Below are 288,358 nucleotides of genomic sequence, written 5' to 3' on the forward strand. Positions count from 1 at the left end.
TGGATAAATGAACTGTACAGCCATACAATGGAATATTACGCAGCAATAAAAATGAATGAACGATCAAGCTAGTAAAAGACATGGAGGAATCCTAAAACCATATTGCTATGAGAAAGAAGTAAGTCTGAAAAGGCTACACACAAATGTCATCTATATGAAATTCTGGAAAAGGCAAAACTATAGAGACAGTTAAAAAAAAAAAAATCGGAGGTTGCCAAGGCTTCAGGGTAAAGGCAGGAAGAAGTAATAGGAGGAGCACAGGAGATGTTGAGAGCAGTCCAACTATTCCCTGTGATACTATAATGGTGGATACATGACATTATGCATTGTTAAAACCCAAAGAGCTGTGCAACAAAAGAATAAACCTTGATGTAAGCTACGAACTGTAGTGAATTAACAATGCATCAATATTGGCTTATCAACTGTAACACTAATATAAGGTGTTAATAATGGGAGAAACTTTGTGCGAGATAGACAGGGTATTCGAGGGTCTACTTTCTGCACAATTTTTCTTTAAGCCTAAAACTGCTCTTGAAATAAAACATATTAATTAAAAAAAATAAGCAAAGTCAAAGACCAAAAAAATATTTGCAACTTTCATCGCAAAGGAGTAATATTCTGAACATACAAAGAGCCAAAAAATTGAGAAGAATGGGACTAACAATTGGCAAAAGATACAATAGCTAATTCACAAAAAATAAATGCAAATGGCCTGAATGCATGAAAAGATACTAAATTCCACTCACAGTTAAAAAAAAAAGGATGCAAATTAAAACTATCTTGTGATACTATTTATCATCTAATGGATTGGCAAATATTTCATACATATAATAAGGAAGAGGCACTTTCATTCACTACTGTTGAAAATGCAAAACAGCATGACCTCTAGGAAGGGGAATTTGCAATGCCTACTGAAAACTCCTATGCATTTACCCTTTAACTCAGCAATCCCACTTATAGAAACCACTCCAAAGAGACATTGGAAAGAAAAACAAAATGGCATTTGTGCAAGGCATGGTTGCCTTATGTGTGACAGCAAAATACTGGAAACAACCCAGATATCCACCCACAGACTGACTAAAACTAACTTCATAAAGCATGATGCATGCTACCCTAAGAAGTCACAGGACAGACCTTTAAGTACTGACATGAAGAGATCTCCAGATACACTGCTAAGTGAAAAAAAAATCAAGGTGCAGAACAGTGGTTATAGTATATCATCTTTTGAGCCTATCTTTTCAAAGAGAAACAACAGAAGGATAACGAAAACTAATACAAATGGCCAGTACAGGGGAAGGAGGGATCGCATAAGGGAAACCTCTTCAGAGGTACCTTGTTTCATAGTTTTCACTTTGGTGTCATGGGAGTATTTACATAAATAAACACAAAATTATTAACAGGCATCCTGTTTTTCTTGACTCCAAGTCACTGCACAGTGCTGTAATAAACATTCTTACTTATAACAGCCTTATACGTTGTACCTTTCAATTCCATGGGATTCTAGAGGTCATGTGTTTAACTTTATATTATGGAATTGTCAAAATACAGAAATAGAAAGAAATGTATAATAAAAGTCATGTACCTTAAACAGCTGGCAGAACCTCACCGAGAAAGAATGACACAGTGGGCTTTGCAGTGCAATGTTTTGACTGTACATACCTGGTGGCATATGCCTTAAAGACAGGAAAGAATAAGATAACTGGAAACTGGCCATGGGGTCAAAAACTTGAAAGGGCTCCCACAGATCCAAGTGTGAGCAATTTGAGCATTTAAAAGAATAATGGATGCAATGGATGGAAACCCATAAAATATATAAAATCCATGAATTTATAATTACACTAAAAAAAAAAAATCAGTCACCACTGGAGAGCACAGGGTGTCATCTATTCTGTCTTTCATGGGCAGACTGAATTCAGGAAAGCCCAAGAGCCTTGTGAGGGAAAGCTTGTTTTTATAGAATTCCAGCCACTCATTTCAGAAGGGATGACAGAGCTAGAAAGTTACCATTTGTGACAGTCCTGTCCTGCAGGTGATGCCAGGGCATTGTCTCCATGGGGCCCTTCACCCCGTGGGCCAGCTCCACCAAGAGACATCATCACGGACTAGGAGATCTCAAGCCGGGAAGACACTGACCAATGCTCCCATCAGTGATTCTCAGCTGGGTGAGTGCTGGCATGGCAGGGGCTTGGAGCTTTTCCATCTGTATGCGCATCCTTCTCCCGCCCACCTCCCCAAAGAGCCAGAAAATATATAAAATCAATGGATTTATATATATGCTGTGGGGCCATACTCAGGGCCCCCGCAGCACCTGGCAGGACAGCTGTTCCCTTTGGGTGTATTGGGCTTACATGGTAATCCCAGCCAACTTCCAAACTCTATGGGCTCTCGGCCGGCCCCAGACTTCAGGAGAGTTACAATGCCAGTAAGCCCTCCTGTGGCATCTATTGAAACTGAACCCAAGGATGGCTCCCCTTCTCTCTCAGGAATTCCCCTGCAGTCCTGGCCAGGAAACAGGGTGTGGACCACTTGGCTATGACTCTGAAACGAAGGAACTGAGTTACAGCAGAACTTGGTTCCTGCTCCCTGCTGACCTTCTACGACAAGGTCTCTGTTTGGTGTGCGTCTCCGGAAATGACTTGAGATAGTACACATTCCAAGATATTAAGTTTAAGACTATTAAAAAAAAAGATCTAGAGGTTGCCAAATTTTTCATTGTCCTATATGCCCTTTTCAAAAATGTTTTTATCTCATCTTAATAACATCTTTTGATACTAACTTCTGGGAAAACAACTCTAGGAAATGAGTACAAAGCAGGGCTTCTCAAATTTCCACATGCATATGAATCAACTCAGGATACTGTTAAAACACAGATTCTGATTCAGAAGGTCCAGGGTAGGGGCTAAGATTCTTCATTTTAAAGAAGTTCCCAGGCAAGACAGGCTAAAAAATTTGCAGGGCCCTGTGCAAAATGAAAATGCAAGGCACCTTGTTTAAAAATGATGAAGAATTTCAGCAGTGAAAACCATGACTCGCAAAGATACATGTACTCTAATGTTCATTGCAGCACTATTTGCAATAGCCAAGACATGGAAACAACCCAAATGCCCATCGACAGAGGAGTGGATCAAGAAGGTGTGGTATATATACACAATGGAATATTACTCAGCCATTAAAATGAATGAAATACCGGCATTTTTAGCAACACAGATGGACCTAGAAATTATCATGCTAAGTGAAGTCAGCCATACAATGAGACACCAACATCAAATGCTTTCACTGACATGTGGAATCTGAAAAAAGGACAGACTGAACTTTGCAGAAGAGATGCTGACTCATAGACATTGCCTTGGACTTTTAACTTGGTGAAAGAAACCAATGTGAATAAAGATGCTGGTGCTTTCCTAATGTCAGTCTCTGTGTTTAAGCCAGCTATGCCATTTAAGATAGCTGAAAGTGAACTCAAGAGAATATGAAAGCACACCTGAAGGAAGGGTGCAGGAAACAGGGCGGGAAAGAGACCCTATGTGATGAGGGACCTCAGTGCTGTCACGGAGGCACTGAAATGGGAAACAATTAAACTTAGGAGAGCCTTTGAGGTGACTTGGTATTTTCTCACCCTGCTGAGGCTGAAAAGTTAATTAGCTTGCCCATATGGAAGAGCCAGGCCTAAAATTTAGAGGCACTGGGTGGACGCCCCACGCTCCCTCCTTCTGAGCACAAGTCACACAAGGGGATGCTCTCTTCCTGGGGGTCATCCGCCCACAGGAGCAGAGCTTACCCCACTGACCCCAACTATCATCCCCCACGTCACCCTCAGGGTCTAGCCAAAGGCACCCCTGTAATGTTCTGCCAGTGGTGCCTTCTGGGCCTTGCCCCAGGGCCCATCTGTCCTCCTGCTGGGACATTGGTTGGTGCCACTCAGGGGCTGGTGCAGTTTTCTGGCCGTGGTCTTGTTAGTGTTGCCGCCCTTGCAGACGTGGGAATTCTGAGAGGAAGCAGCCATTTACCCAGGGAGAGGCCTTGCCCTCCAGGCCAGCTGGCGCGGTGACCTGGTGGCCCTGCCAGGATCCATCCTCCCCTCTCTGAAGGAGGCTCCAGAGGTGAAGGAATCTGTCAGAACTTGCTTTTCTGTGAATAATTAGTGCTCTGTGTTAAATGGGGTGCTTGAGTCCTTGCCTCACCCTGAGTTGGAAAAAGAACTCTCCATTTTCTCCTCCAGTCCTTCAAAAGCTGTGATTTTCTACTCTGGAAGCATAATAAAGTCACCTCGGGGGCTTTCAAAAATACTCATGTAGGTCCCACCCCAGGCCAATTAAATCAGAATTTCTTGGAGTATTACCCTGGCATCAGTACTTTTTAACACTCCCCAAATATCCTCATGTGGGGCCAGGGTTGTGAATCCCTGTGGGTAAAATATACCAACAGTCCTGATAATGCAGAGCCCCATCGAAAGTGCGGTTCTAATACTTGCTCGCCCTTTGTTTCTCCGAGTGGCTCAGGCTCCCACCCCTCTAGGCTCTGCTCCTCCCAGCACAAGATCCAGTCCCTGGGCCCTGAGTCTGACTCCAGACGCTGAGTTGAGCCGCCTGGGCTCCTGTCCTAATCTGTGGGCTGGTTTCTGGAGCCTCAGAAGTGCTATGTTGGCTTCAGACAAAGCCTGCTCTGCACGCCCTTCACCAGGCCCTTCCCTCCCCCCACCCCCAACGGGGTTTCCAGCAAAAACACAGATGCACACTTTGCCCCTTGCTGACACGGACGATGTAAAAGTGCCCAGCCCAGAGTTCTCATCACCCCAATGTCTGCACGAACTCTGGAGCTGCGTCGGTGGGAAGAACACCAAGCACCTCTAGGGTGGGGCCCTGGCCTCATTCCTGTTGCTCACCATCTGCTCCTGACCCAGCCCAGCCAGGGTGTGCACTCCAGCTATCCGAGGGGTGAGAGCTGCAGTTAGGGTGCTTGTTTCCAGCCTCCTGCTGACAGTCCCAGACCCCAGGCATCGCCTGCCAGTCCAGCCCATCCCTGGGCTCTAATGTGTCACTGCAAGTGACACCTGCTTGAACTAGAACAAGCTCGAGGAGCAACAGTCAGTTCCTGTGCAGACTCATCCAGGTCTGCCACGTGCCTGAACAATTCAATCACAGCCAGGGCAGGGCAGTGGCTGGATCTCTTGGCTCCCCACACTTTTCCCTGCGGTTGATTCTGAGAGCAATCAGGGTAGTGTCACAGAGGGCCTTGGAAAGGCTGTTATAGACTGAATTATGTCCCCCACAAACTCCTATGTCCCCCACAAGTCCCAACCCTCAGGACTGCAAACGTGACCTTACTTGGAAGGAGAGTTGGTGCAGATGAAATTAGCTATGATGAGGTCATACTGTGGGCTTGTAATCTAATATGGCTGGTGACCTTATAAGAAGAGAGAAATCTGGACACAGACATGCAGGGAGGAGGCCAGGTGACAACAGAGGTAGTGGCTGAAGCAAAGGAGCTGTGAACCAAGGAGCCCCAGGGATCGCCAGGAGCCACCAGGAAGAGGCAAGAGTGAGGAAGGACCCCCAGGGGGAGTGTGGCCCTGCCGACACCTCATTTCAGATTTCTAGACTCCAGATCTGTGGAGGAATGAGTTTCTGTTGCATTGAGTGACCTGGTTTGTGATGGTTTATTATGGGAGCTTTAGGAAATGAAGACAAGAGGTAAACTCAGGCTTGGCCTTTTCAGTTTCTCCTCCTAGTGAGTTTCTACAGGTTAGGATGCTCATGCATGTAAACAACCAAACAACAAAGGGGAGGTTATTCTATATCTCAAATTGTTTAATAAAAAGAGATCTACATGCTGACAGTCATCATCAGACAAGCCTATGAACACAGAATTATACAGGGGTGATGTGCTGTTGGCGTTAGTTATATAGCTTTATAATCTCAGACAGAAGATTCCGTCCTTACTCTAAACACATGCACTGAGCTTACTTCATGGTTTGTCTACAACAAAACCATTCTTTACACTTGTGGATTTGGTATTACAGCCTGCCTCAAAAATGACATACCACTTTAGCTTCCTGAGACAAAAGTGTCCCAGCAGGTTTTAGAATTCAGTATATTCTACCAAGCCAGGGCAACATCCAGTGTGAGTGGGGGGTGGGGGGGTGGGGCTACCAACTAGCCTTTGGAAGAATAGCCTGGAACTTGCCCTCAAACAGTAATTCTCCAGTTCCTTCTCCAGTTTATTTTGTCATCACCAAGTGCCATCCCGGTGGAACAGCAGCTGAAGGCAGATCCTTCCTCAACATGAGCTCACAGCAGAGCCATAAAAATGACAAATTCTCATGAGTCCGACACCAGATACCCCAGCCCTGCACACCCTGGTCCTGTTAGAGAGAGAACCACGTACTCTTGCTTGAGTTTCTCCCTCTAGGGAACACAAGCCACAGAGAGAGCTGGATGCTTAGCTCAATCCTGGGGACACGTGTTACATGTGAATCGATACCTTTGCACCTGGGAGCATGCTGTTTTGAGCAGTTGCATGTTTATATGAAATAATTAAGTGACTTATTTTTATCTTGAAAGCATCAATATTTTACATACATTCTATCAATATCGCTTTTTGTCCCCAGCTCCTGCCTCTAATGTTTAACCGTAACGTATTGTAGCTGCCACAAGTTGAATCAAATGAGATTGAAAAATGAGATGTTAAAAAAAAAAAAACACTGGAAAAACATATAGTTTGTGGTCAATATTAATCTTGCAAAGGTTTTTTTTTTTTTTTTTTTTTTTCTTCTCCTATAAGGAAGCCTGCCAGGAGCTGGGAAGACAATGAGGATTGAAAGTGATTTACTGAATCCACAGCTTCAGGGAGGGCAGAGGAGAAGAACTGGCCCTTGTATTTAACAAAGAGAAAAGAGTCAAGAGGTTGGCTGGAGCCCTGAAAACACATCCTGTGAGACGGAGGGAGGAGTGTGAGTGACCATGGGGTGGTCAGGAGGATGGGACCGGGCGCCCTGCTGCTCAGGGAGGGTGGGGTGCTCCCAGCTTCCTAGGACGTGACCCCTACCCCACCACACACACCTCGGCTCCTGGCAGGGCTCCTTCCCTTTCCTGGAAGTCAGCGCTCCCTTTATGTCAACATCCGCTCCATGACCTTAATACTGTCCACCCACCAGGCTTCTGCTTGGGTTGTCCCAGAAGTGACCTTTTTGTCCGAACCCCTCAGTAAGATTGGACTCATGAGACTGCTCACCTGGGACCCCCAGGACCTAGTTCACCAGACAGAAAGCTGAGCTGAAAAATGAAGTCAAAGTCTTCCAGGACTTTCTCCAACTATCATGTCCTGGAATTATCCCAAGCACTTTGTAATCCCTCACGCCACCGCTCCTCCACCTTCAGAAAATCTCAGTGAAGGAAGAGGAAGACATCTATGTGTCCGTTTGACAGTTGCCATTGTCACCTGCCTGCTGTGGGCCTGGTACTGCTGGTCGTATTTGGGACACTTCATGCAGACAGACAAGCCTCTACTCTCCAAGGCTGCAATGTAATGAAGGGGCGGTGAACAAAGAAATAAACAAGCTTGTTTCAGATATTGACAAAGGATATGAAGAAATTAAAAATGCAGCAATGTAGGTCAGGGAGACTTTGAAGCGGCCACCTTAGTTTGAGGGAGTCAAGAAGACCCTTCTGAGGAGGTGACACCTGAGCCGAGATCAGTACAGAGAAGAAGGTAGACACGAGATCGACTAAGGAAGAGCATAAAACAGACTTAAATAGGAATATACTCATATGTTCAGCAAGAAGGAAGCCAGTGTGACGTGACTGGTGACCCTCAACAGGGCGATTTTGCTCCCCAGGGGATACAGGACAAGGTCGGGAAACATCTTTGTTGCCACAGTGTTGGGGGGTGTTCCTGGCAGCCAGAGTAGGGCCAGAAAGGACTCTAAATGTCTGATGGTGCACAGGATAGCCACCCATGATGAAGAGCTACCTGGACCAATGTCCGTGGAACTGAGATTAGAGGGTAAACATGAGGGCAAATGTGGCAAAGGTGGGCCGGGAGGATGCCGGGCCACAGGGGCTTGCAGGTCTCATGAGGAGCTGGGGTCACTCTAGCATGATGGAGGCCATCAGAGCCTTCTCTTCCAGAGCCCGGCATTATCTTCCACATTGTGAAGGATGGTTCTGGTGGAAAATGGACGGGGGCAGCTCTGCCTCAGAACTCTGTACAGAAGTGGGGATGAGACAAGAGTGGCTTGGACAAGAGGGGAGATGCATAGACATAGATGGTTTGGGATACGTTCTCATGATAAAATAGTTTTCTTAGTGAACTGGCTTGTGTGGAGCGATGAGGGGAAGAGGAATCAAGCATGATTCCTGAGATTCTTTATTTATTTATTTTTTTAATGGCTGCACCCTCAGCATATGGAAGCTCCGGGGCTAGGGACTGAATCCAAGCCACAGCTGTGACTTACAGCACAGCTACAGCAATACTAGATCCTTTAACCCACTGCCCTGAGATGCGGATTTAACCCACCCCAACCCAGCCACTGGTGCCACTGCAGTCAGATTCTTAACCCACTGAGGCACAGTGGGAACTCCAATTCCTGAGATTCTGGTTGGAGCATCAGAACAGTTACTTCTGACATTTTTGTAATGAGAAAGACTGAGAGAGGATTTGTGTGGGGCAGAAAACCAGAAGCTCTGTTTTTGGATGGGATGAGTTTGTGACACTTACTAAATATCCACATACAGAAGATGGGCTATCACCATAGAGATGGTATTTAAAGTAGAGAAGGTACACTAAAATCCATCAATTGTGTGCCGGTTTATATTAGACTACTTAAACAATAATACTAAATTCAATACCTACCAAAGGAATAAAAGAGGAAACAATGTCCTCATGCAGTTTACATAGAAAAAGTTGATAAAGTTCTAAGAAGACAAGATTTTTAGATGAATAATTTTTTAAAAAGATAATGTGATCAAATAAGATCTTGACAAATACAGAATGATCTAGCAAAAGTAGTTAAGAATCAGGGCTCAGAGAACTTGAACTTCTTGCTGGTGCTCCAACCTCACATTCCTGATACAGGGATGCTGCTAGCCCACTTTCCCATGAACCATCTCCCGAGCATCCCCGAGGACCATGGAGGAAGGTGCCCCTCTGTGAAGCTGTGTCTGTTCCTGACCCAAGCGGCTGCCCTTTTCTGTGCCTTTGAGACACTTGAACTCATGTCCTTCCCAGAAGCCAGGCTTGTGCTAATGTCGCATCCTCTCATTGAGTCCTATGACTTTGTTCTATAAACCCCAGTTTGCAGACCACGCGACTAAAGCCCTGGAAAGTGAAATTGCCAAGGTCACCCAGCTAGTCACAGGCAGAGCCAGGCTTTGAACTCCAGGCTGCCTGCTCCAGAACTTCCGCTCCTATTTTTTTTTTCACTCAGTGGTTTTTCTCCTCCACAAGACTGTCAAGTCCTTGAAGGACAAATTAAAGGAAGCTGTGTGTTCACAGTGAATACCAAGTGTCAGATGTTTACAAAATACAATGTATCTAGAAGTGGTCTTGACATCTGAAATCCTACCATGAAATCACAGCTACAAATTTCAGTTTCTAGGCATTTACAACCCAGGCCACTGAAATCTGTTATCAACCACCAGCCACTGAAGGAACATTTCACAGAGAGGAAAAGGAAAATCTTGATTTTTTCCTCTCAAAGCTTCGATGTTTAACTCTTTAAAAATTAGCCCAAAGCTGTATCAGAAATTTCTCTTCACTGAATTTCCTTTCTTTTTCCAGGATGAAAAAAATACGTCACTTTTCCCTTTTGTAGCAGGTGCTCTGTCCCTCAGGCAACACTGCCCCACTCCCCAACGCTCACCATTGCTGTGGGGCTGCATTTACTCTACATCTGGAAACCAAGGTGCATCCTCCCACATTAAGGAATCAGCTTAGTTTCCCACCTCTTGCTCAACTGTTCATAATTTTTTTTGGCCACACCCATGGAAGTTCCTGGGCCAGGGACTGAACCCTTGTCACAGCAATAACCCCAGCCACAGCAGTGACAATATTGGATCCTTAATCTGCTGTACCACAAGGGAACTCCTGCTCATAAGTATTAATGCAGATAACAACAAAGATGTTCACTACAGTATTATTTACAACAGCAAAAAGCTAGAAACCATCCACATGACCACCATTTGATATATTTGATCAAATACATACATTCACTTGACAGAATATTACCAGCTTTTAAAAATGTTTTCTAGAGTTCCTGTCATGGCTCAGCAGTTAGCGAACCCAACTAGCATCCACGAGGATGAGGGTTTGATCCCTGGCCTCATTCAATGGGTTAAGTTAGATCTGGCATTGCCGTGAGCTGTTGTGTAGGTCACAGACGCAGCTCAGATCCTGTGTTGCTGTGGCTCTGGTGTAGGCTGGCGGCTACAGCTCTAATTGGACCCCTAGCCTGGGAACTTCCATATGCTGTGGGTGCGGCCCCAAAAAGACAAATACATATATATATGTTCTAAGAAGTTTTATTAAGTAGAGAAGATACTTAAAACATAATGGGAAAAAGGATACTGAATATAGCATAAACACAATGTGTATTTTAAAATGTTGCTTAGAGGAGTTTCTGCTGTGGCACAGTGGGTTAAAACTCTAATTGCACTGGCTCAGGTCACTGCGGAGGCGTGGGTTCAATTCTCAGCCTGGCGCAGTGGGTTAGAGGATCTAGCATTGTCTTAGCTGTGTCTCCCATTCATTCTCTTGGCCTGGAAGCTTCCATGTATCACAGGTGCAGCCATAAAAAAAAAATACTGCTTAGAAAAAATACTGGAAAGAAATAAAATAATGGTGATGTGTTAATGAGATCATGGGTCATCTTTTTTCCTCATTAAGGTTTCTAACTTTTCCAGCTTTTGTGTGTGCATTACATTATAGTCAGAAAAAAGATATTATTGGCTATATTTTAAAATGTGTCCATGGCCTCTGGGGTGAGAGAAGGCTTTGTTCCATTTCTGGCATCTATATAAAGATAGTTAGTCATTTCTAGTGCTGAAAAGGAAGGGTACCAATTAAAAAGCCCACAAAGTGTTTGCAAAGTCGGTGCATTCTTTTATGCATAAAAATACGTTGAAGGCCTATAAAGCGCCAGGTGCAGAGCAAATCCTGAAATACAGATATTAGTGAGGTAGGGTCTCTCCTTCCAGGAGCTTACAAGATGAGAGATGCCCATTTAAAATCTTAGAATGAGAAGACACTGTATAAACAAAAGGTGGACCCAAATCCTTGAAGATGAATACTTTCTTCTTATCACCATTTTTAAACCTATCTAGTGATTTAAACAATCAACCAAATGTAAAAGAGTGATAACCTAAATGGGGGTCCCAAATATATTTTGCAAATCTGAACTTCTGAAAGTTTGGCTGTAATGCCCCCTTTCCAATTCACTCCACAGGAAGATAATGGAACACACCAGTACTTTCCTGAACATGATTTGTGCCCAAGACTTACTTCAGAGTTATATCTCCTCCTCCTATAAAAAGCAGCTCCCTATCCATAAATTGCACTGTACTGGACAGATCTTTCCGTTCACAGTCACAAGACCCCTCCAGTGCTATCATCTGGTTTGTGACATCCTGGATCCTCCCCAAGAAGAGACCAGCCCCTTGTTCTCCTGGGCAGTCCCTCTTCACTAAGGGAGTGTGGCCACAATTCTGTCTAGCAATAGCTCCACAGGAACCAAGCCAAACCAAAGCAAAACAAAAAACTTCCAACAACAACAAAAATCCAAAGCCCTCCTCCTTTTCTTTTTAAGCTAAATTTTGCAAGATCTGATCCATCTAGCATGGAAAGGTCCCAAACCATCCGAAGTGCTGACAAGCCCTGAAGCATCCCCAGTGAAACAGGCAGTTAAATGCCATGGAAAACTGCTCCTCACCCTAAACTCAAGCCTTTGTTTGATTAAGGATTAATCAAGGGAGATTAGTCTCCTGCCATAGCATGGTCTTGGGAGTGGTGAATGACAGATCTGGAAAGGACCCAGGGTCGCTGCATACATAGCTGTCTGTTTCAAAATGAGGCCTCAGAGCCCAAGGAACTAGCCTGAATTCCCACTGCTGGTCAGAGCCTCACAGTGAAAAACAAAACTGGAGCCTACAGAGTGTGTGTGTTCATGTGTGTGTGTGTGTGTGTGTTTGTGTGTGTGTGTATTCACCATGTACAACATGATAAAGATGGTCTCATCCACAAAATGGTTAATAAAAGGTGCTAAGAGTTTTGGAGCCAGCCGGCCTGCTCTGCCACCTCCTGGCAGTGCCCTGACCTTGGGCTGAGCTCTGGAATGTCTGAGCCTTAGCTTCCTGCGTCAGTGAGGATTATAATAGCCTTCACCTCCTAGAGCTACTGTCAAGATTATTCCAACCACTAAAATAAAGCAGTAACGCTACTTTAAAGCAGTGTGTGAATATTAACTCTCACAACTTTCAGAAATGCAAACAAACTAAAAGGGAAGTTTGGATATTTTCTCCCCACACCCAGCAGTTCCTCTGGCACATCCCTGAAAACATACCCCTGGGGAGACAGCAGTATCCTCCACGCTCCCTCCTCAGCCAGCAGAGGCCAGAAACATACCTTCTCACAAGGCTTTGTGCTGGTGGTGCTGGTGCCCCTCCAGCACCAGCTTTGTCCACACCCCTTCCCCCAGGGCCCTGCAGTGGGTCCTAGCAGAATCTTATTCAATCAGGCCACATTTCTTTCATCTGCTGAGAAGAGTCCTGCTCCCTGAGAAAACCCCAAAGGGTGCCTGTTGCACTTTGTCTTAGGTTCGTGAAGAATGACATGAAAGCAGTCAGCCCCCGGTGCTGCCCACTGTAGTGACAAAGGCAGAGATTCATTAAAGGCATAAAGCAGCTCATTATCCAGACTGCAGCTTATACTTGGTTTTGGACAATTTATTTGATATTTATTGATCATGGAGGATGTGAAATGGCCTGTCCTGGGCCAAATCAGCAATTTAAAAGAGATACAGGGGTCTGCCTGACCACAGCCAAAGTCATCTGTTCCCAGGCAATTCACAAGCATACCCTGGACAGAAGGCATGTGGGGCCAGCTTGCCACACATCTCTCACAGCTCCAAAGAATCCTATCAACTAAGCCGAACCACAGGAAACTGAGGCGACAGAGCCAATGTTTTGTCCCCCCCAAACATGCGAAAACAGTTCCACCTCACACCTGTACCAATAGGGGATGAATGAAATGCCAACAGCAGGACTCAGACAGCGAAGGGAGGGACTCTGCAAACCAATGAAATGGTGGTGCCCCACGAGGCCTTTCAGCTCCTGCAATAACTGAATTAACACAAGTCATGTTAATCAATCCAGGGAGGAAAATCAAAATTTTGTTGAATATCAGACATTTCAAAACTCGTAGTTAGTTCTGCTTCCGACACTGTCAAAGAGGTTGCCAGGGCAGGTGGCACCCTGCATTTCTTTATTTGTCATAACCCTGCGGCAAAAGCACCCCAAAATAGGAGAGGAAATAAATGAATGCACACATCCTAAGCTACCCGGAGGAAGGCTGGATGACAGTCTCGTCTTAAAAAGCTCTTCCCTCCCATTCCTTTCCAGTCCCGGGGCCGGGGCAGGAAGTGGAGGCTCACACAGCCCGAGGAGGATCTGACATCCTGGGGAGTTTCCTGGGGAAGGTGGGTGATGATCCCAAACTTTTGGTGATCTTCCTCCTCCCACTGGCCTCACACCTCAGTCTCAGAGGCCTGCGGAAGAGTGACTCTTTATCCAGTAAAGACTGAGCTCCTGTGCTGCTCAAAGCCCTGGGCTACTCGAAACTCAGTCACTACCACAGATTCCCAATCGAGACCCCGAACATCAAGAATGACCCGTGAGAGAGGGTCACTTCTTCCAAAAGTCTGAAATCAGGTGAAGTGGGATTTTTGTTCATTGTTGGGTGGACCTGACATTTATGATAACTGAAACCTACGGAAAATGCCCAGATGGGGCCCAGAGGCCGTCTGAGAGCCGTACAGCTGTGTGTTCAGGCGGGGAGGGGGGACGTCGCCTGAGTTTGAAGACACAGGAGAAATTATTTAGTGAGCACTTGCCTTATGCCAACCTTCTGGAAGAAGGATCTTCTCTGTCATCCCCCAGGCTTGGTCTACGTCTGCGGCTTCATCTCACACCCTCAGGCCCTGGGGCGTCGAGCGTTAACCACGAGGACACCCTAAAAGGACCAGGCTTGCAGCCAGGGTACCAGTCTGTCAGCACCGCCCCTACGCTCCTGCGGGAGTTTGGGACGACACACTGACCATGTGCAGCCCTGCCTGTCGCCCCGCCCTCCTGAGAGCCTTGCTCTCTGCTGCCCTGCGCCCCAGGGGAGGCGGGCTTTCCCAGAGCGAGGAGCGGTCAGCCTCCGCCAAGCTGGGCTGGGAGCTGAGCTGGCTGAGGATGGGGTTCAAGAGTCAGAAGCTCACTCACCCGGTGACATAAGTCACATTCTCAGTTGTGTCAGCTTTAAGTAGTAAAATAAAAGTAAGTAAATCTTTCTACTTATTTCTGCTTTGTTTTGTCTTTGGTTGGGAAGCAGGACAAGGAACAGGGATGCTGTTAAGGGCCACTCCCCCAATATTCCAACACTCCCCCTGCCCCCAGGGCTTTGACCTTGCAGTTTCCTCTGCCTGAAATTTTCATCTTTCAGATCCTATCTTGTCTTCTTTTCAATGTTTTACATCAAATACCATTTTTAGAGTTGCAGTGGTGGCTTAGCGGTAACTAACGGACAGGATCCATGAGGACGTGGGTTCGATCCCTGGGCCCGTTCCGTGGGTTAAAGATCCAGTGTTGCCGTGAGCTGTGGTGTAGGTTGCAGACATGGCTCAGATCCTCTGTTGCTGTGGCTGTGGTATAGGCTGGTGGCTACAGCTCTGATTGGACCCCTAGCCTGAGAACCTCCAAATGCCACAGGCGCAGCCCTAAAAAGCAACAACAACAAAAAAATCATTCTTGATCTCATTTCCCTCTCCTGTTTTCTTCACAGTTTCCTCCACACACGTCTGAAATAATCATATTCATATTTAAAGATTTGCTTATTCATTATCAGCTCCTTGGGTCTAGAGGGTTTAGAAAGTGGAGTTGACAGGACTTGGTGACAGATGACAGGTTCTGCACATGTCAGGCTTGCAGAGGGTGCAGGTTTGAGGCACACTGGGTTTGTGGCACCCGAGTCCTGGGAGGGAGGTGTCCAGGAGGTGGTGTGGACTTGGGGTTGGGGGATGCTGAGCGCCCCCAGAACAAGCCCTGAATGAGAGTGAGAGGCAAAGGGAGGAGCATGGAGCTCAACTCAGGATCCAGTAGAAGAGCCTGAAAAATGTGGCGGAGAAGCAGCTGCTCAAAGCCAGCGCAGAGGCAAAGCAAGAGGGATGGGGGTCAAAATAGAAGTTTTGAACAAGGAAGTGATCAGCTGTGGCAAATGCAGCATTGTTGTTGCTGGAAGTCGTCATGCCCACCCCCACCCCCAACCCCTTCCTCCCCGCCACTGTGACTGTGGTGAGCAGTGGCCTGAATGGAGTGGAGGGGTGACAGGGCAGACAGAACAAAAGGGATGGAGCCAGGCACTTCTGGGGACAGGGGATTTTCCACTTTTATTTTATTTTTTTTAAGTAAGAGAGGCCTGCACTTAGGAATTGTGAGAACTTCCAGGAAAAAGGCAGGGAACAGAGCTGTGAGGTCACAGAGCAGCAGGGCGCAGGCAGCAGAGAATAAACTCCTCTCCCTGGGAGAGAGGGACTGGCAGGATGGTCTAGGAGGGAGTTTCAACCTATAGGTGAGAGGCAGGGAACTGAGTGAGGGGCTAGGAAGAATATTGAAGGTTTAGGAAAGTTTCTGTGAGGAGTGGGAGGGAGAGCCAGGGAAGGTGAAGGGTGACTGAGCGGTGCTGAGCTCAGAGTGGGCTGGAAGCTACAAACTGTGGGTCAGTGCCCTTTGCAGGAACCAGTGGTTTTCTGGCTTCATGGCCCACATGGAAGCGAAATGGTGAAGGGTTGTGTTCTCACAGACGCATGCTTGTAGATCTTGAGGATGCTTCTAACAAGGCAGCATTTTCCAGTGGAGGCCAAGGGGCCTGTCTGACCTGGGGACAGGTCAGACCCCTGAGGGCTTGTTCAAACCTCCTCCATCTTCACCCCTGGATGCACGGAGCCCTCCACCTTTTACTAACCCACTGAAGCCCCTCCTCAGTATGTTGGAGTGGGAGGGAAAAAGGCTGCAAAGTCGGGGGTTTTTTTGTCTTTTTTTCTAAACAAATGGGCATGTGTGTCTAAGAAATGATCCATGGGGACAGTTTGCAGATAAGGGATTAAAGGTGAAGCAGAAAGCAGCTCTGAGGCCAGGGTGCTAGAGACGACTGCCACGTCCGTCTACCATAAGTGTGTCGAATTCAAAGTTGCTCAAAATAAAACCCTGCCTATTCAAGAAAAACAGTTGGTTTTGATGGTGTTCGATGGGCAGAGCAAAGGACCACTGGTTCTTCTGTTCTTTTCCACCCAAGGAGTGTGAATCCAAAGCTCAGTAAGTGCAGGCCCCAGCCTCCACCTCCTCTGTTCGTGCACACTCTGCACTCAGCACACTTGGAAGAGCCTGTGTCTGTGTCGACCTCCCAGGGTAGAAGTGGCAGGAAGGAAGCCCATCTGGGCTTTAGTGCGGAGCTGCTGGTGGCATGTGGGCTCCTTAATGCTCACGCTGGATGGATGGAAATGGAGAGGAAAGCCAACACTCTGGTCACACTGGCAGGCGTGGGCTTTCCTGCCCACAGCCCCTTCTCCCCCCTCTCCTCCCACCCAGCATCTCATCCCTTAGAACATGTGCTGGTAACAGAGGCGTAAACACAAAACCCAACACATTGTAATCCAAGGAATCTCATGACGAGGTTTTAAATTTGAAAATTGGAAGACTCATACAAATGTTTACATGAAAACTATATGCAAATCATATGCAAACAGCATTGTAATACATGCCCAAGGAACTATCTAGGAAAAAAAGTGCTAATGGGTTTACTTGTGAGAGAATGGCTTCAGCTTCTGAGGAAAAAGGGTCGATGACTGTGCTGAGAGTAAGTGGGGATGGGACATATTTTAATGAACTATCTCTAGCCTATTGAACTGCTCTAGGAAAAGGAGTATTTGAGTAGTTCTAAAATGTAGTGTAGGAATTACCATTGTGGCGCACCAGAAACAAATCCGACTAGGAACCATGAGGTTTGCAGGTTCGATCCCTGGCCTCGCTCAGTGGGTTAAGGATCCGGGCGTTGCCATGAGCTGTGGTGTAGGTCACAGATGTGACTCAGATCCAGTGTTGCTATGGCTGTGGTGTAGGCCAGCAGCAGCAGCTCCAATTAGAAGCTGGGAACCTCCATATGCTGCAGGGTCGGCCCTAAAAAGACCAAAAAATAATAAAATGTAGTGTAGACCATCAAACACATAAAAGACTGTTTTGTGTGTATGATTAATTCCTGGCTTATAGGGCAATTTCTATTAAGTTGAAAACTGATTTGAAAACCTCCAAATGTTAACTGTAAAGCAGTTTTAAAGAATGGGAAAAGCCAATGACCTGTAAATGATGCTCACACTTGATGGAAATGAGTAAATGAACGCCTATAAATGAGTTCAGGAAAAGGCAACAGCTGAGATGCACCATTGGGGAAAAGGATCTTAGCTGCCATTTCGGCTTTATTCCAATAGATTAGAAATTAGTGGGAATACAGTTTATTGGAATAAGACCTAAGAAATAATTATGATTAGACAGTACTTGAAATCTCAGTCTAAAGCCAGGTCTACTTCTGCAGCTTTAGAAAAAGAGAGAAATGACAGTGGGAGCCATTCTAGACATAAGCAGATGGGAGAAAATTCTCCAAGTGTTCCGCTGTTCCCCTTTTGAAGAGGACAGAACACTGTTCCTCCTTGGAATGGAATAGAACAATCATTTTCTGATTGAGAAGAAAACGAAGGGACTAATGAGCGAGAGCCCAGCAAAAGTAGCACTTGTTTACGGGCCCTTAAACTGGGGCCAGGGGCAGTGTGGCTTTGTATTTAAACACACAACCTGGAAAATGGAAGGTGGCCTCATGGGCCCCTTGGCCCCTTTCTTCCTGTCAAGGGTTCAAGCTTAGTCTTCTAGAATGGAGGGGGCAACATGCAAGGTCTGTAGTCCACCTCACACCGGCTCAGACCAAGACCTCAGGAGGTCAGCACAGCCACCATCGCACCCAAGCCCCACTGCATTTGAGGTCCCAAGCAGAAGACCCAGAACTGAACACAGCAGAGTGAATGGACATGGTGAATCAATTGGGTGTGAAGTGGTTGTGGAGCTTGCTTCTGTCACTCGCCCAAAGCTCTGTCTGCCAGATGTAGTTCCTACCTTCACTTACTGATTAGGGCAATGGATTTGCCAAGCTAAGTCTGAATATGGTTGCAATTTCAGTAAGAGTAGCACCTTTCAAATATGCAGCAAAAGGAGTAATTTCATAACCGGTGAACAAGAGTGGAATAGTTTGTAAAGATTCAGTTGCACAAAATGCATTTTGGGGGATGAACTGCAAGAAAATGAAGCTCAATGTCTAGAAATGAGGAAAGCCTATTTTCTCTACCATTCCCTCATCTCTCTCTCCTGTAACAGTTCCAACAGGTGTTTCTCTAGGAGTTTTTAATTTTAAAAAGTCTTTTTGGAGTTCCCATCGTGGCACAGTGGAAACAAATCCAACTAGGAACCATGAGGTTTCAGGTTCGATCCCTGGCCTTGCTCAGTGGGTTGAGGATCGGGTGTTGCTGTGAGCCATGGTGTAGGTTGCAGACGCGGCTCGGATCCTACATTGCTGTGGCTCTGGCGTAGGCGGGCAGCTACAGCTCAGATTATAGACCCCTAGCCTGGGAACCTCCATATGCCACGGGTGTGGCCCTAAAAAGACAAAGAATAAAAATAAAAAAGTCCTTTTGCTATGTTCCCAATTATATTCTATTTGACCACCTTAAGTTCTTCGTTTACAGCAATGACACAATTTCCACTTAGATAAGGCTTTGCTATCTACAGATTAGCTGGTGTGGTCACTGGGGAGGTAGGAGGGCAGATACCACAGAGCCCACACTTTATAGAAATTCTATTCCTGATGTGTCAGACCGAATTCAAAATGACTCCTGATGTGTGTTCACATGGGAATTGTTCTTTTTCTCCCCACTGGGCAGTGCCAACAAAGAGCTGACTCATATTGTCCTGTAAGATCCAAAGCATATTATAAGTTTTTGTGCATTTATTTTTCACCACGGGGAAGAGAGGATTAGATGGATGTTGGAAATGGACTTCTTTTTCCCAGGTTGATGCTACGATCCTGGTTATACCTCTTGATATGTCTGCATATCAGCTTCCCACGGAAAAACTGCCCATAACAGGAGTCAGTCGTCAGTTGTACTACCTCACAAAGCTGATCTCCAGGGGGAATAGGAAAAAGGCTCAATGCAGCTTCTCTGACTACTTTAATAGTGCTTGGGCTTGCTTTCTGTCATGTGTCTAGGAAAAGAATAAGTACCTGAAATTTCCTTCTTTTGGAAGAGGGCAGGAAGGAGCAAAAAGTTATACCCATTTCCACCCCAAATCTAATCTCACCAGCAGGTGGTGCTGTGACAAAAGCAATCTGCAGAAACCACAGCGGACCAGTTGGTGTCCCGATTCCTGAGACTGCCTTCTGCAAAATCAGGATCCTGTGGGCAACACGTGGCAGCCCCTGGCTGACCCAACACCAGACAATTTCCAGGGTCCTCAGCAGGGAATGCTGAGTCTATCAGCAAGGCCACGAGCCTTCTCAGAGCCTCTGAGTTTCCGCTCCAACCTCCCACCCTGCCCTCTCCCAGTTAAATTCACTGGCTCTCCCAGCAGGAAAGAGAGAACGCTGTAGGTGGATGCCCTTCGCCCTCATACTCACCTTGGAGAGCCCACGGCTTTGAGGATCTTCAAATATTAAGCACAACAGTTTTATAAGCAATTCTACATTCTTAGACGCTGCCTTGATGAAAGTGAAGAGGAGCTCCTCAGGAAACAGCTGGGAGGCTTCGAGGCAAAAGCAAGCAGGCCTATTTGGTGGATCTCTGTCTCTTTAGCTACTTAATATGTGTTCATCTGTTCCTTTTCATCCACATGCCTGTTTACTCCAAGCTCCCAAAGGGCGGTTCCTTATCTCCATAGAACCTTCTGTGCGGCATGTGCTCAATGTGACTGAATGATATAACCACCTGAGAAGCCAGCACTGACCGAACTGATGGCCTTAGGAAAACACCAATGCCAAGCTCGAGCCCTTCTCCCAATCAGCTACATGGGACTTGTGGGCACAAGCAGTTGCCGTGGGGCCTATTGTGAGCTCCTCAGTTGGCCACACTCCGGGCAGAAATGCTGACTCCTCTGCAAGTGGGCTGCAGCGGAATCAGGTCCACACTGGCAGTCTGCATAGGCCCTGCATGTGCCAACAGGGGAGCCCTCCCCTTGAGAGATTTAAGAACTGAGGACATCAGAGAGCCAGGCCAGAGGTGCAGTGACCATGGCACTGGGGTGAAAACCCAGAGCCCTCCAAGTCTGCACTGATATTGAGGAGGTGATTTTGCTCCTGGTCTAGAGCAGAGAGCTCTGCCTGGGTTTTGGCACACTTGTCTTTTGGTCACTAGGCCCCTTCCGGGGCTGAGATAAGCTCAGTCTTCCAAAGCCTAGTGGTTTTCAAAGTGCATACTGTACAAGCAGCCTGACATGTAATGAAGAAAGGACATCACCAAGACAAGGTTGGTCCATCGATCTGGCCACCCAGTGAAGGGACAGACAGCCCATTACCGAGTCTACAAGAAAGACCAACTGCCATGTCTTGTCACTCAACCAGCCAGGTACCAGTTGAGGGGGCAGACTGAAAGAAGCTGGTCCACACAAGACAGAAGACCAACAGCATCTTCAACACATGGTTCCCAAGATGCAGGGTGGGGTGAGGGGTGCAGTGCTACAGTCTGTAAATGGGGCCAGTATGTCAACTAGGAATACAGGATTTTCTAGTGGACCCCACTACACAGACATTATTTCTACTAGGGGTAGAGAGTGAGGCAACTGGCTCCTGATTTTCATGGTTCGAATATAGATCTATAAATCTGTTCACATGATTGAGGGACCCCTGAGAGAACTGGGGACAAACTTGGCTTTGTGGGAGAAGTTTTCCAGGAATCTCCTCTATGCAACTTCTGTCTGCTCCCTGCTAACATCTATCCTACACAATAATGACAAGAAATAGGTTGTAAAATCAGCTATGCATAATGTTAACCATAGGGTTTTTTCACTACCTTCTTTCAATGTCAGTTAACCTAATGGGTGTCTTCCCTCCAAAAAAAAGAAAAGTCAGTTATGTGCTAACCCCAAAGTTCCATGCATTCACTCCCAACCCAAGCTGTGATCATCTGCAAGACACATCTGGCTCCTGAGACAAAAGCAGATGGGTCCAGTACTTGTAAATTTTATATTTATTATAACAAAAATTATGACATGTTCATTTGTGCATTCTGCCATAATATAACTCTTGGTATGTAAATGATCTAACTGAACTCTATACAATCATGCTGATTGTGGTGGCAGTAAGGAACACAGTTAAAAAGTGTCTGCAAAAGTCAAAAGGCTGGGTGGGAACAGGAAAGGAAGAAAAAAGGTGCAGAGGCCTCTCAGGTACAGGTTCCTTTCCAGTGGTGTAGGATCCACCTTATTTGAACAGCAATGCTCTTAGCTGCTCAGGCTCATCATTTAAAGAACTAAAAAGGTGGGGGTCGAGGTGGGTGTGGGCAGGAGGGTGCACCAGAGGGGGAGGAAGGAAGTCAGTTGTTTAGGCTGTGTCCCTTATGCCAAAACTACAAAACATCTGAAGCATCACTATACAACACTGAGCTATTTACAATAGAAATTTCTCAATCAACTGTTCTCTCAGAGAAAATTAGTGAATCCCAGTGACTTAAGTCACCTGACAGAGTAAAGCAACTCCTAGGAGTTAGTCTCCATATTCTACAAATGTCTATCATTTTCAAGACAAAAAAAAAAAAAAAGCCTCCCCCCCAAAGAAATACAGAATTACAATATTAAATCATTTAGCACTGGCAACCTGCCCTGCCTTCCAAACAAACAAAACAACAAAGAGCCATTTTAAAAAATATTACATTATCATTAACTGTTTCTCTGTAATATATTAAACCTTTTGTTCTTTGTCTTTACACATCTGATATGTTAGGGGTAGAAGTTAACAAATTTAAATCATACTAGTAAAGTATCACTAGAAGAAAAGTGGTGATTATTAAAAAAGAAAAAAAAAAAAAAGGACCAAAAGAATGGGAACCTACAGACTAGCTGCAAAGACAGGCGAGGAAAGTGTCTGGGAGAAGGGTGTGGAGTAAACCCCTGGTTTAATGCGAGCCTGGGAGACTCTTGCACTGTCTTTCTCGTTAGTTTATTTTTAAATAGCGCTGGGTGGGTCATAGTGGTGTGTCACAGTAGTCTGGCAGCTGGTCCACCGGGCACTGCCGCTGCGGCTGCTGCAGGTGGAGCTGTGGTGGGGGCTGCTGCTGCTGGTGGTGTTTCATGATCTCTTTGACCTCCTCCTCCAGCTCTGGGGGAATGATGAACTGGTCGTCAGGATCTGGCTGAGCTGGGGCTGCAAAATAACCTCCAGGCTTCCGGAGCGGTGCGTCCGTGGCCACCTCAATCACGTTGTGGCTCCTCTCCTGGGGTGCCACGGAGCCGTTCGCCCTGCGCCGCCCCATGGTCCCCACGGTGGCCAAGTCAGCCTTCCTGGGCAGCCCTGACTCATCCTCGTTTGCACTGATGACGATACCTTCGTCACTGGCCTCGGCAGGCACCTGGAGCAGGTGTTGCTGCTTTTCCTTGGCCCGGCCGCAGTGGATGTCCACCTCCACCTCCACCCGGCTGCCATTGCTGAAGACACCCTCGATGGGCTCTTCGTCATCGCTGTCCAGGCCGTTGTCGGAGAAGGCGCTGGAGAAAGTGGCGCTGGACAGCTGGCGCTGGAAGGAGTTGGATAAGCAGACAGGGTGCAGCGTGCAGCGCGGCTCACTGGGATAGGCAGGGCCGCTCTCGGCCAGGGCACCCGGCGGCTCGTCAGAGGCGGTGGAGCCCACCTCGCTGCTCATCTCAGACGTGGAGAGCTCGCTGCTGATCTCCGAGGCCATGCCGCTGCTGGACGACGGCACGCCCAGCCCATCGGCTGGCCGGTCCTTTATCACCATGCTGACGGAGGGCGGGAAGATGCCGGGGCTGGGCGGCGGGGCCCCACCGGCGCTCAGCTCGCAGCAGCAGAAGCTGTCCTCGGTAACGCTGAGCTGCACCACCACAGCGCTGATGCTGTCGTGGCAGCCGTAGCTCTGCGCCAGCGTGCACAGCTTCTTGGCAGCGGCCAGGGCATCGGGCACGTTGCGCACGGCCCCCACGGCCTCCTCGATGGACAGGCTGTCCCACAGGCCCTTGCTGCCCAGGATGAAGAACTCGTCCTGCGGGGTAAGGGGCACCGACTGCACGTGGGGGCGGGGCACCACGCTGGGGTGGAGGAAGGTGTAGCCTAGGATGCGTGTGGACTCCGTCACTCCGTTCACCTTGCCATCCTGGAAAGAGAGGGGTTTCCAAACAGACGTTAACATGAAGCACACGAGGTAAGGCGCAGCTTCCTTGGAGCCCCCTGCCTGGGGGACCAAGAGGGGAGTGTCAGGTCCCGGGGGAGGGGCTGCTCACCCGCCAGTGAGTGGTTCATGTCCACCTGCTATTAGAAAGCTCTTCAGGGAGATCCTGTCGTGGCGCAGTGGTTAACGAATCCGACTAGGAACCATGAGGTTGCGGGTTCGGTCCCTGGCCTTGCTCAGTGGGTTAAGGATCTGGCGTTGCCGTGAGCTGTGGTGTAGGTTGCAGACGCGGCTCGGATCCCGAGTTGCTGTGGCTCTGGCGTAGGCCAGTGGCTACAGCTCCGATTGGACCCCTAGCCTGGGAACCTCCATATGCCGCGGGAGCAGCCCAAGAAATGGCAAAAAGACAAAAAACAAAAACCAAACAAAAAAAAAAACCAAACAAAAAAGAAAGCTCTTCAGTTATTCCCTTTACTGGGACCCGTCTATTCTAAGGCAAACCATCATCTGGCCTGATGCCCACAGAGCAGATGAGCTTCTCCTGGAACCATAGGAGTGAGGCCCGAAGGGCCTTGCTAAATAAGCTGGTGCTGAGCAGATGCTGGGGCAGGTATGGTTCGAACTAACGTCTCAGTCTGAGGTCACTCTCCAAAACACATCAACCACAGGGGCGGCAGTGCCTGAGGGTCCCGAAGTGAGGAGAGGGACACTGTTTTAAACAGAAGGAGGTTAAACAAAATGGTGGGGAAAATCTTGGTGTGACTAGCTGGGTAGGAATCTCTCTCATTTGGAGAGGTAGCCACTAAAGGAGACTAAAGGAGGTAGCCAATAAAGCTCCCACCCCTTCCCTGACATCTCTCCAGTGGCACATGAAGAAGACAGTCTCTGGCTTCAGCCCAGCTGGGTTCACACCATTTGAAATACAAAGTTTCAGACCATTTGAGGGTAAAAGGGCCTTTACTCTGAGGTTGGAGGGGAGCAGGGGGGATAACCCTGTGTACCTGCTTGTGCTTTATTCTTCAGAGTTGAGGTTCTCGGGTCTCCTTGTGCCTCAATGTGCCCCTATTGTAAAACCTTTCCCAGAGGAGGACAAATACAGCTTTTATGTGTGTCTGGGACGAGGTGACAGAGATGGTCTCACTAATCTCTTTTGAAACAAGCCTTTCTTCCAGAAAATACCCATTTCCTTTCCAACACTAGCACTTTTCTTTATCCAGGCATGCCTCCCCCAGCTCCTCGCACAACCCTGCCATGCCACTCATACCAGCAGGCAGTGCGCTTACAAGTAAAATGACTAAAACAGGGCTTCAAGCACGATTTTCAACTTCAATTCTCCTCATATAATTTGTTCTTCCCCAAAGGGTGGCATTTGGCAAAAATTACCTTTGCTGTTCTGCTCAACCCTTTAGATCTCACGCCATCAGACTCAATGGTTTTGCATACAGATTTACATGGATGTATTGAGGGCATAACTTCAAGGTAGAGAAATAAAAAAAAAAAAATCCAAAAAACCCAATGCAGTGATGCAGACAAAGTGAGGAAGAAGGAAGCAGAGAAAACAGGAAAAAAACGCCTGAAGCACAAGCCGTGATGCAGTTATGTAGTAGAAATGGTTAATCATTGCATGGTGTAACGGTGCACATTTAATTCAGCACATTCTGTCCCATCTTAGACTGTCTTTGCTCCCTAATTAGGGTCAAGCATCCATTTTAATCCTCTCTGCTCCTAAAACAGGCAGGGAGCTAAAATCAAGACAGACTTCCTTTCCCAGACTCTCATGGTGGATCCTGAGCTTCTGTCTCACAGCCTTTACCAAAGCCTCTCTGGAATCACAGCCCTTTTGTCTACTGAATTGCGAACGTTTACCTCCATCTACCCAAGCTATGCGTGGTTCCATGGGTTTTAAAGACAAGACTGGACCCCATCTTGCAGGCAGATATTTTTTTGCAGGGATCACTTTTGCGCCCCCACATCACTTTTCAGGCACCCAGAGGTGATGGACACTGCAGGATGGATGGAGCAGAACTCCTGGAGCCCATCCTGGAAGCTGCACTGTAACCAATCCTGTATAATTACACTGACTCCAGGGTTTCTCAACAGCAGTACTTTTGACATCTTGGGCCAAATAACTCCTTGTCATGGGGCTGTCCTGTGCGCTGCAGGATATTCAACAGCACCCCTGGCTTCTACCCACTCTCCACCCCAGTTGTGAAGTGCAGTTGTACTCAGATGTTACCAACTATCTCTGGGGTGGAAATGGCCCCTGGTTGAGAATCACTTACTCAAGTGGAGCATGAGGTGTGAACCAAAATAATAACTGGCTACACTGACACACCCCAGCTTTGTTAAGACAGGCCAGATACATCACTATTCCCACTTCACAGATGAGGAGACAGGCGTAGAGGTTTAAAGGTTGCAGCCCACAAGCGCCAGAGCAAGCATAGGAGGACCAGCAGCGTGACTTCAGGGCTAGAAACCTCAGCCACCAGAGCAGCTGTGAGGTTCAGATGGTGCAGTGGCATGAACCTGGCATAGGCCCCTGACCCGAGGAGGCCATCGATAAGTGCTTTATTATTCTGCACATTATAATGTCTTCAGACATATCACACACAGAGTGTGCTCTGTGACACTATGGATTTGGAATTTTAATTTTAAATCAACTTCAGTGTTTAAAGAATGTTCTTTAGAGGGAAATGCTCCCCGGCTGGTTTCTGCCACAACCTGGCCCTGTCCTCCCTGATCCTGAGGAAAACTGCTCTTCCTCACCTCAGTGATAATGGCCTTGTGCCGCTTGATTCTCTTCAGTTCTTCCTCAGAGCTCATGAGATACGATCTGGACAGAGGCAGCGGCTTCCCATTCCGACAGAGAACTGTTTGACACTTGCCCACGTTAGCAGAGGTCAAGGTGAAGGGTCCTCCTGGGTCCACAGGATCATGCTTGATATGACACAGGACAGCAGCACCTCCAAGTTTCTGCCCAGCAGTTCCAAGCTTCCTAGGGTATGAAGAGAGGGCAAAAACCCACACACAGCTGTCATGTGTCATTGTGCCAGACTCTGCCCCTGGATGACGCTAGGAAGAAAAACAGAACTTGGGGTTCCACTTGGCCCCTTTCACTGAAGTGGGCACTGCTCAACTTAGGAAAGGAGCCTGCGGAATCTGACACACACACATGTACACAGAGAGGTGTCTGCTCACAAGTGGGGTGAGTGTCAACTTTACCACTAAAGCCCTAGGAGCTGACGTGGATAAAGGAGCCCTTTTCCTGCTGCATCCAGCCTGCTACTCCTGTGTCAGGGCACCCTAAAGACAGCAGGGATGACTGCTTCCTTCCCTACCCACCTCTCAAAGCCCTTCTGCTGCTGAGAGGACAGCTGGAGGGACAACTTCACAGAGGCAGGTATGACACATTACACCCACTGACACTTCAGAATGTCCTGATCACCGTTCTCTTTATCAGGATGTTTGCTGGTTTGAGCTTTCAAGTACTGGACCATTCATGTACTTGTCCTATACAGCAAAGACTTTCTGGACAAGTGATGTCTATTCATGGATGAACATTCATGGAAGAGACATTCTAGTAATCAAGCTCCAAAGAGCTTTTACTCCCCATTAGTCCATACACTTACTAGATACACAATGTACCTGCAAGTTCCAATAATCAAAAGGAGCTAAGAATTCCTATCCCAAGGCCCACGGATGGCAGTGCCTCCCAGACTGGTCCTGAGTGGTACGGGGGCCAAAAGATTCAGAGAGACAGACTCCTCTGTTTACAAGGGCAGATCTGCAGGTCCTGTCAGCTGCCATCATGTCCAGGTGAGGCAAGAAGAACACAGCAATGGAAACCAGGGCTGCCTGTTCACATGCATTAGGATGTCATGCACAAAGAACAGACAGTTTTCCTGAGGACTGAAAAGATCACCACACATCCCATGTCCTAACAGCCAATAGGGAAAACAAGAGGCAGACAAAAGACCTCGAGGTAGGCTGACAATCTGGGCCTCTAAAATCCAACTTCCGCACATCTATGGCCAGATTAGGCTTTAGGCCCTGCCAAGGCAGCGCTTTCTTCCTGTCAAAGGCACAATGGTTTCTCTCAGAAAAGCCAAAAATAGGATGGTACTTGTCAAAAGGAATCAGAGTTTGATGTTCTTAAGTTCTTAATTCTTATCTAGCGCTTGAGGGTCTATAAAGAGTATACTTCTTAGGGGTGTGTGTGTACGGTGTGTGGTCTGTGTGTATGATATGTGTTTGCTTTTTTCCTAAAACAAGATGGTGGTCCAAAAGAAAAGCAGATATGGCTGATAGGTAGAATATTCTCAGGAATCAAATTCTGGCTGCACCGTCTACTAGCTCTTAGAGCAAGCTGTTTCCCCTCCCTGTACCTCAGTTTCTCATCAGTAAAATAAGAGTAGTAATATTCTATCTCACTGGGTACAATTTATGGCACTAATATATTTAGAAAAATGACTGGTACATTTAAGGGCTCACTAAATATCAGCTATTGTCAGCATCAATTATCAACTGCACATGAGAATCTAAAAGACATGTGAGTCAAGCAGCAAAGAACTTCACTGGGCCTGCCTCTACTGAGTATTTATGACTTAGGGGAACTTTTGAGGTTTCTCAGGACCAGCATTCCTTATCTGATTTTTTTTCTCTACCCCTGTTGTAAAGATACTTCCTCTGGCAGATTATGAAGGGAGAGAAAAAAGGAGAGAAAGAGAACAGATCGTCATTGTTCCCATGACCTTTAGAGCACTCTCCGCTTCCTGGAGAGTGTCTGAAGCACAATATTAATAGGCAATTCCTTGACAACCTACAAAGCCTTTAAAGTGACAAAAGAGCGAGCAATTCTTATAATGAGGGAATGCTCATAACATTCAGCCCTCAGTTACAAACAACATTCCACGACTTCCACAGTGACCAGAAACTCCAGGGAATGGGCTAGGATTCTACTATTAAAATTGTCATGAACATTTAATAAGGGGAAAAAAACAATATATAAAGAATCATTTAACTCCTGGCCTCAAATGTGACCACCTCGAGTTCACAAAGGTTGATGCTTCTCGAATCAGTGATGCTATTTCATGTGGAGGAACAAACTGAGGTGGAAACAGTCCATTTCAAAGAGAAGTCCACACACCAGGAGGTCTAGAGAGCATCTGGAGCACAAGTGATTTGGGGGAAGAGGAGTGTGTCACAAAAAAATCTAGTGAAAATCTGGAATCACGACAGGCTCATGAGACCCAGGTCTAGGAGAAACTGAATTCCTGGGAGTTCCCGTCGTGGCACAGTGGTTAACGAATCCGACTAGGAACCATGAGGTTGCGGGTTCGGTCCCTGCCCTTGCTCAGTGGGTTAACGATCTGGCGTTGCCGTGAGCTGTGGTGTAGGTTGCAGACACGGCTCGGATCCCGCGTTGCTGTGGCTCTGGCGTAGGCCGGTGGCTACAGCTCCGATTCAACCCCTAGCCTGGGAACCTCCATATGCCGTGGGAGCGGCCCAAGAAATAGCAACAACAACAACAGCAAAAAGACAAAAAAAAAAAAAAAAAAAAAAAAAAAAAAAAAAAAAAAAAAAAAAAAAAAAAAGAAACTGAATTCCTATTACTGATTCGGCCTCCTACAAAGTTGTCTGAACATCAGTATGTCTCGAACAGTATACAGTCTAGCCCTGATGCCTGGGCAAAACCAAACTGCCTGAAGGCACCTCAAAAAACCCAGATTCAACAAGATGCTTTGACATTACTGGGCACTTGTTTTTCTAACCAGATGGCAAGCACTCAAAAAGAGCAAGAAAACACACAGCAGTATTTTAAGTCTTACCTTTGCATAACAATGAACGTATTGACCATGTATTCTTCTTCGTTTTTTGTTTTCTGCAGCTCTTCTGCCAAAATGTCACTCATAGTGCACTGGAGAAGGTAGGGCACCTCCACATTCCGGTCTCCATCAAACACACCATACAGGGCCTCCCGGTTGTCACAGAAATTGTTCACCGACAGGGCTGCAACACATAACCTGCAAAGCAAGAATGCTTTTGTGCTATGTCTGCTCATCTTTCCTCCTCCATGCCCAAACCAACTGTGTTTTTTTTGGATTTGTTTAATCCAGTCTTGTCTTTTTTCATGACTCTAGGTAGTGTAAGAATAGGTAAATTAACCACAGATAATTTATATCATTAATTTCTATAAAGAAGAAGAATGATATGTACATATTTAAGCATCATGGCTTCCTCCACCCTTCATTTCTGATTATTTTTATTTTCAAATGGCAGTGAAAGAAAGGAAATAATACCAGATTATGAGTGCATATGTTCACATTCATTCACAAAACATTTATTAAAAATTCCACATGGAGCAAAAATGGATTAACATCTAAAATGCTGGTAAAATACATAAAAAGGATAGAAAAACATATGGAAAGTCTCAACTTTTAAAAAGGCAGCAAAAAGTATAACACAACAGGATTCAGACATTGGACAAGAAGTGCAGGTCAGAGAGCGAGCCCATACCTGCTCAGTTTACTGCCTGGAAAACAGTTCTGGGCTGCAGCACAGGGAGGAGAGACCCAGGTGGAGCCTGGAGGTCTCTCTAAATTCAGGGAGGACAGAGCAGGCAGAGATCATAGGTGGAGAACTGGCAGAGGGGAGCTGTACAGGGTACTCTAGGGGCCAGAAGAGTCTCTCCACTTAACCAAACTGTTTCCAAGTACCATAACTGTGTCCCATAAACTGTGCAAAATGAATAAAAGACTGGGGCGGGGGTGGGATTAAAAGCCAGGGCATTACTAAGTGGTGAGATGACTTTATGCAGCTTCACACACACAGGGGGGTTGAAGTCTTCAAAAGTGAAGAGAGACAGAACAAAATTTTGAAGAATTAATGGATGAAAATATTTCAGACCTGATGAAAACTGTAATTTTACAGATACACAAAGCTCAACAAACCATAAGCAAAAGCAAACGAAAAAAAAAAGGAACTGAGGCACATCAAAATCAAATTGCTGAAAACCAGGGATAAAGGCGGGGGTGGGGGAGAGAGGAACAACATATCCTACAGAGGAACAAAGACTGTGTAACAGCAGAGTTCTCACCAGGAACCGTGCAGAAGACAGTGGAGTAACATCCTTAAAGTACTCACAGAAAAAACTGTCAACATGGATTTCTAAACCACCGAAAATAGCTTTCAAAAGTTAAAGTGCAAAAAAGACATTTTCAGATGCACAAACAAAAGACAGGCAACTATAAGAAATGTAGAAGGAAATATATGAAATAGAAGGAAATGATGTTACCAGACGGAAATCTGGGTCTACATAAAAGAAAGTAGTGTTTCAGGAATGACAGATAAGTAAATATAAACATTTTCTTTTTCCTATTTGAAAAATCACCTTAGAATAGTGGTTCTCAACAGGGGAAATTTTGCCCCCAGAGGACATTTTTGTTTGGTGGTGTTGATAATACGTTAGGGGCTGCTAAATAGCCTACAGTGCACAGGACACCTCCCCACCCTTCCCTGACCCTCAGTAACAAAGAATTATCTGGCTCTTCAATAGTACTGAAGTTGAGAAGTGCTACTTTAGAAAATATTTATTTGTATTTTATTTTGTCTTTTTAGGGCTGTGCCTGTGGCATATGGAGGTTCCCAGCCAGGGGTCAAGTCAGAGCTACAGCTGCTAGCCTACACCACAGCCACAGAAATGAGGGACCGAGCCACGTCTGTGACCTACACCATAGCTCAGAGCAATGACAGATCCTTAACCCACTGAGTGAAGCCAAGGATCAAACCTGTGTCCTCATGGTTACCAGTCAGATTCATTTCCTCTGAGCCACTACGGGAATTCCCAAAATAACTCTTTAAAATAAAAACTATAACAATGTTTTCTGGAGTTTATAACAAAAGTTGAAGTAAAACATGACAATACAAAGACTAAAGGAGAGGAAATGGAAGTAACACAATGTAAAGTTCTCATATGTGAAATTATATACTATCACTTGAAGTAAACTGTAATTAATAAGGTAAAGGTTATACTATAAACCCTCAACAACCCCCCCCATGTACAATTAATAAGAACAAATAAAGGAGATAAAATGGAATAAGAAATACTCATCCAAAAGAATGAGGAAAAAGAGAATCAAGAAGAGATGAGACAAACAGAAGATAAATACTAGCAATCTGGCAGATTTAAACCTAACTATGTCAATAATTTTATTAAATAATCTAAACACCACCCAAAGAGACAATAATTCATCTTAGATAAAAAAGTAAAACTGTGATAATCTATGTGGGAAAAGAATCTGAGAGGGAATGGATACATTTATATGTATGACTGGGTCACTTTGTTGTGCAGCAGAAATTATCACAACCTTGTAAATTAACTATACTTCAATAAAACTTTAAAATAAAAGCAAGACTTAACTATATGCTGCCTATAAGACATACAATTTTAAATATAAAAAGACAAATAGGTTAAAAGCAAAAGGATAAAAACTGATATACAGGGGATCCTTGAACAACATGGATTTAAACTGCATGGGTCCACTTACATGTTAATTTTTTTTCTCTCTAAATACTACTACAGTACTATACAACCTGTGGTCGGTTTAATCTGTGGATGTGGAACCTCGTATACAAAAGGCTGACTGAAAAGTTACATGTGGATTTCTGACTGTGCACTGGGGTCAGTGCTCCTAACCTTCATGCTATTCAAGGGTCAACTATACTATCCTAACACTAATCAAAGGAAAGCTGGAGTAGCTACAATATCCTATTTCAACACAAAGAATATTACAGAAACAAAGAGTCATTTCATAATGATAAAGGGGTCAGCTCATCACAAAGCTATAACATTCTGAATGTTTATGCACTTAATAACAGAGATTCAAAATGCAAGAAGCAAAAACTGAGAGAACTACAAGGAGAAACAGATAAAACTATAATTATAGTCTCTTAGTCACTGACAGAAAAAGTAGACAGAAAATCGGTAAGGATATTTAAGACCTAAACAGCATTATCGACCAATTTGATCTAAATGATGTCCTACCCAATATTTTTTACAAATGCACACAGAATATTTACCAAGACAGACTATATCCTGGCCAGAAAACATCTCAGTAAGTTAAAGGATACAAGTTATTCAATGTATTTCCTCCAATGATACTGGAAAAATTCCCTAGAAGAAAATTTATTTATTTATTGCTTTTTAGGGCTGCACCCACAGCATATGGAGGATCCCAGGCTAGGGGTCAAATAGGAGCTACAGCTGCCAGCCTACACCACAGCCACATAAAAGAGGGACCGAGCCTCATCTGCAACCTACACAATAGCTCACAGCAACGCTGGATCCTTAACCCACTGAGTGAGGCCAGGGATCAAACCTGCAGCCTCATGGTTTCTAGTCGGATTCGTTTCCAATGTGCCACGAAGGGAACTCCTAGAAGGAAATTTATAGCTCTACATGCTCAGACTATCAATACCCAAAGCTCAATCAATGACTTAAACTTCTACCTTAAGAAACAAGAAAACTGAGAGCAAAACAAACTCAAACCAGGCAGAAAGGAAATAATAAAAATAGAAAAGAGAAAAAAAAAAAACAATGAAACCCAAAACTGGTTCTTTGAAAATGTTAATAGAACTAATTAAACCTCAAACCAACTTGATCAAGATAGAAAGGTAAGACAAATGACCTATATCAGGAATCAGAGAGCGAAGAGCTATCACTACAGATCCTACAGATATTAAAAGGAGAATAATGGGATATTATGATCAAATTTATGCCAATAAATCCGAAAACTGTGTGAGAATGGGTAAATTCTCAGAAAGACACAAATAACTAAAGTTCATTCAAGAAGAAAGAGATAATCCTATATTAAAGATATTTTATGTTTAGTTAAAAATCAAAGAAAATTCCAAGCCCAGAAAAATTTATAGTAAATCCTACCAAACATTTAAGAAAGCACTAATACAAATTCTACAGGAACTCTTCTAGAAAACCAAAGAAGAGGAAATACTCAACTCATTCTATGAGACTAGCATCAGCCTAATACCAAAACCAGACATACCACAAGAAAACTACAGACTACTATCTGTGAATATAGACATGCTCAACAAATTACCAGCAAACTAAATCTGGTAGCATACAAAAAGGGAAATACATCATGACCATGCAAAATCTGTCCTGAAAATGCAAAGCTGATTCAACACTTTAAAATCAGTATACATGGAGTTCCCGTTGTGGCACAGTGGAAATGAATCTGACTAGGAACCATGATGTTGTGGGTTCGATCCCTGGCCTCACTCAGTGGGTTAAGGATCTGGCATTGCCGTGAGCTGTGGTGTAGGTTGCAGACGCGGCTCGGATGTGGTGGTGCTGTGGCTGTGGTGTAGGCCGGCAGCTACAGCTCCTATTAGACCCCTAGCCTGGGAACCTCCATATGCCACGGATGAGGCCCCAATAAGACAATAAAATAAAATAAAATAAAATAAAATAAAATAAAATAAAATAAAATAAAAATACTTCACTACATTGACAGACTAAGAAAAAATATGATCATCTCAATTGATGAAGGAAAAAACCTATGATAAAATATGAAACACATTATTAAAACTCTTAGCAAACTAGGGATAGAAGGGAGTTTCTTAGCTTGATAAAGGGAGTCTACAAAAACACCTTTAACTAACATCATATTTAAGTATGAAAGAATAATTCTTACCAAAGAAGATATATGGATGGATGGTAAGCATTGAGAAAATACAATCTACAATAATTAGTCACCAGGGAAATAAAAATTAAAACCACAACGAAATACTGCTATTAGAATGGCCAAAACCATCACCACCTGATCTTATAAGTACTGGTGAGGATGTAGAGCAATTAGAACTCTCATTCACTGCTGCTGGGAATGCAAAATGGTACAGCCGCTTGGGGAAATAGTTTGGTAGTTTCTTATAAAATTAAATATCTACTCATAAAATGACTCAGCAATCCTTCTCATTTGTATTTACCCAAGAGAAATGAAAACATACGTTCACACAAAAACCTGTATGCAGGTTTATATGCTTATAGCATTTTATTTTATATATATTTAAAATTATTATTATTATTATTATTTATTTATTTTTTTTTGCTTTTTAGGGCCGTACCTGTGGCATATGGAACTTCCCAAGCTAGGGGTCAAATCGGAGCTCAGCCGCCAGCCTACACTGCAACCTCAGCAATGCAGGATCCAAGCCATGTCTGCAACCCTTACCACAGCTCACGGCAACGCCATATCCTTAACCCACTGAATGAGACCAGAGATCGAACCCGCAACCTCATGGTTCCCAGTCAGATTTGTTTCTGCTGCACCACAACAGGAACTCCTGCTTATAGTATTTTAATTTGTATTTGTTAAAAACTAGAAACAATCTAAATAATTTATCCTTCAAATGGTGACTGGATAAACAAACCATGGTATATTCATGCAATGAACTAACAGCAACAAAAAGGAACAAGTTACTAACACATGCAACATTACATATGAATCAAAAATGCATTATACTGGAGTTCTCATTGTGGTTCAGCAGGTTATGAACCCAACTAGTATCCATGAGGATGTGGGTTTGATCTCTGGCCTCACTCAGTGGGTTAAGGATCAGGTGTTGCCAAGAGCTATGGTGTAGGTCACAGATGCGGCTCAGATCCCACATTACTGTGGCACAGGATGGCAGATGCAGCTCTGATTCGACCTCTACCCCGGGAACTCCCCTGTGCCATAGATGAGGGCCTAAAAAATAAAAAAATAAAAAAATAAATAAATCTAAAAAAATGCATTATGCTAAGTGAAAAAAACTAGACTGAGAAGGCTACATGCTGTGTAATTCCATTTTTATGACATTCTAGAAAAGGCAAAACTAAATGGAAAAAAAAAAAAGATCAGGAGTTGCCAGGTGCTGGAAGTGGGGAGAAATGACAAAGGAGGGACATGGCGGAATTGTAAGGGGTGATGGGAACTACTCCACAACTTGATTACGTTAGTGGTTACATGGCATTCTTTCATCAAAAGTTGTTGAGCCATACACTAAAACGGGTGAATTCTGCTTAATATAAAGTATACCTTTTGGAGTTCCCATCGTGGCTCAGCAGAAATGAATCTGACTAGCATCCATGAGGACACAGGTTAGATCCCTGGCTTTGCTCAGTGGGTTAAGGATCCGGCATTGCCATGAGATGTGGTATAGGTCTCAGACGTGGCTCAGATCTGGTGTTGCCGGGGCTGGGGCTGCAGCTCAGATATGACCCCTAGCCTGGGAACCTCTTCCATATGCCAAAGGTGAAGCCCTAAAAAGACAAAAAAATAATTATAATAAATTATACCTTCTTACTGTTTATAAATTAATCAAAAGAAAAAACAATCCTGGAGAGTTCCTGTTGTAGTACAGTAGAAACGAATCCAACTAGGAACCATGATGTTGTGGGTTTGATCCCTGGTCTCGCTAAGGGGTTAAGGATCTGGCGTTGCTGTGAGCTGTGGTGTAGGTCACAGACATGGCTCAGATCCTGCGTTTGCTGTGGCTGTGGCTGTGGCCAGAAGCTGTAGTTCCAATTTGACCCCTAGCCTGGGAACCTCCATATGCAGCAGGTGTGGCCCTAAAAAGTGGGAAAAATAAAAGAAAAAAAGACGAAAAAAAGAGAAAACAATACTAACCACCTGATATGTATCACGGCTAGGTAACAGAGATATGAAGCTGAAAATGTAATTTCTGACTTTAAGGAACCAGGGGATAAATAACAATAGTAGCAATCATTATCAATAATAACTGCTAACATTTCAATAGAGTACATTATATAGCACATGTTATTCTAAATTCTTCACGTACGTAATCAGGGGATCCTTATAACAATGGATAAAGACAGGTAGTATTTTTAGTTCCACTTTACAGAAGAGGAAATAAAAGGCAGAGAGAAGTGAGTAACTCTGTCCAAGGTCACAGAACAAAAAATGTACAGAGCCCAGATTCAAAGCCAGGCAGTATGGCTCTTACCTCAGTATTCTGAAATTCTTGCCTCCATTTATTAAGAAAAGTCATCCAAGTTATATGAGAATTAGTAGCAAAGTAGAATTTAATAATAATAAATCATTTTATAATTCTGTCTTCTTTCTGTAAGCTCCCCTTGTTAGAGAGAATTGGGGGGGAGTTATGTAAAACAAACAAAAATTAATGGGTTTTAAAAGTATGGTACAGTGATTCTTCTCTGCTAAAGCTTCCTGTGTGTTTTTCAGTCTGAGGAAGAAGCTAAATTATCCAATTGCAGCTCCCTGCTTGGGTTTCCCCAAAGGATCTGAAAAGACCTGACATGGAAGCAATGCCCCAGGGGGCAGGGAGGTGGGGGCAGTGGGAGGGAGAGAAGGAAGGGAATAGATATCTGTTAAGATCTGGCCACAGGGAAAACCACAATTCTGGCCTTCCTTCAAAGCTCCCTGTTTACATATCAACTTTATCTACAATTCAGAAAGAAAACTCTGGAGAAACTTCGGCTGAAAAAAACAAAGGGTAATAAAAGTAAGAGGAAACAAAGTGAGGGCCAGGGAGGTCCTTATCAAGTCCTACTTTTCAATCTAGGTGGTGGTTCACTTAAGAACCATTCGTATGTTTATTTATTATTTATACTTCAGTATAATAAAAAAATTTAGAGTAACTGTGGAAGGGGGAATTATGTGGAAAAAAACCAGATCTAATTGGTTACTGCCTCATTAATATAAATGAGTAGGTAATATATTTTAATATCCAGAGATGTTTAAAACCCAGTCTTGAATTTCACATCAGTGTTCTGGAATTAGCAGTTTCACATACTGGTGTTTGTGAGTAAGACATAATAATCTTTTAATGTTAAAAGAAGGATCTGTAGAAAGGAGCTTTGAATGCTCCGAAGAATGTAGTTTTTTCCCCGCTCCCTGAAATACAATGATGTACAGTGCAAAATACACAGAAATAATGCAGTCAGAGCCCAGGCACATTGGTTATCCTGTCTTTTTTTGGGCAAATGGAATAGAGGTGTTGAAATGGGGGCTATATCTTCTCTAAACAGCACAACACCATATCACACTCTTAAGGAAAGAGGAAAGGATCAATGTGTCAGATCCACAATTTGAGTTGATTCTGTTTTCTGTCCCAAGGAAAAGCTGTCAGCATGGCAACCACAGTTCCACCTTTTTTTTTTTTTTCCATGAAGGGTATTCAAGCTAGTCAGTGGTTCTCAATCCTGGATGCACAGTAGGATCAGCTGGGGAAGATTTTAAAGCATCTGGATTTAATGCCTAGGTTGGAGAATGTTCTTTTTCTTTTTTTTTTTGGCTTTTTAGGGCCACACCTGTGGCATATGGATGCTCCCAGGCTAGGGGCTGGATCGGAGCTACAGCCTCTGGCCTATGCCACAGCCACAGCAACTAGGGATCTGAGTCCCGTCTGCGACCTACACCACAGCTCATGGCAACACCAGATCCTTAACCCACTGAGCTAGGCCAGGGATTGAACCTGCGTCCTCATGGATGCTAGTCAGATACATTTCTGCTGAGAGACAATGGGAACTCCGGAGAATGTTAAGTTCCTCACCTGACTGACTCTAACATGCACCCAGGGTTGCATACTCATCTTAGCCACTATGGGATCATCCTCCACTTCCTGTTCCTCCCCTGCTCTGTGCTCTTACACCTTAGTAATTAAATTGTAACTATTTTAATTTATAGGATTTACTTTTCTAGTATTGACAATTAGCACCCCTTCATAAAAAGCAAGCCAGTCTAAAGAGCTGGATTACAATTCTCAAGAAATCAACAACTGCATCTAAGACAGGGAAGGCTGATGAAAATAGGGAAGAAAAAGAAATTAAGATGGACAAGACCTGGTGGCAAGACAAGCAGCTGACATTACAGGGAATGGACATCGAACTCCTGACAAGCTAATTTACACTGTAAAGAATAGTTCCACTGAGCCACTGACTGTTAGTAACGAAAGGGATCTTGAATACAGACAATCAAGGCTACTTCTACTCCTTTAATACTATCCCTGTTTTGCTTGGTAAACAGTCTTCAGAGAAAGATAAAGGGGCTTTTCAAAAGAGCAGGGATGCATTTAGATACTTAGGCCTTCTCCAAACACTGGAGTTTCACATAGATATAATGTGTCAGTTACACTGTATCCTAGCAACACTTCTCACAAAGAGAGAGTATGTGATGCCAAGCAGGGCTTAGCTTCATGTTCCAACCTAAGTCATCAGGTGGCTTCACTCTGGGGAAACATGCACTCTCAAATAAATGGGACACCAGGAAAGTGCGTGCTAGCACCAGGCTTCTTTCTGTCCCACTAAAGCAGGGAGACAGGCAGGAGGCAGATCTCACGCCAAAGTTTTACCCACTTACTTGTTTTTTACCCCTGAAGCTTCAGTGTAGCCATGGCTCCATACAGCTGGGGCTCCAGATGCATCTCCTGCTGAAGGCTGATCAATCTTGAAACAGCGGATATTACTAACCAGAGAAATTAAGGGAACAGGAATCATTAATACGGATCATGTGTGAACTGCTACCGTTATTGGGAAATGAAAAACAGCTAAGCACTCTAGTTACCACTTCTTATGTTTAATATGTCTGAAATATTTATGAGCAGTAAGAATTAGCTACTCATCACAATGAAAACAAAGGGGCATATACACAGAGCATGAAACTTAGTTTTTATCAGCTTCAAATGGTGGTTTGATGAAGAGTGTCACATGCAATACCCTTGATGGCTGCTCTCTCCCAAGAATGAAAGGACAGGTCTCAATCTTGCTTTGAGAAAAGAAAATTTAACTGTTACGTTAGGTGTATTTTCACAACATGAAATCCGGATTTGAAAAGAATGAAACCTAAGCCACAACTGTTTTATGTTTGAATGATGAGAGTTCTGTAACATTCATTCTCAAATCCAATTTCTGCCCAAGTCACCCCTTCAAATATTTTATGAATATCATGGGGGACCTTCCAATTCGTTCCTCACTTGAACAGCCAACTATGCTAAGAACACTGTCATAAAATCATGAAGTAAACAAGGGGTATTCCATAACTTACAAACTACATATATATACATATAAACTGGGACATAAATTCTCTCACTTCAGCTCTCATATGCTATAACTGGTCAAACAGGACCCAAAACAAAAATATTAAAAGGGTAAACTCTCAAATGGGGTTTATTAAAAACCAGCCTACAAGAAAGCATTCAATGCCCACAAACAGGAAATCATACAGATATGAAGCAGGTTTTTAAAAGGCTGCCTACCACCACATGGTGAGATAAATCCTTACCTGTAAACTGTCATTATTTTTTTCCCCCTATTACTTAAACAAGAGAAATAGCACACACATCATCTCTTAACTTAAATAACACCTAAACACTTTTCCCCAAAATTTAAATTATCAGGAGTTTCCATTGTGGCTCAGCAGCAACGAACCTGACTAGTATCCATGATGACGCAGGTACGATCCCTGGCCCTACTCAGTGGATTAAAAGGATCCAACGTTGCCATGAGCTGTGGTGTAAGTCACAGACATGGTTTGGATCCTGCATTGTTGTGGCTGTGGAATAGGCCGGCAGCTGCAGCTCCGATTCAACTCCTAGCTGGGAACTTCCATATGCCTCAGGTGAGGCCCTAAAAAGACAAAAAAAAAATTTTTTTTTAAATAATTTATCTGTTGGTGTTCACTAACTACCAAATATAACAAATACTGAATACCTTTCCTAAGAACCATTCACTCAGAAGTAAATCAATGTCTAACACTATTCACTTTGATTCTAGAAATAGCTGGTGGCGATTTCTCTGAAATTTAAAAATATTTTGTTAAAGAAAAGTTTCTACTCTTAATTACCAGCAAACATTCACTTTCCCCCTTTATCCTAAAAAAGCTGAAAAACATAAAAATCACAGATGACGCCAACAGAAAATCTTGAAATCAAATACCTCATTTTACAGCCGGGCTATATATCCTCTTTTCAAATCTATCAATAAAAGGGGCACTAAAAGAGATAGTCTGCTGTTATTTGCTTTCCATACGATCTGGTACTAAATTTTATCCACTTGTAACAGCAAGCAATCCAATAGGTTTTTAAGGCAAACCTTAGGGCTCTCACTGTTTTTGCTACCCTTCTGAATTCTAGAAAAAAAATGAAAGGTTCATTTCCAGACATTTCTACTTTTTATAGACCATAGAGTCTTCAAAGAAATAATTCCATCTCCTAGCCTGATTATTAAAGAAAAAAGTAATCCTTAAACATCCTCGTAATCCTTTCTAGTGAAGCAGCAATTTCTCATTCTCCGCAGAGCTGAAAAAAGTGTGACTGAGGAGCTAAGTGGCCTGAATGATGACTCTTGTACAACTTAAAATAAGTCAGAGAATCTGGGAGCCAGAGCTCGGTCACACAGAAGAGGCACTATGTGGATTGACACTGGCTTGTGGAGAACAAACGTGCCCACCTTCTAAAAGAGCAAGTCTCTTTTAGAAACTCTCCCGAGTTAGTACAGAGCCACAACCCTCTGGATACTAAACACAGGGTAACATTTTAACCTAAGAGCAAGCATTATGATTTCCCTGTCTGCTACTAATTTTTCTCTTTGTTTTTGTTTTTGTTTTAATCTGACAGGACACATGTGCTTCGCTGAGTAGCTCTGGCCACTCCAGTAACACGCCCTTTGGTAGCGAATTTAACAGATATTGCCTCACATCTGGGGTCGTTCTATTTTATATATATATATGTATATGGTTTTGCATCTTTTTTCTAATTATATCATGAACGTTTCCCATGTTTATATTCATGCTAAATATAATTAGAAATATCTTGATGACTAACTCTGTGCCTAAAATGAACACCATATTTCTGACTACTTTTTAGAATAAATTTTTTACCACAGAAAATCTTGGTCTAATTATATAAGTACTTTTAAAAGTTTGATACACAGAGCCAATAGCTTTTTTAAAAAGTTGTATCAATTTAAAATCCTCCAGCAGCATCAATTTGGGGGGAAAATATTACCATTTCAATATTTTACCTAATATTTCCTTGGTACACTAATAGGGCTGCACATGATCTTTTCAAGCAACTATCTGGACTTTGGTTATTAACACTTAATATCCTTAACTCATTTTCTGTTTGAGTGAGTACTTCTCTTACTCAATGTTCATAAAAACATTTTCTATTAAGAATATTAATGCTCTGGAATTCCTGTCGTGGTGCAGCGGAAACGAATCTGACTAGGAACCATGAAGTTGCGGGTTCCACCCCTGGCCTCGCTCAGCGGGGTAAGGATCCGGTGTTGCCATGAGCTGTGTGGTATAAGTCACAGATGCGGCTCAGATCCTGCTTTGCTGTGGCTGTGGTGTAAGCTGGCAGCTATAGATCCGATTAGACCCCTAGCCTGGGAACCTCCATATGCAGTGGGTATGGCCCTAAAAAGCAAAAATAAATAAATAAAATAAAAAATAAAAAAACAAATATTAATGATTTGATTTTTTGCCATGTTTTTTTATAGTTTATTACTTGTGTTTTAGATGTACTTTTGGTAGCTTTTGGAATAGACATTTAAAACTTTTATGTGAAAAAAAGTATTTTTTTGGAGTTCCTGCTGTGGTGCAATGGGATAGGCGGTGTTGTTGAAGTGCCAGGATGCAGGTATGACCCCTGGTCCAGCACTGGGGGTAAAGGATCCTGTGTTGCCACAGAGGTTACAACTGCGGCTCAGTTCTGATCCCTGATCTGGGAAGTCCATATGCCATGGGGTAGCCCCCCAAAAAAGTATTTTTACATACGAATATATATAACATAAATATCAAAACCAATCTCAATCTATCTATCTATATATTGATTTCTCTGTGGTTCCCCCCACTCCTGCTATCCTTTTTTGCCTAAAAGGTCCTTTTCTGGTTTGTGAATATATTCATATGATTTCATCTTACTTTTTAAAAAACTGCATTTTATATTATACATTTAACTCTTTAACTGGAATTTATTTTGGTGTGCAATTAAAATTCAACTTTTATTTTTCTCCAAACAGCTTTCATTTATTAACACATTTTTTGGTCCCACCTATGGCATGAAGAAGTGTCTCGGCCAGGGATCAAACTGTGTGCCATGGCATTGACAATGTCCATTTCCACTGAGCTATGAGGGAAATCCTATTAACAAATTTTATATAATGATTTTTAACACAAAATTACATGTCATATCTGTAAAAACCCAAAAGTTACCTGTAAAAAGATGAAATATGTTTTGATAATCCATGTATTCTTAGTTCTGAAAAGTCCCTCAGAAAATGTGTAGATCATGCTCCCTTATAGATAAAAAACTGAGGGATTTGGGTCAAGGCTTCATATACTGACAAACAGTGGAGAGAGCCTAGGTCCCTTCCCTAGGAATGTACTTAGGCAGTTTTCTTCAATTATAGGTTGAAATCAATGTTCTCATTAAGTACTTAACATGTCAACAAACAAGCACTGATTAGACCAATTCCATCCAGGAATGACCTTAAGTGATTTTCAAATTTTGGTATGCACTAAATCCTTGGATAATATTATTTAAGGGTCCATTAATACTACTTTTCAAAATTCTACTCCTTTTCAGTTTTCTAAAACATAAAAGATGACATTTATCAACAGATACTACAACAGGTTTTAAGCATGGAGGCAACACACCATGTCTACGATTGTTACAAGATACACTGCAAAAAATTCTGAAAATTCAGAAAGGTTTAAAGAAAACAAAGACCATCCATAATCTTAATATCCAGAGAACATACCATTTTAACATTTTGTTTTATATCCTTTCAGGAATTTTCTAGGTGTGCAGGTATACACACACATACAAACATACCCAATGCACAAAAATATTTATTGCAAAAAGTAGGATTATACTGTACAAAATTCTCTGTAAACTTCTCACCTAATATCACATACAGAGATCTTTTAAGTTAGTAATACAACTCTACATCATTGTTTTTAGCAGCTGTGTAATATTCAATTGTGAGGCATAATTTAATCCTATTAAAGACATTTTAGAGTTCTGTGATGAACATCTTATAAAGACATCTTTCCTAATGATCTTTTTTTTTTTTTTTTTTTTTTTTTTGGATTTTTGCCTTTTCTAGGGCCACTCCTGCGGCATATGGAGATTCCCAGACTAGGGGTCTAATCGGAGCTGTAGCCACCAGCCTACGCCAGAGCCACAGCAACGCGGGATCCGAGGAGTGTCTGTGACCTACCCTTAACCCACTGAGCAAAGGGCAGGGATCGAACCCGCAACCTCATGGTTCCTAGTCGGATTCATTAACCACTGAGCCACGACGGGAACTCCAGAAGTTATCTTTAATATTTTACATAGTGAACTCCAACCTGTTATTCTCCATCAACACCAAGCATGAAACAGTATCAATGAACTCTCTTCACTGAAGAGAGAACTTAGCAGGATCTAACTCCACGCTTTTTTTTTTTTTTTTTAAATAGCTTGAATTGAACCAAATAATAATAATCTTAAATAAACCAAATTTTTCATTTACCCTACATCATAACTCTCTTGCAAAATCCTTTAATAACACATGCATTATACATCACCCCACGTTACTAGTAACTGAGATGTAAGTTTATGTCTAGGTTGTTTACTGTTCTCTCCTGTCTCTTCAAATCCCATTTTCCTCTTTGTATTCATCATCCTCATCTCTTTTTTTGTCTGGATATTTTCTCAAAACCTTTCTGAAAGGGGACATGAGTATCCAATTATTTGAAAATGTTTGGCTGTCCACCCATTTTGATGAGCTATAGACTGACAAATCACTTCACTTCAAATGTATGTAGACAAAGCTAGTAAATCAACAGATGCTTCATTTTCCATTTAATGTTCTCACTAAGTACTAAATGTCATTTTCAGTGAACAGTGATGGGGCTGAAGCACTTTGAAAACACTTACTTCAGCAGCTCCAAGGTTTTGTGATCAAGGGCAAGTCGGGGGTTTCCAGTCAGGTCTAGTTCTTGAAGTTTTGGAGGCAGGTTTTCTGGTAAAGTGACTTCACTTAGTTCATTACAGCTCAGGTCGACACACTGAAGAGACAGGCAGAAACAAGAAGAGATGGGCTGGAGAAGTTGCTCAGGTAGTCCTGTCCTCCTACTCTTGCAGGAGACTTAGCCTGACACCTCACTATATACCATGATGGCCAAATGCCAAAACTGTTTGTCCATGATTCTGCCATTAACATTTAAAACAGACTTTGCTAAATGCAGTTGAAATTTTTATTTTCTTTGAATAACACAGAAAATCCATGCTATTTATACTCCCCAGCCTTATCTTTTTAAGTTCATCTCTACATTAAAAATTAAGCATTAACTGAAAAATCCTAGAGATAGTTTCTCATACTGCTCAAAGTAACGCCGCACTTAGTGTGGCCATGAGGGTTATAGCTATAACATCAAAATGAAACTTTGAAAGGCTTTCTTAAAACAAACAAAAACATGCAAAATGAGGAGGAAAACACAGGGAATAAATATTCAAAATGAAAAGATAATTCTAAAGAAGTTAAATGAGAAATTGGTGAAAGACTAGCAGGTGGGCCTGCCTACTATATGCAAGGAAGAAAGTCAAAACTGGATCCTGCCTTCCACACATGCAATAGCAGGACTCTCCAACAGCTCTGCCTGATCTCACTTGGAAAATGCCACAAAAGGGTCAGCCTACTGACTGGAACAAAAATTATGTGAAATCTGTGAATGGAAATAACACCTCTTTTCTCATAAAACATAAAGCTTAAATGAGGTAAATCCTAAAATGAAGTGCTGCATTTCCGTTATGGAACCTGGGACCAGGGTAGAAGGAGGATCATATGCACAAGAGAAAACAAACAGCAACTTTTCTGATAAGAGAATGTGTAACCCACAATTTGGAAGAATGGTAAGGAAGGCATTCAACTATCTGGCTTGAGCTGGTACCTTATCACAATTTTTTTTAAATGACTAAAGAGTCTGTTAAAAATCTTAAGACTCTGAAAGGCAAACTGTATCCAAGAATTTCAGTTTCAAAATGGACAATTTTTTTTTTAGGGCTGCACCCATGGTATATGGAAGTTCCCAGGCTAGGGGTCAAATTGGAGCTACAGCTGCAGGCCTACACCACAGCCTCAGCAACTTGGGATCTGAGCCTCATCTGTGACCTATACTATAGCTCATGGCAACGCCGGATCGCTGACTCACTGAGCAGGACCAGGGATTGGATCTGCATCGTCATGGATACTAGTCAGGTTTATTTCCACTGCATCGATAGGAACTCCCAACAAATTCATTTTTATCTGGAAAATTCTTTAAAGAACTTTCTTTGGATTTCTTTGGATTGAAGAGGGACAGAGACTAAAATGAAAATCTGTATTTTTGGAGAAATAGGTTTTCAAACAACTTCAAACAATGCAATGTTTCCACACAAATTGTTTCACACCCTTGCTGCAAAACAGTAGCAATGATATAAAAGTATACTGTAATTTTAAACAACTACTTTTTATAATGAAAGCATTATAGCCGCATTATAAAAAGTTAGACAATGAGGATTAGAAAACTTGACTTTAAATTTAGCACCTGAACACAACCAGTGTTAGAATTCTATTCTTTTGTAGCTTTATTATTTAATGTCCAAAAAACTTTAAAAAACCATAAACGTAGATACCATTTCACTACATTTCACTTATTCTATATCTTCACTTCCATCACCTTTAACAACCTTAATACTTTGAAGAGAAGTTCAGGAATTCACTTAACCTAAATGTTGATAATAGGGACATAGTCATCTCCTTTTTGTTTTGTTTTTCTAATTATAAGTAATGGTTGCATGAATAGTCAACTGGATTTTTAGGAAACACTGATAACACTGGTTAATAATGGGCTATTCTGTCAGTTTGGTCAGTATACATCAGTACAGATAAAAACAACAAATGATGTAAATACAAACTATTGATGGTGATGAAACATGAGCTTAAGGACTGACAGGTGTGGGCAACACAGAACACAAGGGGTTGACAGAAACAAATTCAGAGGTCAGAGCATGCACTATGGGGGAAATTAAAGACATTCTGAACCATTAGAGACTTTTTTGAAACTGGCTAGGAACGTTTTTTAATGTTACCGCTAAAGATTTAAACTCTCTGAGTTCTGCAGACATAAAATTGCCATTCTTTGAATGACCAGGTAAGAAATGAGTCAGTAGGGTATTTATTTACAAAGATAGCGCTGGCAATGGTAATGAGATCTCACAGATGGTGCTTACGCACTTCCCCTGCCCAGGCCTATCTAGTCACCCAGTCTTTAATTCACTGCTGCCAACTCTCCTTTTGGTCTCCCTTCCCTCGGATACACTCACTCCCCACAATGCGGTCAGGGTGATTCTCCGAGGTGGTTTATTCTATCTGATCACACTCTAGCTTTAGTCTTCCCAAGCTCCCTGCTGCCCTTCACTTCAATTGGCCACCAAACTCCTTAGCATGTCAACAAAGGCCTTCATCCCACCTTTCACCACCTGCTCCCTTGTATTCCATATTCAGCTATGTTGAAGTTAATTCTTGCATGCGTCATGTTCTCATTTGTCTGTGCCTCTGCACATGCTATTCTCTGTGAATGGAGCTCTTCAAGCTCTCCTTGCCTTTTACCTGCCGGCTGGATAACTGCAACAGCTACCAATAAGAAAATAGAAAATTTGGTGGCATGACCTGATTAAAAAAAAATAGCCCCAACATATTCTATGTTGTTTAATGTATGTATTTATGTTTAATGCACTAAAAAATGTCTTGGAAATACATTGTTAAATAGAATGTTGAATCTGTCTAAAATGTTATCTTTCTCTCCTTCAGCCTCATTCTAGGACACAGCTAACAAAAACTGCTTTGCTATAATACAAAATTCTGGTAAGAATACGCAAAGCACAATTATCCAACCCTCAGAAAAAGATAACTCATAGCTGAGAAGGCACTCATGATTTAAAGGAAAATAACTGCTAATACATTTAGACAAAAGTGTAAAAAATAAAGTGTATCTTAAAGAAATGAGAGTGCAATCCAATATATAGTTTAACTGAAATTATCACAAGAGCACCAATATCATTATTATGATTCCTCACAAAACATTACTAAAGAAACAGCACGTCAATTTTCATAGCAGTGTTTTTTTTTTTTTGTTTGTTTTGTTTTTTGGCCTTACAGCGTTCCCGGGCCCGTGATCAGATCTAGCCGCAGTTGTGACCTATGCCCCAGTGGCAGCAATGCCAGATCCTTAACCCACTGTGCTAGGCCAAGGATTGAACCCACATCCCAGTGCTGCAAATGCTGCTGATCCCACTGCACCACAGTGGGAACTCCACAGTGTATTATATATTATCTGCCAAAAAACTGTCTGTGCTGCCCTGAAACAGTGACTTAACAGAGCCAGTCAGCTGAGAGATTCCGCAACCCCTTGCTTCTTCCTTCTTCAGACCACAGCTGGTCCACCACCTGAACTCTGCTGTCCAACAGCTCTGCAGTTCCAAAATGGGGACACACAACCATCTTTTTCACTCCTTTGCCCACACAAGGTAAAAGCTGCTGATTTATGTTTCCTCTACTAAACAGGTTCACTACTTTCATTTTGAGTTCATAAAAAGAAAAAAAATGTATTAAATCAAAATAACATTTATTTAGGGAGTTCCTGCTGTGGTACAGCTGGATCGACATTGTATATGTATTGGCTCGGGTCACTGCCTGGACCCAAGTTCGATTCCTAGCCCGGAGCAATGGGTTAAAGATCTGGTCTTGCTGCAGCTGCGGCGTAGTACGAAACTGTAGCTTGGATTTGATCCCTGGCCCGTGAACCTCCATATGCCATGGGGCAGCCAAAAAAAAAAAAAAAAATTATTTAACACGTACTAAGCAGCAAACAATAAGCTAGACATCAGGAGTCCGGACCCTGAGGAATCCACAGGCTAGAGGGGGACATCGACACTACTACCTACCTCCAGCTGCTACGATCAGCAAGATATACATGTGTGCACATTTATGACAGAGAAGGGGCAGCTACTAAGACCTCAGAAAGGGCTTTCCAGGAGGGGATTTTTGTGAAGAAACAAAGTTAAAGATACTGAGGCAGATGAGAACAGGAGGGCATCTAGGAAGAGCTAACAGCACATGCACTGGGCAGGAGACAGAACAATGCATGGTGTATCAGGTCATGAACCACAGGTGGTTGGTATATCTGGAGATGGTGGTGCCTAAGAGCAGAAGGTAAGGCTGGAGAGGCAGGTAGGGGCCAAATGGTGAACTATAGATTGTGTCTCATTTGGAAGTAATCTGTACTATCTCCCTCTCTTTATTTTATTTTTTAAATTTTATGGCCACACCTGGAGCATATGGAAGTTCCCAGGTTAAGGACTGGATGAGCTGCAGCTTCAACCTTTACTGCAGCAGCGGCAACACTGGATACTTCTCCCCACTGCGCCAGGCTGATGATCAAATCCGCATCTCTGCAGCAACCTGAGCCACTGCAGTTGAATTCTTAGTCCACTGCACCACAGTGGGAATTCTCTCCCTCTGTTATAGTTACATAGGAACTAGAACATTTTAGCTTAAGTGTAAAATACATGTACATATGTGTATTGTTTCTCATTTTAACTTTTACTCAAATTTGCTTTTAAAACTTAGACTATAATATATTCCTAATGTTATAAAAGGCTAAGACATCATTACTGTAGGATGCTCACACATCTAAGTAAAATTTAGACTGGCTCACTATTAATTAAGTGAGCCAGTCTAAATTTTTTACTTCAGACATAGACCCTACTGCCAAGACTGAAGTTCTATTTTTCAATGTAATATTGTAATTGTCTATAATTACTCAGAAATGTATATTGTTTAAACCTCCCCACCTTTCAGGGAGCTGCAAAAGAAGACCTTTGATTTGTAAAGAACTTTCCTTTCAAATTTATATATGGAGTTCCCATCGTGGCTCAGTGGTTAATGAATCCGACTAGGAACCATGAGGTTGCGGGTTCAATCCCTGGCCTTGCTCAGTGGGTTAAGGACCCAGCTTTGCTGTGAGCTGTGGTGTAGGTTGCAGATGTGGCTCGGATTCGACCTCTAGCCTGGGAACCTCCATATACTGTGGGAGCGGCCCATGAAATGGCAAAAAGACAAAAATAAAACAAAATAAAATAAAATAAAATAATAATAAAACAAAACAAAACAAAATTTATATACACTAGCTGAGATTTTTCTGAACTAGACTTTAAACAGGAAACCTTATTGGCAACAATTTAATAAAAATGACAATTGGGGTAACAATTTCTTTAAAAAAAATCCTCCATCCACCAAATAGTACCCCATTCCTCCCAACAGTGAATTCCCTTAAACATCAAAACCAAATTATTTGAGGAGGCATTACTCTCCCAGATATCAGACAATACTACAAAGAAACAGTAATCAAAACAGTGCAATACTGGTACAAAAACAGACATACAGATTAATGGAGAATAGCGAATCTAGGAGTTCCCGTCGTGGTACAGAGGAAACGAAACCGACTAGGAACCATGAAGTTGCAGGTGTGATCCCTGGACTCACTCAGTGGGTTAAGGATCTGGTGTTGCTGTGGCTGTGGTATAGGCCGGCAGCTGTAGCTCTGATTTGACCCCTAGCCTGGGAACCTCCATATGCAGCGAGTGTGGCCTTAGAAAGAAAAAAAAGAGAGAATAGAGAATAGAGGATCCAGAAATAAACCCACACACCTACAGCCAAAAAATCTTCAACAAAGGAGGCAAAAATATAAAATGGGGGAGCTCCTGTGTGGTGCAGCATTGAAGGGATCCATTGTTTTCCCTTCAATGGCTTGGGTTGCTGCTGTGGCACAGGATTTGATCTCTGGCCCAGGAACTTCTGCATGCTGCAGGTGTGGCAAAAAAAGAAAAAGAATAAAAATAAATTCTTAAACTTGCAAAAGAAAAAAAAAATTAAAAAAAAAGAAAAAGAATACAATATAGGGAAAAAACAGTCTCTTTAGCAAGTGGTGCTGGGAAAGCTGGACAGCTGAATGTAAATCAATAAAGTTAAAACACACCTTCATACCATGCACAAAAATAAACTCTAAATGGAATAAAGACTTAAACATAGGCGCACACCATAAAACTCCTGGAAAAGAGGACAGGTAAAGCATCCTCTGATATAAATTGTACCAATATTTTCTTAGGTCAGTCTCCTGAGACAACAGAAATAAAAAAAGATAAATAAATGGGACCTAAACAAACTTACAAGGTTTTGTACAGCAAAGGAAACCATAACAAAAACCAAACCAAAACAAAAAACTCACAAAAAACAAAAAGACAAGCTACAGAATGGGAGAAGATATTCGCAAGCGATGCAACTGAGAAGGGCTTAATCTCCAAAATATACAAACAGCTCATACAACTCAACAATAACAACAAAAACAAACTCATTCAAAAAATGGGCAGAAGACCTAAATAGATATTTCTTCAAAGAAGTCATAAGGCCAGGAAGCACATGAAAAGATGCTCAGCATCACTAATTATCAGAGAAGTGCAAATCAAAACTACAGTGGGGCAGTATTAACAAGTCTACAAATAACAAATGCCAAAGAAAATAGAGAAAAGGGAACCTTCCCACACTGTGGGAATGTAAAGTTAGTGCATCCACTATGGAAAACAGTATAAAGGTTCCTCAGAAAACTAAAAATAGAACTACTACATGATCCAGCAATCCCATTCCTGGGCATATACCCAGACAAAACAATAATTCAAAGGGATACATGCACTCCAATGTTCGTTGCAGCACAATTCACAATAGCCAAGACATGGAAATAACCTATATGTCCATCCACAGATGAATGGATTAAGACGATGTGACACATATATACAATGGAATACCACTCAGCCATAAAAAAGAATGAAATAATGCCATTTGCAGCAACATGGATGCAACTAGAGATTATCATATTAGGTGAAGTCAGAAAGAGAAAGATAAATACCATCATGATAACCCTTATATGTGGAAATCTAAAATATGGCACAGATGAACCTATCTACAGAACAGAAAACAACTCATAGACATAGAGAATAGACTTGTGGTTGTCAAGGGGGAAGGGAAGGAGGGGGATGAACTGGGAGTTTGGGGTTAGGAGACACAAACTATTATATTTAGAATGGATAAACAACAAGGTCCTACTGTATAGCACAGAGAACTATATCCAATCTCCTGGGACAAACCATAATGGTAAGGAATATAAAAAAGAATGTACATATTTGTATAATGAAGTCCCTTTGCTATACAGCAGAAATTAGCACAAAATTGTAAATCTACTATACTTAAAAAAAAAACCTAAATTATTTGCAACATTTGACTTTAAGAAAATGCATCCTATATAAAGTAAGCAATTCCTTTACATCACTACTTCTTCTTCTTCTTTTTTTTTTTTTTTTTGGTCTTTTTTGTCTCTTTAGGGCTGCAGCCGCGGCATATGGAGGTTCCCAGGCTAGGGGTCTAATCAGAGCTGCAGCTGCTGGCCTATACCACAGCCACGGCAACGCCAGATCCGAGCCGTGTCCGAGACCTGCACCACAGCTCATGGCAACCCTGGATCCTTAACCCACTGAGTGAGGCCAGGGATTGAACCCGCAACCTCATGGTTCCTAGTCAGATTCATTTCCACTGCACCAGGACGGGAACTCCACATCATTACTTCTTAAAATTGGTTATGTGTGCCCTTGAGAGGTCTCAGTGGTATATTACAAAATTATAAGACACTTGGCCCATGCTTCTGAGGGCTTCAGTGTTACTCAAAGATTATGGAGAGGAAGAGCTTTTGTTTTTACATAAAAACTAAAAGAAATGGGGAGTTTCCATTGCAGTGCAGTGGAAATGAATCCGACTTGTATCCATGTGGATGTGGGTTTGACCCCTGGCCTCACTCAGTGGGTTAAGGATCCAGTGTTGTCATGGGCTATGGTGTAGGTCGCAGACATGGCTCGGATCTGATGTTGCTGTGGCTGTGGTACAGGCCAGCAACTAGCTCTGATTTAACCCCTAGCCTGGGAACTTTCAAATGCCTCCAGTGTGGCCCTAAAAAAATAAAATAAAAATAAAAGAAATGGTAAAAAGTAGAACACAAAATTGGCATGTAATTTTAGATCCAAAAAGAGACTTGAAAGAAATTTATAGGTGATTCCAGGCTGTATCCCAGATTTTTGGGAGGATGAGCTCACTTCTCTTTACCCTTAGGGATAGAAGAAGCTGAACAGCATGACGGTAACTTTCCCAGGTAATTTCTTTGAGGAATCATGATCACAAGTGCTCCCTTCTCCAGGAGCATCTCTAAAAGGATACTTTTAATATTCATGAGCTCATAGAGGACCAGTGGTTTACCTGTATGTGTACATAAGCCACTTCATAAGATGCATGAAGTATTTTGTTGGAAAGGGAATGGCTCTGACATTAAAAAGATCTGCTGAAATATTTTTTAAACTAGAGTTAATAAACAAGCAAACAAATTAGTTTTGAGTTAATTTATTACACCAAATTTGAGAGACAAACTATGCAGTCCTAGCTTTCTATTGGTCCATTGTCAGAGAGGCAGGAAGAAAAGTGGTTTAAGTGACCACTTCCTGGTAAACTGCTTCATTCCCTTTTCGTAAGCTCTTGTCCCAAATAGGAATGGATGCCAGATTCCCCAACTGTTAGAAAAATTCCTAACTAACTATTACTTACCCAGATTTTAGGATCATAATGACAACTGCTCCTGGTTCCTGGTTCTGTGATATTGCCTCTTATATGATCTTTTAAATCTGGTAGGTCAACAATTCCACCCAACTGGACCCTGATCTGTCTTTATTTCCACTATCCTTATTTCCAAAGAATCAATCCCTTTTCTTTCATCCACTGGGACCCAGCCATTTCCCCATGCTCTTTTGTCTTTCATGCCTGAGGTGATTCTCTTTCTCCCACTTGAGAAACAACAACAAACATGGCTTAATTCCAAGGGAAATTCAACTTCCTGTTGTCATTGTTCTCAAGAGTGTGGCATATTAAACATACTCTGTAACTCCACTTCCTGGTGAAAATAACACAGACCCTAGATATGAGGTCCCTCAACTTATACAAGTGATTTACTGTATTTGCATGGCACAAACATGAAAATAACCTTCTGAAGAGAATTTTAAATACTTTAAAAAGACGCTGTATGCCCAGTAATTAGAATCAGAACACCACAGAAACATGGAAAATTTGACAAAAGTTGCTGATATGTGGTGTTTAGATTTCAATTTCATTACCATATGTGCCACACATTTCGTCTGCTTAAACCACATTTCCAAAAATGTTTGAAAGTCACTATTGGAAGTTAACTCAACTAAAAGCTTGGGTTTTGTTGCAAAACTCCTATGTTATCAATGTGATGACTCTGTGGTTAGGTGAAGGGCTCCTGAGCAAGAGAACTGAGTTCCACACCCATGGCCACCTCTGCTTTATGGGTTCTTCAGCACTAGTAGCCTAACAGTGGACTTAAGCCTGGGACCAGGCAAGTCAAGTCTGGCTTATGCAGTGACTCTGGGATTAAGTTTTCCTCTCCAGCCGACTGAGAGTCAGTCTGTATCCAGAGAGAGTTCTATTTTAGAATCAGAACAGAACACAACCTGCTCTAGGAACACAGGACTGGTGGTGCAGGCTGGAAGATTAATTTGAAAATACTAAACAAAGGTGAAGACAGTAATACTAAGAAACAAAATACAACTTTGGGTCCACTTAAGTTCTCTGGAAAACTCGGAAAAATTCACCTTTTTCCTATTGACAACTTATATGACCTTCCTGCCCAAGTACAGAGTTTGATGCCTAATGATCACACCTCACCGAATGCGCTAAAATGAAAAGTCTAGACTTAAATGTTATCCAAAATTAGAGGGTGCATGGAGTTCCCTGTCGTGGCGCAGTGGTTAAGGAATCCAACTAGGAACCATGAGGTTGTGGGTTTGGTCCCTGGCCTTGCTCAGTGGGTTAACAATCCGGCGTTGCCATGAGCTATGGTGTAGGTCGCAGACGCGGCTCAGATCCCACGTTGCTGTGGCTCTGGCGTAGGCTGGCGGCTACAGCTCCGATTCGACCCCCTAGCCTGGGAAACTCCAAATGCCGTGGGAAGCGGCCCTAGAAATGGCAAAAAGACAAAAAACAAACAAACAAAAAAAACAAAATTAGAGGATGCATATAGTCTGTTTCAGGGGTACATGAATAATGGGCTACTTTTACATGTTAAAAGACACATTTTAGCACACATATTTTAGTGAAGGGACTTATTTACCCTCTTATATAATAATTGGTTTTAAAGCTTTGGTAACAAAGCTGTGAATAAACATTTTCCTTTAATGTCTTAAAAGATGAGGCTGCTAGTAAAGAATCCATTAGTTAATATACCAGAATCTCATCCCTCTTTAAATTATGTTATTTGCTAAGTTTCTGAAATTGCAATGATTTAAATACCTTTTCTGAAATACTTTACAATTACTGTACTTTGTTTTCAAGAAGTAGTAAGAATATATCTAGAGTTGTTCACTCAATAATACAGTTTTGTTTTTGTTTGTTTGTCTTTTCTAGGGCCTCACCTGCGGCATGTGGAGGTTCCCAGGCTAGGGGTCTAATCGGAGCTGTAGCCGCCAGCCTACACCACAGCAACACTAGATCCTTAACCCACTGAGCAAGGCCAGGGATTGAACCCGCAACCTCATGGTTCCTAGTCGGATTCATTAACCACTGAGCCACGACAGGAACTCCCTAATGATACATTTTTAACTTAGAAAAGATGATTTCTTTTACATTAAAAACATGCCCTTGGGCTCAGTTTGCAGTAAAGAGTCTCATAGATATTTATCATTTGAGGTACAATAATTATTTTTACCAAGAATTTTACTATCATTGGGATGGCTTAAATGTGTATAAATACTTGTTCAGCAACTTAAAATATTGTCATATGAGAAAGCATTAAAATATCAACCTAAAGTTCTAAAACAATGTAACTATTACTTTTTCAATAACACTATCTGTTCAGGCCTGCAAAATGCATACTTTTGACATAAAGGATACTTGATATTGCTCAACATTCCCACCTCCCCAAATAAAACCTCAACAACAAAATATCTCTTGGTAATAAAAGAGCTGGATTTAAAAGACTGGACATTGTTAACATGAGGAAAATGCTAAGATACAATATCTGACATTACAAAAAAATTTAAATTATAAAAGAAGAAAAACCATTAAAAAAGCAAGACCAGAAGTAAAATATTAAAAGGAAGCATGAAGCAGGGTATTGACAGAGGACAACAGGAGAAGGAAATAAATGAAAACACAAAGGCACCACCTTTAGAATACAGGAATCCAAACAAAGGTCTAAAGAAGATTTGTCTTCAAAGAGCAAGACTTATATTTTGCAAAAATCTAGTCAAAACTTGAAATGTTTAAATGTCCATCTGTATTTTAAACTAGACACTTAACATTATAAGACAGTTGCAGGAATTCCGGCTGTGGCTCAGCTGTAATGAACTCAACTAGTATCCATGAAGATGCGGGTTCAATCCCTGGCCTCACTTGGTGGGTTAAGGATCTGGCATTGCTGTGGCTGTGGCTATGGCTGTGGCAGCTGCAACTAAAAACAAACACTTCTGATTCAACCCCTAGCCTGGTAACTTCCATACGCCGAAGGCACAGCCTTAAAAAGGGAAGAAAAAACAAACAGACAAAACGACAGGTGCAGAAAGTAAGACTCACAAACAGGAGGTTAGTCTTGAGACCTTGTGAGGGTTGCCTATGTGCACAGACCCCAGTTTAATGAGCCCCTGGTGATGAAGATACCATGGCCCCCATCCAATAATGAGCAGCAGAGCCGCCCCTGGAAAGCTTAGCTGTCAACACTGCTCCTGTGCTGCAGGCAAGGAAGCATTTGCTTAAGGAACAGATTTCCTAGGTTTGTTGATCATCAGTCAAAACAGTTGCTCCATATAGTCAACATCAGAGTTGAACCACATCAACAACTTGCAGTTCACTATAGTGAACATCTACAGAGTCTTTACTATGCACCACTTCTATTTCAAATGCTTTACATGTATTATTTCATTTCAGCCTTAGAGCAATAGTGTAAAGGAAATACTATTAATTCCCTCATTTCACATATGAGGAAATGGACCAATTGTCTTTTAGGTGGGATCCAATTCTAGATCTGTCTCTCTTCAGAGCCCTATCTCTTACCCACTGTATAATGTACTACAAAGTAAAAGTAAAATGTTTCTGCTAGTTTACAGTAAGTGCTCTAAAATGCCACAGTCTGAGATGACAGTGCACTCAAAGTAAGATATTTCGTGGCCTTCAAGCACACACTTATAAAATGTCTTGTACACAGGCCAACCATATAATGCATAAAAACTCCTGTGGTGAAAAATTGTTCATGCTATTTAAAGTGTCTTCAAAGAGGGTGACTTTTGTTCCTTTTTAGGTGATTAGAATATGCTCCAAGTCTGTAACCAGAGCTATTATTATTATTTTTTTTTTTGTCTTTTTGTCTTTTCTAGGGCCACTCCTATGGCATATGGAGGTTCCCAGGCTAGGGGTCTAATTGGAGCTGTAGCCGCCGGCCTACGCCAGAGCCACAGCAACTCAGGATCCGAGCTGTGTCTGTGACCTACACCACAGCTCACGGCAACACCAGATCCTTAACCCACTGAGCAAGGGCAGGGATCGAACCTCATGGTTCCTAGTCAGATTCGTTAACCATTGCGCCACGATGGGAACTCCAAACCAGAGCTATTTTTTAGTGAGCACAAAACTGATAATCAGAAATGCTCAGATGCAAATGAAAAAGTAATCATATATAAAGAACTTCTTACTCCTTGTTCTAATGAAAGAAAGGAAGGGAAGGAGGGAGGAAGAAAAGAAGAAGGAAAAAGAAAAGAAAGAAAACAAAAAGTTGTTAGACAGCTTTCATTCCACTGAACTGGTTTTGTCCCATGAGACTGCCCTGATTTGGAGCCAAGAACTGCAGCATATCTCTGCCACCAATCTGCTGTCTTCATTTATTCAAACCACTTCCTTTTTTAGTACCTCAGTTTCTTTGCCTATGAAATGGGAATATTATTTGTTCTCCCAGTTTCAGTCAATTGAATTGAATGTCTGGTAATGATAACATCAATGAGACTTCATCTATATGAGAAATTACTCCAAACTGGGGGGCTGTGGTGGTCGCTATTAATTAGGGGAGCTGGGGGAGAAGTGGTGTGCACTGGGACTGTTAACTATTCCAAACTGCTGTCAAACCTGATTTAGTCTTTGAGCCTCATAACCACCCTGGAAATAAGTAAGACAAACATTGTTAGACAGATGGAAAAGAGGTGACTATGTGGCTAGCCTCATGTCCCCATAGTTAGGAACAGAGCCCAGAATATACTTTTCCCCATTCCCAGTCCAGTTTTTTGGTTTACTGTTTATTTTTCCCTCTGCTGACTCAGCAGTGTAGCCAGGTGGTTACAAAGGAGAGAGCAAGGGCAACTGAGAAGTCTTCATTCTGAGGACTCCAACAAGGGTGCAAATATCCTGAACTGACGAATTTGAGAAACGTCTCTTTGCGGACCTGAAGCTTGGAGTTTAAGGAATGGAACCACCTACCTTAATTTCTGGGAGCTGCATAACTTCAGGAAAGACTTCAATGCAGTTAGAGTGCGCGATCACTGTGTGCATGCGCCTGCAATTCATGATCGTTGTCGGGATGGCTTTCAGTTTATTCCCACTGATGTCGATTTCTTCAAGTTCCTCTAGCTTTGCCATTTTACTAAAAAAAGAAAAAGTCCAAGGGTGGGCATGTCATAAAATAATTATAAGGAAATTTAGAAAGAAAATATTAGACAATAAGAACTAAAGGGTAATTTACCATGATTCTAAAGATTCTCTAAAAATTCTCTTGTAATAGTCATTTCAAAGTATTTTAACATACCCTTTCCTACTACAAAACAAAAATTTTTAACTTTCAACTTTTCAAATTGAAAACATTTTTAAAAAATGTTATGGCCATACCCATAGGATATAGAAGTTCCTGGGCCAGGGAATGAATCCAAGCCTCAGCTGTGACCTACAGCACAGCTGCAGCAATTTCTTAACCCACTGCACTGGGCTGGGGATCAAATTCACACCTCTGCAGAGACCCAAGCCACTGCAGTTGGACTGATTCTTAACCCACTGCACCAAAGCAGGAACCTCGGGATCTCCTTTTTCTATTAAAGTTCTGTGTGTGGATTAATTATCCTAACAATCACTTTGCTATGAAGCTTAGTTTGAATTCTGGTGAAAATTCTACTTAAATGGGTCAAAAATTAGTGTTAATCCAATAAAAGAGAATATGATTTCTTAGTATCAGCACTGAAACCCCCAGGGTATATGGAGTAGAAAAGGGTATGGTTTATATGAATATACACTTTCTCCCAAAACACCATTCCTCACATTTCTCTGACATCATTTGGGACAACAAGGTGATGATAGGGAGTAGGATGCTGAAAGGTCCATCTGGATCATCTCTCGACCTTCTGACAGTGACCAAATTCAATCCATACCCAGAAGAAATTTCTCTCAAATCCTGCTAAATATCTACAAAGAGAGAATCTTTCTGACCTTACCTTAGAACATCTCAACATAATTTAACACTTTTAAGAGTATCTTTTATTGTTCATTTTAATCTATAATCTATAGTTAATATTAATAACATTAATCCATAATTATAGTAACCAAATAAAGAAAAATGCTAGAGTTAGGGTTTCTTTCTTTCTTATTTTTTTTGGCCACGCCCGAAGCATGCAAAAGTTCCCAGGGTGGGGATTGAACCTGTGCTACAACAGTAACCAGAGCCACAGCAGTAACAATGTTGCATCCTTAACCCTCTGAGCCACCAGGGAACTCTAGGAATTCTTTTATTTTTCTGTAAATCTGGAAGGAAAAAACCCCTGCCTTTGCATTCTTACAATGTATCTATTGCTCCCCTGGCCCTTTTCCCACTACTGGTGATGCTGGAGTCTAACAAGGGCAGGACTCCCAGTGAGTATAACTTAAACTTAAAATCTAAATCATCTGGTTTAGTTATCAGTATCTTCTCTGCTCGCTATGGTTTCATCTGTCACATGAATTTAGCAAGAAACCCTTTATTACTTTTCTCTTTGTCATCTCTTCAAACATAAAGGTTACTTTATTTTCTTATCTTGAAAATAAAGGTATGCTGAAGATACAAGAACTAAGTTTTTATTTTATGTAAACCAGATCTTTTACTATCATAAACGTTTAGAATGATATTAGGATATAGTACAAACAACACTAGATACACAGACTATGAAGTCATCCATCTATGATAGCTTGAATTTCTAAGATCATTATTTGAATATGCTGTCATCCTATTTTGAAAAGAAATATGGAGAAGTCAATGGGCAGAAGTCTGGAAAATAACTGAAAATACAGAAAACAGGTCCAGGGAGTTCCCATTGTGGCTCAGCGGAAAAGAATCTGACTAGCATCCATGAGGATGGAGGTGTGATCCCTGGCCTCGCTCAGTGGGTTAAGGATTGGTGTTGCCATTAGCTGTGGTGTAGGGCACAGACACAGCTCGGATCCCGAGTTGCTATGGCTGTGGTGTAGGCCGGCAGCTACAGCTCCCATTTGACCCCTAGCCTGGGAACCTCCATATGCTGCGGGTGCAGCCCTAAAAAGACCAAAAAAAAAAAAGAAAGAAAGAAAGAAATGAAAAGAAAACAGGTCCAAAAAAGAAAATGTTAAAGAAGCTTTCATCCTTCAACATAGAAAGAAGGTGGTCAAAACAAATTCTCTGTATTCAGAGTGACTACTACTGGCACCAGTCCCGGGGTTGGGGGGTAGAAGTGAACGCCCTCTGAATTTGAGTTGATCATCTCTCCAGCTGGGCTCAGTCATTCACCATCTCAAATAGGACAATAAGCCCTTTCAGAGATATTACTGTTATGCGACTACCATGTTTTCTTCCAAAAATGTCTTATCATTCCACATTAAAAGTACATCCAAGTAAAAAAAGAAAAGTTTAATCATTAACATCAAATGAGTGAAAAACTAAAGAAACAGATGTATACTACAAAAATACAGAGCAATACTTGAAGTCAATACATATTTGGGCTTCCCTTCTTTAGCAAGGGTTTCACAGACTGGTATCCCTGATGGCAGCAGAGGGAGGCTGTTCCAAGTCTTTGTTCTGGCCCAATGCTAGGTTGTAGTAGCAGCAGGATACCAGAGGGCTGAGTGTCTGCTTCTTTGACATGTGGGTACCAGCTCCAAGACCTAACTTGTTAAATGGATACATGCCAATGACATAAATCCTTCAGGGCAGGCTGTGTGTAGATTCACTCAAAGCAAGAGACAATGCCACTGCTCTCCCAAATCAGAAATTAAAATAGCATTAAAAGTGTGATTTCCTCAGAGCTGCTAATTCTTTTTAATGTCAGTTTCTATGATTGCATAGGCCACCACTGCTTTTTATACCATAAATACAAACACAAAAGCTGACAGCTAAATAAGAACCCTCAGGATCCTAGTCTATGTGCTAATCCCCACACACCATATTAGGTTAAATTTTTTTTAAATTAACTTGACCAGTTAAAAAGAAGCAAAAGAAAAAACATATTCACTAAATGGCATACCTTATTTCAAAATCATAAGAACATCCTAGTGAGTGGGTCTTTGAATACATTCATATCAGAAAAAGAAACATTTCTCTTTAGGGGAATGCTGATGGCTTACATAAAAGACAGCTGTGAACAGAATCAGGAGGCACAAGCTTTACATTATCTGGGAAATAATCACTTTAGGTTTTGCCTCTCCATCCTGTCCATGAAGGGCAGCACTTTGGGATCTTCTTTTACCTTGCTGGAAAACTCTGAAGTCGGTTATAGGCCATGTGAAGAATCTTCAGACGGGGATGTCCCGTTAACAAGTGCACACATTTATCTGTGAGGTTGTTATTTGTCAAATACAACTCCTGTAAGATGCTGTTTGTCTCTTCAGAAAGTGTGGCTGGAGGAAGCGTTTCCAGTTTGTTTGCCGATGCATTCAGGAATCTCAGGCTACAATGACAAAATGCAACAAAATCTCCTGTTAAGACAGGGCTCTAGTCCAGAATTCTCAACAAACCTAGTTTTCAGATTGATACTGGGCCTACTGGAAACTGGGTTTACAAACATGAATTTAAAGATAGGTGCTGGCTTTGGTAGGCAAATAGATATGTAACCCTACTATTTATAAGGAACAATAGCTCTCTATATGAGTTAACTACAAAGAGAAATCAATTTTTATGGAAGCACAAAGGTGAGAGGAAGTGATTAATTTTATAGCTGGTAGGGAGTGGAAGGGAGAGTGATAAAAAAAAGTTGATATTCTCTCTTAAGAAAAACTGCTGCCTATTTTAAAATAAAAGAGCTTGTATGGCAATAAAACAATTAGACATCAGATCACAATACAACTAAATCACATAGTGGCTAAGTCCTTTTTAGTACGATGGCTAAACCATATTTTACTGACTATATATTCACAATGGCAGGAGATAATTTGCTCTGTAGTAAAATAATGCACTACTATGTAGTGGTGAAAAAGAACAACTACATGTATCAACAGCATGAATCTCACAAATATAATAGAGTGAAAACAGCCAGATACCGGAGGGTACACTGCATAATTCCATAATTCTGGAGTTCAAAATCAGGTAAACTAATCTATAGTATTAAAAGTTGGGGAAGGGAAACAGTGTCGAGGAGTCAGCTAATTTCTCCAATATGATAACGTTCTGGTTCTCGATCTGGGTGCTGGTCACTTTGAGAAAATTTATCAGGTGCTATACTTATGATTTGGCTGCTTTTCTGTATTTATATGATACTTCAATAAAATTTACATTAAAATAAGATGTATATGCCACCAGTTATGCAAATGATGGAGCTTAAGTATGAAGTATGAAGAATGTTATTAAACTTGAGATAACTAAAACTGTCAAAAACAGTGTAATCCTTCCATAGTTACTGTGGAACACAGATAAATGCAAAATGCGAAGCTGGAGCACTGAAACAAAATCCTTGCTGTGATCAGGTTCCAAAGCACTGGAAAGGGAAGAGATGGACAGAGCAAGTACTGGGTGTGGATGATAGGCGATAGACAACACAGTGCATGGCAGACAATCCCCCACCCCCACGTCACAGTGTGGCCCATCATGAGGCTGCAATGGCCCAAGCATGGAGAGTGCCCCGCTCATAGGACTTACCTGCTCTAGGTACCAAGATCAAGCTGCCTTGCCCCCCAACCCTGACCTAGAACTACCCTGTTAATGAACTGCCTTTCTCTTGTTTCAGAACCTAGGCTTGATACATTCAGCATTTAATTCAGGATTGTTTTACCATAAATTAGAAAAAAAGAATAAAATCTTCCTTCAAAAGAAGATTTTTGTTTGTTTGTTTGTTGTCTGTTTTGGGAGGAAGCCATGTTCATGGCACATGTAAGTTTCTGGGCCAGGGACTGAACCCTGGCCACAATAGCAACCGGAGCCACTGTAGTGACAACGTTGGATTCCTTAACCTGATGCACCACAAGAGAGCTTCTAGGTATAGTTATTTTTAATCTTGGATAAAAAGAATTTGTACTCGAGAGTCATCACCAGGACTGTCATTCCAAGCTTTCAATCCACTAATTTAATACTCTCCAATCTTGCAACCTCCACACACTCACACCCACCCACCCACCCACCTTAACTCCACCACTTATCTAAGGAAAAGCAGCTCCCCCAAAATAGAACATTTTCCATTAAAGGAACACATATCCCGTTGACATTAAAAAAAAAAAAAAAAGGAAGTTAGAAAAGGGCTGTACAGACCATAAATAGTCATGGGAAATTATAGTCGTGTGTGCTAGAGAAGAAAATAAAGGTCATTCATGCAGTTTCTGAAATGGTTTTAACTAGGAAGGAAACCAGTTTCGGCAGCACAGTTCTTTAAAGTATTTTTACGAATCTATTTCTTTGGGTCCCGTTTGTATCACCTGACTTAAATACTCTAAGAATTTCTTCAGTGTAGAATTAGAAAACATTAAAATGTACTGTTCTGAAACATCTTGGAATGGGGTTGGTTGGGGAAACTCTGACAATCTTACTAAAGTACAATTCTTGAAGAAATATGCAGTTATAGACACACGAAAGGAAACTAATTCATGAATATCTGCATATTTTTAGGACAGAAAAAGAGGAAAAGTTGTTTTGAAAAGAAAAGATTGACAAGTGAATGCTCATCTAGAAAACTGCAAAAAGGACTTTAAAAAACTCTCACAACATCTGAATGAAGGGAAGAAAGTGATTTCCAGAAAGACTTGTTCTCTCATCTTGTTGAAATCTGCCTGCACTGAAGTAGCTACATGCTTTTTATGAAAAACTAGGGGGAAGGGTGAATCCCACATTCTACCCTCCAGGAAATGAAACTAAGTTGAAACTACACTGGGCTGGTTCCAAAGGATTTTATTTGAACTAAATAAAGCCTGATTGAATCATCTTGTTAGTTAACCTTCAAAGAGCAAAAAATTGGGCTAAAAAATTTTTGACTACAATGGTTTCAGGGAAATTAAATTCAATATCCATCCTCTTAAAAATAAAACACCTGTCCCACGACTTCACAATGTTTCAGCAGGAGGCAAATTAAGTGGTTTAACAGTTTAAGGTGTTGTACTTCCCCCAGAATGAGCAACTACATTAATTCTGCAAAATTCCTCCAGTATGGATAACAGTTTTACTCAATAAATAGGGTGTAAAACCCCACCTCCTGCTTTCAAAACCTCCCCAAAGCTAAATTCCTAAAGCACTGAGTTTAGTCTTAACTCAGTATGTGATAATTTCCTCAAGCTTCTCCCTAACAGGTTTTTATAGTAACTGTATAAAAGACTTGTTTAATGTGCCATGAAAATTTCATTCTTTTAACCCTCTCCATTATGTAACCCTCCTATAATGATTAGAGAAGAGCAGTAACATAATCACTGCCTTCTTTTCATTTGTAAAGTGCTCTGTAGAGACCACAGCTCTTTCCTATTTTCTATTTCACCTGATTCTCCCAACATCCCAGAGGCATACGCCCTCCCCCCTTCCCCACCTCATATTTCACAGAAGACAAACTGAAGCTGAGAAAAGTCAAATACTTGGCTGTTGTTAAATAGTAACTAGTGGCAGAGCCAGAAATAAAGCCCAGATCCCATCAATCTTAAAAAGTCCACTCTTTCCTAACACAATTCTCCAAAATTCAAATGTTAAAAAATTATCGTAACAAAATATTTTCCTAAGGATATTTTCATAGAACCTCTTCTCCAAGAAAGCTGGAGGTCAAGTAGGGCCCCTGCTGGGTGGTGTGAAGACCACATGTGTACAGCACTTCAAACTCCATTCTTAAAATAACTTAATAGACAGCAGAGTACTCAAAAACTCTTCTCAGCAGAAAGCGCAAAAGTTGTAGAGAAAAGACGCTCACACACAACTCCTGCCCTAAAGCATCTGGAAAGTTGCCCACAATAGCAATGAGACACATCCACTTCCTGCTTCTTGAGCAACTGCTCTGTTCTTCCCTGGCACATTCTGTCCATCTGCTCTGGCTCATCTAAGGTTTTGTTTGGTTTTTGTTTGTTTTTTAGTAATTTCCAGGACACCCTTAAGTTTTGCAGCCAAATTCTGTCCTTGAAACAAAGCGCAGGATTGGGTACCATAACAGACCTACTTATTTGCAGGCATACCAGGCATTGCGCCTTTAAATAATTTTCCTGCAGATCACTACTAGGACTTGTAGTCTACTAAAAATGCAAAAGGTTAATAAGACCCCAAAGGCAGCAAAATCCTTTGCCTTTTATACAACCCTCTGATTTCTGGCCCTCAAATGTTCCAGAGGTGTCAAACAAAATGCTCTAAATTCCTTATCAGTTATCTGTACAACACAACACTTGACCATTTCATCTATCTTCACAAAACCAATAGCTCTCAAGACAGAAACTTTCAAACTTTTCATTAATGGCAAGAGTACAAAATAGATTTTATGTGACCACTCAGTGCAGATGCAACATATCACATGTATAAATGAAACAGAAGTTTCTTGAAACAATACCTAACCTTACTCTATCTTGCACTGATATTCTCTATCCCATTTATTTTTTTTAAGTGCTGGTAGAAACCCACTAAATTACATACCTCACTAATAAGTTTGAAAAAAGGACCACTATTCTTCATTGTCTGGCAACACCACCAGAGGACTGCATGTGAAAAAAAGGTGCATATAGCCTAAAAGAATTCACATGCTATCATTATGAAAGGTCTGAAAATCTACCTGGCTTGGGCAATAAAGATCATAAGGCTATATAGAGCAAGGGAACAAAGCTTATACAGATATAAATTACTGAACACAAACTCAAAATAAATTAATCTTCAAAAATTAAGCATAATTAAGATTAACATTGATGCAACACTATAAATTAATCCAGAGACCTTATCCTAATTTCATCAATTAGCCCACTGCTGTCCTCTATCTGGTCCAGAATCCAATCTAAGATCCCAAGTTCCATTTCCTCATCATGTCTCATTTGTCTCCTCTAATCAGTCTTATTTGTCTCAAATGACCTTGATGCTTTTGAAAAGTACTAACAATTATTTTGTAGAATGTCTCTCAATTTAGATTTGTTTGATGCTTTGTCCTCATTAGAATAATGTGATGCATTTTTTGGCAAAAACACACAGAAGCCCTGTTGTGCCCTTTCAGTGTTGGGCCCTAATTCCAGAAGGTACATATTTGCAACTTCAACTCCCAGGTATTCTTATTCAGTAGGTTAGGGTAAGCTTCAAAAATCTATAGAATTAAGAATTTTGATGATTGCCCAAGAAAGGGCCAGAAATCTGCATGTTAAATAACTAATCTAGGGGATTCTGAACACACCTTGTAAAACACTATTTTATTCCACTATGGCTCTCAAAATATCAGAACTTCACAAGATAGCTCTTCACTTAGGAAAAACAGTGTAGGCAACTCAGCTCTTCAAAATGCCAGAAATATCTATCTTTGCCAAAAGGCACCAGTTGTCATGGTCAGTAATCACGCTCTCCCGAATTTTCTATTCCCTTTTAGCCCCCTTGATATTTACACATGTTCTGAGTCATTATGGCCTGTAATATGACTAATACTCTGGAGATATTTAATAATTACCATGTACTTCATTTGCACATACACTCTTCTCATTCCCACCCCTCAAAATACCTTGTTCTGTTGCAACCAGAGATAAAAAACAGACCCTCGTCGCCACCTACAATAGGAATCTACAACGCTCCTTTAAAGGGTCTGCTGTGGCTTTGATAACTAGGCCAACCTTATCAGGAGCAGCTCTCTGGCCATGACATTAGAGAGCAAATGCCAAATGGACAGGGAGTCAGCCTCCACCAAGATTTCAGAAAGAACAGAAGGATGGTAGTACCTCATCCATCCACTCTGGTGACCCATGGGGAATATCTACTCTCACTCCTGCCCATCTGTTGATAAAAACTGATTATCTGAAACTCTTTTGGGTGTTTCCATCAAGAAAATCCTCAACTCTAAGCAAAAAGGGATAAGATGGGAAATCTAGGCCAATAAGATCCAAATTAGAACATTTTCCAGTTTACCTCACAGAAACAAATCCTGCCCTGATCATAAGATACAAAATCACCTTCTCAGCAAATATAGTCCAACATATTTCACATCTGTCTATGGTTCTTGAGCTGCCAGTGAAAAGCAAGTCAAAAGAAATGAAACTCAAAGAAGAATATGGAGAGTAAACACATAAACTGAAATTACTGATTCAAGTCATAACAATTTGAATAAAAGTGGTGTCAGGTTTTCAGAGGAAGATAAAGGTATCATTAAAAGTCATCTTGGGGAGTTCCTGTTGTGGCTCAGTGGTTAACGAATCCGACTACCCATGCGGTTGTGGGTTCAATCCCCAGCCTTGCTCTCAGTGGGTTAAGGATCTGGCGTTGCCGTGAGCTATGGTGTAGGTCGCAGACAGGGCTCAGCTCTGGTGTTGCTGTGGCTCTGGTGTAGGCCAATAGCTACAGCTCCAATTCAACCCCTAGCCTGGGAACCTCCATATGCAGCGGGAGCGGCCCTAGAAAAGGCAAAAGACAAAAATAAAATAAAATAAAATAAAAGCCACCTTGGAGCTTCCGCTGTGGTGCAATGGGTTAAGAATCCGACTGCAGTGGCTTAGGTCGCTAAGGAGGCACAGGTTCGATCCCTGGCCCAGCCCAGTAGGTTACAGGATCCAGCTTTGCCACAGCTGTGGCTCGGATTCAATCCCTAGCCTAGGAGCTTCCACAGCGGGTGCAACCATTTAAAAAAAAAAAAGGCATCTAACTTACAGCAGAGTACCCCCTCTTCTTTGGTTACCAAATACCTTCCTGCTACCAGGTAAAGCAAATTAAAATACATCATTCTAAATCTGTAATATCTCATAGAAAATATCATGTGATTAAAATCATGACATTGTGTTTTAGTAGCAACAAATTTGTTAGCCTTTTGCTGTGTTCAATAACATATGTTTTTCTGACAATTCTCATGAGGCTTCTAAGCACAAGTGCTACAGAACAAACTAAACCATTTTTAACTTATGAAGACTTGTATTCAGGCCCTTTTTTCAGTTATTGAACTAGACACAGAACTGGAAACAATAATTTACTATCACACACAAAAAATGAGCATCTCTATATTTTGAAGATTTGTATTATGGAGCAAGCTGAATGGGAGGAAAATTAAAGCAAAGTTTCACTACTGCCTGGAGCTACTCGCCAAACACAAATCATTATACAACAAAGTGTCTATTATACATAGCGTCAGTATTATACAACAAAGTGCTGTTCTTCATACCAGGAGCCTAAATTAAAACTAACCATATAATTTCCCTTCTCCTTTACTCTCTCTCAACCTCACCTTTTACTACCATGTGTTGAGCAGTAACTTTAAACTCCATATTAGATTGCAAGCCTCTTGAGGTTAATAACTGATGTTAGTCATTTTCATCCCCCTGCTGCACCCAGCAGAGGGACTTAAACTTACAAGGCTGCTAAGATGTTGGCCATCCTGAACCAGGTAAACTAAAACAAATCACAACTAAAACCACCAGCAAGAAGCTTATGAAGATTCTTTTCCTAAAAAATCCTTTTTTAAAAAAATATTTTAAGCTTCATGTTTTCTAGGTTGACTCGTTCTCACAATGGTCAGTAGTAGTTTATTCCTTCCCCAAACTAATCAAACCAAATACATACTACCTCTATAGTTTCCTGCATGTACATTATGTCTCCATTTAAATTTTTATTCTAAATTTAGGTAGAGAAAACCTCAATTATTTAGGTTTGGGAATGGGGATTAATAGGAAAAGCATTAATTCTTAAGATGCAGTAAACAGTCTGGTACAGCATAGGGAATAGAGTCAATGTTTTTATCCTAACTTTGTATGGTGCGTAATCTATAAAAGTATCAAATCACTATGTTGTGCACTTTAAACTGATATAATCTTGTAAGTCAAATGTATTTTAGTTTTTAAAAGTTCTGTTTTTCTTCTTTTCCAACAAGTGAAATAATGCAAGAATGGTGTTCAAAAAAGATCTCATCGACTTTACTCCACCCTCTTTATAACCCTATCTGCCCGAGAGAACCAAACCTCTTAACCTTTCTGACTCAGAGTCATGACAGTAAGGTCATTTGCTATACGAGGCTGGAGATGTGGCCATTGCATTGCTTGGAAAGCAAAAGCACTGGAATGCCTTCTTGGAAAAGTTTCTTACTTTTCAGCCTCTTTTGGTCATTTGCTTTTCTCTCATAAAATAAAAGCAAGATGCCTGCTCTCTCTAATTTACTCAACCCCTTATTCCAGAACTTCCCTGTGCCAGAAAAGCATTAAGCATGGCCTGCCCTCCTCCCAAGACTCCAGAGGCTGCCTAATTCCCCAAAACAACCCCTATTTTCCAAAATGCAGTTGGTTCTGGATAGGCTCGTCTATTCAGACTAGGGTATTTCTGCCTAAATGCCTTTTGCTCTTACTGTATTCTTCTCTCCGTGAGAGCAATGTTCTCTTTCAGTAGCTCAATTTAGGTCCCAAATTTTCCATACTGCGTTACTAGAAGTATTCCAGTTCATATCATCATCTGTTTTCCAACATACAGGTTCCATTTGGGAACACCATGGGAAAACCTGCACAGGGTAACAAAGTCAGCAGTCTACACAGCAGTTCTCAACCCTGGGTGCAAGCAGAATCACCTGCGAAACAATCTAAATTATAGTTGCCCCATGCAACTCATCTGAACACGTCAACTTGAATACACAGTCTCCTTGACCACCCCATGAACACCCTCAGGCACATGCTGTCAGATCTGCCTGGCACCAGGGAGACTCAATGACTGCATACTGACTGCCTCTGGAAAATGAAAACATACAAGTGTCCCTTTAAAATCAAATCCTCAGAAATCAATAAAGAATGGTTATCTAATGGTGAGTTCCAGCATTATTTACCTACTCTACTAGGCATGACCTTACAAGACTTCATCAGATTTAGAAATGGTTTTACCTCAACTCACAGAAGCCTAAAACTTGAGTCCATCTACCTATTGGCTTCTACAGATTCAATGTAGGCCCTCCAGGAGAACAAATGGATTCCCATTATAAAACTGCACCCAAATTTTGCCTGGTTAGCCTTATGAAAGAAAACCCAAGGCCACAGATGATGTAGAATTCTCCCCAGGGGAGGAAACTAAGCCTATACAGCGTTCATAATAATAATGAACACATCCAGAACCACCCATAAGGTGTACACTGTCCTTTGATATGAATGCAAAAGCAAGAACAATTTTTTAAGTGATCTTTTTGGGTTTTTTTTTTTTTGTCTTTTTAGGGCCACACCCTCAGCATATGGCTAGGGGTCAAACTGGAGCCGCAGCTGCCGGCCTATACCACAGCCACAGTAATGCAGGATCCAAGCCCAGTCTGCAACCTACACTACAGCTCACGGCAATGCCAGATCCTTATTAACCCACTGAGCGAGGCCAGGGATCAAACATGCATCCTCATGGGTACTAGTCAGATTCGTTTCCACTGTGCCACAACAGGAACTCCCCTTTAAATGATCTTGAAACTTTTCGTTTTTTTCTGTCAGAGGAATGAGAAAGCACCAATCAAACAATGTAACAAGCCCATTTGCTCACAATTCCATTATTTCTCAATAATTATTCCAGTAGGAATTCACTGTAACTTACATTAAGTGCACGGTATAATTTTTTTTTTTTTTTAAATGAGGAAAACAGAAGAAAAGGAAAGGAAGACTGGGTGATAGTTATGGGATACATGCATATGTAAAAGTGCACTGAGCAGTATGTTTAAGAGTTGTATGCTTTTTTGACTATACATTATACCTTGATCGAAATATTTTTTTAAACAAGGAAAAAGAGACAAAGAGAAAAATGCCAAATCCCAGATCAAGGGTAGTTTTTCACATTCCTTAAAAATTTCTACCTTTCATTAAACAAATATTTATTGACTATTTTGCTGTATTTCAGCTGTCATAAAGATGCTGAGGATAAAGCTGTAATTAAGACACAGTCATTGGACTCATCAAGCTTATATGTGTGAGCTTAGACAGGAAGCAAGAAATGATGAACAATACAGTGTGTGGTGAATATGATGACAGGAGGAATAAGCACCAGGAGCCTGGAGACACATTGACGTTTACGTAATTCAGTTTAGGAGAGTTCCTAAATCGCTATTTCACCCAGGAAAAATTGCACATGCTGAAATACACCTCAAATTTATTTTTTAAGGCAAAAAGATCCACCATGCTTTCTTTCTCATAGAGAAGCACAAAATTAAACTTAACTCTCTTGTTTTTACCATGAGGTATAGTAAAAGTTAGATCCCTCTTACTGGCTCTAAAGTTATGGGCACTCACTAACACTCACTAAAATAAACATTTGCAGAGATCAACACAGTTCAGGCCACCAGGCTACAGAGCATTTTAGTACAATGCACAAGGGTTCTGAAGCAAACAAGATGTTCCAGAATAATTTAACAGTCAGTTACTTAAAACTTTCTTTAAAGAAAGTTCTACATGTGGTAACTCTTCCCAGAAAGGAGATTTCACTTAATGTTTAAACTAACCTCCCCTTCAGAGCAAAACAATTTCTTAAAATACTTAGTGAACCAGTTATTTAGAAAAATTCTGTTTGTTCAAAAGGAAAATAGTTTAAATGCAGGGGTGAAACCTTGGTAAAGATAAGAAAAACTGGTCAAAATAACCCACAAAAACCAAAGCAGAACTCTAGGAAAATCTCTCTCTGTTGGCCAAAGTCATAAATATATGAAAGCAAGAATGGAGAACGCTAAGATAATTAAACTAAGCCTGGAGCAGCCTGCACAAGTTTTGACCAAACAGCAAATTGTTCATCCTCGTTTTATATGGACACCCACCTCCAAAAGCACATGCTTACGAACAACTCAACCAACTTAAGGAATCAACATGAAGGCAGAGGAGAAATCAAGAAAGACTCCAGGACATTCGGGCCTCTATCCCCTACAAAATGGTGAGAAGTGGCTGACAATACCATTTCCTCATAGATAGACAGATAATCACAGAGTCCATACAAATGGTCTCCTATCACATAAGACGAGAATGCTAAGGAGGGGCCGTTTTACAAATCGATGACCAACCAAAACACAAATGCGGCTTTACCTGTCGGCCTTCATCAGAAGGTTGGGTGGCAGCTCCAGGAGCTGGTTGTGTTGTACATCCAAGACCTCCACTGAGGTTCTTTCCAGCCTTTCAGGAAGCCTCGTCAGCTGGTTGTGTCCTGCCAGTAGTTTCCGGAGACTACTATTACAAAATAAGCTGTGCAAACAGGGACAGAGACAGAAGGAAACTTACTTAGAGCCCATTTGGGATGAGGTTTTAAGAATAAATAGGAGCAGGAAAAGACTTAAAGTCATCTCAACAAGAAACTTAAATTCATTCAGAGCAACTGCAAATAAATTTAACATAAGCTCAAAGTTGGAGCTGTTCATATTACAATGCTTTCTTTTCTTTAAAAAAAAAAAGAGGGTGGGAAAGACTATGAAAAGGAATACTTAACAAAGCAGTTTTACTTAGTAAAAAAGATAAATGAGTTTCATAGAAGATACTGAAGGGAGCAGCCTGGTCTCATTAAGATTCACAAGGCAGAGACTGCAGGCTTCTCGAGGCAGGGCTTTTACATCCCACATTGCCCTGGAACGCAGGGCATTTTACCCACAGTAGGTTCTGAACAAATGCAGTTGAGCAATCTTTTCCTACAGGATCAACATTCAATAAGGATTCTTCTGTTCAATTAAACTCTTACAAATGCCAACTGAGAAAATGTTAGATTTTCCTCAGCTGCATTTCACAATAATTATTTCTCTCTTTCCTCACTTCCCGAAGTCTGTATATTTGTTTTCTCTTGTTTAATCCTTGACTAAAGTAGAGACTCCCTCCCAAAGAGAAGAGAATGCACTTTATGCAGTATTTTCTTTTGAGCTTTAAAAGAGCTGCTGGGAAGCATTGACTGTGTTTCTTCTACGGGTTATCAAAACTGCAATAAATGATTAATATGCGTTAATCTAATGTAAATCTGCTTTATGATCACTTGAGGCCTCAACAGTGGTGAGGAAAAGCAGGTCCTGGGTTAAAAACAGAAATCTGGGGAGTGTGGGAAAGTGAAATTATAATTTGCATCTGGATCACTCTGGAATGTGAATTTATTTACACTGCGTCAATGAGGAGGCTTTCTCACTAACTCCTGTTTTGCATCATTCTGACTTTACTTACTGATGTCCGAAATAGTTAAAAATCACTCTACATTACAGCCTTAACTTTACTCACTTTAAGTATCAAAACTAGATCCTTTGCTCACAAAGACACTAGCAACTTATCTCGATGCTGTGACACCATGGACCACCATTAAAGATACCTGACATGCCTGACTTGCAGATTTAGATATCAGTATGAAAAGACAGATTGTTCAGGATTGTCATTCAGTCACAATTATCACAGGGGACAGTCTCTGTAAGCTCACTTCAACCCAATAATTTGGGACTTGGTCCACCAATTTTACTGTCTTGCTGGGTCTGGGGTACAATTTAGAAATCCCAGAGAGTAGAATTGGATTATTTATTATATACACACACACACACTTTACCCTTAAATAAATGTATAACTGAAAGACAGGTAACAAAATCTACACCTTCATTTTTCCATATAGGAAAGCAGATTTGATAACTATAGGTTGAGTATTAAATGCTATGACTGGATTTAGTCAATTCTTCTGGATACTAAGCATTAAAATAATTACAAGTAGCTTCTTTTTCCTTTCAATACATTTCCACTTCTAAATGTTACTTTTTGTTTTGTCAAACACTTCACACATATCACTCAGACAAAGCTTGAATGTTAAATCAACTTCTAATGAACCACTGTCTTGGTCTGGATATTAAATCAATGATAGGGCTGCAACTAAACAACACTATAAATAAGAAAACAACAGTATTGTTTTTGTCTCGTGTAAAAAACACACACAAAAACAAACACTTTAAAATGTGACAATAAAGCATTTGGATTTGCTTTGAATAAGCATTTGTTTAGATCCCCCAAAGCCTGTACTAATGCAGAGCAAATCAAAGATTAATTAACTCTGGGGAAAACTGGATAAAATATCAGTTGTATTTATTTGTTGATTTATTTATACAATATCTTTGTTGTAGCCTACAGTGACACAGAGGCCTTAGGAGCTGACATGCTCATGTCTGTTAAATTGAGGAGGTCAGAGTGAGGAAGAGACAAACAGAAAGATTACAGTAAAAGGTTCTTTTCAACAAATTTTTTCCCCCTTAGTGGTCGCCTGTTTTCATTTTTGCTGTTTGTCTTCTAAAAGGGTCTCTTCTCTCTCTCTCTCTTTCCCCCTCCATCCCTCCCCTTCTCTGTCTCTCACACACACACACACAAAATGCTGTCCACAGGGCACACTGCCAAAGTCTTTTTGATAATGGTAATGGGCCGTACTGGATCACCTAAATGCTCACTCGACATAAAACTCTAAAGCAAGAAGCATTTTCAAATGGATTGAATTTACAGGTATAACATATGGCTGTGGAACAAAGTAAAATTAATTGAGTTTTCCAGGGATTGAAAATGTAACTCGGATTTCTCTATGAAAGCTGTACTCTAACACAGTGTTATCCAACAGAAATATCATGCAAACCACATAAGTAATTTAAAAAATTTTAGTAACTACATTTAAAAACTGAAAAGAAATAGGTGAATTAATTTTTTCTTTTTCTTTTGAGGGCTGCACCTGTGGTATGTGGAAGTTCCCAGGCTAGGGGTCTAATCAGAGCTGCAGCTGCTGGCCTATACCACGGACACAACAATGCCAGATCCAGGCCTCATCTGTGACCTATACCACAGTTCACGGCAACAATGGATCCCTAATCAACAGAGCGGGGCCAGTGATCGAACCTGCATCCTCATGGATGCTAGTTGGGTTTGTTACCACTGAACCATGACGGGAACTCCCTGAATTAATTCTTATAGTACTTTTTATTTGACCAATATATTCAAAATATTATTTAATATGTAATTAATATCCAAAATTATTGAGATATTTTGCATCCAGTGTAGATTTTATACTTTAGCACTTTTCAATTAGGAATAGTCACACTTTAAGTATTCAATAGCTCCTTGACTAATGGCTAGTGTCCATCATACAGCAGAGCTGAAATCTGACCCATTTACTAGGCTTACCAAGCATGTGTATTTCATGATCCCTGACTGTTACTAGAGAACAGAGGAACATGATCATAAACTTTTAAGGATCACGCACCTGAAGTAAATGTTTACTCCAAAACAGTCATATATTTCTACAATTTGTTCATCGACACTTTTGACTATATACAGTTAAAAACGAATGACTTTCTCTGTTCGGTGATTAACGAAGAATAGTGGAAATATACAGGTCTGGGTTGAGGCAGCTGCTAGGCATAAATGATTATTTAAATGTAAATTAATTAATGTTAAATAAAATTTAAAACTGAGTTCCTCAGTCACACTGTCCACATTTCATGTGCTCAACAGTCAAATATGGCTGGTGGAGAGCACAGCGGACAGCACCAACACAGACCGTTTCAATCGCCACAGAAAGTTCTACAGGACAGCGGTGGGATAGACTATTCCTTTGGCTATTAACTGCATGGCTAGTCACTCACAGTCCAAAAACATTTATGCCACAATCAGGAAACTTGAAGATACTTCTCTGTATCTATTGACACTAGACATCCTCATGTGGCTGTTTCATAAATCTTGACATTAAGGTGAAAATTATGAAATAAAAATAACAACATATTAAGAGAGAGAAAAGAAGCAAAGAGAAGTTCTTTAACCTTCTACCTCACAAATTTCATGCCAAGAAAACCAGAATCTAGTTTGCTTTTTCCGGCTTAATAATCTAATAATCTTTCTTTTTTTTTTCTTTTCAAAATTATGTCGGAGAAAACCAAAAATTATTTGTGGGTAAGGCAGACATGTTAAGTCAAGGGACAGAATTGAAGATTCTGAAAGAATTAAGATTACAGAGGTGAACCAATCAATCACATTGTTTGTCACATCTCCGAACATTTCTTTTGGCTTATTTGAAAATTTCCACCAAACATCAACTCCCGCACAGCTCTGCAAGATCTGGCTGAGAGTCAAAGCCTAATTCCACTCATCACTGCATGACGGAGTGTTTGACTTGAAGACACCACAAGAGGGAAAAGATACTAAGGTTTTAAAATAAATTCTTTCAGGGTTCACAATAACAAGTTAAACACCAAATCAGCCATTTTTTCAACTGCTCATCTAATTTGAGATTCTCTAACTGAATTTGTAATACTCACCTTGCAGGAAGCTCACATATTTGATTATGGCCAATATCCAAAACTTCTAGCTTTCGGCCTTCACATACCCATTCAGGCACGTTTTCTAAGCGGTTCCTAGGTGTAAGAATATAAATTTTTTTTCTTTGATTGGAATTTGGCCTAAAATATGGTTCAAAAGTCAAAATAATGTCATAGAATAAAGCTTCAAATGATTATAAATCAGAAGGATATGTGAAGCAAGAGGAATATGATAAGGAGTAAGAAATAAAGAAAAAGCAGGAAATGACACGGTCGCATCATTTGCATTAGATCTAAAGTCTAAAAAAAAGGGCTAGTACCCAGAATTACTATGCTGAAATGTCTATAAACCCATGTAAGTTTAGGGAAAAGATGTCTTCTCAGAAAACAAGCAAATACACATATACATATATATACTTCCAGTCAAATAATCAAATGATATAAAATAGTTTTATTTTCCAATTTGCATTTTACCCTTAACATGAAAAAATTTTCCCAACTCCAGAAGGTATCCTGAGAGCAGAGCATGGACAAATGGAAAAAAATGGCAGCAGTGAAAAGATATACTGACCTATTCAATTACTTGAAAATATTTACTCAGGCATTAGATAGTAATTATAATTCCCAGAAACAAACTAAACTAATGGCAACTTTAATTATTAAGTGAATTAACTACTTCTTAGGTAAATCTACTACATTGAATGTCTCCTTAGTCACAGATGATTAGCTTTTTACCTTCTTTTTAAAATATGTGAAATGACCAGGCACAAAAAAGTCTAAAATGATATGTATGCCATGCCTACAATTCTTTAAAAACAGATAAACAAGTCTGTGAAATGCATGATAAGTGGAACAAGGATTATATTACAGTAAAAGTTTTTGCTATTGTATCAACTTTTCAATTAAAGTATAGAAAAGGCATTATTTTCTCTTCAGTGATTATATAGGTATACACGGTTCTGGCTTTGAAGCTCTGCAGATTAATGCAATTACTTTATTTTAGAGTAATTAACCCTGAAACATCTCAACAAGATAGGAGCATGAAAGTTACCCCTCAGTATAAGCCTCAATATATAGCAATAAAACTTCTCTAAGCGATAAAATAACCTGGAACTTTGAACTTGAGGAGCTCCAAGAACCTAGTGATACTACAAGGAGTGACAGCTCAGTTCCTTTGGGTAATAAAAATACTCACACATGAGGAGAGGAAATACCCAGGGCTATGCGAGGGGAAGCTGAGGTTTTTCTAAGAGAAAGTCCTACAGTTTGGAAGGTGGATGAGGCAGAGCATGTCATAGTGAAGATTTTTGGACATGAGAGTTACAAAAAAAGATAAATAGCATTTAAGTGCAGAATTCAGGAACAAGCACAACATGAGCTTCCAATTCAGTCTCACTTAGGGGCTTCAATGGAAACATTTAACAATTACATCCTGGAAATACAAGAAAAATAGATTCGATCTATGGCTAATTCTTGGAATAAATCTGTCCAAGATATTTGTATGCACCCATGTATGCAAACCTTACTCCTGTAACTCGTATTTAAGTGCTGAAGATAACAAAATCCAAGGCTTACAGAAGAAAAAAAAAAAAAAGAACTTAATCAGGTAGTATTTGACTTGAAGTTCGTTAAACAAAACCATCTAATATGAATTTAGTAGGAAATGTATGTAGCACTACTCAGATAAATTCCTAATAAAATTTTAATTGTAATAATTCTTACTTCACATACTTAACATAATTATAATTGAGAATATTACTAAAATATCTAGTTTTGTGCACTTTTATGACTAAAGGCAAACTTTGCACCTGACAAATTATGAAGCAATTGTATTAGATTTTACTGAATTGAGTTAACAATTGTTATGCTGAAAGAGTCACATATTCCCATGAATGAGGTTGTTCAGAAAAGTCTGGGTTATTACCTCTGGAATTATATTAAAAGTAAGTTTCAATTTACTGTATTGAGATTAATGTCAAATTTGTGCAAATACATGCTTTGGGCCTTCAGGAAAAAGTCTACTATCATATTTGTGGGTACCAGAGTAAATATGACACACAGCAATAATGAATCTGTATAAAAGGTGAGATGGTCAGGCTACTGGCACAAGAGCTGAGAACAGTGGGAGGGCTGTAAGGAAGTCCTACTTTTGGCAGTCTTGGCCACCACTTCTTAAGGGTTCTTGACAAGGAGGAATATGTGCAAAAAGGGGCAAAAATCAAAGAAATACAGCACAATATATATTTCTAATGAAATTAACATCATTTCATGGAAAGATACGAAGATATAGTTAATATAATGAAAGAAATACTGGACCTTCCAGCTAAATGACCCTCAACTGACTACTCTTTCCAAGCACAAGCCTGGCATTCAAATTGGTGTGTCCACTTCAACTCCTTGATTCTTCCGGTGTAAAACTAGAGTATACAAATGTAGTACATATTTTAACTGACAGATATTTACATACATTTTCAGAGGATAAGTAAACACTATTGAGTTTAATTTATATATTTCAAGATACATAAAAAGTCCTTATGCCTAAGTACAGACAGAAGCATCTAAATAATTTTCAAGCAGACCTTTGAGTGCCCTAGAATTTGGCTTCTTACCTTGAAACATCCATATAGGATAGATAATTCGGAACTGGGTAAACATCGAGTTGGACAAGCTCTAGGAGGCAGAAAAAAAATTACCATTCAAGTGACACAGAGACTCTTTTTATACGTAGAATATCATTACTGTGGTTTATTGTCTATTGTTTGTTTAGGTTAGGAAGTACAATACATCCATTTGTTCAACATTGAAACTACAGGAAAAGTACAGAGAACTTCTAATTTAATCACAAGACCTTATTCAGAGACTGAATAAATCACTCATTCTACTTTCCTACCTCCTTCCCATCCACTTACTGTGGCACTCCTCTTGTTATGTATGCTAAGTTTGATCTGCAAGATTAACTATATGAATACTGTGGCCTTTCCCCCCCCCCCCCAAACATTCAGAGTTCCTTCCATAAAACCAAATGTATCCTGGCTTTTACCTTTTTCACTCTTGGCACAGCACTCCTGAGGGTCACAAATCTGAAAGTCCTTCCTCAAAATGCATGAAACGTGATACCACTGCCCACCTAGGGCTTTATTTCTCAGAGATAGTAGTTTGAAGATGTCTTTCTGCTTCTCTAAATACTTAGCAAGTGTTTCACAGGTCCAGCTTCTATCTGGTTGCCTACTCTGGCCCCAGCTAACTGTGAGGGTTCGGGAAGTCTACTTTTGGTGGCAGATCGCTTCTCTTTTCTAGTTTCCTTACTTCCATGGTTTCAGGTACTACCCCTGAGGAGAGTCTTAAATCAACATCTGTAGTCCTGACTGCAAATTCCTACAAGTGCACATGGAAAGCACTTCATTAATCTGGGTTAGTGGAAGAGGGGATTAGTCCACTCGTCTCCCATGAATGCACTCTGCACGCTACTTTCATGTTAACATTCTTAAACCATCATTTCCATCACATGCTTCCTCCACATAGGAATCTCCACTGGTGGAGTTCCCGTCGTGGCGCAGTGGTTAACGAATCCGACTAGGACCCACGAAGTTGCGGGTTTGGTCCCTGCCCTTGCTCGGTGGGTTAACTATCCGGTGTTGCTGTGAGCTTTGGTGTAGGTTGCAGATGCGGCTCGGATCCCTTGTTGCTGTGGCTCTGGCGTAGGCCAGGGGCTACAGCTCCAATTCGTCCCCTAGCCTGGGAACCTCCATATGCCACGGGAGCGGCCCAAAGAAATAGCAAAAAGACAAAAAGACAAAAAAAAAAAAGAATCTCCACTGGTTCTCTGTAACTGACTGGACTAGCTTCAGACCTTTATCATCTGACTCCAAGCCATGCTTCTTGGAAGTACTTCTTACCACTTTCCAGTAGGCACCTATGAGTTCAGAATTCCTCATCTTCTACCATCTGCCCACCAAACCACATTCAGATATGTTCCTCTTCAACACCCACCTCATGCCTCCTGGCTATCCAAATCCTATAACCCTCTGTGACCTGGAGCTATCTGCGGTTTGGTTTGTTTCTCCAGGGAGAAGACAGTAAACTCATTAAAAAAAAACAAAAAACAAAAAACAAATCTATCCTTTAGAATTCTTGCACTATATATAAAACGAAGGCTTGATAAACATTTGCTCAGCTTGTGGTAGTAAATACCTGTTTCCATTCAGTTGTCTGATGGGAGGGAACTGAAGTCTTAAATAAAATAATTATTTACTTATTTTATTTTACTTGATAGTAGTTCATTTTTTTTTTTTTTTTTTTTTTACTCTTCCCTTTTTAGAACTGCCATGATTTTCAAATTCTAAGAAGGAGATTTTTTTAAAAGGGCCAAGCCTGCGGCATATGGAAGTTCCCAGGCTAGGGGTTGAATCAGAGCTACAGCTGCCGGCCTATGCCACAGCCACCACCACACAGGATCTAAGCAGTGTCTGTGACCTACACCACAGCTCACGGCAATGCTGGATCTTTAACCCACTTAATTAGGCCAGGGATTGAACCCATATCCTCAAGGATACTAGTTAGGTTCTTAACCCACTGAGCCACAATGGGAACTTCAGGAAGATCTTATTAAATGAGTAAGACTTGCTCTGTGATGTCTCTGTGGGTATATAATTTAGGTTTCTTTTAAGGTGAGTTCAGTTGCTGCTGGAGTGTGAAATCTGAGACCTGAATGAAGTCCCTAACAGACCTCCCTTTCACTTTCACTCTCCAGATTTACTATCTTAACAAGGTGGCCCAATAGTTCACCTCCCTCCGCCCTGCTCTGTCCTTGAAGCAGAAGAGCAAAATCACAGGTGGGAATAACCTAACTAAATATCACAATACGAGAAAAACAAGATAGGAACTATAAAATCATCTTTTTGATTTCTTTAAATACCAAACCAACATTCTTCTGTGATGATTTTTATGTAGCAAAATTTGACACTTTTACTAAATGAGGAAAGCAAAATCAAAGTGAGGCAGAGATGATGGCACTGAGTAAATTCTTGGAATCAAAAGAGAAACTTTGTTGTGATCTGTGTTACATACCATTAGAAGAGGCATAGAGTGCTTTTAGGAAATAGCCACAGATGTTTAATGTCACCAGTTGATTCCTTTCACAGTGTAAAACTTCAATATTGTTGAAAACCATAGCATCCAGATCACCAAGCTTATTGTCACGCAAATCAAGCTGAGTGACATGAGGGAGAAAGTCCACTTCATCTGCTATTAGCTTCCTAATTAGGTTCAGTCTTGAGAGGAAAAGGACACAAATAGAAACTATAATTCACTGCAAAGCTATAAATAAATAACCACACCCTAATATGGTGACTAACGAGAAGGACTCAAGTCTCATTATAATCACAGTCCTCCATGAATTCTTTAATCTCTGTATCTGGCTTCTTTAACTGGCCAGATTCTCTAGCTATTTCTAGCTACAAATCCATGAGATCTTAACCTTGACAATATATTCTGAAACACAATTTAGACTATTAAGGCTAGAAGAGAAACATGCATACTGATTTTACTTTAGTTCATTTCAAGAGTAAAAAGAAAAAAATCATTTAATCATTTATTTTCAAAGAATGTGGTTGAAAGAACACAAGACACAAAAGTCAGAATAACCCACTAAGCACACTACAAGCACACTGAATATTTGAGGAAGGAAGAGAGGGTAAGTTAGCAGGTCAATACGCAGTGGTAAAGGACAGAAAAACTTTGGGAAAAAACTGAACGGGAGCCACATATGCACCAGATACGTGTGCAAATATATCTGAATTTTCAGCTGGGGGACCAAGGATTAATTCCCAAACTATCTCCATCTATTAATACTAGTTGAAAGAGCAAAGTGCAGAAACCACTGAAATTTTGCATGTAGGATTCACTAAGAAATTCTAAAACAAAGGACAACAATGAGGATCAACAAGTTCAGAGTAGAGCAGGGCACAGGGAAACACTGACAGTCTCAGTCATGAGAACTAGTTAGCAAAAAGACTGACGTTGCCATGAATGAGCTGCCAAGACAGTAAGTAGTAATGGGGACTAGGAATCAATATAATGAAAACACCTCTAGCTTCAAAATGGAGAAAGAGATGAAAATCTCAACTCCATGTTTGCTATGCTATGTCCAAATCCTTTACAAACAAACAAACAAGAAGCTTCTACTTCTCATTACAAAGCCAACAGAGTGCTGAGATCATACATTTGGTTAGAAGAGTATTACTACGAAGGCTAGAGCTTAGAAAAAGCCAAGTGTTCTCTGCAGTGATGTTCTGTCCTTTGAAAAAATAAAATAAAATGATGTAACTAAGTTTTTAATAGCAGTATCATAAAGCCACTGAAATACAAGGGTGAGTGACAAGATGGCAACAAGCCAGGATTTGTCAACCTGTAAGAACAGCATATGGCCTCTTCAAATGTCCCCAAGGAGAATTTTTTTTTCCTCCTTCTCTTTTCTATTCTAGGTTGTAAGATTAAAAAACTGGCCTCAACCCAGCAATTTGCCTATTTCCAAATGCTCACTAGATTACTAGAATATGTACACAGAACAAAAACAAAAAGAAAAACAAATCTCATTTTGGATATAAGAAGCTACAGGAATTGAAAAAATGTTCCATATTCTCCCTAATCTACACTTTAAATTATCTTCATGTGGCACTATCACTTTCCCAATTGTATTAACACTAACATAATTAAAGGGCTGGTTTAATGAGGAAATGGAAGAATATCTATAATGAAAGGGAGGTTATTCCCATTTTTCACTTTAAATTGCCAGGTCTTACCAGGATGCAAAAACCAAAAGTTTTCAGGCTCACATAATAATACAACTATTTAGGATGAACTTTAAAAGAGGAAAAAGGTAGTGAAAATTTCCTTCCAATAACCTCCTCTAACACAGGCATTTTGTTTATTTCATAAACACTCCCAAGCACTAATGTGCAAGCAGACAGTGTGAAAATGGTCTAGCTCCACTCTGCCACTCAACACTGCATATATGACCTTAAGCAAGTCACTCAAGTCTCCATTAAGTCTAATTCTAACCTGCAAAATGGGGATGACACCTTCTGTGTCCTACGAGGCAGCTGAGAATATGAAATGATGTAGGTGTTGGTGATTTGCAAACGAGAAAAGGCCGCAGTGGTGATGATGACGACGATGACCTATGGCTTTGTGTCAATGAGACATGAATAAAAAAGGTGTCTGTCAACAGATTTAGTAGTTTAGTAAGGAAAATCATATATGCTCCAAAATAGGAAGTATAAAGATACAAGTATGTGATACATGTCATAAATGATGTATAAAATACAGAGGATTTCCATCCTCTGTATTTTATAAAGACGCTATAAAAGCAGCAGCATCTCATGTGAATCCTAAGGGCAGGCAGAAGTCAACAGATGTAACTGGGAGAAGAAAGCAGCCCATGAGGAAGAGCAGAATGGCATCTGGACTGGAGAGAGGAGCCACAGGGTGAGTTTCAGGCATGAGCATAGGAGTCCCGCAGAAGCACAGGGTACATGAGAGGAGTGAGAGTATGACTACAAAGGTGGATTAGTCAATTAATATTCACCAAGTACTGTGCCTACAGAGCAGTAGCACTGGGGACTCCAGGATAAATAAGAACAGTGCTTCTCAAGCAGTGCTTCTCAATCTAGGATGAAGGACCTATTTTCTAAACTTCTAATCCATCACAGACTGAGGTGCAGTCATATGCACACACCAGGACACAGCTCCCCACACAAATGGCTCATCTTTGCCAGTTTGCCACCTCCCACACCAGTCTATTTCGTGTACAATAAGGTGAGTCTGCTTAAAGGAGTCTACTTGGATAGTGTGGCAAAGTCAAGTCATTATATGTTTCTAGGATATTCACTTCTATACATATCTTGTTGTAGAAAAGGTGCAAGCAGTTGGCTTGCTAGCATAGGTTGGGGGACCACACTCTGAGCAGCTCTGAGCTAGAGCCTGATCCTCAAGAGACTCACAGGCTGGTGTGCTGAAACCAGATACGAGAGCTTGAATGTCTTGAACTGGAGACCTGAAGGCTCTAAGCAAGACTGTGCTTGCCATTACAGGCTGTACAATGGAAGCAGACAGCTCAGCTAGGAGACAATAGCAGCAATGAAAAGAAAAACGAAGGGACAAAAAAGTAAAACTAGTGTGAAAGAAGAACTGATGAATCTGGTGGCAGACTAGATATGGGGTCAAAAAGTTTGTGGCTGGATAACCAATGAAGTAGTGTTGATATCAGCAAACACAGGAATCCAGGGGAAAGAACTGGTTGAATAAAGAGGAAATTAAACTCTGCTCCACGTGCAATCTGGATGAGTGTGTCAAGAAGAGAAAGTACGGTAAAATTATCCTGCTGGCAGCTGAAGTGGAATTAATTACAAGAAGAGAAATAAGGATTAGAGAAAGATTGAGTAATATTTAACATGGAGATAAAAGGTAAATGATAAAGTCCTGAGTACAAACAACAGCCATCAAGGCAGAAAACAAAGAGAAGCGACCAAGGAGAAAGACGTGGGTCACATCCATACTTTGCACACAGAAGAGGAAGAGGAATTATTATTATTAACCTGATGTAATATTTCCATCTGAAGGACTGATTAAAAAGTCAATCAATAAAATCAGCCCTCTGCTTATAGAAACCAAGTGAAATTCCCCTTAAATCATTTCACTAGCTTCAATTTAAAATATTAGGCAGAATTATAAGCAAATCTGACCAGATTTCTATCCCCTCAGTTCAGTGGTCTAGAGGGAGGCTTGACATTCAACATCTACAGTGTGCAAAAGCCTATTCTAGTATTTAAATATCCTGTAACTGATCTCATCTAAAAGGATCCAATTAGAACTAGAAATGTCAAGAATTTACAAAGCTCTTAATAAGAACAGTTATTCCCAAACCTATTAGATTGATCTTGTTTGCAATCTAATTCATATCAAGAAAAATGATGCCTTCTTATATGAAGCAAGTAATTCATAGGTCCTCTCCTGCTTGTTACCTGAGGTCAATACAACCATCATTGTACCTCTGAGAGGCTGAATTTAAAAAGGGCTCAAATTCTTGAATATGAAGGTTTTTCTAAACCCAGGTGACTCAAAGGCAAATAATAATAACAATTTAGAAAGTTAACAAGACAAAGTGTTCAGTTCCCTTTCCTGTGACATTCCCAAAAGTTTTCAAAGCACTAATAGACTCTGAACTAAGAGTTCTAGGTCTGCAAACTGCTAACACTTCCCCAGGTGCAAAAGGCTTGATTCCTTTAGAGTGAGGAAAGCTAAAGCCAATCAATTCTCTGTGGGACTGGAATGAATGGGTTCCCTGGGCCAAACCACAAGAATGGAGATGAAAAGGAAGCAAAAGGTGATGCTACTTTATACTGACAAAATTTGACAGGCCCGAGTGAGGGTCTGGAGTTATCACCAGAGAGGAAAGCAGGTAGTAAAGTAAGGAAAGAACCACCAAATGAGGAGATGAAAAGATGCCAAGAATGGCAGCTGAGCAGGGTCCATGAGTAGATGAGAGTTCTCATTTGGTAATAATAACAATATGTAACACTCACTGGGGGTGGGAGGCATTTATTCCTTACAGAACTCTACAAATTAGGCTCTGTTATGAACTCTAATTTAGAGGTGAGAACATAGCTGCACAGAGAAGTGAAATATCTCATCCAACATTTAACGGGGTCATCACTCCCTGAGTAATGAAGAAGTCAGTTTGGTTGAAAAGGTATCAAAACGGGCAATATTAAGGCTTAAGCACAATATATGGCTTTGCAGGAACTCAAGCCCATGATAGGTTCTTGTTTTTTCCTTAACAAAGAGAAATTCTGGCTGGCTTCCTCCTCGTGTACCGGTTCTTTGTGCATTAGAAAGCAAACTGGACTTTACACACTAAGGGATGATTACTAGGCATCTGTGATGTAGCAAGGATTGCGTCAGTGGTTCTCAGTTGGAGTTTAGTGTGATCAGCATTCACAATGCAGGCTCCCTGATCTTGCAAGGGATAGGAGGTTACAGCCAAAGTTGGTCCTAACAAGAGATTATGAGTTTTATATATTTTTGTAAAGAACAAGTAAACTAAGGGCAGAGCCATCTGGACAGAGAAAGAAAATTAAAATAAGTTAAATAATAAATTTAATGAATACATTATATTAAATTAAGGAAGCCAAGGAAATCAAAAAGAATTAAGAGAGATGCTCTGTGATGTCAATTGCCTCAAGCCACAGAAAAGGAGGACGAAGTCTAGGCCATACCACCCTGAACGCACCTGATCTTGTCTGATTTCAGAGGCTAAGCAGAGCTGGGCCTGGTTAGTACTTAGATGGGAGAAAAGGAAGACTAAGAAAAATAGCCACTTTGCTTTCAATGATAAGGTTTTCATCCACCATAAACAGCTCTCCCTGACTCAATAGCCCTATTGATTCATGCTAATTAAAACTGAGCTCAAATTTGCAAAACCAGCCAAGACCTTCAAGATAATGGTCACTCTCCACTAAGAAAAAAATTTTAAACAAGTTTCAGGTATGAGCAGACCCTACTATTAATCATTATTCTTCCCTCTGGGCAAAAACAGAAAAGTGGGCCCTGATGGCAACTAACTAGCCTGCTTGCCTTGACAGAAGAATGCCACCAAAAGGGCTATAACCTACCCCCCAAATATAAGCCAGCCACTCAAATGGGGTATATTTCTTTAAAATGATTACCTTAGGTCCACATGTTTAATGTGAGGCATTTTTCGTAAAGCCTGTAGCCTAAGAGTCTCCATACAGTTTCCAGACATACAAAGCTTATCCACAGCAGTCAATTTCTCCAATACCTCCGGAATGTCAGTGAATTCATTGAAAGAAAGACCAAGATAACTAAGCTGATGTATGTTCTCCAACTCAGCAGGAAGAGTCTGAAGAAAGTTTCCATCCAACAAAAATGTCTGTAAGCTATTAAAGAAAACATAAGCATTATAAAGAAAATGTGTAAATTTTACATTTTTGTTATTAACATACGGGTTCCATAAGTAGAGATCATATTACTAGAAAAAGAAAACACAGTATCCTTCACAAAATGCTAAGGGCAGGGCCTGAGGCAGTAACACACCAGAGAGAAAAGATGAGATAAGCATCTTAATCTTTTATTAAAAATGAAAATTATGACCAATTTTCTCAGCTTGGATAGGCATAGATAGGAAAAATGCTAGCTGACTGCAATGTGAATCAGCCCAAATATCCATCTCTCATTGTCATTAAAAAAATTAAGCTTCTAGGAGATCCCATTGTGGCTCAGTGGTTATCGAATCTGACTAGGAACCATGAGGTTGCGGGTTCAATCCATGGCCTTGCTCAGTGGGTTAAGAATCCGGTGTTGCCGTGAGCTGTGGAGTAGGTTGCAGACGCGGCTCAGATTCTTTCTTGCTGTGGCTCTGGCATAGGCTGGCGGCTACAGCTCTGATTAGACCCCTAGCCTGGGAACCTCCATATGCTGCAGGAGCGGCCCTAGAAATGGCAAAAAGACAAAAAAAATAAATAAAAAAATAAATAAAAAATAAACTTCTAAGTCTTAGAATTCAACATAACTCAGAAAATGAGAAAGTAACCCCTCTGCTCATATTTATACACATTCATCTGCAGGGCAGTTCTAAACCAGGACACTGAATTTTTTATAAGATTCTGAAGTATAGGAGCTCATAAAGGAACTCTACACAAGAGCATGATCTCTATAGTTGGGGCCAAGGTTTATAAGACCAACATAAGAACGATCCCAGTGCAGCTCCTGGGGGGCTTCTGAGGGATGCTCTGCAGTGGGGTTCAAAGTACCTACTTGTGCATGACTCCGACGGCGGCTGGCACTGTTTGCAGGGCATTGCAGGACACATTCAGCTCGGCCAGGGTTGGAATATTGCAGACTGCTAATGGGAAGTCCCCTAAATGATTATTGGAAAGGTTAAGACTCTTCAACTTGGTGAACCTATTATAATAAAACAAAACAAAAGGAAAGAAAAGATAAATGTCATATAGGCAAAACATTAACGTGATTTTTGTACAGCCTTAGAGACAATCTAGCTGAACTCTAATTCAGCTGAGCAGAAAATGGAGCCCATAGAGGGTAAGGGAACACAGCAGGTCTGGAGTGCACATCTTCAGGCTCTAAGGCCAGTGTTATACCTAAAATATAAACATTATATTTAAAAACAGACATCACTCTGAAACAAAGTGGAATATTTGAGGAGGTGAGTTTGCCAGAGTGCATTTCTTAGCTTCACCTTAATCAACACACGTGTGAGTGATACCAGAGAGGAAAGAAAAGAACACAGATGTAGTTCTTTGGAATTTTTGTTATCCCAGGCAAGTTAAGAACTTTTCTGCTTCACTTCTCTCAAGTCAAAACCTGAAATAATAAATACTTGACAGTTTATCACAACCCCACTCTCTCTAAGGTAAACGGTTTTGTGTTCCAAACTGGAGAACCAATGACCACTCGTCAATCTCAGTCCAACACATGATCCTGCTAACCACACACCCTTCCTGGAAAAGCTCTTCTCATCTCACTCTAACCACATTTTCCTCACCTCGCCTCTTCCTAGTTCTCTCCAAACCTTTTCTCCCTGTTTCCCTCTTTTTCCTTCCTCATCTCCTCTTGCCTACCCAATGGTTAGATATTCCTCCCAGACTTGTTCTTTATCAGTTTCTTTTCTCTCTTTACATTGTTTTCCTTGGAAACCATGTGACTGCTGCATGGACAACTTTCTCGAGCCCATCATCACACACCATCTCCTCTCTTGACCTACCCTACAACATTTCCAGTCCAAAATTGAACTTACCATCTTTATCCCAGACCAGCACTTCCTCCTATTCTATTTTTGCTAATGGCTCTTTCATTTTCTCAGTTGTCCAAGCAATTAAAGCAATTCAAGAAGTCATCTGTAACATCGAGGGCACTTCTCTGTGCATTCTTTTTTTCTTCTTCTGCTTTTTAGGGCCACACCCACGGCATATCGAGGTTCCCAGGCTATGGGTCCAATAGGAGCTATAGCTGCTGGCATACACCACAGCCACAGCAACATCAGATCTGAGCTGCGTCTGCAACCTATACCACAGCTCACAGCAACACTGCATCCTTAACCCACTCAGCGAGGCCAAGGATCGAACCTGTAACCTCATGGTTCCTAGTCAGATTTGTTTCCACTGCGCCAAGATGGGAACTCCCTCTGTGCATTCTTACAGTGGGCCCACTGCCAACCTCTACACATTTTCTATTTGAGATGAGAATCAGATTAGTTATTGCATTATGCCATTTTTTTTAAACTGGCCAAGCCTATATACCAGGCAATATACACTATACCCAGAATAGCCATACACATCTTAAAAATAAACCCAATTCAATCTAATCAGTATTTTAAAAAACTGCCATGTGACATCTTTGTTGAATTCTATAATACAAAATTGTAAAGCTTTGTTCTAAATAGCCATATACATTTTATCCTAAATAGAAAGCTAACACTGTATCTATTTGACAGGTTGACAGATGCTTTCCTGGATGACAGAATATAGATCTAATAGAATTTTAAATTAAAAAAAAAAATTTAAGGGGAGTTCCCGTTGTGGCGCAGTGGTTAACGAATCCGACTAGGAACCATGAGGTTGCGGGTTTGGTCCCAGCCCTTGCTCAGTGGGTTAACGATCAGGCGTTGCCATGAGCTGTGGTGCAGGTCGCAGACGCGGCTCGGATCCCGCGTTGCTGTGGTTCTGGCGTAGGCCAGTGGCTACAGCTCGGATTCGACCCCTAGCCTGGGAACCTCCATATGCCGTGGGAGCGGCCCAAGAAATAACAAAAAAAAGACAAAATAAAATAAAATAAAATAAAAAATAATTATAAAAAAAATTTAAGAACTACTGTTAAACCTGAATTATCATTTTAAAACTTGTTTTGATATAACACAAGGAACTATATCCAATATTCTGTGATAACTTACATGGGAAAAGAATCTGAAAAAAATGGGTACGTATATACGTATAACTGAATCACGTGATGTACAACAAAAATTATCACAAACTGTAAATCAACTATACTTCAATAAAACTTAAAAAGAGAAAAAGAAAAATTGTTTTATATTTTTATCATTTGATCCATTAGTCCTTCTTAAAACAAAGAATGCTTATCCTTTATTCTGATCATCTATGATCTATCCAACACAAGCTTGAATCATAGGCTATTTGTCCTAGCCTAGGGGTTCTCCAAATATAGTTGGGGGACCCTGGAATAGGTTCTTGAGATCCTTTCAGGAGATTCCCAAGGTGAAATCTATTTTCTTAACAATCTGTCATTTGCCTTTTGTTACTCTTATTTTTTCCAAGTGTTCAGTAGAGATTTCCAGATGCTACATGTCTTTGTGATAGCACACCCGATTAGAAGCAGAAACAGACATGAGAATCCAACTATATTCTATTAAGCTAGGTGTTAAAAGAATTGCTAAAATATAAAACAATGACATTCTTCTCCCTACTTTTTTGTTTTTTAGAAGATATTTTTTCACAAAAAAGTGTTGACATGTTAACAAGAATTGGGTTGTTTTTCTAAATGAATTACTATATATTAAAATATTTCTTAGTTTAAATTTCTAATACAGTAAATGTCAATAGTTTAATTCACAGAAATAAAAACTGCTCAGAGTCCTCAATTGTTCTTGTGTGTGTGCTTTTTAGGGCCACACCCATGGCATATGGAGGAGGTTCCCAGGCGAGGGGTCAAATTGGAGCTACAGCTGCTGGCCTACAACAGCAATGCTGGATCCTTAACCCACTAATCGAGGCCAGGGACGGAACCCACAACCTCATGGTTCCTAGTCAGATTCGTTTCCCCTGAGCCATGACAGGAACTCCAGAGTCCTCGATTCTTGAGAGTTTAAAGGAGTCCTGAAATAGGGCTGCCAGATAAAATACAGGACAACCAGTTAAATCTGTATTTCAGACAAACAACAAATAATTTTTTAGTATGTCTCCAATGCGACATGGGACATATTTGTGCTAATAGACATATATATATATATATATATATATATATACGTGCACACATACAAACATATTCTTTGCTTTTCTGAAATTCAAATTTAACCAGATGCTTTTTTTTCTTCTAAATCTAGTAACTCTATCCTGAAATACATAAAAACTGCTGTTCTAGTCCAAACAAAAACAGCACCCTACTTTCTAGATTTGTTTCTTCATTTGGCAGAACTGGCCACTGTTTTAAAATATGCATTCAATTAAACTGAACTTTAAAAAATAAGTTCTTCTAGGAAGGGAAAAACCCTTAGACGTTATCTAACACAAGACAAAAAGAAAGTGGAAGCATATGGCTTTTGTTAAAGTATCTGTCAAAACAGGGGGAAAAAAGATATATTCATCTATGCAAACAAATTTACTAGGACCACACCACACCTAAGAAGAAAGGAAAGCAGTAGCGAGCTGAATGATTAAAGGGAGTTGACAAGCTTAACTAAAAGAAGGAAAAAAAAACAAAAAACAAACAAACAAACAAAAAACCTCTTAATAAGCACAGGCCAAATGCTGTACTCCTTTCCCCTAGAGCTGTACTGTCTGGTACAACATCACTAGACTCAGGTGGCTACTGAGCACCTGAAATGGGGCTAGTCCAAATTGACATGTAATTAATTATAATCAATTGACTATAAAATATACACTGGATGTCAAAGACTTAGTACAAAAAAGGGTATAAACTTTTTTAGAACTCATAATTTCGACTGATATATTCAATTAAATAAGATACATCATTAAAATTAATTTCACCTGCATCTTTTAATGTGGCTACCAGAAAATTTAAGAGTACTCATGTGGCTTGCATTATATTTCCATTACAGAAGCACTCTCTCCATACTAAAAGCAAGCAGGATCCTGGAATTCCCTGCCCAAGTGACATCAGATCTGATTTCAGTGCTTGTGTGGGCCTCTTCCCTGCGCCCACCCTCCCATAACTTATGCACTCACAGGCCCCAGGAGTGAGCAGAGCTGGGACACACAGGCTGTGTGCTCACAGTCCTGCAGGAAGAGGCACAGATAAAGCTGGAGATGGGAAAAGAAGAGATTCGTGCCACTGAGCCAGCTTTCTCTGTGCTGCCATATCCAGTGCGAATCCAAGGGGTCTGAGGATTCTCAATTTGAATCTAGAGGTCATTATAAAAATATATTTGTCAAGACAGGAGGAGAGGATGTATTTTATTTAACAGTTCATTAGCTTAAATATAACTTAAGTATTTAGATAAGTAGCAGAGGGCCTTCATTTATACTTTTTCCCTAGACCACATATTTAAAGGATGATTCTGATTTATAAGTATCTTAAGTTTCTCTCACTCCTTCTCCACCTCCTTTGTACTTAGCCCTGCACAGCCCATCCCCCAAATTCTTCCCAGAAAAGAACACAGTGTTCAGCAGACTTGTTTAGCAAACAAAGCATGGATTGTTTCTGAGAAGTCCAGTTCTTGATCAGAACACATTAAAACTCATCTGCTTTGGAAAATCCAACCCTTAGCCTTCTTAGAGGTTCACTTTTTCTTTATGTATGTGGAAAGGAGTCAAATTACAGGCGTCTGCCAATTAAAACACCCCTTCCTAGAAAAATAAGAGTAAGGTCCACCTAGAATCCACTTCACTCTGGTCTTAAAATGGATGAAACAGATACCAGAAGGCAATATTTAAGTTGAGTGATAAGAGATCAAAGTGGGAAGTGGATGACCTTTCCTACTTTTACCTTCATTCAAAAAGAATGCAAAGGAGAGTCAGGTGACAGAAGTCTCTATGTCTCCTACAAAATAAGGGACCTTTTAGCTCTGTCATGCTAACAGGTGAGGCAGAAAAGCTATCCAATGTGCACAGACCCAGATTCTAAAATAAAGCTTGGCTGGCTTTGGGAAAATGCATATTTGGTGAAATTTTTTTTTTGTCTTTTGTCTTTTGAGGGCCACACCCGAGGCATATGGAGGTTCTCAGGCTAGGGGTCTAACTGGAGCTACAGCTGCTGGCCTACGCCAGAGCCACAGCAACATCAGATCCAAGCCGTGTCTGCAACCTAAACCACAGCTCATGGCAACGCCAGATCCTTAACCCACTGAGCAAGGCCAGGGATTGAACCGGCAACCTCATGGTTCATAGTCGGATTCATTTCCGTTGCGCCGACAGGAACTCCAGGTGAAATATTTTTAAAAATTTTATTTTTAAAATTAATTTTACAGTTCTTAAACCTTAAGATGAAGTTACATTATATTCACTCAGGCTACAGATATTTCCTCACAGCTATTCAATATAGGTAAGTCAAAGAGAATCAGAGCATCACAAAATTTAAAGTGAATAAAAATTATTTTAATGATGATTGCAATAATTACAGCTGTCAATTCAGCAGTAACAAGAAATTATTCTTTTGAAAATGATTCTTTTTGATGCTTTAGAAACTAAGGACAAGAAACGGTGTGTTTGGGTTTTTTGGTGTTTTTTTTTTTTTTTTTTCCTTCCTTTTTTGTCCATGCCTGCAACATGTGGAAATTCCCAGGCGAGGGACTGAGCCCACACCACAGCAGTGATCAGAGCTGCTGCAGTGACAGTGCCAGATCCTTAACTTGCTGCACCACAAGGGAATTCCAGGGTGGTTTGTTTTTTAAAAAAACACCTATTATAGGTATGCACACATACTCAGTGCCAAGGCTAAAGAAAGTTGCTTAAAGTGGATATATCTTCCTTGTTTCTCAGGGTTAATAAAAGTGAGAATAGAAGGGGCCTTTCTTTTCCCAAGTTCATAGACAAACCAGGCTCAGAGAAATTGTTTACTATCACATCCAACTTGAATCTACTGCCTTTCAATATCAGTACTACTTTTCTTTTACTACATTTTATTAGAGAGTTAAATGTAAATAAATATCAATTACTAATAATTCTAAATCAAAGGTCAAAGAACAGCCTCAGGGTAGTGTGTGGAAAGCATTCCTTTTTTACTTTCACTTCTCCCTATAGAGGGTGGCATTAATGGGCCTGGAGGACAATGAATATATTAAACACTATGTACATTTATCTTCAAACAAATTCAGGCATAGCCGGGCTCTCCCAAACTACTCAACAACCTAAAAAGACTGACTTCACTTTCCAGAGCAAAGAAAAGACATAAAACTCATGTTCATTTGTTCTATAACAGAGTTGGGAGGAGGAAAAGAACTCAACATTTATCTAGTCTAACAAAGAGAAATCCTAATTATTTCTTAAAATGAAGTCACACAGCACAGTATTATATTTAGCCAATGGCAGTGGCCACTGTGAGTGTTTAGAACTCATGTCTGACTTAATCCAAAGTTTCAGAGCACACTTCTTTTTTTTTATATCGGTGTCACAAAAGAGTATGTATCCACTAAATAACATCTGGTAATCTACAGAGACAAAAACCTTTAATTGTGTTAGATCGCAAAGAAACACTGAAGTCCCTTGCAAAACCAGGTATCCTGAGGGCCATTTAACAAAGTTCATGATTATTTGCAAAGGGTGGGAGCCTTGAGATGAGAGAAGGTCAGAAGTGGGGACAGTGGTGAAATGGAGTTGATAATATCACTGCTCTAAGAAAATACTGACATTTCTTCCATTCTACTGTACTTAACAGTATGAAACAAAAGTATAGGAGTTAAAGATACTCCACATAGACACAAAATGTGCTCAATTCCCCACGGGTTTGATCTATTAGTATTCATACCTTTTCCTTTCTTTCTCCAACTTCACAGCCATAACTAATTAACAGCAGAGCAGGAATAGCATACACCTTAAAGCTGCTCCTGAGGGAACAGCAAACATTAGTTTTGTCCTTGCACTTGCCTAGCTTCCCTTTTAATCTAAACAGCAGTATACCATGCTAACATACCATGGCCTACACTTAACTTCAAATGGATTTTTTTCCCTCAATCACTACATTTCCAGGCATAATCTTCCAAGCTACTCTCTGAAGTAAATCATTTAACTCAACAAAAAGGAAGAGCTCTTACTCTTTGCTCAAGAACCACATTCATTCATCCAACTTTCCTATCTCTATTATGTGGACATATATAGTTTTTAAAACAGATCCATCAGCTTATTTCATTCTGGCCTCTAAAGAAATGACTTGGGGGAGTTCCTGTCGTGGCCCAGTGGTTAACTAATCTGACTAGGAACCATGAGGTTGCGGGTTCGATCCCTGCCCTTGCTCAGTGGGTTAAGGATCCAGCGTTGCTGTGAGCTGTGGTGTAGGTTGCAGATCCTGCATTGCTGTGGCTCTGGTGTAGGCTGGTGGCTACAGCTCCTATTAGACCCCTAGCCTGGGAACCTCCATATGCCGCAGGAGCGGCCCAAGAAATGGCAAAAAGACCAAAAAAAAAAAAAGAAAAAAAAGAAAAAAAAGAAATGACTTGGGAGCAAGTGCTCCTTAAAAAATAAGCCACGGAGTTCCCGTCATGGCGCAGTGGTTAACGAATCCGACTAGGAACCATGAGGTTGCGGGTTCGGTCCCTGCCCTTGCTCAGTGGGTTAACGATCCGGTGTTGCCGTGAGCTGTGGTGTAGGTTGCAGACACGGCTCGGATCCTGCATTGCTGAGGCTCTGGTGTAGGCCGGTGGCTACAGCTCCGATTCGACCCCTAGCCTGGGCATCTCCATATGCCGTGGGAGCGGCCCAAGAAATAGCAAAAAGACAAAAAAAAAAAAAAAAAAAAAAGCCATGTTTTCTAAGGACAAGGAAGAAAAAGTAAATGTTCTAAGATATCATAGTTGAGAAAAATAAACACACATACGCCATCAATTCTCACACACATCACAGTTCTGGGCTTGCTTTGTCATGGTCATCGTGTTAATCTTTCCTCCTTTCCCAGCATTTATTATCCACTCAATTTATCTACACTCTAAAATTTATGTATGAGGTTCTTTTTGCATCTGAGTTAAAGGCAAATGCTATATATAGCTTTATACATTTAGGTTAGCAAAACCAAATAAATAGCATAATGACTATCTGGAGACATTAGCTTTAAATCCATCTAAATCTTTAGTAATCCAGGAACTAAAGGCAAAGCACTAGGAAAACCTGACTGTAAAATAAAATGACAGTATCATGGAATTAGTTCTATTTTTAAACATATTCCAAATGTGCTTAAATTGAGTGTCACATCCTACACTCATGAAGAGGAAACCATATTTGTCTTAATAAGTCAAAGAAAAATCAGCATTACTTTTTGGAGTTATTATTATTCCCCAAAGTGGATCAATTAAAAAAAAAAAAAAGATTTCCATGGTGACCAGATTTCTGTTTCATAGAAACAGTCTGAGTTTAACTTGCTTTTTTTCCCTGGGCGGGGGGCATTAATCACACTTTGGAAATGAATGAAGGACTTGCTTGAAGGCTAGAGCTGTAAGCCTAGCTCCAGGCTTAGCCCCCTGCTTTCTGCTAATTATTAATTATGAAAAGCAGGATCCCTCATGGTCTGAAGAGGCTGCACTTAACACTATATCAGCTTTTAGAGAAAACCTACTTTTATTTGGTTATCAAACTAATATGTATTCATTTTGACAAGTCAAACTCTAAAAGCACGTAAAGAGATTAACAGTTTCTTCTACTTCCTTCCAAATCCCATCCTCCTGAGATAACCAGTGTCCAGAGTTTAGCGTATATTCTTCCAAAGCTTTTCCTTATAAAACACATATGTGCATAAAGAAGAGATAACCTCCTTCCTTTATTTATTTATTTATTTATTTGGTCTTTTTAGGGCTGCACCTGCTACATTTGGAAGTTCCCAGGCTAGGGGCTGAATTGGAGCTACAGTTGCTGATGTAGGCCACAGCCACAGCAACGCCAGATCCGAGCTGCATCTGTGACCTACACCACAGCTCACGGCAATGTCAGATCCCTGACGCACTGAGTGAGGCCAGGGATCGAACAGGCATCCTCATGGATACCAGTCGGTTTCATTACTGCTAAGCCACAATAGGAACTCCTCCTTCCCTAGTTTTTGAGTGGGGTTACACCACTCACTTCTCTTCTACAACTTCTTTTCTCATTAATACAAAGAAATCATCTGAGTCAGTACATTAAAATCTAACTCACTCTTTTGACAGCTGCCTAATACACAGAGTACAAATGTGCCACCATTTATTCCGTCTCGCTAGTGACTGACATTGAGTACTTCCAGTTTTTTTGCTATTAGAAATGATTCAGGAGTTCCCATCGTGGTACAGCGGAAACGAATCCGACTAGGAACAATGGGTTTGCAAGTTCGATCCCGATCCTTGCTCAGTGGGTTAAGGATCTGGCGATGCCATAAGCTGTGGTTTAGGTTGCAGACACAGCTTGAATACCGAGTTGCCGTGGCTGCAGTGTAGGACGACAGCGATAACTCCGACTGGACCCCTAGCCTGGGAACCTTCATATGCTGCAGGTGCGGCCCTAAGAAGACAAAAAAAAAAAAGACCAAAAAGAAATGATTCAGCCTATCTGCACATCAATGATTTTACTTTACTGTATTTATGGGTGCCCACTGCCATTCATAATTCTGAAACCTGACAAACTCTAAAAATTCAGATTTTTCTTTGATTCATTTGGTGGCAAAATAATCTAAATTGATGTGATTATTCATCTGTTCTCTTTATAAATAAGAATGTGTTTGCTTATGGAGAGCTGTCCCAAACCTTAAGGGAGATGTTAAATAATACACAGCATATGCACTGTATTACATTTAATAACCTGAAAATTTCTGAAATCTGAAACACAAATGGCTTCAAGAGTTTTGGATAAGGGACTATGAACCTGTATTTCTAAAGGTATAACTGATGAGTCTAAGAGTAAGTACAATTTAAATTTTTTTTAATTAAAAAATTTTAAAGGTTACTTTCCATTTATAGTTATTACAAAATATTGGCTATCATCCTCATGTTGTACAATACATCCTTGAGCCTATCTTATACCCAACAGTATGTATCTCCTGATCTTCTACCCTCATATGTAAATTTTAATACACAACATGGCCAAATTACCAAAAAGTTATGGAGATTTCATATGCCCAATCAGTCATGCAGGAGAGTTTCTTTCCATGCTACCTTCACTAGTATTTAATGTTAGCATCCTTTCCATTGTTAATATAATGGATGAAAAGTTGTATCACGACATTTCAGATGATATTTCTCAATGAAGTTCATCTTTTTTTAAAAAAAATATTTACTCATTAATTAATTCATTTCTTCATTCATTCATTCACTCATTCAATTTTGGCCACAGTGTACAGTGGCTTCATGTGGGATCTCAGTTTCCAGACCAGGGACTGAATCGAGGCCACAGCAGTGAAGGCCTAACCACTAGACCACTGGGGAACTCCCAAGTTCATCTTCTTTGAAATACACATTCATATTCTTTGCCCCTTTTTCTACTAGGCTGTTGGTCTTTTACTTGTAACTTTGTAGGAGCTCCCTAAATACTATGTGTCACCTGGTATCATATATTGCATGTGTGTCACACAACACTCCAGCCTACAGTTTCGTTTTTCCTACTCTGTAACTGCTGATTTTAGCCACACACTAATTTTATTTTTTATTTGTTCAAATTTGGCAATTTTTTTCCTTCATGGAGTCTATGTTTTTCACCTTGCTTAAGAAGGTCCTCTTACTCTACCCCAAAGTGGCACAAATGTTCTCCTATACTTCTGATAAGGATAGAGTAGGCACAGATGGTTATACAAGTCCCAGCAGGGGATCACAGACAAAGAGGGAAACCTGGGACATGTTGGGAAACCACTGTTACGTTGAAGAAAGCCATCAGAACAAGGCAAGCTTGCTTAACAAGTGGAGGTGGAGAATTACCTCAGGACATTGGGTGGGGATGGGATGAGGCCTGCATTCAGATCAAGAGTTTGAAGGGGGCCCTTACCAGATACTAGGGAGGTGGTACTACTACTCCTACAAAGGAAGAGGCGGGCCTCTCAAACACCCTCCCTCCCCCCATGATAAAACTGTGGTCCAACTGTGGTCCACCAGAGCATTGGGCAGAGCTTCTTTGCCTGTCTGTTCGCATCTCTCACAAGCGTCCCTTGCCTATCACTTTGTCTCTCACTAAATTCCTTCTGCACGGAGGCATAAAGAATCTGAACCTCAGTGAGCCCAGATGCAGAGTGAATAATTCTAATTTAAAACCGTGGGTTCAAGTCCCAATCTGGCTTTTGGCTAGGTTCTAGTCCCAGCACGTGGGTTCAAGTCTCAATTTGTGTTCTGGCTAGGTTCAGGGCATTAGTGCTGTCAGTTTCACTTCTAATGTGCACATATTTTATTTTTTACATTTAGATCTTTATTTCATCTGACATTTTATGTTAATAGAGAACTATGTATTTTTGGTAGCTAATTATGCTAATGCCATTTATTAAATAAACTATTTCTTTTCAATTTCCGTTCAATTTAAATAAATTTCATACACTAAGGGAAAAGAACAAAAAGAGAAAGTTTAGTTCCATTCCAACAAAAAAGACAAAGAGAAAGGTTCGGATAAAAACAAATTGCATTTGGTTTTTATTTCCCTCTTCTTTTTTTCCAAGAGAATTCATAAAATCAAGTGCTTGTATTTTCATTCTTCCTAAGAGCTTACCTTCTGGTTTGGAGCAAAAGGCTTTAACAGAATTATTAGTTTGGAGTCCCTGTTGTGGCTCAGCATAACGAACCTGACTACTACCATACTAGTTCAATCCCTTGCCCCTGCTCAATGGGTTAGGGATCTGGCATTGCCTTGAGCTGTGGTGTAGGTTGCAGTTTAGGCTTGGATCTGGTGTTACTGTGGCTGTGGCTGGCAGCTGCAGCTCTGATTCAACTCCCAACCTGGGAACTTCCATATGCTGTGGGTGTGGCCCTAAAAAGACAAAAAAAAAAAAAAAAAAAGAATTACTAGTTTGATAGAGTAATTTTCTCTTTTCTCTTTAGAAGGACAAATCTTGGGAAGGGTATTAAAATATTTTTTAAAATGTGTACTAAATGCACTTTCTCTCAAAGTTAAGTCAATGAATGAAAGAGACATCAATCAGCAACTTTCCAGGATTGTCTTCCATACACTCCTCAAACTATAATCCTTTTAGAATGGAACTCTACCGGCTTGCAAACTTAGCTCTACATCTTGTTTTAATATTTTTGCCCCAGTCCAGGGATGACATAGAGCAATATGTACATGCTGTAATAGTTACTTAAGAAAGCAAAACAAATTGCAAAAGATTTAAGAAGCTTTCTCCTGGATAGAGAAGAAAAGAAAGAATACCTTTTGCCTCATGTACTCTTGGACTTGTCTGTGGTTGTGGTGGCATGAAAAATATTTGAATCTTTGGGCCTGCTTCATAATTGCTGGGAACACTTACCCTTCAGAAAGCATGACTCAACTCCTTTCAGCTCTCGCACTGCCCTCCACACCCCCAAACGCTAGTGCCCTGGAATTGAACTCTTGTTTCTTGGTGCAGTACTTTTTTCCTGTTGTCCCTTTACAACTTCTGAAATGAATCCATGTGAACATACGCATACCATTCTGTTGCAAGGCCTGAGCAGCCCACTGGCCTTGTTCCCAGTCAGCACCTGCCAGAGTCTTCTGGGAGGTTCAGCGCACCCAAATGCTAACATAGCACACAACCAGCTTCTCAATACTTGAGCCAAGATAAATAGAAACCACCCCATCTTAGTCCTAATCACCATAAATGACTCTGAGTATAAGCAAAACAAGCATATCACCTTCTCACATGACTAGGAAAAAAAAATAAACACATGCATATTTTACTTGGACAAAATTTAAAATTTACGGCCACAGAAGGATTTGAGCCAAATTTTCTTAAGATGTGCTGCAAATGTTAAAAAGCAGAATAGGTATATCAAAGCTACAACTCACCGACATAATTTCTGAAAAATAATCAAGAAATAGAGGGAGTTCCCGTCGTGGCGCAGTAGTTAACAAATCTGACTAGGAACCATGAGATTGCGGGTTTGATCCCTGCCCTTGCTCAGTGGGTTGTGGATCCAGCGTTGCCATGAGCTGTGGTGTAGGTCGCAGACGCGGCTTGGATCCCGCGTTGCTGTGGCCCTGGTGTAGGCCGGCAGCTACAGCTCGGATTCGACCCCTAGCCTGGGAACCTCCATATGCTGACAAAAGACAAAAAAAGAAAAAAAAAGAAAGAAATAGAGAACACTCAGTGTTGGCAATAATTACAATAGACATGTTGCTGTAAGGGTAAATTAAAGCATTCCCTAAAGAGAGAAACTTCAATTGTAATCCTCCCTTTTAAAATGATTCAAATAGGAGGCATTTATTGGTTAATTTGTGCCAGACCTTAAACTAAGTTAAGGCTATGGGTCCAACAGCCAACAGGAAGGGATGGGGGAAGTGCAGGGGCGGGCTCCCATGAATCAAGTACTTACATTACATAGAAAACCACTTCAAATCATAAGATGGCAATCATGTGGAAATAGCAGTCACTAGACCAACACTAACTCTGCACTAACTAATTTCATGAAAACAATGAATCACAAGTGGCAGAAATCTGTCATTTTCTGATTCCTTTATAAACTGGCAACATAATAACCAAAAAGACAAACAAGAAGTATGTTATATTAGTTAAACATCTCTCTTATGAAATAGCTTCTCAATTTATCCATGACTACATTTTTTCATTTTCTCGCCAACAGATCTGCCCCCAGTTAGCCAATTTAACTGTGATATTATTTAAGAGATGTTTAATATTAATCACCACACTAGTGGAACAAATAACAAAATGTAAAAAGAACATTTCTGTAACAGGCAGAAAATAGATCACTATGTCTACTTTTCAAAGCAGAGAAGACACACAGTATGCATGGATAAAATCCCAGTTGAGTAACGCAAGGATATATAAAAACGAAAACCAAATAACATCTCTATCAAGGATACTTGATACTAAAGAAGAAGGTGAGCACAGGCTAAAGTCATAGAGAATAATTTTATCATGAAAAGGTGCTGAGACAGGAAAAGCTTAAGCTCACATCACAAATAGACCAGGCATATCTGGCAGTTAAATAGGAAAAAAATCTAATACCCAAAATTTACTAGGTATAATAAAACTTGGATCCTATGACTGAACACTCACTAAACATTTTCTGAGTTCTTACTAGGCACAAAAGTGTATGAAACACAACAAATGTGAATTAGGCCTCCTTTTCACCCTCCGGGAAAAAGCTGCTATGATATAAAGCAGAAGATAAAAATATACTGAAAAAATATATCATGAGTGCTAACAGAAGAGAAAACTCACTTTTATCTAAAGGACATGAACAGAGTTCAATATGCAAATGGGAAAAAAGAACGTTCAAAAAAAGAGAACAGGCTGGTGTGGCTGTTTCCCAAACTTTAGTAAGCATTATAAAATGTAGATTCCCGGGCCCCATCACCAGAGGTTCTGTTTCAGCAGGTCTGGGATGAAAACCAGGTATCTCTGTTACTAGCAAACACCCCAGATGATTCTGACACAGGCATTTCAGAAATCACATTTTGAGAAACACTTACTTGGAGGGCAAAAACTCCAGGGTGTTCTTGGAAAACATTAAGCAAACTATATTGTCAAGCAGAAAAAAACCCCTTTGGTTCTAAAGAAAGCTTCAACATTATTCACAGAGTGCCCCAAATTCCAGGTAAAGACTGCTATTCACCTATGAAAAGTTTCATAGGGGAGTGAAATAATCTATCCTAGAACACATGGATTTGTGTATCATAAATCAGGTAACATCTCGCTTTCCCTCCTTGTGCTTCCTCTAGACACACACATACACTCACATACCCCTCTCTGTGTGGGATGAACCTGAACCTTCCAGCAGAAATTTTAAAACTGGAGGAAAGAGCAACTATTTGAAAAGTCAGACTTTCCCTAAGGTGTCTTGGTAATTATGAGTCCCAAAGACAGCACCAGGGAGGGACGGGTGTGCCCTACTTTCGAGAGGCCTCTTTCAAAAGTCCTGCCAGCTCTAGCATCAGCATCCTAACCCACCCAGGGGAAATGACAGCTGGAATTTGACTCCTCCCAGCCAAAGCTCTACCACTGCGGAGAGCATGGTGGGTGATATCAAAACTACAGGAACTCTTAGGAGAAACTGAAACCCTCGTGGGTCTTTAGTTTTCAAGAGTTACATGTGTGTGTTGTCAGAAGGCGATCTAGAGTTAGCTGTTTCTGTCCGACATGAGGTAGAAGAGAGAGGGAGAAAGAGGAACATTATTGGTTTCCATCAGCATTCTCACACTAGCAACCAAAACATTATTTCAGAGGTCATCAGTAATGGTGTTAATCATGTCCCCAAGCCCCAAGTTACGATGAGATTTCCCCATCAGCAACCACAGCACAATCATCTGCTGGCCCTCTCACTCATGCTTACCACTATTCCACAGCTAGGCAGACTGAAAAGTTGGTCACCACTCAGAATAGCAAATCTCTACAAATATTATTTTTAACATCAAACTTACAGTTAAAACTTAGTACAGCAAAGAGCTCAACTTAAACAGAAGAACAAAATTGGCCGGGATACAATAGCCTCACTGGATTCAGTCCAAGGCTTCCGAAGATACCTCCCCCCCACCGCCCCCCGTTTTATTTAAATGGAGAAAAAAAGTTAAAGAATATCTTGAAGGATCCCGAGAAGCCAAGAGGGCAAACTGAATTTAACACAGTCTGGTCGATAAATAAATCTTTTGTTCTTTCCGAGCTCCCTCTTCTAAATGCGCTGTATGAGAGAAGAAAAAAAAAGGCTGTTATTGCCAGAAATGAGGCTGGGAGTGGACGTCAAGGAGAGTACCAAAGGCTACACAGTATCAGTGCCCCAAGCATCAAGCAAAGGCTTTCCTTTGATTAAACGCTCAGGGAAGGAAAATGGGAATCGTGTGAGATGGAAAGCTTCCCAAGAGGACCAAATTCCATCTTAAAGAAAAACAAAGCTGTATAAGAAAGGAACTTGTAGGTAGGGAAGAAGCGTTAACTGGAAGAAGGGCATTCCATACAGTCTATGACATTCTTAGACGTTTGGCAAGCCTCACTCAGCCGTAGTGAAAATTCCTTTCCAAGGTTGTCGCTCCCTGGGCAGTGCCTGCGCTAAGTGTTTTTTCTTGAACGCATCAGTTATACCCCTCCTTCCAGAGTGGCTCTTGTTTGCTTGTATAATATTTTTTATATGACAGAGATCTTCAAAGAGGCTGAAACTGTACTACAGTCTATGTCTGTACTACCATCTATGTCTGGCAAATGAGCTGAAAAAATATTTTAGCTTGCCACTCCTGATCCCACTATGTTAATGAATCATCACAATTTCTATTAAAAGTGAGTTTTCAGGAACGCTGATAAAAACGAAAATTAAAATCTTTCTATAAAAACCTGGAAATGTGAACATTTTGTAAGGATAAGTAATTAAAATGAATAACTCTGTAGCTCTGGAATGCCAAGATCCCCAAAAGAAAAGAGTAGGAAACAAGGTCATTTGTTTTCCATTTCATGGAGACTAAAAATGTAGAAAATTGAGCTAAGACAAGAGTACTTGATAAATGCCAAGCACAATTATGAGTTTCTCAATGCTCATTTCTTCCTAACTTTCATTATTACACCTGCATACTTGCACACCCAACTGGACTTCACTCCTCTCCAGTTTGAAAATTTTTCACCCCTCTCATCTTTCTTGGTCTTTTCAACTAAAAGAACATTCACATCTAATCAGATAACTTTCAAAGTGCCATGGACAAAGCTACCAGAAGTACACACACACATACACACACACACTACTGCTATCAGACTTGGCTTCTGAGTTGTTTTTGACATAGCTCTGTGTAAACACTGTACTGGATAGCATTATAAAAGACCTCAGTGAATTATTATCCCTCACACTAGGTCTGTCCACGGAATATTACTACTCATGAAACTTTAATAAGTGATAGATTTAGCTCTTTTAAATGTAAAAAAAGTATATTTAAAATGTCTGGGAGTTCCCATCGTGGGTCATCGGAAATGAATCCGACTAGGAACCATGAGGTTGAGGGTTTGATCCCTAGCCTCGCTCAGTAGGTTAAGGATCTGGCGTTGCCGTGAGCTATGGTGTAGGTTGCAGATGCAGTTTGGATCCTGCATTGCTATGGCTGTGGCACAGGCTGGCAGCTGCAGCTCCAATTAGACCCCCTAGCCTGAGAACCTCCATATGCTGCAGGCGTAGCCCTAAAAAGCAAAAAAATAAATAAATAAAAATGGCCAAACAGCAACACAATTTAGTACAAATAAGTTTATACTGCTCTGATACAGTATTTAAAACAATAAAATTAAGACATGGGAAGGAAAATTATATTCCTTGAATTTAAGCCAGCAAAAATCTGTCCTTTTCATTGGCTTTACAAAGAAACCCGTATTTTATTTTATGTATTTATTTATTTTGCTCTTTCAGGGCTGCACCTGTGGCATACGGAAGTTCCCAGGCTAGGGGTTGAATCAGAGCTATAGCTGCCAGCCTACACCACAGCTAAAGCAATGCTGGATCCAAGGTTGGATCCAAACCGCGTCTGTGACCTGCACTGCAGCTTATGGCTATGCCAGATCCTTAACCCACTGAGTGAGGCCAGGGATTGAACCCACATCCTCAGGGATACTAGTCCAGTTCATTACCACTGAGCCACGCGAGGAACTCTCAAGAAACTTACATTTTATAAAAACAGTTCTCCATTGCAAATAATAACAGTCTTAGGATTTATACCATCTGGGTCATCTAAACAGAGATACAGTTAATATAAGTGAAATGCTATCTATTAATAAAATAAAGGTAAATAATGTAATTATTGGTGGCATACAGAATCAAGAAAGAAGCCACTGAAACTACTAAAAATTACTCTGATTTTGCCTCTCCTCTATTTTTGAAAACTAACTTGAAGAGTTCCAATGCCAATAAAGGAAAAACAAACATTGGAAGTTCCAAGAACAATGTTTTCCCTCTGAAACTGCTGGCCTGTGTGTGTACATCAGCATGCCATCTTTCCAGAATTAGAATGCTGCTGCAAATACCATTTTAAATGTTCTGTGAAAATGGCTCATTTGTTTAAGGTGAGAATTTGCAATAGAAAGAAAAATTAGGGGCATGTGTGATTAAGAGAAAAAGTTTAAAGACTCCCATCTGTTATAAACTCACTGTACTTAAAGTTTCTCCCTAGATATCTGTCCTAACACTATAACTTAAAAATTCATCCCTGTGGGAGTTCCCATTGTGGCTCAGTGGTAACAAACCTGACTAGGATACATGATAATGCAGGTTCAAGTCCTGGCCTCACTCAGTGGGTTAAGGATCCAGCATTGCCATGAACTGTGTGGTGTGGGTCACAGACAAGGCTTGGATCCAGCATTGCTGTGGCTGTGGTATAGACCAGCAGCTACAGCTCTGATTCCACCCCTAGCCTGGGAACTTCCCATATGCCGTGGGTACAACCCTAAAAAGAAAAAAAAACAAAAACAAAAAACTCATCCCTTGGGTCTTCGGTAAAAACATAAAAATAAATAACCCTTTGGTACCTCTCTAACATATTCCCTGTGAAATATACACTAGAGAGTAGCACAAATTCCTTACACATACAACTAAAAATAAGAATTTAAATGTATGGCATACATGGTGTTCCTGTCATGGCTCAGCAGTTAATGAGGACGCAGGTTCGATCCCTGGCCTTGCTCAGTGGGTTAAGGATCTGGTGATGCCGTAAGCTATGGTGTAGGTAGCAGATAGAGCTCGGATCCCATGTTGCCATGGCTGTGGTGTAGGCCAGCGGCTACAGCTACAACTGGACTCCTAGCCTGGGAACCTCCATATGCCTCAGGTGAGGCCCTAAAAAAAAAAAAAAAAAAAAAAAAAAATATATATATATAGCATATCTTTAAAATATCATACTAGCTGTATGACCCTAAATAAGCTAATTAGTAGAAATGAGTTTTAAAATATATATAATTTCAATTCCTAGCATTGAAGTATGTGTGCATGTACTCAACAAACTTACTGCTTTGAAGACTCAGCAATAAAATCTTTCTTGGATAATGGGGGTGGGGAACAAAAACCTTCTAGTAGAATATGGTGAAAAAGATAGTGGTTTAAAGCCTAGCTTTTTCCAAAGGGCAACAAGACATCATCTTGACTAGTGCTCAGACCCTATGCACCAACTACCCTGGGCCGATCTCCCTCATGCTTAAAGCAACAGAAACATAACAAACCGTTTGCGGCAGTGCAAAACTGAAAAGGCTTCCACCTTAAACAAATCAAAGTCATGGCTTTATACCACCCACTATACAGTACAATCTGATAATACAGAACTTGATATTGTTCTGTACTGTTTTGCTTTTTTTTTTTAAAAAAAGTACATATACAACTTATTTATATTACGCACAGAAACAGGCAAAACTAATTTATGTTAGTGTTAGAAGTGGGGATGGTGGTTATCTGTAGGGTACCAAGAGAGGGGCACAGGGGGCTTCTGGGTGCTGGTAATTTTCTACTTCTCAGCACAAGCACTGGTTCCATGATGGGTTCAGTGTGTGGAAACCCACCAAACTGTATACTTATACTTGTGCCTTTTCTATGTTCTTGCTAAATTTCCACAAAAAGACTTTCAAAAGATTATATCAGGAAGAGTTAGAACCCGGATCCTCGCCTCAGTTCCAGCAGGAGATAGTTTATTCTCTGGAAGAAAATGAACCCAAGAGTCCACAGCTCAAAGACATCAGGCATAGAAGAAAACACCGTTCTGAAAATAGGAGATCAAATAAAAATTCATACACTAAACCTTGAGATTCTAGCTGAGATCTTCCCGACTCTGCTCCCTGAATTGTGGCATGTACCATGCAGGCAAAAAACCAAAGGATTCTGCTCAGGTCCAACTGACATGCCCTAGGGAGAAGATCCACAGATACCATCTTTGGAATTCCCCAAGGACACCATGAGGCTCACCCACAACAGCCCTGGATGGGGGAGAAGCCCTGCCCACAGACCACAGTACCCAATTCACTTCTAGGTGGCTCACTAATAAGCAGGGCAATGTCCTAAATATCCTTCCATCTCGGTAATTATTTATTTAGTCCATTAATGCTGACTCTTGGGAGTATCATATTCTATGTAATGAGAAGCATTTTGATTTTCTTTCAAAAGAAAAGAAATTAGGCTTTAAATTTTGGATTATTATGAAATACACAAAAAATACAGAAAAGAGTAATCAAGTATCCACTATTCAGCTTTTTCAAATATTAACACCTTGTCTATTTGTCTCTAGTCTTTTTTTAAAAAAATAAACATTATGGATATAATTGAAATTCTCCTCAAACCATTCTTTAATCCCATGCCCCTGCCTCCCAAAAGGTAACTGTTAACCTGATTTTGGCACAATAACACCTCCCTCTACCTCATCTCTAAATGAGAGTATTACTTTGGATAAATTCTAATACCCTCTTCTGTTCTAAGATGACAGGGTTTAACAGTATGATATAAAGTTGTTGATGTTCTGTGATGGTAGTGTCATAGCTTACAATGCTGTGAAATTCACAAAAATATTTCAAGGAATCATTTCAAACACAAAACAGACTGAATCATGATATAACATTTTAGCAAAAAATCATAGTAATTACGTAACGCTACTTACAGGAATTACAGTAGTGTCAGTAAAAAACAGTATTATCAATACCTAAGGCATATAAAAACCTAAGTTCAAGAAGTTCCCTTTTGCTGCACCCATCAGCCCCAGAGAATACAGAAGTGCTCGAAGACAATGCCCTCACCGGAGTCCTTACAGCCTAATTCAGTGCAGCACCAGGCTGTCCCCGTTGTCAGAGTATTCTTCTCTGCAAGTCAATCACAGCCAAAATGTTCTTTTAAAAATATATAATGAAAGTTTTACTTTAAAATGTCCTCACTGATGCAAAAAAGTTATATGTATTACATCCTGACCATGGAACACATATCTTTTTTATTTTCTGGGTGATAAAATGGGAAGTACATACAAAGCATTTCTGCTATATATAAAGTATGATGGTTATCTCAAGGAAAACACTTGAACAATTATTTGACTTGTGAGCCAAAATAATCACAATGTTCACTTTTACTTGAAAGAACAACCGACAAACTCGGTATTCAGACTTGGGTATTTGGCAGATGATTTCTCTACAATGAAGTGAGAAAGTCACTTCAGGGAAAAACAACAGCAGTATTTATTGCCCAGGGTAGCCTTCATGCTCCAATTGAAACTTAAAATTTTGGAAAACTTGCTTCCACAGTGAGCTTGACAACTTCCTAATACTTAAAGATTTTTCTGATGAGATCAGTGGTGATATTAGCAACTGTCATTTCTTGAAACTGCATAATGAAATATGTCAACATTTGGAATATTTCTATTACCTAACAAACCAATATTTCCCAAACGACCAATACTTAATGCAGTAAAATGACATATGGGCAAAGATTCATTCAACGTGCAAGAAAGACCTAGGAACCCTGAGGTTTCAGGCTCGATCCCTGGCCTCGTTCAGTGGGTTAAGGATCTGGCATTGCCGTGAGCTGTGGTGTAGGTCACGGACACGGCTCAGATCCCATGTTGCTGTGGCTGTGGTGTAGGCCGGCAGCTACAGCTCCAATTCAACCCTTAGCCTGGGAACCTCCATATGCTGCAGGTGCAGCCCTAAAAAGCAAAGAAAGAAAGAGAAAAAAAGGAAAGAGAAAGCAAAGGAAAGGAAAGGAAAGGAGGAAGAGAGAAAGAAAGAAACAGAAGTGATTTAAAGAGAAGCGTTCTTCTTACACAAATATATCCAGTAAATGACTATCATAAACTATTCATTTCAAAGGCAAGAACCTTGAAAAATGTTTCAGAATGAGAAGTGATAATGTCTTCACCACTGAAGTCCTATATCTTAACCTCTGAAAGGGAAGGATTACCCACTGTAGCTTTTAAAGTGAGAATATTCAAGAAAACAACCAGAAGCTGACACACAAACCCCTTCCTAATTATCCACCTGTTTCTGCACGCTCACCTCTGCAGTTCGCTGAGGCCCCTGGCAGTTGGTAGACTGGGATTCTGCCTTAGGAAGTTTTGTTTTAAATTGAGATGAGTAAGGTCTTGGCTGTAGAAGAGGTTGGCAGGCAGATGCTCCAGGCTACAACACGAGAGGTCCACTGAGCTAATACGCTGTGATGCAACCTAGAGAGGGATAAAAAAACAGGTTCAATTGGAATACCATCCTTCAACCTATATATTACTTTCCAAGGATAGAAATAACCATTTGGGAACAGAAACACACTATGCACTTAGCACCATTATTCAAATATAAACCAAGAGTATTTGCTGAGTAAAGTATTAGAGAGGCAGGAAATAGTGCCCCTCCCTGGAAGGTACTTAATGGTAGCCTAGTATAGGAGACAGGTTACAAAGAGCACAGATCATCCTAGCAAGTTGAATGATATGAGTAATCTCCTCAGCTGAAGGAGAGACATTCCTGAAAACGTTCTTGGTAAGAGAATTCAGAGGTAAATAATTCAAGACTTTAGAGTAAATATAGGGTTGGGAGAGGGACACTAAGATCTAGACTGAACCTACGAAAGCCCTTGTATATACTGATTTGAAACAGCACAAATCAGTGGCCTTTTACATAACTTTAATAATAATATAATTAATGATAATGATAACATATAATCAGATTCCACTGCCTGCCTGCTATAAACTTCTAGGGTTGTCTCTCCAACAAAGTTTCAGTTTTGCTACTTGCAGGTATTCTAAGTGAAAATTTCTTTTACATCCAAATGTTTATCCATATATTCAAAGCTTTCCTGGTTGAATGATTCCTACAATGGCCAGAGTCCCTGGGCTACAGACCAAGGAGCCTGTAGGCAGAAAAAGCATCGGGCAATGTGTATTTCTCTCTCCCATATTCTGGGGAATGTGGCGCCAGTTTATGCTTCGAGGCTTCAGCCCCCAGTACCCACACCTCACTGAGGCTGTGGGATTACTGTTCTAAGATCTGGGTTGATTCTTCTTTATGCTCTTTATTTTTACCAAAACTTTACAGCAAAAAAAACTCTTCCATTCCTGATCTGTGATCAATCTGACGTCTTTTTCTTTTACCAAGCCCCAGCTTTCTCTCTCATGATTACAAAAGGGAGCAGAACATGGTGCTAAGGAGTGTGGCTCTGGAGTCAGTGTGTGAATTCGAATCCCAGCTCCACCACCCAGGAGCTGCAAGAACTTGAGCTCTCCAAGTTCTGTTTTCTCACCTGCAAAATGGGCACAAAGATGACACCTACATCTAACATGCCTGGCTCAAAAAAAGCACTCAATGAGTGGTGGCTGCTATTATCATATATGATTGCTACTACTACTTCCAGTACTTCTTACATTCATTGGAATCCATAGACTCCTGATGCTAAAAATAGGTATTCAAAAGTAAATTTGCATAAAACCATTCTGCTGATCACATGTTTGAAGTTAAAAAGAAATTGCTGTGCACACATAAAAGCTAAGGGGACAGTAGGATTGAAAAAGGCCTGGCAGGACTCACTTGAAAAGATTTTTACAAAGAGTCTGAGTTTACAATTCAGCAATTTAATCTTTCCTGAATTTTCACTATTAAAATAAGAAAAAGAAAATCCCAAACAGGGCCAAATCACCCACACAAACAAAAAGATGTGAAAAACGCCAGAATTTAATGGGCCTGAAAGGCAGGTGCAAACAGGCACACTAGATTCCCTGGCAGGAACCCATCCATGGGAAGTGAGGTTGAAAGTTATACTTGGTGGAATCATTCATGCAAAAATGTGTGGTGAAGACGTAATGGTGTGTCAGACCTTCCACTTACTGAGTAGTAATACAGCAAGACAGACACTGTCTCTACCTTGAACGAGTATACTCAGGAGAAGGAGAGGGGAATTAATACGCTACGTGAGAATGCTGACCCCCGTAGCTACAGGGGTAGGCATGTATTTCCAGCTTGAGCAATCAGAGCCCCACTGCTGAACCCACAAATGATCCAGTAGGTACTGGCACATGGCCCAAGCTAGGCTAATCAAAGCCCTTCTCTGAGACATATGTTCTGAAATCAGGAGAGAGAATTTGCCACTCGGAGTTGCAGTTAAAATGACAAAACTAAATTTGTATGTATCAACCTGGATTGATAAAAAAGCAGGCTGCAAAATTTTACAACAGTATAATGCCATTTATAAAAGACATTTTGAACACAGACACACACAACAACTCCACATATTATGCGCAAATATTTATATGTGCAATAAAGCTACAAACTATACATTGGTCATTTGCCAAATTAATGATAGCGACTGCCACTCCATAAGGGGGGGGGGGGGTAATCTGCAATGTTTATTTACTTAAAATAATGGAAGATATGAACTGGGGAGGCCAGTAATGGAAGTTGTAATGTTATCCTTTGTCCTCTTCTGCATGTGCGTTTAATTTGGAAAAAAAACGTAATCTCAAAAATAATTTCAGTCAAAAGGGGGGGAATGAATGAGAGCAGTATTCTAGCTTTCCTGGCATTCAAGTGCTCTAGGATGGTACACCAGGGATGATTCTTCTCCTGGTAACTGCAGCATCCCCTAACGCTTTACCATGGGCTAAACATTGGCCCCCCAAAGGTAAGTCACATCCTAATCCCCAGAATCTGTGAAGATTATTTCATATGGCAAAAGAGTGAATATCATATTATGTGACAAAAGATGTGTTGAAGGATCTTGAGAGGAGGTGCTTATCCTGGATTATTCGGAAGGGCCCGAAATATAATTGCATGCATCTTCATAAGAGACTTGCAGATGGGGTTTGGGGAGAGAAGAGAGGCAAAGCTAGAAGATATTTGTAGCCACCAGAAGCTGGAGGAGGCAAGGAACTGATTCTACCCTACAGCCTTCAAAAGGAGCTTGGTTCTGATGACATCTTGATTTTGGACTTATGGCCTCCTGGCTGTGAGAGAATAAATTTCTACTGTCTTAAGCCATCAAGGTTTTGTTAATTTGTTACAACAGCCACCCTTCTTAATTTTTTCCAAAGTACTTTTCATTTTCATTGATGCAACACCTTTTTTTGTCTTTTTAGGGCTGCACCTGCAGCATATGGAGGTTCCCAGGCTAGGGGTCAAATTGGAGCTGTAGCTGTTGGCTACACCACAGCCACAGCAACACAGGATCCAAGTCACATCTGCAACCTACACCACAACTTACGGCATCACCAGATTCTTAACCCACTTAGCAAGGGATCAAACCTGCATCCTCATGGATGTTAGATTCATTAACTGCTGAGCCACAATGGGAACTCCTCATTCAACACATTTATTGAATATCCACTACATGCCTATTACTGATCTAGGTAAGCACTTAACATACTTAGGTAAACAATAAAAAGACCCCCCCACCCCATTAAACTTATCCTACAGATAAGTAAATTATGGAGTTCCCGTCATGGCTCAGTGGTTAACGAATCTGACTAGGAACCATGAGGTTGCAAGTTCGGTCCCTAGCCTCGCTCAGTGGGTTAAGGATCTGGCGTTGCCGTGAGCTGTGGTGTAGGTCACAGACGCGGCTCGGATGTGGCAGGGCTGCAGCTATGGCTCTAACGTAGGCCGACAGTAACAGCTCTGATTAGACCCCTAGCCTGGAAACCTCCATATGCTATGTGTGCAGCCCTAGCAAAGGCAAAAAAAAAAAAAAAAAAAAAAAAAAAAAAAAAAAAAAAAAAGTAAATTATATGTTAAAATTTGGCAACTATGATGGAAAGAAACAGACAAAGGAAAAAGAGGTCAGGATTGCTGGGAAGGTTGCAGGCTGTAATTTAAATAGGTTGGTCAGGATACACCTCACCTAAAAGATGCCATTTAGACAAGAAGGACATGAGGAAATCAGCTGAAAGGATTTATCTAGAAGAACACTCCAGGCAGAGGAAGTAGCCCAGTGTAAAGGACCTAAAAAGAGTGTGCCTGGTAGGTTCAAAGAGCAGCATGAAGCAGTAAAATAGGGGAGAGTGACAGCGATGAGGTCAGGAAGCTAAGGGGGTACAGCAGGCAGCAGACCCTGCACTGCCTTCTCATGTGGCAAAATGGGCAGCGTGGGAAGGTTTCTAAGAAGAGCCTGTCTCTAACCGTAAGCTCATGAAGGAAGGGATTTGTGCCTATTTTGTTTACAATGTGCCCTGTGCTCAGCACTTGGTATGACCCTCAAGAAGTATGTGCTGGAAGAACGACCACTGGACTGCTGTCTAATCCTTCCTTCACAGTTTGCATCCAACCCATCTGGTGTGTTCCTTCATGTGGAGACAGCTTTGTAGAGGACAAATTCCATTTCAGCTGAGCATCACACTAAATACTCTCTTTGGACAACTAAAAGATAATGATTAAATGTCAAGTCGTATTTGATTCCTTTCCTCATTCTGGACCGCAAGCTGTTCCTGCTGGAAACAAGGGGGAGGAGAGCAGAGTAACAAAGCCGCAGCTCAGCTCGCAAGCGCAGTCTGTGGGGAACAGGGAAGGCAAGAACAGAAATTAAACATGTCGTGAAGGCAGTGGGGCAGGGAGCAGCCACGGTGACCAGCAGAGCTACCACTGGTTGCACCTCTGCCCAGTCCCAAGCCCTGCAACAAAGGGGAGATTTAAGTGCTTCCCCTGGATCGGACAGAGCCCATAAGGGCACGGCCACCACAAAGAGATTCTGCTCAACCTCCAAATGAAAAAACTACCCACAGAGGCTATGACCTATCTACATCACACTTATTAAAACTAAGATCCTTTACAACATAAGAAATAAAAATAAGTCAGGAGTTCCCGTCGTGGCACAGTGGTTAACGAATCTGACTAGGAACCATGAGGTTGCGGGTTCGATCCCTGGCCTTGCTCAGTGGGTCAAGGATCCGGCGTTGCCGTGAGCTGTGGTATAGGGTGCAGACACAGCTCGGGTCCCGCGTTGCTGTGGCTCTGGTGTAGGCCAGTGACTACAGCTCCGATTGGACCCCTAGCCTGGGAACCTCCATATGCCACAGGAAGTGACCCTCGAAAAGGCAAAAAGACAAAAAAAAAAAAAAAAGTCAGAAAGCCACCTGTATACACCTGAGAGCAAGTGACCTTTTTATTCTAGCTTTTTTCCCCCTAGTAGTAATGACAACAAGAGCCACTAACATTTAGGGAGTGTTTTGCACTCTTAGGGGGTGACAGGCATTCCTTTTTAGACATAATATTAAGTTTAATCTTCACAACAACTTGGCATAGTAAGGACCTAGCTCCATTTCAAAGAGAAAGGTTAAACCAAGTCAAAGGGTGTGCCCCAGGTCATGGTGAAAGCAGCAGCAGAGTGTGAATCAGAGACTCTGCCATCAAGTCAGGGCTGGAACACAGTTCAGGTCCTATCTGCAGAGAGGTTCCTCTAACTGCCACAATTGGATAAAAACATATCCCCCAGCCCAGAGAAAAGACAATTTGACGTCATCTTGTCTCAGAATGAAGATAGGGCAATGATGGGTGGGAGCCCTCCTGGAGAACAGCAGAGGAGATCATCTGCCAAAACCACATATAGACCTCAGGGAAGGGGTGAGACACCACGGGGCACCATTCCTTGACACCATGGACTCAGCCCACTCCTGTCTCACATAGCTTCTGTTCTTCTGCTGCTGAAAAAACACTTCCCTCATTTTCAAGAAATAAGGAGTCTCTGCAAGCCACACTGACATCCACAGCTACAAGCAATACAAACCTATAACCAAGGATCCCAGTGCAGGCCACTGCTCTCGCTGACTTGAAGAAGTCACACAGATAAAGCTCAGCCAGATGAAGGCAGAACATTACGCTGTTTATGTAGTCACAGAGCATTGATGAACCACACAGGAATGGAATCAAGTTTTAAAAGACCAGTTCAAGTCACTGTGGCTTGGGAATTCAGTGCTTGTTTGTATTAACAACAATAAAAGAAAAAGATTTAGGCTAATAATGTAGAGTTAGTAAATCAAATGGGATACCTGCCCCCCCCCTATGAACCTGGGAGATGGACTAAAAATGAACAGGAATCCCAAACACTGGCTCAGGTTGTCTTCTTTACCAAATGACTTGTAAACACATGTGAACAAAAAGCTCATTTGGCCCTCAAAATATTTCTCCCAAAGAACACTGCAGATTAACCATACAAATGATAACATGAACAACAAACCTTCCAGATTACCTAGTAGGCTTCTACACATTTCTAACATCTTACTCAGCTCAACACTTTCCTCAGTCGTTTCTTTGCCAACTGTTAGGCCAATAACGTCTCTGCTCTGAGTCTAGCTGGGCTACGTGTCTAAACCAATATATCTATCCTAGTCCTGACCTATCCCCTCCATGCTTTTGAAATTATCATCTTCCCTTGCAATAGGACTGCACTCTGCATTACTCACACTATTCTTGATGTTCACTTAGTGGACAATTATCTTTTATAAGCAAGGGAAAGTTCAGAATAACAATCGTGATTTTTCTGTCCCCATGATACTTCAGTAAAGTGGTATTTATCCTTATTATGTGCAAAGCAGGCTCAAAATTAAACAAAATGACTCTGAAAGGCTTGGTCAAAACAGCTGAAATAGCACAAATAATTCTGCTTGTGCAAAGTAAAATATTGCTGGAAACTGACATTATGAGTCATTGATTGCTCTGGCCTAGTCTTTTAGTGGCTTGGGAAATTATGTCCTGGCTACAGGGATAGTCTCTGGGGAGTTTACTAAACTTCTGTAAAAAATCATAACCTCAACCGACTTAGCTTTAATCCTCACTCTCCAAAAATGCTTTTGGAAGGCATGAAGTATGAGAATATAAATTTATAATAGAGTTTATTCATCTTTATTAGCTAAGCACTCTTAACAACTTCACCTATTTTCAATGTCATCCTCATCAATAAAATTTTAAAATACTTAATATCAAACAAAATTTCTAGTTTTTATAAATTTTATTTATGAAATTTAATTGTTACTGCTCCATAATATGCAATCATTTCTTTAAAAAAAAATTCTACAAATACAGGAAATGCCTTAACTTGACCCCAGACCTTTTCACAAAGATATGTAATTTCTTGATCCTGTACTAATTACCATTTTGTAAAATCTGTTTAACAGCAGATGCGGAAGACCTTCCTATACAATTAATTACAATACATACATTAATAATGTTCTAATGGGGGCGTATGATACTGCCAATTATGGATTTAGTAAATTCTACCAGGAATTCTGCCATTGTAGTATCATTTCTTTGCCTTAAATGAGTAAACGATATGAAAAATTTAAAAACCCAAGAAGTGGAGTTCCCGTTGTGGTTCAGCAAGTTAGAACCCAACACAGACCACTGTCTCTGTGAGGATACAGATTTGATGCCTGGCCTTGCTCAGGGGATTAAGGATACACTGTTGCAACAAGCTATGGCATGGGTCACAGATGCAGCCCAGATCTGGTATTGCCATGGCTGTGGCATAGGCTGGCAGCTGCAGCTCTGATTTGACCCCTAGCCTGGGAACTTCCATATGCCTCAGGTACGGCTTTAAAATGAAAAAAAAAAAAATAATAATAATAAAACCCAAAAAGTAAAATACACAAATTTACACACTATTCTAAATTACCAGAGGTAATCAAATCAACAAAGACAAGATCTGGAGAGATGAATGAGAGATGGAACTCTCCGAAGACAAAAGTATTCAAGGAGGAGAGGGGACTATGATTTTAAGATTAGACTTATTAAGACTATAGGTCCCCCAGTTAAAATACAGTTAAAGGACTAAAGATTAAGAATATGGAGAGAGCTGCAGGCTGGAAAAGGAAAGAAGGAAGGCAGAGGGGGAGGATGAGAGAGGAGAGAGAAAAAAGGGAAGAATTAGATGTCTGATTAACAGATAAACAAACAAATAAATAAAACATGTGGCTCACTATAAAAACACCAGGCTATGACAATAAAGAAAAAACAATACTGAGAAGGTTAGACTACAAGTTCCTCCAAGGTATTCGGACCTCTGTGCCAGGTAAGCGGAAGGGATGAGTGCGTCTTTCAACAAATATTTACCATCTGCCTTTATGAAACAGACACTGTGCTTGGTATTAGAGAGATACAAACTTCATCTTCAAAAAACTGATCCTCTGAAGCATGAACACCTAAACAAGTGTGATTCAACAATGTCTGTGCAATGGTGCAGTGGGAACACACAGAGCAGAGAACAGAAACCCAAGCGCCCCTGTGCTGTTATAGCACCAATGGGCCCCTCACTCAACAGGGTGGACAGGTATTCCCAGGTGCTTGTGCAGAGACTTGCACACCACCACTGAAAGCAGGGAGAGCTGCAGGATCTGCCCAGCGAGCTTGCTGTACCACCTAAACTAGAAATGCAGACCTGGCGCCTCACTCTCTCTGAGTCATAAGCAACTTTGAGAGGCTCAGAGATGGTACAATGGCCTTCCAGCATCACTAACCATGTCACTCTAACAGTTATCTCCCTTCCACACACATAAACCCCATTGTGTTTCTCAGTAACAACAGAAAAATAGACTTCAGCTTGGGTGGAGATCAAATCTGAACTCAGAGTTCCTTCTTTACTTCCTTATTGGCAAAATATGTGTAAACAAAGTCTTTAGAATGTGAGCGTCTCTGAGCTCCATCACGGCCACGTTCCCTCAAGGGGGCATCTCCTCAACAAAGGAGAAGGGAAAAGACTGCTAACCACAAAAAAAAAACTTACATTCTAGATTTCTATTAGAATAGAAATAGGAGTTCCCATCATGGTGCAGCAGAAAAGAATCCGACTAAGAACCATGAGGTTGCAGGGTCGATCCTTGCACTCGTTCAGCAGGTTAAGGATCTGGCGTTGCTGTCAGCTGTGGTGTAGGTCACAAATGGGGCTTGGAACTGGCCTTGCTGTGGCTGTGGTGTAGGCTGGCAGCTGTAGCTCCGATTCGACCCCTAGCCTGGCAACCTCCATATGCCGTGGATGAAGCCCTAAAAAAAAAGAATACAAAAAAATATAAATGCACAATTAAATGATTCTCTATTAGAAATAAGCTACTCGTTTCCTATTCAAAATACAAATGATACAAATATCTGGATGTTCAAGTTCTAGTCTAACATATAAGGCCTAGGATGTTTAACAGAGCACTCATTGATATTTTTTCAATTATTCCACTATTCCTTACTTATAAAATTATGAAACAAACTAGTAGGTAGAAGAATTTAACTCTTTAGGGTAGTTCTAGATAATCCAATACTCTGGTTTACAAATATCGGGGTCTTCCAAGGTAAGTAAGTGTATCATGGAAACCACACTCTTAAGAATATCATACATAGATATATTTTTTATTAAAGTATAGTTGATTTACAATGTGCCTTCAGTTTCTTTTATACAGCAAAGTGATCTAGTCATACCTATATGTATATTCTCTTTTTTTATACTATCTTCCATCATGTTCTAACCCAAGAGATTGGACATAGTTCCCTGTGCTGTACAGTAAGACCCCACTGCTTAAGGATATTATATATTTTTATGTTGGTTTAAACACTCAGATTAAAATGAGTTACTTCAAAATATAATATGACCAAATGTAGAGATCTGGTTAATCATACATACCAAATTCCTAATTGAGCAATACTGAACCGATTTTTGAAGAATTAGACCACAGCAAGTTCCCTAAGTATACCTTGGGTGACTCAGAAAGCATCTCTGATTTCCTAAATGCCTCTTGGTCATCGTGTAAGAAGATCAATGATCAGTGTAGTGACTACATTTGAGTGTCCCTACCCACACACTCCACTCAATACACCGCTTGGTAAACCACCTTTTATTCTACTGCTGAGCTGCCTGAATCCTACCAACAACTGTGTATGGGAAGTACTTCCCTTTGATGTTTTCAGTAAATCTCACAGTTATTTGAATCTTTGCTTTGTATGTTCAGGCTACTGTAAAATACTGGAAGCACAAGTGGGGGGGGGAGACAAAAAGAAAAGAAAAGAAAAAGAGCAAGGCAATAGAACTCCCTATACAAAGCAGTGCTCAGTACTTTATACTTCAGTTCCCTCATCTGCAAAATGCAGATGACACTATATCCTCAAAGGATGTTTCCTCTTGTCGTAAAGCCCAGACTCACAGACTGTTATGAGCACCTACCTCACAAGGATACTTTAAAGCATCTAGAATAGTGCTTGATATGTAGAAAACAGTTACCAAAATGTTAGTTATTATTACTTGTTGCCATTACTGCATCAACTAAGTAGGCTAAATGATTTTATTATTAACACAATATATCTATTAACAATTTGGAGGGGGGAACAAAGAGTTTTGATTTTGGTCTTGACCCGTGAATGAATGACTAACTCACTTCAGACACAATGTTTAAAGCAAGGACAACAAGGATCACACACACTTGCTCTTCAGATGGTATCTGCAAATATATCAAAAAACTGCAGAGCACCCAGAAGAAAAGCTAGAGAAAGGATCTGAGAACCAAGGGAGGAGGGAATTGTTGGGATTACCAGAGATGCTTCACCTGAAAGGAGACTGTTTAAGGGCTGGAGGAGGGCATGGACATCACAGAAACTTCAACAGTTGGAGGTTATCAAATAGGAGAGGGAGGATCATTATCTTGTGTTAAACCAGAGACCAAAACTAGGATCAGTGAGTCAAAGCTTTAGGGAAAAAAAGACCAGCTCACCTCTAAGGAAGAACTGCCTTGTTAGACGCTACAGGTGTCTGAGAGGCTATAGACCATACTTAGGAGGGAAGTAAGTCTGGGAGTCCACAAGGTCCTTCTCAAATCTTAAATTCTAAGTCTCTCAACTAAGAGCCACTTGATGACGACTAGAATTTATGGTTAAAGAACACTTTTAAAGAAAAAGCCCAATAATTGTTAAGGCAATTATTACAGAAAACTACAAGGAATATTACCTTTTTGGCAACAAAAGAAGGCACTTCTCAGTCTTAAACTAACACACTGTAACTTTAAAACATAGCTGTAAGTGCCTCCCTTGGAACCTAAAATGTATTTTATTAAAGATAACAACATACAGATAAAATACACATGAGGAACATTTTTTCCACTTGCTGAAGTCCTGATGCTAGAAGTGGAGCCTGGAAAAAGGCCTAGGACAAAGAAAGGGTGGGATAAGTATGCTCTCATTCCTCCCTCATTACCCCCTCCCCCCAACAAAAGAGCTGTTGAAAGAAGGGGGGGACGATAGGGGAGGGAAGATGGGAAGATGGAAACACGTAGGATGAGTCATTAACACACTAAGCACACGAGTCAGCACTGTTGCACAAAGCACTCCGCTCTGTTAGGATACTGTCAGCAAACCAGGTAACTTTCATTTGCATAAACATGGATGGAACAACTTGGAAGAAAATAAAATGAAATAGTTTTAAACAGAAATGACTTAGAATGAAGGAAAAATCCCTTCTTCAGGAATATATTAACCAAGATTTCAGAACCAATAGTAACCACGGGAAAAAAAAGAACAGAAGGGATTAGCAATGTAGAAATAAGATGAGGCATAATTATAACGGCAAATAGATTATTTTAATATTTTCACTAACTTAATCACAGTTTCACATATTAACAAAAATAAAATTAGGAGGTAATCCAATTCTTTATCTTCAGTTTAAATTCAAAGCAGACCTTCTAAGATTCCTAATTTCATAAAACTGCTATTTAGATCTCAAGTAAGGAAAGATTCCTTAATAATGAATTTTTAGGTAACAAATCATTATACTGGAAAGTTAGTTATAATATCTGATAACCTGCAGTCAAATTTTCCCAAGAAAATAAAATGGAACTCTCAGGAAACAACTGAGACGGGCAGCACTTTTTTACTTTATCTATTTTTTCCTTTTTCACACTGCTCAGACATCCGTGATGTGACCATATTTTTACATTTTACACAGCTGTACCTTTGTAGGTATTTGACCTCTCCTTGAAATGCCCTTTTCCCTCTTGTCTTCGTGGTGAACTCCTATTCATCCTTCAAGACTCAGCTTGCTCATTACCTCCTTAAAGAATCCTATACCAATCTACCTCATATACTGAGTTTTCAAACTTTTCTCATAGCTTCACTACAAAATTAGTATAAGAGCAATTTTCTTGGAAGGGGGTGACATTTTATAAACTAAAATTCATGTCACTTAGACCCTCAATTCTACTTCAGATTCTATCATAGACCTGTTTGACTATCATGGTCCTTGATTCTTTATCTAAAGAATGGGTATAAAATTTTATACCGGGTTTAAAAGGGAGGGTTTCCAAAAAAGTCCTTTTAAGTCTAGACTCCTTAGCAGAACAAAACTGAGAACACAGCTTCTTACCCTTATACTGCCAATGTAACCAACTAGAGCACAATTTCTAAAAGCAAACTGACCAATCACGCTGACGAAAAGCAGCATATTCCCTAAGTTACACTTTAAATTGAGGCAAAATATGTGTAAACATGTGTAAAAGATGACTAAGTGATCTTAAAGGGTTCCTTGCAACTACATCAAGTGACACAAATCTACCTGCTAGAAACAATCCTATTACACTAGAATGAGTTGACTCTGTGGTTAGTGAAGTGTTCTTTGAGTAAAATCCGACCATAAAACTTTTTTAAAACACATGAAAGCAAAAGTTCAACTGTGATTTGTCTATATCTTATTCTTGTTTAAAGGGTGATGTTTAGTCATCATTTCACGTGATCCTTAATTCAGTCTGAGATGTGGCCCTGACTTGCCTACTTGCTTACTATGCACATTAAATGTGAATCAGAATATCACGGCAACCGAAACTTCAACACAGTGACTTTATTTCATTAAAAAGAAAGGAGCTCTCAGTGTGGCAGTGTGGTTAATAATTCTATTGCAGTGGCTTGGGTTGCTGCAGAGGTGCTAGCTCGATCCCCAGCCTGGCCCAGTGGACTACAGGACCTGGCGTTGCTGCAGCTGAGGTTCGGATTCAATCCCTGGCACAGGAACTTCCAAATGCCATGGATGTGGAGGAAAACAAAAAAGGATGGACTAGATTACAATACTAAATCACAATATTATGATTAATACTGAAGAAAGATAGCTGGAGAAACAAGCACTGTGACAGCCACTGTTGCTGCAGAGAGACATGTAGACAAACTAAGTGGCCTTATGAGGCATGAATTTATATCACTGGGCTGTATAAAATATGCACATAACACGACCGGCCATAAGGTGATACCTATGGAAGCTGGATCATAGGTAGTAGGTATTATCTCTATTTCTGAATAGTTGACATTTTCCACAATGAAAAGTTAAAAACACATTCATGCACAACAGCAAATCAGTGATCTAAATCCCCTTGTGATCTTCCTTGAAGTAAAGAAACAGACTTTAAAATGGGACAATACAGTGTCACACAAGTGACTAAGACTTTATATTAAAAATAAGAATGACTTCAGCTAAAGATTCACATGAAAGACTAGCTTTGAAATGAATTCACAGGATCAAGTGAAAAAAATGCACTCCAAAAAGTGGGCCACAAAGATGGACACCAGGTCAGCATTTCTATAATGTTACTCGTCTATTTGACTCAGCTTTTCTCTAATTCCTGATTTCTCAGCTACCACCTTGGCCTTAATCACTGCCCCTCCAACCACTCTGACAATACGGTGGACACAAGTACCCATGCTGAGCAAAATGAGTCCTTTTTTACACTGCATGCAATACGATGTTTACTGAATTTTTAAAGCATGCTGTCCATGAATATTTTAGGGATGACTTTACAATCAATATTGTAATCCTCCCAAAGGAGCTATTTCTTCCACAGTATCCACCACTAACACCCACCCCAAATTACAAACTCTAAAGGGGACTGCCTTGGGTATTATTTTGGCAAGCAATTCTCAATGCTAAGATTAAGATTAAAAAATAGTAAGTATATAAGAGCCTGTCTTGGTAGAACACAGCTAATTAACAACCTTTTATAAATTTTCACAAAATCAAATAAAACAAATCAGAACAAAGATTAACATTTTGCTTTCAGCTAAGATCCAAAAGCATAAACTGAAAATAAAGAATTTTCATTTTAAGTTAATTACCTAATTCATTTTAATTTAAAAATCATTGGAATTTGGTTCTTTTTGTCCTCCTACCCTGACTGGGGAGGGGATGGTCATTAAAAAATCAGATTTCTTTCTATTGTTAGTTTGCCTTTCTTTTAGACACTTAATAAAATGCATCCTCATTTAAACATCGAGATGTAGACAATCCATTCTGTGAATGCTTTGTTTCTCAATAAGAAGAAAAGAAAAAGAAACTGTTTCCATAGTAACCCTGAGTGTGACTAGTGTATAACTTCCTAAGACCTACATATGAGGAAGAATCGACAATGGAAAGGGGAAGCTGGGAAGTAGAAGTGGCTTGTAACCTTCAGCTTTGCTACTCCACATTTCTCATACACACATTATCAAAAATGGAGAGCGTTCTCATCCTCTTTCCAGCAGCCCCAAGTTACCCTCCCAGGATGCTGAGTTAAAGGAAAAAAACCACTATCATAGGATTAACCTCAACATACAAATGTCAAAGAGTGTGGCCATATTTTATTTGGGTTTCATAACCCAAATAGGAAGTTTTCTCACTTATTCCTTCTCTCACACCAAACCTCTTTAATAGCCCCTTACAACACATTTCCCCTATAACACAGTAACCATAACAACTTCTAAAAAATTCTTTTTTTTTTTTTTTTTTTTGTCTTTTGTCTTTTGTTGTTGTTGTTGCTATCTCTTGGGCTGCTTCCGCGGCATATGGAGGTTCCCAGGCTAGGGGTTGAATCGGAGCTGTAGCCACTGGCCTACGCCAGAGCCACAGCAACTCGGGATCCGAGCCGCGTCTGCAACCTACACCACAGCTCACGGCAACGCCGGATCATTAACCCACTGAGCAAGGGCAGGGACCGAACCCGCGACCTCATGGTTCCTAGTTGGATTCGTTAACCACTGCGCCACGACGGGAACTCCTAAAAAATTCTGAAATGTGAACCTGGCTTTAAGATTGGAGAAAGGGCAGATACTATTATCTCAAATCTGCATTTACTAAAATATTTGCCTTCTGTCCCCTACCTCTGAATTTTCAGAAAGAAATCTTTTCTCCCTAATGCCTGCCATTCTTAATTACTTTACTTTTAAAGGCTGCTGTCATTGTTAAGAGTAGCAGAAGGTTCCTTGTTCACAAATAAACTACGTGTATGTGTGTCATGCTTAAATATAAAAAATGGATAATAGGAATTCCCTTTGGGGCTTAGTGGAAACAAATCTAACTAGTATCCCTGAGGATGTGGGTTTGATTCCTGGCCTCGCTCAGTGCGTTAAGGATCTAGTGTTGCCGTGAGCTGTGGTGTAGGTCACAGATGAGCCTCAGATCCTGAGTTGCTGTGGCTGTGGTATAGGCTGGCGGTGTAGCTCCAATTTGACCCTCAGCCTGGAAACCTCCATATGTCCCGGGTTCAGCCCTAAAAAGACAAAAAAAAATAAAATAAAAACAAAAAACGGATAATACTTTTTAAAAAATATTGTCTGGCCAATCAGTGATGATGGCAGGAATTACTATAAATTTTTAAAAATTTATGTATTTATATTAGTCAGTTTCACACACACACGTACACCTACTATGTGCCAGTATAAAACTGTTATTTGCATGTTTCATATAAGCACTAAGAAGTAAGTACAATTAGGAGTTCCCATCGTGGCTCAGTGGTTAATGAACCTGACTGGTAACCATGAGGTTGCACGTTCAATTCCTGGCCTCGATCAGTGGGTTAAGGATCTGGCGTTGCTGTAAGCTGTGGTATAGGTTGCAGACACGGCTCAGATTCCATGTTGCTGTGGCTGTGATGTAGGCCAGTAGCTACAGCTCCAATTCGATCCCTAGCCTAGAACCTCCATATGCCTTGGGTGTGGCCCTAAAAAGACAAAAAGACAAAAAAAAAAAAAAAGAAATTAAAATTGTTCACACACTATTGAAGAGGTATTTTATAATCTTGCACTTCGCTTCTCTGCTGTCTCTCTAGGAACAGAAGCTCTCTGAAGTTAAGAACCATATTTGCCGTAGTTTTAAAGGCACAAATACAGAGTAATTCGTGTTATGGTTTCTGACTGAGGCTATATCCTACTCAGTAATTCAAAGAACCTAAAAGTCAGTCTTTATTTCTCCCTTTTCCTCCTGTTCTATATGTAATTTATCAGTAAACCTGTCACTTGATCTCCAAAACCTGTCCCCCAACACATCTATCCTCTTCTCTCCATTTCCACCTCACCTCTTGCATAGAATACACTACAAGAGCATCTTGACAGTCAGGCACCTTCCTTCTATTCTTCCCCTCCCCAATCCATTCTCTACAGAGCAGCCTATAACTGAGATCATGCAACTTTCTGGAAGGGGACTCTTGAATGGCTTGTCATTATTCCAGTGACAAAATCCAGACTCTTTATCCTATCCTATAACATAAGATCCCTGTTTTCTCTAACCTCACATCCCCTGTTCCAGTCTAAGGGCTTTTACACTCCCTCCTATGACCTGGAAAGCTCCTCCCACCAGATCCTCAAACAGGGTAATTTCTTTCACTGAAGTATCAATTTAAATGTACCCTTCTTAGAGTTATTCCTCTCCCACCATTCTCTGTCATGTGACCTTGTATTATAGCATGATGGTTACTTGATATTTTCTTCCTTCTCTGTTTACTTTTTTATTGCCTGTCTCCCCAAGGTAGCCCTATCCAGAGAGAACTGGACTTGTTCTTTGTGTATCCCAATGTATAAAACATATACCTTACATACAGAAAGCACTTAATAGATGCTTGCTGGTTTTAGAACAGTGACTTATCAATTGTGTGGATGTTTAATATACAAAACTATTAAAGTCAATACCTTTAATCTCTTTGTTATGATTCTTTCAATCAAAACAATGTGTCATTGGTAAGCTTGTTAACTGACATACACTTTTATTTATATCTTTATCCATGTTTGTTTAACTATTTTGTAACTCCGACTTGTTCCAAAAAGAATGTAAAGCAGCTATCACACAGCATTTGGTATGAAAGATCAGAACTTCTCCATACAGAACAATCTATAAAATACCTGACCAGTACCTTCCCCCAAACTGTCAAGGCCACAAAAAACACAGAAAGAATGAAAATTGTCAGAGACCAGGGAAGAAAAAGGAGACATGACAACAAAATACACTGGGGTGCCCTGAATTTGTTCCTGGAACAGTAAGAAGACATGCTGGAAAAGCTAGTGAAATCCAAGTAAATTCTAGAGTTTAGTTCAGAGTAATGTATTAACATTGGCTTCTTGGTTTTGACAGATATATCATAGTAATACAAGATGCTTGGGAAACAGGTTAAGTGGTATATGGCAATTCTCTGTATTATCTTTGCCACTCTTCTGTAAATAGAAGATTATTCCAAAACAAAAAGTTTACTTTAAAAAATCAACATCTCAATATAGGAAGAAATTTAAACTACACTTTGATCATAGTTTGGCATTTTATTCTGAATAGAGTGTGGGCCACTGACTTACTGCTTTGAGTCCATACAACCACTTAACATTAAAAATACAATATTATTTAATATTTATCTGCTCATATTTGCAACCATAGGAGTACTTTTAAAACAACTAGACATAAAAAAAAATAAAACTAGATAAATATACTGGTTGCCTCTAACATCACATTAATCCTCCATGCCAAGTCTGAAGAAGTATCATCTTTCCTATTTTCTCTAGCAGGGGTGCTGTCCTGTACATTTTAGAACTTCCATTTGCCTACTAGGTTGGGACAATCTTCTAAGTGCCATTGACCTAAACTCTGTCCATTGCTTCCCCTCTAAAGAGAGAAACAATAGGAGTTCCTGTTGTGGCTCAGCGGAAATGAACCTGACTAGTAACCATGAAGATGTGGGTTCGATCCCTGGCCTTGATCAATGGGTTAAGGATCCAGCATTGACTTGAGCTGTGGTGCAGGTTGCAGATCCAGCTCCAATCTGGCACTGCCATGGCTGTGGCATAGGCTGGCAGCTGCAGCTCCAATTTAACCCCTAGCCTGGGAACTTTTGTATGCCACATCTGCAGCCCTGGGGGGGAAAAAAAAGAGAGAAAGAAAAACGATGTTCCTAAGTGTATGGCATCATCAGAGAACATAGTTTCAGAGTTTTTCCCTGATAATTTAAACGCAACCACTATTTCAAAAAGACTTTCTAGTAGTTCCCTGGTGGCTCAGTGGGCTAAGGGTCTGGCATTGTCACTGCTATGGTGAGGTTAGATCTCTGGCCCGGGAACTTCCGCATCCCATAGGCATGGCCAAATAAATAATAGAAAATATTTTTTAAAAGATTTTTTTGGACATAATTCTCTAATTTTCTGTTAACTGCTTTACAAAATTATTCCTTATTCATTCACTTGACAAATAATTATATCACGTGGTAGAGCCTGAGTCACACTGAACTTGGATAACAAACTGGATTATAAATTTAAAAATATGAAAGCAAATTTAATTGTAACGCTTCTGTACCCCAGGGAGATTTCATCATTTCATAAACACACCCAAAACTAAGGCACAAAGTACTGCCATCTAACCCACTCTACACAATTCTACAAATGTGATGTAAAAACAGCACCAGAAATATCAGCATTTATCTTATTTATCACATTATCCTATTTTCCATTACACACAACACACACACAGGTATTTTGTTTCATGGGTCATGGTGATCTTATTTAATCAGAGGACCATAAAATGGTAAAATAATTAAAATGACAAAAGAAATTAAATCATTCAAAAGGCAGACGGTGAGAAGGTGAAAGGGAGATGGTACAAAATTAGACATAATTATAAGAAAAAATGGTCAGAGGAAAAGGGGAAATTTGTGACAATTCTCTGGGTATTTTGTGGTTTTGTAGTTGTCCTACCCTGGGCCAGTCCCTGAAAGAGTCTCAACCTTATGTTCTTTCTCTATAACATGACATGACAGTCTACCCACTGATACTCACTGAATTCTCTCTCTCTTTTTTTAAGTTTAACTGGCACAACACAATTTTAAAAAAGCTACTTTTTGCCAAAATGAACTTTTAAAAAAACCAAAAATTACTACTGGCAGTATCTGAAAAAAAATGAAGTGTGTAACTATATTTTGTAAAGCAGAAGCAATCCTTTAGCCACCCAGAACAAAATTCTTATTTAAGTGCTTACCTTGGAGACTTGTCGAAGCCACCTTAAATACTCTGTGAAGGTATCAAAACAAATGTAGTAAGTCTGGCTTTGGGGTCCAGAGGAGCTAAAGGCTAAGCAGTGCTGGTGCTTTTTCACTTCTTCTACCTATAAAAACAAACAGAGTGACAAAAACAAGTCAGAAAGCAGAACATTTACATAGCTCATTGACTGTACCTTAGATTAGAGATTAGATGCACAGATTTGCATCTTTCCTGTATGTGTTCCTCTTATTACTTAAGACACGTAAGTTCCTAACTCAGACCAACCAATCTGAATTAGAAGGACACCAAAAAGGGGGAGTTTTATCTTAGATTTCCCCACAGTAGTGAAATTCTCTTCTTCCTTCCCTTTCTTATCCTTCTATACCCTCACAATTCAGCCCTGGGGTTCTAACTTCCTCTTGAGAGGACTTTTACTTAAGAATTTTTATTTCAGGTGGATTTTTACTTAGGGGACTTTTGTATTACTCTAAATTACACCTTTTTATAAAAAAAAGAAGTCGTCAAGCATCTTAAATAAGTTTTTAAAAATTTATTGTGAAATTGAGATTAACCTGAAGTAAAACCCTACTATGAGAAATTTCAAGTCCTAATAATGCAGTGATGTAGTCAAATCAAATTTCCACTCCCAGTAAATTCTTCATAGGGAGAAAAAGTGCAAACAATAAAGTATCACGACATTACACAAACTCCTAAGTTTTACTCACAGAATTAATGTTTCCTATGTTTCGTTTATAAAAATAACCACAAATCAAGTTACAGTGTGTAAAACTTTGAAAAGATCAGTATCACACGGACTAAGTCCTGGGACCAAAATAAAATTAAGTCACAAATCAATAATAAAGACATCAATTCAAAATCTATATATGTTTAGAAAGTTAATAATAACTAAGTTTTGAAAAAATCATAATCAAAATTTTAAAATTCTTAGAACTAAACCATTAAAAAAACCCCACAATATATAGAAATTAATGGAGTCCAACAAAAACAGATACAGGAAATTTAAGATTTTAAGTATTCATATTAGAAAAGTAGGCAGAAAATTAATTTAATTGGGATGTATCTCAAAAACTCAGGGAAAAATATCGAAAACAAAAACTAAGTGAACTCAAAGAGTGAAGGTGATTATAAAAAGCAGAAATTAGTGAAATGAAAAAAAACAAATACATAACAGAGAACATTAACAAACCAAAATAGTGTTTCTTTGAAAAGGCTAACAAAATTGAGTATCAATTGATATTGATCAATGATATCAACTGAAGACAGATATAAATAATATTAACAATGAAAAGGGAGACACTTCAGATCAAGCAAGGATTAAAAAGAGACTATCATCAATAATTCTGTGGCAAATTTTTAGAAATATATATTTTATCAACACTAAGTCAAGGAAAAAAAAACAAATAAAACAGAAGGCCTAAATAGCCTTATTACCATTTAAGAAAGTGAATGAATTTTTAAAAAAATATCAAGGTAATATCAGGCCCATATGGTTTTATAGGTGAGTTTTACCAAAGTTCCAAAAACCAGATACTTTCCAAACTTTTACAAACTCATCCACCAAACAAAAAACAAAAAGTACCCCAACCTATTCCATGAGGCCCATGCAACCAAAAACAGATCACAACAGTCAAAGAAAGGAAAATTATAGGCCAACCTTAATCATGAACACTTACATTGAACAAAATATGTTCCATCAGACTCCAGTAATACAGAAAAAAATATATCAAGAACACTTTGGATTTACCTCAGGAAAGGAAAGATGATTTAACATTATTGGAACTATAAAGTCATTAATCACATTAGCATATTAAAGAAGAAATCATATGATCCCTACAGTTGCAAAAACAGCATCTGATACCATTCAACATCCATTCATCATTCATGATAAAAACTCTTAGCAAACCAAGAACACAAATAACTCACTTAAGCCAACAAAGGGTATTCATCAAACAGCTAAAGCAAACTTCAACATTAATGATGAGATATCACTCTAAGATGATCGATAAGTATCTACTGTTTCTATTCATACCATGCTAGAATCCTGGCCATTACAGACAGAGAAATGTATTACAGAAGAATGGAAATCATCATTGATTGAATATGAGATGATTCGCTACATAGCAGATTCTGAAGAATCTAGAGACATTATAATGGAATAAATAAGAAAATTTAGCAAGGTAGCTAGACTTAAAATCCATATTCAGAAACCAACCACATCTCTATATACCAAAGAGAAAACATAATTTTTTTAAAATGCTATTTAAACTGATCTATATTGACAGAAATCAGGCTGTTTTCTGGAAAGTGAGAGAGGTAAGTGGAAAACATGGGACAGAAGATACAAAGGAGCACAGGGGAATTTTTGAGGGTGCTATGATCACCATCTTGATGGTGTGATGGTTTAATGGCTGTGTATATCTATCAAACTATTCTCACAGGAGCATAATATAGTTATCAAATTGTTGTCAAAATGTGCATTATGCTGTATGTCAATTATACCTCAATAAAGGTCAGTAAAGATCTAGAGAAAAGGGAATACTTGTATCCTGATGTGAGTGTAAAATGCTGCAAAAACATTGGAAAACAATTTGATATCATCTTGTATAAGTAAATGTGTATCTATGCCCTGTAGCCCAGTGACTACACTCCTAAGTATGTACCCAAAAGCAGTATTTCTCAAGGATGTCATTAAAGAAATTTTGGATTGAATAATTCTTTGTGTACATTATCAGAACTGTCTAATACTTTGCACGACATTTTACTCTGAGCCCTGCCCTATTAATGCCAACAGTGTCCCTTTGTAGCAAAAGATACTGGTATTAACCACACTATCTACTTTTCCCAGAACCTTTGCAATTAAGGTATAGTCATGTGACTGACTAGTCCTGGCCAATGAGCCATGGGCAGAAGTGGCATGTGTCCTGTCTTCTACCAAATATACAAGAGCCAGTTAACGACCCTCCAGTTATCTTTTCCCCTCAGCAACACAGGAAGCCACATGATACAAATACTATAATTAAAAGAGAGTAGAGTAGAGGCGTTCCCGTTGTGGTGCAGCAGAAACGAATCTGACTGGGAACCATGAGGTTGTGGGTTCAATCCCTGGCCTTGCTCAGTGGGTTAAGGATCCAGCATTGCTGTAAGCTGTGGTGTAGGCCAACGGCTACAGCTCTGATTAGACTCCTTGCCTGGGAACCTCCATATGCCTCTGGTGCAGCCCTCAAAAGACAACAGACAAAAAATAAATAAATAAATAAATAAATAAATAAATAATAAAGTAAGGCAGAAAAAAAATAATAAAATAAAGAGCAGAGTCTCTATCAGGCTGGGTCTCAACATAATTACTTGCAAAAAAAAAAAAAAAAAATCTCTACCAACCCACATTGAACAAATGGTGTGAATGAGAAATAACTATTATGATACGTCACTGAGATCTGGGGGGTTTTGTTACCACATCATAACTTAGCTTACATCAATCTAATAATCTGACAATCAAAACACTTGTACATGTCATCAAATGTCCCCTTCAGGCACAGCAACAAGAGTTGGTAACTACTGCCCTAGAAAAACTATTTCTATACCAGGAAACCTATCAAAATAAGGCTATCTCAGCAGCATTATTTATAACCAAAAACTAGAATCAACCCATACGTCCATCAGCAAGAAAAATCATTTAAGAAATCATATAAATTTGGAACATTTATACAGTGGAACATTATACAGAAATGAAAACCATATATATATAAATAATAAAGTAAGGCAGAAAAAAATAATAATAAAATAAAGAGCAGAGTCTTATATATAGCAAGTAACACAGAATCTTATTATAAAAGATAATTAAGTGAAAAAATTCAATTACAGAAAATCACATGCAGGACAATACCATTTTTATATAGATCAAAACCAAGCAAAACATACATGATGAAATTTATTTTTAAAAAGTAAGAAAATTAATACATATTCTAGGATAGTGGACTCCTTTGGGGTAGAAGGAGGCAATGGGGTAGATACAAAGAGAATTTAGGTAGAAACACTGGTATCGATGTGCTCTAATTCCTAAATTGAGTAGTAAGCTAACAGTTACTCAAATTATTATGCTTCATAACTTAACAAATACTAAAGTATTACTAAAATAAGCCAGGAGTTTCCATTGTGGTACGGCGGAAACAAATCTGACTAGTATCCATGAGGATGTGGGTTTGATCCCTGGCCTCGCTCAGTGGGTCAGGGATCCAGAGTTGCCCCAAGCTGTGGGGGAGGTCACAGAAACAGCACAGATCCTGCATTGCTGTGGCTGTGGTGTAAGCCAGCAGCTGTAGCTCCAATTTGACCTCTAGCCTGGGAACTTCCATATGCCGCGTGTGTGGCCCTAAAAAAAAAAATCAAAAATAAATAAATAAAATAAGTTACCTAAAATTTTATATTAAAGTTTAAATGACAAATTAAAATTACTGCACAATGAATAAAATCACTTATTAAATGTCATTCAGTAATTAAATTTTAATAGAGCTTTATTTAACTTCATATTTGGAATTCTACATTTGAAAATGTAAACTAATGATCATGCTCTAACGGTGTGTCAAATTTGATTATCACAGGAATTACAGCTGGGTTATGACCCATCTATTTCACACCTCATTTCTTGGTCTTTTTATGGGGGGGCGGGGGAGAAAGCCTTTCTATTTACTCTCAGTTTTTAACAACAGAACACAATGAGAAAAGGAACAAACATTAATAAAAAATCAAGATTGCAAAGAGTGAATTACTTTTTCCTAACTTGGTTATCAACAGGTTTTAAAAGACTCAATTTTTCAGTGTACTCAATTATTCTTAAAGGTGTAGCACAAAACAGGTTTCACAAGGTCTGTCTGCAAGAAAAAGAAGCTATTAACTTTCACTTCACTCAATGACAGAAGTGCATCCAATAAGAGGCCTGGGAAACAGAACTTGTCTCTTGCTCTGAATGAAAATGGTAATTATAACTGGATCTTCTGACCCTATCTGAACATTCCTCTGCTTTCCTGTCTCTGCTTCTCTGAGTACAATCGATCTTTCTGACCATCCCCTTCTTTGTCAAGAGATTTTTCACTCTTCAAGTTCTACCATAATTGATAACCTCCTTTATTATAAAATCATCTGATTCCCCCCATTCCTCCCCCCATCCCCACAAAATGTAATCTCTCCTTCCTCTTATCTCCCATACTACTTCTCTGCACCTCTCATAAGGCAGATATTGTTGTGGTCCATCCTTCATCTCCAGATAGTGAATTAATAAGCTACTAAAAGGCAGGGATGGTGACTTACTCATCCTGGTATTTCTAAGACACCAAGCAAAGAGGCTTCCCCTCAGAGGATATTTAATGAATAGTTACATTAAATTTGCCTATGCAAATGCCTAACATCATAGAGAAGAAAGAAATTGTTCAGCTAACAAGGCATCAAACATTAAATATGCATTCTTAATGATGACTTACGGAAGTAATAATGATGACCAAGTTTTCAATAATCCATCAAGTTTATTACAAGATCTCCAGTAATAAACTACCACCAAATCTTCAGTGCTCAGACAAAAGAAGCCGTGATTCAAAACTGATGAATGAAACAGACCTACACACACCTTGAAGACTAGCCAAATCTACTTTTTTTAATGATCAACTATTAGTCTTAAGAGTAACATAACTGACAGAAAAAAAATGATATGGGCTACTTCCTCATAAGGAAAGACTAGTTTAAATGTATGAATGAAGAATGAACTTGCTACACGGCAGCTGAACATCAAAACCATTGTTACTATACACATCTGGTCTTTCTTACTTTCTTCATTTCTAATCTCTGGAACCAACAAATCAAACCTTTGCCAATTAAAAAAGGTTCATTTTAACAAAAGTGGGTGTTTCCTATCATTTTTCCTCTTTATATTTTCCATGTCTTGTCTCCTTTCCTATGTGCATTCAGGGGGAAAGTGACAAAGAAAAAAAAAATTTAATATGCCCCCAATTTCCAAAAACCTATTTCTTCATCCAAATCTGCCTTCCCCCTTATTAACAAGAATCAGGAAACTGACATATAATCATGGTAATGATACTTCTCTACCAATGCTTGGAATTTATAAATAAATCTGGCAAAGAAAAGAACGTAACATTTTCCTAAGCAATCTGGTTCTTTCTAGCTTATAAACGATAGGAAAAAAATAGTTAACATGCCCAAAGAAAAGCAGCTGGGGTGTCGGAAATATCTATCAACTGTATCACAGGTTTTCTCCAAAATGAGTAGTATTTCAGCTTCAAAAACCATGAAGAGTCATAGAGATAAACTAAAAGTGCTAACCGCACTGGTCACTAAACACAAATAGACAGATAAGCGAAGCAGGATCAGACTCCTGCTAGAGAATCTAATCTTCGATAAGCACACCCAAAGGATGCTAAGGTCATAAACTTGGGGATCACTAGACTATATTATAAAATACATGCTCACGACATCAAAAGATGTCTTCTCATAAACAATAATTTATCACCCACAATCTGAAATATAACAGTGAAATTCTAGTTGCTCTATTTTTCAGTCTCATAGGTAAGGTGTATGTACTAATGAAGTTAACATCACCAGGGTCTCACTTGAGCCAATGGCACTGTTAGTTGCCACTCCACCAACCAAAGATGCCCACTGGTGGAGGTACACAGGAGTGATGGGTCAAAACCCATCCACCCTCTATTACAGAAATTGCTCGGAGTAAGCTTCTTAATGATGCTGGGAAACCTGTTAGCATTTGGTCTGTTTTAAACTTACTTTTCCCCCAATTAGTGGCAGAACGTGCATCTTTCCGGTCAAGCTGTCTTTCACAGATGATACTATTAGACAGGTCCCACACAGGATGACTTGGCGTCTGGTCCATCGGTTCACTGGCAACTGCATCTTGCCTTTACGGACATTATACATTCCTGAGAGCTGAATCCGTTCAGAGCTACCGATGCTGTGAGGTTTTCCTGCAACAAACACAAGCAAACATTTTAGTCTTAAAGAAATGAGTTTTTGGCTACTTGTTAGCATACCAGATAAATTACTTGGAAACGGAAAATAATTATAAGGAAACAATCTATAACTGAGAGAATCTGAAACCTGTAATAATGCAATCATGGTAAGAACTACCATACCTACTCCACCTGTACCTTTCAACATCAGGTGAAGAAGCAGTGCTTCTTCCTTAAGGCCTTAGGAAAAAGCCATTTTAATTCTTCTGTTGTCACCCATGTTTTATTTTCTGCTATATTCCACAATTTAATTTTACATTTAGAAAAGAAATAACTTCAAGATTTTCATGAACACTAGAGTAATTTAAGTACACTATGAAGAAAATATTTCAGACTTAGATGACATTCGAAATCTAGTATTTAATGAAACTAATGTTTTAATGGAATTAGCTGCTGATATTCTTCCTCCTACAGATATTCAATGTGCATTTACTTTTAAGAAGACAATTAAAAATGAATGATTTTTCTAGTAAGAAAATACTGTTCAATAAACACAGGCTAAATCCTCAAAGACAAACTTAATACCAATCTAGGAAGAATGGTGTGCTGCAGTGCTTGTGATCCACAGAGGGAACAGAGACAGAGAAAGGTGCACTGGGACTCAGAGACAAAGAGAGAGCTGAGACAGATCTGAAGAGTCTTCATTTCCCAGATGGAAATGAATTTGGCAGGATGACATTCAGACAAGTCCCATCGACTGAATGAGAGAACTACTATGATTAATAAGCGATGGAAATGGAGTTGTATATAAACAAGAAGAAAAGGTTTCCTACTTCCAGATACTTAATATTTATTAGAGTACTGAAGCCCATGCTCTGAAATAAATTAGTAAGGGACATGTATCCTCGATCAAGTCGAAAGTCAGAAGGGTTATATTTATTTGGAAGTTTGCCTGGTTGCCAAGGGCTAGCAGAAGAAACAGATTTAAAAGAAATTATACTCTTATGAATATTAAAAATTGACATAAACGCCAAGTACCTACTGGAGAAGGAAACAGCAAGAGCAGCAGCACCAAAAACAGATCTCAAGAAAATCCTGAGACAACCCTGCCAATACATACCTTTGGGCAGAAATGTCTGCAAATAACAAAACCAGCAGATCTGAATTTCACTTCCTCTTTCTTCCCATATATCAGAATTTTTTTATAAAATATATACTACACACTACATAAATTTGCTGGGGCTGGGCTAGAATAAAGTCTAACAGTTAGACTAGTCTAACAATTTTTTGAACCAGAGCCCAGCAAACAACCATAAGCTAGCAGAGAGATCCACTGAGTTGTTTGACCACCAAATGCTAACACACTCACGAAAGGATAGAAGGCCCAGGAGATGTCAAAATAGATGTAACTCGCCAAAGGCTGCCAGTGATAGATCAGACCACTTATTCACTTGTCCCATTCTACATAAGTTCATTACACCCACAGAAAAAGATGCCCAGACTCCTAGTCTAAGATCTCCTTTCTACATTATAGGCTCTCTTCCTGTAGGGAAGAAGTGGGACAGAAGAAGTGATTCAGAAGAAAACTGAAAGGTATGTACAAGACTAAAAATAATGGACAACAAGCAACTGGATTTCCAAAATCCAATTTCCATGACTGTAATACACTAACATTCTCTAACAAGAGATCTGATCTAACGAGCTATGCGCGCGCGCGCACACATACACACACACACACACACACACACACAAATGCAAAGAAGCAGGCACTTTATTCAACCACATCAGAGAGTGGCTTCAATTCTCAACTGTTAACACATCACATTTATGTGGATCTGTGAGTAATTAGAGACTGAAGAAAAAGACAACAGGGGTACATAAGGAAAAGTTCTTCAATTCTCCAATTCCACAAAAATCTCTGAGAAAGCCCCAGAGCAAATCACCAGAGAGAGAGGACTAAGGCTGGAAGGGATACGTAAGAGAAAATTATGGAGACATCAGTGGAGACTGGCTTTTTATTCCCTAGTTAGAAAAATTCCCAAGGGGCTGAATAGTCTCAGAGCCTAAAGATAAGGTGAGTCTGTCCTTGGAAAATCCTAGACATCCCAGTATGAATCAAATCCCTCTTATCTTGCTCTGAGTGAATTTAAATATCCTCCTTGCCTGCTCCTTCCCTAGGTGTTCCAGATCAGGCACAAACTCTCAGGTCTAGGCCTTGTACCAACCAGACTTCTGGGGAATATGAGATGACTGAGCATATTTACCTGGGCAATCACCCAATGCACACCTGTTAAGTCAGACTTCCTTATTCTATGACATAAGAATTATTTAAGCTTTGCCAATTCTGAAACTTCTCAATTCAGAGGAATGCCAATTGTCCTATGCACTAATAAATACTGACATCACACAAGGAACCAATGCCTGCCGATTTAAAGTTGGAGCCACTGCTGTAGCTTTCACTTCAGAAATTTCCGATAGGTTTAAGGCATTTCTTGTATTTAAGATCTAGGAGGAAAGAGGGACAGCAAAAGCATTCAAGCTGAGAGAGAAACCTGACCACAATAGAAAGTGATTTAAAACATACTTTCTCTCTCTTACTCAGCACATGGCGATTTCATAAGACTTGACATATATACCTCTATAAAACCACTGCTGGAAAATGAGCACACTGATCACCACCCAACAGTTGCCTGGTGCTACAGTTTTTCTCTCCCCTTCTCTCCCATCCTCACCTAGGGCCTCCCAAGTTCAGGCAACTGCTGATCTGCTTTTTGTCACTTTTTGTCACTGTTGTTGAGTATGCCAAGAGTTCACTCCTTTTCATTACTGAGTAGTGTTCCATTCCATGGATTTATCCTGTTTTGTTTAACCATTCATCTGCTGATGGACATGTGGATTGTTTCCAAATTTTTGGCCTATTTTGACTAAGAACATGGGTATAAACACTCTTGGGTTCATGCTTTTATTTATCTTGGGCAAACACGCAGGACTGCAACGGCTGGGCTGTACCATTTTACATGACCATCACCAGTGCAGCAGCGTTCCAGTTGCCCTACCTGCTTGTCAACACTTTTACCTGTTCTAGGGCACATGAAGTGGAATTTATCTCATTTAGATTAAATGTGCATTCCTGTAATGACTAATGATGCTGAAGATCTTTTTCAAGAGCTTACCTGCAATTCATATACTTTTTTTTTTTTTTTTGGTCTTTTTTTTTTTTTTTGCTGTTTCTTGGGCCGCTCCCACGGCATATGGAGGTTCCCGGGCTAGGGGTCAAATCGGAGCTGTAGCCACCGGCCTATGCCAGAGCCACAGCAACATGGGATCCGAGCCGCGTCTGCAACCTACACCACAGCTCACAGCAATGCCGGATCCTTAACCCACTGAGCAAGGGCAGGGACCAAACCCGCAACCTCATGGTTCCTAGTCGGATTCGTCAACCACTGCGCCACGACGGGAACTCCCAATTCATATACTTTCTTTGCTGAGGTGACTAATTCAAATCTTGTGTCCAATTTTAACTGAAGTGAGTTCCTCATAGGTTCTGAATATAAGTCCTTTGTCAGATAGATAATTTGCAAATATTTTCTCCCAGTTTGGCTTGCTTTTCAGTTTTCTTGACAGTACTTTGGGAAAGTAAATGTTTCCATTTTAATGAAGTCCAACAATTTATCTTTCATAATTAGTGCTTTTTGTGTTGTACTTAAGAACTCTGACAAACTCAGGGTCACTAAGATTTTCTATGTTTTCTTCTAGAAGTTCTATAGTTTTAATTCTTACATTCAGGTCCATGATTCATTTCAAGTTAAATTTTTGTACACAGCAAGAAATAAGTAGAAGTTCAGGGGCTCTCTGTTATTGTTTTTTGACAAATGGCTATCTAACTTATTCCAGAACCAGTTGTTAAAAAGATTACCCATTACCCAATCATTCTGTAGCAATAGAATTATCCATTCATTCTGATCATTCCTATGGAATTATCCATATCATTCATCCAAGAAAGAACCATATTAAAATTCTATTGACCACAGTTAGGTGGGCCGGTTTTTCGGTTATTTCTATTCTACTCATCTATTTGTCTATCTTTGACCAATATCACAGTATCCTGATTATTGAATCTAGTCTTGAAATCAAGTAGTATGAGTTCACTTCTGTGAAGAATGTTAGTTTTACTTCTTCACCTGCAATTTGGATGTCATATTTCTTTTTCTTACCTCACAGTACTAGCTAGAACCTTCCATACAATACTGAACGGAACTAGTGAAAGCAGACATCCTTTCCATTTTCCTAATCTTAGAGGGGTAGCATTCAGTTTTTCACCATTAAAAATAATACGAATTGGTCCAGAAAACTATATTCAATAACCTACAATGGAAAAGAATCTCAAGGAGTTCCCATCATGGAGCATCAGAAATGAATCCGACTAGGAAGCATGAGGTTTTGGGTTCGATCCCTGGCCTCACTCAGTGGGTTAAGGATCCAGCATTGCCATGAGCTCTGGTATAGGTAGCAGACGTGGCTCAGATCCTGAGTTGCTATGGCTGTGGCGTAGGCCGGCAGCTACAGCTCCGATTAGATCCCTAGCCTGGGAACCTCCATATGCCGCGGGTGCGGCCCTAGAAAAGGCAAAAAGACCAAAAAGAAAAAAAAGAAAATAATCTCAAAAACTGTGTGTGTATATATTTCCCATACACCAGTAACACATTATAAACTAACTGTACTTCAATTAAAAACAGTACTAATTATGTTTTTCACAGATACCTTTTTATCAAGTTCCCTTCTCTTCCTAACTTAATAAGTTGTTTTCTTTTTTTAAGCAGAAAGAAATGTTAGAATTATTCAAATGCCGCTTCTGCCATCTTTGAGATGACCATGATAAATCTAATGCTGCTTAAATGTTAAACTAGTTTGGCATTCCCAGGATAAATCACACTTGGTTGTGACATACTATAATTTTTACATATTGTTGCATCACACTTTTTTTTTTTTTTTTTTTTGTCTTTTTGCCTTTTCTAGGGCCGCTCCTTTAGCACATGGAGGTTCCCAGGCTAGGGGTCTAATCCGAGCTGTAGCCTCCGGGCTACACCACAGCCACAGCAACTTGGGATCCAAGCTGTGTCTGCGACCTACGCCACAGCTCACGGCAGTGCCAGATCCTTAACCCACTGAGCAAGGGCAGGATTAAACCCGAAACCTCATGGTTCCTAGTCGGATTAGTTAACCATAGAGCCACGACGGGAACTCCCACACTTTCTTTTTTCATCATTTCTTTTTCTGGCTTTGGTTTCAGGGGTCAGGATAATGCTGGCATCATAGACTGAGTTGAAGTATTATTTCCTCTATTTTTCTGAAACAGTTTGGGTAGAATTGGTATTATTCAATCCTTAAACATCTGGCTGAATTCCCCAGTGAAGCCTTCTGGACCTGGAGTCTTTTTTTCCTGGTTTTCGTTTGTTTTTTGATGGGTGTGTGTGTGCACACATGCATGTGTTGGGGGTTTAACTATAATTTCAATTTCTTTATTGGAGTTAGGTTTATGCTATTCCATTATCTAGTTACTCTTGAGTAAGCTTTAGTAGTTTCATTTTTCAAAAGTTTGTCCATTTAAGTTTTCATATGGTTAACATAAAGTTACAGTATTTTCTTTCTATGCTTTGACTATCAATAAAAATCTGTAGTGATGTCACCTCTCTCATTTCTGATATTGGTAACATGATTCTTTTCTTTTCTTTTTTTTGTCTTTTTGTCTTCTTACAGCCACATCTGCGGCATATGGAGGTTCCCAGGCTAGGGGTCTAATCAGAGCTACAGCTGTCCAGCCTCAGCTACAGCCACAGCAATGCCAGATCCGAGCCGCATCTGGGACCTACACCACGGCAACGCAGGATCCTCAACCCACTGAGGGAGGCCAGGGATTGAACCAGCAACCTCATGGTCCCCAGTCGGATTCGTTTCCACTGTGCCACGACGGGAACTCCTCTATCTTTTCTTGATCAGTCTGATTAAAAGATAACCAATTTTATCAAACATCTTAAAGAACCAACTTTTGGTTTTGTTCCCTTTTTCTGTTTTTGGTTTCATTTATTTCTGTTCTTATTCTCGTTTCTCGCACTAATTTTAGGATTAATTTAGGCTTATTTTTTCCTATTTTTGTAATACAGAAACTGAGGTCACTGAATTGGGATTTTTCTTTTTCTTAATATAGGCATTTAAGCGCTATAAACTTCATTCTAAGCACTGCTTTAGCTGCATTCTGGTATATTGTTCTTTCAGGTTCACTCATCTTTTCTTTTGCAGTGTTTAATCTACTTTTAATTCAACCCAGTGTACTTTTCATCTCCAGATGTTCAATGTAGGTATATGTGGGTACACACATACATACACACACACACGTATATAACTTCCATGTCACTCCTTAATATGCTTTCTTTTACCTGCATGAATATATGGAACATAATTATAACAGATAAATGTCCTTGTCAACTAATTCTATCATCCGCATCATTCCTGAGTCAGTTTTGTTTTATTGTTTTCTCTCATGGGTCATATTTTCCTGCTTCTTTGCACATTGAATAATCTCTGTCTGGATGCTAGTCATTACTTGCTAACTGCTGGATATTTTTGTCTTTATATGAATATTATGGAGTTTTGTACTGGGACACAGTTAAGTTAATTGAAAACAGTTTGGTTTTTACAAGGCTTGCTTTCTAAGATTTGTCATTTAAGCCTTACGTCTAGAGTTAATGACAGCAATATTAGCAAGCAATTCTGTGATACCCTTAAAATGATAAGATTTTTCACTCTGGCTGGTAGGAACATGAACTACGCCTGGCCCTGGGTGAGCCTCAAGGTTTATTCCCTCTGCTCCTTTTCAGTGCTTTTTAGCCCAGGCCTTGGATAGTTTCACATACATGCACTGATCGGCAGGCACTCAGCTAAAGGCTCAGTGATGACTCCTTGCACAACTCCAGGACTCTGTGAGCAGCTTTTTTCTCTACAGCAGTCTACTCGGTACACTCAAGCTCTTTAGCTTCAATGGACTCCCAGCTCCGACTCCTGTACTAAGGGTGAACATCAGGCTCTGACCAGATTCCTCCTCCTGAAACTGAGGCCTGGAACTCTCTCCCATCATCACTTACGGAATACATTTCTGTAGGGTTTTGTTTCTCATCTCCAAGAGGTATATTTATTGTAGGGTTTTGTGTCCTGTGCTGCCTGATGTCCAATGTCTAAAAGCTGTTTCATATCTTTCACCAGATTTTTAGTTGTTTCTTCCTTTAGATTAAAGAGTAAATGAAGTCTGTTACTCTGTTTTGGCTGGAACAAAGTGCCATGTATTTAAATTTAACTTTTTCTAATACCCACTGTTCACTTTCATAAATTATACAAGTATGTTTAACATAATTAAATATTTTCTTTAGGAGTTCCCATTGTGGCTCAGTGGGTTAGGAACCCGACCAGTGTCCCATGAGGATAGGTTCAACCCCTGGCCTCACTCAGTGGGTTAAGGATCTGGCGTTGCCCTGATCTGCGGTAAAGGTCACATATGTGGCCTGGATCTGGCGTTGCTGTGGCTGTGATGTAGGCCAGTAGATGCAGCTGCAGCTCAACCCCCAGCCTGAGAACTCCAATGTGCTGTGTGTGTGGCCCTTAAAAAGAAAATTCTTTAAAGTGTAGATTATCAATATACTACTGTATTCAGAAATTCAGAGAGGCCCTGTGGGACTAGTGGACTAAAAGAGCTATCTGCCCTTGTCCAAATATGGCTCCAAACTTCAGGATTAACATAGTTCTTTGGCTCTTCTTTTCCAATTATTGACAGTAATGAGTATATAAAGAACTTCTAATTTATTGCCTAATTTTACATTCAATCCTAAAACAATAGGCCTAAAGTTAGCTCCCCACCCTTTTTCAAAGTAAAGGATATACTCTGTGGTAAGCTGTTCCCCCACCCACCCCCAGAGGTCCTTCTTGACTTCCATATTTGTAAGTATTAATCTAAATAGTCTGGGCTTCTGAACAATTCACTTCTGGTTAAGCTGGAAGTCACTATACTATCTCTCAAAAACAAATGTACATAGAATAATGTGGAGTTCATTAATCTCTCTACTCTGTCACAAATATCAGAACTTCAACCTTACCAGATAGAGCCAAGATAAATGGATGGAACTACTTGATAGAAAAATCTTGACTGGGGAGTTCCTGTTGTGGTGCGGCAGAAATGAATCCAACCAGTAACCATGAGGACAAAGGTTCGATCCCTGGCCTCACTCAGCGGGTTAAGGATCTAGCATTGCTGTGAGCTGTGGTGTAGGTTGCAGTCGTGGCTCAGATTCCCTGTTGCTGTAGCTGTGGCATGGGCCAAAAGCTATAGCTCTGATTTGAGCCCTAGTATGGGAATTTCCACATGCTATGGGTGTGGCCCTAAAAGGAAGGAAAGGAAAGGAAAGGAAAGGAAAGGAAAGAAAGGAGAAAGGAAGGGAAAGGAAAGAAAGGAAAGGAAAGGAAAGGAAAGGAAAGGAAAGGAAAGGAAAGATCCTGACTGAGAATTCTAAAATAGCCTTCTTTGTTGACCCAAATAGGAGTAGGACAGATACAATGGTTCTAAAAATATGGTCCCAGGACAAGTAGTACCAGAGTCACCTGGAAACTTATCACCCTAGAACTACAGAATTGGCATCTTTGGGGATGAAGTCCATAATCTGTGTTTTAACAAGCCCTATATAAATAGTAGTCTGGATCAAAGAGCAGAGACTGCTGCAATGATCAGACAAACCCCTCCATTTTGAAAAATGAGATTCTGAGGTTTTGCTCATTTCTTTTCTTTTTCTTCTCTTTCTTCTCCTTCTCATCTCTAGGCTTTAGTTTAAAGCCTAAGCTTAAATGTTATTCTTCAAGGTGAGAGGATTTCAACTTGGGTGGGCGGTGAAGAATATAGTAAAACATCACTGCTTTGGAACTTTCTTAGAGTTTTGAGAAGGAGCTTCTGAAATTGAAGTCTACTTCAGTTTTATCTATCAGCAGGGACTTTTACTAAACAAATTAATAAACATGATTAGAGGAGAAGTGTTTACTTAAGGAAAACTAACCATAGTCTGTTCTGCTACAATTTGTGTTTCATTAATACCAATTAACTCAGATATGATCATAAATAGCAGAATGAAGTCAGTATAATATGCTTAGCATTGGTCCATAAGGATTTACTCCAGGCAAGGAGAGCCAGAATATTGGGAGTGGAATTATAACTTTCAAAAATAAAGTAAATGCACTCTCTCAATGCCCAGAAGCCAGCATTTTCACCCTTCTGTTATTGCATATCTTCAATATTCTCTAAGGTAACCACTTCCAGCAGCAATAAGCTACCTGCCTAGGCTGTCTAGGTTTTCTCCTGAGGTATTCATCATTATTTTTATTAGTATTTTGGCTATAAAGATGCTTAGACTTGGAGTCCTGCCCCTCTTCAACTCTATTTTCCAATCAACACTTTTAATATTCAATTGTGGAAAATCTGAGAAGTTTCAGAAACATATAAGGCAGAGGCACCTGCCTTCACTAAAAAACCACTGAACAGGAGTTCCCGTCGTGGCGCAGTGGTTAACGAATCCGACTAGGAACCATGAGGTTGCGGGTTCAATCCCTGCCCTTGCTCAGTGGGTTAAGGATCCGGCGTTGCCGTGAGCTGTGGTGTAGATTGCAGACGCGGCTCGGATCCCGCATTGCTGTGGCTCTGGTGTAGGCCGGTGGCTACAGCTCTGATTCAACCCCTAGCCTGGGAACCTCCATATGCCGCGGAAGCGGCCCAAGAAATAGCAACAATAACAACAACAACAACAACGAAAAAGACAAAAGACAAAAAAAAAAAAAAAAAAAAAAAAAAAAAAAAAAACCACTGAACAATATAGAAATAAGTACAATATTGTTTTTGTCAATTAGATGTCTTTGCTAAATATATCATTGTGTCTATCATTGTGGTAATTTTTAAATATGTCCACAATTTTTAAAAAATTCTTCCCTTCAAAAGTGGAGCCTAATCCCATTTCCTTTTGCTTGACTCACTTCTAACAAACAGAATGTAGCCGATCAATGGCTGCTCATGACTTCCAAAAGGTCATGAAAGGCAAAGAGCTTCCACCTTGCCCTCGCTGGGATCACTCCCTCTGAGGAAGCCGGCTGCCATGTCATGAGGATACTGCAGGAACTCTAAGAGAAAGCCAACAAGGTGAGGAACTGAAACTTCCTGCCAACAGCCAATAAGGAACTGAGGCCTCTCTTCAGCATCCACATGAGCGAGCCACATTGGAAAGATCCTCCAGTACCTGTCAAGCCCACAGAACTGTGCCCTAAGACATCTTGGCTACAGACTTCATGACTGTCTCCAGCCAGAACTACTCAGCTAAGCCACTCCAGAATTCCTGACTCAGAGAAATTATGAGATCTTAAATGTGTGTTGCTTTAAGCCACTAAGTTTTGAGGCAATAACTAATACAACTCTACTGTGTTGGTTTCACTTAGTTCTACTTAACTGAACATAGTGAAACATTAATAACACACATTTCCCTAAACAAATTTAAAAAAAACTACAAAAATATATATTGGACTTTGTATAACCTAGTGATGATCTAGTGTCACCTGAAAGTCGAAAACAAGAATAAGAGCAGGACATCAAGCAATTACAATTTCCAAAACTTTAAGGAATGAAAGTATTCATGATAATATGCCACTAAAAACTAAAAACCAAAAAAAAAAGATTACTACCTAAGAGTTAATGGAAGAATTCACCATGAATTCCCTGGAAGAATTTCCCTGGAGCTGAAAATGGTCAGGAATAAGTGAAAACACTCAACTCTCACCTCACCTTCTCTACTTTTAGAGCTTAGACTGATAAAGTTCTAAAGCATGTTCTTTATTGCAAATAAATCCTTAAATCCTTCTTGACTACCTGCAGTGATAGACTGAATTAAATTAGCTGCCCAGGCTCATTTCAAGAGCTGGCAGAAGGATTTAGATGACCCCATAAAAAGGTCTAAGGACCTGCAACACTGAACCGGCACTTGAGAATTTTGTCTCTGAGCTGAAAGGCTAAGCAAGCTCAGCAAGGTGTGCTGGCGGGAGCTTCGAAACAGACTTAAGACTAGTTGCTTTTAGCTAATGGAAACAACCACCACCAGCTGCTTAAATAGAATAGGGGAGGTTAATTTATCCATCAGATCAAAATATATAAAATCAACTGCCCAGTAAATCTTGCTTCTTACTGACAGCTACTCAATTGATTAGTTTTATTTATATCTCCCAAATTAGGGTAGACCCTTAGCCCTGAGAAACGTCATGCCCCAAACCTTCCTCTAAGTTTCTACATATGACTAGAGCTCATAATTCCCCTATAATACTCACTAAAACCGTGCATGCAAAATGTGAGCTAGCCCTTCACACTCCTACAGATTCTGTAAATATAGGGCCAAAGTAATTCTTTTTAAAAATCCACAAAAGCAAACTCTAATATACAATAAAATTAGCCATACATTAAAAAAATCGGAAAAATCGAAGTGATAAAGATGATCACTGTGAGTATACATTGTGTGTAAAATATAACAAATGATATTAAATTAAAATGCTGGAAGGAAATGCCACATGTAGACAAGCTACAGCGGAGGGCCCTGAACTTTAGCTTGTACCAAAACCACTGGGAAGGCCTTGCAATAAATGGACTGCAGAATTTCTGACTCGGTAATTCTGGGTGGGGGCCAAAAATTTTGCTGATTTGCATGTCTGAGGACCACGATTTGAGACCCACTGAGTTACAGTATTAAGTTACTAATGTCTTTTTGACCTGGTGGGTCAGCAGCATCTGGCTGAATAACGTTGACCAAAGGAGCAGGTAAATCAATTTGGGGAGAAGACAAGAGAGGCAGCTGGGAATGAACTAGAGAGCAGGTGTTGCCTTTTACACCCTCCTCTTCCCTCCATCCTTCCCCTGCCTTCTGTCCTCACAAGGAATGAGATTCATTTCCCAGGCACCTTTAAAGTTCCCTTCACTCCGTCATCAAAATTATTCCTTAGTTGTCTGAATATCTGATGCTCATGTCTCTTCTTGGAACATGTATTTAGAGAAGATATTTTCTTCAAATGTGGGTTTCATTCCAATTTTATATTCATAGAGACTATAACCTTTCCCTGCTTTATGAGCTTCTTCAGCTCAGTTCTAAGAGCAAGACATGGCTAGTTGGTGTGGCCTCCCCTTATTAACTTCATATTTGGCACCAACCCCCCCACACACACACATATTTGAAAAATTTCATCAAATCAACCTGCACCTGTCAGTTCAATGTCTTCACCATCTGTTACTTCCCAGAAATGGTAGCCTCATCTTTCTTGTGTAATAAGCAGACCATACCTTAACAGCTTTTTCACATTTTCTTGAGTTTTCTTTCTCATTTGATGAGCATTTCTTCCCCCTTGGCTAAAACAATCACTGAAATGGTCTCACTAACTTTTTTGTTGTCATTTCCCTTATAATGAATAGCAGGCTTGTTCAGGTCCATAAGTTTGTTAGGCTTCTACCACATTCAACATTCTTAAATTACCTACAATTTCTGTTTTCTGGCTAAAAACCATTGCTTTGGTAGACTTCAGAATTTTCATCACCTGCTTTCCCAGCTGCCTTTATTTTTGTGGTACTTCTCCACAAAGAATAATGTCATAAGGCACAAGCATTAAGGCACAAAACACCATTTGTGAGGAGAAACAGCTGAACATTGCTGAGATGACAAAGATGGGCAGCAGGCCTCAGGGTAGGCTTGAGTCACACTTGGGCCTCAGAAAAATTACAAATTACTATATATCGTGAGGCTTTAGAGGCCTCAGGAGTGACAAAATATTAAATCTGAGAGTGCTTAAGGTCCAAAATACCCCTACTTACTGTATCTGCTCTCAAAAGAATAAACAATATACTGACTGCCTCCTGTAGACACAAACTGTGACTTGTGTCAGGGGTGATGCATACTGCTGTGGGTGTGGAAATCATGATGATGAAGCCAGACAGCCCCACAGCTCCTGCTGAGTCAAGGGCTCACTGTGAGATGCTTCTGTTAGGGATGTTCTAGCCAGACACACACACACAAGCAGTAAAAACTCTAAAATCAAGCATGAATAATTTTTGGATAATCCACACCACTATTCCTCTCTCCTAAGACACAGTTTAAAACAAAACAAAGCAAAACAAAATGACATTTCAGTCTGCTTTGCTGTGAAGAACAGACTTCAGCCAAGATAACTTGACCTGATGACAAAGAACAATGGCTACACAATCACAGAAGATGCAATATGATTCAAAACTCTTTTCCACAGTTCTCTCTAGGAGGTGGGGTTAGAGTTTACTTTCCACTTTGTAATACACAATGATAATGTATAACATGATTTTTATAAACAAAAACAAAGACTTCACAAGCAAAACAATTTCTTAAAAAAATGTTACTTTCCACTCCTCTCCACACAAGTAGATAACATTCAGTTGACCACTCACTCTTCTCCCTACAAGGTTGATTATATCAAAGATGTTGAGTCTAAATTCAGAAGTTCTAAAACTGTCCTTAAACTATTTTGTACAAATGTAACCTCAGAAATACGAAAAACTCACCCATCACAGACTCTCCTTCAACATTTAGAAATTTCTTTTTTTTTTTTTTTTTTTGTCTTTTTGCTATTTCTTTGGGCCACTCCCATGGCATATGGAGGTTCCCAGGCTACGGGTCCAATTGGAGCTGTAGCTGCCGGCCTACGTCAAAGCCACAGCAACACGGGATCTGAGCCGCGTCTGCAACCTACACCACAGCTCATGGCAACGCCGGATCCTTAACCCATTGAGCAAGGGCAGGGACCGAACCCACAACCTCATGGTTCCTAGTCGGATTTGTTAACCACTGCGCCACCATAGGAACTCCTAGAAATTTCTTTTAAAAAATTACAAAACCTCCCACAATTAGCTTATTCCTATGATTTACTTACAGGAAACATCAAGATCTATATTTTTCTAATTTGTCTGTTTGTTTGGGCAGTGAGCAAAGCATGCAGAGGTTCCTGGGATGGAACCTTAGCCACAGCAGTGACACGAGACGAGGCAGTGACAACAACGGATCCTTAACCTGCTGCACCACAGAATTCTGAAGATCTTTATTTTTAACTTTATCAGAACTACACACAGAATCCACATACCCACTTAAATTATTTTCAATCATTATTCTAAATACCATTCTTACCATTAAAAGTTTTAAAAGAAATGGGAGAAATGGGAGAAAAATAACATAATCCAACTTGCTTCACAATATAAACATTTTGGTGAGCTTTTCCACTTTTTTAAAGAATTTGCAAATTGTTCACATACTTATACCATGTACACCATTCTGTCTCCTGCTTTAGCCTCCACAAATTGTATCATATACTTTCCCAAGTTCTCAGCCTTTCTATTTGAAAGACTTGCAAGGAGTTCCCGCCATGGCATGTGGTTAACAAATCCGACTAGGAACCATGAGGTTGCGGCTTTGATCCCTGGCTTCGCTCAATAGGTTAAGGATCCGGCATTGCTGTGAGCTGAGGTGTAGGTCGCAGACAAGCCTCGGATCCCAAGTTGCTGTGGCTGTGGCGTAGGCCGGTGGTTACAGCTCTGATTAGACCCCTAGCCTGGGAACCTCCAAATGTCCTGGGTGCGGCCCTAGGAAAAAACAAGACCGAAAAAAAAAAAAAAAGGACTTGCAAGATACTCCATAAACTATCACTTATTTACCCATTTGTTCATTCTTGAATTCAATTCAATTCTATAAATTGCTAAATTAAATGTATGACTTTTTTTTTTTTACGACTCCTGATCCCTCTTCAATGTTAGCAGTTCTTCCTTTCTTAGCCAGCAACTCTGACTCAAAATAAGCAAAAATTAGCATGTTTCCACTACTAAATATTTTTCCCAAAGGAATGAATAAACTTTCCAGACATCCCAAGAACACGTGAAAGAAAAAAGAGCACACTAGGCCATATTTTTAATAAAAATAAACCCTCATCCATTACCCACAATGGAAGTAGGTTTCACATTGTTTATACCGGTAGCTGTGTTTGAATAATACATGTGAAGTCACTACTTTTTTAAAAAATGATTAAAAGAAAATAGACTTAAAAAGTAAAAGAAAAAAAAAAACCCTATAATTTTTCTAGTGAAAACTTTTGTATTTGTACAGAGACAAATACCATTCTAATTTTATCTAGGACTCCACGCTGTTTTTCCTCTCTGCTCCCAACACCTAAAAGGAACAGCTTTTCACCAAATAGGAGAAAGAGGGAAAGCTTACTCTGCCATACCTCACTAACTGTGACTATAAGGAGCAGCAAAACATCTAGCAATAGATAAAAATGCATTTCCAAACTAGAATGAAAAGGAAATAGCTGTAATTGACTAGCGTGGATTTTATAATGCTTGCTCTCATAAAAGCTATTTATTAAGTCTTTCAGATCTAGGATACTGATTTAATTCCCTGGTAACCAAGGAAGTTATTCACAAGTTTTTTGATTTTTAAAGGGATAAAGAACCCCAAGGCTCCAGTCTTCATGTGCTCTAGAGTTCTCCAGCTAACCACATCCCTTGGCTTGTTTTTTGTTTTTTTGTTTTGTTGTTTTTTTTAACCTTTTCTGGGGCCGTACCCGCAGCATATGGAGGTTCCCAGGCTAGGGGTCAAATCAGAGCTGTAGCCACCGGCCTAAGTCAGAGCCACAGCAACGCGGGATCTGAGCCGCGTCTGTGACCTACACCTCAGCTCACAGCAATGCTGGATCCTTCACCCACTGAGCGAGGCCGGGGACAGAACCCACAACCTCATGGTTCCTAGTCGGATTCGTTAACCACTTAGCCACAAAGGGAACTCCTTTGGCTTGCTGATACACAATCTACTAGCTATGGCTCTTTCCTATGTGCAGGTCCAAAGCCTAGCACAATATCTGGAATAGCCTAAGTGCTCAACAAGTACCTGCTGCATACATGAAATCACTCCTAGGTTTAGGCCAAAGAAAACAGCCAGTTCTCAAGTCTATAGCAATGGGTTTGGAAAAAGGAAAGGACAGGAGAGAAAAGAGGTGGCTCAAAACAAACTTCCTAGGAGTTCCCGTCGTGGCGCAGTGGTTAACGAATCCGACTAGGAACCATGAGGTTGCGGGTTCGGTCCCTGGCCTCGCTCAGTGGGTTAACGATTCAGTGTTGCCGTGAACTGTGGTGTAGGTTGCAGCCATGGCTTGGATCCCTCGTTGCTCTGGCTGTGGCATAGGCTGGCAGCTACAGCTCCGATTAGACCCCCAGCCTGGGAACCTCCATATGCTGCGGGAGCGGCCCAAGAAATAGCAAAAAAAAAAAAAAACTTCCTAGCCTCTAAGAATCTTTAGTTTATATTACAAAGGAAAAAACATTTGCCTGGAATTATCAGCCAAATATTTGGAGCTTCTCTAGAAACACAGGGAATTTTTTATTTATTTATTTTTTAAGGAAAAGGGGTATTACCAAGGGCAAATGAAAGTCCACTGAATTAGTTATACAGACAGTTTCAAAAAAATAGCCTGCCCTTATTTTCATCATAAAGTACATTATGAGTCCGATAATAAACAGATACATACATAATCATTCAAACAAAGCAAGTCTGACAAAAAGATGAGTAACAGAGATCACACCAAGAAGGATCAGAAAGAAGGATAAATGAAAGGTTTATGTTTACAACAGGAATAATGTCCATTTATCATTTTTACGTCCCTGGAAATTAGAGAGCAAAATCCGTCTCCAAATCTTGCTGACAATAGGAAAGAGGTATTCGCTAGCTCATTCTCCAGACTATAAATAAAGTGGCAGAACAAAAACTTGAGAAACATGGGTTTCTAGGTCTATGGAACCTTATATCAGAAATTCACAAGTGAGCTCTTCATTTTCATCATGATTTATAGAAGCAATATATTATTATAATGGATTTACTTACAATTATATTGCAATCCCAGGTACATCATACTTTTCAACCCTAATTATAAAAGCGAAGTCTTAATGCCAGTAGAGCAAGAAATTATAAAATGTCATTTCTCAAAATACCCAGGGGAATTTGAGAGGAATGACAACATACACCAGAAAAACCTAAATTCCACATCCAAAATAATAAGACAAAATAAAAGCTTCGTGGTTACAAAATACATTGAGATAATTTATTATGAATGTACCAAAATGCTATTTTGCATATGCTAGCATGTATTACATATGGTATTTTTGAAAAGACTGGCTGTATATTCATAAATCCCACTTCCATTTTCCTGGGCACACATAATAACTACATTTCTCAGTCTTTCTTGGAATTCAGGTAGAGCCATGCAACAGGTTCTGGCCAAGAAAGCATGACCTGTATCACACATGCTCTTTCACAGGCTCCTGAACCACTGGCTAGCGAGACAAAGATGGTCCAGGAGAATTCTCTGAGGAGGCTCAAGAGGAGATTGAACCACAAGATGGAAGGAGCCCAGGTTGCTGAGTCACTTGGGTTGGAGCTGCTTGAATAGAAACATCAGCAATGGAACTGACCAGGAGAACAAAGGAAACTTTTATTATGCTAAAACATAAGATCAGCATGGTTGGTTGCTGTAGTGGCTAAAACTTCCCTAACAGTTATATTCAAGCCAAACTTTCACCCTAGCTGGAACTGAAATAAACTGCTATCATATCCCATGAGCAAATCTCTAGACCTGGGAACACCAATAAACATAAGTTAAGTGGCCACATTTCGTCTTTCTTCTGAGAGACAAAGGAAAAGGGCTGTGATCTGTCATGCTTCCTGTCACTGGGAGGGGCAGGGGGATGAAACAGTAGCACACTTCTTACAGTTACCACAATATCGGCCAATCATCAAGAAGAGTGACGCTAAGGATCAGGAAAAGCAGGTAAGAGTTGGCTCTGAGAACATCAAATGCCCATCTTTCATTTCAATGAAAACTGGTCTTGGAATCCTAAACTCTCCGTGTTAAGTTGCTTAGGTCTGCCATAACAAACTACCACAAATTGGATATCTTGAAACAACAGAAATGTATTTTCCATAGTTGTGGAGTCTAAAAACCTGAAATCAAGGTGTAGTGGGATTGTTCCTTCTGGAAGGTCTGAGGGAGCAGGCCCTGTGCCTCTCTCCTTGGTTTTTGGTGGCTGTAGGCAATCCCTGATGCTCCCTGGCTTGAGCAACATAATTCCAGCCTTAATCCCCATCTTCACATGGCCTTCTTCTATGTGTCTCTCTGTGTCTTCTCTTCTCTCCTTGTAAGGACACCAGTCACTGGATTTAGGGCCCACTTTAATATGACCCCATCTTAACTAATTAAATCTGCAACAACCCTCAGGTCACATTCTGAGGTTCTGAGTGGACATTAATTTTGGGAGGACTCCTACTACACTTTTGATATCTGACCTAAACAAGTCTAATTTTCTCTGATTTTATAGTTTAAAAAAAATTGATTATTAAATATTTATACTACCTTTTTAGTATTTTCAGAGTATATTTTTGATATATTAAACTTACATATTAAAACTCAATCATGTAGTATCACCTAAGATTAAGCAATTCTTGTTTTGGAGCAGAGCTCCAAAAAAACTGCAAGGCACGATATGGCATTTTGACTTTTAAATGTTAAAGGCAAATGCTCCAGAAAACAAAAGTATTGTCTCTAAGCATTAAGTCTGGAAACTCAAAACTACTAAAAACATATGAAGCATTCTGTAATTTCTGTCTGTTGAAGGCAACGGCTTGGCTGAAACCCAATAATCGGTACATTAGTAGACTGACAGTGTTAGCACTTCACTTCCCTCTAAGTTAAACAAACCTCATTGTTTATTTAACTGTCCTCAAGAGAAGCCCTTAGCACTCGAAGAGGACTTAAAAACCACAAACATTAACCCTGCACACTATCACAGTCTTACACAGTTTTTCAATTTCATTTTTCTGTTGTTAAATTTCACAACTCCAAATAAAGTTGGCACCCGTCAATTAAATAAACCAACTGGAAGGTGAACTAAAATGTCAACAAAGGTACAAACAATGTGCATGCTGGTTGTAAAACACTGAACAGAACTTACTTATTCAGCATACACATTCATTTAATCAACATTCAGGATGAAAAAATCACCAAAAAAAATAGTACCCAGCACTCAATTACTTGTAAGCTTCGCTGAGAAACGTCGATAACATTTTTAATCACTTAAATGCATTCAAGGTCATTACTGTAAATCTAACATTCTCACTACCTTGGGTCAGTAACTACACACACACACACGTAGAAAAATCATCCTCCATTTCCCTCTTTCCCTCATTATTTTCAGCAAATCCAATCACCTCTATCCCCCAAATACAGCTTGAATCTAACAGCTGTCATCTTTCTTTCTTTTTTTTTTTTTTTTAATGGCCATACCCATGGCATATGGAAGTTCCCAGGCCATGGACTGAATCTAAACCTCAGCTGCAAATACACTACAACTGTGACCTATTCCACAGCTGCACAAATGCCGGATCCTTTGACCCACTATGCCAGGTCTTTCAGTCACTGTGGCAGCCATCCACCTCCTCTGCTAAGAGTAGAACTGCGTTTCCCCAAAAGATATGTTCAAGTCCTAACCCCTGGTACTGGTGAGTGCAACCTAACATGGAAAGGTCTTTGCAAAGGCAACGAAGAAACGGTCGTACTGGATTAGGATAGGCCTTAACCCAATGACTAGTGTCCTTAGAAGATGAGGGAAACTTGGACACAGTCACAGAGAGGGAAAATGGCCATGTGACAACAGAGATAGAGACTGGAGAGACGGACAAGTGCAAAGCCAGGGAACACCAAGGATTGACAGAACTACTAGAAGCTAGGAAGACAAGGAAGCCTTCAGAGGGACTGGAGCACTTACAGCCTCCAAACCTGTGAAAGAACAAATTTCTGTTGTTTTAAATCACTCAATTTGTGGTAATTTGTTACAACAGCCTCAGGAAACAGGTGTCGGGAGAGCTGTGCTCCCTCCAGAGTCTTGGAGAAGAATTTGTTCCTAGTCCCTTCTAGCTTCTGAAAGCGATCAGTATTCCTTGGCTTGTAGCCACATAACTCAGTCTCTGTCTTCCCATCTTCTCTGTGTGTCTCAAATCTCCCTTATCAGAACACTTGTGGATTGGAATCAGGGTCCTCCTGGATAATTCAGGATAATCATCCCATCTCAAAAACCTTAGCTTAATCACATCTGCATAGACCTTTTTTCCCAAATAACATAACATTCACAATTCCAAGGATTAGGACATGGACATACCTTTGGGAGTCATTATCACCCTGCCATACTAAACATGGTCCTAGGAAACTCATGATGGTGTCTAGTAAGGGATTATACCTTTGTTAAAAGGAGGGTAGAGGAAAACAGAGAGGAAAGAGGACTGAAGAAGTGAGGGGAGGTGAGAGGGCTGTGTGTGTGATGAACCACTTCTCCTGTGCCATTATCATCTCCACCAGGTGAGATCCTACTTATCTTTCAGGGCCCAGCTGAAATGAGGACTCCTCTGCAAAGCCCTCCCCAACCCCTACCTCCCAAGGGCAGAAGTGCTTCTTTGTCCCATACCACTATATCCATATCTTTACCCCAGCCCTCCCCACCTTACCTTTCCACCCACAATTTCTTTGACTGTAAACTCCCTGAAGGCAGCAGCCATGTCTTACTCATCTTTTAAGATTAGCAACTGGCACAGAATGTGACAAAAAGTAGGAAATAGAAATAAACCTAATTTATTTTGTTACTGTTTCCCGTAAGTTATCTCATGTAAACGAAGAAAGAGAAATAAAGCTTTCCAAAATTACAGTTAAAAACAGTGGAGAGGGAGTTCCCTTTCGTGGCACAGTGGTTAACGAACCTGACTAGGATTCATGAGGGTATAGGTTCGATCCCTGGCCCCACTCAGTGGGTTAAGGATCCAGCATTGCCATGAGCTGTGGTGTAGGTCACAGATGTGGCTTGGATCCTGAGTTGTTGTGGCTGTGGTACAGGCCCAGCAGCTGTAGCTCCAATTGGACCACTAGCCTGGGAACTTCCATATGCTGTAGCTAAAAAAAAAAACAAAACAGTGGAGATTTTCTTCAATTTCAACATTACAGTTAAGAAAAAGCAAAAAGTTCGTTGATTTCTGTAAATTGTGGAAGTCCCTTCAGTTCCCATCAATAACATGTGCCTTCACAAATAAATCTGCAAAGTCAGCACATCATGTAGCTCTTTTAAGACAGAAAGACAAGGTCATGCTTTCACCAGGACTTGGTCCAATGGCACAGAACAGGCTCTCCACCACAGCAGCATATCCCAGAGTTTTGTGCTATTGACTAAACATCTACTGCTATATTTGTGCTAGCTCTGTACAATCTTTCACCTACAAGACCTCTGAGTCCACATCAACGTACCCAAGTAAAACTCAACCAAAACAAAATTATGTGCTTTTTGTTCATGCCTTGGGGATTGACTTTGGTTCCTCTCATGGATTTATAAAGGAAAAAAGTCTTTAACTTAATATCAGAACAGCTTTCCCAAGTTTTAAATAAAGGCTAATGATACATATATTAACATTACTTTAAATAAAATATTAAACTCTAAAATGAGAATTAAGAAAGTAAGATGGAATTGAAAGTTAGGAAACATGAATTCTAGATTTGGATTTGCCACTAACTAGCTCTAAGATTTTTAAATAAATCATATTACTTCTATAGCCCTTTAGTCTCTCAAATGGGGACAGAAAGCAGGAAAATCTGATTAGATCAGTGGTTACCAAAACTGTGTCCTCAGTTGCCTTAAGTCCCATCTTTCCCCCAACCCAACTCCTAATAAAGCAGTTATTTATTTTAAAAGGGAGTCATCTGAATAGTATTTCCTTTAAAGAAAGAGCTCCCATGAGAAAACACACATACACACTGGATTATTAAGGATCCTTCTTGGTACAAAGTTACAGCTTTCTGGGTGGTTTTTTTGTTTTTTTGTTTTTTTTGCTTTTTAGGGCCATATCCGCAGCATATGGAGGTTCCCAGGCTAGGGGTCCAATCGGAGCTACAGCTGCTGGCCTATGCCACAGCCATAGCAACTCGGGATCCAAGCATCTGGAACCTACACCACAGCTCATGGCAACGCCGGATCCTTAACCCACTGAATGAGGCCAGAGATCAAACCCGCAACCTCATTGTTCCTAGTCAGATTCATTTCAGCTGTGCCACGACGGAAACTCCAGCTTTCTATGATTTACATACTAATCATTCCTCTGATGTTTTTATGAATCATTTATGTTTAGGGTAGCTCCTTAGTGTTCCTTCCTTTTGTAAATAATGGTGATAGTTCCTTTAATGTTGTTCTACCTTTTACCGGAGCTATTTTCTCCTGTAAGAAGACAGAGGAACTGCACCAGATGTGTCTCTTTAATATATTGATCATTCCTGTGTGCAATCTGCTAAAATCAAGTTTTTCAAGATCAGAAGGATGTTCCTTTCTATTCACCTAACTGTGGCATTATAATAAGAATAATTAATGCTGAGAGGAAAAATATGACATTTTCATCTTTACAATCTTTCTAGTGCCTACACTCTATGTATGTCCTTCAGAAAGACTCAACTTTGGATAGAAAAAGATAGCCACAGCACGGCCACTGTGAACTTCTCTCAAATGAATGCTTTGGAGTCCTTTAAAAAGTTACATGGGAGTTCCCATTGTGGCACAGAGGAAACAAATTCGACTAGGAACCATGAGGTTGCAGGTTCCATCCCTGGCCTCGCTCAGTGGGTTAAGAGTCCAGCGTTGCCGTGACCTGTGGTGCAAGATGCGGCTCAGATCTGGTGTTGCTGTGGCTGTGGCACAGGCGAGGAGCTGTAGCTCTAATTCAGCCCTTAGCCTGGGAACCTCCATATGCTGTGCGTGCATCCCTAAGAAGCACAAAAATAAAAAAATAAAAAGTTACATGGAGTCTGGGTTAACACATGCAAACTACTGCATTTGGAGTGGATAAGCAATGAGATCTTGCTGTATAGCACAAGGAACTGAACATGATGGAGAACAATGTGAGAAAAAGAATGTATATATATGCGTTGCTGTGGCTATGGCGTAGGCCAGCATCTGTAGCTCTGATTCGACCTCCATTAGGCAGCTATAGCCTGGGAACTTCCATGCGCCATAGGCTCAGAGGTTTGGCCCTGAAAAGCCAAAAAAAAAAAAAAAAAAAAGATTGTGTATATACATGTGTGACTAGGTCACTGTGCTGTACAGTAGAAATTCACAGAACACTGTAAACCAACTATGATGGAAAAAAATAAAAATCACTAAAAAAAAGTTACATGGTTGTGACTTAATTTCCGTTGTGATACCACACAAGCTCTGTCTCCCCAAAGGTAATTCCTCCGGGGAGAAAAGAAAGTAAAGAAAATCCAGTTTTTGTTTATTTGCAGAAACAAAGTTTTGTGCAAAAATGGAAAAAGGTGATTTCTAGCTGTCATGAGATACATATTCCTAAAACTTCAAATTTAGTAAAACAGTGTTCTAGTCCTCACGTACTGAGTTCTATGTGATCTACATGAGCACCTCTATACCCGGCAAGAAGACAGATTCCAATTCTTAAAAACTATACAATCTAGTAAGATAACCAGGCAATTACAATATAATTTGATAGAAACCATGACAGAAAAGGTACAGTGCATTAGGGAATCACATCAGATACTGATTCCAAACAAAAGTGATTATTTTAGACAGGTACTTAGCATAAGGGAACTATGTATCTGCTTACATATAATTAGTGTGATAATTACATGATTACATGCATGAATGGAATTCAAAGTATGGATTCACTACATCAGACTGTGGACTTCCCAAATTGGTATCTCCAATCCAGTTTTCCCTTGAGCTCCAGTTTCCTTTGCCCAACTCTCTATCTACTGTACATCCTTACTTGAACGTCTCCTCCTGCTTTTCATGATTAACCCATTTTTGGAAAAGGCAATCCTATCCTTCCTTCTAAACCCACATCATCTTCCTTGGCTCTTCTCTCACATACCCCGGATGCAATACAAGCTCCACCTATGCCCTACCTTTGAAATACATCCAGAAGCTCAACATGGCTATTTTTAACTTTGTTACCCTCTACACTGATGGGTTACCACCATCCCTCTGAAGGTTTTACCTCAGCCTGCTAGCTGATCTTTTTGTTTCTGCCCTTGGCTCACACTAGTCTGTTCTCTCAGAATCATACTTTTAAAGACAGCTCAGATCACACTTGGAGTAAAAGCCAAAGTCTGTACTAGCCTAGCAGGTTCTATTGACCTGGCCCTGTACTAACTCTCTGACCCACTGTCCTATCACACTTGCCCTGGCCCATATCCTCCCAATCACAGAGGCCAACTTGTTCCAAGGCCTCTGAACTAGTTGTACCCATTCCCACCCCTAAATATTACCCCTGACTATTTCTGTTCACCCCCTAGTCTAAATCACTGACTTCTGAGGCTAACCACCTAAAAGCTTCTATATTAATTTTGGCTTTTCACATTTGGAATTTGGAACTGTTATTATCCATTTTAACAATTATAAGCAGTTTTATTTTACTTTAATTTTTTTTTCTTTTTGCTATTTCTTTGGGCCGTTCCCACGGCATATGGAGGTTCCCAGGCTAGGGGTCAAATCGGAGCTGTAGCCACTGGCCTACGCCAGAGCCACAGCAACATGGGATCCGAGCCGCATCTGCAACTTACACCACAGCTCACAGAAACGCCGGATCGTTAACCCACTGAGCAAGGGCAGGGACTGAACCTGCAACCTCATGGTTCCTAGTCGGATTCATTAACCACTGCACCACGACGGGAACTCCTAATTTTTTTTTTTAATACATCTTCGGTATGTGGAAGTTGCCAAGCCAGGGATCAAACCCGTGCCACAGCTATAACCAGAGCCACAACAGTGACAATGCCAGATCCTTAACCTACTGAGCCATGAGAGAACTCCTGTAAACAGTTTTAAATGGCATCATTCTTGGCTATTAGTACTTAATGCAGTTAATTCACTAATTACCAATGAGTGAAAATTTTAAATTACATCATACAGTGGAATTAATCTACGTATTATGTTTCATCAGCTTAGATAAAATCTGACAGCAAGGACAAAAAAAAAATCCTGAATCAACAGGATAGCAAGAGAACACATACACACACAAACTAAAAAAAATCTGAAAATGAATTAACTTATTTTCAGAAAAAGTATGGATTTATTAAAATCACACTGAAAGTACGGATCAGTACTATAACTGCATATTTTTAAAAATGTTTCAAGTCTGCTCAAATCTCTTTTATGGAAATCTTACTCAGGATTATTTGAGCTTTTTTGTTTTGTTCGGTTTTTTTTAGGGCTGTACCCACGGCATATGGAGGTTCCCAGGCTAGGGGTCCAATCGGAGCTGTAGCTGCCAGCCTACAACACAGCCACAGTAACACCAGATCCAAGTCACATCTGCGACCTACACCAGAGCTCACGACAACAGCAACACCAGATCCTTAACCCAGTGAGCGAGGCCAAGGATTGAACCTGCATCTTCATGGATGCTAATCAGATTCATTTTCGTTGAGACGTGATGGGAACTCCTAAAACAATATTTTTTAATCTAAGAAGACTGCTGACAGGAAGTCTGAGAGGAGAGGAGTATTCAGATATTCAGATACATTGTGTTTGCTCTAATGGAATTCGGCCTAAATAATTCAAATAAAACACTCATCTTAAAGTCTGCATTTTAATCAGAAAATCAATCTTTACTCATCCTTCAAGGCCCTGCTTAAATGCCCATATCTGTGCCTTTCTTTGCCTACTGAATTAATTTCTCCTTCATCTTCTTCCCATAACACTTTACATATACTTCATACTTCAGGCATGATTCCTATAACATTAACATCATTAACTTTTCTTTCTTCTGTTAATTCAGGAGAAAAAATAACGCCATTCACTTTTTTATTCTCAGATGACCTAGACCAACGACAAACACACAGAGACATTCAATAAAAGTCTAAACAAATTAATTGAACTAGCTGAAGATAAGAAAATACAAAAACACTTCTAGTGATGATAAAAATTCAATGTATATATGGTATTTTCTAATAATAAACCAGATATAAAAGAAACTCTCAATTACTTACAGTATAATGGCAAAACAAGACAAAGAAGAACAATCCAGCTAACAGACTCTTCAGAAAGAAGTGTAGATTTACAACCAATCAAGTCTATTCCAAAAATTGTGCTTCACAGACAAAGATAATAAATTAAAAACTTTCGCATTTTTAGGAGCAGAGAAAAACTAATTACTAGTTATGGATACAAAATTATACACTACAGTGATCAAAGACAACCAAGCATAAAATTTTCTAAGAGACTGTGAATGTGACAAACTCCATCCATTTCTTATACTAAATTAAAAAAAAAATCTTTCATTTCCCACATATATCATTGCCAACATTGCTGCTTTGCAACAGCGATATTAACTCTGTGGGCATATGACTAACTTTTTTTGCACCAAGACTTGAAGAATGAATGTTTTTCATTCGATCAGTTCTCGTTTATTGGCCTCTGCTTATCTTGCACCTTCAGTCTTAACTTGAGCCATTCAGCTTGCAGGTTCGAATGGAGAAGAAATCCAGTCCTGGCAGGGGAAGAAAATGTTGCTCACCTCTGAAAATGAATGCATGCTGGAGTGGTCCAGGTGTGGAGTCCTACACAACTGCACACCCTCTTTACCCCACTGGACTCACTCACTCCCCTCCTCCCACATAGAAGGAGAGTTTGGAATAGACCGCTGAACCAATTACCTCTAAATGCTCACCTTAGAATAACCCACATACACAATGCCTTAGTTCTAGTTTAGCTTATCAACTATGTGAATATGTTACTGCTATCTTCTTGTTTATGCTTTTACCCTCAAAATCATAAGCCTTAGAACAAATGATCAATGCATACAATTAAAATTTACTTAAAATTTTAGTCTAATCCCTTAATTCTATGTCCTTGGCTTTTAGGGTAAATACAATTATTGGAAAACAGAATTTTGTGGACAAACTAAGATTGACTATGTTTAATAAGAACTCTAGGAGTTCCCGTCGTGGCGCAGTGGTTAACGAATCCGACTAGGAACCATGAGGTTTAGGGTTGGATCCCTGGCCTTGCTCAGTGGGTCAAGGATCCGGCGTTGCCATGAGCTGTGGTGTAGGTCACAGATGCAGCTCGGATCCCAAGTTGCTATGGCTCTGGTGTAGGCCAGTGGCTGCAGCTCTGATTAGACCCCTAGCCTGGGAACCTCCATATGCCGCGGGAGTGGATCAAGAAAAGGCAAAAAAGAAAAAGACAAAACAAAAAACAAAACTCTCCTTCACCATCAAAACTATCTCTTGCATTTTACCAACAACTATGTTATAAAGATATGAGAGTTTCCTTTTCATATGACAAAGAAGAAAGTTTAGTGGCTGTATATTACAATAATCCCTAATTATTATTAACTTGAAAAAACATGATTAATATGTTCATCTTACACTAAAATAAATTAACTTGAAAAACATAATATATTCATCTTACACTAAAATAATATATTCATCCTACACTAAAATTCATCTTACACTAAAATGTACTAAATTTTATTATGAAACAGAGTAAGAGCAACTTTTATTTATAAAAACGATTTTAAACTAAAAGCTGACAACTTTTGAGTAGATAACATACGAATTCAAACTGATTCCTGATGAACTGAGTATTCACCTCAACATTTTTATTTCTTGGAGTTTCTTCAAAAAAACTTCTGACTCTATCTTATCTCCTTTAGACAACACTTCAATTCATATAATCCCAAACAAATTTATAGGGATAATAAAGCTATACTTAAAAGCTTCAGAGTTAAAGGATATAATCTCAGACTAAGATCTGAGGGCAAAGTTCTGTTTAGATAAATAGGAAATTATGAATTTCAAAACAGATGTTACTGATCCTCAAAGATAACATTTCAGCATTGCAAACAATACTTATATAGTCCAACTACTAAGAGAAATAGTGTATACACAATAAAATCATTATTTAAAATCTTTTTATTTCCCTATAAAATATTTCCCCTTGGAAGTGAGCATTATCTACTTTCAGAAGAAATAAGTTCTCTCAAAATCTTAAAGACTAATAAAACAACAACCAAAAAAGAAATCAACTAGCCCATAACATGAAAGTCTAATATACTTGCTTACCACAATTTTTATGCTTTATGACCAAAAATGGGGATGGCAGAAGAACAGAAAAAGTATAAATAATAAATACTAGGAAAAATAACATAGGTTTCCATTCCTCCTGAATATCAATAAATCCTTTTTGGAATCACTATAAATCAGTCTAGAAGAATGAAATAGAAAGGAGTCAGGTAAAAGAAATCACCAGTTTTCCTGATAAACTTACCTAAAATTTTATCTACCTATTCTCCATTTGTCTATATATCCGAACACACAATGATGACCTCAAAGTTAGAGAATATTTCTTATGTCCAACAAAAAGATATGATTTCTGAGGGGAAAGACACTACATGAAACTCTTGAGCTTGCGTTTTTGTTTTGTTCTCTACAGGTGAATAGAAGTGGATGAGCGGGCAGAAAAACCAGTTTGTGTGCAATTTTGGATACTATAGCAGAAATAGACCCTTATTTCAATTAAGAGAGTATGTTAAGTCATTTTAAATCATTTGTAGATGAGATTGAATTAGATAAAACATTTTGAAATATTTTATTCCACATGATTTGAAACTTAAAAATCAATCCTGGCTATCCATATGAATGAAGAAAGAAAAAAAAAAGAATCTTGACCTCTACCTTATACTATAAGGAGACATTAACCTACGAGAACATCTATATGATCTGGATATAAGCAAAGATTTCTTACATAGGTCACAAAAAGAAATCATCATAAGGAATAGGTGGACTTATTAGGATATATTAAAATCAAATGTCAGCCATCGAAAAACATGATTAAGTCTATAAATAACAAATGCTGGAAAGGGAACAGAGAAAAAAAAAAAAAAACTCCTATGCTGTTGGCAGGAACGTAAATTGGTGCAACCACTATGGATAACAGTATGGTGGTTCCTCAGAAAACTAAATATAGAACCATCCAATGATCCACAATCTCACTCCTGATATATATCCAGATAAAACTATAATTCAAAAAGATACATGCACTCGTGTATGTTCACTGCAGCACTATTCACAATAGCCAAGACATGGAAACTTAAATGTCCATCAACAGATGAATGGATTAAGAAGATGTGGTACATATATACAATGGAATACTACTCGGTCATAAAAAAAATACGAAACAATTCCATTTACAGCAACATGAATGCAATAAGAGATTCTCATACTAAGTCAGAAAGAGAAAGACAAATACTATATGACATCACTTATATATGGAATCTCAAATATGATACAGATGAACCTATCTACAAAACAGAAACAGACTCACAGACATGGAGAACAAACTTGACATTGCCAAGGGGGGAAAGAGGAGGGAGTGGAATGGACTGGGAGTGTGAGGTTAGTAGATGCAAACTATTACCTCTTGGGACAGTATGTGATAGAACATAAATATAAGAAAAAGAATGAATGTGTGTGTGTGTGTCTGTGTGTTTGTCTGTGTGACTGGATCACTGTGCTGTTCAGCAGAAATTGGCACCACACTGTAAATCAACTATACTTTAATAAAATAAAACAAAATAGGGGAAGAAAAGACCCCATTAAGTGAGAGGAAAAAACAAGCCACAGAATGGGGGGGGTGTACCTGAAATATAAGCAACTAAAGGTTTCTACTTAAACTCCTTACACCTAACTTTAAAAGCTGTCATTTATATGTCTGCCCAACTAAGTTTCAAGTACCTAGAGTGGGCACTGTCTCATTTATTTATACATTCTCAGTGCCTGGAAAACAGTAGAAAGATGGATGAAAACATGCATGTACGCATTAAAACAGGAAAAAAAAACTCTAAGAGACCAAATTACTTTCAGTTCAACCAGTATTTAAGGGCTTATTTTATCTATGACATTTAGCCCTCATTAGGAGATTAGAAATGAAATTAATTCAGCTGCATTTTGTAGTCTATGTCTTGCTACCTCTCTTACCTAGTTAGATGCAATGATGTTCCAGAGCCACAATTGCTGTAACTGCAATGCTCAGAATAGTTTCAATTATTAAAATTAGTAAAGCCATTATTTTCTATTTGGGAGGTTTAACCCCCACTTGCTCAGGCTCCACTCTGTTCTTTCCTTCCATGGAATTTAATCTGTCCCCTTCCCCACTATACCCACTTCCAAGGAGACTCAGGTCTCTCTTATGTGCTTTCTAGGTTGGCTCAGCTGCTCTCCTGCCCCTCAGCCCAGCAGATCCAGCACTCTCCCTCTCTACCAGGACACACCATCTGTCCTCTCCCTAACCAACCACTGATGAGTTTGCTGTACTTTTCTCTGGCCCTCCGTGTCCAACTGGGTCTGCTAGTTTCCCAGCCCTCCTTTGCCTGTAGGTGCTAGCAAACATTCTGGCAAGAAAGGAAGGTAGTCAGGGGAATATAGGAAAAGGAAGGTGAAAAGGAAAAGAGGTAAAGCAAGGGGAAGAGGGAGGCAGAGGAAGTAAAAATATAAATGTTGTAGACATAAAGCAAAACAGCACAAAGTCAATAGTGTTCCTAGAGACAAGGAATGACAGCCTCAGTGGCATGAGAATGTGAATATGAGAGAAAAGGTGAATATAAAAGGCAGGAAACAGGTACGAAAAGGTAAATGCTTAAGACTTGGTAAGAAAGAAGGGAAACTGGCCATAAAAATAAGTGGTATGTCCCATAGCTTCAGGCTGTGGACTCAAGACTTCCTTGGGCCAAATCCTAGTTCTGTCTTTGGAAGCCCTGCAACTTTGGCTAAGTTCCTTAACAGCTCCCTAATGGTAAGGGGAAAAAAAAAAAGAGTTCTTTGTTTTCATGTCTCTGGTCAATACAGCATCTAGAACAATGCCTGGCACATAGTATAAACTCAAAACATAGTAGGTGAATAAATGAATGAATACACTCACCCTCTCTGGATTCAATTTCCTTAGCTATAAAATGAAGATTACATCAAAACAGATTGTTGTAAGGGTGAAGTTAAGTCACATGTGCAGCATTTAGATAAATGTCAGGCATCAGAGAAAGCATTTAATAAAGTGAGCTTTTTATTAGATGGCAGTTATAATATGGCAGTTATAATAACTAAAGAAATCAGAGCACAACTACAGAGAAGTACTCTTCTCACCAGCTGGCTATAATAAGCATTACTAGCAATAAGACAATTTTTAAATAATTTAATTTACAATGTATAGTGCTGACAATTTTTTTAAATCTGTGTATAAAATTTACATGTTTTGAAATTTATAGGCTTAAGTAAATACAATCACCATCAGTACAAATGGTAGTGTTTTATTTTACTAATTAGTATTAGTAAAATACTAATGAAGTTGTATTAGGAAATTGTTTTAGGAAAATGAGAACCAAAACAGAATCCTTAGACTCATTCAACAGTTTTACAACAGACTGCATAAGTCAGCTTACTCTAGAGACCCAGGATCCTATTTTTAAGTTAAAGATTGGCACACTTACCCAAGTAGCTCATCCCAAATACTAAATTATCCAGGTACTTTATAATTACTTACTGACATATTTGTCTCACTTGTCCAAATGAATAATTTTGGTAGTGAAGTTGTATTATTATATAAAGACAGTTTTTGTTTGATGCAGCTCTTCAGTGCCAACCAACCCTACCAAGTAAAGTATGTCACCTGGGCAAAACTTACAGTTAAGAATTAATTGCTTTGGATAATTATAATAAAAATTAGCTTTAATTCAACTCAATGTACACAAATATCAAGAAGGGAAATTTCTGATTAAGTGAAAGCAGACAATAAAAAGACTCTATAAAAGAAACTTCAGTTGAGTATCTCTCTGCTGGCACATCTCCTACCGGCAGTGATAAGAGATGCTTATTCCTCAGGATTAATGTTATCAGAGTTTACAAAGACTTACTACTAAGGCAGAGACTGCAAATATCGAGATGAGGCAGCCCAGTACCCAATACCTTCTAGGCACTCTAAAAAAAAATAAGGCCAATAAAGGATCCTAGGTTGATAAAATAAACTCTAAAAAAAACCACAAATAATTGGAACCAAGGCAAATATCAAAACTGAGATTGTCTTTGACAATAGAGACCCCACCTTCTTTTACATGCTCCCCTACAGAAACGCCCCATTCTTCAGCATCCTCATGTCCCCTCCCATGAGAAAGATTTTAGCTGCGTATAATGAAAGATCTTAAAGGTGAGAGTTTGTATGCACTACATGTGATCAATATAGAGTCAAAAAAAAAAGAAAAAGGTGAGACCCCACTGTACACTGTACATAATATTAGTAATTTTCGAGTAAGTTCTAAAAGATGACTGCACTTGCGAAAAGTAATCAAACCACAAAAGCTATAGTTAGCCCAAATAAATTACATTTATGCAACACAAGCTCTAAAGCCATAATTTATTTGCTCTGATTATGGTGGCAGAGGGTTCCACAATGTACACTAAGCCATCACAGATTATACTGGTGAAATAAAATAGGGACTCAAATTTAATCATGGTCCATCTACAACAAGCTGAAGAGTAGTAATAAAATAAGAGGTGACAAGCATTACAGTTAATTAGCCACTTGTCTCATTCCTTCATTTCCTTCAAATCTTCGCTTAAATCACAACGAGGCTGCTCGGACCACCCTGCTTATACCACCACAGTCTGCTTCCTCCTCTGTGTTGGCACACCTTACCTGCTCTACTTTTTCTTTTTTCCATTGCATCTATTATTTAATATATAATTTAATTCTGTATTATACTTATTATCTCTTCCTCCTTTAGAATATAAGCTTCATGGGGACACTAATCTTTGTTTTATTTCTTGGCTATAGCCTAAGCACCTACAACAGTGCCTACAGCAGAGAAGTCATTCAACATCCAACACATTGTGGCTTCAATATAAAGCCATGAAATGAATGGCTGGCTAATATTTAAGATGTGCTTTATTAAGATAAAAAGTGTTTTAGTTACAAAAGAATAATCTACTCCTAGCCAAACAGATTGAAAAGTAAGGATTTTATTTATTAGCTTTCTTTACCTCAAGTATCTAAGGATTTAACTGAAACAAATGGGTTAACTATTGTCCAGTAAGATCAGATAACTGTATCTCACTTGGTCAACATTCAAAGAACACCCACCTATATACACAATTCTAAGAAATGGCAATTTGGGCTTAGATTGCAAAAGAAACAGAAAATAGAATTTCTCCTCCCAAGCAATTAACAATCCAGATGACAATATGCAATCCCCGAAAAAAACAGTAATCAACAGTTTTCTGAAATAACTGTAAATTCTTAACATGTTCGTTTCTATCTTCCAGCAGATGGCTGACCAAAACAGTGCTTTGTTGATGTTTTTAACAAATTTTCACAATGAATAATCATGTTCAAATGCTTTCTCTTCTCTGTGCCTACGGAGAGAGTCTTCAGCACATTCTATCTAAATGCACCTGACTGTGCTCCAGGAAGAGAGCTGTACTTTTTCTGTTCTGATAACCTTCAACTCTTCCCTATTTTAAACATTCAAATGCTTCCATCTATGAAGTTCAGCCAAGTTCACAAACTATCTGGCAAAACAACAAAATACAAAGAGAGCTGGGACCTTGGCAGGGAAAGAGATGAAGGTTAAAGCTGTTTGAGTGATTCCTTCCTTTCCTCTACTAGATTCAAATCTTTCCTTTAACTCCTAATTCATTGCGGAAGTCATATAGTACATTGGTTCAAAAACATGGATTCTGGCCCCAGAGAGCCTAGACATGAATCCTACCACTGCTGCTGACTACCTCTATGTCTAAAAAATGGTAAAAACAAAGTACCTTCCTCATTAGAGTGTCGTGAAGGCTAAGGAGGCCAACATATCTGTAAAGTACAGTGACTGACACTTCACATTTAGCATTATTATTAGAGCCTCTGAATTTTACCCCTAAGTCTTACAAACTTGGAATTGACATTTAACATTGTACTTGAACAAAATCCATTATGACCAACAATTTTAGGCATGTCCAGAAAGTAATCACAAGATATAACCTGCTTTATAAATATAAATGTTCACATAGGAAAGAAATAAGAAAAGTGTTCTGTGATGAGAAGCTGGGTAACCTTTCAAAAAGAGAGAAGGAAGAGTTTCAGTGTCATACAATATTTCCAGAACATTCCTTCAAGAGCTGTGTATAGGTCAATGTAGACCAGTAGAAGACCAGAAGCAGAAAAACCTGCATAGGAGGCAACTGCTGTAATAATCCAGGCAACAGAGCAACAGGGGTTTAGCTTACAGGGTGAACCTGGAAAGGAAGGGCTAGACAGGCTACACTAAAAGTCTGAGAGTCAGAGGAGCAAGAGGATACTGGAGGTGGAAAGGGGATTCTACATTTCGTGGAGGATGGAATGGAAGGTGAGCTTACACTGATTTCAAGTGATCACAGGGCTTAACTGAAAAGGTTCCCATAGAGCAAGGGTCAGCAAACCACTGCCCGGGGCCAAGTCCAGCCCAGGGCTTGTTTTTTGTATGGCTGATGAGCTCAGACTGATTCTTAGGTTTTTAAAGTACAATTTTAAGGGGTTGTAAAACAAAAACAAATAAGAATATGCAATATGCAACCTGGAAAACCTAAAATATTTCCTATCCAGCCCTCTACAGAAAAAAATTGCCAACTGTTGTCCTAAAGCGCTATTAAGGCAGATTCCAAAATAAGGTGGAACTGATGGATAATGAAGCAGTTTGGGGCTACACCGTGCAAAGTCCACCATTTCCACTTTCTCTACTTCCTACTCTGTTGTCTCAAAAGAATAGTTTTGTTTTCTACTTCATTTGCTTAATAATCCTTAATGTGATTACGAAAGTAAAAGTATTGCTACTCAGTAAAAATTCATCCTCCCCAGCATTGCAAACCCCAGGCCTACAGAGTCCACTCTGGGTATTTAAATAACAAGGGGCAGTTTTGGGTCCTTCACCCGTTTTTGTCATCACAACAATCAATCTATAAATAAAATTCAAGTAAGTTGTGTTTAAAAAAAAAACAACTAGTACTTTAAATTGTGAAATGCAGATTAAAACAATAATAAATTCTTTACACACACACACACACACACACACACACACAAAACATGCTTATGGAATGAAAAGTCATTCTTTCTCATCTCCAAAACCAAACTAGTATATATACTAAGCAAGGATCTAGTTCTAGGCAAGGATTTCAAGCTTCCTCTCCCACCTCGAAACGCAAAACAAAAACAAGCACTTCAAATACATATTACATGTGTATGTTTTTGACATTTCTACTTAAGTTTTTAAAGAAGGCTTATCACAATCATGCATAGAGCCACTTACGCCCAGAATAAAAATACTGATTTAAAATTTCTTAAACAAAATTTACCTTGCAGGAAAGCAAATTTATTAGTTACGGCAAAAGTCACTGTACATGTGGACAGCAACAACAGAGACCCAACTGTATCAGGAAACCAAACTTGAAAAGCTCAGGTTTGAAGTAGACTTGGAGACAATGAAAATCAAACAATAGGCCAATGGACCCCAGGTTGAGAAACATTCAACTAGACCAAAGCAAAGCAGGTAGAGCAGGAACTGTCAACATGGTACGACTATTAAGAGAATAGGCTTCAGGCTCAGACAAACCTGGGTTTGAGTGCTGGCTCACCTTTCCTGTGAGGAGTTGCAAAAGTTACTAAACCAAGTCTCAGTTTATTCATGTGTAAAACAGATTAAAATGCCATTAAAATGCCATCTAAATCACACACCTGCAGTTATGTGGCAGAGCGCCTGATACACAGGAAGCATTCAATCACTGTTAACTAAATTGATGTTATAATGTATGTATATAAAGGTCCATGTTCAACAAATACTGGTCATGGTTGTTGTGGTGGTAGAGCTGTGTTGCAAACTATAGGAGACTGGACAAAGGACCAGACAGTACTTGGAATGGCCAAGGCTACACAACCAAAAGAGCAAGCTCCATCACCAGATGAATCTGGCATTAGAATGAGATGGTTCAAACAGGTAGGCAAGGTGACACAAGAGTGAATCAACAGTAGGTGGTAAAAACTCATTAGGAGATTTATTCATAGACTTAGGGAGGACTGAAAGGAAAAGGTAGAACCTCATTCTCCAAGCAAGTAAGTGCTGGGAGGGAATGCAGAGAGGCGTTCAATATGGGAGGGAGAGGAGGGGAAGAAAGGAGGAAGGGAAGGAGTTAGTTGAGTTTGTGGGGGAGAAAAAGAGCCCCCAAAGCAAGACAAAGAGTTTGGTCTTTGGGCAAGCTTGGTCCCAAGATTCCAAGTAGAGCTAAAACTACTGGGAGACTTTGGCAGGAGACTGCTGAAGAGCCTCCGCCACAGACCAATAGGTAGTGGGGCAGGGACTCTTAATATAGAAGAGCCTCTCCCTGCCTCCAGGGCTAAGTTTACTTGAAAAGCACTCAATTCCAACCTTTACCTTCCATGTACTAGTCCCCACTATTCCACAACATGCTCCCTTTTGAACCACTCTCCTAAGCCTCAGCCCCACTCCATCCCATCCTGATTTCTGTGACATTCTTTCTTGGGGGTCAGAGGAGGGGGAGGCAAAGGAGAAAAACAAAAACAAAAACAGCTTTATTGCTTTGCCAGGCAAAGGCAGCCACAGCAGGCTAATGCCCTAAAGATTGTGTCCTCCAATTTCTATAACATCTTGTTCTTCAGTTGTCTTTGATTTCTCAAAATTCCTTGCTAATCTTTTTTACAGGATCCCTTCTTGTGGAAGTCCCCATCATTAAGATCTCTAAATATGGGAGGGAGGGTTCTATAAATGTGGGTGATTTTCAGCTCTGGCTTCTCAGGCTCTTCACCTCTACTCACTTCTGTGACTTCACTCTTAACTCCCACATCTCAAGGTAGCACAGATCTCTCATGAACTATTTACTGGTACCCAACTGGAAGCTGGACCTCTCTTCCAGGAAGGCCCACAAATACATGAAATCCAAATCCAAATTAAACTCACCTTCTTCCCACCCCAGAAGCTTTTCCTCCTTGTATATTTTCTCTCTGGCTTCCTCATTTTTACTGAGCTCAAATTATTACTCAGCTCACATTTACTGAGAAGGCAAGAGAGCAAAGCACAGAGCAGGTCACAGAGCAGGTCAGAAGTAAGCAAAGCTAGGATCCAACCCAGAGCCATGCTCTTAACCACTGGACAATACTGGCTCACATAAACTTTCAGGACAAAAAGGAAGTTTTTCAGGACCCTATCCCTGCTGACCTTTGCAGGTTCACCTCTCTGTATGCTCTGTTTCAGCCGCCCATCCCTCTAGTCACATTAGACTCATTTGCAGTACCCAAACACCCTAATATCTTCTCATGTCTCACAGATGTCCCTCTGCTTGGAATGTTCCTCCTTACCTCCTCCACCAAGTTAACCACCCTTCTTCTCTTATAAAACTTGGCTGAAACATCTGCATGAGAATGTTCTCCAAGACAGGGCTTGTCTCACTCATCTCCACCTCACAGTACTTAGTGAATGAATAGGATTTGCTGTCAACGCTCTATAGCAGGCAGATGCGAGCATCTCCGAGTTAAAGAAGAAAAATTTTTACGTGCATATAATTTCTTATATATACTGATTACTGTTAGGAAGTCCTTTTAAAGTGTGCGAAAGCCATGTTTCTTAGTAAAATCCCATCCAATTAATTTGTTAAATCATTTTTCAGAACTGACTTTTCTATGCAAATAGTTAGGCAACATGCAGGTCATGACAAGTACCCCCTTGTAATGTACAGTCACTGGATATATCTTATACAGATTTTCTAATGGAATTATGCTTTCATCTCTATTTCAATCGGTAATTTTTATTCTTAATTGCAAGAGAATTTCTTTGCGTGATACTTACAAGCATCAAATTTAGGGGAAAACCCGCACTTCCAAAAGAGAAGTAAGAAAAAAGGGAAACAAAAAAAAAAGAAAAACCTTACTTGATTGCTCAATTGTAAAAAGTAATCAAACTCAAGGCTTGATAATGAAAGAGAGGACACGTTTTTCAATTCCTTTATCAAGGATGCTCCTTTGCATTTGATCCAGGAAAGCCCATATTTAGAGAGGTCGTCAGAATGCACTGATTTAAGAAAAAAAAGTGAGGTGGGGTAGGATAGAAGAAAGTGAGAAGAGAGAAAAAGCAGAAAAAAAGTATGTCATTAGAAAAAATTACGGAAAATCAGTTGTGCCAAGAAGAACATCAGCATAAAATCAACTATTTCACATCAGACTGCATGGAGCACAAATGTGATAGCAAATTACATTTTTACTCTAACACTGAAAAATAATCATTAGAGATTCGAAAGGTATGCCTGAGAAAATACTTCTTTTCTAAATTGCCTTTAGGCTCCAGCACTTTGACAGATGGAAAACTCTCCAAGTCTAGAAGCAAAGCTTAGCCAGTACTGTGCACTTCCTTTGAGTTTAGTTTCCTATTTCTATAGCATTCATTTGAAACAAGGTTGTAGTATGGAAGGATGGATTTGATTTATTCACTCTGAATAGAAAAACATATGCTAGAGTTTGTAAAAAAAATATTTTCCGTGGCTATATGAATCCAAGCTGATTACATCGGGGGGGGGGGGGGTTTCTTTATAAAGAGAGAAAGGGTCTCACTCCAGGAAAAAGCAGTGTGCTCATTAATTTGCAGGGTAGCAATTTTTTAAAAAGATATTAATCCAAGTCATCTAAGGTCTGACTTCCTCACATCCACTTATTTATCCATTTGGATTCCTTTTCTCTTCTCCCCCCCTTTTTAGGGCTGTACCCACATATGGAAGTTCTAAGCTTAGGATTGGAACTGCATCCGCTGGCTTACAACACAGGCACAGCAACACGGGATTCGAGCTGTATCTGCAACCTACACAACACTCATGGCATCTCCAGATCCTTAACACACTAAGGACAGGTATCAAACCCACATCCTCACGGATACTAGCTTGGTTCATTACCACTGAGCCACAATGGGTATTCCTCCACTTGGATTCTTAACCATTAAATGATAGTATCTATAATTACCAATTAGCCATTTCAATAAAAAGCACCATTTTTAATAAAGAAAAAAGTCTTAACTAGTCACTTCAATTAATAGTCATTCCTATTAACCTATTATAAATCCAGCCACAAGAAAGTTTCAATAATATAAGCTGTACTACCTTGTTTTCCTAACAGAATTTCATAATGCTTCACTAATTTAGAACATTTGTCCAAAGATTATAGAAACAAAACAGCACAAACATTCAATGATGTACCAAAAGAGCTGTCAACTGTTGACAGGAAACTGCATTTCCCTTTGCAGCTCAAATAAAGCATCCTTATGCAGAACCAAGAAGAACCAAGCAGAGCTACAGAGAAACGTGGTAGGAAACATCATTTTGGATTGATGGCAATTATTAATACTTTTATATTTTTAAAATTATGTAAAATAAACATCATGGACTAGAAAAGAAATTTTATATAATATTTCAAGAAAAAACTTGAGACTTTCAGCAAACTCAGGCTTGCTTGCCTGCCTCAGTTTCTGTTCCCACTTTCCAAGTACGTGAACAGGCCTAATGATCAACTTTTACAAAGCAAAGACTATGTAACTGAACAAAATTTGTCTCAAGCAAGTCCAATCATCCCACAAAACTCAAAAGAACTACAAACCAACCAATAATTACTAAGAACTTACCAAGGCAACAATGAAAGCACGCCTGTCTTCGCTTGTCTTGGAAGAGCTGAAAAGAGCCTTTTAGAGCTACGAGACCTAAAGGCCAAAGGCCTGCCAGGTCTCCAGCCAGCTCCTCAACTCACCACCAAAAACAAAGCAGTCTCCCTCACTGCAAAAGCAGCTGGCTGTCCCATTTTTGCAACAGGAGAAAACATTCTCCCAGACCCAAGAGCTGCAAAACCTGGAGTCGCCTTTAAAACCTCCCTACCTGTTGTCATCCATACCCCCTTAATCACTTCAACCTGCAGTCTTCACAGTATCTCTTGCAGCCTTCCACTCCCCTCCCCATGTCACCACCCAGGTTCAAGTTCCTGACCTTAACTCCCCACTCCTCCTCCCCACCCCCAATCATGTCAACAGCCGCCTAACTACCTCTCCTGCCCGGGTTCCTCCCCACTGTACACTCCAGCATATTCTCCTCCATCAAAAGTTACTTTGGGACCCTTTTCCTCTCCCATGTAAAGCTTAGGACATTCTCTGGAACATTTTAAATCCTTGTAGTAGTTGGAACAATATCTTGGCTTCCCCAAACCCAGGGATTAAGTGCTGTTTACTAAGCTTTATAGATGTTCAAGAATTCTTTCTTTTGGCAATACGTTTTATTCCAATACTTTTGAATATGCCATAACTTGCTCTGCCTTGTCAAAAATCAAATAAATGGTGAATACTTTTTCTTGATTGCCTTGAGTCATTATTATTAAAGGGTATGTAAGAATATAATAAATGGCATTTATAAAAATGTCCTCTGGGAAAACTGAGGTCCCAGGCTGGCTGGCTCCCATTTGATCACTGCTATTTCTGAGATAATCCAAATGCTTGCATTTAAATTCTATAGCATCTATCTGGGCTGCTTAAGAAGCTCTTTACTAGCCTCCTGGCTTAAGGTTGTGTGTGCAATTGATAACGCTGCCTGATAACCAAACAGGAGAGATGTATCTATATTTAACTTATTTATAAAATTCTTTCCAAACTGAAAAAATGTAAAGGCAGTGATTATGTATGCAATCTATGTCCTATTATTCCTATTTACTATTTTATCACCAAATCACTAGCCTCACACAGAACGTACTTAAAAATTAGCTGGGAAATAGGTATACTTACTCATAGGACTATAGCAACAATAAATGGCATATGTAATGTGCTAAAGAAACAAAAAAGCCAGAGAATTCAAGTTGTTACTAAGAAAGCACTAGAGGTTTGTATGTTTAGCACGCGCGCGCGAGTGTGTGTGTGCGTGCGCGCGCGCGCGCAAGCGCATAGACATTGCACACAAATGTAATTGGTCTCAAGTGCAGCCTGGAACTATTTATCTTCATGAGTCAGAATTTCTGCAGCCACAGATAAAAGCTATGTTCCCAATGAGCATCAGGGAATTACAGCGTGAAGAACCAGTAGCCAGACAGCAGGACAGAAGTACCTAGAGACTAGATATCAGAGACGCAGAAGGTCTGGTGCTGAGTAAGGAGACGCTGATGAAGGGTAGAAGGTGTGGGCCCTCACTGCCACTGAGCTTTCCTCCTGCACCTGTAACCTTCAGGACAGGGATCAGTATTTCACTTCTAGATTAAACCATTTCTAAAACAGCCTGGAGTTCCCTTAGTGGCTTGGCGGTTAACGAACCCGACTAGGATCCATGAGGATGTGGGTTCGATCCCTGGCCTCACTCAGTGGGTTAAGGATCCAGCATTGCCATGAGCTGTGGTGTAGGTTGCAGACATGACTTGGATCTGGTGTGGCTGTGCCTGTGGCATAGGCTGGTGGCTACAGCTGTGATTCGACCCCTAGCCTGGGAACCTCCATGTGCCACAGGTACAGTCCAAAAACAGCAAAAAAAAAAAAACAAAAACCAAAAACAACAAAACAGCCTAAAAAATTCTAGTAAAGGTTTCAGATTTTACAAAATCTGAGATATGCTTGTGTGTTAGCTTCTTCAAAAACAAGTGCACTGTTTTGCTTTCACTAAAAAACAACTACCTATCTTATTTGATTGATATACAACACATACACACACAGTCACCTACACATCTCAGACTTCTGAAGCAATGAATCTCTCAGGACAGCAATCCTTCCTGCTTATATGAAATGTTCAATGCTAACGTTTGTTTCTGTGAAAGCAAAAAGTCTATATATATAGTTGCTAATGCTCACAGAAAGAAATTATACTGTGTAGTTCAGACTCCTGAAGTATTTTTAGTCAATTTTCCTCTCCCACATTCCCACATGCGTTCATCTGACATGGTATCAAGAGCTGCCCTTCCGGGCTAGTTTACTGCTGACACAAGCCTTGATGTGGCTTTGTTTAGTTTTATGGCCTTCCCTGCCACACCCTCAACACCTCCGTGATAGGAAATAATGCTAGACACCTCAATAGTAGGTTAAAGCTGGTTTTTCACTTCTCCTTATTTGTTAACACAAAGATAGAAGAGCCTGAACGAACTGGTTCCCTTTGCACAATACAGAAATTACAGAAATAGACATAAGAATACAAATAGTAAAAAAAATAATAATAACAAGAGAAAAAGAAGTTTCTACATACAACCAATTAAGAATGCTAATAGAAATGCTAAGGAAAGAATGATATGCAAAATTCTGGATACTCCAAAGAAAATCATCCTTTAATGTGGTTTTTCCAAAGCTTAGGCCAAAATTAACATCAGTCTGCACTCCAGGAACACATATAATAACTAAGGGCTACAAGAGGAAAGACAATAAGGAAAGAATGGGTAGGAGTGGTCAAAATATTCCAGAAATTTCTACTTGCCTACAGGCTATATAAAGATAATTGGAGTTAATCATACTTCAAAAATCAAGAGCAATTTGCTAAGCAAAAGAAAAACCATCTTTTTTTTTTTTTTTTTTTTTTTTGTCTTTTTGCCTTTTCTAGAGCCACTCCCGCGGCACATGAAGCTTCCCAAGCTAGGGGTCGAATCAGAGCTGTAGCCACTGGCCTACGCCAGAGCCTTAACCTACTGAGCAAGGCCAAGGATCCAACCTGCAACCTCTTGGTTCCTAGTTGGATTTGTTAACCACTGAGCCAAGACAGGAACTCCCTAAATAAACCATCTTTTCTTTGGAATCCAGAATATCTTTTCACATAAATCTGTCTGTTTTAGGTTTATCCATTCAGTATCAAAAACAGAAGCTGTGCCTTATCAACGACTTGATATGGTTATTTTAAATTCAAGATTGGTGTTTTAAAACACAAGATACAACAAGTTTTAACTATGGTTTATGGTGACAGACCACAGTAGATTGAAATGAGAATAGCCCTGAGGTTAAAAAAAAAACAAAACAAAAACCTCTCACTATCCACGTATTTTTGAAAACTCATTTGAATCATATAAAATGATGCTCTGTTATAAATAGGATACAAAAGGGAAAAGCTTTTACCTTTTGCCAGAAGGCACACTTCCAATATACAGTGAGAAGGGGAGGGGCTGACTTCATGTCAGGCTCTGGTGACTACAGTAGGATCACACTCCCACCTTGGGTGCTGCCTGGTCCTGGCCATCTCTGACGACAGTCACCCCTCCTTCTTCCCACTTTTCCAGTTCATGCTTTACTACCTCGGCTTCTTCCTACACTCCCAGAATCCACCTCATGCAGAAAAATATGAGTGTGCCAAATGACACAACACCTGGGCAGTAAAAGCCACCCACCTCCCAGAGATACCATCCAGAGTCTTCTATAATCAACTGGTTCAAAGGAATTTAAAGAAAGCAAACATAAACAGGCCTCTCAGCGGAGCTCAAGAGACCACAGCCTTAAACAGATAGAAATGCTACTGGCCTAACTTCTTCACTGACAAATTATTGGAAAAATATCACATAACATAAACCAGACATGAAATGTTTATAACAGGAGGGTACTGAATGAACACTACTGCCACTGAGATCTGATAAAACTAGAAACATTCTCCCAAAGGCAAAAGACTTGATAAAGACTCTGACAAAGAAAACACTCGCTTGATGATCGTTGTACAACTATAAATGTAATAAAATTCAAGTAATTAAAAAATTAAAAAAAAAACACAACACTCTCTCAACCAATCTCCTTTTAACCAACCCACCAGATTAACCACGGTTCTATTCCTTCAGTAAAACATACCAGTGAAGTCCACGACACTGAGGCCCCCATGGCCTCAGAGCACATTTCTACCCACACCTGCTGAGTAGTAGGTTCAAATCAAATCTGTAATGCCAACTGTATTTGTAATTATATTAATTTTTATATAAATAGGAAAATATGAATATAAAGGGAAAAGTTACTTCTATAAAAACTAAACTGGGAGGTCCTGCTGTGGCTCAGCAGTAACGAACCTGACTAGTATCTATGAGGACACGGGTTCAATCCCCGGTCCCACTCGGTGGGTTAAGGATCTGGCATTGCTGTGAGCTGTGGTGGTGTAGGTTGAAGACACAGTCCAGATCTGGTATTGCTGTGACTGTAGCATAGGCCAGCAGCTGTGGCTCCTATTCAACCCCTAGCCTGGAAACTTCCATGTGCCACAGGTATAGCCCTAAGAAGCAATAAGAACAATGAGAACAAAAAACTAAACTGAATGCTTTGGAGAAACTCAACAAGGTGAATAAATTAATAATATAATATTAAAATAGATTTATGGACAAACTGTAAATGGGGGTTGGAGGAAGAGCAAAGCTACTAATAAAAAATCTACTCCCCTGATTGAGACAAGAACTAAAAAGACAGTCTATTCCTGATTTAGTTCTTAGAACTATCTATCTGTCTAGGAATACTACACTAGAAACGACTGCTCTTTGTTCCTCTCGGATCCTTTCTTCAAAACACTGCTTTAAAGGTATCCTAACTCCATATCCCCACACAGTTTGGTATAAGCAAAGTATAAAACATTACCTTAAGGCATTTCATGTTCTGCTTCAACCAACTTTTTCAATCAGCTGCCCAAATACTAGCTCCAATCTTCTTAAATAAACTCAACACAAACTATTCAAAAGGCACAAAGACACATGTCATCACTTGTTTGACACAATTGGAAACTGTGCAACTTTGAGAGGAGGCTGTTTAGTAGGAAAAGTCAGAACAGACTGTGAATGAAAAGGCCATGAGTGCCATTTTTCCAAATTAATTCTACCAAATGTAACTGCTATTATGGGCAACAGATCCAGGCATTCTTTAAGTGTGGATGTGGGAAGAGTCAACATCAACATTTTCTACCTCAGTTTATAAACTGCATTTTTTTAAGGGCTGTGCCTGTGGCATATGGAAATTCCTGGACTAGGAGTGGAATTGGAGCTGCAGCTAAAGGCCTAAGCCACAGCCACAGGAACACCAGATCCAAACATCTGTGACCTATGCCATAGCTTGCAGCAACACCGGATCCTTAATCCACTGAGTAAAGCCAGGGATAGAACCCAAATCCCCACAGACACTTGTTGGGTTCTTACCTGCTGAGCTGCAATGGGAACTCTGTAAATTGCATTCTTAAATTATGCAACAGATGACTGTTCTCCTTAATACTGATCAAGAGAATTATATATTTAAATGAAAAGTCTGTGGCAAAAAGAGAAAATGACAACAAAGTTTACGGGAGGAGTTACTTTTTATTGTAGTAAAATACACAACAAAAAATTTACCATCTTAATCACTTTTAAGTGTACAGCTCTGTGGCACTGAGTTATACAACCATTACCACCATCCACCTGCAGGACTTTTTCATCCCAAGCTAAAACCCTGTATCCATCAAACACTAACTCCCTATTTCCCTCCCCGCCACCAGCCCCCAGGGAACCACTATTCTACTTTCTGTCTCCATGAATTTGCCAATGCTAGGTACCTTATATAAATGGAATCATTTGTCCTTTTTGGAGCCAGTTCATTTCACTTAGCATCATATCCTCAAGGGTCATCCATATGGTAGCATGTGTCAGAATTTCCTTCTTTTTAAGGCTGAAATACATTTTGTTTACCCATTCATCCATCAATGGACACGAGTTGTTTTCATCTTTTGGCTATTGTGAATAATGCTATGAACACGGGTGTAAAAGTATCTATTCCAGGCTCTCCTTTCAATTCTTTTGGGTATATATACACCCAGACGTGGAAGTGCTGTATCATATGGTAACTTTAATTTTTCTAGTACGTGCCATATTGTTTTCCATCGCAACGGCACCATTTCACATCCTCATCAACAGTGCACATAGGTTTCAATTTCTCCACATCTTCGACAACACTGTTTTTTTATTTTTTTATTTATTATTTTTTTTGTCTTTTTGCCATTTCTTGGGCCGCTCCCACAGCATATGGAGGTTCCCAGGCTAGGGGTCCAATCAGAGCTGTAGCTGCCAGCCTACGCCAGAACCACAGCAACGCAGGATCCAAGCTGCATCTGCAACCTACACCACAGCTCACGGCAACGCCAGATCGTTAACCCACTGAGCAAGGGCAGGGATCGAACCTGCAACCTCATGGTTTCTAGTCAGATTCATTAACCACTGTGCCACGACGGGAACTCCAGCACTGTTTTTTTTATAGAAGCCGTACTAGTGAGTATGAGGTGGTATCGTGTTTTGATTTGCATTTCCCTAATGATTGGTGATATTGAGCATTTTTTTTTGATGTGCGTATTAGCCATTTATATATCTTCTTCAGAGAAATGTCAATTTGAATCCATTGCTCATTTTTAACTGAGTTGGGATTTTTTTGTTTTTGCTTTGTTTTTGATGGCAACTCTGATTTTTACGCTTCCCAGTACTTCTCTTTCTTTTTCTAGAAAGACACATGTGCACCTGTAGCAGGTCCGCTCTTCCCCTCAAGGCACACACCTAGATGCTCATCATGCAAGACACTGCACCCAGCCACACCCTGCACAACTCAGGAGGCCCCTTCGCAGACTACACAGTGAACGGCACCCCGTGGGGTTGTGCAGTGAGAGATGACACATCTATAAGCAATGGCCCTGCTTTCACTACTCAGGCACCGAATTTTCAATTTACGTTTCCCTCCTGGCAGGGCCTTACCAGCGCCAGGCACACACCATAGATACCACAAGTGTTAACTTCTCTCTGCTTCCATCTTATCCCTACGTCGGGCCCCAAATCTTCCTTTTTTTCATCTATTCCTCCAAAGAAAACTCGTTTCTAGACTGAAATGAATCCTTTAACAAACATTTTTTCTGCCTCTCTCTATAACTAAATTTGTTAAATTATGGAGATACAGAGATAAGTATCAGTCTTGTCCTTGGTAGAATTCCAAGGCACTACAAAATGCAGAATACTGTAAAAAAAAAAAAAAAAAAGGAGAGAGAGGCGCTTGCTTTGGAATCCTCCAGACTTGGGATCAAATCCCAGCTCTACTATTTACTATATATTGTGCAACATCTCTGAACCTAGAAGAAGGACTTTTAGATGACTTAGTAACTGTAATAATTTATAGATGGTGACAGGTGAATATTTACAGGGAGATTACTCCTTCTTAAATATATCTTTTAACACCCTCTTTTTCATACTGCCTCTGCCTTAGACCATCAGTTTAAGAGAGACAGACAGATGGAGAAAGAAAGAAAATGAATACCAAGACAGTAGAAAGAAAAACTAAAGCACATCAGGCTAGACTAAGTCATCTAAAAGTCCTTATTTTGGGTCATATACTATGCTATGGACTGAAGATACTGAGATAAAATTCAATTCAAGGACTAACTTACCTAGCTCTCGAGACTCACCACTCTTCTCCATGCACTGCCTGATCCTGCCATGCCAAACGAAGGCATGGTTTCCTCTTCTCTGTAACAGAAATGTTAGACAGCATACTCCTTTCTAACTTAAGCTCCAAATCCAGCAAGAAGGAAATGATCCAGGAAAAAGACATGCCAAAATTTCAGCAAAAAAAGCACAGTGTACAGCTGATGGTGAAGGCCTTTCGGCATTTGGAAAATTAGTTTTAAAGTTAGCCTCTTCCCACCTACATGGAAGGTTTTTTCATCTCATACACCATTTAAGTATATGTCAATGCCATTTTCCTCTCCCCCAAGGGATGTTACACATCTATAAACTGCATTAAATTTTACAATCTAGGTAGGTCAGTCTTACTCAATGCCGTCTCTAACTGTCACATTAGTGTTAGAAACCACCATTATTTTCTCTATTCAGATCCAAAATACTGTTTGAATTTCTGCTTCTGCTCTAACAAAGACAGCAACTGCTTTGCCCCCTATAAACAAGATTCTTTTCCTGGATGATGTTAAACATAATTTATAAATTATATAAGTAAATAAATGTTGAAAACATCACTTAAGGCAACAAAACAGAGGAACACCATAAGAATCTTAATACTGCTTCAGATTTTGCACAAATTCTCTCTGTCCTTCTAATGATGGTTATAAAGAATCTTAAATGGCTCTTTATCTGCTGACTGTGACATCACCATTGGCAGCCGCTGCACTGTAATTGTTTGGGGGGAGAAGCACTGCACATCTCTGAGCTACTATCACATGCATTCTCCACTCCCTCCCTATCATCCAAACGCTGTATTTAGTGAACAATATAAACAATGCATCAATTAGAGTCCCCTAAAATTGAGAGTCAAACAGAAAAACATACCAATTATCTGGTTTTCCATGTTTTACAACAACATAATTTTGGAACTATGATTTATTTCCCTCGAGTTATAAATAACGAGTTTTCAAATTATTCTCCCTTCCCTTAGCACTTATGTCATATTAATCTTTTTCCACAAATATCTATATATTTTTTTTTACTTCAGTGACTCATTTTGCCCTTAGCAAGCCATGCTTCAATTTCTCGATTATGGCAACTATGTCAAAAAGGAAGCCACAATTACTAAATTCCAAAAAACGAGAGCTTGGAATCTTCTGTGGATTTAAGTGTCAGTGCAAGTAGATCTGTGCTCTGTTCCAGCTCACTCGAAAAAAGTCAAATTAAGACTGAATGAAATGACAGGAATATGTAGATCCAACAATGTAACACATACTGAAGCTGGCTATATCTCATTTTTCAAGTCAAGTGAGAGTTTTTTGGTGATGATTCCCTCTTTTCTTCAGCACAAAGACACATCTGTGGCTTTAGCAGTCTCTGAATTTGCACCACTCACTGAACTGCAAGGTGGCCTGCACTGGAACTTAGTAAACTTTTCTTCCCTCTAAGATGAAGAGTTGTAGATGAGACCACAAACTTGTGTCATGACTTAACCATAGCTCACCTATTTCTATTCTATCATTCTAAGGTAGGAGCTAAAATTACAATCTCTTTTTGCTTGCTTTCATTGAACTACCCTTCGGGGTAAGAAGAGCACACTAGAATCTCTGTTCTCTCTCTGAGATGATGCTTTAGCAGCAGGTTTCTCAACTGTGAAACTACTGACATTTGGGGCTAAATGATTCTTTCTTGAGGTGCTACCCTGTGTATTATAGGGAATTTATGACAAGAGATGCCAGGAATGGCCCCCCTAGTTTGACAACCAAAAAAAAGTGTCCTGAAAGGCAAAATTGCCCCAAATGAGAAATGTTTTACAGATAGCCCACTATTTGTCTGCTTCTAAACAAAGTCTAGGAAGAGGAAAGCGTAATCAGTCAAGAGTCTTCCCACTGTCTCAAGTTTTAAAGATTAAAAACTTTGAAGACCGGAGTTCCCGTCGTGGCGCAGTGGTTAACGAATCCGACTAGGAAAAATGAGGTTGCGGGTTCCGTCCCTGCCCTTGCTCAGTGGGTTAACGATCCGGCGTGTGGTGTAGGTTGCAGACACGGCTCGGATCCCGCGTTGCTGTGGCTCTGGCGTAGGCCGGTGGCTACAGCTCCGATTCAACCCCTAGCCTGGGAACCTCCATATGCCATGGGAGCGGCCCAAGAAATAGCAACAACAACAACAACAAAAGACAAAAAGACAAAAGACAAAAGACAAAAAAACAAAACAAAACAAACAAAAAAAAACTTTGAAGACCATGAGGCTGGGTCTGAAGTTCCTAGAACACCCAGCTGCTTGGGCTCTGACTAGCTAGCTTGCAGACAGGATGCTCCTCCTTGCTGTGGCCCTTTTCTTATTCTCAGCCCCTCGAATGAGAAATCAGATCGAAAATTTGAGAAGTATGAGTTTCCTAAAAGACAAGTATAAATATTCCCTTTTCCTTTGCATTATGGGGACTGTTATGCCTACAGTCACACATTTCACCCCATATGAAAGACAATTTAATTAGGTTAAGACGTAAGTTATTAGGCTGTATTCCTAAATGTAAACTGGTAGCTGCTCTAAAGGGAAAAAAATGCACCAAGAAGAAGGGGCAAAAGAAAAGCTTTTTTTCAAAGCTTCAAGTGTTGATAATGGTGGTATTCATGGATCAGAAGAGATATTCATTTCAGGACTGCAGTACAATAGCCTCTTGTTTCAATAACCATTACAATATAGCCTTTACGTAAAGGCTTGTGAGGAGAGGCATCAAAACTGAGTAACTACACAGGTGTCTCAGCTTACCTTTCTTTAATTTTTTTAAACTCCAAAAGCAAATATTCTACCTCATCAAGTTTTATTTAGCATGAGTAGCATTTGTGGGTACCATTTCCATCTCCTGTCAAGGAGAATGTTTTTTATTGGTCCCCAAACTATTTAAAAGATTCTCATAAACTTTCACTGAAGCTATTTACCTATGAGCTGAAATCAACACAAGCCATGGTAAGTGTTCAAAATGTTATACAAGCAAATAAATTCATTTTATTCAAGAGCAACCAGATGCCAAAAAGCAGACTGGAAGTCAAAAAAACAAATAGCGCTTTGCTCCAAAACCATCTGATCTTAATCTGTCAAAAATTACTAGTACATTGCTCTTTGTTATATAATTTTCAACACTGAAAATCATTATCTTTGCTACTTCTACTCTTGGTTGCATCTTACTCAGGGATAGATATTAAAGTCCATAAAGAAGAGTCTAAAAAGCACTTACTATTGAAATTACCCTTGTAAATTCCTTTATTTATAAATTGTTTGACACATACAACATTTACAGTTTATCCAAAAGACGGAGTGAATATTTAACTGAATTCAGGTAAATTAAATTTGTATATTGTATGCATATACTATAATAAAACAGTTTTAAGCAAGAATATATAAATGGCAGGAAGAGCTCCACTATGTATTATTCAATCCTTTAGACTATAGTATCACATAGATACAATGATAAAAAGTAACATTTTTTAGGCAATAATACTGTTCCAAATCCTGAATTATCCTACCAATACTCAAATATCCCAATTCAGGAGACACTGCTCAGGGTTCGAACATTTGACTGCAAATACCCCAATTCAATAAGTAAAACTACTATATCTTGCTCTTCACAGCTATCATATACATTTTTAAACTACATAAGTAAATGGCAGTCTACATCTGATGCTCCAGTTCTCTCTCCCTAAGTCTTGCCACATACTTGTATATGAAAGCAAAATCATGATTAGGAGACAATTGCTCAGTCAGACTCATATATATTTGTGGAGATACTACACCCCCCCCACATCAACCAGATAAGCACTGGTACACTGAAAAAGAAATAGGAAGCAAAGTATTTGCATAAATACATAACAAAGACAAACCTCTTCTGTTTCTGAAAAGCATGAAATCATAAACATGGCTGAAAATATACCATTACAAAAGGCCTTAGAACAAGAGAGAATTCATGGTCATATCCAAAAACAGAATGTAAAACAACAATGAAAAGTCACTGAACCCCTAACACGGTCACCAAGCACAATGTGTGATGGGAGCAACTGGCACTTTCTCACAAAACATCTGTTAGCAGCCAAAACTTTCCTCAGGGATCTCCACTTACAATCAACAAAAATCACAGTCAAAAATGATATCTTTTAAGAGAACATATGGTAACTTAAAAGTTCTTTTCATTGGGCTATGTGTCTACCGAACATCCAGTATGAAAACTGGACCTTAAAATACACAAGAAAAAATGCACTAGACTCTTTGAATCTAGAAAAATTAAAATCATACACATTTTTTTTTTTTGCCTTTTTTTTTAGGGCTGTACCTGCAGCATATGGAGGTTCCCAGGCTAGGGGTCAAAGTGGAGCTGCAGCTGCCAGCCTACAACACAACCACAGCAATGAAAGATCCGAGCTGTGTCTGCACTCATGCCAAAGCTCACAGCAACACTGGATCTTTTACTGAGCAAGGCCAAGGATGGAACCCGCATCCTCATGGTTACTAGTCAGGTTTGTAACCCACTAAGCCACAACAGGAATGCCAAAAACATTTTGAGAGACATCTTCAAAGATGAAAAGAGTCAACTTTGTCACCCAAAAAAATCATCCTATCCCAGGTAAAGGTGGAGCTACATACCTCCCAATACATAGATTTTCATGTGGAGCCAGAAAGAGGAGCAGAAAATCAACACAGAACACAGTGAGGATCAGAATCAGAGAAACAGGCCACAACAGATCCTCAGAGAAGAAAGGGCTTGAACCTGGAGGTAAGTGCCCAAGGATACAGGGCCAGGTTAGAAAGGAACAAGACACAGCCTTTCCAAACAAGTAAGAGATCTGTGCAAACAGGAGACATTCTCTGTCTGCTGCCCCTGGCCAGGCTCCTGCAAGCCGAATGGGGGAACAACCCACATTAAGGCAAGCCATGAACAGCACTCTGATAGAAAACTATATGGATGTTAAGGCCATTTAGACTGACACATGACCTTTCATAAAGCCACCAGTTATTAAGTCTCTATGAAGTGCTTTATACACCTTATTTAATTAAGTTCTCACAAAAATCCTGTAAAGCAAATACTATCAAACCATTTTAGAAAGAAGGAAACTAAGATTCAAAAATGTTTTGTCGGAGTTCCCATCGTGGCTCAGTGGTTAACGAATCCGAATCCGACTAGGAACCATGAGGTTGTGGGTTCGATCCCTGCCCTTGCTCAGTGGGTTAACAATCCAGCGTTGCCGTGAGCTGTGGTGTGGGTTGCAGACGCGGCTCGGATCCCGCATTGCTGTGGCTCTGGCGTAGGCTGGTGGCTACAGCTCCAATTGGACCCCTAGCCTGGGAACCTCCATATACCAAGGGAGCAGCCCAAGAAATGGCAAAAAGACAAAAAAAAAAAAAAAAAAAAGTTTTGTCATTTTCCCAAACTCAAATAGCCAATAAGCAGTGGAGCCAACCCCTGAGACAAAGTATTTCTGATTCTAAAGCCAATGTTGTCAAACTAACAAGAATAAATAGCCTATCACCTCTAAATACATGTTTTTCCCATTTAAACACATAATCTGAAAAGTTAAACTACTGGCAGAATGTTGCCCTTCAGGCTTCCAGCTCCTATTAACAACATTTGTTACATCTCACACCTACCAGGAAACTAGAAAGGATGTGAGGTATCTTATGATACCAGGGAATCAAATGACCACAAGGTAAAGAGGGAAAGAGGCCGTAACTGTTGCAATGCATCACTATACAATATGGAGGAACCAGACTCTTCTGGATCAAGATGTTGGCAGCAAGTACAAATAAAGAACTTGACCAACTGACTACAGCAGTAGTTCGCAAAGTGTTGGCTTCAGACCAGCAGTATCAGCTTTACCTGTAAACTTGTTAGAAATCTAAGTTCTCAAGTCCCTTCCTAGACCTACTGAATCAGAAACTCAGGATGGGGCAACAATCTGTGTTATAAGAAATCCTAGAGGCAATTTTGATGCCCCTGCTGAAGTTTCAGGACCAGAGAACTACAGAATATAGAATAGGATATAATAATCTATAGTATTTCTTAAAACTGTTACGTATCTAACGTCCATGAAGAATTATATGAACTTTAAATAAAAGTGACATGCTAAAGTAGGACACATTATGCCAAGTCAATTATAAAATTCTTCAATGATTTCCAAAGAAGAAAAAGGATGGAATCCTTGCAACAGTGATAAGGCCAAAATAAGCATTCTAAAGACATACTTTTATTATCTATTTATGTAATGCTATCACTTTAAAATCAATACTTCCAATAAAGTCACATATAGTATTCATCACTAGTGCCACCTCCCCCCCCCCGCCAAAAAAAACCAAGTGAAACAAACCAGACCACTTCAGATGTTTTAATGTTCTGATAAACTAAACAAACCTGACTTTCCATTTTGGAAAAGCTTAAATGGTACCCGAACAACTATCACATATCCATACAACCTATAAAAATGCCCAAAAGTGAAAAAAGGACACGTTCATGCCTGAAATCACAAATACGTTATAAAAAGATAACAGACATTTAAGACCATTTCATTCAACCCCATCACTATATAAATTAGAGAAATGAGGGCCAAAAGATTCATGTGGAGAGCTGACCACTGAAAGAACTAAAATGAGAGCGTGGAACTCCTGACCTCCAGGGCAGTATGCACTCAATCTACCACCTTGCCTTAGCCATTATTTAACTTAATTTAAAAAAAAAAAATGACCTAATGACATTTCAGCAATTCCAGAAAGCCTCTATACTATAAACTTAAAACTTTAAAACTACATATTATTCAGTTATCTCTCTTAAAGAACTGAAGAAATCATGACCCGACAAATTGAACAAAAGATAGATGCTTGTATCTGCATACCAGCTCCAGCCACAATAGACAGTATCTGTTTCTACCATAATTGAATTCCGTACTATGTAATGAAAAGATGAATCAATTATTGAGTAATTTAAACAGACAACTGTACGAATTAGTAGCTGTTCAGTCACATGTTTTTAACTTATCACTTTGATTCAGTGAGGATAATTACAAGGACTACATCCATTCCTCTGAACACTTACAAAGCACCTACTAAGTATCTCCCTGCATAGGGACATGGCAGTGAGGGAAGTGACAAACAGCAAGGTGCAGGCTCTGCTGAGAATTACTGACCAACGAGAGGGACAGTGAGGAGTACTGTGGAGACAATAAGAACAGTGCAATTGAGTGGGGTCACTGGGGAAGAGACACTAGTGAAGACCTCTCGGAGGAGGTGACATTTGATCTGAGACTGGAAAAGGTCTAAAGGAAGAGGATTACGGGCAGAGGTCACTGCAAGTACAAAGGCCAAGGAGGGAAAGAAGTGGCATGCTCTGCGAGCCGAGGAACTGAAGCCAGACTAATGAGGGGAAGAGGAATAGGAGACAAGGCTGAGAGGCAGGCAGGAGCTTGCAGGTATGGTAGGGTGTTTGGATTTCATTCTAAGTGAAATGGGAAACCCTTGAAGGTTCTTAATAGGAGCACAACAGGATCTGATTACTTATGAATACAACAGAATCATTACAAATTCTAAACATGCCTTTGAGTTTATCACCCCCAGCAACTCTCATTCCCTGAACTAAAGATGTACAAGCCCACTGCTAACCTTATGGGACCACAGCAATCAGAAGGTTTAATACGAAATATTTCCATAGCATAGTTCAAGCAAGCATACTAAGGAGTGACTCGAAATCTACACCATACCGTCAAGCTACAAACATTAAATCAATGTATTAACACACATTACTTCTACAGGCTAAAATATTCTATCTCCTGGCTATTTAGCCTGTGTACTCTATGGAATAAACTTAAACAGTTTAAGGAGATGCCAGTTAAAACTCTAATGCTACCTCCATTTTTAAAAATCCTGTAAAGAACAAACTCAATTTGAACACATGCTACTACATTTCTAAAAATACATAATCCTGCTGCTTAGAAAACTATGTCTCAAACCAAAACAAGGCCCTGATAGAATACAGTACACAATATGTCGAAAAAAAATTCAGAATAATCAACCAATAATACTCTCATCATTCTCTTCAACAAATATTTCACTGCTAGTTCATCAAAAGTTACTTCTTAAATTGAAGACTATATTTACTCTTCCCGATTATTCTCTTTAAATTTGGGCTTCTAAATATAAAACTATAAGATTTTAAAAAATATAGCATCCAAAAATAATTGGCTGCCTAATCTTCTCTTCCATTTAATTATTTCCACCACTGGTGTTTTAATTCCTAAAGTTATCTGAATATTCCCTAAAAACAAAACAAAATAAAACAAAACAGGAGTTTCTATCGTGGTGCAGCAGAAATGAATCTGACTAGAAACCATAAAGTTCCAGGTTCAATCCCTGGCCTCGATCAGCGGGTTAAGGATCCAGCATTGCCATGAGCTGTGGTGTAGGTTGTGGGCACGGCTCAGATCCTGAGTTGCTGTGGCTGTGGTGAAGGCCAGCAGCTGTAGTTCCGCTTAGACCCCCTAGCCTGGGAACATCCATATGCCGAGAGTGTGGCCCTAAAAAGCAAAAAAAAAAAAAAAAAACAACCAAAAAACAGTATGAAAGCCTCCTATGTTACAGTGGTCTGTTAGGAGCTGGGAGAATATCAAAGGCAGTATATTCAGGCTAGTAAAATAAATAATGACAAAACAGACTGTGGTAAATATAATAATTAAAGACATGCCTGAGTTCTCTAAGCTGGGGATTATTCCTTTCCGTAGAAATCTGTCTGATCACTCTCTCTCCAGGCCATATTCTAAAATATGAAAATTCCATCAGGAGACACCACTTAGCTTAGGCAACTTAGGGGAAATGGATAGGTACTGAGGATTTTTCAGCAGGGAATAAAATGAACAGATTAAAGTTTAGAATAATAATCTGTGGCATTAGAGAAACAGATTGGAGAAGGAAAACACCATATATAACCTATCAAGAAGAAGGATATTTTAATGTGAAGGTCAAAGACAATGAAGGCTTCAACATAGACAAAAGAATTTAAAAGAAAGAGTTTTATCCAGGAGAAAAAAAAGGTGGGGGGGGAGATCTTTCTGAAGAAGAAATTTACAACATATGATATCCAATTACGTAGAGTCGAAGGCCATAAGAACAAAAACTGAGGTGTCCCAAAGAAGAAGGAATTCTACCTTAAGGCAATAGAGAAACCCTGTCTGAATTTCCAGCCTGCCCTATAGATTTTAGACCCAAGGCCATAATGCAACTCATGTCTGAGTCTCCAGCCTACTGGCTGCCATAGAGACTTCAAACTTAAGACTGCAACAACCTGGAGTTCTCCTTGTGGCTCAAGGGTACCGAACCCAACCAGTATCCATGAGGATAAGGGTTCGATCCCCAGCCCCACTCAGTGGGTTAAGGATCCAGTATTGCCATGAACTATGGTGTAGGTCACAGATGTGGCTCGGATCTGGCATTGCTGTGGTGTAGGCTGGCAGCTGCAGCTCCAATTTGACCCCTAGCCTGGGAACTTCCATATGCTGCAGGTGAGGCCCTCAAAAACAACAACCAAAAAAACTACAACTCTTCCAAAAGTTTCCAGCCTGCCCTGAATATTTTGGACTTGCCAGCCCCTATAATCATGTGAAACAATTCCTTAAAATAAATCTTTTACATGTTTATATCTCCATCCTCTTAATTTTCTTTCTTTGGAGAACCCTGACTGACATGGCCTATGAGTTAATTTTTAGAAAATTATAAAAATGCAAACTAGTCTATAGTGACTGAAAGAAGATCAGTAGTTCCTAGGGACAGGGTAAAGGAAGGATGAAGCGATTGTGAATTGACATGAGAACACTTTTCAGGGGGATAGAAATATTTTGTATCTTGACCATGTTGGTCATTTCACAGGTGTTTATATGTCACAATTGATCAAATTATATACTTTAAATGAGTACAGTCTACTGTACATAAGTCATAGCTCAATCAAGCATACCTAAATTTGGCAACTGAGTGAATGATAGTGTCATTAGCTGAAATCACTAATACAAGAAGAGGTATATGCTGAAGTGGATTTAACTTCAATCGAATTAAGTTATGGTTTATTGGAGATGTCTTGTGGTAATGCCAAGAAAGCCAATGAATCTGAATCTAGGCTTCTAAAGACAAATCTGAGCCATATGCAGCTTTGGGAGCTGTATACACAAAACCAATAAAAAATGGCCAGGGACAGACTGAATGAGAACAAGATAACAAGAAAAGAATGCCTTGTGGTGTCCCATGGATTATGCCACTGGGTCTTTCATGACCTCAGAGAGAGCAGTTTCAGTGTAGTAGAAGGACTGAAAGCTGCACTGAAGTCAGTTTTACAAAGGAAAGGAAACATTTTTAAAGCAACAATAGTGTCACAGTTATTTTTTGAAGAAGCTACTTAAAATAGGAAGAAAAAAAAGGTTTAGCAATAAGACTGAGAACCAAGAAGCGTTTTGGTGGGGTTTTTTGAGGAGTTATTTTTGTTTGTTTGAATTCTGCTTGTGCTATTTATTTGACTTGCAATATTACTTTGTTTGACTTATACAAAGAAAAAAATGAATGCTTTTATAGCCTGAGAGAATTAGCTCACAATGTAGGCAGATTGGCAAGAGAAGGGCAAGGTTTCTAAACAGGAGATCAAGAAGACAAGTGGAATTGTTATTTTAAATAATCATCTCAAAGAGTTAAGACAACTTTCAAATTTACTATTAAATGTGTGTGTGTGTGTTGCTTCTTTTAAAAAAAGGGATCATCATGTGTTAGTTCAGTCAAGAGTAACATAGATGATTTTCTAAGAGACCTCTATCAAAAGCTTTCACATTTATCATCGCATTGAACATCACAATTTTGCAATCTATTTATAGATGACGACTGAGAGGCTCAGAGACACCAAGTGACTTGCCTAAGGTTAAACATCCGTTGGCAGCTGAGTAAGGCTCGAAATCAAGTTGATCTGACTCCAATCCCTTCCACTTCCCCATGCCATGCCATGTGCCCAGCAGTATGGAAATATCTTAAGAAAGCAAAACCGGTTTCATTCACCTACAGTAAGTAATATGTGGGAAGAGAAAAAAAGACTCCCTAGGACCACATCTTACAGGGCCTTGAATCTAGCCGAGCTCATCAGATTCTGGAAAACAAGCAGAATGAACCAGTGAAGTGATACCTATGTCACAAGAAGGTTGTGTCATTTACCAAATTCGCAGCTGCATCAGTAATATCTTTTCATTTCTTTAAGCTTCCTCAGAGTTAAAATACTCTAAATTTTGGCTAGGAACAGAATACCCACCACCTCTCCTCCCTGAAAAATATTTAATAGTCCCTCCCCCAAAATCTGGCTTCTTGTGGTGACAAAGAAGTATAAACAAGGAGGACACACAAATAAACAAGAAAATATTACACATAGCCAAAGTTCTTATAACACTGGTCTCTGAAATTTCAACGAGACAATAAAGGAAAATTAAATCAAAGCCTACAGGAAATGCCAAAAAATTATTTGCTGATGCATAAAGCTCAAAACATGTCTTGAAGGCTTTTGACAAAGTCCTGCCGTTCTAACTCTGACTGATACCTGGACTAGCTAACATATACGTCCCATTGTATTTCTTAAAATTTTGCAGCTAAAACCTATGAAGTATCAAAAAAAATGTTTTAATTAAAAGGTGGTGTAGGCTATCTTAGAGTAGATCCAACTCAGCAGAACCACAGAAACTAAAACTGAAAGGAGACTCTCTGAACACAAACAGCCTAGAATTTCCAGTGTGACCAGATTCAGACGTCTCTCACTCATACTGTTTCTGGAATTCACCTGGAAGACATCACATACTGCCTACCATCTCAGCTGGCCCTTATCACCAAGGCAGTCCACTGTGACCAAGTTTAGTTTTCGAGTTTCTTTTTCAAGCAGTTCTAACTATTTGTAAACCTTGTGTTTCATGACTTACTCTTTCTTAGAGGTCTTCCAAAGAACAATCAGAAAAACTTTTTAAAATAATATTTTTTAGGCCCACACCCGTGGCAAATGGAGGTTCTCAGCCTAGCGGTCAAATTGGAGCTGGAGCTGCCCCTACGCCACAACCACCGGCCTACACCATAGCCACAGCCAACAGTGGATCTGAGCCACATCTGCAACCCATGCCACAGCTCATGGCAACTCCCTGATCCTAACCCAATGAGCAGGGACCACATTCTTGTGGTTATTAGTCAGGGTCGTTACCACTGAGCCACAATGGGAACTCTGAGAAAAACTATTTTTAAAAACAGAATAAAATTTATTACCTTGCAATTACCAGATGGGTCCAATGGACTATTTTACAAATCTAAGATACATAATGGAACCTTAATGATCTTATTTTTCCTGTATCTGAAAACATCCTGCTATGCTTACAAATCACCCTCAGATAATTTCATATTACTAATTACTCCCAACTATACTTTAAAAAAAAAGTGGAATCACCTAGAGTAGAATGACGTAATGAAGTCAAATTGTCACTACTGTATCATCCTTCAGTTTTTTTATTACATTGTCCAAAGTGCCGCAAGATTTTTCAAGAGTTTCAGACTATAGGCACTAACTCTTTTTATCATCTGCTCTTAGCCTTTCATTGAAAAGTTAGGAACCCAGAATTTTTCATTTTCTGCCCATAATGGCAAAGAGAAGAAAACTGACAAAAGAAGTCATTACACAAGGTGACATGTTGAAGACTTGAAGGAAATACATAAATATGTATTTAGAAATGAAAATATTCATTAGATTGACCATGAAAATTGGCATTTAGAAGGCTAAGAATAAAAATGTTTTGGAATTATGGAGTAAAGCCTTCTTCTCTTCAACAGAACTATAGGTTGTCCATGACTCCAAAAAATTCCTCAAACATGGCCTTTAATGATGCAAGTGCAAAAAGAACAAGAAGCAATGATGAGCTATCAGATATATTTGAAATATGGAGTCCCTATTTACAAGATTACTATTTCTAGATTCGTGCGAAACAGATGGTGAGCCATTAGTTGTATTCAGAGAATGTCACCCACTTTGGATGTACATATCTTAACAACCTAGAAAACATGGAATAAGAATTTGGGTGTTCTATGCTTAAATTCTTACTTAAAAGTCCTAATAAAGCTGTTTCTCATTATATTTTTATTGCTCTGTAAATTATTTGTAAAATGGCTTAAAAAGACAAAAAAAAAAAAAATTACGGCGCCATTGAATCCAGATAGTAAATAGTAATGGATTTAATTTTCCTGATACATGGAAGATAAAGTAGCTTTGAGTCAGCTCTGTGAAAGTTTAAAAGATGTCTTTTAGAAAGACAGAATGTATACTTTTGAATCCTAGCATGATTAAACAAGAGTTTGCTGAAAATTAGGACTGCTTATCTTCCCTCATAGCAATCACAGCTAATTATTCTACTCATTTCAAAATCAGAATCTTTTTTTTTTTTTTCCAACTGGCCAATAATTTTTATGAGAGGCTTCAAAACTCAGTAAAACAGCCTGGAAACCAGGGATTACATGAAATCTTCTTTTAAGATCCTTCCTATCTCCAAACTTCTGACTCCAAAACACTAAAAATTTTAGTCAAAATTTACATCCAACAGCCCATTAAAATTCAAATGTATTTCTAACCTACAACTTCAAATCACACTTGACTTTGTTTCTTTCAACTGAATGATCATCTCTGAAACTTGGTACATAGAATGCTAAGTCACTATGCAATCCTTAATGATTTTCTACACATCAGAGTTATCCTTTCCCTCAATCTTTATCATTATCTTTATTATTAGCAATCATTTTACACAGCCATGATGACCAACGAGTGCCCTTCCCACTAACACCACTCCTCTGGAGAACACAACATATAAACCATTGCTTTGATGTCTATAACTTAATTGTAGTTCTGATGCCTAAAGGGTTATTACTAATATATGAAATGTTTGTCTTTTTTTTTTTTTTTAATGGCCACACCCAGGCATGTGGAAGTTCCCAGGCCAGGGACTGACTCCAAGCCAGGGCTACAAACTACACCGCAGCTCCAACAACACTGTATTCTTTAATTCCCTGCACCAGGTCAAGGATGGAACCTGCACCTTTGCAGTGACCCACTGCAGTCAGATTCTTAACACACTGCACCACAGCAGGAACCCCTGAAATTTCTCTTATCCCCCAAGAACCAGCTTTTGAGATTTAAAATCCTTGTATTTGCTTCTACAGTATTTTTTCATCTCCTTTTTCATTATTAGGTAATAATATAATTTTTCATCCCCATCCACATACTTGCCTGATACTATCACTGCCAGCGCCTATAGGAGTCTCTTTCCCAATTGCATATTTCTAATATAACTATAAAACCAAGCTTAGCAGGATTATATTTAAAGATAATGAAATCTGAGCTCAGTAAGGCTTACTGACATTAATTTGGGCTATTCAGAGAATTTTTTCTGCCCACTTCCTGTTTTTGTCTATAATCCAGATATGTGAGTGAGGTTAAAACAGTCTTTTGTTGTTGTTTCTGCTGTTTACAGAGTAATGTAATTTTTAAACTCATATTCCAGAGAGTTATAAAATAGCCTCCTCCAGCCCCAGCAATGATATCATTGTTGAGGTGTTTTCAATTGAGGCTCAATAAGGCTGTACTTCCTGCCTTACAGGTCAGGTCTGGTTCTGGTTTTGGATCTTCTCCATTGTACCTAATTTCTGGTTCTCAAGGTGTCTACTCACTGATTTGGGCTTGAAAGATAGGAGAGAATGTTGTCTTTGCAAATTTTTTCATTTGTTTTTCTTTCATCATAACAGCTGAAAATTTTCATCCAAGCTGTGACTTGACTACTACGCTGCAGTTCTCAAACTTATAACTTTAGACTTCTCTGGGTAAGTTTCTTTCTAAAATAGACATTAAACAAATTTACAAAACAGAGCTTCTTGGCAACACCCTTCTTCCCAAATACAGAAGTACTACTGATTCTCATCCCTCTCCCAGGAGCCCTATCATCCCTCTCCCAGGAGCCCTAAAATGACCTGAGTCTCACATCAACCCCCTTTTCTACATTCTATGTGGTTAACTAGCCAATACAGCATCTTAGCATCTTTTGTTCTTTATCTTCTGGGATAAAGGGTCCACTCCTTGAACTGATTAGTTTTTGCTATCGTGCTCTATCAAACCAGATTTGGGGTGGAGGGACAAAAGCATACACCTTATCTTCTCCTTTATGCCCTCAAACACATGCTACCACCAGATTCAAACAGTTGTTACCTACTTACCTACTAGTCAGATATGCAACTAAATATACATATTTCAGACAGAGGTCAGTCCCTATGTTCCAAAACTCTGTGAGAGCAACAACTCTCATGAGTCATTACTGAGGATTTCATGCCTATGCCACAGGTGAGTCACGCTCCAAACCATTAAATCACTTCATTTATAATAACTCTCAAAAACTGAATTGGGTTTTGCCATATACGGGCTGTATCTTTTCTTTTTTTCTCTTTGTTGTTTGTTTGTTTTTGGCTGCACCTGCAACATGTGGAAGTTCCCAGGCCAGAGACTGAACCGGTACTGCGACACCATCCCAAGATACAGCAGTGGCAACACCGGGTCCCTAATCCTCTGCACCACAAGGAAACCGCCTGTATTCTTTTTATGTATGGAGGAAAGGATCAAATCCAACAAAAAACTGCAAAGTGGTTTTCCTTCTAATCTTACATAGTAACGGGTGCATTCACTCAAATTCTAGGACTTTCTCAAGTAGGAGCAGGAATTGTGGTTTTGCTCTCATAATCCAAAACAAGCACACTTCCCACTGTGAGAGAGAGGGCCAAATAACACTGTGGTACATTTGGAAAGCTGAGGCAAACTGCTTTAGTACTTTCCTTTGAAATGATTTATTTTAACATTCCTCATTTCTGTTGAGAAATTTTCTCGACCTGATATTGCCTCATTCGAATATTCTGATATCATAATACTACAATTTAGAGCTTGATACCTATATTATACTCGAAGTGAGATCTTTTTCATTTGCTATTTCCACTACATCCCCCCACTCCGCCCAATCTCCCAAGCCATCACCACTACCATCCCTTCCAGTAACCCAGAGATTTGGCAGGGGGTGGCTGCAGGAGCTGGGATTTAATCTGTGGAAGTTAATTATAAAAGTAACAGGTCCAAGCTTGTTTCTACTTTCTACTCTCTACTCTCAAGAATATTTATAAATCTATACATGTGCAGAGAGTTTATTTTTCAGTAACTTCTATGTCTTTTGCCCTCATAAAACAACCCTCAGAGTTAGCGATTAGTGACTTACTTTTAGAGATGGAGGCTCTGGTGTTGAAGTGAAAGAGGTCCAGTACTTAACATTCCTGTTCATTTCACACACACAAACCCCCTCCCTGACCCCAGCAAAATTTAGAACCAATGAGAAACAGACAGGAAAGCCAGGCAAATGGAGACTGAAACATCAGCTTTATTACTAATAAAACATTGGTTGGATAAGGTAGCTTAGGTCAGTTTGTCAAGCGGTCTTGCTACTATTTCAGCCCAGAATTAGGCCAATTTATCCACTCAGTCACCAGTACAGCTCAGTAGCCACAGGCCTTCCTGTAGAGGCCTGCCCTGGAAAAGGGAGAGCATGAATGGGCAGGGCAGAATTCAGGCTCTCTGCAGGAAATGATGAGCTGAACCAGACAGGCCCTGTTCCTTTTTCCAAACTCCAGAAACATAAGTCATTTCCCCTGCCCTAGGGATGGGGAGGGGAGGGTTCCCTAGCGAGGTCGGGAGTATTATCCTAATGAATGCCTATCCCACACAGGCAATCACAGAACCAGAAGAAAATAGGTTCCCACCCAACACACATCACCAAAGGGACCATGCCCCTCAAATCCAGCATGATGTTCCCAAGTCCCCCACACTGTTCTCTGAAACACTTTTCCTCTCCCCTCATCCAAAACTCATACATCATTAATACTATCTTCAATCCTACTATTTTGTAGAAAACTTTAAATGTCACTTATAATTTTGAGAACATTTGCTTATTAAAAACTGATATACTCTATAAATTCACCTGTACAAGCAAATCATCTGTAACAGACTGCAAAATGCTGAAAAGTAACAAACAATGCAGGGCTATTAACTCATCTGCATCCTTTCCTTGGGATATTTCAAGACACAGGACCCAATCACTTATAAATCCAATGTCAATGCATACATCAAATATTAGGAAAGCTTCACGGAAACATAAACACAAGCTTTAACATTTTTCCCCCACATCCAAATATATCTTTTTGCGTTCTCCCTATAAGGCAAGCACCCCTCTTTGGAGCCTACCACTTCAGGTAACAGGAGTTACATCACAGCTAAGCTTTAAGAGAGACAACTCTGGCAGCAATACGGAGAGGCTAAAGTTGAAAGACCTGAGACCCCAAACAGGACGATGCCAATGAACATGACAAGGCTATACATTCAATGACAGAGTTGCTATCAAGAAGATTTGCAAAAAGGTTAGATTTGGGGATGATTTGAAGAAAGAAAGTAAAGAAGAACACAGAACTTTGGAGGATTTCAAGGTAACAATCTTGAATGACTCAGAGAATGTAATAGCATTAGGCAAAAAGAAAAATGCACAAACAGCAATCTGAGTACAAGACACTTAGATGGAGAGAACCATGGTAAATATTTACATTTAAAGGACAAGTGGGGAGTTCCCGTCATGGTTCAGTGGAAATGAATCTGACTAACATCCCTGAGGACACAGGTTGGATCCCTGGCCTCACTCAGTGGGTTAAGAATCCAGAATTGCCATGAGCTGTGGTGTAGGTCACAGACGCAGCTCAGATCCTGTGTTGCTGTGGCTGTGGAGTAGGCCAGCGGCTACAGCTCACATTTGACCCCTGGCCTGGGAACCTCCACATGCTGCGTGCACGGCCCTAAAAAGACAAAAAAAAAAAAAAAAGTACAAGTGGAACAGAAACTAATAAAGGAGCTGAAAATGGTCAATATGACAGTGGAAAAGAACAAGAACATTAAAGTGTCACAGCAGCCAAGGGAAAAGCATTTTAAAAAGATGAGATGATCCTCGGTGTCAAACACTGTCAATAATTAAAGGAGGCAAGAGACAAAGATATTACTGGATATGTCAAACAGCAAATAATAATGAAGACTAGCATCTACTGAGTGTTTCCTACACACCAGGAGCATTGTTCCAAGAATTTTACAACTATTAACTCATTTAAACCTTCCCAAAAACTCAATGAGGTAAGTAAGTACTATTACTATTCCCATTAAGAAGGTCACTTCCAGGAGTTCCTGTCGTGGCACAGCGGAAACGAATCCGACTAGGAACCATGAGGTTGAGGATCTGGCGTTGCTGTGAGCTGTGGTGTAGATCGCAGATGTGGCTCTGATCCTGTGTTGCTGTGGCTGTGGTGGAGGCCAGCAACTATAGCTCCGATTCGACCCCTAGCCTGGGAACCTCCATATGCCTCGGGTGCGGCCCTAAAAAAAAACAAAAACAAAACGAAACAAAACTGTTCTAATGTCTAAAACTTCACTTCAAAGCATAAATCTACGTGAAAATCATGTAACATCCAAACAGAAGTGATTTCTAGAAAAACACTTGGGTTTTGTTTTGTTTTTTTTTCCAGTTAATGAGGAGTTACAAGAAAAATATAAACTGAACAGAGAAGACCTGAGTCATAGTTCATGTTCAGCTGATAATTACATACTTGTACTTGCAGAATCCTAAACAATTAAGCCCCTCTCTTTAAGTTCCTGTCTCTTCAACTATCAATGAATGAGTTGGACTAGCTTCAAAGTACATCAAAATCGCAGCTTTACAAACACAGATAATTAATTTTCTAGAACAAAAACAGGCTTCTATTTAGCCAGAAGTCAAGAATACTCTCATAGCACCTATAATTTATTAAGAATCAATACTGTTAATAAATAAATACTATCACTTAAGTTATCACATACTAAGTAAAAACTATTAGTTCTTTATTAGGTCTTAGATCTAATAAATGAAAACAGAACCTAATATTTTCTGAATCTTTTAAAAATGCTTACAGAAACATGTATTATTTCTTTTTCCAAATTTGCAGAATGTTTATGTTTCTTTTTCATTATGTTGTTGATAAACAACATTTATCGCATTTAAAAAAAAAACTACATTCTAAAATTTTTAGCTTAGGATATATACTATTTAACAATAACCATACTTCTTAGAATATTAAAAGATATGGTGTATTGATGGTATATTGTATTTATCTAAAGGTAAATCTTCACTTTTATCTTTATTCATCTCCAGACAATCTGCACATATGTCCTCATTAAAAACATCAGATGGACACCCATTCCAAGAGTATCGCTGCACATTTCACTAAGTTTTGCTAAGCAAGCCACTAATAATAACAAGCAACGATAATACAAAACATACTGTTTGGGGAGAGTGGAAGTGGAGGAGAAAAACAAGCAAGGTAATAAATAGGAAGAATGGTGCACTTAGGACCACAACCACTCCATGAGGTGGTAACTACACCCATCCAAATACAAGGAATCTGGTGTTGTGATGTAAAACTCATCTAGAGACACCCAGCTAAGAAAATGGGAAAACTAGGATTCAAAACCAAGTATATCCACCTCCCAAAATCATAACAATTTTTTCAGCAGTTTATAAGACATAGTGAGCACAGAATCAACAGCAGTAAAGGCAGAAAAGCTAATGCCACAAAAAGGGGGAAGCATCTGTGGCCAGAGTATTCTTCTACAACAGGATTGCAATTTGGAAATGCCTACGTGGTGGGGGGGAGGGGACGGAGGCAGCCAAGAAATAGAAAATAAAGGGAATTCACGGAACTGGGGAACAGGAGACTATGTGTTTTCTAAGAAGGCAGCTATGCTTCACTTCATGCAGAAACGTAGGCCTGATGTTTGCCAAACTTTCTGAGAGATATTGAAAATAAACTCATTTGTTAAAAATACTGACAACTAAATTTTTTAAATTAAACATGTCCTGCTCAAACAATATAAATCTGTGGACCCCTAGCATCTAGCCTTTGGAACTGTTATATTGCAACTACTCTTTGGAGGCATTACTACCTTTTCCACCAGAAGTAGAAATAGACAGGTATGGAACCCAAAGGGCAGTGAGGCACAGGTCTGAGAACAGCTGGAAGACTATGAAGGAGAAGAATCACAAGTCTGTTTAGTCTAAGCCAAAATAAGGTATTAGCAATATGTTTCACTCTCAATTTCTTTGGTTTTGAATTTCCCAAAGTTCAAGAGAACAAAAGAGGAAAAAGGGAGTGTGGGAGAACAAACCAATTATTTAGCAGCAGTTTTAATGCCCAGGCATTAAACTACTCTTAAGTGATTGAGTTAAGCCGCTGAGTATATATAGAAACTCTGTAATATCACCAATTCTGAACCAAGTAATATTTATTTGGGTAGTGGTGGGCAATCCCAGGCTCATACCATCTTGTCAATAAAGTTCTAATATGTCTCGGAAATAAATTGATATTCCTAAAAAGATACATACAAGTATATACACAATAGTTCTGAAGCAACATCAAAAATTTAAATAAACAGGAAGATAAATCTGAAATTTCCAATACATGAAAAAGAATTTTATTTTGTAATTTACATTTAGATATTTGGGAGGCTTAAATATTGACAAGCTAAAAATCTAATTACCGGGCAGGGTAAAAACATCAGAAAAGGTTTTGAATGATTAAACTTATGCTTTTTCCAATTATTTCAGTATTTTGATGGCTGTTCACTGTAAGCACAAGTACCCGAAGTGGTTTATTTTTTAAAACCAAAACGGGACTATCACTAGTTTAAACCATCTCTCCTATCGGCCCAAAAGGAAAGTAGTCTAGAGTTTACAAACAAATAAATAGGATAAGTCACAAAAGACCAACAAACATCAGTGAGATCCTCACATCACAGTGAAAGAAACTGATCTCCAAAACCAGTACACTACAGTGTGGGTTTGCCAACCCAGTATACAATTAGTCATTTTTGATTAATCCTTGATCTTATGCAACAAAACATAGCCAAGTAAGAATATCAATGTGTTATATTTTAAGATCTTGAAATTAAAACAAAAATATTTCATATGTTTAAGAGATTTTAACTAATATTATTTAAGCAAAAGATACAATGAGAATATATCCAGTATAGGTAACTCTTCCCACCTCTAAATGCACTCCCAATCTGTTGCACCCTCAAAGAACACAACAGAATCTCAAAGTACAAAATGGCCTAGGAGTTAAAAGATGTTTTCATTTGACAGGTAGATGGCAATATTTTTTTTCTTTAAGCTTGCTGAAAAAAAGGAAAACACTTTTCCAAGCTTTATTTGAGGTCTCAAAATAATTTTTTTCCCCTCTGCTTCTTCTACAGAAATGTTCCTACTAAATGACATGGCCACTTTGTATGCTCCACACCATTAAAAGCACTCAAACCCCTAATGTGGATCCTACCACATCAACTAAAACACTTTGTCATTTAGGTGATTTTTTTTTAAGCAGCTGTAAATTATCTTAAGGACTGTTCTTTCCGCCCTTGACATGTCCCACAAAATAGACTCAAAAATTCAACCGATAAACATTTCCATATAAATCTTGTACTGACTCACAAACATCACAGTTGGTTCTATAAACATTACATAGGTATCAGATGTAAAAGTTTCCTTCTTTCTTGGTTTAGAAATAAGGGGATTCAAAGAAAGCCTCCATTCAGCACAGAGCTTTAACCTTACAACCCCATTATCACTGAAATCACTGTATGAAAAGAAGTTAATTTGCATTCATTATCCTCAGAAGGAAAGAATTTTCAGAGATGAGACGGAAAGAGGAGATCTTACTATTATTATTATTTTTTTTTTTTTTTTTTTTTTTTGTCTTTTTGCCATTTCTTGGGCCGCTCCCGCAGCATACAGAGGTTCCCAGACTAGGGGTCTAATTGGAGCTGTAGCCACCGGCCTACACCAGAGCCACAGCAACTCGGGATCCGAGCCGTGTCTGCGACCTACACCACAGCTCATGGCAACGCCGGATCGTTAACCCACTGAGCAAGGGCAGGGACGGAACCCGCAACCTCATGGTTCCTAGTCGGATTCGTTAACCACTGCGCCACGACGGGAACTCCGAGATGTTATTAAAAAACAAAACAAAACAAAAAAAAAACTCTTAAGGAAATAGTTCCTTTCAGTGGCAGAGGTTTTCCACATGTAAAATTCAAGTGTGGACATTAACTGAAATTTTTTCTGCAGTAGATTTACTGAGGAAAATAATAAACTTAAGAAGATGTTTCATCTCTGCCTCAGATGAATTCACTAAATAATACTTAGAAAGTTAAGATACCAGAGGCTCTTTATCATAGCAAAAAAACCTAGCTTTTTTCCTTTGGTAATTATGGGAATCTGTAGCTACCCAAAAAGGCAGAGAAATAAAGGTTTTGCTTTTGTCTTATCTGCTTTTTTTTTTTTTTTCCTTAAAAAAAAAAAAAAAAAAAAAAGAGTTCTAATAGTCACCAGCCTAAAAGAGTGAAAATGTAGAAGAAATACATGGTTCTGACCTTCCCCTCATCTTTTCTAAACAAGAAATGAACTATATGAAAAGAAAAAACATTAAAAAGAACAAGGAAAAAAAAAAAAAAAAGCTAAAGGAAGATATGAAGAGACTAGCAGCATAATACCATGACTGAAAACAGAAAGTTGCCCATCTACCAGCTGCAAAATCTTAATCAAGTTACTTAGCTTCTCTATGCCCATTTTCTCATCTTGGCTCTGAATGAGGTGGTCCATTGCCTTTTTTTTTTTAAGCTATGTTATTAACTACTGGATGAAAAGGGTATGATTTACTTTGCTAAATATACCCTAAAAGGTTAAAAAAAAAAAAAAAAAGAGTTCACCACTACAATCAAGTAATTTTACCATTCAAAGCATAATAAATTTTCTTAGAATAGGGAAAAAGAATAAAAGGATAATAGCTTTCTGATAATAACAGACTTCACATTTGCAGAATAATTTTCAAGTACTGAGGAAAAAAGGCACTTTACACCTATGAAACCAATTCATGGGGTCAAAATGCAAGCTGACTCCATCATTCTATAATCTATGAGGATTTATTTAGAAATGTCCATAATTTGGAATTTTCCAGATGAAAACTAATGGAACACATTTCTTTCAAACCCTAAACACACAAATGAAAAAGGCCTTGCTCACAAAAACAAATACTTTATGGGTCTAGAGCCAAACACGCAAGATGAAAAGGTATTTGCAGGAAGTACTACTCAGAGGTTGATCTGTTCCTACAGGTCTACAAGCAGGTGAAAGAGTAAGCCAAAAAGGAGGGCTGAAAGCTAAACGGCAAATTTGGAAAAAAGCACAGGGTGGCCCATTGCAAGCACCAAGGCAGTCACAGGTAGTTATTCTTTACCAGTAGAGGAACAGCAGGCCGGGGCCCTGGAGTTCTGCTAAAGAATGAGAAAGAAAACAACAAACAAAAAGCTATTAAGAGATAAAGCACACCTCCACCAACACATTGCCTGCTTTAGGGATCAGCACCCTTTCTGGGTATCTCAGATGCTGGATGGAAGAGTGAAGTTCAACTATGAGAGCAGAAAAGAAGGGTTTCAGAAGTTAAAATGTGGCCATCCCACACAAATGGGTGGAAGTATCACCAGTCTAGTCTGCACAAGAGAGATAAGGAGAAACTGGAACACATTTTTTCCAAAACCTCAAAAAAAATCAAGCCTTATTTGAAACACAGCAGGAAAAATCACTACAACATTGCTGATACATCTCTATAGAGAACAAGAAATGAAATAAAAACTAATTAACTTTACACTAGAGTTTTATCTCATCCAAGAAAAATGAACAGTTTTAGAGATACTAGAAGCAATGGCCCATTTCCAGTTTGCTTCATGTAGGTGTCTGATCAGGTGGGAGTTCTATAAACTGATGGCAGGTGACACATTTTAGGCCTTGTCTTTTCTACAATACATCACCTGGCACATCTCACAGTGCTATGCATTCAATGTTGACTTTTGTTTAAAATTTAAAAAAAAAAGTCTTACTTTATATCTGCTGAACTATTTGAAAAAGAGGTTTTAAAGTTAAGATTATCCCTTGTCCACTCAAATCTCTCTTCTATGTAACCATTTTACACCAAGAAAAAAAAATGACAAAAATGGGTGTTCTGGTTGTGGCTCAACCGGTTAAGAACCTGACATAGTGCCCATGAGGATGTGGGTCTGATCCCTGGCCTTGATCAGTGGGTTAAGGATCCAGCATTGCCACAAGCTGCAGTGTAGGCCAGCAGCTGCAGCTCCAATTCAACCCCTAGCCTGGGAACTTTCATATGCTGCAGGTGTGGCCCTAAAAGAAAAAAAAAAGGAAAAAAAAAGACTAAATGACTATCTATCATCACTTCTAGGAATGAAAGCCTCCACCATATATATCCAGGCTGCACAGAATGTAGCAGACATTGTTAGTGACTCATTCTACATCCCCCTTCTTGACCGAAGGCCACTTTTGTTTAAGCATCCACCTCTCCTGCCCATAGTCACGTGCTTCAGGGGAAAGTTAACCCTACTTTTACTCCAACAAGTAGAGTGTGATTCTAAACCAATCATGGTAACTGCTCTAGAATGGACATGTGACAACAGTTCTTCCCAATGAAACATGAGAAAATCTAACTGGGGGCTTCTGGGAAGAATTCCTATTTAAAAAAAAAAAAAAAAAGTGTTTCCTCCTGTGTTCTGTTCTTCTACAGACATTATCATTTCTGGAAGTGCTAACTGGAACTGCTAAAGTAGCTTCTGACCAACAAGGAAGCCTACCTGGTGGAGGTGAGAGACTGAAAGGACTCAAGTCCTTGATGATATCTATCACTGAGTTCCTGATCATACCACCTGTTGTCTGGACCCCACCAACTTTTAGATTCTCAGTGTTGTGAAATACTACATTCTCTTATGTTTTAAGCTGTCTTGATTCAAGCTGTCCATTACTGGCAGCCAGAGGCATCCTAAATGACCCATACCAAGGGGCCTATCCTTTTGGGCACTTGAAAGAATTACTTTTCTTGGCTCCCTGTGGTTGGGTGGGGCCATGTCACTTAAGCCATGAGAGATGAAGCCCTCCAGAACTCTCTCTTCCCTTTGCATGGCAGCTTGCAATGTTCCAGATTGCAGCATTTGCTCCATCAGCCTGGATGCCTGAGTAATAATGTGCAGATCCCCTCTCACTCCCACCCATTGGCAAGCCACAATGAGTAAATATAACATGAGTAGGAATTAAACCTTTATATTTTAAGCCACTAAAATCATTTGGGAATGTTCAGTGTAACATAAGCTAGTCTAATACATTTTATTTTAAAATAAAAATTAAAGCAAACAAAAGAAACATTAACCTGAGTTCCCAGTTAGCACAAGTAAAAAGGAAAACAAAAAACTCACAAATCATATTTCTGTTTGCCTATCAAGATGTAAGGAAATGGCAAAAAGAGATGGCTAAGGGAAAATGATAGAACTGCGCCTGAAGAGAGAATAATACCTTCTACAAAACTCCAAGCAGTAAGCACCCAGTTCCATAAAACAAACCTTGTTACAAACTAATATCAAAGCAACTTTCTATCTAAACTCCCCCCTTTTCATTCCAGGGAAATGAATTACTTATGGATAAAACTGGTATTGGTAAGAACCTGAAAAAAAGAAAAGAATGAGCCAAAGGGGCTGACAGAACCTAACGGGGCATTCTAGACAGCCACAAAATAAAGCACTTTGCAACTTTTCCATATCTACTGAGTGAAAGGATCATAATGATCATCTATCCAGAGGACAATAAATGAATATAAAATGTCTAAACCTTTTTAGACTACAAAAAACAATTATCAGCTCATTTGACTACATCAGTTATTTCAAAACACTAGCTGGCTAACTCAAAAACAAGAATCTGTCAGTTGTTAATTTTAAGAAGCCTATTTTGGTCCTAAATGCCCAAAAGGGATCCTAGAAAGGCTACAACAATTTGATGCTTTCTATCACACACTACAAAAAACCACCACCTCAACTTGCATTTTTCCTCTTTTAATTTACCCATGGAATTTGGTACACTAAGTATGTCATTAAGTTACCCTTATAGCAAATTAGAAGACAAATAACAGCTTCCATTACCCTTTGGTGCAACAGCTGAGCAGCCCTGCCTTCTGATGTTTCTGTCAGGAGGGCCCTACCTCTGACAGTATCTGTCAACCTAAAGTAGGCTGTTAACTCTGACACTTTTTGGTGCATTCCACCATACTCTACAAAGCACCTGCCCCTCTCTGGGCATATCTGCAAAACTCATCCCTCTCACCAGAAAGCCTTCTTCCACAGCCAAACACATTTTACTACATAGACTCCTGGTGAAAAAACAGTTCAGAAAGTATGGAGGCAGAAGCCGCCACACCTCTAGGAGTGACCAAACTTGCAGACAGGACCCTAGACACATTCATGTGTGCACAGATACACCCTATTGCTACCCCAACATTTACATACAACAACCGCCTGGCCCTGGCCCCAAGCACAGTCTGCCAGAGTGACAGGTGACGGGGAATGCCTGTTGCACAAGGATGAAAGGAATTCCATGGCAAAACAGGAACAGCTGAGCAAGCAGCTCAGGCACAGGGAGAGGCCCATATCTGCAAGAGAGCACGATGGGCATACTTGCCCTGGAGGTGAGATGGGAAACCGGCTCATAAGAACAGCTGCTTGATTAGGAAAGAGGGAGGGTGGGACCAGCAGCCTCAAAGGCTACAAGAAGCTGCTACCACACAGCCCTCATGGAGAATCAGAAATAGGGGACAGCTCAAGGAAATCAACTCAACTTCTAAAAAGCTGACTTCAAGCAAAAGTACTTCAAGCAAAAGCCTCAATCCCAGAGCATCAAAAATCACTGTGGGAGTTCCCATCGTGGCGCAGTGGTTAACGAATCCGACTAGGAACCATGAGGTTGCGGGTTCGGTCCCTGGCCTTGCTCAGTGGGTTAACGATCTGGCGTTGCCGTGAGCTGTGGTGTTGTCTGCAGATGCTGCTCGGATCCCACGTTGCTGTGGCTCTGGCATAGGCTGGTGGCTGCAGCTCCGATTAGACCCCTAGCCTGGGAACCTCCATATGCCGCGGGAGCGGCCCAAAGAAATAGCAAAAAAGACAAAAAAAAAAAAAAAAAAAATCACTGTGGTGTAGTTTTTTCTGGCCCATGATAAGAAATTTTACAAAACAGTCTATTTCACTAAGCAAAGTTGCAGAGGGGAAAAAAAAAGCCAAACGTGTAAAGTCATTATCTTGAGGAAACTACTCTTTTATTACTCTAATTGTCTGGAAGGTACATAAACAAGTGATGCCAAGTCCTGAGTAAGGTGAAGTTCAGTGACATGGGTATGATGTGTCCTGTTTCAATGTTTATGCTATCATCAGTACCTAATGAACTTTGCAAGCCCCACTTACTGAGCAGGGCACCTGAATGAATCTACACACATTTCTTGACACAGAACTGATCAAATTCTTATTGGCAGTGAATAAAGGATTCAGACATCTGTCAGAGAACAGGACCAGATAGCAATAATACTCGCAAAGCCTATGGGACATTGTATCAGTTCAAAACATGATAGCTATCATACTAATTATTATTGAAAAAAACCCTCAGTTATCTTCCTCTAATCAAACTCTCCATATATATGGTAAGTTTTATATGACGTATAGAGACCCAGTTGATTAACAATAAAAAAGCCTTTTTGTTTTAAATGATAAAATGTTATAAAATGTAAAAAGATTTACAATAATATGAATATACTAAAACAAATACATTTTAACATAAAATATAAATGTGTATTAATTTATCAATCTTTTGATGCACAGCCAAGTACAAACTCATAATGCATTATCTAAAACATTGTTTCTGTTTCTTTAAAGTGGGAGCCATTCATTCACTCAACAAATGCTGAGTGCCCAGCTCAAGCCAAGCACTGTTCTAGGAATTAGTAAGGACTTTGTCCTTTACTCTGAGATAGAAACCTTTAGAGTTTGGAGAAGAGTGAACATGATCTAACTTTAATTCTATCAGGTTCATTTGGTTGGGAAGCAGGGAGATAGGATATTAAGAGGCTATTATAATAAATCCAGGAGAGATATGGTAAGACGTGAACTGAGGAGGTGACCGTGGAGATCAAGTTAAATCCTGGTCATATTTTGAAGATGGAGCCAATATAATTCAACTCAATTGGCAGGAGAGAACCACAGTCATACCAGTAAATAGCCTCCCTACACTGCTGAGACAGTGCTACAGAAAGTGGACAGAGGTCAGCTAAGAGAGCTTTTACCATAAAACAAGTCTTGCTTCATCTGAGAATAAATTTGCTAAGTGCTTCCTCTTTAATCCTCGAACAGTATCTATCTGGACCAGTTAAAAATGATAAAATACGTAATCTAGTTTCTAACAATGCATTTTCTCTTCTTCAGTAAAAGATCAACTCCAAATATACTACTGTGGTCAACAAGTTCAACATACTCAAAATGGAACACATCAATTTCCTAACCACTCAGGTTCTTTAAAATAATTATACCATCTAGACATGTTATTACAAGGATTAAATAAAAGTGCGTTTTATTGAAATTTTATCAAAAGCATCTATGCCTCTTCTGTTTTAGGAGCAGCCCAGCTCTAGAATTCATATCCTCATCTATGTACCCCACCCCGAAGGTGCAGTGCACAGCCCATACAGCCATATTCAGCAGCGCAGTCTAAGACTAGAGTTGCATACTCACCCTGCCACAAACCTACTTGTATGAACTTAAGATTCTTGATCTTTCTGAGCCTCAGGAGCAAGTGAAAACACAGAAATGCCCCCCCATACCTCCTCAATCTTGTACTTTTAGTCTTCTTCATTTCCATTGGAGCTGGAATCCAGTCTCAATTTTTTTTCTTTTCTCTTAAGTCCTCATCCTACCTCCACCAAAACCTGTATGCTCTTTTTCGCAGCGGCTCTGAACTTCGTTTCCTTATCTCCTTTTCCATTCTCATTGCCTCCTTCTCTCTCAAATTCACTTAAACAGCCAACCTTCTAAAGCGTCTCCTTAGGTCCTTAGTCTGCCCTAAAGTAATCTTCCTCACTCTGCCACTCACCTACAAGGTTTCCCCGTGCCTACAAAATAAAGCCCACACTCCACATAACAGAGCACACAGGGTCTTCACATAGTGCTTCTACCAAACTGACTTCAACATTTCATCCCTTCCAGTGCAGTCTTCGTTCCAGCCACATGAAACTGACCACTTTCCCAAACTCTGCACACTCCCTCAATGCAATGCCCCAGGGCCTCTGTACAAGTTTCCTCCCTCCGCCTAAAACAATGCTAGCATCCCAACTTCCTTCATCTGGTAAAACCCCACTATCTTCTAGACATCCTCTATGAGTTTAATTTCACACCATTCACTTATTTAATTTCATGTCTCTGTGAAGATGGCTTCTCTGCCTCCCCTGGCTGAGTGGTTCCTTCCCTCTCTGTGCCCCACAGCATCTGGCACACACCACTCTTAGGCAATACCTGTACAAGGTATGGCTAAGGGGGGTTTTTGAGCAGCAGGGGCCCAGTCTTTCACATTTACATCCTCTCCCTGTGCCTAACAATGCCTGGAACACCCCAGAAGGTACATACAAGTATGAGAAATGAAAATAGGCCCTTTGGGGAGTTCTCATCATGGCTCAGTGGTTAACCAACCTGACTAGCATCCATGAGGATGCAGGTTCGACCCCTGGCCTCACTCAGTGGGTTAAGGATCCGGCGTTGCCATGAGCTGGGGTGTAGGTTGCAAACGTGGCTCAGATCCAGTGTTGCTATGGCTCTGGCATAGATCAGTGGCTACAGCTCCAATTCAACCCCTAGCCTGGGAACCTCCATATGCCTCTGGTGCAAACCCTAAAAAGACAAAAAGACCGAAAAAAAGAAAGAAAAAGAAAATAGGCCCTTTGGAGTTCTCTTGTGGCACAGCAGGTTAAAGATCTGGCGATGTCACTACAGCAGCTCAGGTGACTGCTGTGGTATAGATTCAATCCCTGGCTATTTTTTGTGTGTGTTTATAATTTTTTTAAAAAATTTATTTTTAGTACAAAACACAGTACAGCAACTAAATTCTCCACTTTCCCTTAGTTCTCATCTAATTATTCACTCCTGTTTTCCACTGGAGGCTTTACAGAGATTGTAAAACAATCAAGGGTTGTTTGATTTTATTTTTTAACTGCCTTGTCAGCTATGATAAGGACCAACTGAGACAACATATCAGAAACTTAAAATGATACCACATATCCAAACGTCCTGAAAAAGACACTACATGTGTAACAAGAATAGAATTTAACATGAACCACCCTCTGATAATTTCTCCATTTCATTTATCAAGATTTCTAGGCAAAAAAAAAACCAAAAAAACAAACTCAACAAGATCAAACTGGTTTATAGAACTACCCATTAACTAAGATAACATCCTGGCAATTCAGAACTGGCACACTATTTATTTACTCTCAAGAGTCCATCTACACTCATCATTACTTTGTTTTCCACCAGCCTCTCAAAACAAAACAAAACCCAGATCATTCCAGTTCTCTTCCTTAAATGCATACCTGTTTTTAAAAAATGTAAACATAAGCAACAACTCACCATCTAATAATCAAAGGTCATATATCCAAACCAAATCTAAAATAATACTTAATTTTTTAAAAACCTGCACAAGGAGGGGATAAAAGGCATTCCCTGGCCTCTTTATATTCCCCTGCTTAGATTTTCAGATGTTCACTTGAACTTCTTTCTTGCTTCTCTGTGTCAGCTCCCAACTTGACTGCTAATACAACCTTAGAGCTATTCTTTACAAAAAAAAAAAAAAAAAAAAAAAAAGAATCCTTTAAAATATATTCAGTTGAAGGAAATAAATCCTTTGGAACACACTGCCATCTATTCTTCCAATGCCTCCTACCCTCATCTGACCCGAAACGCTTTTTCTGGGTGTTCTAGTACTATTTGTAAATAGATGCCAGAGGCAGACACAACTTTGCTGTGATTTACCAGGAGTTATCAATCCATTGAGTCACTTGAGAATTTCCTTTATAGCTATCTTCTTGAGTTTGCTTTTTGTTTGAGGTTTTGTTTTGTTTTAAGGAGCAAAGCAGGAAATAGACGGGGAAAAAAAAGATCCTCACAGTCCTTTGCCTCCCCCCATCTTTTCCCTCCCCCTCCTCATCCACCCCAAATGAATGTGAGAACTTCCTGCAGTGAGAACACCATGAATAGGACCTGGCATCTAGACAGGAAAGATAGTACAGGACTATGAATGCTCTGAATAAAGCTTCTATGCAGCCACTAAATTAAAGGAATTCAGGAGCCACACAAAGGCCCGGGCTATTTAATAGATTCAGTCTTTTATTTTACAGTATAATTAGGCAGCACACAGATGAAAGCCTTTCCCAAGGACTGCACTAACAAGGCCAGACGACTCTCCCTTACATGCTCCCCATTTCTCCCCTTGAGTTGATGCTGTTCTTACTCTTAGACAAACATTTCATGAGGAAGTTATCTAGATATAATAATTTAACCCACCCTCAAGAAGTGCAAATTCTCTCTTGCCCAAACTCTGAGGCACCTTGGAGTTTTGTTCCTTTATACATTCCCACAGAAGTAATTTCCGAGACTGTTCAAACGGAAAGACAACTCCCTTCCTTCCACAAACACCCATATGCTTCACACTTACTTTTAAAATCTTAATAATAATACTAGAAAGTGTTTCTAGACCAATTCTGCCCACTAGACTTAAGACTAAGTAGTGGAAAGAGCTTTATTCATACCTCAGTCAGGTGTGCAGTTGTTCTCAGAATCAATCCAAGATTCACAGTGGATCTCCTTCACCTGAGCTGCAGTACTCAAAAATCAAATGGGAGTTAACGCTGCATTAAAAACAAAACAAAACAATCACAAAAAAAACCCCCACAGCTCTCACTTTGGGCACCAGAGGAACCAGGGGTACCTAAGAAATAATAACAAATCTTTTCAATTTTTCTTTCTTTTCATTCTGCTTAGGCTCACCAACCAAAATGTGGTGACTTGAGATCTAAAACTTTAAAAAGGGAAGAGGAGACAGTTCTGAGATGCAGCCTACTTCCCTCCCAAAAAAGTACTAATGAATTGCAGAAGAAAGTAGAGATCCCAGCAATGTATAAAACCCTAAGAAATACACCCTGCTGTGATTAATACTGTCAGCAACATGTCACACCAGTACCTGGAAATACAGGAAAAAGAAGAGAGTAATAAATGCAAAAGACAAAAATTCAATAGTCAGAAATTCAGAAACGAGTTGAAGGAGTAGAGCACTAAGAAAAACGATAAAAATGGAAGTGCCAGGTTTTCCAACCTATAAAAGATTTTTTCTCTCTGTATGTAAAATAGAGTGATTATACTAACAAACAAAAAACAAATGCAGTGCATGCATGTACGTGTGCGAGCACGAGAGAGAGAGAGAGAGAGAGAGAGAGAGAGAGAGAGAGAGAGAGAGAGAGAGAGAGAGAGTGTGCAGGGAAGACGTGGGGGGAAGGAAGGAAGGAGAGAAATTATCACTAAACTTCTCTAAGACTGTAAGCCTCATGAGAACATGAACTACCTCTGTCTCATTCACAACTACATCCCCAGTGAACATACATCTGTACATAGTGGCAATCAACAGACCCTTTGACCAAAAAAAGAAGTTGGAAGATGGGTATCACGGGTATTAGGAGCTGTGTCCCCACTGTTCCCTACCCCTAGCCTAATTCATATTTTGAAGGTTTAAACCCTGCTCCTCAGAACTTAGCTGTATTTGGTGATGAGGTTCTTTAAAGAGGTGATTAAGTTAAGAGGCCATTAAGGTGGGCCCTAATCCAAACTGACTGGCATACTTATAAGAGGAAATTTGGACACACAAGGGGACACCAGGGTTGCAAGTGCACAGAGAAAACACTTATGTAAGGACACAGCAAGAAGACGGCCTCTGTAAGCCAAGATGAGAGCCCTCAGAAGAAACCAAACTTGCCCTTGATCCTGGACGTCTAACCTCCAGAACTGTGAGAAAAGACATGTCTGGAGTTTAAACCACCGAGTCTGTGGTATTTTTCTATGACAGCACTAGGAAATTAATGCAACAGGAAAGAGGAAAGCTGGTAAGGAAAGAGAAAGGTTGAAAGGAAGAAATTAGTTAACCAAATGTTATCCCTAAGTTCCTAGAACTTATACTTTCTCCTATGTATTTTTTCATATTGTAACCAATTTTTGACAGGGCACAATGTCAACTTCCACAAATACCAAAGAATCAGTAATCATACAGGCACTCTCTCTGACAAGTATGCCCCAAAATTAGAAATAAATGAATACATTTTAGACTTTTTAAATGCTGATGTATTTGAAAACATTGAAATGCCCTTCAAAATAAAGGGAAAGAACACAATAAAATTACAAAATATTTAGAATTGAGCTGCATATCAAATGAAAACTAATATACCTCATATTAAAATGTGTGGGATGAACTGAAGCAGTTTATTAAAGAGATATTCATAGTCTGCTATAGACTGGTATGGTTTCCACGCGACCCACCCCCCAAGATTCCTGTGGTGAAATCTAATCTCCAAACTAATAGCATTAGGAGGTGGGGGCCTTTGGGAGATGATTAGGTCAGGATGGTACACCTCCCCTGAACGGGAACAGCCCTTACAAACAACCCAGATAGCTCCCTCTCCCCTTTAGGATATAACAGAAGTCAGTAGTCTATAACATGGAAGGTTATAGAAGAGAGTTCTCACCGGAACCCAACCATGCTGGCACCCTGATCTCAGACTTATAGTCTCCGGCACCATGAGAAATAAATTTCTGTTATTTATAACACACCCAGTTTATGGTACTTTGTTATAACAGCCCAAACTGACTAAAATACAGTCTTAGAAAAGAAAGGCTAGAAATTAATAAGCTATCTTTCCAAAACTGACTCTAGAAGAATTACAAAACCTGAATATAGCGATAACCATTAGACAAATGGAAACACCACTAGAAAAGCTACCAGGTCCAGAAAGTTCAAGCAAGTTCTACCAAACATTCAAGGAACTAACAGATAACAGATTCATCCCCTCCCCCCCAAAAAAATTAAAAGAGGGAATATTTGCCTTCTGCGGCAGTTTAACTCTGAAACCAAAACAGGGAAGAGCAATTCAAGAAAGGAAGTTTAAGCGAATTCCACTTGCATAATACAAATAAAATACTACTACAGAATTAGCTAACTGAATTCTTTAAATTTCAAAAATGCATGAATGGAGTTCCCACTGTAGGATGGAGTTCCCACTGTGGCACAACGGATCAATGGTATCTCTTGTAGCTAGTAGAGCCACAGGTCCAATCCCCAGCCGGGCCCAGTGGGCTAAGGATCCAACGTTGCCAGCTGTGGCACAGGCTGCAGCTCCAGCTTGGATTTGACCCCTGGCCCAAGAACTCCATATGCTACAGCACAGCTAAAAAAAAAAAAGAAAAGAAAATGCATGGATCACTTAACATCGGAAAAATCTAAATATATAATTTATCACACATTCCACAGATTAAAGGGAGAAAAAAACAACCACTGTAAGATATCTACGTACAGAAAAGTAATCAGTAAAATCCATACTCCTTTCATGATTTCAAAAATAAACTTCTCATAGCATTAACTTTATAAAGTTTATCAATTAGAAATAAATCAAATTAAATCGAAAAACAAATTCCCAAACTACATTTTCATTAATTATCACTACGTACTAAGACTATAGACTGTGCTAGAGCATACTACTGATAACACATCTTTATTTTTCTTGCTCTTTTTTACTCCTGACAAATTAAATATCCTTCTGGAGGCAAAGTGCAGAGTACTTGATCTCACCTACACTCTTTATAAAAGGAGTGCAGGTGTACTTGATCTCACCTACACTCTTTATAAAAACTTTTCCTTCTCAGTAAGCAAGGAAAAGTTCAAGCAGGCCTTTTAAAGTATGTGTTAGTTTAATATAAATGAAGATTATTAAACCCTAAAACACAACAGCATTTTAAAATTATTATTTACAGTAATATCCAATTGCCAGGTTTAAAAACCTTGCCAGATTATGCCAGATACACTTCATAAAGGATCCTCAAGTCTGTAAGTTCTGTCCATAAAGAACTGCTTTTCTTTTTCACACTTGCTACAAGTCCTTGTTAACACAGGACACAAACCACAGGGAAGATTAAAATTCAAATTCTCAGAGCAAAATAGGAAAACCCAGCGAGGGTGTTCTCCAAACCACAAATAAATTGAAATCTCTTATTAATAAATCTATGCCTGATTTACCTGTTATTAATGTATGGGAAAACATTTGCAAATCTACAGAAAAGTTATTTCTAATATTGTATAGTGCAGTATAACACATCATAATTACGATCACTTTCTGATAATATATGCTAATCAAGTAGAGGTACAAACACCACTGAGATTCAAACGTAGATATGTATTACAGTTTCTTTTCTCTTCCCATGTTTTATCTGGTACTTTGCTTACTGGTTCCTTTCTTCCTTCACTCATTCAACAAGAATTCACTAAGTACACACTATATACCAACCGTTCTGTTAGGCTTTAAAACTATAAACACCAATTTTTATAGGGCATGAGAATAAATTCTTACGGTGCACTGAATGAGTCTTATAATAGATATATAAAGCACAATGGGAACATCAGCTGGCATTCTGACCTTTACCTAAATAAACACTGTTAGACAGTAAAACAGCCGAAATACTAGCTTATAAAACATGTAGCAAAAATTAGAAGTAAATTAACATGCACAGAATTTAAGTGAGACTATGCAGATACAAGTGACTCCTTTTGCTCTAAAGTAGGATTCACAAACCCTACCAGCCCTTTGGGATCAGGTGGGGAAGCCCACATGAGTGAAGCACTCAAGTCCTTAGAGGACAGGCACCTTCCGGGGGGCGGGGGGAGATGCCACCACTTATCAGCTTATACCTGCGGGCATCGTTGCAGAAGCCCAGAAAGCCTGGATTTTCTGATTAAAAGAAGAAAAAGAAGAAAAACAAAAATCTAGACTTTTATGAGAAACTTTACAATGTTGAACCGGTAACAATTAATTTGAAAATACCTTAACCATGTCCATCAAACACAACAGGTCTGTGAGCAACATGTGAACTACTAGTTTTGGACTACTGTCCTGAGTCCTCCAAAAGATGACCCAATTTATCTTTCTTGGTCAAGTCTGTAGAAGTTACGGAAAAAGGAAAAATGAAAAAAAAACAAAAAAAACAAAAAATAAAAAACAGCATATACCCCCAAACTTTCTGTTTATACCACAGAGATGTAGTCACAAAAATTCAGCCTACGGGAAACTCTACACAACAAATAACCTGTTCTTTTTTTCAACAAGTAAACTGCAAGTGAAAGAGAGGGAGTGGGGAGAGGAGGTAGAGAAAGGAGAGGGAAGGAAGGAGAGAGAGATGGAAACCTAAAATTAAAAGAGAAAAAAAAAATCACAAGATAGTGAACACCTTTGGATCATAATTCAAACAATTTAACAACTGGAAATCTGAATACTAACTCTGTTGAAAAATAGGAATTACCATTAATTTTTTTAAAACAAAACAACAGTATCATGGTTGTTTTTAAAGAAGAATGCTAGAGTTCCCATTATGGCTCAGCGGGTTAGGGACCCATGAAGATAAGAGTTCGATCCCTGGCCTCACTCAGTGGGTTAACAATCCTGAATTGCCCCAAGTTACAGCACAGGTCACAGAGGCGGCTCAGATCTGGTGTTGCCATAGCAGTGGCAGAGGCCAGCAGTGGCACAGGCCAGCAGCTGCAGCTCCAATCCAACCCCTAGCCCAGGAAAGTCCCTATGCCGAAAGTGCAGCCATAAAAAGAAAAAGAGGAGTGCTTATGTTTCAGGGATATTCAGATTTAGAGAAATGTACAGATGAGATGATATGATGTCTAGGATTTGCTCCAAAGTAATCCAGGCAGAAGGGGTTTGAAGTAAAACAAGACTGGCCTTGAGTAGGTGACTGCTGATGCTGGGCAATGAGTACTTAAGGAGTTCTACTTTGCCTACTTTTCAAAATGATTTTCCGGAACAACAAAAATCCTACAGTAAAGAACTGCTCCCATTTGTGGCTCAGTAGTAACTAACCTGACTACTATCCAGGAGGATATGGGTTTGATCCTTGGCCTTGCTCAGTAGGTCAGGGATCCAATGTGGCTGTGGCTGTGGCTGTGGCCAGTAGCTGCAGCTCTGATGCAACCCCTACCCAGGGAACTTCCATATGCTGCATGTGCAGCCATAAAAATGAAGAAAAAAAAAAACTGTTTTTACCTCTTTCCTGTATACTATCACTTGATCCCATAAAAAGTATGAAAATGATTCAAAAGATGACTAAGAGGGTAAAGGGAGAAGAGAGAATAATAGCTTCAATAATAACTATAAAGAAACTAATTAACCTGCCCTTAATTGAAAAATAATTGATTTTGTGCACAAATGACCCTAGGATCTCTTTCATTTATGGATAAAAAGTGTACGAAAAAGAAATCCTAAGAAGGTATAATCTCACTGAATGTCTCCCTAAAAGGACATAAAAATTTTAACACTGTATCCCAACTTCAACTTCATTAAAATGAAAATCGGCTCCTAAAGCGCCAAGAGAACACACCGAATTGGTGTTTTTTAATTTCCCCAATCAAACATGCTTGATATTCAACGCGGCTTAATTGCTGGGGGTGATTTGGGGAAGCTGGGGTATACAACAGGGAATGTTTATATACTCATTCAATGAGAGAGAGTAATTTTTCTTTTCTAGGAAAGGGAAAATAAGTGGGCTGGGGTGGAACAAAAAAGAGGGGAAAATAAAGCCTTCTCTAAAAATTAATGTAAGGCCAGTAAAAAGAAAAAGAAAAAAAAAAAAGGCTATGCCTTTATTATCAGACCACAGCCCCATGTAATTTGGGCCCATCTTAGACTCCCAGTGCGGAGCAGGTGGAGCCCTCGGTGGCCAGGGAAAGCTAGAGAGATGAAAGCACATGCAGGGAGTGTATTCAGGAAGGACAGAGAAATGGCTGTTCTCAGGTGTCCAGAATAGAACAGTTTAGCAAATACAGAAAAGACAGAGTTACTTTTATTCTGCCTTTATTCCTCTTACTGATAAAATGAAAGGAAGTTATAAAATGATAGTCATGGCCCCTGTCAAAGAGACAAATCTAAATGTTTGATTAACTCAACGGAATGGTTTACTACTATTCTTAAAATCAATTCCAAAACACTAACTGTGGCCTTAAGGCTCTTACAGCCAGACAGAATCAAATGTGCATATCCATCTATCTACTCTGAATTTAACTTAAAGGGTGGGGGGAGTGGGAAGGAATTATGATGACCAAAGCACTCTGAACTTGGCTCCAGACCACACACACCCACAACCTGGCCCTGACTATTTCTCCAGCCTTGCCTTGTGAAACTCTCACTCCCTACACGATACCCAAAGGATTCCTTCCTAGTCCTTAAACATGCTGGGCTCCCTACCTCTGGGCCTTCAAGCTTACCGTTCCCCAATCTGGAACACTCTCATGTACCCTATACCTCAAGAACTAATCATCCCTCAGACCTCAGCTTAAACGACAAGGGTTCACTGCTATAAAATACACTGCATTTTTCCTTAATGGCACGCCATACGATCACAATTAAATGATTATTTCTATAAAGATTTGTTTGACAAGTTTCCTCCTTTCTGTAAAGTCATGAGGGCAGGGACTGTCTTGTCACAGACTGGCGTGTTAACAGACACAAGGTTCAAAAGCTATCTATAAGAAAGCAAGGAGGGAAAACTCCTTTGTACTGTCTTACTCTGCTCTGTTTTACAATCATCTGTCCTTGTTCAGTTTGACTAAAGCTTCTGAAGAGGCGGAGAATCTGTCTGACTCAACTTTCCCCTCAACCTTTCAACACCTATGCCTTGGAAGGGAAGCACCCCGTAACGTTTCAATTGACAAGGCTGATGATAGAAAAACAGATTCAATCACATCGATCAGTGACTTTTGAACATAAACAAAATTCGGGGCCAACGCTGCCAGTCCAATAAATAAGATCCCAGGCAAGTAAAAAAAGCCAACAAAACAAAACAAAAAGACACTCTACTGCCATTCCACCAGGCTCTCCAAAAACAAGTCCTTTTTTAAAATCCCCAACATTAATGCTATTTGACAATTCACCATATTTGATATGAAGAGTTAACAATTGCTTCTTTCTCAAAAGTTTCTATCCTATTCCCCAAAACATCATAAAAAATTTAGAGAAACCAACTTTGCAACTGGAATATAATATAACCAGATGATCTAGATGCTTCAGTAAATATTTAAGCAATTATAGTATTAAGAACAATCCAACTGCTTGTTTTTCATTTGTTTCATAATCACAATTACAAGAGAAAAATGATAGGTTTAACATGGTTTCTTAGCAGTATTTCTTATTTAAGAACAACTGTCCCCTATATAATATGACTTATATCTAGAAATTTAAAATTTATCATTTTCATGCTCACTTTATAAACAGATTCAAGCCGCAAGTCATTTTGACATTCCAAGAATGGAAAATACATTCTTCAAAACCAGCTTTTATATCTGTAAGTATCAACAGTCATGAGAGAGAGAAAAAAAAAAAAAACTATCTCATAAGTTTTATTACTCTGTAATGATTTTTAAATAGAAAGGAAAAAGGACACAAAGGAAGTTAGGCCCCAGCTTTATCAAAGCTGTAACTTTTCTGAAGGTTTTTGACCATCATGTCTCCACACCTACACACACCATTCCCACCCCCACCTCAAACACACACTTAGAAATTGAGAGGAGGGAACCTAAACTGTGCTATCAAAACAAACCTGCCCAATGCAAGCACAGTCAAACCTGTACAACTGAGTTTGGCAATCATTTCCTCCACCTCTAGTTTTCCATCCACCCTGCCCTTCCCATGCACTAAGATGCATCAGAATAGTTGAGAAAGGATCAACCTACAGAAAATGCAGTGTAGACTGAAATTACAAAAAAAAAAAAAAAAAAAAAAAAAAGACAGTATAGACTATGATTAGCTGAAAAAAAAAAAGCTTATTACAGTAAATATTGAAACTTGACTTCTTACCTTCTCCAACTAAGAAAATTAAGACCCAACTTCCTGAATATCACTTAAATGAATCTTTATCTTCACCTGTTTTCCTAAACTGTCTCAAAAGAAACAAGTGACCTGTGGCACAGCATATTAAGGAGAGTTAAGGATCTGGCACTGTCACTACTGTGGTGCATGTTCAATTCCTGGCCCAGGAACTTGCACATGCCTCAGGTACAGCCAAAAAAAGGAAAAAAAGAAGAGGAAGAAGAACAAGGAGGAGGAAAAGAAGAAGAAGGTGGCTTTCTTCCTGCCCATGGTTAACACCACTGGGTATTCATGATTCTGCCCATCTCTCTTCTCGCAGGACTTTCCCTTGTTTACTTTTCCCTCTCTATCCATCATCCTTAGCCTTTCTGCTCTCACTTTCTCCCTTCAGGATATAAGAAACAATGCTCAAGTTTCCTCCTTCAGGGCTTCTTCTCTTCTTTCTACTGAGGTATAGTTTACATCCAGTAAAGCACACAAACCATAAGGGTACAAGTCAAAAAAATTTTGTATAGACTTATACCTAGGACAATAAAGCCCAGAAAAATACAAAGAACATTATCAACAGCAGATGGCTCAAGCCATCATTAATCATTTCATCAATAACCTCCTGAAAGGTAACAACTATTATGATCTATCACCAAAAATTAGTTTTTCCTGTTCTTCATATAAATGTCATACAGTGTCTCTATTTTATACCTGAATTCTTTCACCAACATAATCTATTACCACTATATTTAAAAAATATAGACATTCTTAGAGTTCCCTTGTGGCTCACTGGGTTAAGGACCTGGCATTGTCACCGTAGAAACTCGGGTCACTGCTGTGGCATGGGTTCGATCCCTGGCTGGGAATTTTCACAAGCCGCAGGTACAGCCAAAAAAATATTAAAAATAGACATTCTTCAGAGTTGCTTACTCAGCCTTCTCCTCATGCTGCCCATGTGATCAACTGAGCAATTGCATTCAATCCAAAGACTTGAACAACTCCTAAATAGATAATTCCTGAGCTCTTCAGACATACCTGGATATCTTCCACTGTACTTTAAATTTAACACATTTAAAATCTAATTCTCCATCTCTCCCCCTCACCCTAAAGCCAATTCCTGCTCCTGTATTCTGTCTGTGGTTGATGGGATTAGAGTCAAGCAAACTAGAAACTTCCAAGGCAGCCTGACACACAAAACCCTATTGGTCCTGTTCACACTGTATCTCTGGCATGGAATACAGTGACACACTTCCTGACGTGGAAGACATACTCAAGTTACTTTAGGAATGAATAACAAATCATGAACTATTTCTCCTCCCCCAACCCAAGAATTCTATGTTCTAAACAATTGCCATGCCCGCAGGGACCTAGTCCAGATCTAGTCAAGACCTCCCACATACAGACCCTTGGTCTCACCCATCCCTACTCCTGGCCTACTCTTTCTGATATTCAAAATCATCTCCCACTACCCCATCCGCAGCAGAGTCAATAAATTCCTTATCTGGTACGACAACCACATTGTACAAACCTCAAAAAAGCATACTCTACATTACAATTATTTCTTTCTCTCTTACTAGGCTAAACTCCTCGAGGCAAGGCCATTCTCTGGTTGGATCTCCAGCTCCTAACAGAGTGTTTTAAATGTTTACTAAATGCCCCTTAACTAACTAAGGCCCCCTGTCTCTTTCCAATCCATCTTCCAGCTGCCTACCAGTTAATACTGTATAATACAAATTTAATCATGTCACCCTCCACTTGAAAATGCTCAGAAGTTCCCACTGCTTATCAAGTCAAGTTCTTAGCATATGAGGCCTTTCATCATCTGGTCCCAATCTCCTTTTAAGCCTCATCTCCTACCACTTTTAATCTCATCACCTAACATCCCGCCATTCCAATTACCCCCCATCCCTACACACATCTGCCCTTTCATTCCTGTTTTAGTTCCTGACATGCCCTTTTCATGCACTGCTAGTCCCCCATTCACCCAGGGAGTCCTGTTCAGGAAGCCTTTCCTGAACATTCCAGGGAGAGTTGGTTTGATTGGCTTCTGGGCTCACTTGGTATTCTGTAAATGCCTTCATTAAGGCATCAAGTTTTACTGTAATCGTTTACGCAAATTCCGTCCCCATATATACACACCAGAAAGGAAAGCCTCAACATTCAAAAGGCATTCATCCCAAGAACATCAAAACTTTAATATAATCACTCATTAGACCTCTTCACCTCAATCCATGGCTATAGCCCCATTAGCATTTGAGTGTGGAAAAAAAAAAGGCTCTTATAAGAAAACCAAGTAAATAAATAATATTTGTATCACCTTCCTGAGAGTTGCCATATATACAATAAACAGTAGAAAGCAAAAGGGCCCACGGAGATTTGGAAGCTGGATGGTGAGCCAGCTCCATTTACCAGATAAATGAATGAACATTGTTAGCTTAAAGTACAGGACCATTTCAAACTCATCCTCAGTAAAATCCATCTTCAACTGCAAAATATTTGTAAATAATCAAGAGCAGGAGACACATCTTCATTCATTTTCATATCACCAACTTCTAACCAGAGTACCTGACCCCCAGGCTTGACTGAATTAATCAGTGATACCCCCACACAACTCCTGCTTCCTACTTTCATGAATTGACCCATAATTCTCCCATCACTCAAAGTACAAAGGTCATCTACGAGCTTCTGTATTAGCTAGTGAGTCCTAGGATAATGAAAACATCTGTCTCCTTTTCTCTCTCCACTGCTCTAGTTCAAGCCCTCAGTATCTCAGTGAAACATACAAGCTCCTAATGGTTTCCCTTCTCCAATTCTAATCTCTCTCACTCCTATTTCATCCAACACTAGCACTTCTTAAACTGTACTGTGCAAACAAATCATCTAAGGAGCTTGTTAAAATGCCCATTATTCAGTAAGTCTGAGATGAGGCCTGAGAGTCCGCACTTCCAACACACTCCCAGGAAACACTGATGCGCTGGTCCACAGATCACATTTCAAGGAACAAGATTTCCACTCAGTGCTGTCTTGGAATAAAGTACCTAGCAAGAGACAACAAGCAGAAGCCAGATGACCATCAACCAGGAATGGTTAAGCAGATTTCTATGCTAGGGAAGAAACTGGACTAGATGCTTTGTGGTCCCTGCCAGTGTTCGGATTCTATATTCTTCCTGAGATACCCATGATGTTGTCACCCATCTTTCACCTGTGAGGCTTGGCAAAGCTATATCCTAGCAGGTATTATGTCAATTATTGCATTCACCAGCTATCAGCAGCTATCTATAGATATTTCTGGTTTAGTCTACTCCAATATAACAAATGTTTCTAAAAGATAAAGAAGATACTACGCAAGGGGGTATATAGAGTTGTGCTTATGACAGTACCTTAAAGATAAATGAACACCACTTCCCTAGATCCATCAGTGTTATCTGGAGGTTAATGCCACTTGGATTAATCTATTATTTTCTTAGAACAAAGAAGCTATCGATCATTTTGTTGTTTGGTTGGGGTGATGGGGTGGGGCATCTTATGCACATCTACAGAGGCAGAAGGCAATGACAGCTCCCAATTCTTTATTAGCAGGTGCAAGTCAATTTGAGTTAGATAACAAGCATTCCAAATATAGTGACTACAAGATGACCCCTACTCTCAGAAATGGACTTTTGTGTAGTATTGTCACAAGGACATTATCTTCTTCGGCAGTTCCAAGATGTCTGTTCATAGAACTTATGTCATTATATTTATCAATAGGACAAAACTATTCAGATTTTTGTTAAAAACACCAAGTTCCTCTTATGACTTAGTTACAAGGGATTTTTAGCATCTATTTTATAAACACAAGGGCTAGTAACTTTCTTATGATTACACTGATGCTAACATTTATGTTAATATCATCCATGAAAATCACCTTGTCCAGTGTTGATATTACTCTAATGAGCTAACTGAGATCTCTATAGAAATTTGCCACAGAGGGCAGAAAGGTGCAAATGACCGTGGAAAATACACACTGGCAGGTAATTAACCTGAATGTTGATTAGTTTGAATCAGAAGTATTTTCATTTGAATTAGAACCATGACATTTTAGTCAGATAGGATCTGCATAATTTTTTAACAGGATGTTTACCATAATTTTAAAACTAACTTTAAAAGCAAAATAAAGATCTTTTCCATAATTGTGATGCACACTACTACAAGAGACAATAATTCACAAAGACATTTGCCTTCCATGTAAAAGAAATTTGTAAAGAGGCCTTCAGTAAAGACTTAACTTGCCACTGGTATAGACACATTTTACAGCCATGGATAAAATAGTTATATTTATATGAACACTTAAGAATTGTGTTTCTTCCCAATCCACACAGAAGTTTTTGAAAAAAATTTCTTCACCCAGATAGTAGATGGGCAAAGATAAAAACAATACACCCAGGTTATGATCAATTCATCATCTTCCAAATTTTACATGAATGTGGCTGGTCTACATGACATTAAACCAAAAGAGAGTACCTGCATCCTCAGAAGATAAATAGCATTTCCCATAAACCTCATAATCTGAAGAAAGAAAACCCTCACAGGCCTTACAAAAAGAGGAGAATGTCTTTCAAGTGTACAGCAAGCCCCCTAGCAGGCTTCAGGGCAAACTTGAGCATGTGCACATGTGCGTTTTCTTTTCAAAAAAGCAAAAATTATTTGCATAACCCAGAATTTAGACCCTCACAAACTTGTGATACCTAATGAAGCCCAAATGATTCAAATGGATAAAAAGGCCTAGATAGAAAGGGTTGGTCAATCTTAACGGACTAAGCTAGAGTTACTAATCCTAAACTCAGTCTGACTGGACTCTGAACTACTTAGTAATTTATGGTTGCTTCTCAGACAATTCAGGATTCCAGAACTATAGCAAGAATCTACTCTATCTGGTCCTTCGAGATGGCTCAGGGGCCTTCTGGGGATAATGGAGTCAGGAGCCTCTCCTTTACTGCCGCTGCTGTCATCCGTGTCCCCCACTGCCCCTATCAGAACACTTTCCACCTTTATATTCGACACGTTGGCTTTTTGGTTTCCACAAACATGCCCTCATATCTACAAATATACCAAGGGATCCTAGAATAGTAAAATAGTCATCTTTGAATCAAAAGCATTTCTGACACAGTAGGTACTCATAATAATTACTGGATTCAATGAATGAATGAGTGAAAGTGTATAGTTTGCCAGTGTCACTGAGCAACAGCATATCCCATCTTCCTTAATGAGCCCTAAGTACCTCTAATTAACATTTGTGGCAATTAACCATTGCTAAAAATAACAACACCAGACTACACTTGTATAACATCTCAGTTTACAAAGCACTTGCACATATATCATCAAATCTGAACCTCACAAAGTTCTCTGAGACAGATTTTTGTTTTAATCACCTTTCTCTCTCTCTCTAATAAATGAGGCTTAAGGAGGTTACGGGGGTTCATTATAGGTCTCACATCAGGTAAAGAAGCAACCCACAATCAAATCTGGGTCCTAGTTCCTCCATCAATGCTCTTTCCACCCAAAGCCAAGAGCCTGGTTTATACCCAGTTCTGCTGTCCTAGGCACTTCCCCTCATGTCATCTGATCTTCTCAACAGCCCTACGTAGCATATAGGTATTACCTCTTTCTACGGAGAAAAGGGAAGTAGAGCTCTGGGGTCAGGGGCATCAGCAGAACACAAGTCCAAGCCTCAGCTACTTCAAAGTCCATGTTTCCCAAGTGCCAATATGCCCAAACTAGCCCCAGAAGGTTACTAAGGACACATTTTTCCACATTCAGTAAATCAAGCTATTACTACATAGTTAACTAGTTAACTCTAGCAGTAAATGCCTGGACTTGCATTCTGCCTGTGCCTTGCTTGATAGACAAATCCACACAAGGTACTTAAATTAAACTGCTTTATAACTCAGTTGCTCTATCTGTAACCCTCCAGTGGTTATATTACCCACCTCAAATGCTTGTTATGAGGATTAAATGAGTTAATATGTATAAATCGCTTACAACAGTGCCTAGCATATGGTAAGGATGATATAAATGCCTATCCATTTAAAAAGAGGCATAAATTGATTTAAAATTGACAGTTTAAATCACTGAAGAAATATTCAATTACCCAACAAAAAGTGTGGGGACAACTGGTTCTTTCCTGCTTCTTAAAAAATTAAAGAACATAATGAAAACTGAATCTTTTTAATGAACACACCTCTGAGTGGTTCATAATCTATTCTTAAATTTTTCTTCCAAATATTTTTTTAAGAATTCAATGATTGCTTTTTCCCAACATTTCCATTCTTCTAATAATTTCAACTTTAAAGTACAAATCACCATTGAGTTTCTGACTTTCTAGCACTGTAACTCTTTTCAGCCAATGTTCTATCATAAATTTAGTTTAGATTAAAATTTAGATTAAAGTTCTATTATAAATCCCCCAAAGGGTAACATCACCGATGAAATCTAATTTCCTCTCTGTGAATAAAAAATCCAACTGTTCCCTTAGAAGCCCACCCGTAATCTGTCAAAGTGATATGTAACCTCTCAAAAGCACTGATTTGAATGAAAAGAAATTACCAACACCCTGAAGTAATAGAGAAAGCACCAAATTTGCAAAGCACACTCAATTTTTAAGCTTCCATTCTGAATACCAAATAAAGGATGATCCAAGGAAAGTAAGTGTATACACAGTGTGGGAAAATAAGAACCCTAGACAGACAGACAAGCCCCTGGGTGCTATTCCTAACTCTGAAACTGATGTGATCAGCAATCTTGGATCAGACCCTTAACCTCTATGGGCTTGCTTTCCTCATCTATAAAAATACAGAAGTTAGGAGCTCTCTGGGATCTTAAATTCTCTTCTCAAAATAACACAAAAATTTCATTTTCTTTAAGTGCTTTTTCTTCTACCGACTCCAGGCACAAGTCGACAGGCATATAGAGCTCACCAGGAATTAAAGCTAATGATCCAGTAGCATATTTGCATATTTGGATTCCTCAGGACAGAGTTATCACTACAGTAAACTATATAAACTGGATTATAAAAGTGTCTTACTTTATAAGTCAACTTAAGAAAAGAATCTTACTTTAACTTTTGAAAAGATATATTTCTTTAAATTAATCTCTATCTGTGCTAAATTCCTCTTTGAAGAGTAGGGCTATGTGGGAGAGGGTGAATCAAAACATTATTCTGCCATTAGTCCCAAGACATTCTGTGTTGGTTGGCAACCTCAGGCTGACCTGTGTCTAGCAGGTCCAAGCCCATTCCTTTCTCCATGACAAAAGGCAGGGGATTTGACTGCTTTCAAACCCATGGATAGGTCTAACAGAACTTAAAACAACTGCAAACTTTAGTCCTTCTAATTTGAAGAACAGGCTCTCTAATGGAGCCCCAGAGGGTACAGGTTGGAAGAGATCTTAGACTTACCCTAGTCCAAGCTCATCATTTACTGATGAGGAAATCAAAGCCTAGGATAGGTTAAAATGAATGCCCAAAGTCATACCAAGTTTCCCAACTCTCAGGCTAGTTTATTTAATTACAGACCATTTTCTCTCAATCAGAGTATAAGATTAAAACGGTACAAATTCCTTCCAAAGTTGTTTTTGAAAAGAACAATTACTTTCACCTGACCCCAGGAAACATCCGCCAAACTAAAAAATCATAAGAGATAGATAGCATCCATTCAAGTGCCGAAGTATAGTCAAAAAGCTCTCAAAATAAATGGATAGGGGGAAAAAAAAGAATTCTTTATATACATTTATGTATATTTCTAATACATGACAATGAAGCCCAGAAACTGCTCCTGTGCATAAAATTTAGCTCTTTGGACCATGTGTCAGGAGTGGACTGATTATAATTACGAAATAGGCAATGAAAAAGTATAGTTCATACTTTCTTTCGCTGTATTTTAAAACATGCCTCATATGGGAAAAGAAAGCCCAAACATTCTAACATATTATTAGTGGAGGCAGGTAGGTATATGAAAAGATTCATTCTCCTCCCTGCTCTTCATTAGATGTATGAGTCAGTAGCAACAGACAGCAACAAATAACAAAACTCTTCCTGCTTGAAAAGAATTTGGGGGGAAAAGAACTAAAAACAAAACCAACCAATTCAAATTATCTCAATTTTCTAATTAGATTTTTTTCATTCATTATTGAAATGGTCCAAAACCAAATTATTTCAAATTTCATTCAGTCTTCAACTGAATGTTTTCACATAACTGGAAATGAAACTAATTTACTTCTAGCAAGCTTCATTTGAAAAAAATATATGCCAACAATTCTGGATTTTTTTGTTTGTTTGTTTTTGCTTAAGTACTGATATTTACAAACTCATAATATGCGTACAAGCTACAAATAAATAGAGTATTTCACTCCATTTCACATAGACCACCTAGGCTCCAAATTCACAAAGCCACTGGACTTCTACCTTCATACGACACTTTATCATTAAATACCTTTTACAATGTATTAAAGCAATCTCAAATGTAAAAATACAGCAGGGAAACAATTATTTCAGCATCAAGGTGGCATTATGAGCTGGGGTTATGCTTTGTTTCATTTAACATATTAAAAGGAATACCAAGTATATATTCTCTATTTATATAACAAAACCATTCCACCTCCAAATCAACATGTAATAACACTTCAGTAATCCAGTAACTGTTGTTATTCTTGATTCTAAAGTACAATTACGATACAACTTGAAATAGCTGCTATTTCATAGTTAACCAAATACCCCCTTATTCTTTAATCTAAATAACATTAAAGTCCATTTTTCCCAGACCTGTGAGTTTCAATTTATCAAAATTTTCCAAAGTCTAGAACTGGAAGTTTTATAGCAAATTGAAACACAAGTCACGAAGACTTACGTTATAAATACTCAATATGCCTAAAGAATCCATACAGTCAATTTTGTTTTTTAATTATACTATCTTTAGAAAACCAGAGGTAAGTATAAAAAAGTTTGCCCCTGAAGCAGAAGGACATGAGCCCAGATTCAAAACCCCTCATTACCAGTGCTGTACCAGACGCCTGGGATTAAAGGGATGGAACAGGTTTTGGAAGGTGGGACTTTTAAAAAAAGGCTTCATTTCCCAGACTATTTTGGACATTTTGATAATATCTCTTTCTCTTTTTCAAAATGTCAGGCATCTTTAAAGGAAAAGCTTTTCTACTGAGTGGTTTCAGGACCCCTCAATTTTCACAGTACAAGAATTAAACCCTTCTCCTGTACAGAAAGACTGAACCATGTTCAACTCTGGCACATAACAAAATCATTAAATCTAAGATGCCTCTTTGACAAATGTCTCATTAAATCCACCTCAAAGTTGAGGTAAGAGATGCCTTTGAAAAGAGGGGAAAAAACACCTGTTAACGCTAAGAAAACTTTGAGAACTCTCTCAAAATTCACATACAGCTTCACTCATGTGAAAGAAAAGATATTAATAGTGTGTAGTGCATCTTAAAATCTCCTGCCATGGGAGAAATGCCTCTGTACGGCTGTGTGTTTAACACAATCCCTGGGGACCCAAACAGGAAGGAAGGCTGAAGATGCAGGGCACAGACCACCAGCTGCTTGACAAAATTCCACAAATTCAGTTCAACAAATGTTAAATGTTAAAATGCCCAGTGTTATACTAGCCTTGGATTATATACAATGTCGATGAATCTTATATTACCAATAAATCAAATTCAGCACTCTTAAAAAAGAGAATGAAACAACAAAAGCACCTTACACTTTAAAAAGATAGTAAAAATGTTGGCTAAACCAAAAATTGAAGGTGGTTGTTTTAATAATCTTATAAGAACAAAAAGATAAAACTTTCAATCAGAAACTTTATAAACTTATTTACACTCATCTCCTCTCCACACGATTATTTCAATGAGCATAATAAAAAACACATCATTTTAGGGATAATTATAAAATTCAGGGAGAATAACTTACTCTCTAGATCTATACGAGATATGAATGATAAAAGCTGAAGAGCATAGTGAGATTAATAAAGAACTACCAATCACTAAAGTACAAATAAATTTGCTTTAAAATGAAATATTTACACAATCCTTTCATTTTAGGTATTTTCCATACTTTACAAGTATTTTCAATACTTTACAAGTACAGCTATATTTTATAAAGGAACTGAAATGTCACACCTCCATCCTCAAAAGTTATCCAATTTTCAGATAAGGTGTTAATGCTCTGTACCCAATGAATATTTATAGCTTAACAATTGAGGCATACCTGAATAAAAGAATAAAGAATCATCAGGTAAACTTTATTTCATAGCAATTCAAATGCATGCATGATTATTTGCAACTACAATATTTAGAACATTTTAGTATTCTTCCTGTATTGTCTATTTACCAGTCTTGCTTCTATTATGTTTTATGTTTTCTTTACGTTTTTAAAGGCAGCACGATAAAAATAAATCCATCCATATTTCACAAGGAATATATATCTCTTTGGACTAGAGGATACTATCACCTCATTACCAACAAAAAGAATATTTTCTGAATGCTTTTAACCATATGAAAGATTCAAGTGTAAATGAAATTCAGCATTGATTCATGGAAAGTAATATAATTATAAAACAGAATATCCATGCTCTCTCTTCGCAACTCTGCCAAGAACTGAAAAACCACAAGCAAGAATCAAAATTCTCTATGCACCAGTTTCTCCATCTGAAAAGAGGACTGACACCAACTCCTCCCTAATAATGTTTCTGAAAGGATAAATGAGATAATTTATGTGAACGCCCTTCAAGATTTTTGAAGATGATAAACCCAACATATTAACAGACATTATCAAATCATAGTTACGAAGGACAAGACAGCATGCATTTTTACATCAAAAACAATAAATAAATTTAAATACGAAAAGCAACAAAGAGAAAAGTCGAATCCTTTATTCTTAACAGGACTGCTTGAGCACACACTGGGGTCACATGTTCATACAACGTTACCCAATACTGCTGTAATTATAGTACTAAGAGACTGCTCGTCAATATTACAGCTTAATGCTGAACCACCCCTTCTTGGCTTCCATGTAGGAAAACCATGTAAGGTTTGATCATACCCAGAAGAGAAAAAGAGAAGAAATATGAGAGAGTGAGGAGTCCATTCTCTTGAGCCATCCTGAGAAGTCACATATAAAAGCATCTTACCCAAGATGCTTACCCAAGGCACAGTGGGTGTACTCTCCACTCTGTCAACATCCTTTCCCACTATTACAATTTGAACTAAATATCTAGGTGATTAAATCTAAAAAGCAATTGAAAAGAGCCAAAAAATATAAAAAATATAGTTTAATATTGCCCTTGATCAAGGACTCAGATCCCCCCACCACCAGGAGTCCAAAACATAACAAACTCATTAACGTTTTGCAGTCCATCACTTAATGTCAAGCAACCTAAATTCTTGAATTTTTTTAGCCTAAAATTACTGTTTCAGGTAAAATTTAAGATGGCTGATCTTAAAGCGAAAATAAATGTTAATGTATCTAACATACTTAATACAAGTCACTTCAGATAAAGCCATAATTAAATATTTTCAGATTTTAAATCAGCTAAGAGAATGGTTGCTTGCAAGGTGCAGTAACAACTTTTAAACTGTTTTCATCAGCTCTGCAATTAGATATACTATTTGTCCAAAGACTTCTAGCTCATTAAAGACTTTCACTTTACCAAAATAAACATTTAAATATTCAAAGCAACCACAAATGGCTTTCAAATCCTTTTAAGAATATTTGGGCCAGGTTATAAACACTAAAATTTAATTGGAAGGTGACCCTCAAGAGTGAAAGCTCTCCACTGGATAAGAACTTCTCAAAAAAAAAAAAAAAAAAAAGCAGCTGATAAATCAGATAAACTAGATAGACAACATATAACGAGCTCAACTCAGATATAGGAGAATATTCAAAAGTCTTCAAAGGCAATTTCCTAATCTATCCTTAAGTCCAACTATACAGATAAGCAAAAGATATGCGGCAGTACTTTTAAGAGTAAGTTACATATAAAATTATTAAAAAATGAACACAGTACACAACACCCTCTTAAAACAAATGTCCACTCTCTTAAGGAAAAAGAATCACTACCAAAATGGAACACTTTCCTGTTGTGTGTCCTACATTCCAATGCAGCACAATGGTAATTTAGAGGAATCTTCACCAGCTTGGTGCAAACCTTCACTACATTCAAAGTCCTGACAATGTTCCCATGATAAAGTGGGACCACCTTATAACAAAGTCCTTTTGTCCATCAATAACTAAAATTCTATGCAAAAGTACAAGTGGACTCACTATATGCTAAATTTTATTCTATGGCAAATGAATGAACACAGCGAAGAAGTTCAGTGTATTAACTTAGACCTAATATAAACTCAGCTTTGTATAAAATAAGCAAGTAGGCATCTTTATGACAATCAGGCGTCTTCCTTCTAGGACCTGCAAACTGCCTTCATTATTCAAGAACAGGTTGGAGCTGTGTGTGGCTTCCCCATTTTATTATTTTTATGAGCATATTCAGAGTTATGTTATGTATTTATGCTGTGCATATAGAAATAAAGCAAATAAGTTCAGAATGAAGTAACAATTACTGCTTTTCATAAAGAACAAAACAAAAAAGATTAAAATGAGCACACCAGAAATTTAAAATTTAACCAGAAAGATGTCACCTTTATATTGAGATAAGTTTTTAAAAAAACAAACAAACCTATAAATTATCCGCTTAGAACATTTTAGACACACTTGAAGAGACAACCAAGGAAAAGCAAAGATTTAAATGTCATGACTATGACACTTAAAACCCTGCCCATGGATATTTATCATGATCAACAATTCCATTATGAGGAAAAGAAGAGATTCAGAGCTCTTTCTATGCAAAGTATGTTCAATACTGCTTTTTGAACATGTAGCTTGCTTTATATAAATTTCCTTCAATGTAATGGGTTACAAGGGCATTTATCGTTCTCATGTTAACAGAATAGTCTCACTCCAACTGTGATTACCATTAATGCCGTTGTAAAAATAACAGTATTTTACAAATTACATGAGCTATACAAGATATAACTGTTGCTCCTACATGAAAAAAAAAAAAAAAAAAAAAAACCACCTATTTTCGAGACCGTAAACTTTTCAAGGCTTGTCCCATGGTTGGGATATTATTTTCACCTACTACATATGCTCTTGTATTGTGATATAGTTTTCTTTAGGAGGCAAAAATCCATCCAAAATCCTCTTGAATTACAGAAAAACCTCAATTAAATGTATAGGAGCATCTCACCAGGCATGCTCCAGTCGTGCATATTTCAACGAGGGAGTAAAGATTTCTTCATTCAAACTAACTACTAGAACACAAGTTGGCACAAAAGTCTATTGAAATAGAAAGAATGGCTTCATATTAATGAAATTACAAGTGCGGATTATTTTCCCACCACCACGTACAACCTAGAATAGTAAATATGGGGAATCTAATTACTTTCCTGATTTAATTTTGTTATGCTAACTTGGTTTTAAATAAAATTCTTTATCACTAAGAACATAATTCTTGAAACAGAGGAGAAAAAGGATGCAAACAACTTATTAAGCTCAAAAATAACCTGGATCTATAGCTCCCTAATTTAGTACCAAGTCTTTAACCAAAAGAGAAACATGTCCCCCCAGTCAAGAATTTGATCTAATATATCAATTATATCTCAACAAAACTGGAATAAATCCTAGGAAAAAAATTAAAGACTTTTAACCTTGAAATTAAAAAAGAATGAGGAGGATTTTAGATCACACTAAAGAGACAACGGCCACTTAAAATCTCACGGCAATTCTCTACATCCCTATTGCAAGTCACAAAGCAATGGTCAGTGCTGGCTATCAAGGATAGAAGAAAGAAACAGAAATGGACAAACCCACTTTTGATGCAAGAATCAAACTTGCAGAGGAAACAAAGTCAAAGCACTGAGCAAAAGTAAAGTGGATCTATCTGCCAAGCTCTATCCAGGACTAAGAGGGCAAAATGGGCAAACTGAAGGAGGGCTCCCGCTGACCTGACGAGGGGCGAGCTCCCAGGATGGAATGGCAAGCTGCGGACAGGCAGACGTAAGGGAGCGTGTTCCAGAATCATTTTCCTCTCTAGGAAAATGCACGTGATAGTTCACCTGAAATCCCCATCTGCCTCAAACCCAACCAGCCCGTGGGCAGAGGCCCGAAGGAAGCGCCTTCATTGTTACATGCCCCAATGCCTCTTTCAGGAGCGTCTGCTTCCTGTATTTCCTGGTGGCTGCCTTTCCACCTCTCCCACGTTGCTTCTCAACCTCGGAGCCCTGAAACTGACAAAAGCTCACGGATTTTAAATCTGCTCAATTCACTATTACACAGACGGCACGTGAAGCTGGGGAAAGTAACAAAGACTCCCAAGGGCCCGCGCTGTCTCCGGGTCTGAGCAGACGTTTCTCCGGACCTGGAAGTGCTTATCCTCCCACTTCCAAAGTGCAGGTGATTTCCTTACCTGCATAGAAGCGGATGAGGCAGCCGATCTCCGAGTCCATGCCTTCCTCCTGCACCCTCCACAACTCCCCAAATCCCAGCTGGAAGAGGTAGTCATTTTGGATCTGCAATGGCTTCTCATCCGCCTCCAGGCGCCGAGTGGTCTCTCCGTGGAGCTGCACGTACAGGGTGGGCGGCGGAGGCGCCTTTTCCGAGGTCGCCCCGTCCCCTCCCGAGGTTGACTGGGGGCGGCCGAGGGCCGCCGCTGCCACCACATTCTCCTCCCGAGGCGGATCGAGGGCAGCAGCTACCGGGCCCTCGACGCCCCTCGAGGCTTTCGGCTGCGACGGAGGCGGAGAAACCAACGGGGAAGGCGGCCGGGCGCCCGCTCCATGCCTGGGGTGCGCGGAGCGGCCAGGCAGGCGGGGCTGTCCCGGAGCCCCCATCAGGGCTGGAGCCGAGTCGATCTCGAGCTCCTCCGACGACGACGAGGAACCGCCGCCGCTGCTGTAGGGATCTAGCCGGTCCGACACACTCTCGGCGCTGGGGCTCAGGCTGAAGCTCTCGGTGTCGGAGGACCGGCCCGTGGCCGCGCAATCTAGGGGCCGCGAAGCACCCGGCTCGCCGGGACTGGAGTCCGAGGGCGCGGGACTGGCGCGGGAGGCGTGACTTTCCCACCCGTCCCGGGCGCTGGGCAGCGGCAGGTCGGCTGGAGGCGCGCGCGACGACCCCCCGACGGCAGCCAGCCCGTTCCTTCCGCGCTGGAGCCCCAAGTCCCGCGGCTCCGCTGTCGGGAGCCGGGAACCTGCGTCGGGGGGCCCCTTGCCCAGCACCTTCACCACGCCGCCGCCTTTGTGGCCCACCTGGAGCAGGCGGGCGGCCACCTCTCCCGCCGTGGTGTCCAGCGTGCAGAGCACAGGGCGCAGGTAGGTCGAAGCCATGTGGCGGTCGAAGACGTGCACGCAGCCCCGCTGGAGCTGGTGCCGCACCCAGTCCCGGTCCGACGGCTGCAGCTGCAGCATCTGCCGGTGCTTCAGGAGCAGCGTCTTCCTGTCCAGGCTCCGTGTGCACAGCGACGCCGAGGCCGAGCAGGAGGCTGGGAGACCGGCAGCGCTGGGGGAGTACGAGGCGGCAGCCGCGGACGACGACGACGACGACGAGGAGGACGACGACGAGGACGAGGCGGCGGCTGCCGCGGACAGATTCCTCTTCAGCCGCCCTCTCCGCAGCAGCAGGGAGTTGGCACCGCCACCGGCCCCGGGCACCGGGGCAGCCCCGCTGGCGGTGGGCTGTGGCGCGCCCCGCCGCCTTCTGCGACCCGTGCCTCCCGCCCGGCTAGGCAGCGGCCCCGGCTGCGCCTCGCCGGGGGCCTCGTCCCGCGCACCGCCGCTCGGGGCCGCCAGGGTCAGCGCGGGCTCCGTGCTCCGGCCGCCCCCGGCCCCCGCCGCCGCCGCCGCCGCCGCCGCCGCCGCCGGAGCCTGGTCCTCCCTGCTGGTCTCTGGGAGTCGCTGCGCCGTAGCCGCGGCGGCGGGCTCCATTGCAGTGGGGCTTCGCGCTTCCCCCCCAGCTCCGGAGGCAGCGGGCGGAGAGCGAGGCGGGGAGGCGAAGGTGGGAGACGGCGGCGGAGCGGGGAGAAGTGAGAGTCCAATGGCGTTCGGCACGGCCGTTCCAGGGGATTATGTGGCAATTCGGAGCATTCCGTCGGTGTCTCGGTGTTCCATCCCGCGCGCGCGCCCGCCCGCTGGCCTCACCGCCACCGCCCCCCCCACCACCACACACACACACACACACACACACACACACACACACACACACACACGCCCTCACACACACACGCCCTCCCCGCCCCGGTCGCGGGCTCCCCAGCGTAGGCCCCGCCCGTTCCCCCACCTCACCCTGGATAACCAGCCTCGAAATGGGCTCATTGAATATTAATCACGTGCCGGGAGCGGGGAGGCGGGAGGCGGGCGGGGCGGGAGCTCCTCGGGGTCTTCATGAATATGCATCGCCTGCATGACGGCATTCCAGAGAGGATAGGGGAGAGCAGAGGACGGCGGCGAGGCGGGGCTTCAGGGTAAACAAACGTGACGCGTGCGTAGAGGGCGGGGCTGAGGGGCAGTTTCCCGGGAGGTTCCTGCGCGGGCCTTAGAGAAGGGGCGGTGCCAAGACAGGGGCGCGCAGTGCACCTTGGGAGTTGTGGTTCTGGCGCGCTGATGGATGTGCCCGAGGGGAACGTGGCGAACTACAAACCCCAGAGATCCTTAGAGTAAGTCCCTCCTTGCAAACAGCAGCTGGCGATGGACAGTGGGTATTGTGCCCTCTGCTGTTGAACTCGGTGGTCGGAATGGTCTTGTTCATAAACTTATATCTAACCCGCCTACTCTCACTCCCCAGAGACTTTGTTTTTTTCCTGCTAATTGAAAGAGGACTTTGAGGAACTCTGAACTGTACGAAGGTCCCAGGTCCTTTGTCTTCACCTCCACCACCCATTGTTAAATACACATCCACAGCACAAGATAATTGGCAGTCAAAGCCAACCCTATTTACCCCCCCAAGTATTCAAGGCCAGGGAAGATAGGCAGTGTCAGCAAATTCTAACTTGGACATGCTTTGAACGTGCCTGGTGGAAATCGTGCAACTCCGAGCCGATCCTACATCTGAGGAGAAAAAAGGCAAGGGGCTGGGATCTCACTTTTCCCCATTGATCTTAAGGTCTGAAGTAACTTCATGACAGAGAAAGTGATTAAAAGTATAGGAAACGTTGGAATGGAGACACGGTGGAATAGGAGATGGGCAGGTCCTGTGTGTTCTTAAAGTTTTCTTTTTTTCTTTCAGTATTCAGAAAAAAAAAAATATCTTCTACGGCTACAGTGTTTAGTTGTAAGCTGCATTCTCTGTCAGTTAAAACAATATTTTAAGTAACTAGGGTAGCTTATTTTTAAAAAGAATTTAGTAAACCGTTTAAATTGAATTACCATTTCTCCATACGGTTTTATAAACTGAGTTTACTACGCATGCGCCTTTTTCAACTGCATACTATCCGGAACCTGCCTTAATTTCATTAAAGTTACTAAATTTGGGGATGAGTTGGGGATAGGGGCGGGTGTTGAGGAAAAAGGAAGGGAAAGAAAGAGAGGGAAGGAGAAAGAGAGAGAAACTGGAAATTGTAGCTCAAAGAACAAACTAATAAGCGCAGGGAAAGTTGTACTTAGATAATCTACACAGTTTCAGTGAACAGGATGAAAAATAAGTATCGATTCTTGAAGTTCCTGAAAATGATTTTCTATGTTTTTATTTTGAATGAATTTCCATATTTTTCTATTCTATATTTCCTCTTGTCCTCATGAAACTAATAATTATTCCATTTCAATTCAATCAACAGCACAAAGTTACATTTTTTAAATTAGGGAGAATGCAAATAATTATAAACATATGCCAGGAATTCTATTACAGCAGTTGAATAAATCAGATACTGTCCTTGCCTTCATAGAGCTTACACATAAGGAAGAAAGACATTCAACAGTGAGAGGGATGTAGAGGAGGGAAAAATACCAGATTCCATACGAAGCAGCAAAAATAAAACAAGGGGAACTAACCTAGTCTGGGAAGTCCAACAATAGAGACTTCACTTTGGATAAAATTTTATGGAATGAGTGAAACTGATTGCTTGCTGAAGGATCAGTGTCTGAGAGACAGTAAAGAGGCAGAGAAAGAGGTAACATTAAAGATGAATTTCAACTGCACCAATGCATTCATTACCTTGAGTAGCACATAACCCAAACTATCCTAAAAATGAAAAAAAAAATGGTATTTAAATTTAGCCTTCCTTTTAAAAGGTTTAAAAAAACAAAGAGCACATTCAGTTTCAGTACTAAAACATGGACTATTTATATTTCTTTATATTGGTTAGTTCCTTAGTTGATTTCCAATAAACCTCTTTTTTTCTGTATTCAGAAATATATATTAACTCCCATATATTTGCTTTCTAGAGTTATATTTATTCAGCTAATGTAACAAACTCAAGGAAGTTTGTTCTAATTGTAAATACTGTAATCATTGGCACAATGTCCATTTGCATCCTCTCTAAGAAATTATAACACTGTACTCAATCTAACTCCACATTCTGTTGTTTAGCTTTACACAGTTGCCACAATGCTGCCCTTTTTGCCTCTAGGAATTTTGTTTACGCTTAAATTTATAACCAAAAAAAATCCCCCAAGGGGGAAAATGAAAGTAAAAACATTGCCTGGAGAATTTAGTATTCAACATATTAGAGGGGGAGGAGCTGGAGAGTCATCATGCACACCTGTTAGACTTGGTTTGAGGGATTACAAAATTGGCAGGAGGAAGGGAATAATGAATAATGTTAAGGTATCTCAACACGAAGAAAAAGGAAATATATTCCAGCCTCAGAAAATAATGAGTTTGGTTTGGGGGGAGTTTTTTGGTGAAGAGGAAGAATGCAGAATATAATTTTTAGAATATAATAAACTATTTCAGGCTCAGTGACACTCATCTGAAAAACATCATATTTGCTTGTATCTAAAATAACAAAAACCAGAGTTGAAGAAAGAGCAGAAGAACAAGCGTTCACAGTGTGATCCATCCTTCATTTTACCTCCAAACCTTCAATAAATTAACTAAACTTGGGGGTTAGAGGAAAGAGAGAAAGAAAGAAGAGTTCATAAAAAATAGACAGTCCAGGAGTTCCCACTGTGGTGTAATGGGATCACTATGACGCAGCTTCCATCCCCAACCCTACATAGTGGGTTAAGGATCTGGTGTTGCCACAGCTGTGGCTTTAGTCACAACTGCAGCTTGGATCTGACACCTGACTGGGGAATGGCATCTGCCAGGGGCAGCCAAAAAAGAAACAAATAAATGTCCAAAAAATAAAAATAAAAACAAATTTCAAAAAAAAAGGATAGACAGTCCCTTGGACACCAACTGGAACCTCGTAGTTGAAATAACAATGATAAGGGCAATGAAACTTGTTTGCTAGTATCATGAAACATCATCCAGACCATCCAAGCCAACCTACACTGTACAGTTTCTCTGAACAAGAAAAGGATTTCAGTTAGGGACAAATATTTTCCAGATAGTGGCTTCTCCTTCCTGAAAGCAGAGTGGAGAATAGGCCAATATCTTGAAACCAGGTAACTCACAAACAAGCCCCCCTCCCAATTTAAAATTTTCCAAATATACAATCTAATAACACATTTCTGACTAGCCACACTTTTCAAAGAATCATATCTTCAAATGCTAAAAGATAATCCCCCAAAGAAGCAACAGATGTAAAAGTTACAAACCCTGATGCCAACTTGTTAAAATATTTTCACAGCTAAGTATAGAAAAAGAGAACATAATTTTCAATTTACTGCCACAGTTTATGTTATGCTCTGTGATTTATAACTGACTTGCTATGTTTTGTATCTAGGTTAATCCCTGTTTGCATCCTTAGATCCAAGATAAAAGAAACCATCTTTGGAATTTTTTTTCCTAATATAAGCAGTTGGAATTTTAATGGAGGCATGAATTGATGGGGGGATGGTTTCAGTCTGAATTGTTAAGGGCTCAGCTGTGTCCAGAAATAAACTGAGAAAGATGCAATACACAATGTAATACATTTAGTTAGTACATTATGAACAAGGAATCTAATTATAGTTTCACATTTTTATATCCTTTGAGCTACTAGTGGTTTACCATCCCTAAATTGCTCACTATTTACGTGTTCTTTTTTACTATGAGGGACCCATTTAGCAAATTACTGCTATAGTGCACTAAATGGGCCCCACGTGGCCAAACTGAACTCATATGCTCCCTGCTCATTGGCAGGACAAGACCTTCTGGGCTCTCTGAAGCCTCACCCCTCCCTCGCAAACTTATTATCTGAACTCTATCCAGAGCTTAGATTGCCACAATCATTTTAGGTTGTCTACTTTATAGCTATGGCTTGATAACTTTTCAGATTTTAGTGAACCCTTTTTAATCCCATAATTCTTTGTCTTTTTTCTTATTCCTCGTATCCTGCCTCACAGAAATAAACAGAAGTGTTACTCGTCACAACAATGAAGTATTAGACTGAGAAATAGAGATCATGTACCCCCACCACTTCCAGGAACAATATAAAATACCTGGGACAGTCATTCAACAAGTATTTATTAAACTTTTATATGTAGGCACCATTTACCCCCAGTAAATAAAATAGATAAAAACACCTACCCTAAGGAAGCTTACTTACAGGCATTGTCATTTTTTTAAAGCTTTAGTTAAAACTGACCTACTCTCTTCTTTTACATAGATGGTTCTTATTTTAGGTAAATGGGATATGTGAAAATCTAAATTACGTATTAGGGTATAAATATTTCTTCCCAAAGTATTCTTTGTTTTTTTCTCTTATATAAATTCATCATACAATTGTTTTAAACACTGGGCTTTCATAACATTAATACATTTAAAAATGTGTAGGAGTTCCTGTTTTGGCACAGCAGAAATGAATCCGACTAGTATTCATGAGGATTTGGGTTCAATCCCTGGCCTCCATCAGTGGGTTAAGGATTCGGCGTTGCCATGAGCTGTGGTGTAGGTCTCAGATGTGGCTCAGATCTGGCATTGCTGTGGCTGTGGCATAGGCCGGCAGCTGTAACTCCAATTCAACCCTGAGCCTGGGAACTTCCATATGCCAAGAGTGCAGTCCTAAAAAGAAAAAAAAAAAAAAAAGTGTAAATTTTTGCCCAGGTTTTAGAAACCCGTTTTTGGTTCTAACAAATGCTTACTATCTCTTTCCATCAAGATTCATAGCTAGCAAAAATCCTTCCTATATCATCCCAAAGCATTTCCCCCTAAACTGTCCATGGTTAAAAATACAAAGGTATCCTCCAGATGATTCCCCTATACTTAGAGTCATTCATTATACCCTGGGTTTCTCGTGTGTGTGGTGTTTTTTTTTTTTTTCCCCAAAATAGATTTATAGGAGACACACTGAATCCCTAGGAATCCTGCTCTTTCTCCTCTATTTCCCCTCAGCGGAACTCCTGGATCTCTTTATTTCTTGGGGCTACCATAGCAAAGTACCAGGAACCAGATGGCTCAAACAACCAAAATTTCTCCTCTCACGGTCTGAAAGTCCAAAATCAAGGTGTTGGCAGGACCATGCTCCTTCTGAAGGCTAGGGCTGGGGTGAGGGGATCCTTTCTTGCCTGGTCCAGCTTCTGGTAGTTGCCAGCATTCCTCCAAGTAAGGTCTTGGAGCCACCTTACTAGAGTCTCTTTCCTCTGCTGTCTGTCATCACACACCTTCTCCCTGAGTCTCATGTCCAAATATCCCTCTTCTAAGAAGGACACCAGTCTCTGGACCAGGGCCCATTCTAATTCACTATGATCTCACCTTAACTTGCCTGCATCTGCAAAGACCCTATTTCTAAATAAAGTTACCTTCCAAGGTGCCAGGTAAATGCCAGTTTTGGGGGGACACTCCAGTACACTGGGTGTTTTGTTTTGCTACTCAAGATGGAAAATCTGAAATTTATCAGACTTCTAGATTTGTAAAATCCTCCCCCCACAGGATTCCCCCCACCAAAGAAATTAGTGACCAAACTAAGGTTATTTACTTATTACTCACTCATTTAAGTTGTTTTTTTTTTTTAATGTCATGTCAAAGTTTATTTTTTTCTTTTATGAAAAAAATGAACTGATGCATCCCTGCTGATTATAATCAAGAAAAAGGAGGGGAAAACATTTATTACCAATATCAGAGAATAGAATACTGATCACTAGAGATGCTATGACAATTAAGAGATTATAATAAAGAAATTATAAAAATATGTTCAGTAACTTAATTGAAATAGACGCATTTCTTTGAAAAACACATTTAGCAAGCATGATTCAAGGACACGTTTTAAAAATGAATAGCCACACATCTGTTAAAGAAATGGAATTTTATTTTTTAATTTTTTATTACTCAATTAAATTATTACATTTATAGTTGTACAATGATCATCACAATCCAATTTTATAGGATTTCCATCCCACACCCCCAGTGCCTCCCCGCATCCCCCAAACTGTCTCCTTTGGAAACCACAAGTTTTTCAAAGTCTGTGAGTCAGTATCTGTTCTGCAAAGAAATTCACTGTGTCCTTTTTTCAGATTCCACATGTCAGTGAAAGCATTTGATGTTGGTGTTTCATTGTCTGACTGACTTCACTTAGCATGATAATTTCTAGGTCCATCCATGCTTTTAAAAATGCCGATATTTCATTCCTTTTAATGGCTGAGTAATATTCCATTGTATATATGTACCACATCTTCTTGATCCACTCCTCTGTTGATGGACATTTAGGTTGTTTCCATGTCTTGGCTATTGCAAATAGTGCTGCAATGAACATTGGCGTACATATGTCTTTTCGAGTCATGGTTTTTTCCAGATAGATGCCCAAGAGTGGGATTGCTCGATCAAATGGTAGCTCTATTTTTAGTTTTCTGAGAAATCTCCATACTGTTTTCCACAGTTGCACCAATTTACAATCTCACCAACAGTGTAATAGGGTTTGTTTTTCTCCATACCCTCTCTAGCACTTATTGTTTGTAGACTTTTTGATGATGGCCATTCTAGCTGGTGTAAGGTGGTACCTCACAGTAGTTTTGATTTGCATCTTTCTAATACTGAGTGATGTTGAACATCTTTTCATGTGTTTTTTGGCCATCTCATGTAAGTATTTTTTGAGTGCCTGTTTTATGTCAGGCACTATGCCAGGAACTGAAACAGTTGTAAGCATTGCCCTCAAAAACATTTTGAAACCATAAATACCATAAGAATACATTTAAAACAAAAAAGTAGGAAAGACTTATCTTGGCATAAAAGGTAGATCCTTTAAATTGAACAAAGATAATCTTATGAAAAACTTTTTACCATATTTTTTTTTTTTTTTTTCCTCTCTCTCTCTCTCTCGTTACCACGGATCAAGAAAAATGCTATCCCTGGGAATTCTTTTGTGGTGCAGCAGGTCAAGGATCCAGTGTTGTCACTGCAGCAGCTTGGGTCACTGCTACGGCACAGGTTTGACTCCTGGCCCCAGAACTTCCACATGCCACGGGCACAGCCAAAAAAAAGCAAGGAAAGAAAAATACCATCCCACACCAGTACCAGATCTCAGAATGGCATCTGGGAATCACAGTGGTAGAGTCTGCAAAGAGTTACTATCTCTAGTACTGCCCCTCCCCACCCCTTCTATTGGCAGTAATAAATGGTTATGGTAAATACAGAGCTGTGACTTTCAGGAATTTTACAATTTACAACCATCTGTTGCCAGATGGATCAAAATAATAAAAACCAACCACTGCACCAGTGCCAAAGATTTATGTATAATCTTACCATAACTCTGCAGTAAAAATGGGATGCCAGGAAAATCAGGCAGAGGGGATCAGGTAGTCAGATATAACGATGGTGCCAAGGGCCAAATAACATTCTCAGTCTTCTACACATCCCATAGTTTGGAAGGTGGCTTCATATAATACTTTGGGGGAGTGTGATAATACACAAGGTTGGAAGTCAGAAGTCCTCATTCTAGTTCTGGTTCTATTCTATCTAGTTAACTATGACCTTCGGAAGGTATTTGACCTCAAGGAGGCTTCAGCTACTGATTTATGAAATGAAGGAGTTGAACCAGATAGTGTCTCTAAAATCTCTTCCAGCTCAAAAAAAAAAAAAAATCTGATTTTGTCTAAAAGCAAGAGTCTAATTTGGAATATTGGCGAATGTTTTTGTTAGTCACAAAGCAGAAGCCTTCACATTTAGAAGATGTTAATTTGAAAGAAAAAGGCTTTTAAGACTGATTCTTGCCATTTAAAGGAATTTTTAATGCATTAAAAATAACAGCAGATTTATTCTGACATTTAAGAAAAGTGCTGGGTTTTCAGTCATTTGAAATAGGAATTTGTCACGAATAGGAGCCAATCCATGATCATAAAATCCCCAGCTTGAGACTTCTAAATTCTAAGGTCTTTATCCATTTTTCCTTCTATGGTCACGGATAAGTACGAGACTCCTTGGCACAAAGTCAGCTCACAGAAGTTAGCAGTTTAGTCCAGTGAGCACACGTGCACCAGGAGGCACAGACAAGGGGAGTGATAGCAGTTCACAGCGTTAAAATGTGGAATCAGCCCGAATGGCCATCAACAGCAAAATAAATAAATCTAAGTGGTAGTATAGTCCCATACAAAAATATCAACTCAACAACAATGAATAAATTATTACAATGCTAGGTAATATGAACGAACTTTAAAAGCATGTTGGGTGAAAGAAGCCAGACACAGCAGAATACTTGCCATATGATCCCATTTATATCAAGTTCAGGAACAAGCCAAACTAAGCTATGTATTTTAGGGATACAATTTAGGTGGTAAATATGAAATACAAGGAAAAGGAAGTAAACAACACAAACCAACTGATGGAAGCAAGTGGAAAAAGGCACATGATGGGGGAGGGGCATCTGGGACACCAACAATGTTCTGCGTATTGACCTACGTGGGTACCTAGGTCTTTTTTTTAAAAAAACGTGTTCAGCTGTCCATTTGTGTTTTGTACACTTTCCTGTTTGTTTTATACTTCAGAACAAAGCTTTTTTAAAGATCGACTCTATGGTTTTGTTACAATCTGAATTTCTGTTTTGTCCATAATTAAAAGTTTAAACTTAGGTTGTTTATTACCTCTTGTTGAATTCATTAAAATGCTTATTTATAATTTAATATAATTGATAAATTATAAACCTAATCTAATTTTAAAAAGAACTTTAAGCATTACTTATTCTAAGAGTAATCAGTTCATTATAGAATATTTGGGCAATATTGAAAACTGTAAAGATGTAAGGAGGATACACTGTTGGTGGGAATGTAAATTGGTATAATCACTATGGAAAACAATATAGAGGTTCCTCAGAAAACTAAATATAGACCTACCATATGATCCAGCAATCCCACTCCTGGGCATATATCCAGATCAAACTACAATTCAGAAAGATGCACGCATCCCTATGTTCACAGCAGCACTATTCACAATGGCCAAGACATGGAAACAACCTAAAAGTACATCAACAGATGAATGGATTAAGATATGATACACATAAGGAGCTCCCATTGGGGCTTAGCAGGTTAAGAGCCCAAGTGGTATCCATGAGGATGCAGCTTCGATCCCTGCCTTGCTCAGTGGGTTAAGGATCGGGCATTGCTGCAAGCTGTGATGTAGGTCACAGATCCAGCTTGGATTCTGCATTGCTGTGGCTGTGGCCAGCAGGTGCAGCTCCAATTTGACCTCTAGCCAGGGAACTTCCATTTGCCACAAGTGCAGTCCTAAAAAAAAAAAAAAAAAATGTGGTACATATATACAATGGAATACCACCAGCCATAAAAAAGGACAAAATAATGCCATTTACAGCAACATGGATACAATTAGGGACGATCATACTAAATGAAGTCAGAAAAAGATAAATACCACACGATATCATTTATATGTGGAATCTAAAATATGGCACAAATGAACCTATCTACAAAACAGAAACAGACTCACAGACATCGAGAACAGATTTGTGGTTGCCAAGGGGGAGAAGGGTGGGAATGGGATGGACTGGGAGTTTGGGGTTAGTAGATGCAAACTACGACATTTAGAATGGATGGGCAATGAGGTCCTACGTATAGCACAGGGAACTGTATCCAATCTCTTGTGGTGGACCATGATGGAAGGAAATATAAGAAAGGAATGTGTGTGTGTGTGTGTGTGTGTGTGTGTGTGTGTGTGTCTGTCTGTCTGTCTGTCTGTCTGTCTGTCTGTCTCTCTGCCTGTCTCTCTGCCTGTCTGGTTAACTTTGCTGTACAACAGAAATTGGCACCACATTGTAAATCAACTATACTTTAATTAAAACATAAAAAATAGGAGTTCCCATCGTGGCTCAGTGGTAACAAACCCTATTAGAATCCATGAGGATGCGGGCTCGTGGGTTCAATCCCTGGCCTTACTCAGGAGGTTAAGGATCCGGCATTGCCAGTGAGCTGTGGTATAGGTCACAGACTCGGTTCAGCAGATCCCACGTTGCTGTGGCTGTGGTGTAGGCCGATTCAACCCCTAGCCTGGGAACTCCCATATGCCACTGGTGCAGCCATAAAAAAACCAAAAAAAGAGAAAACAATGCAACTACACAAAACTATGGGAGGAAAAAGATGCAAGGAGGAGCAAAAAAATCCAATGACTCTGAGGTATTTTCGCATATTTCCTCCTAGACTTTTTTCTGTGCATTTTAATGTAGTGGAGATCAAAATGTAATTACAATCTTCTATCCTGTTCTTCTCATTCAAAACCACATCATAAACCTAACTTAAATTTCTGGATAGAAATGCATCATTTTAGAAAACATGATTTATTTAAGCACAGCATAAAGAATGAATGATCAGGTAGGACAATACGCTGGTCTGCAGTATTTTTGTGCTATTTTTGGTACTGCTCTCCTTGTGGAAATAATAATACGGTTATAGCTGATTTTTCTACAGTCATCTTTCTTTGTCGCCCCATCCTTCAACCACAATTTAGCAACATTTAAATCAGGCGGTGTCTGAAGTCCTTTTTAGATGAGCTTGTGAGGAAGTGGAAATGAGGAAACATTTATCAAGTACCTATAACATCCTAGGATGTGGTGGACAGATTTAGTAAATAAAATATAAGACATCCAATAATTGCAATATTTGGACATACTTTTATGGAAAAAAATTTGTTGTTTATCTGAGATTTGAACTTAACCTTGTGTCCTGTATTTTATCTGACAGCCCCATGCCAGGGGCACTGCCAGACCTGTCACATATATTTTCTAATTTCCTCCCTTTGACCCCTTCACAAGTTATACATGATTCCCATTGTAAAGAGCTCAGAAAGATTCAGTATCTTTTCTAAGGTCACACAGCTAGAATGGAACTAAGCAAAGATAGAAGCCTAAGCTTTCTGACACCAAGATTAGGGCAACAAATTTGGTGGCCCAATCCCTAGACCTTGGGTAGCATAGACCAAACTCTCCCTCAGTGAGAGAGGGTGTTTGGGGATTTCATTTGCTGCCGTCGATTCTTTTTAAAAATTGCTCATCATTCCTTTGTATTGTTATGTTAAAAAATGAGTATTAATATTTTTTAAAACTGGGTACTGGACCCAGGTGAAAGGGCCAAGCTACCAAATATGATTCAAAAATGCAGCTGGGAGTTCCCATCATGGCTCAGAGGAAACAAATCTGACTGGCATCCCTGAGGATGAAGGTTCAATCCCTGGCCTCGCTCAGTGGGTTAAGGATCTGATGTTGCCATGAGCTGTGATGTAGGTTGCAGACACGGCTCAGATCCCGTGTTGCTGTGGCTGTGGTGTAGGCCAGCAGCTGTAGCTCTGATTTGACCCCTAGCCTGGGGACCTCCATATTTCGTGGATGCGGCTCTAAAAAGACAACAACAAAAGAATGCAACCCAAGAAAAGAAGCTTTTCACTGACACACCCCCCTCCCTTACCTCTTCCCCACAACTGTACTTTCTGATGACAAATAGGTCAAGCGAGACAGTTTTGTTTCAATCACTCCTAGAAACCCCAGGAGTGTTGGGTATTTGGTTTCTGATGGGCTTTATTTTTTTCATATTTTTGTTTAAATATGAAATAAATAAAGGGTAAACCTTCTGGGAATGGTTCCCCTGGAGGCTGGGAGAAAACGGGACCACAGTTATCTTCCTCTTTCTGTTCAGGTACAACCCCAACACAGAACACGACACCAGCTAGGCTCCCGGAACCCCCAGAATTGTCTCTCTTGCCTCTCCTTGTTGATCCCTTTTAGCCTTGCTGCTTCGCTTCCTGACACATGCAGATTCTTTCCAGATTCTTTCCATTTGGAGAACTCCCCAGATTCACTATTTCTCTTGCCTAGAATGTGAAACTTTCCTAGGCCTGGAATGAGGAGGTGCCAGAGGGAGCACTGTTGCAAGGACGGGGGTGCAGGAGACAGAGAGGAGCTGAAACAAGGAAAAATGACAAGTTCCAGATCCGGCTGTGTTCTTGAGATCTGCATGGTAGTGGCTCTATGAAAAGCTCAGGTGAGGTATATGGTACCTTATACCTTGGAGAAAAACACAGACCTCCACAATGTCACCCATGGAGGCCCCCAGTCCTCACTCCAGGCAAACATATATGGCCAGTGTCATCTAGCTCTGTACCACAGCCGAATGGAAGCTCTTTCTGCTGCACCGAGGGAAGGAGGTGTCAAACTCACACCCAGCAGCTGACAACAACTAGCAGCTGTACTTGCCCTCCCGAAATCCTGATAGCCTTGGGCTTGTGTTCCATCAGCCCCCAAAGCAGCTCAAGCCGCTGGCATCCTAGCCAAGTTGGCACTCTTGCAAAGCTCAACCCACTTGCAGGCAGATAAGTTAGTCAGCACAGGGAGGAGGCAGCAACTCTAGCGTGAATTTACAAAGTATATCTTCACTATGTCTCAGGGAAGGTGACCAAGACAACCCTAAGGTTGGATTCAACCTCAGCTGGATTCAGCCTTGTAAAGTTTCTTCCTGATGGCAACCCCTGACCTTCCTTTATGTAGAGCGTTTTCTTTAGAAAACTTATGATTATTGATTCTCTACTCCTCTGAGATAGATGTAAATTTTTAATAAGGCTTTTTCCAGTTTTAGAACCCAGATATATCTTTCTACAAGACCTGGGAGCCACCTCTTCGAAATTTCATCCTCAAAGGAGGTGAGGTGATATTTTCTGCTTCCCATGGGAGAAGAGGAGCCTAACTCTAGTGATGTCTTGCTCCAACTTGCAAAACTGCCTCCTTTCATACAAATACAAGAAGTTTATTTTCGTCTGGATAAAGTCAATTAGCTGACACAGATGGCCTAAGATCCTCCAGTACTTTTCCACTTGCTCACCCCAACCCTTAGAAACCCTACTGCCCTCTGCTGCAACGGACTTGAGTTCGGACTGAGTTCTGATCTGTCTCCATTATTGCTATAGCCTTAAATAAAGTCTTCCTTGCCTGTTTAACTTTTCATTTTCATTTTGGAAAGGAGAATCCAGTTTCTGATTTTTTTCCCCAACCTTTAGAAAGTCGTAATTTTGCAGAATGTACCATGCCTGTAAATTGGAATTGCCATAGAATAGAACTGGAGAATTCCTGCTATAGCACAATGGGTTAAGGATCCAGTGTTGCCACAACCGTGGCATAGTTTGCAGATGAGGCTCTGATTAGATCTCTGGCCCAGGAACTTCCATATGCCACAGATGCAGCCAAAAAAATAAAATAAAATAAAACTGCATTAGACACTAGTACACATCTTAAAAAGGCTAAAATTAAGAATGACACTGCCAAATGCTGACAAGATTATAGAGCAATTCGTGTTCTCCTGCATTCTACTCTGGAAAACTGACAGTATCTATTAAGGCTTAACATACGCCAAATTTCACTCCCAGGCATGATGCCCAAGAGAAATGAGTAAATATGTCCACCAAAAGATAAGTAGAAAAATATGAATATGTATAGTGTTTTCATTCATAAATAGCCAAAATATGGATAACAACCCAACTGTCCACCAAAGGAGAATGGATAAATAAATTGTGGCATATAATAATACCATGGAAGACTACCTAGAAGTGAAAAAGAACACGTTACTGAAACAGGCAGCAACAGGGATGCTTCTTGAAGACATTATGTTGAGCAAAAAAAAGACATGAAGGAGCACATATGACCCTATGTATTTGAATCAAGTTTAAGAATAGGCAAAACTGTGAAATAAGCCAGAAGACAAAAATATACCTCACCTTTTTTTTTTTTTTTTTTTTTTTGTCTTTTTGCCATTTCTAGGGCCGCTCCCGCAGCATATGGAGGTTCCCAGGCCAGGGGTTGAATCGGAGCTGTAGCCTCCGGCCTACGCCAGAGCCACAGCAACGTGGGATCCGAGCCGCGTCTGCAACCTACACCATAACTCACGGCAATGCTGGATCGTTAACCCACTGAGCAAGGGCAGGGATTGAACCCGCAACCTCATGGTTCCTAGTCGGATTCGTTAACCACTGCGCCACAACGGGAACTCCTATACCTCACTTTTATGAGGTATCTAGAACAGTCAAATGTATACAGACAGAAAGTAGAATGGTGGTTGCCAAGGGCTGGGGAAGGGGAGATGGGAAATTATTATTTAAAGATTACAGTCTTGACTTTTCTAAGATGACAAGAATTCTAGAGATTGGTTGCACATCTGTGTAAATATACTTAACACTTAAATAGAAACATATGAATTCTCATCTTGGCTCAGGGGAAATGAATCTGACTAGCATCCATGAGGACACAGGTTGAATCCCTGGCCTCGCTCAGTAGGTTAAGGATCTGGCGTTGCTGTGAGCTATGGTGTAGGTTGCAAATGTGGCTCGGATCTGGCGTTACTGTGGCTGTGGTGTAGGCTGGCAGCTGTAGCTCCGATTCCACCCCTAGCTGGGGAACTTCAATATGCCACAGGTGCAGCCCTAAAAATTAGAAAAATCATAATAATAAATAAAATAAAATATGAACAGTAAATTCTACATTATGTACATTTTAACACAATTTTTAAAAAACAATAAACAAAACTAATCTGACAGAATCAGACTAGAAGTTCACCTTGGCCTAGCACAGTGACTAGAAGGGCTCCTGGACTTCTGATAAATATTCTATTTCTCAATCTGATTGTGGCTTGAAGGTGTATAAATTAATAGTACTCTATGCATAATCCTTAATAAAAGGTTTTGTCTTTTTGTCTGTTTAAGACATAGGAACATTGGATTTATTTAACATGTTCGTTCCCTAAAACTCTGGGCTCTGGTCATGTGGGACAGGAAACAAGGGGTTGTTGGGTAGGATGGGCTGGGGAAGGACAAAGCTGAGGAGAATATATGGAGACAATGTGAAAATTGGCAGCAAAAGCTGGAAGAGCAGTAGAATGGCATTTAATTTGCAAGTCTGTCCATGAGTCTTAATTTCTACATTTTCCCTATAAGATAAATATTTTGTACAAAAGCACATGGACTACGATGTGTGTCTCCTTGTTTTGAGTTCCATGTGAACTTATAGATCTGGACCTAAAATCCGTTGTATTGATTGGCCCTGGGCAATACAATAATATGATCCAAATTATTGTGATGGTCCAGATGCAGATTAATTCATTCAAGAAAGTCTGACTGAGCATCTACTATGTGCCAGGCACTTTGCTAAGTACGAGGAATAGGGTGATGGCCACATCATCCACAGACTTTCTCCTCTTGGATCTAATAGCTTTTGAAGATGAAATGCCCACCTTCAACAAGCATTACTCCTATAAAAGCAGATGCACTCAACTCTTCATCAGCAGTCAACTTAAACTGGAATGCCTTCTGTCTTTTAGAATTGCATAATCTGGAAGTGGAAAGAAGGACAGAGGCAGCAAAGACAGGAGAAGGGAGCTGACTATTCCACTGAATTGGAATATTGTTTTTTAAATTTAAAAAATAAGAAAAACTCAAAGTCTGACAATAGGGTTTTTTTGCCCCCAGAATATTACAAAGAATGAACATTTTATCATTATGCCTTTTTGGTATTCTAAAGGTTAATACTAATATTAACATAGATTTTCTAGAATTATGACCTACTTTGCTTCTGGTGCTTAAAAGTATAAAAACCTAACTGTGAAATTAATGCATATTAGATTTAAATCAGGCAAAGGGCACTGAAGGATAATAGAGTAAGAAAGCTTAATTTATATTTTCCCAACTCAAATGTAAGTACATAAATACTATTATAATCAAAGGCGATTGAAAAGATTTATAATGAATAGTGATACCAAAACACAGTGAGGAAAAAACAAACTTTAGTTAATATATTTAATTTTTTTTAAAGGTTAGAGACTCTAATCCAAGATTGAAAGACTCAGGAAACTACATCAAATTTCTAGAATAAACATCAATTAATACACAGTATGTTATGGTATCTGCAGTCTACTTCAGTTCTATTTTAAATTATAGTTGCAAAATGATCATAATATTTATATAGAACTGAGCAAAAACAAGCTTGATTTATTTATTAACATTGGATAGATACTTTGAAATGAAAAAATCTTAAGCCCACTAAAAATTGAAGGAAAGAAAAACTAATAAAACTATAGCTATCGTTCTTTTATATACATAATAAGATACCTTACATTAAAATTATATATAAAGGTCTATTAAAGTATTGAGTTTTTTCCCAAATTAAAGGTCACTTTCTTTTTCTTTCTTTCTTTCTTTTTCTTTTTTTTTTTTTTGTCTTTTTGCCTTTTTCTAGGACCGCACCTACAGCATATGGAGGTTCCCAGGCTAGGGGTCTAATCGGAGCTGTAGCCACCGGCCTACGCCAGAGCCACAGCAATGCCGGATCTGAGCTGCGTCTGCGACCTACACCACAGCTCATGGCAATGCCGGATCCTTAACCCACTGCATGAGGCCAGGGATCAAACCCTCAACCTCACGGTTCCTAGTCAGACTTGTTAACCACTGCACCACGATGGGAACTCCTAAAGGTCATTTTCTAATCCACCAAATGTTTCTTTCAGGTTGGACTATAAATATAGTATAAAATGTGTTGCAAAAATAATGCCTTGTATCTTTATAGCACATTCCTATTGATGAAGGATTTTTATGTACACCTCACCTCACCTGATTCTCCCAGCAAATCCAGGAGACAGATAAGTGACAAACATCAACAGGATGCAGGAGGTTCTAATTAAGTGCTCCCATTCACAGAATTTGAAGACAAAATCCCTGAAACAAAAGAATAATTGAAAGTAAACATTTGTAGAAATACCCCATACTAGGATGTAACTATATTGCCACAGAGACCTAAAAATTATCCGAGTTCAACCAAAGTGATTATAGTGTGTTACAGCTCTGTCAATGTGTGGTGATATAACTGTCTCAAAGAAGGAGGTCTTATGAGAAGGAATGTTATCATCGGAAGGGAGCCAAAGAATAAGCGTTGACCCACTTTGTCTAGGAAAAAGATGGTCTCTTCAGTAACGGAGATAAGTACACGTTGTTCTGGGAGCATCTGGTAAAGATGCCCAAATGAACCCACAAGCGAGAGCTGGTGGTGAAGGAATGTTTCCTAGAAGAGGTCAGGCTGAACTGGGTCCTGCGGGACAAGGAGAAGTTAGTCATAGCAGAGCAGACGGCTAACTTACTGTGTGATATTTACCTCTCTGGATTTCATGTTCTCATCTATACAAATCCATGATGCTTTGACTCCATTTTTTTATGCTGGGTGTCCAAGTGCACCAACAACAACAACAAAAAAAATCAGAGATCATCCTGCTTGTCACCAACAAAGTTCAGTCCTCTTGTGGCGTCTCATCCAACAAAAAACATCAGAGGCACCTCAATGCATTTACCTATTTTTTGGAAGATGTGTCTTAATGTCTTCTCCTTCCAATCTGCTAACACAGAAGTGCAAAGTTTGTGTGATGTCCATCTCCAAGAATGATGGAGTCCCAGTATTTCAAGGATGGTATGAAAGTTAGTAAACTGGCCAAGGAGTCCAGGTGTGCAAGAAAAACAGGTCATCTACACTGAATGTCTGCAGCACAATTCAACAGGACAGAACAACTATCCATGTGTACACACACCCCAGAAACTGGTTATCACCGTGTTAACCCTGGGCAAAGACCAGGGAAAGACCAAGGAGAAATGGTAAAGGAAAAATATAGGGGAGAAACTTTGAGGAAAAAAAAAACAGTCATAAAATCATCTTATACACAACTTCTATTAATAACAAGACAACTTTCTGGCTAAAGAAAGCAGGGTCAAATATTTAACTGATCTCTCAAGATATTCCACAAAAAATGGTCGTGGACTTTAAAAATGATGATGATGATGATGACAGATAGATAGACAATAGGAAGAAAGAATGAAGAAGCTCAAAAATATCATATTGGAAGCTGAAAACCTGCAGAATGAGTGGTGACTAGACAGAAGCAAGAAACAGGATTCTGAGGCAGCAGAGGGGAAAGCTGAGAGGATGCCTCCTTTGCAAGACAGAACTTTTTACAGACACAGGAACCCTGACACTAGGCTCTTCTGAAGGAAGTAAAGGTGGGGCTTAAAAAGAGGAGGCTGCTGATCCATTTAGGAAGCAATGACATGGCTAGCTCTCCTGTAACCTTCGGCTTCCTTCCGTCAAACACTTTAGGGTTTATTCTCTGCGAAAAGCAGTTAAAATGGAGAGTGTTGGGATGGGGACACAAAGCACAATTGAAGTTGAGATTAAAGTGACATTTTACAAGCCCCATCCTTTTTCTCTCCCCAGCCTCCAGGCCCCAAACCGTCATGCGCAGTTGCAAACATTTAGGGCTGCACAGGGCACTGGCTGAAGGCTGAGTGGACCCCAGACTCAGCTCCTGCTCCCTCACCAGCTATGGCCCTGGTGCAGGCTCTGGCACCTTTTCCTCATTCTCCAGAAGGTAACATCTGATCACCAAGCCCTGGTCCTGCCAAGCTGCCTCCCAGACAAGGCATCGTGTAATAGTTCTCACAAAGCCTGGCATGGACTCGTAGTGGCCCTGCCCAGGGCTCTCGCTGCCAAACTCACAATATTCATAAAAGGTCCCTCTCAGGGGCGTGTGGCCAGCCTTCCTCAGGACACCCACCAAGGGCCCAGCCTGGTTACTCTGCTGCAAAGCCCTCAGTTGGGGGGCTGTGTGCACACAGCTTCACCCCTAAGGAGGAGCAGACCCTCCAGAATGAAACCTGAGGAAAACCGTTCACAGTTAAGGAGAATCAAGCTAAAAAAGGCAACTTGAAGGAAACAAACTTTTGAAAACTACTCAAAGGTGTCTTCAGAAAAGAGAGAACATGGCCTGGATGAAACAAGAACAAGAGGGTATACAGAAGGAAAGGAGAAGAAAAAAGAGCTTTTTAAAATTAAAATGGGATAGAAGAAATGAAAATTTCAATAGAAACTGTGGGAGAAAAGTTGAGGCAGAGAAGAAAATTAGCAGAAGGGTCAATATCCAAATAGTAGGAAATAGAAGTCATAAAAAATAATTTTTCTAGAAGTAAAGGATATAAGTTTTTAGATTCCAGAGCCCACATAGTCCCAACATAGTAGATTAAAAAAAAAGGATCTAGATCAAAGCACATTATCATGAAATTTCAGAATATTAGGGACAAAGAAAAAAAATCTGAAGTTTCCATGGGGGAAAAAAACAAATTATAGTCAAAGTCTGAGGAATCAGAGTTGCTTTAGATTCCTCAGGAGCAAAAGAGCAGACAACGGAGTAATAATACCTTTACATCTCTGAAGAGAAATGACTCTCAACTTAGAAACCTACGCTTGGTCAAAAAACTAATTATAAGTTAAGGTAAGAAAAAAAGGAAAGGAGAGGAAGAGAGAGGGAGGGAAGGAGGGAGGGAGAAAACTAAAAAGAGTTAGGGTAGAATAAAGACACTTAGATATGCAAAGTTCCTCAAACTTGACTTATCTCTTTCTTTGTCTTTCTTTGTCTCAGGAACCTCCTGAAGAATTTGCTACAAAGAAATGAAGATGTGAGCCAAGAAATAGGAAGTTAGGGGATCCAGAAAACACAGATACCAATTCAAGGATGGGAAAGAGGGTCCCTCGGTTGATGGTGAAGGGAGCCTCTGAGATCTGGGGTAGAGCAGGTCAGAAAGCTCCTCAGAAGATGCTTCCTCAGGATAAAGTTGACAAAAACACCTGGTGGCTTCCAACACAATGAAAAGATATTTGTTCTTCTGGTGGAGAGTTTGGGGTTTAATTCCTGTAGTTAAATAAGACAACCAAGCAAATGAAAAACCGAGACAATTGTTAAGTTCAGGGAAAACAAAGTTTTAGAAGAAAAGAAAAATAGTCTTAAAAATACTACATTACTCAGCAGCATGCAGGTCTATGATCAAAAGACTCATTGAAAATCGGTCTAACCAAAACTGTGATTTAAGTATTTGAGACGGATACATGGATAGAGTGTGCACATATGTGGGGGTGATAAGATAGATCATCCCTAAAATGGAAAAACGCAAGAAGCAGAAACACAGACAAGTTGGGACAAGGAGGAAATACCATGGGGGGAAAGCTAAAAGGATTGAAAGCATTTGCTTTTGGAGAAGGAAATGAGGAACAGGGAACTGCCAGGTTATGAAGATAGGACTCATTCTGCAGAACACTAATGAAAACAAAAATTAATCTTAAAAATCAGAAGGGCAATAGTTTCTTCTGGAAGGAGAGAAAGAGGGGAAATAAGGTGATTTAAAATCAAGTTTCAGGAGTTCCCGTTGTGGCGCAGTGAAGGCGAGTCTGACTGGGAACCATGGGGTTGTGGGTGTGATCCCTGGCCTTGCTCAGTGGGTTAAGGATCCAGCGTTGCCATGAGCTGTGGTGTGGGTCACAGACGTGGCTCGGATCTGGCATTGCTGTGGGTCTGGCATAGGCCAGTGGCGGCAGTTCCAACTCCTAGCCTGGGAACCTCCATGTACTGTGGGAGCAGCCCTAAAAGGACAAGAGACAAAAAAAAAAAAAAAAAAATCAAGTTTCAGTTACAGTAGAAGCAAGATATTAGGGCGATGAGAAATAAGACATCAGTATTCAGGAGACAAGATAAGGTTTAGAACAGAGACAGATTTTGTATCTGTTTAGATTGGAAGAGAATTAGCTCTATAAGAAAAAGGATGCTGAGGGATAAAAAAAGAGAAGAGGGCTTGAAGACAAACATTTTATAAATGCCATTTAGAGTGTCAGTAGAGAAAGAGACTCCATTAAAAGAGCAACCAAGAAAACCAAGGAAAATATGAGTTTCATTAAGGGGGGGAAGGGAAGTGTGATCAAGTTCAAGTGCCCAGGGGGTCAAAGAATCCTGGACCATTAAAATAAACAATGAAAAATTTCTAAAGAAAGTATTCTAATCTAACAGTTACGTTTACACACTTTAATGAGCCTTAAATTTAAAAAAAGGGGGGGGGGGTTTGGGTTTGGAAGGATCCTGTATTTTTCCAGGACACCACACAATGACTGTGACCCTGTTTTCAGTAAGTACACAGTTGTCTTTCATGGAGCAGTCACACAAACCCTGCATTAATAAGAATGCAAATCTTAGGGCATATTGTCATTCCCAATCCCATACAAAGCCCTGTCCCTGTTTTGTTTCTCACACAAGGAATGGCATTGTCTGTGTCAGAGATGAGCATTTAAACTGAAGTTCAGGGCTTGGCCGGGCTCTTCCTTTTGGCTGCACTTCCCCGGTGATTGGCTGCCCATCCCAGGCTGTGGTGTTATTGGCATCCCCCAACAAGACGGAAGCGCAAGAACACTAACGAGAGGAAGCTGCTTCTCCTTGTTGGGCATGTCAAAGGCTACGTTAGAAATAGCAAATGTTATATTAATCTATTTTAAGATGAAAGCAACCTTGGTGAAAGAGTTCACTATTTCATTTTGCTGAGTCAAATTCAGGACTTGGCTTCAGGGCAAAAGGCATAATTGGTAGCAAATGTTCCCTAATCACTCCACAAATGATCTCCTCTTTCTAGCAGAGATTTTGCTACACACTTCCACGCTCTCCAAACAGATGCAAGACAACAAAAGGTCTAGTTTCATGTTTCTCCAAAGCCCACCGTGACGCTTTCCTGCTGAGCCTCCCCATTTGCTTGTGTCAGTTACTGCTGTCTTCCAGACATTTCCCTCGCAGATGTAGCAGAGAGACAAATGGTTAGAAGAACAGTTTCAATCTGGAATTCAGAAAAGCTCACTCAGGTCCATTAATGATGCTCCAAAGAACCTGGTTAAAAAACATTTGTGGGAGTTCCTGTCGTGGCTCAGTGGAAACGAATCTGACTAGGAGCCATGAGGTTTCGGGTTCGATCCCTGGCTTTGCTCAGTGGGTTAAGGATCCAGCACTGCCGTGACCTGTGGGGTAGGTCGAAGATGCGACTTGGAACTGGCATTGCTGTGGCTCTGGCGTAGGCCGGCAGCTACAGCTCGAATTAGACCCCTAGCCTGGGAACCTCCATATGCTGCAGGTGCGGCCCTAAAAGGACCAAAAAAAAAAAAAAAAAAATGTGCCAGTATATTTAGCAGTTTCTTCCCTGAGGTGTCAACCAAATGAATAATCTGGGAGTGGGAGGGGGTGGGGGGAGGGAAGAAGTTTTTCCTGAGTCCCCAGGTCAGAGTTTCTGGAGTGCAGCAGTAGAATGCCTTCTAACACCACTGTTAGATGCCTGTTTCCCCAAACAAATCATGGGACCCTCTATAAAGCAGTGAGTAGCTGAAACATCATTCCAATACATATATTTCAAACACAAATAAGGGAGGGATGAAATTGGCACAGATGAATTAGAAATTTGCAAATGTTTTTGATGTTTGACAGACAGTCCTAGGGGTAGGATGGGGATTCACCTGTGGGCAATAGATTCACACATAACATCACCTTACACCCTTTTCACTTATTAAAATGGTTTTCAACCAAAAAGTACAATGATAAGACCAATTTTAAATGATATGTAGACATCCAAGGTGCACTGACTTAAGTCAGTCGTTGGGCCACTTTGGAAATAAAAGACACAGGATGCTTTGCTAGAATCTACCCGTGCTCCTCTCCAGTGTGCATGGAGAATCTTCAGAGGCTAGGGATGAAGACAGAATCTAGGACAGGAGGTTTATTTCCAACCTGAGTGGCTATCCTTGCTCTGCAGGTTTTGCAGGTAGAAACTTGCTCTGCTGGTATCCTGGTTTAGCGGGTGTCCTCCTTAGGAAAGGTTACTTGCTGGAGTTTAACTGATACCAGCCCTGAGATGCCGTCCCTTCAGCAATGAGAAAATGTCAGATCCCTTATCAGGTGACTGGCTAAGTAGAAACGAACTTCTCAGCTGGGGGAGAGGAGTCAGTCAAACCAAACCCAGAGAGAAATTTCTCAATGTGCTGAGAGTGGGGAAGGCAAGACAAGCCCCATGGGGGAGAAGTGACACTTCCGCATGCCGGGTACTTTTTTTTTTTTTTTTAATAATTTTTTTTAGTTTCCCACTGTACAGTGAGGGGGTCAGGTTATCCTTACATGTATACATTACAATTACATTTTTCCCCCACCATTTCTTCTGTTGCAACATGAGTATCTAGACAAAGTTCTCAATGCTATTCAGCAGGATCTCCTTGTAAATCTATTCTAAGTTGTGTCTGATAAGCCCAAGCTCCCGAATGGATGGAACTAGAGAATCTCATCCTGAGTGAAATGAGCCAGAAAGACAAAGACAAATACCATATGATATCACTTATAACTGGAATCTAATATCCAGCACAAATAAACATCTCCTCAGAAAAGAAAATCATGGACTTGGAGAAGAGACTTGTGGCTGCCTGCTGGGAGGGGGAGGGAGTGGGAGGGATCGGGAGTTTGGGCTTATCAGACACAACTTAGAATAGATTTACAAGGAGATCCTGCTGAATAGCATTGAGAACTTTGTCTAGATACTCATGTTGCAACACAAGAAATGGTGGGGGAAAAATGTAATTGTAATGTATACATGTAAGGATAACCTGACCCCCTCACTGTACAGTGGGAAAATTAAAAAAAAAAAAAAAAGAAGACACACAGAGATAAAGGAAGGTCATGTGACTGTGAAGCAAAGATGGAGAGATATAGGTGTTAGCCCAAGGATGCCAAGGATTGCAGCAGTCACCAGAAGGTGGGAGGAGGCAAGAAAGGGCTCTTTATTTTATTTTTTTTTTTTTTTGGTCTTTTGTCTCTTTAGGGCCATACCCATGGCATGTGGACATTCCCAGGCTAGGAGTCCAATTGGAGCTATGGCTGCCAGACACAGCAATGCCAGATCCAAGCTGTGTCTACAACCTACGCCACAGCTCATGGCAACGCTGGATCCTTAACCTACTGAGCAGGGCCAGGGATTGAACCCACAACCTCATGGTTCCTAGTTGGATTCGTTTCCGCTGCGCCACGACGGGAACTCCAGGAAGGGCCCTTTAGAACCTTCTGGCCCTGCCAACACACTTACTTTAGACTTCCAGACTCCAGAACTGTGTGAGCACACATTTCTGCCTTTTCACACTGCTCAGTTTGTTGTATTTGGCAGCCCAAGGAAACTAAGGCAGCATTTGTTATCACTTGACATATTATATATTTATTTATTGGTGAATTTGATGTCTTTCTCTTTTCCCACTGGGATCCATAGTCCTTAAGGCTGGGCTGGTGTTGTTGTTCTTTATTTCTGTGTTTCTAGTGCCCAGAACAGTGGTTGGCACATTGGCAGCATATAATAAGTGTTTGTTAAATGACTGAGGAGTGAATATTCTGTGGAATAAATATTAGTTCCACTAATCCTGAGTAAATATTCATTTCATATACAGAATTTTACCCCACATTATTCACATAATTGTATTTCTCTTTGTCTTCTTAATAGTAAAGTTCTCTGTCTTCCTAAATTCAAAGATAATAGTAAAGTTCTCTGTCTTCCTAAATTCAAAGATAATTACAAACTGCAATATGTAATGATTTTGAGATCTTATTTGGAATATACAAAGCATAAAATGTGTTATTGAAAAACACTGGAAAAAATTTTTATTTTATTTTTTGTCTTTTTGTCTTTCTAGGGCCACATCCTCAGCACATGGAGGTTCCCAGGCTAGGGGTCTAATCCGAGCTGTAGCCCTGGCCTAGCCAGAGCCACAGCAACTCGGGATCTGAGCCTCATCTGCGACCTACACCACAGCTCACAGCAACGCTGGATCCTTAACCCACTGAGCGAGGCCAGGGATCGAACCCACAACCTCATGGTCCCTAGTCAGATTCATTAACCACTGAGCCATGACAGGAACTCCGTGGAAAAAAATTTTTAAGTGATCCATTTCCAGTGGGGGATTGGACCTGGGAAATTATTTCCCAGTTTCCACTTTAGGCAAGGACTTGTAGCCCATTTTACTTGTTTGTTACTTATAACTCTATTCCCAATGGAAAACAACATGGGCACTTATTATTCCTGTCACATTTGGGGGTCACAAGCTTTCCTACGCACCAGTTATCAGTCAGCGTGTTTCCCCTGGAAGGAGGGCACAGAGAAAATGCTTTTAAATCTCCTCTGGTACTACCCTCATGCCATCTCACACCACAGGTTTGCAAATGTTTGGCAAAATAATAATTTCCAGAATGAGTAAGGGTGGCAAAAAGGAGTCACACTTGATCACTAGAGCACAGTGGTCAAGTGCACAGGTCAAGTGCAAGAGAGCCAGTTGGAATCAGCTCCTGTGTTTATTTGCCACATGACTTTGGGTTTGGAGACAAAAAGCAAGAAAAGCTAGATATGGATCTGATTACATCTTTGACTGAGCTGGCACCCCCTTTCCCTGGCTCCTCTATTTCAGAGCTGTTAATAGTTATCCATTGTTGGGACAAGGACTAGAAACCAGTAATCAAAATACTTAGAGCAGAAAGGATACTTAGAGCAGAAAGGATCAGGGAAAAAAAAAAAATCTGGGGAAGAATTTACTTTAAAACAATGTTACCAGGTTATTTCAATAGGTAATATGAACTACCAATATATTTTGTTTTATAAAAAAAATAGATGATTAAGTTTACACACATATATTTTACGGATTCGTATACATCAATTTATTCAGGGGAACATTTAATTTTAACAGTTCAGATAATTGGAAAGCTTAAATAGGAATTGTGAGGTCTGACTACGATTAGATGTCCTTACCTGTTAACTGCTATTTTTCCATGTTCTCTGAAGTAGAAATCATAGTTGCAAACTAGAAGTTTTAGCATCTTTACTTTTTGGTGACTGCATATAAGAAACATATGACAGCACATCAGTAAGCAAATAAATAATGCCCTAGAAAATTAACTGGGGCACATTAGGGCTGGATCAATTTTTGTGCCTCCTGCTTTAGAAAGAGACTTGCTTGAGACCAGCAGGAAGCCTCGTCATTAATGAATGCTTCTCTGTACTTCCTTTCCTTTGGCTGAAACTAATCTGAATAAAAATCTCATTTTTAAAAGCACTGAATTTAAAGAAACTCATTTTTCAGAAAATAATAACCCCTTCCCCTACCCACTCCCAAGTACACACCTCTGTAAGTGCACTAGAACTGCTCCATGCAAAGGCCCTAATGCCTTTTGTCTGCTTGGCTGACTGGCCAGATATGAGGATGAGCTGGACGAGGCAAGAGTTTCCCAAATGTGATGCTGGTGAGTTTTCTCAGGCCATAGAGGACTGAGCAATTACAGAATATTATTTCAGCAGAGGCGTCTGACAACAAAGAGCTCATTCTGTACAAAGCCTACAGCAACCAGGACCACACGGCTCAGAAGGAAGCTTGGGAAGGAAGGAATGACTGATGTGTTTGGAGTCTTTATAGTATTCTAAGACTGGTCAGTTTAGTCCCCCTGCATTTTGGTGGGGGCTGCACCTGAAGCATATGGAAGTTCCCAGGCCAGGGGCTGAATCAGAGCTGCAGCTGCCGACCTACACCACAGCCACAGCAATGCCAGATTCGAGCCATGTCTGTGACCTACACCACAAGTCACAGCAAGGCTGGATCCTTAACTCAGTGAGTGGGGCCAGGGACCGAACCTGCCTCCTCATGGATACTAGTCGGGTTCATAACCCACTGAGCCACAATGGGAACTCCAGTTTTTTGTCTTTTTTTTTTTTTTTTAAACCAACTGCTTCATTATAGAAATCTCTTCTATGATGCCATCTTACTGCACTTAGGAAAAAACCTATACCTGTTCTTACCCTTAGAACAACAAAGAGGGAATAAAGAGAGATCAATAAATAGTAACGTAAGATCCTCCATAGCAGCCAGCATTGTTAAAAAGAAAAGCAAATAATGTAACATTATTTTCCCCTTTTAACTCTGGCTCTTCAAGTACAACAAAAAGAGAGCAAACATAGGGCCTCTCCACCTACCTCCCAATCACATTTATTATTTTAATGACTTAATGTTTATGTAGTAGCTTTCCCTGGAACAGTTTGCATGAAAGGATATTTACCAATTTCCCTGGATAAAGTGAGTAGAGCAGACCAGAAAGACATAAATCTCTGCTATTGAGCATGACCACGTAATTAAAATGTAGCCCCCTGCTGAAAACAGCTCATTGGTAGAGATGAATAAACTACTCCTAGCACAAAGGGCCAAATATCAGATCTGGAAGGATCACTTATTAAGGAACAGCCTTGTCCATAGGGAGAAAAATCCACAATTTTTATTTTCTGGAAGGTCATTTCTGATGTTGAGTATATATTTTGGTTTGTGGTGTACTGATACTTTTTAAAAAAATGTTAATGTTTAATAACTCATGTTTTTGAAAATATACATGATACCAAATTCTAAAGATACAAACGGATTTACAGGGAAAAGTCCTCAGCCCATTCCCACTCCTCAGAGAAAACCACTATTACCAATCCCTTGTGTTACCTTCCAGAAAAATGTCTATGCACATTCAAGCACAAACATGCTGTCTTGGACCTTGTGTTTTGTTTTGTTTTGACTTGAGGACTTTGGTATATTTAACATGCTGCTGAAGAATATCCCATAAATGATAAAAGAGTATGATTTGAACTTTATGGATGCTGAGAGTTTTCCCTTTAAACAACTGTATTGAAATGTAATTTACATATTATAACATTCACTCATTTTAAGGCTATAATTAAATGGTTTGTAGTCAGCTTACTGACTTGTGCGACCCTCACTGCAACCCAGTTTTTTGTTGTTTTGTTTTGTTTTGCTTTTTAGGGCTGCACCCACGACAAATGGAGGTGCCCAGGCTAGAGGAACCTACGCCACAGCCATAGCAACATTAGATCCCAGCTGCATCTGTGACCTGCACCACAGCTCATGGCAATCCTGGATCCTTAACCCACTGAGCAGAGCCAGGGATTGAACCTGGATACCAGTCAGATTTGTTTCCTCTGATCCAGGATAGAAACTCCTGTAACCCAGTTTTTGAATGCTTTCATCTCAGCAATAAGATCCCTCCTGTCTGTTTACAGATATGCCTCACTCCCACTCCCAGACCCAGGAAGCCACTAATCTAGTTTCTGTCTCTATAGGTTCACCTTTTCTGGGCATTTCCTATAAATGGAATCATACAGGGTATGGTCTTTGTAAAGGGCTTCATCCTCTTATCATAATGTGCTGGAGGTTCCTGCATATCATGACGTGTCAAAAGTTTGCTCCTATTTACAGCTGAGTAATATTCCATCACATTGTTATACCATACAGTTTCTGTCCATTCACAGGGGACAGACATTTCAAGGGTTCCCGGTTTGGGGCTGTCATGAGTGACACTGTTGTGTACAGCATTATATGTGAGATTTGTGTACTCCTATGTCATTCATTTCTCTTGGGTAGATCCCTAGGAATGGAACAGCTGGGAAACAGGGTAGGTGTATGTCTACCTTGTTAAGAAACTGTTATACTGTTTTTCAAAGTGGTTGTACCATTTTAATTTCTCACCAGCAACAAATGAGGATTCACTGGGGTCTTCAAACTGGCTACTAGAAGAAGGCTTTGCTTTTAAACTGTAGGCTGGAATTAGATCCTCTTGTGGGTTGAATTACTTTTCCCGCTCCAAAGCTATTCAACTCCTAATCTCCAGTACCTGTGACTGTAACCTTATTTGGAAATAGGGTCTTTGCAGATGATTAGCTTAAGATGAGGTCATCAGAGTGGGCTCTAATCCAATATAACTGTCCTTATAAAAAAAACAAAACAAAACAAAATACTAGAAATTTAGACATAGGGACAGACACTTGTAGAGAGAAAGCAAAGTGAAGCCAAGGAATGCCTAAGGCTACCAAAAGCTCAGGAAAAGGCATAGAACACGTTCCCCATTTACAGCCCTCAGAAAAAAAATGACCCTGTGGATGTGTTGGTCTTGAACTTGAGGTCTCCAGAACTGTGCAAAAAACACATTTTTGTTGTTTAAGATGTCTAGTTGGTGGTCTTTTGTCATGGCAGCCCTAGGAAACTCAAACAAGTCTTCCACTCTACAGCTATAAAGACGCAGTGAATAAATTTAAACAAATTTAAACAAACAAATCCCTTCTTAACAGAGCAGTGAATAAATTGTATCTTCTAAGGAATAATAACTAGGAAAAATAATAACAGTGTAACTGTTCTCTGGAGACCATCTCATTTACCCAGTAACTACACAGCTGTGTGATTTACAACCAGATTTATTACATGAATTGTCTCTTTGCAGACCTTAAACTATGCTAGGGTCTAAAATGTGACTATAATATGAGGTCTCTTGAGTAAAGTAAGTCATATAAAGATATGCTTTGATTAGCCCCCTTAACAAAGTCAAGATTTAAGTGATTTTAGTTTTTAGGATACTTTTATTTACTAATTCTACCATGGAACCAAAAACCTTAACTCTCAGTGTTTTTTTGTTTGTTTGCTTTGTTTTTGTTTCTGTCCATTTATATAGGTAACAAGATGAAGGAAAGCCCTTCTTTTCCCATAGCCGGCCTAAGAAGCCCTGGTGCCAGCTGTATTTCCATTTGCTCCTCTGACTCTGAGTACCCCTGTCTCCACATGCTTTATGCCACAAGACACCAAGCCGTCAGACTGTACCACCTGTCTCTGCCCTGCTGCCTTCTGGCTGGGTTTGCTAATGGGAGAACTCCCGGAGGGAGGGGGGCAAAGGTGAGGTCAGGGCCCTCATCCCCCAGCTGTCCCCCTCTCAGGCCGCCACTGGTTGGCTGTGCCTATGAAGGCCACAGCTCTCGTCAGTTTGGCCTCTCTTTGAGTTTGGGTGACTGCTCCTTCCCCGTGCCTCTGGGGTCTCCAGGGTATGCAGTAGTTATCTATTGCTGCCTAACACATCATCACAGATGCAGTGGCCTTAACAACATGCATTCATTATTTCACATTGTCTTAATCCAATCAGGCTGCTATAACAAAGCACCAGAGATAGAGTGGCTTATAAATAGCAGAAAGTCATTGCTCACAGTTCTGGAGGCTGGAAGTCTGAGGCTGGGGTGCCTGTGTGGAGGTTTCTGCTGAGGGCCCTCTTCCAGTGGCAGGGGGCTGCCTTCTCACTGTCCTCAGAGAGCAGAAAGGGCAAGAGGGCTCTCTGGGCCTCTTTGATAAGGCACTAATCCATTCCCAAGGGTTCTACCCTCCTGACCTGATCACTTCATAAAGGCCCCACCTTCTAACAGCATTATATTGGAGGTTAGGACTTGGATTTGAACCAAGGTGTTGGGACAAACATTTAGTCCATAATACAGTTCCTAAGAGTCAGGGGTCTGGGCCTGGCTCAGCTGGGTCCTCTGCTCAGGGACTCCCAAGGCAGCAACTTAGGTTTGGGCCAGACTCTACTTCTGGAGCCTGGTGTGTTCTTCTAAGCTCTCATGTTATTGACAGAATTAAGTTTCTTGTAGTTATAGGCCTGAGGTTCCTGCTTTTTTGCTGCCTGTCAGCTAGGGGCCCCTCTCAGCACTTAGAGGCCACCCCCGCTTCCCTGTTATGTGGCCCTTCCCAACAGGGCAGCCCACCTCCTCCAGGCCAGCAGGAGACTCTGCCCCAATGGCCAGATAGAGCCTCACACCATAACTTAACCACAGGAGCGAAATCCTTCGCATCTACTGTATTCCGCTGGCTAGAGGCAAACCACAGGGTCTGTCCACATTCAAGGGCAGGAGATTCTCAACGAGGCCATGACTCACTTGAGGGCATCGTAGAATTCTGCTTGCCACAGGGCAGTAAGTCAGCCCACTCTTCCTACCTCAGAGTTGTTTCCCAGAAACCCTGCCTACGCCTTTGTAAATGGCCCCTCAATTAAATTCTCCTCAATTTACCCCAGAGTGCTCCATCTGTTCCTGCTGGGACTCATGATAAAATCCCTCTGCAAGTGGCCTGCTTTGGTGCTCTCCTGAGTCTTCTGTGAGCCTGGGCCAGCTGGTGGCAGGGCTGGAAAAACTGTTTAGCATCACCAAGAAAAGGGCAGCCGTGATTTCCACTTGGCTGCGCGGAGAGAGTGGTTGAAGAGAGAGTAAGGCTCGGTAGCTGGAAGCCAAGCAGAGAAACTGGGAAACAGATGACGGCCGGGGAACGTGGGGAGTGAAACGCTGAGTGGTATGTGATGTAAAACCCTTCTCACAGTCTGCACACTTTGCACAGCTCACTCCTGCCTCAGGCTGGCATCTTCTCCACAGGAACTGGGGAGGAGCAGAGCCCTGATTTGAAGCTGGTCTGGAGCATGAACAAAGGGTGCCAGTAAAGACGGCCATATCCGGGATGTGTGGCACCTGTGACACTGACAGCCACAATCGCTTCCCACCAGCACTTTGAAAATCCATCTTTTTCTGATCTCCCCTATCTTGAACTTTTTAACTTATACTTTTTCAGTTATTCCACTTTTGAACTTTTTTTTTCATATTTTTTAGAAAATGTCCTTGTCAAAAGGTTTCTATGTTCCTTGAACCGGTGGTCACAATGCATAGAGAGGCTCTGGCTGGAGCCTGCAAACTCTCCCTATTACTTAGCCTTCCACATTGGAGATTATTTCACTGCCATGCATGATAATCCCAAGATTCATCTTGAAAGGATCCAAGGCAAGAAAAATAAAATGAGTAAAAATACAGGCAGCCCAACCAAGGTGATGGTTCTCATCTTGCAATGTTACATTTATGTCAAGTATTTGAAAAAAGTGGAAACTCCTTAAATCCCACTGAACTGCTTCCCAGAGACAGAGTGATGGGAGTCAGCAAGGCTGTTCTCAAAGGGTATGGAGCATGGTCCTCAAAATGTGGTCCCCAAAACATGGTCCCCAGACGAGCACCAAATTCACCTGGGGAACTTATGAGAAATGCTGAGTCATGGGTCCCAGAAAACTACTGAATCTGAAAATCAATGTGGGACCCAGATCTACAGTTTAACAAGACCTCCAGGTGATACTGATATATGTTCTCCTCTGGGCACCTCAGGCTGGAACATGAGAATTAAGGATTTAGAGACTCTCATGTGTGTTTAAGGGGAGTACCCTTGAAAAATGGAGAGAGGAAGAGGGAGGGAGGAAGGAAGGACGGGGGCAGTGGGGGGTGGTGGATAGGAAGGCCAGAGGGTTAGTCTCATTCCTCCAGCAGCTCAGAAGCAGTGATGTAGTAGTAAATGTTTAAAATCAACTTTCCAGGGTCTGGAGTGTGGTGGCACAAAGCCCTGCCTGCTTTGTGGTATGTGCCGACTTCCACAGTATAACTCACCTATTTCAAGCCACCAATGTGAGGCTGAAGGACGTGGAATCGGCATCTTGTAAACTGGCTCAAGTTGGCTTCATTACTTGATCAGGTTAAGGAGGAAACTTGTCCTGTGGCTCTTGGTAAATTCAGTCTCCCTGGGGTTATGAGGTTGAACTATTGCCTTAGGTCAGGATTTGTCAACCATAGCACAGCTGACGTTTTAGAGTGGATGATTCTCTGCCCCTTGGATTGTATGATTTGAGCAGTGTCCCTGGCCTCTCCCTACCAGATCCCTTGTCCCCACACAGTTGTGACCACCAAAAATTGCTCCAGACATAGCCAAATGTCCCTCCAGTGGCAATCACTCCTGGTTAAGAATCACTGTCATATTAATGTTTCACTGTTTTTTCTACTACCCTTTTTTTTTTTTTTTTTTTTTTTTTTTTTTGTCTTTTTGCCATTTCTTGGGCTGCTCCCACAGCATAGGGAGTTCCCAGGCTAGGAATCGAAGCCATAGCCACCAGCCTATACCAGAGCCATAGCAACACAGGATCTGAGCCGTGTCTGTGACCCACACCACAGCTCACGGCAGCACCAGATCCTTAACCCACTGAGCAAGGCCAGGAATCGAACCCGCAACCTCATGGTTCCTAGTTGGATTCATTAACCACTGAGCCATGACGGGAACTCCTCTACTACCATTTTCAATTTTTGTTTACATCCATCCTTTGGACGATTTTAGTGCCATCCCCACAATTCCAACTCTGACAGCTTTCTCTCCTCTGCTACTTCTACATAGATGTGGAGATGACTTTCTGGCCAGTATGACAGATTTGGGTTTGGGGGTTTGTTTTGGCCCCACCCATGGCATGTGGAAGTTCCTGGGCCAGGGATCAAACCTCGGCCACAGCATTGATAATGCCAGATCCTTAACCCGCTGAGCCACCAGGGAACCCCCAGACCTGGTTCATTATTCATTCTGATGATGATGGTGATGTTCAGTGGCCCAATTCTGGTTTCGAGTTTGGTTACTTAACAGGTGATGTTATGTGTATGCCTTAGTATTTCATTCTCAGCAGCAAAAAAACCAAGTGTCTTTCTACCTGTTGCTCTTTCTTTGTTCTTTCTTAGCTATCTAGGGAGGATTAAACATCACTCTTCCTTCTCCTTTCACCAGACTAGGGAGTACAATGATTTGTTTTGTTTGTGTCTAATCTCTCTCTCTCCTCTACCCTCTGCATCTCCATACAATGTAAAATTCCTTCCATTGTGTTGGAAATTTAATAGTGATTACCAATCTTGGATATTTTAAAATCATTATTAACTAATCTGATAAACAGCAGGAGTGAGGAAGGCAAATAAAATAGATGTCCTCCTGGTGACAGAGCTATCAGTACCTCTACAAGCAAGGTTCCTTGCTCCCAGCTATCTCCAATGTCGGGCAACAGGGGCAAGACTATGGCAAACACTACCAGGCAATGACATATCTTCTCCACACCAAACCTTCTTCAGTCCTTTCCTTTAAACTTATGTTGGCATTTCAGCTCAACAGTTTTAGTTCAGCTGGTCCAGATATTAGGAAGCCCACTGTCCAATGATGGTTTAACATGAAACTATTTTTAAAGGGATTATTTAAATGACCATTTAAAAAGTTATTGTATTTTAAAAACTGGAGGTTGGTACAGATGACTTCTGATAGTCCCTTCCATTTTAGAATTCCATAAAGGTGAAATACTACTCTTAAAAATAATTCCAATATCGTGATTAAAAAATCAGAAAACTAGCAGTATAATGTTTTCTGTTTGAAACACTTCTCATAATTATTTCTAATTATTGCCTCTAATTTCTCCTTTCCCAGTCCTTTCCCCCAGGAAGGGGGGGCAGGGATCTGTATGCCATTATTTATGCATTCATGCCATTAACTTTGAGGATCAACAATGAGGAAGGAATGAAGCCAAGTGACGGTTATACAAGAAACTTTCAACCCAGTTAAAGAAAAAGACACTGAGACAGACGCCATGGTAAGGGGGAGTTCTCTTGTGACACAGTGGGTTAAGGACCTGACATCACTGCAGCAGCTTGGGTTGCTGCTGTGGCCCAGGTTTGATCCCTTGCCAGGGAACTTTCACATGCCACAGGCTTGGCCAAAAATAAATAAATAAATAAATGCACTCTTACTCAGAGCAGTTGGGAAGTCACATGTATTCTTTAAGGAGCAGAGTTTTCATAGAGACCAGAATGCAGATGTTTGTGGGGTAAAAGGATGTTGAAAAGGAGAGAGGATGCAGGCAACTCTTCAGAGAGGGGAGACTTTGGACAGAGATGTTCGTCTTTTTTAATGCGTGAGACTAGAATCATTTGTCATCTAAAGAAAGATAGGAGAGGAAAGGGGAATATTGAGGGAAATTAGAGAAATGAAGGGATGGATCAAAATCTAACAGGCAGGTGAGTGACATCACAGAAATGGCAAAAAGCATGTAAACACATAGACAGTGTGTAGATGTCTGGGCCGAGGGAAGGAGGACCAGGCAAGTAGCAAACAAACCCAAAGACTGGGAAGGAAGAGGCCAAGAAGGAAGATTCTTGGGGAAAGAAGGAGAGCAATACTCTGAAGGGCTACTTTATACTGGGGAATCTGAAGCACAACGCACAAGCCCAGGGCCAGATGCATGCTCAGAAAAGAACTAAATGAACAATTCCTTGCAATTCTGGCTGATCTTCGGGCTCCATACTAACAGGGGGAAGGCTAAGGCAGAGTTGGAGAAGTTCCTTAGGAACTTAGGAACAATTAGGAAATTGTGTGTTTGTTTATTTTGGCTCCAAGTGTAGTTTATAGAATACTACACCAATAATAGCAGAATACATATTCTTCAAGTGTACATGGAACATTCTCCAAAATAGACCATACATAAGTCCAAAGAAACAATCTCAGCAAATTTCAAAAGACTGAAATCACGCAAAGTAGCTCCCCAGACCACAGCATACTGTTAAAAAACAGTAAGAGAAGGAAAACTGGAAAATCCCCAAATATGGGGAAATTAAACAACATGCTCTTAAACAAGCAAGGGGTCAAATAAGAAATCACATGTGAGATTAGAACATACCTTAAAAGAAATGCAAACAAAAAGACAACAGACAAATACTTATGGGATGCAGTGAAAGCAGTGCTCAGAGGGAAACTAGTAGCCGTAATTGCCTACAATAAAAAAGATCTCGAAGCAATAACCTAACTTTCACCTTAAGGAACTAGAAGAAAAAAAAAAAAAAGCAAGCCAAACACAAAGCCAATAGAAGGAAGGAAATAAGATTAGAGCAGTGATCATTGAAGTAGGCAATAAGAAAACCATAACAGAGCATCAGTGAAACCAAAAGTTAATTCTTTAAAAATGGTGAACTGACAATCTTTAGCTAGAATGACCTAAAAATTTTTATTTCTGATGAAGATGTAGAGAAAACGGAATACTTGTACATTGCTGGTGGAAATGTACAACGTTTCAGCCACTGTAGAAAATATTTTGGTGTTTCCTTAATAAGTTAAACATAGCATTAATATATGACATAGAAATTCTATTCCTAGGTATATATTTAAAAGAATTTTAAAAAGCAATATGGATTCAACCAGATATTATCATACTAAGTGCAGTCAGAAAGAGAAAGACAAATACCATATAATATCATTTATATGTGGAATCTAAACTATGGCACAAATGAACCTATCTACAAAACAGAAACAGACTCACAGTCATGGAGAACAGACTTGTGGCTGCCAAGGGGGGAAGGGGTGGGAGTGGGATGGACTGGGAGTTTGGGGTTAGTAGATGAAGACCATTACATTTAGAATGGATAAACAACAAGGACCTACTGTATAGCACAGGGAACTCTATACAATCTTCTGGGATAGATCATGATGGAAAATAATATTTTTAAAAATGTATACATATATGTGTATAGCAGAAATTGGTATAACACTGTAAATCAACTATACTTTAAATATTTTAAAATAAAAAATAAAACAAATGCTTAAATACTGTTCAGGAATGTTCATAGCAGCATTGTTCATGACAGCCAGGAGGTAGAAACAAAAATGTCCATTAATGAATGAATAAACAAATGATGGTATATACATATAATGAAATATTACTCAGCCTTTAAAACGATTGAAGTACTGATACATGCTCCAATGAGGATGAACCTCAAAAACATTATGCCAAGTGAAAGAAGCCAGACACAAAAGGTCACTTATAATATGATTTCATTTATATGAAATATATAGAATAGGTAAATCTATAAAGTCAGGAGGCAGACTGGTGGTTGCCAGGGGCTAGGAAGAGGTAGAAATTGCTGGTGAGTTCTCAACAGGTATGGGGTTTTCTTTTGTGGTGATAAAAATATTTTCAGAACTAGATAGAGGGAATGGTTAAACAACTTTGTGAATGTACTAAATGCCACTAATGGTTCACTTTAAAATGGTTAATTTTATGTTATGTGAATTTCACCTCAGTTAAATTTTTTTTTTTTTTTTTGCAGGAGTTGAAAGAATTGAGGGACAGAACATGGGTGGAAATGTTGTCCTTGAAACAAACAAACAAAAAGACAGGACAGATTTTAGATGTAGAACATTATATAGCCTGAAAGGGTAAGAAGTAGAAGGAAACACTTTGTGACAAAATTTGGCCTCAATTATCTCAACGAAGTAAAAAGAGAATCTATCTCCCTTTGGGCAGCCTACCAGCTGTCACTACTGGTAATGCTGTGAGAATGGATGGATGGCCTGGACCATGATAATGGCTTGTCACTGAGCAACCTCATCTTGGAGGGAAGGACCATGAAGCCCTCAGTTTGACTCCTGAGCAGGGATCAGATGATTCAAAGTGCATCTAATTTTCTGTGGTTTGTTTTGAGCTCAAAATAAGAAAAATCTGGAGTTCCCATTGTGGTGCAATGGATAACAAATCTGACTAGAAACCATGAGGTTGCGGATTCGATCCCTCGGTCAAGGATCCGGCATTGCTGTGGCTCTGGTATAGGCCGATGGCTACAGCTCCGATTAGACCCCTAGCCTGGGAACCTCCATATGCCACGGGAGCGGCCCTAGAAAAGGCAAAAAGACAAAAAAAAAAAAAAAAAAAAATCTGAAGTTCTCTGGTGTAGCAGGTTAAGGATCCAGTATTGTCATTGCAGTGGCTGGGGTCAGTGCTGTGGTATGGGTTGGATCCCTGACCCGGGAACTTCTATGTGCTGTGCACATGGCCAAAATAATAAAAAGAAGAAAAAGAAAAATCTCTCAAGTGGATATTGCTTATTCAAAGACTTTGAAACATATTGGTCTCTCAACATTGCAGCTGCAGGGCCCTGAAGGCTATGTTGATCACTTCTGCCAGTCATTCCAAATCTTCTAGAATTGAAGATGGCTGATCTCTTCTCAGATCCCCTCTGTTAATAAACATAAGGGACACTTGGGGCCAGGAGTCAGGTTGGGTTGTAAGACCTATTTAATCTCTCTCAGAAAACAATACAAAGTAAAATAGAACAATCTCTGAGCACTGGCAATAGGAAGAACTAGCCTGCTGAACAGAAATGCTTATTCTCCTACAACTGCAGAAGATGCAAGGGATCCATGAACTCAAATCATCATCACCATCCTCATATTTGTTTACTTCACATAATTTTTAGAATGAGCGAAGGAGATAGATGAATAACAGAATGAATGAGTGACAAGTAGGGCTATAATTAATCAAATTAATCCCTTAAAGCATGATCATGCCCAGCTCTTACCCTGGGTCAAGATGGCAAGTGCTTTATCCCCAAAACATCCCTAACTTATGAAACACGGAAGTCTCTACTTATGATGATGGATGACATTAGCTCAGAATATGAGATTCTCCTAATGTCACCCTGGAACAACAGAGCCTCTAATTATACAAGGTCTGGAGGTTAATAGTAAAACTAGGGGCCCCACAGCTAGAGGCAAAGAAGCAGAATTCTTTCGGGAAATCAGCCTTATTTGGACAAAGTGTTCCTTCAACCAATGGCTCTCTGCCCTGTCATTTGACCTCTCTCCGCCCTTGGTTCCTTCAGCCTAGAAAGAAGGTTTCCATGCCCCTTAGATGCGGGGTATGTGTGTGTTATTCCAGGAAATCTCTTTGGTTCAACAGCAAATTGTAATCGCCTGCACTTACATGGCATGGGTCTGTGTGGGACCATTACGGGTAAAGTGTGCCTGGCTGGAATTGGCTTTTCCATGCCCCACCAGTCCAGGGGGTGCGCTGCCACTGCCACCAAGCCCTCCTCTTCCTGCCTGGGCTCCTCTTTACCCCAGGCCCTGGAGTGCTGCAGTGATTCTGGTAACAGGAATAACATTCTGGCACTAGCGGGTTTGCTTACGCACCTACTTACCACTTACACACCGTGACTCATGTTATTTCTATGGGTAAATACTTTCTGAGGCTTAACCCAACAATTTACGACTTGCACTTGAGTACTTATATTGCCTTTCTAATGCCTCTTCTTGGAATTTTGCATAAATGAATGTTCACAATCATCAAAATGAGCCAATGAAAGAGCTGAGCTGAGGGCTACAAGACGCTGGAAATCTTCAAAACAACGTACATCAGTGTGTTACTAGCTAAAATAGTTAATCACCTTACTAGTACTATCTGAAGTCAGATGGGCTTCAGTTTTTTCAACTGTACAGTGGGACTGAGGGGATTAGATGAGATCAAGTGAGATTGCTTTCGACGTTGTCAGGTGATGTATAAATTCAAGTATTTTTGTCTGTAGTGCATTTGCACAAGCAGAGCCCCTAGATAAGGACTTGTTCAGAACCTGGCTTTGAACCATTAAAACATTAACCATTTATTCTATTTGAACTATTCTAGCTATGCGAACTGGTGCAAGTTTCTTAACTGCTCTGTGCCTTGTTATCCTGTTGGGTATAAGAAGAGTAGGAAATGATGTGGTGAGGATTAAAATATTAAACATGCTAGGTATATGCTAAGTGCCATGTCAGTGTCAGCTTTCATTGCCACCATTTTCATCTTTAGCAGCAGCAGCAGCAGCAGCATCTGTGAGGCAATGTGGGTCTAATGGAAAGACAATGGGCTGGGAGACCGGTAGCCCTGAGTAGAGTGTTCTTATTGTTCTTATTGTTGTTAACGCCATACAGCTGCTTTATTGATCATTCAAGAGGAAACTTGGTAACTCTTTTAGACTGTTGTTTCTTTAGGCTTAGGCATCTTTCGACAAAACTGTGAATTAATGTTTTTCTTCATAACTTACTATTCCTTTTTAGTTCACATGGTTAGGGTGTGGGATAAGCCTGAGGTTTCTCAGCTTAGATGCTGAGAAGGACTCACCTGGGCTTGCCGTCTCACCTGCACCTGTCAACCTCAGGTTAACACTGCACACCTTTATCTTTACTCCCTCTCACATCCACTAAGATCCATTAAGGAATGAGAGAAGAGGAAGCAAATGAGAGGGGAAATGCCCCCCCCCAAATCAACAAAATTTTGGAAGATAATAATGGCATCTGGTTTAGTTTCAGTTTTCTCCACTCTGTGAAGTGCCTATGCCTGAGGAAGTCAATAAACCATAAATGGAATCCAGAATGAATCCTCGAAAGGCTGAGGATCTGGAAGCATCAGACATCTCTGAACCCAGGAGAGGGGGTGGGGCTGAAAACAAGAGGATTCACACATAAGAAGGAGCTAGACCCCGGATCCTCTCCCCGGCCCCACAGCCAGGTCCACTGGTCCTCTACCACCCAGCAGATGACAGAGTTGCCCTCTGAGGAGGCTTAACCAGAGATACTCTAATCCAGGAGACACGAAGCACAGTAGAGGGAAGACTACAAAGCCACACAGAAAAGAACAAGACTCTTGGAAGTCATAGAAGACAGGCAACTGCTCCTCACCCCCTGAGACAGTGCACTGGTGCATGGCTTTCTCTGCAGGGTTACTGCACTGCAGACTCTAGGAAACCATCATTGCACAGACTATAGCGTGAGTGGTGTTCCCCAGAGCCTGGCAACAAGAAGGCCCAGGGGAAACTGGTTAGCTGCTGCCATGCTCTTCCCAGCTCAGTCCTTGCAGCTGTGTTTGTCTCTGGACAAAGAGAGGCAAAATCATTCATGCCATCTATGACTCCAGCTTCCATCTCAGGGGACTGAACTGTGTCACGTGACTGCATCTGCCAACAAGTATGGCTGGGGAACTCTAATTAGGCATGTTGCCATCCTGTGCACAGATATTCCATTAGTAAGAAAGAAGGGGAGTTCCCGTCGTGGCGCAGTGGTTAACGAATCCGACTAGGAACCATGAGGTTGCGGGTTCGGTTCCTGCCCTTGCTCAGTGGGTTAACGACCCGGCGTTGCCGTGAGCTGTGGTGTAGGTTGCAGACGCGGCTCGGATCCCGAGTTGCTGTGGCTCTGGCATAGGCCGGTGGCTATAGCTCCGATTAGACCCCTAGCCTGGGAACCTCCATATGCCACGGGAGCGGCCCAAGAAATAGTAACAACAACAACAACAATAACAACAACAACAACAACAAAAAGACAAAAGACAAAAAAAAAAAAAAAAAAAGAAAGAAAGAAAGAAGGAAAGACGTATTAGGTAGGCAATTGGCAATTTCAACTACAGAAATAAGCATGTCTTCCCAAATTTAAAGGTCCCACTGAGCAGCTAGAATGGAAAAAAAAAGAAAAAAAAAAAAGCTCACAATGAACCATAGCATTATAAAATTTAAGATACCAGAGATTTTTTTTAAAAATATCTGAAAATCTGTGAGTTACCACATCGTAGCTCAGGGGAAACAAGTCTGACTAGCATCCATGAGGATTCAGGTTCAATCCCTGGTCTCCCTCAGTGGGTTAAGGATCTGGTGTTGCAGTGAGCTGTGGTATAGCTCATAGAGGCGGCTCAGATCCCAAGTTGCTTGGCTGTGATGTAGGCCAGGGCTGTAGCTCAGATTCAACTCAGCCTGGGAACTTCCATATGCCCTGGGTTTGGCCCTAAAAAAAAAAACCAAAAAAAGGGAGTTCCCTTCATGGCTCAGCAGTTAACAACCCGACTAGTATTCATAAGGATTAGGGTTCAATCCCTGGCCTTGCTCAGTGGGATTGCTGTGAGCTGTGGTGTAGGCCTGCAGCTGTAGCTCTGATTTGACCCCTAGCATGGGAACTTTAGGGCATGTGCAGCCCTGAAAAGAAAAAAAAAAAAATCTGAAAAGCTTTCAGAGAGAATAAGCAGGTAACATATAAGGACCAGAATAAGAAACACTGGTCTCATTAGTAACCCAGGGAGTAGGCCCCTTAAATGGCTTGGTCAAAATGTTTGTTAACATCTGTCATCCACCTTGGGAGTTGCCATTCTGTCACTGACCAACAAAAACCAGAAGGCACAAACCTACTGAAGAAATATCAGCATCTCTTTCAAGTTGCTATTTAAGAAGTGACTTTAAGTAGTTATTACCCCAAAACACCAATAAAACATGTGCAGCTTCATTTACATCACTCTGTGAAGCATGGCTTTTTGTTTATATCAAATGACTGTTCTCCTAATTTCGCTCCTTTTTATTTCGAATTTTCTTGCAGATATGAGAGATGAGGCAATCATCATTTTTGTTGGCTCCATTAGCAGCAGCAAGACTTTGCAAATGGTTAATGACAGTAGTTTGATGTAGTGTCATCATGTTTTAAAAGAAAAGTTTAGTCCAATAATGGATGTTTTTGTTGCTATTGTTGTTTCATACAATTCATGGAATCAGTATAAATTTTAGTAGTTCATTCTATTAAAGATGAAATGTTTGATGTTATTGCTAATTCTATTGTAAATTCAGTGTAAGAGATCATCATTAAAAAAAGATTTGTCTTTGCAGGGAAAATGTAGATTAATTTTTGGAGGAGTACTGCACCATGAAAAATAATACATTTACCCTTAATATTGGTAAGAAGCCAAATGGTCTTGGCAATGATTTCTCAGATGAAACCAAAAGTACAGGCAACCAAGCAAAATAGGTAAGTGGGACTATAGTAAACTAACGAGTTTCTGTGCAGCAAAGGAAACAATCCACAGAATGAAAAGGCAACACAGAATGGGAGAAAATATTTGTGAAGCATGTATCTGATAAGGAGTTAAAATTGAAAATATAGGAATTCCCGTTGTGGCGCAGCAGAAGCGAATCCGACTAGTAACCATGAGGTTGTGGGTTCGATCCCTGGCTTTGATCAGTGGGTTAAGGATCTGGCATTATGATGAGCTGTGGTGTAGGTCGCAGACCCAGCTCAGATCCTACATTCCTGTGACTGTGGTGTAGGCAGGCAGTTGCAGCTCCAATTCAACACCCTAGCCTGGGAACCTCCATGTGCCGTGGGTGTGGCCCTAAAAAAAAATTCAAAAAATATAAGGAACTCCTGGAGTTCCCGTCGTGGCGCAGTGGTTAGCGAATCCGACTAGGAACCATGAGGTTGCGGGTTCAGTCCCTGCCCTTGCTCAGTGGGTTAACGACCCGGCGTTGCCGTGAGCTGTGGTGTAGGTTGCAGACGCGGCTCGGATCCCGCGTTGCTGTGGCTCTGGCGTAGGCTGGTGGCTACAGCTCCGATTCGACCCCTAGCCTGGGAACCTCCATATGCCGCGGGAGCGGCCCAAGAAATAGTAACAACAACAACAACAACAAAAAGACAAAAAAAAAAATATATATATATAAGGAACTCCTACAACTCAAGAAAACAAAACAAAAACAAAACCCAAAAAGCCTCTGAAATAACCCAATTTAAAAAATGGGCAAAGGTGCTGAATAGACATTTCTCCAAAGAAAACATGCAAATAACCAATAAGTGTATGAAAAGATGCTCAACATCACTAATCATGAGGTAAATGCCAATCTAAAATCACAATGAGGGAGTTTCCTTCATGGCTCAGTGGAAATGAATCTGACTAGCATCCATGAGGACACAGGTTCGACCCCTGGCCTTGCTCAGTGGGTTAAGGATTTGGCATTGCCAGGAGCTGTGGTGTAGGTCGCAGATGTGGCTCAGATCTGGTGCTGCTGTGGCTCTGGCATAGGCCAGTGGCTACAGCTCCTATTTGACCCCTAGCCTGGGAACCTCCATATGCTGTGGATGCGGCCCTAAAAAACAAACAAACAAACAAAAGAAAAAAAATCACAATGAGTTATCACCACATACCCATTAGAATGGCCATTACAAAATAAACAGAAAATATCAGCGTTGATAAGGATGTGGAGGAATTGGAATGTACACTCTTGGTGGAAATGTGAGTTGGTGCAGCCACTATGGAAACAGGATGGAGGTTCCTCAAAAAATTAAAACTAGAACTACCATGTGATCCAGCAATCCCACTTCTGAGTATTTATCCTAAAGCACTGAAAGCAGGATCTCAAAGAGATATTTCCAACCCATGTTCACTGCAGCATTGTTCACAATAGCCAAGAGATGGAAACAACTCAAATGTCCATGGACAGGTGAAAGGATCAACCAAAGATGGTATACACATACAATGGAATATTTTTCAGCCTTAAAAAGGGAAGGAAATATTGCAATGTGTGACATTATGTTAAATGAAATAAGCTGGTTACAGAACTACAAATACTCCATGATTCCACTTGAACAAGGTACCAAAGTAGTCAAACTCACAGAAGGAGAGAATACGATAGTGCTTCCTGGCGACTGGGAGTGGGGGAAATGAGTTGCTCAATAGGTAAAAAATTTCATTCATCTAACATGAGGTTTTAGAAATCTGCTTGACAACAATGTTCATATAGTTAACACTATACACTTAACATTTTGTTAAGAAGGTAGATTCAATGTTATGGTTAATTTTTAAAACCATTTTTTTAAAGAAGCTGAATAGAGCAAAAATATATTTGAAATCATTCATGGCAAACACAGAATTTGTAATTGCATCCAATCAAGGTGTGATAGTCTTCAATTCAACAGAAGTGGTAGTTGACATAATTTGCAAATATATATACGCAGAACCACAATACTCTTCACAAGCACAATTTTTGTGATGAAGCTGATGTTGAATAAAAAGTACTTCCACCTGGGACTTCCTTACTGTCCTCCAAATCTACCTGCATCAGAATCTATTCTTTGTGCCTTCTCTCTTATTACAACAGATAAACCCACCTTGTTCATATCAAAGGGCAACTCCTTCCTGATGCTGTAAATCTTATCCCCTCTTCTTCAAGGATTTCACTCCTGCGTTTTCTCCTCTCTCTTGCAGCATCAATTTCTCTCCTATTAGATCAGTCTTGTCAACATTCAATATGTCCTAGTTTTTCATTGCTATTTTTTCCCTTTGTTCCTCAATCCTTCTCCAACTATCAACACTACTTCTCTCCCCTACACGGTAAGACTTCTCCGAAGAGTTCTCCGTAATGGGTGCCTCTACCTATTCATCTCCATTCATTCCCACGACCTACTCCAAATAGGATTCTGACCTCATTGTTCCATCAGAACTGCTCTTTTAAATGTTGCACTGACCTCTATGTTGTAAATCCAATGATCACATTTCTGTCTTTATTCTATTTGACTTTTTAACACAAATGACCACTCCCACCTACTCTTGGATTTTTCCCCTTGGCTTTTAAGGAACATAATTATCTGGTTTTGTCCTACCTCAGCTCCCTTGTTGTCTCCTCGTTGGTTTGACCTTTAAGTGTCAGAGTGTTCTCTTTGCCCCTTTATCTACAAATGCTCCCTTAGTATTAATCCCAAAGTATTAATTGGTCCAATACTTTAAATACTATGTATGTGCTGATAGTTCCCAGATTTATCTCTCTAGCCCTGAAATCATGCATTCAATTTCCTAACTTGAATAGCTAATAGATTTATTAAATGCAACCTGTCCAAAAAGAAAGTCAGTTTCCTCTGTCCCAAACATGCCCACCCCAGTCTTCTTCTTTCATCTCAGTAAAAAACACCATCACCCATGTTGTTCCCTTTCCCTCCACCCACTGCATGCCATCCATTAGCAAGTCCTGTCAACTTCTCTCCAAAACTTATCCTGAATTTGTCCATTTCTTCCCATATCCATTGCTACCACCCATGTCACAGCTGGTACCATCTCCTCCCTGGACCTCAACAAGCCCTTCCTGACTCACCTCCCTACTTCCCATTCTTGCTCCTTCTACAAACCATTCACCTTGCAGAAGCTAGGATATTGTCTAAAATCACAAAGCCAGTCTTGCAACTCCTCTGTGCTTAAACATTCTTCAGTGAGAGAATAAATTTTACTCCTTACTCTGGCTGCTAAGCCCTTTGGGATGAGCTCCTGTTTGCCTCTCCATGCCCATCTTTGGCCTCTCTCCCTCACTATGCTCATCCATGCTGTCTTTTAGCCAATGCCTAGGACATATTAAGATCTTTCTTGTCATAGGGACTTTGCACTAAATTGTTCCTTTTCTCTAGAATTTTCTCCCCTCAGAGCTACACGTAACTGGCTACCAGCTCCTTAGAGAGGATTTCTTTAACTAGCTTATCCAAGCTACTCTCCATCATATTACACATTTTTATTTCTCAATCGGACACATCACCACTGAAAAGCACTGCTTCTTTAAATTAGTGTACTTTTTTTGGTCTGCATTCCCCACAAGAATATAAGTACCCCAAGAGTAATACTGCCAGCTTTAGCAAATAAAAATACAAGGCACCCAGTTACATTCAAATTTCAGATAACCAATAATTTTGAGTGTTTCATGCAACACTTGGAACAATCTTTTACTAAAAAAAAAAATGTTGTCATTGCTTATCTGAGATTCAAATTTAACTGGGCATCCTGTGTTTTATCTGCAACTCTGTGTAAGAGCAGAAACCTTGACTGCTTTATCATCCCAGCATATAGAACAATATCTGGCAAGTCCCCCATAAAATATTGATGAAATGAAACAGTGATTGCATGAACCAATGAAGGGAAAGGAATAAATCTGTATGATGCTCAGATCAGGACTCACTCCATCAGCCCCCTGGTTATCAGGTCTTTGGATTCTGTCTGAATTACACTGCTGGTTTTCTTGGTTCTCCAGCTCGCAGATGGCAGATTGTGGGACTTCTCAGCCCCATCTCTGCTGAGCCAATTCCTGTAATAAATTCCTCTTACGGATATCTATATATAGCCCACTGGCTCTGTTTCTCTGGAAAGCCCTGACTAATACAGTTATCCAGACTGTAACCCAGTGCTTCTCAAACTTCAGCCTGTAGCAGGATCACATGGGGGCATGTTCACACACTGGTTGCCGAGCCCTGGCTGCAGAGAACCTGAGTCTAGTAGGTTTGGGGTGGGGCCTGAGAATGGGCATTTCTAACACATTCTCAGGTAAGGCTGAGGCTGCTGGTCAAGGGCCATACTTTGAGAACCACTAGTCTACCTCGTGTCTCAGGTCTCTGACTTACTTATTCAATAGACCATCTTCATTTGAATTCAAATTTAGGGACAGAGAAAAGAATACTGGAGTGTGTGATTCTACTTCACCTGGAAACAAAAAATGGACTAATTCTCACTTCTGCCCCCTGCCTGGTCTTTAGCTCTATCCAGCTGAATCAATTTTTTTTTTTTAAAAAAGGACCCCTAGGATGAGTAAGAAAGCTCTGGACACTTAACATATTTTAGGACCAGATATACCCTTTTAGAGTAAAATCACACAACAATCAGAGCATCTCAGTCAGGGCAGAAAGCAGAAGAGTCACACGACAGTGTCTTAAAAGCTGGCCCAACAGAAAGAAATCCCATGAGGCCCCATTTATGTTTTCCACATTAATTAAATTTATTTAATCAGTTGTTTCAGAGCTAGTTTTCTCTCCAGGATTGGTAGCCCATGACAACAGA

General features: G+C 40.1%; 1 protein-coding gene across 1 annotated transcript; it reads right to left on the reverse strand.

Moving 5' to 3' along the window:
• On the reverse strand, positions 21,509 to 242,342 carry PHLPP1 (PH domain and leucine rich repeat protein phosphatase 1). Its single transcript, XM_021099624.1, has 17 exons — positions 239,290 to 242,342; positions 136,757 to 136,953; positions 129,948 to 130,073; positions 110,771 to 110,937; positions 88,547 to 88,693; positions 87,439 to 87,669; positions 81,782 to 81,984; positions 79,324 to 79,384; positions 76,715 to 76,810; positions 72,504 to 72,659; positions 61,628 to 61,828; positions 58,371 to 58,533; positions 44,642 to 44,772; positions 39,076 to 39,180; positions 29,506 to 29,700; positions 26,444 to 26,672; positions 21,509 to 23,662 (listed from the first exon to the last, which is right to left on the reverse strand). The coding sequence occupies exons 1-17, from the start codon at positions 240,803 to 240,805 to the stop codon at positions 22,520 to 22,522; spliced, it is 5,067 nt and encodes a 1,688-aa protein (XP_020955283.1). The 5' UTR covers positions 240,806 to 242,342; the 3' UTR covers positions 21,509 to 22,519.

This window comes from Sus scrofa, chromosome 1, assembly GCF_000003025.6.
Source record: "Sus scrofa isolate TJ Tabasco breed Duroc chromosome 1, Sscrofa11.1, whole genome shotgun sequence".
In the NCBI taxonomy this organism is placed as follows: Eukaryota; Metazoa; Chordata; class Mammalia; order Artiodactyla; family Suidae; genus Sus; species Sus scrofa.

Coding starts and splice junctions, on each gene's coding strand:
- PHLPP1 (XM_021099624.1), bottom strand. CDS start 240,805: ATGGAGCCCGCCGCCGCGGCTACGGCGCAGCGACTCCCAGAGACCAGC. Junction 76,811..79,323: donor TCCTATATGGATGTTTCAAG/GTAAGAAGCCAA, acceptor TCTTACACCTAG/GAACCGCTTAGAAAACGTGC. Junction 29,701..39,075: donor GCTTCAGGGGTAAAAAACAA/GTAAGTGGGTAA, acceptor CTTGCTTTGCAG/GTTATGTGTTGCAGCCCTGT.